Below are 271,774 nucleotides of genomic sequence, written 5' to 3' on the forward strand. Positions count from 1 at the left end.
TTTTTCTGTAAGTAATCACTTTCCCCCAAGAAAGCCAAAATTTCTGTACCCTCCCATTGCTCCACATCACAAGGGTGAGGCATTGTTATCACAGCCAGTTATTTCCCTGGTCCAAGTAACAGAGGTCTGTGTACTTGGGGCCTAAGTCTCACAGATGATGTGTAACAGCTTGATGCTACAACATGAAACTTCTACTTTTATAATCTGAATAACTATGTACTGCACTCCCTCTGTTCTCACCAACAGGATTTCAAAGACAAGCCTTCAGTGTCTGGAAACAGCAGGGTTAAGAATGCCTGTATGTGTGTGTTAAAAGGACCACTGTTAATTTTATGGTTGCATAGCACTCCACAGGACCCTTGCCGCACCCAGCGCACACGATGGATGACTCTCACTTAATGAGCAGCTGCTCAGTGCTTTTTCCCTTCATTGTTTGGAGTGTGTCTCTGTGCTTTATGGACTGCATACTATCTGCATTGAAGACAATTACTTTCCTTGTGAGTTTTTCTGTGCTGCTTATTGCTATAGTAACTGTGTGCCTCACAAATACTAACTCGTCTGTTTCCTTCTTCCCCGTGGAAATGGCAAGGCACTACCTGTGTTTCTGCATGCAAAGTTGTATTTCATGAATGTAGAGCTGAGGAATGGAGAGCAGAAGCTGAAGAGGAGTCACTTGAGTGTCCATATTGGAGTGGAACTGCATGTTCCCCAGCACTTGGTGACTCACAGCACTTTGCATGCTCTAGCTCCAGCTTGCTTTGCCTTTAGTTCTTCAATTCCTCCCGTAATCTCAAAGCCTCATCAGGTACCTGGAAAATAATAAACATGTAACTACTGACCATCTCTGAAAAGTCTGAATGATGTAACTAACGTCACATACAAAATTTGTGTCTTGGACTGAAACAGTTTCTATTTGTGCAGCTTGATGTTCATCCACCTCTAACCATGACACCAACCAGTCCCTCATCTTGCACCATATGTTCTAGGTGAATTGCCATGGATTACAGAGGTAAGAAAAGCATCAGCTAATAAAGCAGTACAGTGAACTGAAAAAAAGTATTGTCAAATAACTGTTGCAAACAAGCCAGTTAGGTATGCATTAGCAGTAGGATTATTCTGCTTACTTGCACATTTGTCCTTTTTCTCTTCTCCGTTATGTGATTTAATTCTTTCTGTATTACATGCCACCAGGTTGAGAATGTCATTTTCTGTATTTGTAAAGCACCCTACATATGCTCAAAATTATTTGAACAGCCTGTGGATAGGTAAATAGCACCATTTTAGATGGATGAAATGTTAAAGTATGGGGCCTAAATTAAAAAAAAAAAAGAGGTTACAATAATTGCGTCTTTTGTATTTGTACAAAAGGCCATCTGTGAGCTCACAACCCTGCTTCCGTTGCAGGCTGAACACACAGATGAGCACAGGAATGGGGTTTTTGGACACTGATGTGCAGAAGGTGTAAATAATTTGGTGCATACCTATTTAGAAGGGTATAGATATATGTGAGCCACTCAAAGTAACATAGAAAGTCAATCAATCTGTCATCTAATCAGTATAACAAAGGAAAAATATGTTTTCCTAGAATAGCAAGCAAATAAGTCATGTGAAAGATAACACTTTAAATTTTGCTGAGAGTCTGTAAGTTCCAATAAGCACCAATCTCTCTCACTTAATTAGTCTCCTCAGGGAGCTACATTGCAGGTGTTTTTCATTATTTTCGGCCTAAGTTTAGCAATTTCTCTCTGCGTTGTCTTTTCTCAGGACAAATCTTTGCTTTCTAGCTGGGGATAGTTTTGTTTCTAAATAATTTCTCTCTTTATCCCTCACAGATCATTGGAGTGAAAAGCACTTTCTCCTCCCTGATCATTCTCATGTACCTTCCTGGAGAAGGAAAAACTGGGGAAACAGTGCCACTGCCTGAAATCTCACCTGTTTGGATGCTTACCACAAGGACAAATCAATGAAGGAAGAGGATATTTTTTCATCATGAGTAATAGCACACTCCTGGCCTGATGCAAGGGAGAAATAAGAGTTTCTCATTAGAAGGTTTGACCAACCCCCTGCAAGATTACATTAAGCTGTTTTCAAGGGCTTATTTTAGCAAGTCACACAATCATATGCCCAGCTGCCCCCCCCCCCCCCAGCTCTGGGTGGGTCAGTTTACTTCACATGCCAAAATGGGAGTGACCTCTTGGCTACTGAAAATATTTGGAAATGTAATTATGTGGAACAATCAGTCACAGGCTTTCTGTGAGGTGGTTCTTCAGTTCAGGGAGTGTTCAAAGACTGGCTCTGGTTTCTGCAATTACATCCTCTAGGGTGATTACATTGCCTTTAGGGTGGATCTCAGACCCACATTTTGTGCATCCATTCCTTTCCTCTCAAGATGTTCGGGAGTTGAAAACTTACAGCAAGATTTGTTGTAAGAAAGAGTTAAAGAAATTAATGCTTTCCATTGACTTAGCTGGAAATTGAGTGCCTCTGAAAATGCTACTCCATGCCCTGTGTTTCAAAGCATGAGGAGTAAGTGACCTCTAGATACTATGGGGCTTGAAACTGCAAAAATATTCATGATAAATTCAAAATACAAACATAAGCCCAGCTCTGTAGCTTGGTAGATTCTCTGAGATCCTTCCCAGTGCAAGTGAATCTCGAATGGGGGCATGAAGGACTATGAAAGTGGGTGAGTGTGATACAGATAAAATAACTGTAGTCTTACAGTTAACAGAATAAATTTTCCTTCCTGGCAAGGACAATGGCAGAAGGTCTGTTCAATGAACTCCCCTGGGATCTGTAGCAGGAGCTAGCTTTGAGTGCAGTTTAGCAGCTTTATCTGCAGACACTCTTAGGTATTTTAACCCACTGACACTCTATAAGGAGAGATTTGTTACGTTGTCAGCTCCCTAACTCGGGCCTCAGAGCAGGGCTTTGCATTTACAGTTGTTTCCTAGCCAGAAAACTCTTGCAACCTATTGACTAATTAGGTTGTTTCAATTTACAGAAATATTAAGCCCTGATTTTTAAATCTGGTATTGAAATGCTGCCACTGAAACGTCCTTGCCTCCACCTCCAAGTTTGCTTCTGCCAACGTTAGGTGTGACATAAATCAGTGGATCTCTGACTAGCTGTCTCTTAGCAGTTGCTTTAATAGCTGCGTGCTGTATGGCGTGTGGGAGCGGGCAAGAGAAGATGTGTGCCTGGGATGTGAGCAGAAATCAAGTGGGCTGACGTGCCCTTTTCTATTTGTTCCCCAAGGTGGGCAGGTGCACAGCTCACTCCTCTTGGCTGCAGGTGGCTGTCACTGCATCATCCGCCCGGAGGGGCCAGCGGAACCCCAACCCCACTGGGCACCTGTGTCCCCTTCCCAGGCAGGGTCATGCAGGCAGTCACCACAGTCAGGTGTCTTCAGGGCACTGCAGGTCTGGGAACCTGGATGGAGCCCAGCGGAGCTATCCCGTAAAAGAGCCTCCTTGTTTACTGCATACTGCTATATGCTGTAGCTCTCCTGTAGTGCTGTGCTGCCTGAGAGCTGTCAAGGCCAGAAGAAAATGTTGCAAGAAGTAGCTCACATCCACTTCTTTGAAATCGTTATGTGCATCCCTGTTGCAATGGAAAGAAATGGTGACTACAATTTACTATGTCCCCTTCTTTGCCTGCCCATGGAGACACTTTGCAGCCCCTACCCTAAAGAGAAAGGTGCAAATCTAAAGATACAAATTTAGACCATAAAGTACTTGAGAACTACTTTGTACAGTGTGTGCACGAGTGCCATGCAGAAGCAAGGAAGTGGAAGATGCCCTGAGGAGCAGCTTGCATGAGCTTTTTGTTGGGTACTGCCATTTGCAGGAGCTCATCCCAGCTGTGACCTTGCCCAGTAATCTCTTCTCTTTCCCTTAGGAAGTCAGAGGATCCTGATGAAATTTGGAATAAAACTCTAATTCCTTAGCTTTTCTGGTCTTAGTCTGAGCCTTAGTTTTGTCACTTACATTGTTGTCCAGACTCTTATGATACATCTGATGGTAAAACACTTTCAGGATATAATAGCCCTCTTAAAAAACATGTAGACAACATTCAGGAAATTTCTGTAGGTATTTTCTAGGCCATTTTATGTTGTTGGTAAATACAGTGAGAAAATAAACACTGGATCCCTCTTTGGCATTAACTGTGCATTATATGAGTAATGTAAAGAATGGATATAATAAAGGGAGAGTATGTATGTTTACATGTGTATATATAAGATGTACACATGTTAAATATTAAGTTAATTAGTAACAAAGCAGCAACATTTACTTCATTTTTCAAGATCTGTTTTATGGGATTTATTTACGACTGTAGCAGCAGCCAGTCTACAGCAGCTAGCTTCCAGTCATTTCCAAATGAGTCATTTCCACCTACGCTAACACATGTCAGAATGGTTCCTACTGTGTGTCTACCTATTGGAAATAAACAGAAAATAACTTTGTTAATCTGAATTTCTACAGCTTCTTTTACCTCAGGGTCTTAAAGCACTGTAGAAATAGAGACCTCCCAGCCCTGCTATGATGGTAAAGTGTATTACACTCATTGTTTAGATGGGGAAACTGAGGCAAAAAAAAAGCTTATTTGCCTAATGTCACAGAGCAACTCTGCAAACAGAGTAAAGGCAAACACCGCCTGCTCCCATAGCTTTACTGCCTATCCACTGGACAATACTGTGATTAAATCCCAGAAATCTATTTTTTTTTGCTTTATTTCCAGCTGGAAGTGATGGAGGTTTTTTCCCTTCAGTTGCTTAGCTACCCCCTGACCTTTGGATAGTCTTTCTCATTGGCTGGGTGAATGCATTTCCCTCCAGCTGCCTGGACATGCACGTGTCTCAGACCTCCCTCTCCAGCAGGATCTCATCGGCTGCCCTGTCTCAACCATGTGTTTCTCTTCCTATCTTGCTGAAAGAAATGTTATTATTTTGTCTCTAGTGCATATCAAAACAGTGCTAGAAAGAAAGCAGAACTGATGTCTATTTTATAGATTCATTGTATTATTTAACAACAGGCTGTTAATTAATGCAAACCCACTAATTACGGTGATTCTGTTTCTCTGGACTTTTCCACAACCTGCAGACCAGTGGGTGTGGTGGATTGACCCTGGCTGGACATCAGGTGCCCATCAAAGGCACTCTTCTCCCCCTCCTCAGCTGGACAGGGGAGAGAGAATATAACAAAAGGCTCGTGGGTTGAGAGGAGGACATGGAGAGATCACTTAGCAGTTACTGTCATGGGCAAAACAGACTTAAATTTGGGAAATAAATTGAATTTATTACCAGTCAAATCAGAGTAGGATAATAACCCAAATCTTAAAAACATTGTCTCCCCAACACTCTTTTCTTCCTGGGCTTTACTTCCAAATTCCCTCCCTCCTTCCCCCAGCAGTGCAGGGGGGTGGGGAATGGGAGCTGCAGTCAGTCCATCACATGTTGTCTCTGCTACTCCATCCTCCTCAGGGGAAAGACTCTTTACACTCTTCCCCTGCTCCAGTGTAGGGGCCCTCTCATAGGAGACAGTCTTCAACAAATTTCTGCAACATGAGTCCTTTCCACAGGCTGCAGTTCTTCACAGTCTGCTCCAGTGTGGGTCCTCTCTGGGGTCACAAGTCCTACCAGCAAACCTGCTCCAGCATGGGCTTCTCCCCCAACGGGTCCACCAGTTCTGCCAGGAGCCTGCTCCAGTGCAGGCTTCCCATGGACTCACAGCCTCCTGCAGCATCCACCTGCTCCATCTGTTCCACCATGGACCTCCATGGGCTGCAGAGGGACAGCCTGCTTCACCATAGTCTTCACCATGGGCTGCAGGGGAATTTCTGCTCTGGCACCTAGAACAACTCCTCCCCCTCCTTCACTGACCTTGGTGACTGCAGAGCTGTTTCTCTCCTATATTCTTGCTCCTCTCTTACCTGTCCACAATTGTTCTTGTGCAGTAACTTTTCCCTCTTCTTAACCCAGAGGTGCTATCATCATCACCAGTGGGCTCAGGCTTGGGCTTGGCCAGCAGCTGGTCTGACTTGGAACCAACTGGCACTGTCTCCGTCGGCCATGGGAGAGGCTTCTAGCAGCTGCTCACAGAATCACAGAATATACTGAGTTGGAAGGAACCCACAAGGATCATCGAGTCCAACTCCTGGGCCTACACAGGACCATCCCCAAGAGTCACACCATGTACCTGAGGGTATTGTCCAAACACTTCTTGAACTCTGTCAAGCTTGGTGCTGTGACCACTGCCTTAAGAAGCCTGTTCCAGTGCCCAACCACCCTTTGAGTGAAGAACCTCTTTCTGATATCCAACCTAAAGCTCCCCTGACACAACTTCAGGCCATTCCCTCAGATCCTGTCACTGGTCACCACAGAGAAGAGATCACTGCCTGCCCCTCCTCTTCCCCTCATGAGGAAGTTGTAACTGCAATGAGGTCTCCCCTCAGTCTCCTCCAGGCTGAACAGACAGCTGACTTCAGCTGCTCCTCATACGGCTTCCCCTTGAGGCCTTTCAGCATCTTCATTGCTCTCCTTTGGACACTCTCTAAGAGCTTAATGTCTTTCTTATATTGCAGTGACCAAAACTGCACATGATCTCACAGAAGCCACCACTGCAGCTTCCCCCTGCCCCAACCTTGCTGCTCAAACCCAGTGCAGTGGGATTTTTTTCAAAACAGCTAAAACTAAAACAGTTAAAACACTGAAAAAACAGGGATTTGAACCTGAAGACTGGAACATGCATCCACTTGACACATGACCTCACTGCTACTAAAAACATCTCACTAACCAAACTTGCATAAGTCTACCTCATATAGGAGGGTTTAAATCTTTAATTAAGACATTTAGACTCTGGAAACAAAGGCAGATAGAATAATCAGAGATGGCTTTTGGGTCTGGGGTGTTTTTGTAACCTATCAGCTGGTGTACATCCTTGTCTGGAAATATTCTGCCAATAATCACATTTGCTGGAGGTGGAGAAGCAGTGACTCAAAGAGAAGACACAAAAGAAAGAGAAGAAACATGCCTTGTCAGGCCATTCTGTAACTTTTCTGGCATTATTTAATCATGAAGGATGACATCATATGGACTACATAAAATGTAGAGTCCTGTGTTAACCATCAGCACCCCATGCACAGCACAAGGCCAGAGTAAAATTTTCTTTCTAATAGGACTTGAACAAACCATAGGATGGAGCTTCCTAAGTTCACCCTTTGATGAACTAGCCAAGAACCAGTCAGAAAATGCTGAGGATATATCTTAAATCCATCTCCTTGGGTGTCTTTCAGGAGGCATATTCATGTTTGGGATTCATGATATATGGCATTCTCCTGAAGAGCTGAGAAGAGGTCAGCCTTTTCTTTCCCAGGCTGCCAGAAGGTGAGCTGGGAGCTCATGCTGCTGCAGAGAGGACCTTTGCAAGACACTGGGCTCCTGGAGTCAGTTCTCACCCCCGTCAGAAGTGCTCAAAACTGTCTCTGATCTCTTGGGAGAGTGTCCTTGCTACCAGGGTATTTGGTATTTATCAGAAATAGCTCACATGAGAGAGATTGAGCTTAATTCACAGGAATCTGAACAAACAGCCGAGATCTTCAGATGGAAGGTACTGCAGAACTGCAAATTATTATATTTAATCATAGAGCTCTTGAGACTCAGCCCTTTGAAGCCTAGAGGCATTCATTAGCAACGTCGTCATGTAATGCCGAGCTCTTAGTAGAACATAATGAAGATATCCTCAGGATGAGGGGAAAAAAGAAACACTGCATTTCCTCCCATGGGAGGGGGCATAAGAAGTATATGTGCAATCCTAACAGATACATTCCTTCAGGAGAGGTTTGTGTATTTCTTCCAGCACCAAAATGAATTTACCAGAAATTTTAAGACAGTGTTGCACCCCCGCTGATGAGGCTCTCAGGACGTTTTCCTCTTTATAAGAAAGTGCATCCTGTCTCCCTAATAGACAGTGCTAAAATGCCTTATGCAAGCACCCCTAAACACCAGGAAAGTTTCAGTCAGATTTAAATTTATGCTCCCATGCTAGCATCCATTCCATGGAGGGAATGTGATACTGTAATGCTTTCTTCATGAGGATCTGCTTCCCAGCTTTGAACTTGGGGTCCTCTATGACCCTACATGCTTGAAAATGGTGACAAAAATGGGCTTGTTACTACAAGATCTATGGTGCACCAAGGGATGAAGAAAGGGCCCACAGGCACAGTTTGTGCTCTAACCTACTCAGGTCAGAAGCCAAGCAGACAGACAGGGAGCTGGAAGCAATTGAAGTGTAGGAATGAGAACTATTCTCACTTTTTTGTGTGTACAACTGAAAAATGTGGATTTAAAGTCACTTTGCTGCAAAGAGCAAAGCAAATAAAGAAAGGGTATATACCTAGAGTGCCATTAGAAGTGCAGGCGCAGCACAGGCAAACACAGCAAGTGCTGGTGGCAAAGCAGCTGTAACAACCTGGCCTTCATTCTGCTGACATAAACCTGCAAGTTTTTCTTTTTCCTTAATATTTGCCACCCACTCACTCATCTAAACAAAAGAAAAGACTGTCAATTGCAGCATGTTTGCAAATTCTCTTCTTATCAACCAACTTTACTTGTGTAAACAATTTCTGTGCATAATTATTAACATTTAAAATACAGCACACATGGAAAAATCATAACCAAAATGTAGTAGTGAGGGAATCGGTCCCAAGGACACATAAATATAAAGAACTCCTTTGAAGTTCAGCTGGATAAAAAATTATTGAAGTCACTATGATCTTTCTTCTGGAAGGAAATCAGCTAGCAGTAGGATAACGATGGAGGCTTTGTGAAATTTTTGACCTTCAGGGGGTTCTGGAAAGCAGTGTATTTACTTAGGGTTATTTGAGGGGCTTGGCAAATGGAACAGTCAGGGTCTTAGTCATCTTTGCATGGGAATGGTGTATGCTCTTAGTGTATCAGCCTTGAAAGGAAAAGCCTGCCTGCCTGTCTGCCAAGCAATGGGGCTGTGAGCTGATCCAAGATGGAGGCCCTGTTTATTCTGGGTCCAGATTCATATTTTACTTCTTTCTCCAGTCTTTCATTTTTTGTTAACCTGCAATAAATCATCCATTCTGGAAGCACATGTTTTTCCCTTTGCATTTGGAAACCATTACTCTAGAGAGTCCTACTTTCAACACTGAGCTATATAAGCTGATGTGTGAGTGAGCGTCACAGATTATTAAATGTTCAGGAGATTATTTATAGAGTTTGGGGGTACCTGTAGGTACATTGTCTAAACAGATAGGTGAACTGTCAGTATCTTTATCTGATCTTTCTAGGTGGAGATTTAGTGAGTTGAGTGACAGCTGGCACTCCCAGAGCAGCAGGCAGCGTGCTGATGGCAGGTCTGCCCCTCTGGCACTGCTCTCCACAATTCTTCCTCCATTGCAGTGGTTCTGACACCCTGATTTACATCTCAGGGATATACTGGTTTGCCACCTGCAGGAAAATTATTTCAATGGTATTACAGGGCACATATAACTGTATGTCTGACTTAAATTCTAACTTGCCTGGCATTTTCTTTCATACCTCTCTGCAAGTTGTTTTTTTCTGATTTAACAGCACAAGAGTTATCCCTTTATTATTTTTTATTGTTTAAACTGGAATGCCTTGGCTACATAATTAAAAATATGGAGAAGACATGAGTACATTAATCTGACATATCTTGCTTTATATATTTCCAGCACCTGCTGGAAAAAGCCTTCCAAGAATGCAAAGAAGAAAGGGGGTCTCTGTCTCTCTTCACTGGCTGTTTTTCCCTCTTTCATTTTTTTGAAAAAAGATGGTAAAAGTAAAGTAATTGCTCCTGTGATGCCTCTGACGTGGGATGATTTATCAGGGTTGTGTAAGGATTAGCTGAATGGGTGGGTTTGGGTGTTATAAATGGGATGTGAAAGTCTGGATTCCCAGTGGTAAGCTTGGCAGGGTTAACTTGCTCGGTCCTTTGTTCTTGTTAGACAAATAAAATGAGTTTCCTCTGAGTGGGTGGTAGAAGGGTGTATTTTGGATGAAATCTCAAACATGAGGTTCTGTGTGGATGTTTAAATACTCTCTGGCATGTTGTGTGAGAGGAGGGATGGGCAAGGGGAGGAGCAGAGCTCTGTGGCTGCAGGAAGCTGTCTAGCCCAGCTGCTGGAAACAGCTTTGGAGGCAGCCCACCTGGCAAATATTTGACTGCTGAGAAACCAGTGTGACGCCAGTGTGTTATGTCCTTGTACAGCGAAAACAGAGTTTGTTCCTTCTGTGGGCTCCATCCTGCCTTTCTGTGTGAGAGCAGGGAGGTTAGGAGGAAAATCTCTACAACCCGCTCACAGCTAGGCCAGCTGGAGCTGTGATTAAACACCCTGCTGTTGGAAAGGTGGTAGCTGAACCCTCTCACTGGCTTAGGAGGGGTTATTTAACTTCCTGATCATCCTGCTTTTCTGCTGGCATGCAGCAGCAGGGATTTGGGATCCTGCATACTGCTCCTTCCTGGACAAGACCCAAGGAAGGCGGCTGCATGTATTACCCTCAGGTCTAAACAATTCTGCACGGCTGAGAGATGAAGAAAGTCTCTAGGAATCTCTGCTTGACCACCACAGCTCTACCCTCCTCATTGCTCTACGTGATAGGAATGGGACTAGAGTAATGGGAGCAATGGTCTGGGAACAAGGAGCGGAACTTAGTCTGGTCAGCTTGTAAAATAGTTTTTACACAGCAAAAATTCTTCTTAATATGGGAACAAGGAGAAATGTGATAAAAATAACATTAACAATGTGCAAATCTTCCTGCAATGTTAGAAGAAAGGGAGGGGGAAGGGGAACACAGCCACATAAGGAAGAAGATATGACTTGGAGAACTGAAGAGGATAGAGTGTAAAAGCAATGCAGTCAATAGCTAATAATCAAGAAAAAGAGAAATGGAGTAATGATTAACTTATTAGCAGCATGTAATTGAAGCCTGATCCTTCAAGTGAAAGGAAGGCTGAGAAGAATTCAACTTCCTAATCTTCATATAAGGTAACTGAAGCCAGAGCTAAACTAATTTCTGAATTTTTTCTTGAGGGTTCACAGATTTAAAAAAAAAAAAAGCCCTCTGAAGTCTTATTAAATGTTTTGTAAATACTATGATGCTCCTATAGCCACTGCAAAGCTTTCTCTTGCTCCCTGTTCCCAGGTGGTTCTCTATTTAAAGGAATGATCAACCTCTGAAATCCTGCCAAGATCATGGAAACCTCCACACCCTGCCCATGATGAGCTGTATGAAAGAGGAATCATGGCAGAGTTTAGGCAGAGTTGCTCTGTGCTCAGAGGATACAAGTTTTGTTTCTAGTGTCTGTTCTCTCCTCTGAAGAGAGTGGCTCACTCGCCTTACTCAGAGCTGGTGCTTGAGTCAAACAACAGTATGGTCCGTGTGAATCACTGCATCACCAAGTGAGCTACAGTCACTGATGGTTTATCTCAATTACAAATGAAAGAGCAAGAATTGCATCCATTGTTCTTCATGGTTAACATCCTGCTACATTTTTATTGCAGAGCATGTATGAGAAGAAGAGATGTACAGTTAAAAGAGCAGCTTAACATTCACAGGAACTAAGGGAGGATCTAATCTTCCAAGCTCATTACCAGGTGCAATGCTTCTCCACTTTTTAGTGTCAAGGCTTCCTCTTGAAATGGCAACAAGCACATGAAGAGTCAGGCATTTCCTATGGCTTTCCTAAAAAGTGCATCTGTATCTATTGAATCTTTGGAGCGTTAAAAAATCGATGTTAAGCCAACTTCCACAGACTTTCCCAGCAAAATCAAATTAAAGGTGCCATAATTTGCCATAGCTGTTGTATGCTGTGTTACAAACAGAAAACCTACTCATTATTCATAACTGATCAAATTATAAAATATCTGAATCTCTCACACAATTTTTAACATGTAGATTACCTTTTTTGGCAAGCCTTTTTAAAAGCCAGGCTTTTAAAGCAAGGCTGTAGCGTAAGATGAATGATGATCACTTCTCACTGTACTTAGCAATGACTTCACCAACTCCTTTCCAAATGTGTAATATACTAATATATGAAGATCATATTCAACAGCAAGGTAGACTGAATGCTGCAAGGAAAGTAATTACTTCTGAATGTAATTTGAAGATACAATGAAGTATCTGTTAAATGAATTTATGAATGTTTTCAGAGCTGATGTAAGCACATCTGTTACCAACTTTGTCTAACCACATGTAAACTGCTTAGTGACACCACTTATACTGACAAATATTTTAAATATCTCAATTTTACAAGACAAGTTTGGTTTTGAAGAGGTATCAGTAATAAACTTCTTCAATAAAAGGCAAAACTTTACCTATTTTTTTATTGTCCCAATAATTATTGCTCTATGTGGAAGACAGCAGAATAAAGGCAGCCATGCCTTAATAGAAAATGTCTGGCTAGAAGAGAAATATTTATAATTCTCTTGACTGGAAATCTAATTTTAGTCAGGGACTTGGGTTAGGCTAAATTTCTTGGGAAAGATGGTATGCTAAGTTAATTGTTTCCCCAAAATTAAAAACAAACTGAGACAATGTTGGTCTGTGAAAATAGAAGCACTTACACAAGAAAGTCATGGAAACGTAGTAAGTTAAGGTAAGCAGTCTTGTCATAGAATCATAGAGTATGTTGAGTTGGAAGGGACCCACAGGGATCATCGAGTCCAACTCCTGGTCCAATGCAGGACATACCAAGAGTTACACCATGTGCCTGAGAGCATTGTCCAAACACTTCTTGAACTCAGACTGGCCTGGTGCTGTGACCACTTCACTGGGGAACCTGTTCCAGCACCCAACCACCCTCTGGGTGAAGAACTTTTTCCTGATATCTAACCTACATCTCCTCCAACTCAGCTTCATGGTATAGTTAGTCATAGTCATATAAAAATGCTGGTATTTACAGTTCAATTATTATGCTACAAGAATAATGAAAAATACATGGTAAAAACACAATGAAATTTTCATCCAGAGGAGCGTGGGTTGTCATCACTCCAAGTTTAACAAACTAGATAGGCTCTGGCATGGCTAGTGCTCCGCCTAAAAAGAGATCCTTCAAAGGGTATAAAGTTCATGGATGAGTTGCTCAGGTGAGGCTCTGAGGGAGCTCCAGTATGAGCAATGGGTGAAACCACCCCCCAGCTGATCACTCCAGGAAGAGGATTAAATAATGAGGTGTCTGTGAAACCTGTGTGTTGGGCTTTTCTAGTAGCCCCTTCCAGCCTGGTATTCCTGGTTCACTTTCACCTGCACTGCCCTGCTTAACAGGGAAGGAGGTTTGTAGGGAGCCTGTCCTTCCTTTGCTTTTGTGAAGGAAGCAGGCAGCTTGCATCCTCCTTACATTCCCCTGAGAGCAAATTATGGTTCATTCTGGTGGAGGAGGCTGCAAACCAAAGGAGAGATTGTAACTGGTAAGCCTTCCCTATGCTCATCTGCAAGGATTAATATTTATTGCAACTAATAGCTACAGCACTTTGACCAAAACTGCAGAAACTCTTGCTTTTATTTATGGAGTTGTGTGAATCAGCTGTTCTCTGTGTTGGCCAAATGTCCTTATGTGTCTCCACTGTTTTATAAGAAAGCAAAACAAGTCTGTCCTGTAAAGATGTTACCTGAGCACACTAGCTTTCTGGCAAGGCATATTAGCAGCACTAAATTTTGGGTTAAATTTCTTGGTAACTAATCTGTACTTGCTATGTTTCCTCTCCTAAAATAAAATATATTGAAAATAATAGGACTGTATTTTCTGAGGTTCCTGATTTTCTAAGGGTGGTGCTTTTTAGAGAAACATAGAAAAAAGGAAATCTTCAGCCAAGTAGCTGCTTAGGTGGTAGCTTTTTGTGCTGAAGTCCAAAAGACTTGAACTCAGACTGCATGAGTCATCTATAATTCGTTGCATGTTGAGGTATATCTTGCTTTTAGGCTTTGGGGTGAAATGTGAGCTTTCTAGTATAAATAAGCATGCAGGGAGTGGCTTATAAGTCACAGGTCTTAGACTGTCACTGGCTTTGGATTATGTCCAAGTGTGACATACTGTCGGCAACTGAATGCTTTTGATAGCGGATGGGTATACCAGCACCACAACACTACAGGCTTCTAAGTGCCCACAGTAGTAAATTTTACCTAAAACTGAGAGGATATTCTGTCAAAATATCTATAACAACAGCCTTAGCTCCTCACTGCGCTGCCTGCAGTTTTGCTTCGTTTTGATCTTGCTTTTACTCCACTTCCTCCTCCATTCTGCCATACAGCACTGGTGTGCTGGTACATCCATAATGTCCTCACTCCAGTAAAGAAGAGAGAAGCAGGCAGACAAGAGCTCCTGCATGTAGCAGGTCAACAAGGGTCTGTAGGCCCCTGGGGAGGGCTGGATTGGGGAGGCAGATCCAATAAGGTAGGATCATCTGGGAGGAGACCCCCATCTTGCTGCAGCCTTCTCCGTGGGGATGACATTCTCCAAAGCTTCAGATAAACTGGAAAGTTACCATTAGGGAGAGGAAAGGGAGACATTCCCTTCCCACATGGTCCACCTGTGCAAAGTTCACTCATTCCTCCTGAAAAAGTTAATAGCATCGAGACAGCTAGTGGTATTGTGATACTGTATTTTGTGATGGTTACCAGGAAAGATGTTATTGCCTTTCATTACTTCTCAGTTGCTGTCAGGCAACACTCAGCACATGACAGGAAAAAGACCAGCGATTCCAGCATAGAAACTCTCCAGGACCAATCTTTCCCATACAAGAAATAAAAATCCTAGCTTGAATGCCTGAGATTACAGCTTCAGACAAATATCCCTAGACATTACAAAAGACTGACAGGAGACATTCTTCTATGTGAGACCTGCTGTTTTCCATGTGGCGGTGAACAGTGTCTCTTTCCTCATCAAACACTGAGGCATTTTGAGGCATACCCATTGATGCTGTTCATGGCAAATAAAGTATGCTAAAGTAACAAACTTCTGCATGCATTCAGCACTGGAAATTTTTTTGTGCTCTTGCAGCTGCTATGGTTACCAGTCACACAGTTGGCCACCTTCTGTAATGGAAGTACAGAGTGATTATACTGTACATTGTGTGAAGAAGTCAGATAGACCTTGGGGGTGTGAGGTGGGTGTGAATTTCACATACACTGCGGAAGGAGCTGGAATCAAAGTTCTCTGAAAGAAATGCATTGCAGTGCTAATACTGTGTAAGTGTTTGTAAAGCAACTGTCTCTGACTTTTATATTGCTTGTAAGGGAAAGAAGATCAACTACAGATTGGGCTTCAGGAAGGAGCCCATCAGTTTTTCTCAGACATCATAGTTTAAATCAGCATGTTAATGAAAGAGCTGTTCACTTTGCCTACCCAGAGATATTCTTCCTGACTTTAACCTGGCAGTATGCCATTGCTGATAGAAACTTGAATTTCTTCTTCTTGATGACATTGCAGCTGTTTACAAGATAGCCTATTTCCATGTAGTTCGACATCCTGTCTTTTGTTACCTCGAACAAATGGTGCTGACGCTTGTGCAGCTTTGATTGAACTTTCACAAAAGCTGTCACTGTGGATGAGACCACCTTTGACTTTTTTCTTTGTTTGTCAGTGATGTCTGCTTGTGGTTTTGTCTCCAGCATATAGTATTTCTTTGGGTTTCAGTATTTCAGTGGCCTCCACCCAGATTTAAGTTCAACTGCTGGTGTTGTCTCCTGTGATCTCATTGCTGAGAGCACACCCTCCAAACCTTCTCATGTTCTTTCCAATTCACTCTTCTGTTTCCCATTCCTTTACTGGTATGTTAACTGGGTTAAATGGCCATATTTATTAGACTGCATTACACATAAGATGGCTGGGGGCAATGGCTTGAAATCTTAACATTTCCTATTTTCTTACCTTACACAGGATTCTCTCTATGCATGCACACCCACATAGGCATGATTTTATTGCACTTGTGTAACTGCCTGATACTCAGGTCAGTCCATGGGAACTTAAGTTGTTCTTCTTGCTAGTAAGCATGTTAAAGAGGCAATAGGGGTCCTATATTCTAAAGGGGATAAAGGCAAACATGTGAAGTTATTTCAACAACAATTTTCCAGGCAATGAAAGAGCATATAAAGTGTTGAGAGAGAAATGGTAATAAATCCAGAAGAATTTTTTTTCATTTGTGAAATATTCTCACATATTCATTTTGTCAGTTTTCCCTTCTCCATGAAGGTAAGAAAAATACTTCTTTTTAAAAATTTCATTCTGCATGTTTATTTTCAAAATGGTTGCTGGCAGGTTGTCACAGAAGGGGAAGATTATGATTAACTGAAATGTCATCAACATGTTATTGTCCACAGAGAGATATGAATGGGAATTAAGTAATGAACTTCTACAAACTGATGATAGGAGAAGCAGAAGCAACAGGCTGATTTCTCAGCTAATGCAGGATTTTGCTGAATGAATGGAAATGGTGAGATCTTGCTTTTAAATTCTTATACCTTATCGACTCCTATTACCCAAAAAGGACAAAACTCTGTCTTGTCAAAAAGAAATCTGCAAGATCAGACAGAAAGGGAAAGGTAAATCCCTTGTTATTTAACCAAAAGTCTTGTCTTTCTAAACTTTGGATTTTCTATTAATATTTGTGTGGCATACATGCTGCTGATCCCTTTTCCAACATTACATGATTAAATCATTGCAATGGTAACTGATGCATTTTCCTTCACAGCGCTAGCAGAATGCTGATAATTTTATTCCTGATTCAATCAGGCATTCTTTAACTTTGTTGTTGTTGTTTTATCAAAGGAAAGACAGAGCAGTACATGTTAGCCTATTATATTATACATTATAACTTAGGATGTGTTCAAGGCATAGAATCTGGATATGAATTACAAATGCATCTAAAAAGGCCATGTCACTGTGCTGGCATTTGAAATGTTGGGATGTTTAGAGGTGAAGTCTCCAGAACAGTCTTCCCTTCTTTCTTGGAGAAGATACCAAACTTTGCCAGTGCAGCAACAGAGGCAGCAATCCAGCCATGTAACACACAATGGGGGAAGACATCTCCTCTCAAATGGTGATAAAACTGCCTTCTATCCAGAGATTACCATATATCTGGAAGTCCTCTTTGACAAATTAGTTCCTCTGTATGTGAGGGAGCAAGCTGTGCTTCAATGCCTTTTTGAATCTCTGTCCTGCCATGAGAGGGCTGAGGAGCCCTTTACTGTGCAACAGCCATGGGCCTGGGTCCTAACAGCCATCTGTTGGGCACAGAAGCTTCAGTGCACTGAAGGAGCCTTTACTCTAGTGGTGTGTTATGGGTGAAAACCACCTCGATGTAGCAACAAAGTGCTGGGCTGAAGAAAAGGCTACAAGGTCAATCTTGTGGGTCAGATTCCTTCTCACATTCCCGTCCTTTTAGGGACACAGGCAGGAGAAACCATCTGCAAGACCACTGATAACATTCTCAGGGTGCAATGGAAAACTCGTACAGACGTTCTTGTGACTATCCCTGTTTTCCTTTCCCTCCTGGGCAGGTGGTGAAAAAGAGGACTGGCTCATGCATGTGCTCCTGACAGCACCCTGACTGTGTTTTGCACCAGCCCCACTTAGCATACAGTCCTTTGGGAACAAAACTGGACACGTTTAGTGCAAATCAGTCACACTGGGCCAGGTCGGCAGTGGGGAATCAGCTTCTCTTTGCCTAGAGGTATTTAAAAGATGTGTAGATGTGGCATTTAGGGACATGGTTTAGTGGTGGACTTGGCAGTGTTAGGGTAATGGTTGGACTTGATCTTAAAGGTCTTTTCAAGCCTAAATAATTCTATTCTTTCTTTGCTCCTTTTCTTGGTTCTGTGGAAAAAGCATTTGCCCTGATTTTGCCCTAACCAGATGGGTTTCTGTGTTGCTTTTTGTGAGACCTCCTTACATTATATAGGAAGAAACCAGCTGAGTGATCCATCACTGCCATCTCCACTCCTTGGAGAACAGCCCACAAGGGCACAGGAACCAGCTATAGCACAGAATAGGTAGCCCGAGCCTGCAGCACCACTGGGTTACAACCAAGCTACTCCAAGTAATCTGGCAGTGGTGGACCTTTGTGAGGGCCTCCACATATCCAGCATAGTGACAAGATTGGTTAAATCATGCATTTCAAAACCTTCAGCACAAAGTCCAAGGACATGTTGTAGTTCCGTAGTAAGAATATAGTATTTCTTCTCTCCAGTTGATAGCACATATTTTTCCAAGATCACAAGTGGCCCTGTAGGTCAGAGGCAGTTCATGGTGACATCCATTGATGCAGTTAAGAGAATTTTATTCTAATTATTTATTATAAAATACTACTAATATTATTTTATATATAATAAACTCTTATAATAACACTCTCAAACCTTACTGGATTTAAGTGCCAAGATTCCATAAAAGGTCACTTTTTTCTCTGTCAATTGCTTTCTTTTCTTCTAAGTTGCAGTAATTAGAATCTAAAGAAACCCTAAGCTAAATAGAGAAATTGAAATCTTGCAATTTCTCACAATCTTAGTTCTTTGAATAAGGCAAATCATTTTTTGACAATGTTGTCTTTGTGATCTCTCCAAAACGCCTTCCCCCAACCCTAGTGTAACTCTCTTCAAGTATTTTCTTTTTTTTTTTCTGTCTCTAAGTAATTTTACATTCATTGGCATTGCTTGCTTGTAATCAGAGAGCCATTCCAGCAGCTAGCAGATGTTTAAAAGACAGCATCTGTTGTTTTTATTTAAACTGGGGAGGGTTTGATCCCAGGAGATGTCCTAGCAAAATCAATGGGGCTGTCTGTCTGCTGTAAAAGAAATAGTGGCAAGATAGGTAGAACTGATCTGCAAAGGTTTCAAGAGAATTGAGCAGGTATTCAGAAAGAATTGGCTCAAGCTGATTTTGCAACAGTAATTCACTTGGTGGTATTCATGCGGGAGAGCATTTCAGATGTATTGTGGAATAAACTGAGCTACTGGCAACATTCATTGCTCCCTCCTTCCTGTATGCCGCAATGAGGGCAAGGCTGTTTCTGGACAAAGAGCTTCAGTTTCCTATCTCTGTTGCAGTTCCTGTAATATGACGAAGCACACTATACTGTAAAGTAGTCTACAGCAAGGCCAGACGTGGAGATGGTGGAGAACAGAGGTAAACAGGTCTTTGTAGAAGAATGTGGAGCTCAGATGCTACTTTTATATCTTCATGTGATGGTGGCTTCCATAACAGGGCCTCCAGCTAGCTGATAGCCACGCAGCTTCATACTTGTGGTTAAAGTTTGTAATATGTAGCACATTGCAAAGAGGTGCTTGTGTACTTTGTTTGTTGCTGAAATGCACAATGCAGTGGAAGATTTTAAAGATGTCCCACATAAACATCTAATGAGGGACTTTCACTCACAGCAGTTGTGACAATTCAAACAGCAGAGGAAATGAAATGCTATCTCCTCTAGAGAACCTGCTGAGATATATTTAGAGCCTCCACTAATATGATAGACAGACGCCTGTACCAATAGTTTATAGCAGTCCCCTGTGGCTGATAGTACCACTCTTCAGGAATGTGATGCCCACAAGAGGCTTTCTTTAGGATGAAAAAGATTTCTCCTAATCATTTGCTGGTGGCATCGTAGATGGAAAAGATGTCAAATGAATAATCAGTGGGTAGATTTTACTATCACTAGGTTGTAATATACAGTTTCAATACTCTTTTTATTTGAGTTTCTTATTTTGGTATTTGCTTGTTGACATCTTTTATTGTGATAACTGCCACCCACTAGTCTTGCTTCTTCCTTCAAAGACTTTTTATGTCCTATTAAGTCTTACACAATTTTCAAATCCCACTGCTCCCTTTCCTACTTTCCCATGTTGTTTTAAGCCATGGCATCAGATGCACATTATGGACACAACTCCTTGCAAATACTGAACTGCCCCTTTTACGGCACTCTGGGAATGTCACTTATTCCCACTTTTCAGACTGTCAGAGCCACAGAGGCATCTTTGTGTAAGCAACAATCAGGCCTCATAAATCCAAGCATGAGATCCTTTTGGCTACAGCTGTGTTTTTTAGGAGTATGATAACAGAAATAACATTAAACAAAATGAGCAAATATTGGCTCATCTAGTGTCACATCAGCAGTACTTTGGGTTGCCACACAAAAAAAAAAATAAATCAGGATGCTGGGAAGACAGGTTCAGAGTGGTGAGAAGCCAGGCTCATCAGGGAAGACAAGTGATTTAACATGGCCCTTCACAGTAAGTGCCTGCAAGCTAGCTGATTGCTAAAGCAGCGCTGAGAGGATCTGTAAAGGAGATTACACAATCAACCAGACCAGCTAGCAAAAAGGATGCTGTCATGGCAATAGCTGCAACAGTTTCTGTTGGAAAGGAGACAGATTCCTGTTAGTAGTGTTCTTAGACCTAGAGTAAGCATTACCTGGTTTTGTAAGCATTGCTTGGTTTACCTTTTTCGTAAGTTTTTTTAATTTGCTTTCTTTTTGTCTACCCAAAGAAAGAGGATCATGTGAATTGTTGCCTCTTCACTTGCCTCTATCAGCAATCCTTAAGACAAGCCCTTCCATTTCAGCTACATACGGTGACTTAAACCCCAAGCATGTGAATTATAGGACAAATACTATATTAGTAAAGTTAAGCATGTGTTTGTTCTCTGGGGAAAGAGATGGGAGAGGATATCCTGTCATGAGAACCCATATTTGAACAGCCAACAGAGATAGCTACAGAGCTGTTGCTCTTCAGGTAGCATTCTTAAAATCAAATAATCAAAACCAAATTTTGAGGTAGCTGCACAGAATGCTACTCGCGGACCATGAGGCCAATCCATAAAAGTACAGTTAATGACAACATATGATTTTTAAAAATGTGATTTTTCAAATCAGCAACCATTAAAGATAATGATAGTTGTAAAGAATAGCAGATGGACAGTGTCTTTTTTTTGCCTAGTCCCAGGCTTTGATGTTAGAGTGACTGGCAAACACTAAACCGTAGAGGGTTACATACAGTTTACATGAAATACCCTGAAGGAGTCAAGATTGATTTCTGGGTAGGTTCAACAACAAGATTACTTGTTGTCATACGGCTTTACCATGCTACTAGAAATCCTTCTACTGCCAATAAGAAATTACTCTTTGAATAGTAAAGGTGTGCCAAGAGCCATAAAGCACTGTACAGATCTGATTCCATTCCTGCCAGCGCTCAGATGAGTAGTGACTCCCGCTGATCTGAGCTGTGATGTGCATTAAACTGTGACAGTACATGCATATTGACACAAAAAAGGTCTAGATCAATATAGCCACTTGCAAAATGAAGGGGATACATTGATATGGAACTAATATTAGGCAATGTGAGAGAGGAAATTTGAGCCCAAGACATTAGTGAAAATACTGAAGACAGAAGTGTTATGGGAAGTTTAATATCCACACAGAACACAACAGTACAACGCTAAAGCTCTCACCTGGAAGATAACATCAGGAATATTTTAATCTATGTGCTTGCATTAACTGCATGTTTACATTTTCAGAAGGGCACCAGGGACCTAACAAAAAGCAAACAGAAAAGAATCTTCCATCATATCTTACTTCTAACCAAATGTATTTGTCTGATGTTAGAGCAGGAATCTGATTTCTATTAAACAAGCATAAATCTCAAAAATCCCCATCTAATTTGATGTTGGTGGTGGATTTCACAGAACAGCTTTTGTCTCCCCACTTCTTAGAAGCAATAAAGATAGATGAAAAAAAATGCTGGAGAATTTGCAGCAGGAAAACTTGCAAAATTATTGTCCATACATTTTCAGGTGTAATGATCTTGTACAGTCATAAACTATTTCATTGCTTACAAAAATGTTTAGTGTTATTTGTTCCTTACATAATTGTTGTATTTGTTTCATCAAGGCTTAAAATTACTAATATAAGCGAATTTTCAAGCAGTGACCTAGTAGAAAAATAATAATTCTTATGCTATTTGTCAATAATTTACAATGAAGAGGTGATACACTCATGAAATAAAGAGTGGGAAGCAAATCAGAAAAAGCGACTAAAAGTATTTGTACAAAAAACTGATCTATTGTAATTTTGGAAGTCCAACCTCAGTGAAGGCCATTTAAGTATTTAGGCAAGAAATACCAGCTAGGAAAAATGTAGTGGTGCATTTAAACCTATTGCCTTCAATTTGGAGATCATTGCCAACAACACCACTTGCAAGGAACTCTAATCTGCTCAAGTACAGATTTTCTAATCACTACCCCAGGGCAACTACCAGAGAGAATGGCCACATATAGGATGTCTAGACAACTAACGCTTGCCTCATTTTTACAATATGGTTACATATCTATTGAGTCTAGAGATCACAGGAGGCCAGAACATGAAAGTTGCTAATCCATTAATGTTCCCCATTTGTTTCATGAGAGGGTTATAAATTGTTTCAGTGTTGAAATACAGTGACTTCAGGGGTTATCAACAGATGTCTCAGATTAATGAGTCATAGTTACTGTAATTCAGCTAGGTTATGGGCTTTTTTCTTCACAGAAATTAACCCCACCAAACAATATCATAGAAGAACAATCACTGCAAATTTAACTATCTAGCAGGGCAAGAATTGAAGCTCTGTGTGTATTCCTAGTATACGAATGAAACACGTAAAATTGAAATTGTGGAAAAAATACAAAAATCATAAAACTTGCAAAGACTCTGTCAAGACAGGAAGTCCTGCAATCCATGTGCCTCATAAATAGATCAGCAGATCCATCTGTGTCATTAGGTGACTTAAGGGACACTGAACTGAAAGAACATGTATTATTCTGCTAAATTGCATGTGAACTCCTAGGGGTTTTTTAGTAACACAAAAGTTTGAAATTTGGAAAAGAAGAAATCTGTTCAAACTCAAAATACCTATAAAGCCAATGTTTCAGGCCACCCAAAGTGAGGAGAAATGTAAACTAAGTCTGGAGACAGGGTGTGTGTGTGTGTGTGCAATGATGTCACTAAGATGTCTCATTAAGACAGACAGACTTAGATTTTAATCCCAGGAGGGCTTTCAGAAAACTGAGAAAGAAACATAAGGATTTATTCACCAGAAAGTGGGACAGGGAATTCTACAGTTATGACAACAGCCTGAAGTATAAGCATATCAGCTGCTCTAGATCAGAACTGATAAGAATATCCTGAACTCTTCCTCCAAGTTTCAACTGAGGGGAATATATACATACATTTAAAATAGCCCCATTAATTTCTGAATAGGTTTTATATGGCATTATGTATGGCTTTTATATTTTCTTGAATGAAAATTAACCTTTTATTCAGTTTAAAAAAAATTTTACTCTTAAAATCCATTGTTTTCTTCCCTGCTTTCACTGAAATGAAGTGCACATTTTGGCTTTGGCTGGCATTCTGAGATATAGTTCATTAGTCCCTTGGAAAAGATTTTTCTTAAAACAGGATCTCCAGGCCACTTTTTTTTTTCTCAGTTCCCTCCCCCAAATAATCACCCAAGGTCCCATTTTACAAACTCCTGTGTATTTTTTTTCAGGAGATGCTAATACCACTGGTATTTGATAGTCTTAAAATGTTGCCAGTACCTCAGGCTCTCAAAGTCCCAGCCTAGCATTCATGCTCAACAATCTCTGTAGCCACATCTATCTAAGGTTTATGCAAATACACTTGGGATTGTTCCTGTAAATAATTTTTGTGTGATTAAACAGCTATTTTAAAAACCATTAAGCACTGAATGAACATTCGTATCAACCAACCGGATTTCTGTACTCTGAAACCACAGTTTACAATAAAAAATTATTTTATTGATTCTGCTTGTGAAAATGCTGAGAAACTGGAAGAGGGACATATATGCAAGACTGAATATTTGACCCTTGAGAAGAAAATGTTTATCAAGTAGCAAGAGGATCTTCCCTTAGAATATTATTTTCAGGCCATAGGATACTTTCAAAGCTTTTATGATTTAACAGACCTGGAGTAACCCTGGGCTAGGCCAGACTCTTCTGTTTCTACCTTAGCAGCAAAAATAAGTCTATACTGGTGCACTTGTGTTACTGAAAAGTAATCCATCATACTTGCAGCCTCATTGATTTACTTTAAATAACTCTTTAGTTTCTGCAATTATACTGGCTACTGGTGTAGATTGATATAGGTGTTATTGCAAGATAACTAGTTAATAAAAAGCTTGCAACACATATTTGTAACTTTATAGCATGTTTAAGAGTCTTATGGTAAAGAAGTTCTACAGCAAAAGATAGAACTGCAATTCTCCCTCTTTCATATATTTCATACAAAATATAAAGTGCAAAAACATATACCTGGCACTTTTCCTTTACAGATCCCTGCACTTGTCCTTTAAAGACTACTTCAGTTTCCTACTTGTTCTGAAGTTGAATTCCAATTGCAATTGTAAGTTGAATGGCAGTTGCAGTTCTAACATGCTCCTTTTTCAGTGCAAAATATCTAGAAGATGAATTCAAAGCTGCTGAAACCTCATGTACACACAGCAACAGAAGACGATGGTGGATACTGAGTTTTGGATGGCACAAAGTGATCTTATGAGATCTTAATTTAACAGTCTCTTCCAAGTACCCTCCGAAATCCCGCAATAAGATTTTCAGACCCTGTGAAGACAGAAAGGCCAACCAGAATGTAAAGATAAAAGGATGGTAGCTGGAGCAGTCACATACTCTATGGAAACCCTATGGAATGGATACCAGAGGAGAGGAAATTCTGATTTCCACACTTCCCCCCCTCACCCAAGTCTTACTTTAGACAGAGTGGACCCAAGAAGGGAAGGACTTTTCCAACAGAAAAAGAAGAATTCAAGCCTGAGATTGATAGAAAAATCTGTTGACCCAGAGTGATCTAGGATGAGCCATGTAGGACTGAATAACCAAAACAGAAGTACAGCTAGTCAGCATAACTGGCTTCATTGTCTTAATGTATTCTGTGAGTACAAATATACTTTCGTAATATGCATAGTAACTACAGGGGGCTTAGCTACTTCAAAATAGTTTGGAAAATAATATCATGTTTTAGCCATGCTCCAGTATCTTTTTGTCAGTTTTTGGATTTGAAAAATCACAAAGTGTTTTTTCCATCTTCTTCCTGATATATGAAATCCTCAGACAAAGAACAGAATGACTAACACCCTCTGCTATGGAAAGAATGAAACTGAGTATTTGGAGAGTTCCAAATGCAGAATAAACAAACTGATACAACAGTTTCCCCCTCTCTATCTAATATGGTGATCTCAGTTTGAGTTTCAGCATCAATACAGAAATCCTCAGACAGAACAGTTTTCCAAATAAAGAATCTCTTTAAATGTCATATTAGAAGAAGCAACTTACTCTGCTGAAAAATTGAAGCACTGATACCACAATATTATCCTCTCATGGTAACAGTACGATCTCTTTCCCTGCAAAGTAATTGTTTCTTCCATAATAATTTAAGCCGTGGAAGCCTGCAACTTCAATTTTTGATTCTAAGAGAGTTCTCAGAATATTTCCCAGCACTCTTGGTGATTGGCAGCTTTGGAAAAAGCGATAGCTAGCCCAACTATCCATCAAACAAATGAGTGGTAAGTCATTTGGAATTTCTCCCAATGTTATTCAGTTTTCTGTAGAATTAAATTCTGTTGTGTGTAGGAGAGGTTTCCCAAAGGTTAATAACTGTGTCATTTTATATTTTGCTCAGAAAACTGAGAGCTAGAAAACCATATTTCAGACTAATTGTGTACAAAATACTTTACAAAATAGTCACCTTGAATTATGGACATATGAAAATGAAATGTATCTGAAGGATTTTATTTTATAATTTTCTTCAGGATGAATCATTCAGGTTTGTTTAAGAATGCTGCTCAAATTTTCTAGACATTTCTAAGGATATTGGCTTTTGTTTTCCTCTCCTTTTAAATGAGTCTACTAATAATATCCAAGATAAGACTAGGAGATACCTCCATTCCTTAGTATTCAGAGCCCAGAACCCTTTGCTGAAGATAAATGCTTATTACAAGTAGCGATGAGAGGTCACTCTTTCACTTTGAGATGTTGCCAGCAGAAGGGGTGCTGCTCTTTTCTGCCTGGACTAAACTTGCCCTGAACACGGAGGACTTGGGTTATGTTTCTCTCTGGACCACATCAATCTCCAGCTACAAGTTCCACTTCCCAGGCACATGCCATAAGCATTGCCATTGTAAGCTCTTCTTGGTGGGAATATTCTCCATGAGTGCTGCTAAAATTTTGCCATTTCCCAAAAAGGAAGACAAGATTTTTGGTGCCAGAGTATAAAAGTCAGTCCTTGGACTGACAGTTTTTGGACTTTACATGAATATCAGCCAGAATGTGTTTTTCATAAAACATAGAAACAACCCTTGGGGCAAGAATCAAAACACATTTCTTCCTTCCAGCTCACTTGACTTAAATATTACACTTATCTGCAGAATAAAATGGACCTTCTTCTCGATGAGGTGCTCAGAAAAGCTACGAAGCCAATTTAAATATTACACTTGAACTCAATGTGTGAGTCCCCTCAGTGAAGAACAATCCCACAGAGGCACAAAGAAGGAAGACTCAAGGGAGGTAGGCAGTCAAAAAAGAAAGAGTTGGGCAGTGTTCAGTAGTAAAAGGTCGGCTGAGCTGAAATTGTGTCCTTTCCACCCCACCATGCTCTCTTCCAGTTGAGTCTTTTTAAGTCTAGTCCTAGAACAAAACTGATATGCTTGTGTCTCTTATTCTGAAGTTCAACAAACACTTCTATCCAGAGCAAGCTGATGCTGCCATTGAGCAAAGGAATCTGTCTGTTTCTGCATCATGGCCTATCTTGTATCAAGCATTTATGAGGCCACACTCTAAACTGCATCAGGAAACTGATCTGGCTGAAAGCTAGTGGTTATTTTTTCTGCTGGATTAGTTTCTAGCTGGAGCAGTCCTCTGAATTAGTTGGCCGTAGAGTCACAGGAACATCTGTGCAGCACAAAGGTTGGGGCTGCACATGGGCAGGAACAGGCAGCCAGCGGGGAGAGGGAGCAGACTGTGGAGTAAACAGATCTACTTCTTCCTTTAGAAGTGCCTATGCATGCCATCTTGTAGTGTTGCTTAAGCCTTACTTCAGGGTGACTGGGGTTTGATTTGCAGGAGTATTCACATTTACGAGTGAATTCCTGGGGAGATGTGCTTCCTGGAAAAGAAGAGCTGTCCCTTGCTAACCACATTGCAAAAAGCAAGTGCTAGCTATTCAATCTGTAAAATGGGGATAACAATATCACCTTACAGGAAAGGGGTAAAAATGTATTTATTGCTGTTTGTGAAACATTCTGTTCTTATGAATGCTCCAGATCAACCTAGTTGGCAAAGCATCAGCCTGTTTCCAGAGCTAGTGAATAACAGTGCGCAGAAAGGAAGGTGTGGAGCTGTGCTCTGATTCTCCAGGTTTCAGAGAAGCTGAAGAGAAAGTTATATAATCACATAATTGCAGCTGATATTATAGAGTGTGTATGCCCAAGAAATCTGAAATAAAGGTATAAGCAGATGGCATTTGGGATATTACTTTTGAGTATTTGAATTTTCATCCCTAATCTTGTAATGCATGGGAAGGGAGTTTTTTATTAAATACAGTATACAATGGAATTCTGCTTATGTTGTTTTTAAATACTCGAATAGTATGATTTGATGGCTGACATTGCATCACATCGCTTGCAAATTTGTAACAAAAGAACCCCCTCTCCACAAACGTCCCTTTTGCATTACCTTCTTGTTAGACAAGGAAGAGTTCTAATTTTCCTTCTCTTTTCCTGCATTTTCTCCTAAGCCTGTAGTACTACGACTACTTGACACATTATGCTGAATTGGTCTAACCAGCTATGTTCTTGCTCCAGGTACTGAATTAAAACCAAAAGGTAATACCAAAATAATATTCTTAAGTATTCTGATGTGCATCCAAATAAAATGTGGGGTTTTTTTTGCATTAGCCAAGGTTATTAACTGTGCCTTTGCTATTGAAAAGCCTTCTTGATTCATAAAGTTAATGTCTATGTACATTGGTGCTTCTGTAAATGCAGACTTGGGACATGTTCTGAACGTGTGTTTTGCAACTCTTTTCTGAGGATTATATAGCTGTCTAGGTACTAAGTGGCTCATTTTCTGGGTTTCTTTTCTCTATTCCAGTGGTTTGGCACTCCATCAAAATGCATAAGAATAATGCAGATCCTTGCAAATTGTGAGAAAGGGCCTGTTGACTGCGAAGCAGGACAGACAGGCTTGGCAGGAGGGAACTGCAATGTGGATGGGTGCCTCTGTAAGCCCATGTACAGCTGAGAGGTCACAATCCTGGCCTGTTAGACTTGACACCAGTAATTTCATTTTGTACTTCCTACTTGACAATCCCTTCGCACCAGCCTTCAGGGTCACCTGCACACTTTCCTCCATGCTGCTGCTTTGTTGCAAATGCTCCTGCATACTTTCTCTCTTTTCAAATCCTTTTTGATGGAAATCCTTCAATATTTCTACTAAGTTAAATGTACCAAAGTCTGAAACATTTCTTTGCATTTATCAAAAAATACATTTTTTTCCACTTCTAACTAATGTGTATTTCTCATGTTGAGTTTTAATGACTTTAAATACTTTTATGCCCTATTAGTAATTACCCATGCCAATTAAATGGAACAGATTTACTTCAGGATGAATTCTTATAAGCTGCAGAGAGGGTTTAAAATGCCTCTGAAACCCTTTAGAGAGTTCAAATGATGAGTTGCACAGAATTATAACTGGTGAAGTCAGGGAGTATTTATATCTACTTCATGTCAGAAGAGGTCTGTTAGTGAATGACAAAAGAAGAACATAGAAGTTATAATTCACAAGATGCTGCCTTTTCTGCCAAAGCTGGCTAAAGAAGTTGCCTCTTGTTCCTGCCCCTTGTGTCCAAAAGCAAAACTGGCCTTTTCTTATGGCAGTATAACTGCTTATGTGTTATAAACTGGATCACTGAAATGATCCATATGAAAGACAGTCCTCTAAAACCTTCCCCACATATACAGACTTCCTGAGAACATGAATGAGAATATAGACGTTTTCCACACCCTGAAACTCACTGATCTTGGGCTCTATCAAATCATCACTATGTGAATTACTTAATCTATTTTTCTGGTGAGTTGTATATCTAAATCGTAATGCTTCTTGGAAGGGTGTGCTGTTACAAACTTTCACATGCTCATTGTTCAGCAATGAATAAATTCCGCACTCAGTTTCAGGGTAGTTCAGATTCTTAGCCAAATTTTCCCTGTGCTTCCAATATTTCCAGTCAGATCTACTCAGAAACAGTCCTACTATCTACCCTTTCATAAAACCAGATCTTCAGAGAACAACATAAATGTTAATTAATTTACATTCACCTTGCTCTTCTGAGGTAAATAACTGTGTCATTTTCCCTTTCTGTTTAAAGGAGTATATTAAAACAGAAATGAAGTGACTTGCCTATGGCAACAGAGCAAATTAGTAGCAGAAGAAGGTTTGGCATTCAGAAATTCTTGGAGTTCTTGAGGCTTGTCTCCACGGGGAAACCAACTGCGTATCCTTCATTCTGTAACAGCTACTTAAGCAAAGGCCGATGTATGAGCGCTCTTTAGAAGGGAGGAGAGTCCTTTTGTTCTGGAATTAGTTGTGCATTATTGAGGCAAGACAAATATTTTGGAATAAGCCCCCTCTTATCCTTCTTATTCTAGATCAGCTATTCTGATGACTTCCTTAGATAGAGGAGGTAAACTCTGAATTCCCCTTCTCTCCCCACTTCAAACCCAATTAATAATTGCTTAATTATAAAGACACAGAAATGTTTGTACTTGCAGAAAAAGAAAATAAATGAGTTCTGGATATTCTGACACCTGGATATTCTGAGAACACACATTCTTCCCAAGTGCTGCTGCACTCATAACCACAGCTCTAGACATCATGCAGGGGGAAAATGTAGTGAGACCAGCATCTCATACCAGCAGCCCTCACACTGGGACCCCTGCACTACTAGATGTTGACCTCTCAGATCTGGGATTCAGGGAGAGACTACAGGAGCCTGGGAGCAGGAGCCAGCTCCGGGCTGAACTGCAGCCAAGGGTGTGTGCCTTCACTGCAGCCTCATCTCAGATAGCTCGTAGGCTGGGCTGGTGTTTGGTGTCAGAGACTCCCTTCCTATGCGACCCTTCTGAATATCTTCCTCATCTTAAGATCAGACACATCAGCAGCGTGTGAAGGCAGATCATAGAAACAGTTTGGGAATGTGCTTGCCTCATTAACCTCAGAAAAGAACTTGCAAGCCTTACTATCTAATTTCCTCTGATGAAGGCAAATTCAGTAACTGCATACCACAGTTCCTGATGCTGCAGTCACATACAGTGCTGTTATGTGTATGTACCCGAGGACCGTAAGCCTCTTTGGACTTCCCTCTGTAAGAGTGGGGCTACAGCCGCCAATAAAAAACTTTTAAGTAAAAATCACTGAGCTTTTTAGGTGGGTGATATAAGGTAAACATATTTAAATTACTGAAAATGTTCCTCTTTATTTTCCTGGTTTGTCAATTCTGATTTTTGTTACATGCTGGAGCACCACTGGGATCAGTTCTTTGTCCATCCATAACATTTTTTCTGCTCATGAAAATGACACTGGGAGTGCTTTTCTGACCCCTTAACACCTGCAGGAGTCGTGACTTCAAGTTGGAAACCCGTAAGAAAGTGGTTGCTTTCTGGATATCCAGGTGTTTTTACAGTACTAAACACCATGGTATTTAAACATCAGTACTGAGTCTTCAGAAGACATCAAGCCATTTGGAGCTGTATGTAACTTTTGTTGGTCTTTGCTGTCCTGACATTCCTGGAAAGTGAATGGGGGAGTGAAGCTACCATCTCTGTGGCAGAGCAGCTGCTCAACACAGCTCGGCTGTTCTAGCTATCACTGTGCTGCACGTTGCTGGACCACTGCCAGCCCAAATCAGAGGTGTTTTCTGGTGTGTCCTTATTTCAGGGAAAGCTTCAGTCACAGTGGTTTAACTGAGATTGGCAATGTCCTATCAAGCCGAGGACAATAACAACCACCAGCAGAGTATCCAGAATGGGTTACCCAAAGCTAGTTTTGTTCAAAATTTTGGCCATTTGAAAACAGAGCAGTGTTCCTGCAGAAGAAGGGGTGATGTTGATGTATACTAATTTTTTAATTGTTGTGAATTTGTTATCTGTGGTGGATATCTAGAGAGAGAATCCATTTTAATTTGGCAGCAAAAGAGCTTGGGATATACTATCCGGTACCGGAAGGTTTTGACTTTGTGGCAGCAATTGCAGCGACCTTCTCTCTACAGGTCTCCGGGAGGACGGAAAGCGATGCAAAGATCAAAACGGGAAAAAGCCAATCAAAACGGAGGGAGCTAAGCTAGGGCCTGTGCCGCCCGCTGGGCCCGGCGCTTGGCTGTTGCCATGGGAACGCCGCCGGCGCGCGGGCGGGCGGCAAGGCGGCCTCTCTCGCGAGAGCGGCAGCGGGCGGAGCGCGGCGGGGTGAGCTCATCCCGGGCGGCGCGGGCGGGAGTGCCGCGTTCAGCCCAGCACAGCCCAGGGAAGGGAGCGGAGCGGAGTCGAGTCGACTCGAGTCGAGGTGAGCTGAGCTGAGCTGAGCCGAGCCCAGCCGAGCCGCCGGCAGCCGTCGCCGCAACTTTGTTGGGTGAGTTGCGAGCGGCAGCGCCGAGCCGGGACGGGCTGCGCGCCGTACCCTCTCCTTCCTGGCGCGGAGCCGGGCGTGGGGAGCCGCCGTGCCGCTGGCCGAAGGGGTGTGCGGGCGGCTGGGTGGATGTGCGACGGGGGGACCGGCCCCCAGCCCCGGGGCTGGGCCGCCCCCAGCCCGACAGCCCGGGGTTAACGGAGACGAGGGCAAGGGGGCCCGGGCGAAAGTGGTCCGCAGAGTCCCCTCCCGCCGCAGCGCCCGGAGCCGGGTGGGGGGCGCCCGCCCCGTGCGCCCCCGGGGCGGCGGGAGCCCACAGTGCCGGCAGCCTCGGGGCGGGTCGGGCGCGGGTACCCCTGCAGCGAGCCGTGCCGGGTGCTGTATTCCGGATTTGTGTCTCTTTCCCCGCAGGAAAGGCAGCGTGGAGCGGGAGCAGCGCGGCCGGAGGCGGCGGTGAGCGGCGGCGGCCCGGCCCGCTCCGCTCCGCGGCTCCCGCGCCGCCCGCGCCGCCCGTCCTTGCGGAGGCGGCCGCGCCGAGCGCGCCCTGCGGCGGGGGACGCGCTCCCCCGCGGCCCCGAGCGGCACACGCCGCTCGCCTCCGCGGTTCGGGAGATAACTTGGCTCTTGTTCGCCGCTGTAAGTTGCACTCCAGTTTTCCCCCCCCCTCCCCCTTCTTTACTTTTTATAGCCAGCGAGGGTGTAGTGGGGCTGGTTTTGTTCTGAGCCGATGCTGAGAACGCAATAATGATAACAATTAGGTGATTTGGAGGCAGTGCCAGTGGGGATGTTCTGAATGCTCAGCTCACGAGAGGGGGATGGAGGAACAAAACGTTTGCGGATGGTTGATTTCTTCACTGGGAACCTGGAAAAGTGGGAAAACAGGGAATGCCTTAAACTGGATCTTATGGGGAGGGAGAAGGAGGTGGAGAAGCAAGGAAAGGTAGATGAGAAGGCGATAACCCTCCTAAGCTGAGTTCGTTTGCTCTTCCCCGGTTTTATTCATTGCATGAAGTCCTGATGTTAACGCTCTCATGCTATATTTGAAAATATCTGTATTATTTGCACTGGATAGCTGTGATGCAGCTTCACTTCATTTAATAAGGAGTGCACTCATTCATGTCTGGTAAAGCAGTGATACAAAATGGGAATTACTCAACTTAATGAAGATCTCCTTGTATAACCTTGGCCACAACATCTGTATATTTTAGATCAAGGGGGCACGTTTTTACCAGTGGAATAATATAGAGGCATTTTTTTTGATAATACTGTTTACCAAATTGCATTTAAAATTTTTGCCAGCAAAATTGCTTTAAAAAATTTTAGTGATGCTGCTTTAATGAACCCATTACTGCATGCTGAATGAAGTGCATTTGTGAGCATGGAGCCTTAGTTGATAATACAATGCAAATTTGTCTTCAGAGTAAAGGTGTCAGATTTCATTAGGTTCCAGATCTGTATGGGTGAACCAAGATTGGTGTTTTCTTTAGAAAGCAGCCCTTTCATGATGGAATTTCAGTTTAGTGGCTTTTTTTTTCCTCTTGCTAACTATGGAAATTAAGCATTTGTTTAATTTAAGACATAAACCAGTTTTGTAAAAGGGAAAACAGTCTTTTACTGTAAGTACTGACTGGGCACTAATATTGTTTTCTTTAGTGGAGAGTGTGGTTATTATTTATTTGGAATGTATTGCTGGCTACACTCCATTCCCCTTCAGCTGGAGTGGTGGGAGAGACGTGGAAGTACTAGGGTAGAAGTTTGTGGCAGCTGTAATCGCAGAGAGAGATCTGTAAGTTGTGTTTCACTGTCAAGGCTTTTATGCCTTAGGCCATCAGATGCCATACCAGTTATTAATGCAGAAACACTGTGGGAACTTCAGAATAATTTTTTCTTGGTTTCAGAAGAACAACCCCATATGTTCTATTTAGGTAAAGCTAAAAAGAAAATTTTCATGATCGAATGTTTTATATATGTACTATGTCTTCTTTTTAACTAGGTAACTATGGACGGAAGATTTTTTTTTTCACCATTTTAACAATGTTTGTTTATGGACAGTTGATTAAAGGATGTGCACTTAGTTGCACAACATTATATTAAGAAGGTATTACTGCTGTTAATAAAATGCTTAGTTTCAACATTGCTACTTGGGATAGGCATACTTAGCTCTCAGTTGTGCTTCATAGAACCTCTTAGATCATGAAGTCAGAAGCAAAATGGAACGTCAGCTCTGACTATTTGAGGGCTGCAAAAATTTCCTTTATGAAAAAGGCTAGCAGGTGTAGAGGTAGGCAGTGACACAGAACTGTGAAGGGGTGGAGCTGCAGCCAGGAGTGAAGACTTAATATGGGGACATGTAATATTTAATCTGTTTTTTCTGTAATAGAATGTATGATCATCGTTTCACCTGTGCATCATCTAAGTTTGAAGATCTTTATCCCTGTCTCATGTTTGTCTGAAATATTATTTTAAGGTTTGAGATTAACTTTTGGATAGCTGTTGTTTTAAAAAATATGTCCAAATGTGGCCTCTTCCCACTCCCACAGGTTTTCAAGGAGGGTTTTTTCCATCATTCTTATAAGCATTCTGCTGCCGCTTTGGGAATGTTTTGTTCTTATGTAGCTCTTACTGTCCTCTCACTTTCATAAATCTGTCTCAAGTATTTCTTTTAAAATGTCTGTTTCAGAATTACTAGTTTTATTACTATAACGGCATTTTTTAAATAGATAGGAGAACAAAACTTAAGAACATAAAATATTTCTACCAGTTATTTTGAATTTCAGTAAGGTCGTGTTTAAAGAGGATGATTTTGGAAATACATTGGGAAAATGCGAGGTAGGCTAGTAAGAGAAAGGGTTGAGGCCCAGTTGAATTTCTTTTCTATTCCTCTGTTTTGTCCTAGAGCAGGTCTATTGTAGAGAAGAAAAAGGAATAGTCTTCTCCATATCAGTAGTTTAATCCCTTCGACAAGGGGGTTGGTGCAAGGTATTTAGTTAGAAGTCCTGGATGCCCAGCTGGGGTAAAGAAGCATGCCTTCTTTAAACTTTCAGTCACACAAGTTGGTTTGCCTAATGCTGACATTCTCAGAAGCTGAAATTTTTTCTCATTGACCCTGACTGTTGGCTAGTTGGCAGATAGTTTTGATCTGTCATTTCTTTGGCTTTCCTGGCTTTAGGTAGATTCCTTTTATTTCTCAGCAGCTCTCTAATTTAAATATTTTAAAAGTCAATAAGGCATGCTTTAATTATCTTAATATCTTTTAATATCTTTGCTTTGTTTACTTCATTATCCATATTTTAGATTTTTATTTTATTCATTTATTTTGAAAGCCATTTGTTTAACTTGTTAATAAGTTGTGACAGATACAGCAGTAGTAAGTGCACTTATTTCTTTTATCAGTGTAAATACATATATTTTAAAAACTGCTAGGTGAGGCTTTTGTTGATTTGGCATGTAAAATTAATCATATTCCATATCTTTCTGTGAGCAAAAAAAAATGTTATGTTGTTCTGTTTTGTGTTTCCAGGGAGATTTGACTTCAATGACTTGCACTTTAGAGGGGTATACTTGACATCAACTTTTAAATAGTCTAAGATTGATATTTCACTGAGTTCAGTTTAATGTTTGGGGACTTTCAAGCTGGAGGTTTATAAAGTGGGTTTTGATGGCTCTGTGAGACTTTAGATATTCTCTAATGAGAGGCTATCAGTGTTTTTTGGGAGTGCATCCTTACCAGCTTGTAAACCTACACATTATGGCCATTGGTGATGCTGAGTGACAATAATTTTGTGCATTTGACTTATTTTGATTTTTAGTTCCTATGCAGCTGGCAGCACAAGACTAATGCTGTCTGTAGCAGTTTCGGTGTGTATTTGGTAGTAGTTTTGCGCTCTGAACTTTAGGAAACCCTTTAGGAGTTGCAGAGACTAGAATTGCTTGGGTTTTTAACTACCTTTGAACATGAATCAGCAGATAAAATGTTTTTAGATGTCTGTCTTAGCATATGTAAAGCTAAATTATGTCATTGTCTCAGTCTCTTTAATTTTGAATTCTGTGGCACCAGTTTGCTGGGTGAGTTATTTGATTTAGATTCTGCCACATGTCTTTTATGTTAAGTGAGACTAAGCGTTTGCAAGTCTTTGTTTTCATTATGGAAGCATGTTTTAAAGAGCACTTATTTTCAATGCAGCAACAGAACACTTTTCATATTCTTGGTAGCTGTTGAATGATGATTTCTAACTGAGTATTTGTCGTGGTTGTTTCAAAGATCTGAGTCTATAAGTTGATCCTCTCTTGCAAAGCTGTGTCTTCATACTACTTGAGCCCATCTTGGATGCTGAAGTGCGATAGTCATAGCTCTTGTTCCCTGCACAGTGGATGGATGTCTGTTTTCAAGAGAGAGATGAAGTTCCTGAAAAATGCATGACTGTATGAAAAACTTTTGTGAATGTTTATAATGCAGAAGGAAGGGTTGTTACTGGGAGTAGTGGTTCATGCTTAGGTCTGAGAGGCCCTTTGAATTTTTTGTTGATGTTTTAATATTCTTTTACTTTTGGTCTTAGGCTCTGTAGAAAGGGAAGAACACTTTCTTCAGATGAATTTTGGAGATTAGTGAAGTGCTTTTTGAAGACCAGGTTTTATTTCATAAAGTTGTCAAAAAGTTATATCAAAAGTTAAATAAACTGCTGGCATGTTTTAAAGTTGGACTGTTCTTCGTGATTCCTTATGGTTTACCTTCAGTGCTAAAAAAGCTTTTGGTAGTGGTTGTTTAAATTTTGTGTAATTTTTTACCTTTTGAGGTAACGTTTTTTACCTCAAAATACTCATGTTGACCTTGTTACTGCAAAACTGGGAAATATGTTGATTTTGAACTTTTGCATTAACATGGACTTTTTTTTGTGAAAACTTTTAAAGTTAACCCCAAAATATTTCTTATTTTTCCTAATTGGTGATGTTATAGTGGATTAAAAAACCTCAATCAGCCAAAATTGGTGGTAAACAAGTTATTTTTCTAGGCGGCTAAAAAGTGTGGGTTAAAAGTTAAACATAATTTGAAGAAAAGTTGCCTGTTGAGTCTGCTTGTGGGACTTAGTTATGTTTAATATACTTGGCTGGTATTATTTTGTGAATTTTAGTGCTTACTTTTAGAGTGGGGGAAATTGGCAAACATCTTCCTTTGCTGTGTAGCCTCCTTGCTGCCTCTCTCTGTGCAGTGTATGGTGGGGGTTCCAGGACGTGCCCAGGGCTGCTTTTGTAGCATGGCTCTGTTCTCTGCATTTCTGGAGTCATGATGGATTTTACAGCACCATCAGCTAAATCAATTCTCTTTTGACTTTTGAATAAGTAATGACAGGCTTATTGTATGCTGATGTGAAATAGGATTAATTCAGAACTTTTTTTGAGAGTGGCAGATAATATCTGTAAAACGATTGCTGCGGTAGCAGAACTTTCTGTATGCTAGTTGTTCACATCAGCAACTGTGATAAATATCTTGGGTTTTCTTGTTGGTGGTAATAGAGACAGCTCTCTCTAAAGAGTTACAGGCATTTTTAAGGCATGCATTTGTTGTTTGACCGAAAGTCGCTGTGGCGGTTTAACCCCGGACAGCAACTAAGCACCACACAGCTTAGACCCAAGAACATTTTTATGTTTTTCTTGGAACTTCTTCAAATGATTGCAATTTTATTTTTGTATTGCCTGGTTTTTATTTGGTCTTATTATAAGCTACTGCTCTTATTTTTATTTACTCACTCAAAATCAGTTCACGCTGTCATATGATGTGTTGGTGCAGATCCATGATGACTGGTGTTTACAGGAGGGGTTATTTCCTGGCTTTTTTTTTCTCCTTTCTTTTTGTTTCGAAGAGTGCTTCTTTCCTTCATTTGATTTCAAAATTGCTGCTTGTATGCATGGTTTTGTCACTTGGTCTTAACACTAGCATATAACTTGACAGAGAAGTGGGTCTATGGCTGAAAGTAGGGGTGTTGAGTCTCCCAGATCGACATCTTGCTATTTGGGTAATTTTACTTCGGGCAGAATTTAGTCTGGTCTCCTAAACTAACTCCTGAATGTTCCCAACACAGATGTGGTTTGTCCCCTTGGACCATTATGACCCTTAAGGGTTGGGTCACATTTTGTGAACTTCTGGGGAGGGATTTTTAACTTGGTTTCATCTAGGAAAATTCTAGTTTATGCACACCTAAACAACTATAGAAATTAACTGTTCTGAGGGTGGTTAAGCATTTAATAGACCCCCCAGTAGTGACTGGTGAATTTCCATTGTTGGAGACTTTTAAAGCTTGACAAGACAAAGCCATGAGCCACTTGGAGCAATGTGGAAGCCAGCCCTCCTCCAGCAGGAGGTTGGGCTCCTGAGTTAAACAGCTGTGGGCTCTGCAGACTGCTAGCTGGTGATAGCTGGAGGGCTCCCAAGGGGGACTGCTCTTGGAAGTGCTATTGTAGGTACAATTTAATCAACTTTTAAAAATGAAGACCATCCTTGTGGCGTTTTTTTTTTTACTAATATGAAGCACTTTTACTCTGGTGTCCAGCTTGTTTCATGTCTCTTGCAGGGGTAGCAGTATTACCGCTGGTGTCAGTTTATCATGGCTTCCTAGTGCTGGCTCTCAGGTTGCAAACCTGCAACAGGAAACCCCATTTCCTTTATCTGTGGGCACGCAAGAAGGGGGGGGGGGAGCTGGGGTGTGTGAGTACTTATTTATTTTCCCTCAAGAGGCTCATGTAAGCGGAAACATACACGTCTTGAATGTTTGTCTTTTGGCAGGGCCAGAGCACAAATTTGCTCTTGCTGAAGAAACTGTGGCAAGGATCAGACTTTATTTTTTGATTTTTCACATTTCTGAGGTGTAGCATAACTTTGTCTGTGTATTTTAAAAAAAAAAAAAAAAGACAATGGGTGATGAAACTGAAACTGCAGGCTTAAACATGTTACTGCTACACAAGCCATTACAGTTCTTATCTCGGAACTATTTAAAGATCTCTTTTTGTTTTTGTGGACAGTGCTTTTCTCCTCATTTTCTGAACTACCAATCTGATTTTTAAAAAATTTTTAAAAGCCCAACTGTTTGATACTATTTTTGGAATATTGTTGCATGTGTCAAATAGAAGGCAGTACTAGACCCCAACAAATAAATCCTGGAGTGCCTTCCCTTGCCTCTGCTGGATGCAGTTGAGATTTCTGCTATTTCTTTTCAGATTGGAAGGGCTGAAATTGGATTTTATGCATTCAGTTCATGCAGAAGAACTGCATAATTGTGCTGAAGAAAGTTATGGTTTAGCATTCTCATGCCTTGAAAATAAACATATCTTCATGAATCATGTGATACTGGCACTGATCTTCTACTTTCCAAATGTATTTAACAGCTTGTTGTATGAATCAGAATAAAATAGTTCAACAGACTGCACTGTATTGATTATACCCTAGCTGGAATAAACAGTGAAACCTGATGCTTTCCCCAAGCTTTTGCTAAAGCAAACATTTAGAAGTGAGGAAAAAAGGAGATACATATGTAAAAGCTGTTAACATAGTTTGTCCTTTCCTTAGATTTTTTCTTCTTTTCTCTTTCTATTCTTTTCACTTCAAGAAGGAAGTGTTGACAGCAGGTCAATTTTAGTTTTTTTTTAATCTCCCCCCCCAACTTCTGCATCATCTTGCAGAGTAATCATTGACTCGTACTTGACATAACTCTGGAAATTCCCATGATGTCCTGAATCTGTTACTGTTTAGTACATTGCCATACACAGATAGTAGGAGAGTCTTTGCTAGGATGCCTCTGTTAATATAAAGAAAAGGAAAATTCTAATATAGTCTCAAAACATGCCATCCATTTGAAATTGAGAAGGCTTTTTTTTTTATTAAGTTCTGTGGGTTTTTTGGGCATGCCCGTGCAGTGACATGAATGGTTCTGCTAGGCTGGAGTATTACCTGCCACAGACACTTCCACTTTGCTATTTGAACTGTGGGATGCATACCATGGAATAATTTGAGAGCCTTAAGTTAATTCTTGTCTTATTATACAATTACCTCCCTATCTAGGCAAAGCCAGAAGATCTGCAGAGCTTTATAGGGTTATCACATACTAAAATCATCAGGGTTTCTTTTATTTTAATCCTGTACTTCTATTTTCAGCCAGAAAAATTTTAAAGTTAATTAATATGCTACATAACGTTTGAGAACAGAAGATATTACTCTGTCTCCAAACAACAGTATTGGAATTGGCTGTGAACATGCAACAGTCTACCGCGTGTTGCAGATTTAGTCACTTGTGTATGTAGTGTTGATGCACTAAAGACTTTCAAATTTGTTGGTAATTTAAAGCACATCTCCTGTAAAACAAAGGTGTGATAATAAGCAGTAATTAAATGTTGCGAAGGGTGCTCATCATTGTTATTTTAACAGAAGTTAGTCATTATCTACTGATTGCTGGCATCATTAAATCTAATTTTTTAGTATGTAAGTTGATGCTTACATACCTGAGCAGCTAGGTTGAGTTTTTCCATTCTTGCATTGTTGAAGTGTCTTTTTTGTTTGTGAATCTTAAGTGTAATGACCTACCTCAAACTGCCAACAACTTTATGCCTGCCAAGGGCAAGAGGGCACATGTTGTGAATGTGCTGTTAAACTGAGAGATGTAATGCATCCATTCTGAAAATAGAGGCAAGGGGAACAGTCAGTTTCATTCAGGACAACTTTGAAGTTGTGTAGGGCTGGCTACATGAAAAATAATCATGTGCAAGGTAAACATTACCTCTTGTAGAAATACGAAGTGCTTAGAAAATATCTGAAGTGCTGGATGAGGGAGGAGAGCTTTACTGTTCCTTATTTTTTGTAACTTGCACTTTGCTTAAAACCAAATAACAAAAGCAATTTATAGCAGTCACCAAATATTCCTATGATGTAATCATTTAATCTTTCAGTTACGAGTAATAGGAAGAAGTAATAAGAATTAGCAAGGGTGAAACTTGAAAAAGTAATGGGTGAAATAGAGAGCTAGTGGACAGATTTAAATTAAAGTGATACTTTGACCACTTATTTGTTTGGAACATATTGGAAGGTAGCATTGTGAACATTAGGGAAGCTGGAGAGGATAGTAACAATAAAAATTATTAGATCATTGTCTATTTAGACTAAAGTTGGGTTCATATGAGGAAGAATTGTGATTGTAGTGTTGTTTGCCTTTGAGTTACCAGTGTTTCTAATGTGGAAGACTGAAAGATTTCTGGCAGAATAGTGAGCTTCTACTTGACATGGCATTAAAGCATCCAGAGTTAGCATGACTAATACTTTTTGGTAGAGAATAGTACTGAAAAAGCGATTTTTTTGAGTTGTGTTTAAATACTGTAGCTAAAAATGTATGAACAAGAGAATCACATTGTGTTTCTGTCCCTCCCTTCCTCTCTCCCTCTTTTTCCTGAGTAATTTAGAAAAGAAGGGTCCAGAGATGTCTAATTTTTCTGGTTTTAAAAGTGAAAGAATTGAAGATCCATTTGAACAGAGGTGAGAGAAGAATCAGCACAACTTGATAAAAATGATGCTAAATTCTTAAAATTCTGACTAATTTCTTAAGTTAAATCCTGCTTTCCTTCAGACTTCTTAGCTTTTTTCCAGGTATTGTCAGAAAACACAGCTAAATTCTTACTTAAAACTTAGCTACAAATTAGAACTTAATTCCTTGTAACAGAGAAGTTACACGAGGACAGTATAAACAGTGTATCTGAATGTGTGGTTTTTCATGTTCACTTTTTTACATGGGGAAAGAAAAGGACTTGTGGAACAGTGCTCTCTATTTCAGTAGCATTTTACAAGTTTCAGTAAAAACTTGGCTCTGCAGCGGTATGTGGGTGTTGCGCTTGCAGGTAAAAGTAATATAATGTTAGTGTTTAATAGTACTTTTGAAAATGAAGTAATGGTATGTGTAGTATAATGCAAAATACCCCTAAATAGTGGTTGGTTTCTGCATTATAGTATTTTTTTGTTGCTGATAAAGGAGGTACAAAAACCTTTTTGTGTCAGAGGTTCAAAACTATTTTGCCAGGCAGAAAAATTGTCTTTCTGAAGGTGGTGGGTTTTTTCTTTTTGAATCTTGCATTAGTGCTGAGTGATTGTTCTGTTGGCTTAAAACATTAATAGCTATCTTGTTTGCTGTAACCCTTCTTCGTTATCACCTTAGTACTTAGCTGAGATGCCAAAAGCTCTTGAAATACATGGCAACTCAATCAGGTTAGCTGCTTGCATACTGGCACCCTGCGTTGCAAGTCAGTGTGTTTTATTATCCCTGTGCTCAAAATTTTGAACCAAAGACTTAACGATACTACTGAAGTACTTCTGCTGTTCAGTTTATAACAGTGTTAATTAGTGGTGAATTTCTTTAGGATGAAGGTATGCAGTGTTCATAAAACTACTTGTGAAACTGAGCTTTGTCATTCTCTCACCGAATGGTTGTACTGAAGAGTTGCTTGACTCTTCCTCAGAAGAAAAATAATTGAGAAAGGCTTGTAGTGTGCCCCTTGAGCTGTGTAGCTGTCCCTTGGGGAACGGATCATCTAGTCTCAGTCATCTCTTCTGAAACAGTAGATGGTCAGAGACTTGGCTGCAGGGAGAGGGACTGTTTTAATAGCAATATACAACTTTGAGCGCACTCTCTTTTCTTGTCTTGTGAACGCAAACAAGTTGTCCAGTCTCATGATTACATGTGAGGAGCAGGAAGGCTGCTGGGACAGAGAGGGTTTGTGTGGGGAAGGTTCTGTAAATGGTTTCTACTGGTGACAGAAACAATTACTTTTGGGATGAAGTTTGGTTTCCTTACACCCCCCCCCTCCACTTAGTTTTAGACTATTCTACCTGACTTGATTAAAAAAAAATTATGGAAAATGAATCAAGTAGGATAATTAAAACATTGACAACAGGTAAGTATTTTGTACTTGTGTCTGTACTTTCATGGACTGGAAAGGGCTAGAGCCCTAATCGGACATCTTAGGCAAGAATACAGAGTCATCTACATAGCTAATGTGATGCAGCATAGTTGCATGATAATTGTGCTGCTCTGCAGTGTGTGTATTCTACTTCATTTATTTATTTATGGGTACTAATGAGATTGTATTTTGATGTGACCTTACTGTAATATCAGTGCCTTGAATTCATTCATTAGTTTACCTCACTGACTTTGTGAAGCAAGGAAATGCAGGTGCCCTTGAGCAAGTTGTTTTAACACACACATGAGAAATCTGTAAAGCGTTCAGAGCAGAAGCTGCCTTGGGCTTTAGATTTCATCCTACTACGGGCAAATTTATTTATAACTAGCTGTAAAGCTGTGCTGTAGACTCTTGAGCCAGCTCAGAGGAAGGTAATGACTCCATCTGCACTTGTCTGCAGCCCGCTTTCTGCTCTGGAGTGGGTCTGCTTGGCTCAGACTCCTGCTGTTTACCAGGAACGGTCCGTGGCCTCCTAGGATCTCGTGTACATCAATGGCCCTTAGTAAACTTGAACAAAACCACAACAGTTACATATTAGTGCTCAAACCTGTGCCCTGGACTGATTTTATTTACTATTATATCTTTAGCTCTCAACGCCTGCATGGCACAATGTAGCACGCTGCTGAGTTTGTAGTTGCAAGTGGATAGCATTTAATAGCAGTACCATAGCACTGCATGTGAGCTAACCAGCCTCCCCTTCAAGCTAAGGGGCAGTGTTGTGCTGATGTGGCTGTTGCATTTCTGGTTCTGGTGGTAGTCCAGTGGTTTTAGCTCAAAGGTCAGAAGATCAGTGGTACCAGCATAGCAGCTGGCATGCTACAAATTAAAGTAATACTAGAATAGATTGCATTGTTTTTTAGTTGTCTGCTAAACATCCCTATTTTAGTGAGCTCTTGTGCATCTTGACCTGTAGCAATAGAGAATGAGAAGGTCTATAAAACCCCAAAAAGAATGAAACAGGCTGCATCCAATATGTGTAAACAAAATGTGTAGAAATTGTCAAATCTAAAGCCATTAAAATGTATTTTAAAGTATTCATTTAAGTCTGGATTAATATCTGGTGTAGGCTCTCAAGTCATGTTCAGGAAGACTTATGTTCAAAAGTTCCATGTGGCTGTACTTCAGATAACCTCCTTGCTGCCCCTGTGCCCTGAGAGTCAGCCAACATGCCTTACATCATCACTCTTGCAGTTTCTTCATTTAGTTTTTGTTTAGTTCTAGCAAGCATGTGGATAGTGCCCTTTAGCTCGGCACTGTCTCTGGCATCTGTGCTGCATGGCACTCGCTGCTGAGACTGCAGTTACTGCATCCTACATTTCTGATAACAGCTTTGAGGAGAGGTTGCCCTCGAAGTTTCTGGTTTACTATGGAAACCAGCTTGTGTGGTTATGCTCTGTGTGTGGCTGCCAGTTTGTCTTTCTCCTGAAAACTTCTTTCTTCTCCCCAGCTTGCTAAATATTTTGATTTTTTTGGTGTCCTTATGGACACGCAGGTGTGTCCAACAGGCCTTGTAAAAGCAGACCAGTGAGTGGATAAGACTGAGTTCCAGCATTGGCAAGAACTGCAGCACACATTGTTATTGGATACCAGAGGAGGTGTGATGGATGCAATTGCATGGGAGGAACTTCAGCTGGAGTGTGTATATTCTTATATACCAAATCCAGTCAAATATGAGAGAGATTTGAAGGTACCAAGGCTTTCTTAGTTCATCTGCTTATTCTGTACATGTTTCTGCCAAATATTCCAGAAAAGTGCAGAAGACAAAATGTAATGGGAGCCTGTAGTGGTACCTGTATTTAGGTTGCTTAATAGTTTCTGTCATTAAAGTGTCCTGTGAGATTTCTCTTCCCTGACACCCCCCCACCCTCCACCCTCTCCTCCCCATAATTAACACTACCACTGTGTGAGCAGTTTTTGTGGGGTTTTTTTGGTAGAAGAAATCACTTTGGATCAGGGAAATGTCTTCTTCCCTCCAGAGTACTTTGAAATACCACCCCCCCCAGTGTTACTGTTGAAAAATGGAATACTGGTTACCAGAAGCTTTCTCATACTACCTTTTCTCAAGAAGAATCTTTTCATTGTGCTACTGAGGTGTTTCAATGTTTCAAGGCTCACCCGACAAACTTATGCGAATACCTGGAGTCCAGCAGAGGAGCACAAACAAATGGGATCCTGCCCTTTTGCTGCCCTCCCAGTTCACTGTGTCCAGACACTCTTGCCTTCCTTCTGGCTGCCTGTGCTTTCTAGCAAGTGTGTTGTAAGGCTTGGATGAAAAGAGTTGTTGGGATGAGTATGAAAGGTGGTTCTGTTCTTGCTTTTGCTTGTCTGACCTGTTAAAACTTAAACATTTTTTTCCTTCAAATTTTTTTCTTTTCTGACTTGTTGTTCAGGTCTTACGACAAATGATAGGAGACACTATCTAAAGAACATACTGACTTCTAGAAAAGGTTGAATCTTCTGCACTTGTAATGCTTTTTGATTGTTGGTTAGTAAGTTTGTAGGTAAAGCGGAATTTGTAATGATGTATTTTTAAACTTGAGATTGCAACCTACAACAGTATAATCAATGTGAGATCTTTCCCTTCTTAAAGAGGCAAAACTAAATGTTTCAATCCATCTGAGAAGGGAAGGTCTTTGAATCAATTGGTATTGACTTTGGTTGTCTGTGACAGTGGCACCATGTGAAGCAGTAACTGGGCCACAGTCCTCTTTCTTCCTCTCTCCCTCAGCAACTGCCATATGATGTGCAATCTGGGCTCACTGGGCTCTTACCTTCCTTCCCATTGCACCTGAGAATGGAGATCTTTGATTCCTTTTTCCTTCAAGAGTTGAGGAGGGTACTGGTTTCTTCACCTGCACTGGCAAGGCCTAATACTAGGTAATAATGATTCGTGAATCTTCTAGGATCACAGCTTTTTTTTTGGGCTGCCGTAACACAGTTTTGCAGTTTAGGTGATAGTGATCTGTCAAAGTCTGAACTTTTTCAGCCATTCAGCATCAGTCACCACTGGAGTGTTGGATTGTGTAGCTGCTGCTATCCGATAGTTGTCCACAATGCTTTTAACTTTCCTCTTGGTAAAAAGAGGAGAGAGCAGTAGTACATGAAGCCATATATTTAAGTTGGGTGAAGTGTGTGTAATAATATATATATAAACTTACCTTAAGGCTGCAAAGTTAGAACACTGGTTTAGTGATGCTGCATGAAGGGCTTTAGGACTCCCAATACTGGGTCAAAAGTACAATGGCCATATGTAAATTATCAATATTGTAAATTTTTCTGTTGGCTGTAATTAAATCAAAACAAAAATATTTAACAGGTAGCAGCATGACTTATTTGTGTTAAGCATTAATTATTTAGACCACTATAATTTCATAGTGGGTTAGATATTATGCACTTTCCTACCACTGATAGCAGTTTGGTATCATATTCCGCCACACTTGATAGAATTTATACATGTGCCTGCGTCTCATTTGGATCAAATTTGTCATGATCGGTGACAATGCAGAGATTTGCTGTTAATCCTTGTGAAACCAGCATTTTGTGTCTTGTAACTTACTGACAATTTTATCTCTATAAATGTTTGAGAAAGTTTACTTATCAACTGTATTTGTACCTAGCAAATTACTCTTTTTTATTGTCCAAAATTATGAAAGTGTGCTCTAAGAGTGGTAAACACTGATCTTCATTACATTTATCTTTTTGTTCATCATCCATTCTTAGCATTACACCAAACCCAAAGCCTATTTCTAATTTTGTAAAAGGGGAAAAAATGATGCAGTCTTCCTGAAGCAGATTCTTTCTTGAATTCTCTTTAATCTTTTTGATAGATATGAAACCACAAATCTTTTTATCTGGAGAATGTAAAAAAAAAAAAGGGGGGGGCCATTAGAGGAAAAGACTTTAATGGGATCATAAATGTTCTGTTTGGTTCTGTCTTATTAGATATTGCTTGGAAATTGAATCTCCTTCTGAAGACATTTACATGTTCCAAGTTCTCAGTATTTGACCTGATTCCATTATGAGCTATTTATATTTCAAGATATGAATTGGGCTCTTTTAAAGTCTTTTGACCTTTCTTTGGAAAAGGGGAAAACATACTCTTCTAGGCTTGTGACTAAGTGTATTTTTTTAAATAAGGTTTGTCAGTAATGTCATGGACGCTACAGAACATGTGTGAGTCTATGGTGTCCAAAAGCACAGGGTAAAGAGATTCAACTGTAATAATGCTGGGAAGCTTTTGACAAAATATTTGTTAAGGACATGGCTTCAGATGATTTATTTTTATTTTGAACTATGGCAGCTTTTAAAAATTTCTAATTATTTTAATAGAGATTCCATTTAAATGCTTTTATTTTTTTCCCCCTCAATAGTGGCATTTATCCACAATGTTCAGACAGAGGAAGAGGTATTTCTTTCTTTTAGCGTTTCATGTGCCACGAAAGAGAAGTGTCTTCTGTTTGTCTTCTACAACTGAGCAGTCTTTCCTTGGCCTGATTATTGGATTTCAGTAACATATGTTTGTGGTGTGATCATGTCTAGAGGCATCAAACAAAATGAGTAAAATATGGTGTAAGTATAGCTCAGATTTTGGAGATGAATGTGTTTTTATGGAGGCTAACTTTCACTGACTGCAGATACTCTGTGTTAGTTGGCAGGGATCTCTGGAGCTCCTCTAGTCCAACTCTGCTGCTCAAAGCAGGGCCAGCTGGAGCTGTTGCTGGGGACACCGTCCAGTTAAATTTTAGACATCTCTGAGGATGGAAACTCCAAAGTTCCTGTGTGACTCGTTTTAGTGTTTTGTCGCCCTTAAAGTAATTTTTTTTTACGTTTTATTTATCAGGATATTCCTGATCAACATGTTGCAGTACCTGTCAGGAGTCAAGGGAAAAGATTTTTCTGGATACTGTTCAGAATTTGTTTCACTGTTTGATTTCTGAGCTCTTTCTGTTTGTGAGCTACATAGAAACTGCGAGCTAGAGCTACTCATTTTGTCTCTCTGTTACATGAGGAACAGCATGACAAATTCAGTTTTTGATCCACTAGTCAGATACAACTCTTACCTCGTGTGTCAGGCTTTCTGAAAAGCTTTTAAAGAACGTTATCCTTATAATTCAGGTTTTGCTGGCCTGTAGAAGCAGGTGACATAGTTCTTCTGCAGTTATGCACAGAAATGTCCTGTCTTTCTGTAGAAGGTTGACACGTGCTTTAGATGTGAAACTTGCATTTGAAGAGTTAGTTTTTATGTGTACCTGTGAGTCTGCTAGAGGTCTGTTTTTCTGTTTTCTGGGAATGCAGCATCTTTTTTGTATAAAATGAGGAAAAATGCGTAGAAGACAGTTTACTGCTTCACCTCCAGAAAAGCTTGGTACCGTAGTCTGAACTATACTGCATGGAAACTGCTATTTTTTTGTGCCTTGCTGTTCATTCATTTATTTGCCACACTTGTGACCATTGCTAAAAGCACAGCTTGGAATTACAGCAAGATTTACTGCTTATTTTTAGGTGATGGTTGTTTTGTATCAAATACGATGCTGTGCAGGTGGTTTTGGAAACCTCACTCATTTCCCATGAAGCTATTTTTTTGTACATATCTCTCCCTGTTGTGCTGTAGTAATTCAATAACTTGAATAATCAGAAATTAGCATCAAATTGGGATGAAAGCTTCCATGGGTAGTATCAGAGTTGTAGATTCATTTAGGCCTAAAGGGACCTCTGGAGGACATCTGCTGCAACCTACCCCCCTGAAAGCTTAAACAGTGTCAATTTTAGTGTACAGTGACAGGGAGTTTAGTTTAGTCTTTTCTATTATCTCCCTTTAGGTAGATGAGAAAGCAGGATGATCCTCCAAGTCTTCTCCAGAATAACAGTCAGGTGTCTCAGCCTGTCCTTGTTCCTCATGTACTTCAGCCCCTGAACTGCTTGGTGCTCTCTCTGATGAACTTTCTTTAGTCCATCTGTCTTGTACTGAGCAGTCCAAAACTGGGCATGCTCATTTAGCTGAGATCTCACTAGTGGTGAGTAAAAGTCAATGTCATTTACTGGGTTTAGACAGAGCACCAACAAGCACTGCAAGGCAGATATTTTTAACTTAATGTTACCTAGAGCTTGAGATTTTGCATTTTCAGAAATGTCTATTTTTGTTCCTAGATTCATGAGGAACCTTTGATTGAATAATTTTTTTACTATATCACTGTTTCCAGAAAGGGTTATTTACATCATTTAGCTTGAAATAGACTTTCTAATTCATAGCCAAACTTATTTCACACAGCTGCAGATTTAATCAATATATTTCCCTGCTCTTTGAAGTTTTTTTCCATCTAAATTGAACTGGTAGTAGTCACATACCATTTTAGTTATCCTGCTGATGTATTTGGCCTTGTGTGGCATGTTACATTGGTTTATGCTGCATTTCTTCAAGCCAGCCATCAAGCAAACTGTTGTGGATTTCTGACTTTGAGTGGAAAAGTAGTTTTTTGCTTTCTTTATTCTTGGTGTTAGCTTTCAATTTATAAATTAATGTTTGTTTGATCTGCATGCAGGGATGGACTTTACACCATATTCTAATATGTCATAGTCAAAGTCAGTAAAAGTCGTGCCAGAATGAATGCTTATAAGACAAATATGTGAGTGGGCATTCTAAGAAACAGTGAGTAGGGAAATGAAGCAGTGTCAGGGAACAGAGAAGAGACAGTAAAGATATTTTTGTCCTATGCAAATCAGTCTTTCACATGAACCACTGAAAAGAGACACTTTGCCCTTGATACTCATATTTTTTACCATATTGCTTTTGCCATCTAACAGGCTGCACGGTGCTGCCAGAGCAGAAGCAAGCTGCCATACAGCTGTCTTGGTGAGGAGTCCAGGTCATCCAGAAATTGGACCCTTGGCTTAGGGTCAGACCTCTCCTATGGTAACATTTTCAGTCATATGACTTTGACTTTTCCAAAGACTAACTTTAGGTAAAACTTGCTGGCACCTGCGCAGCATTATTTTTTTCACAACTACACCTCTTGTGCCATGGGCTGTTGGCAGGTTGAATCACTTGCTTCATTTATAAGATACTATGTAGTGTTTCAGGATGTAAGGACAAATCAGCTTGCAGCCTATGCTTGTCACAGCTGTCTTGCCTTACACCTCATGGGAAAAGATTTATCAGGCATAATTATGTTTAATTGAGCCAGTCTTGCTATCTTGCCAATGTTACTTTTTCCTGTTAATTTGATGAGTGGACACAGGTGAGATAAAAATGTAAACAGTGCCTATTTGAATGGCTTCTTGGATTATTTAAGTGATTCATTTAATCTGCCATGAAATTATGTGGGTTGTCACATGGAGGGAGATTCAGCTAACTTGAGTTCTCTACCTCTTAGAATTTTATTTCTGTGAGGAAGGTTTAATTTTTTTTTTTCACTTGTACAGGATGAACTTACTTCATATGCTTCTGCAACTCGCTTTCTGTAGTCACAAGTGTGGGCTTTCTAAACTATGATTTGTTTTTTGTAAAACAACTTTTAGAACATCCACAGTATTCATGGTTATAAACTTCTTCAGCCTTACTGTTGAAATAATATTTGTAGTAGATGTAGGTCAACTAAACCTCACTAAACTAGTAGCAGCTCACGTTTTGGTTTATCTATATAATTCATGAACATTTCAGGAGAATGCAAGGCTGTATTTCAGGGTGGGGAGTCTGTGCCTTAGGTTAAATAAAGTAGGGGTGACTTATTTATGGGAAGCTGTAGAGACGTTATTGTTTCTGGGTCTGTCTGGTGTCCTGGAAATGCAATCTTGAAATACAAATGCTGAGGAATTGGGAATGAAAATAAGAAGAAGGGAGATAAATCTGTCGTTACTTCAGACTTGAGTTTCCTTAATGTGAACTGTTCTGTATGTGGAATTGCTTGTAGGATGGATAAGCTGAGGAAAATTGCAGTATAATAAACTTGAATTTTTCTTTCTTTGACATTAAGTGCATTATGAAGCATCTTTTCTATTAAAAACTATCTTTTAAGTAGTACAGTTTTAAAATGGCTGGAAATATTTAACTAAGCCAATCTTTAGTTGGAGAGGGAGGTTTGCCGATGTGTGAGAATTACTTTGAAACTGCTTTCTGTCATCGTTTTCTTCTAGAACAGTTGCCTACTCCAGATAAATATTTAGGATATGTCTTGATTGGAATATGAGTTGAGTTGGCTCATTTTTGCTTTTGCTAAGAAGGTTGAATACGAAGACCTTGCTGTCTGTACTTGGCTCTCAGTATATGCCAAATGTGGGTTTAATTATGGAAACTAGACCTGCTCTAAAGCAGCTGCAGCCAAGGCAAATGCAGTCCTGTTTCACTTTAGTCCTTGTCTTCCCAACTGATGAATTCAAAGAAATAATCTAGCACATGTAAATGTGCTAGTTTTTGATTTCCATGCCTTTAAAAAAAGCCTCACAAAACACCACTCTCTCTCCCAAAAAGCTGATAGGAAGAAAAGAGAAATGCCTGGTAAAACGCCTTTCCTGCCTTGGCAATTATACAGAGTGGTAGTGCTGCTCTTCTCATGCCCATGTGCTTGTAGAAGGTTCAGTGTTTCTTGCTCTGATAGCACGTGCAATGCTCTGTCAGGGAGTGCCTGGAGAAGAGAGGCTCTCAGGTGGTGATATGCCTTTCACAAAACATAAAACCTGGCCTGGGTTGAACTGAATGCCTTCCCTCCGCATCATGCCTGAAACTGTAAGGGATGCCTGTGTTTACAATTTCTTACACTTGCTAATAAATTTGTATTCTTAGTTGCTTATGACTTCATCAGACTGATCGAAATTTTCTTGAGCAAATAGAAGAATTTGTGTAGCACTGAGGAGCAGGAGGCACTGGTGGGGCACTAGTACTTATCTGCAGAGGCAACTTAGTGCTCAGTGGGCAGGTAGTCAGCATGGCAGATTCCTCCCCCCAGCTGATGTGTTTGAAAAGCTGTGTAAGAATTGCTTCAATTAATGAGTTTCATCTTTTTGAGAAGTCTTTCCTTCCCTTTTCACTGGTGGGAGAATAAATGGTACAGAATACTAGCTTGATTAGGCTTTGTTTTCATGTGTTTTAGTAGATAAAATGAAGACTGTTTTTAAAAGCTAAACTCCGCTTCGCATAGTTTCATCCGTGCTAAGCAGTAGATCAAACAGTAATTAGCTGAACACTTGGCTAATGACCACTGGAAGAGGAGAGAAAATTGTCAGGAGAGTGCTGCTCTTGAACCTCTACCAGGTTGTATTTTGGTTGAGAGCCTTTAGTAAGAAAAAGTGCTATTGATCTGGCATACTGCTTTTTTACTGTGTTTCCTGAAGTGTGACCCTTAACTCCAGCCTGCAGAAAGAGGTAAAAGCTGATACTAGAACACGTGTTCCAGGTATAATCAGATTTCCGTATTTTTAAATTGAGGCTAATAACAAATGTTACTAATGTTTTCAATTTTTTACTTTGTTGTGATAATAATGACTTTTGGTGGGGTTGTATGTAAGAGGCTTCTTGACTGTATACATTTGCTGAGACATAAACATTTCGGTTTTAGAATTTACTGATTTGCAGTTCTGACCGTGTATAAAGTAAGAGGTAAATTGAGTTACAAAACTTGAAGTAGGTCTGTACATCTAAGGCTACTGCTGTACACTGCTGAGGGACTTAGGTAAGGGTTACCTTAAGTATCAGAGGAAGGTCAATTAGGAAATAAAAATCACCACCAAACAAAAACCCACTGGTTATTTTGGCTAATAAACATATGGATCTGGCAAATTCCCCTGCCATCCTAATGTACCTGTTCCTTTAGCAGAACCAAGTGGTTCAGAGCCATGTTACTTCTGTGCTAGTTTAAGTTACTGTTATTACTGTGTGAAGTGAACTGATGATGTTTTCAGCAGACAAGTGTTCAAACTGATGGTTCAGCTGAAGGATGATCTTGCCAAAAGGGCTTTTTGTGTTTTGAACAAATTGCACAAATTGATTCCTTTTGTATACCTAAAGGATTATTGAGGCATATGGTGCATCCATAATTGAACTTTCCATGTAGTCTTACTCAGTTTATCAGTTCGCTCTGTGAATTGCTTATATGGTTGCAACTGTGACTAAAACTTTGCTTGAAAAGGCTTTTACAAAGGAGGAAAACAGATTTAGAATTCTTTTTGGAGGAAAAAGGGATTTTTTTGGGGTGTGTGTTATCTCTGTCACGATGCTGTTGACGTTCAATCAAATCTCCAACTTCTGATATATTTTAGATGAAAACTATTCTTTGGACTTGACCAGATGTCAGCCTGACAGGAAAGAAAATCTGAAGATTTTTGTGAACCCTCAGCTATCTAAAGGAATTGACGAGCAGGGTAAGAATTCAACTTGCGTAAACCTTACTTTTGTGGGTATCTGGCTACTGTAATACAGAACATACCACTTCCTGCCACAGAAGTGGAAAGAACAAAGAAAGTTATGAAGGATAAGGACAGCAGTCAAATTCAGTTTCAGAATAAGGCAAAAAGCATCATTCTGAATAGCTACCCTTAAAAAATGGTAGTAGCAGATATGAAGTGCTTTCCACAGTGTAGATACATGATGGCAGAACACTAAGTTTGTTGAGGAGTTTAATTTTTTGGTATCTGTTTGTTTTGAAATGTGAGAAAAAAACTAAAGTGGCATGTTGGCTATGAAGCTTGGAGGAAGCAGAGCATTTTCTTATAAATGAGGTTTGGTATATCAAGGTCATGACTATTACTCAGCAATAACTTCTGGGTTTGAAGTTGGTTAGAGCATGGTGCTAATAACACCAAGGTCGTGGGTTTGATCCCTGTATGGGTTGGACTTGTTGATCCTTCTGGGTCCTTTCCAACTCAGAATGTGATTCTGAGCGATTCTGAAATAGCCTAAAATGCATTTAATTTGAATTTGAAAAGCATTTTTTCTTGTCAGATACTAAAGTTTTGCCTGATGATTTTTTGGCATGCGGTAGAAAGCTCACATTATGAAGAGAATTGAACAGAAGTGGGCTGAGAATGAAACCTTCTGTTTCTTTTGAAGGTCTATTCCACAGTGTATTGTTAAACAGTATCTGGATTTTTCTGCGTTTAATTTCTCTTGACTCCTTTATCTGTATAGCTATAGACTTCATTGTAACAGTTTCTGACTTCTTGTTCTTATTGTTAATGGACTCAGAAGTAGAATGACATTTTAAAAAAATGGGTTGTAGGAATTCAGAAGGGGTTTGATGGACAGGAAGAATCATCCTGTGGCAAAATTGAGTTAGTACAGCGGTTTTACATTTGAAGGTCTTTTATTTCTACCAAAGAAAATGTAATTTCTGCAATGCAATGGTAACATGAATTTGGCTCAATTTTTCTTTTTAAATAACATGATAGAGTAAGGGAAAGTTCTTTGCCCATGTGTAGGTACATTTTTTTTTTTCTTCGTATTTCCTAAAGCAAGGAAGGAAGAGTAAAGGCAGTTTAAACATACTGTGGTGGTACAGATAAGCTAACAATTGTTTAGGTACTGTTTGCTCCTTGGAGATTAGAAAATTATTGAAAATGTTAACTACTTTTTTCCTTAGTGCCTTCATTTGAGGAGTACTTAGGAAGGCTCTTCAGTGTAATGAGTTCAGCTGTTTTTCCCTAAAATAGCTTATACTTTGTCTTCATTTGCAGTTTGGACTGGTTTTGGTAGAATTTTCAAAATTTCCTATGTAATTCCTGCCTAAGCTAAAATGTAGAGATATTAGTTGTTAATCTATTGTATGCCAAATGGCCCTCATTTTCTGAATTTTAGTGAGCCATTTGTATGTGCCCAAAGGAGCAATGTGTTGTTAAGACAGAATATAGTGTGGAGAGGGCTTTTGTTTCGTTTCTGTTTGGTTGGTTGGTTTTGTGTGGGTTTTTTTTGTTTTGTTTTGGGGTTTTGTTTGTTTGTTTTTGTTTTTGGGTGGTTTTGTTTGTTTGTTTATTTTTGTATGGTTTTTTTAAATTTTAAAGCTGTAAGCTTACACAAGCACCTAAGACTGAAATGTGCTTAAGTGCGGGTTTTGGGGGCCAGGATTTCATTCACTCTCCTTTGCAGTTCTGATATTGAGAGATGTCTCTCAAAATGATTTGACAGCCTAGGAAAGGGACTTGTAATTCAACATAATATACTTAATGATGAACTAGGGTGCCTTATGTGTCAGATCTACACCTGAAACTGCATAATGACTGGCCTTTTCTACTGCTAGATTTTGCATCTGGGCCCCCCTGCCAGATACATCACTGCTGCACAAGTCATTGAGTCATTTTGTTGTCTCATCCACCTTGTCCATACATACTTGCACAACTGAGAAGGCAGTAGAGAGGCACGAAGCTGCACTGAAAGATTTGCTCATCAAATTACATCCTAAAAGTAGAGTGGTAGCTTTAGGTGTTTCTGGGTGTTTATATGTTGCCTTCTCTGAAGGCTAGTAAAGCTAGTAAATATGTTTTTAAAGAGTTGGTATAACTTTTATCTGTAAACCCAGAAGAACACAGGTTGTAACAAATGCACCTTTGCGGGTATAGTGCTGCTGCTGTCTCATTCTGGGAAAATTCACAGTAACAACAATTCTTCTTCAGGTAGCTCTTGGTTTTATATCCTTCTGCAATGGGGATATTAATTGAGATTTTTGTGGGTTGTTTTGGACACTAGAAACTGGGATGAGACAAAGTGTCTTTCTTTACACAATGCGGAGCTGTTGGATGACAATAATCTAGTTATGTTTTAAGCTGTACTTGAAATCTATGGGTGACGGATCCCTTGGTTCTCCTTCTTTTTGTTTTTCCCTCTTGTTGGGAGTGGGTCAGTCGTTTTGTTTCTCAGTGCAGTTCCCACCTAAACAATGTCAGTGAGGTATTTAGGTATTTATGAATTTTCTGTGAGTTCTGTTATGAAACTTACTGTGTTTTTGTCTCCTCTTTCAAATCTATACTAGAGGGTATTACTGCCAGCTCTGTGCATGGCAGATTGCTTCTGTAAATGCATTCCAACAGGTGTGTTATTTTTATTTTCCTGGCATTTGTTTTGCAATTCAGTATGAACATACTTTACATCTATATTTCATTCTGGTTCAAACAAGTTTAGTTCAGATAGTGGTTGAGTCATGGTTTTGATGGAATGACTGTTTGGCAAGTATTGTCTGTAAACGCTTTGGTGCTTTCTGCACATGGTATTTTGGGACTGCTATAATACAGTTGCATAATCTTCAATTATGTGCTTTACAAATAAGAGATGTTTTTATGGATTGAATACAAGCCTTGAGCAGTTGAAAATTTGGTGTATGAAAAAGAATCTAACTTTTTATTTTTTCATTATGTGCATATTTCAACCCAGTATAAACCCTCTCATGATACAGGAATGTATGGGATTTGTTTCAAATTTTATAGGGACTCCTTAACGAAGGAAGTTGTTCAACTTTGCTAGTCTGTAGTTTCAGGTGACTCATTTGTGACCCTTGTGACATTCCACCCTCTGCCCTGTTCCAAATGGTGTCTGGAAAACTTTGGTTTGATGGGAGAAAGTTCTGGTAGCATTCAGTAAATGCATATAATATGTACTGAAAAAAGAGCGAACAACAATTCTTTTGTTCATTTGAGAGTGACTTAGATACATATTAAACAATACCGTTTTACATGTATCAGTTCTGAGGACTGTTAAATCTAAGCCTGCTAAATCTAAGCACTGCTAACATGCCCCCTCCCTTATTTGTTTTTAATATGAGAGGAAAATGTTAGAGAAGTTATTACAAGTCATATACAAGGTACTACAAGCTGTTATTTATAGTGTTCTACTAGCTTAAGGACTTGCCAGCATTGGAGATGACAGATTTAGGGTGCTCTGTTAAAAAGTGCCTGATCTTCAATAGATTCACTTCTTGAATCAAACTGGAATTCTGACCTCGATGTTGTCCTGTGGTAAAAGTTATATATTGCAGGGAAGAAACTTGCTTTTAAATTCCTTGTTAAACTTTGGTTATCTTACTGAGATTTCACCAGTCCTTCTGTGTAATGAATAACTATTTCCTGCTTGTGTTCATGATTTTAGCTGTGTCTTTTTTTAATCCCTCCAAGGCCATAATTATCCATAATTTTTGTTTGTGTAGAAGCTATGCTATATCTCTTAACTTCTTCTCTACTCCCTCTATCTTTTTGAACAACGCAAGTGACAAACAGTAGTCAAGAAGAAGCTTGTGGTGATGATTTCTGTTCTGTTTTCCCTTCTAAAATTTGAAACTTGCTAATATATGGATTCACTTGAGATTAATTTACCCTTCCTATGGCATTTATTGGCAATAGATTTAATCTCACATTTTATTTCACAATCAGCCTGTTGCTGTGCAAGCCTTCTGTAGCTAATCAGAATAATCAGACAAGATTATTTTCACTAAATCTCAAATTTTTTAGCTTGGCAAAGTTTACAAAGTTTCTTCAGCTGTCAGTTTGCTCTGTATTTATAAGCATAGGTCAAAGTGCTGATCCTTGAGGAAGGTTATCAGTGCATCATCCTCTTCCCTTCTTTTCTCTTTCCTGTGTCACCATTTGAAAAAGCTTATTGCCTCTGCCTATCTCCTGCTTCATATTTGTGGATTGGTTGTAATTTCTGGATAATTTGTTGCTCTCATCCTGTAAGAATTTCGTTTCTCTAAGAAATGAGAGATCTTGCTATTCTCTTAAACTTCCATGTATGTTCCTGAACTTTTCGGATATATTACACCAAATAGTTTTTGTGTTCTTGTTGTCTCCTTTAACAAATCCTAAATGGTTAGACTTCTCTTTATGGAAATCAGGGTGCTTTACTACGTAACTTATTGTAAAGAAATGATGATGTTTTTCTTTGAACAGGCAAGGGAAGTAAGATGAATAGTAAAGAGTATCTCTAGCAGAGCCAAAAGGCACACCTTGTAGTTGTGGCAATGGCATGAGATAACTCTGAATGCGTTTTAACCTGTTTCATTATGCTGCCTTAAACCCAAGCTACTGCACGGTAGAACTGGAAATATTTGAAAGACACACGTTCCCTGCCAATTGCAAGGCAACCACACCCTGAGTTGTTTGCTACCCTTAGGAAGGTGCGTGTTTTATTTGTAAACAGTTCCTCATTGTTGCTGCATAATAAGAAACTGATTTAATGACATTTTTGAAAGAAACAAGTACTGTAAATCTCAGCTGTACTTAACAGGGTCTTTTGTTTGAACACTTTAAACATCAATTAAGTGTAACTGTGTATGTAGTACTGTGATAGTGCTGGGCCAGCCCTTTGTACCTCTTCCCTGCACTCAGGTGACGGGGATGTCTCCCAGGGTGCTGCCTTCCCTGAACCTTCCTCCTTGCCCCCTTCCCTGGCTGGGTAAATCGGTATGCTGCATGTAGACAGGTGTATTTTAGACCTGTCAGTATTCCAGTGGTTAGCTGACAGTCAGAGCTGTATTATGTAGAGAGGTATGTAGCAGGCAGGATTTGAAAGCCAATATAATAATGCGAAGTTATAATTTGCACTAGATTTTGAGGATATCTGAAATGCACCATGTTACATTTCAGATAGTGAGGGAAAGATGGTCAGAATAATTCTAGTCTGTTTGCCTTTAGAAGTATTTCTCTGAGACTTGTAGATAACCTATAAGACAGTAAATCTCTGGGCTCTGGGGCTGCAAAATGCCGAATATAATACTTGTGAAGTATTACATGAAGGAAGTTGTTTCTGATAGTGTCTCAAGTGATATCTGTTAGTTCTAGAATTATATTCTGAATAATCAGATGATAATCCTAATGCAATTAATGTTTCATGGATTATAATGTTTGTGTAATTTCATTTTGCTTTTGAAAATTAATTGCAAAAACATGATGATGCTCTGCGATACCTCTGAGATAAGTCTGTTCTTTTGTATTGCAGAAAAAACCCACATGACTACAAGATAAACCAAATAAATCCTTCAAAGTTTCATGTTAATATCCATAAAGAGAACATTCTCCTTTGTGACCTGTTCTTGTTGTATCCAAAGAATGATTTTATTTTTTTTTGCTGATCAGTGGCTATATTGCTTTCTACCAAAGCATCTAATATTTTGTTTCTAGCTTTGGGTAATCTGGGAGAATACAAAATGTAGGAAGTGATATGCTGTTGCTGGATTTTGTGATGCTCCTATCATGGATTAATATTTACTGTATTTTTGTATACACACCCCACAACCTTCTCCCCTGTTATAAGTAGAGTACTACTTTCTGCTATTTATGTCTTGTTAAATGTTGGGAGAGGAAGTGGAAAGTGTGATATGGCTAACCTACATTAAAAATTATTAAACCCCTAGTTGTAGAGTGTTTTTTTACTGATAAAAGAACCATTTAAATGTATTTATCTTTGTTGTAATTAGTTTAATGTGAGTAATCACATTTCCACTATACTTGTGCAATAAGCTGAGTCTTAAAAACAGAAACAGTATTGGTATGCCATGATACTATCTGTAATAGTCTGTAATAACAAAACAAAATTTTAATTTCTAAGCTATATTAAAGAAGACTTTTCTTAGCATTTGGAGTTTAGTGTTCTAGTAAAGAAATTTTAACAGGCTTTTGTGAATGACAAAGACGTTAGTTAACAGGTTTGAAAATAAAAATATTTTAAAATTAATTTTGGTGATCTGAAGCATCCCTGGCATATTCAAGAAAACACATAACTGTAATCTGTGTACAATTTAATTGCATATGAGATCAAGCTTCACTAGGTATGTTATGGCAGTTAACACTATGTGGGATTGAGCATTAGGGTTGAGTCTCTGGGTTCTCTGGTCCAGAACTGTGTATTTAATGAATGGTTCTATTTCTGACCTTCCTTTAGCAAGTTGTAGTTGTCTAGTGAGGTTCAAAGATTTAGTATAAGGATTTTTGTCTTCTGAAACTACATACTGAATTTTAGAGATAAATTGTAAGATTCTGCAGTTGGAAAGTTAATAAAACAGAAAATAATATTTTTTCCTAAAACATATTTGAAGTAGTCCACTTATGAAAAAATTACAGACTTGTAAAAATCAAAGAATTTGAAGCCTGGTCAGCGTACCTGATTCCTCATATCCACTGATAATCAGGAACAGGACTCTTTTATATTTCAGCATCTCATCTGCATATACTGTATTAAGGCCTTGTAACTTCTTAAGAAAAGCAGCATTATAATCTCACATTTCTGGAAAGGTTTCATTATCAGATGGGTTTAAAAGCAAAACTTGGTTGCCATGACCAGTTAATGTAGAACAGTGCTATGCTGCCAAAGGTTCTTTCTGTTGTTATTTTTGTTAGAGTCTGTAATAAATTATGTAGAGATCAGTGCTGGCAACAAGAATTTCAATTTTAGACATGTTTCATTTTTTGGACTTTGCATTCCAAGAATGGGGAATTTTTATTCGAAACTTTGAAATGGCCTCAGAAAATTTTTTTCTTATTTTTGAGAGTGAATTTTCAAACGTATCTTTTGAGTATGCAAATAGTTGAATGAGTAGTTGTAATGGTTTTTATTTACAATTGTACATTTGCTCTGATTAATTTTCTGAATTTATATTTTGCTAAATAGGTTCTTTTATTGTTACCTTCTGAAAAAATTGCTTTTCACTGCTTTTAAAAAGCGTATAACCCATAAGCATAAAGATGATCTCATAAAATGTTACAACCTTTTAAGTTCATTTGTTGCCTCGGAATAATTGCATGCAAATATTACATGCAAATAGATATTTACACAAGAAAGTTTGGACTTGATGAGAGTTCTACATGGATAATGAACAGAAAACTGGTTTTATGTGTCATACAATTGACCATGAATGTATGCTTTGCGCTTTTATTTATTGTCCAAGTTTATAACTACCTGCTTTGACTTTGTGGGGAGCACAGTGCCATGTTTTGCATAGTAATGCTTTTTATTTTGTAGTGTAGAGTGGGGTAGATGATCTTTTGGAGCCAAATAGTTTGATCCAGCATCAATGAAGTTATAGGTGCATAAAATCAGGAGCTGGACTTGATGATCCTAGTGGATCACTTCCAACTCAGCCTATTCTATGATAAAACAGCGAAGTTCATTTAATGAAGAGAATGTGATGTGGCGGGATTTTTTTTATCAGCTCCTAGAAGAAATGATAGGAATGACAAATAATGTAAAACAACATGAGAACGTGGTTCATGTGTTGAACATGGTTCCACTAAGACCAGCTTCAACATTATTATTACCAAGAATATTAGTATAAGCATATATAACCATATATGCTTATAATAATATGTGTATATGCATATTTCAGAGTGCTTATGGTCTTCATACTCCAGAAGAGAGTTGCTGCATGCAGTATCTATAAGGGTTATTTACTCTCATGTCTGTTTAATGGGTCTGTTTCATCAAACAGGTCCGTTAGTTCCTGAAAATAGTATCTGCTCATAGAAATCTGAGCAGCAAAGTCCATCTAATAACTTGAGTTATGAGTTAAGCTTGCAGCTATGTCAAAGCACCAGATTTCAGGGAATCAGCTTTTGAGGAATCAGGGAATAGAGGATGGTGCATTTCTTATTGTGTTTTGTTTAACGTTTTTATATTCTGCTACTAAGTGTGTTACTGTGCAAAAGATGAGCTGAACTGAAAAATTTCTATTGCTTACTGAATTTATAAGTAAAAAAACATTAATGTGCAGACCTTCCGTGCTGGTTTTTTTGTCCTTTATATGAATCAATTTTTCTATTCAAGATACAGTTCCTCATCTGTTTCCAGTGTCAAAGGACAGACAAAGAGCTTTAAGAGCAGTAGTTACTTAAAGGCATGTGAGAGAGAAATATCTTGCATTGGAATCTTCTGTCTTTGGTTGTGCTTTCCATGTGTGGTTTTTGTTCTTTCTGTATTATTTAGTGGTTTTTTTCCAGTTAAAAATGAAATGTGGAGTGAGACAAACTCCATAATTTATTTTTAGTTATAAGGCCTTTAAAGACTTTGCTACTCCTCAAGAGAAATGAATTTTCATAGTATGGACTCTGCTTGCATATATTTTATATAATAGACTTCAGTTTGGGCTAATATTTTACTGGCATCAGCCTCTGTGTAGCACAGAGCTGCTCTGTGAGGAGTACCGACTTCTTTTGTAGCCTGCCAAAAACTGTATGTGTGTTGGCGGCATGAATGCCATCCTTTGGATGAATTTTTTTTCATCCCAGGATTAAGCCACAAAAAGTGGAAGGAAAAAACAACAATATTGAGTCTGTTATTTAAAAAAAATATATATATAAGTTAGTCTTTCAGTACAGACATGCTGAAAAATAAAAACCAACAGTTGTGTGATGTTTCTTCACATTTGGACACTGAAATATTTTGAAATTTATGGGTGATTTCTTTCTAAAAGAAAGATTAAGACAAGATTAAGAATTTCGTTTAGTGTTCTGAGTAAGCAGGACATTTTGAAAGTGAATATTATCTAGTTCTGTAAAGTTCTTTGGCTACTGTATTCAAAAGGAATTTTAGAGGTAGTAGATGCTTTGCAATTCATGGTTTGGCTTGCTACTTCAGCAGGGAATAATATTAAAGTTATTGTGTTCTTTGACCTGAAGTTTTGTGGCAATTACAGTTTGTGAGCAGAAAAGATAGGGTGAAGGACAAAACATAGAAGTTATTTAATGAATGCAGTGGGATTTGAAATGTCTGAGAATATAAAGTTTTCATTAAATATCCCATTTCCTACTACATAGTTGTCTAATACAGATTCCAATTTCCCTGGTGGAAATGCATTTTTCTGAAACCACAAGCAAAGAAGTAATTTAGCTAAAATTTGGCCAAGAGTCCTAAAATTAAGTTTAAAACCTTTATTGAAAATGAGATTTGATCTTTGTGGTAGGTTTCAGAGCTGACTGATTCCAGACATTCTTCAAATGTGCATCTTGTTCAAAAGGCAACTCCCACAGTGCGCAAACTTGGAGAATGTCCTATGTAGCTTTGGTTTCAAGCTGAAGGTAAACCAGGGCTACAATTGCACTGCTGCTCCATAATTTCTTTCTGCTGAAGCATTCTACTTACCTTTCTTGCAGTAGTACTAATAGATTGGCACATAAACAGTGAATCACATCAGCTCATGGGTCTGCACAGGCCTTCATTATTTGACTTTTTGGATTGTTTTTGCTTCTCAGACAGAGCAGTGAAGTGATCCAACTTGCTGCTTACTACATACTGGTGTGGACACAAGGAAAAATTGAGGTTGTGTGGCTGAGGCACAGCATCATATGCCAATGAGTGCAGTGGTGCATTGTCCCAATGCAGTTGTGAAATGTCAGTATTTTACTGTTTATAATGTCATAGAAATTTGCCTTTGCATATCATTTTAATGCAAGAAAATAATCTAGCTATATGAAGATTAAAACCAGTGAGTTTCTGTGTTCTGAAATCTTTTTAGAAAAACTTCTCAATTCTGAATAGCTCTTTTCCTTCCTTCCTTTTTCTCCTTTATAAAAACAATCTGAAAATTTTCTGCAGTTTTGTTGCATTAACTTCCTTTCTATATCTGGTCATTATTTCCAGAAAACAGAGAACTACAATAGATTTGTGTTGGTTTTTTGTGGGCGGTGGGTTTTTGTTTTTGTTTTTTTTTATTTAGAAAAATTTGTAAGACAAGAAAATATGGTATAGGCTGATAGGTCCCATGCAATTGAAGTTCAAAAAAAAAAAGTTCTAAATTTTAAACTGGTGATAGACACAGCATATCAACATGAAAGACATTTCCTATCTTGTGCTGATTAAAGTGTATTTTTGAGGGAATGTATTCAAGTAAAAGTACTGAAAAAACAGTATTGAAATCATAATTGCTTTAAAAACATAATTTTCTGTATCTTGAATTCATTACTTTCTTTATATTCCTGTTTGTTATTTTGTTTTGCTTGCTATACTCCATAAAAGATTTGACTGTATTTTGCATTCTCTAAATGTTGCTTTCTGTAAAATGCATTGTCTAAATTGTTTGTACCTTGGCTTCCTTGTGGAAAGGATGTCCTGTAGTTGTTTACACTTCTGGACTGCCATACTTTCTCATCAATTTTGTGAATGCTATTGCATCTAATATTCTCATGCTTTTTCTTGCGATAGAGGTTTGATGATAGTGAGTTATTGGATTGATCCTTATTGCAGATGGTTTGAAATGAAAGCTAGGCTGAAACTGGAAGTAAAAGCGAAGTTAGCAAATATTTCTGAAACATATGTTACAAGTGGGGGGGTTGTTCAGAACCGGCAGACATTGGTTGTGGGAAGAGAGGTGTAAAGAGGACAGAAAGTGACAGCTTGTACATATTGTTAAGGGAAGGGGGCCCTGTATGACTGGAATGGGGAGGTGCAACTGTGTTGTGGTAACACTGGACATACATCTCCCTCCTTTCCTGTTTGTACTTAAAAAAAAAAGGTGATTTGCCTATTCAGTAGAGCTGCTTTTAGGCACCAAGTATGCTCACTTGGAAAGTAAGAATAGCAAAATGTCTCTGGGTTTGTGTTGGTTTCTTTATCCCTTGATTCCAAGTGGGTGGTTATCAGGAAATCTTGCAGTCTTGTGTCTGGTAAAGATAAGAATAAAAAGCATGAGTGCTGGGAAACAGTTTAAGTCACTTACATGAAATTTAGCTTGAGATTCTGCTTTAGAAAAAATGGCCATATGCTGAAAAATGTCAACACATGTTCATAGAAATGAGTAATTATCAAGTGGAACTTGACTTAGTCTCCCTTAGTGCTCCTATTCATTTAAAAAAACCCATAAAATTGCTTTTTCTAAAGGAAATTGCTGAAGTTTGTTTGTCTGACTCCTTAGATAATCAAAGCTTGTGGTTAATACTGGATAGTGAAATAGAAAAGATGGGACTGTAAAATAGGAAAGATGGTGTGATTTCTAAATGAATATGTAAAAAAATCAATTTTCTAGGATGTGGATGTGAGCGCTACTGTCAAGATGGTGCAGATGCTCATAATTGGATTATTGAATATGATGTATTCTTACCCTCTTTTAAAAGGCAATTAAATGTTCTCAGCCACTAGTATTGAATGCACAGTTGCATTAGGAATTCATGCACTGATCTCTCGGTTTAAGAGGATCCAGGGCTATCATTTGTCATGGGGTTAAGAGACTAAAGTGACTTTTGGATGGTGTGGGACACGTAGAGACTATATCCGGAGTTATCTGGCCTCTGTGTTGTTGCGGAAGTGCACCAGCAGCTTTTTTTTTTCCCCCCCTAGAGTATTTATAACAGGTTGCTGTCAAAGCCACTGCCTGTTTTGGAACTGGAGGCAAGGGGTTTGCCTTTGCATAGCAGCTCACTCATAATTGAATGTTTGCATTTTCTACGGGTATTGTGAGACTGAAAGATAAGGAGGAGTGATATAAGGATTGGATGCTTAAGCTTGTTGCAAAATGCCCATGTTCACAAATGTTTCTTGTTTCCTTGGGTTTCTCACCTCATGTGTTTTAACTGCATTCTGATTTATTATAAAAGGTGTTTCTAAACTCTCAGTAGGTATATTGCATCTTCAGCTGCAAGGCTAGCTATTTAATAATACAGTGTATTATTATAGTGTATATAGTGAATATAGTGTAATAAATGTTGTAAATTTTATGATTTTTTAAAAAACTTTTGTTTATTTGTTTGTCTTCTTTGTCAGATCACCGTAAAGGATGTTGCCTTTTAATTTTGAATCTAATATTCAGTAAATTGCTTTCAGTAATGTGGTTGTTTTTAAGGTATAAATCATGATAAAACAGTGAAAAGGAGAGTTTGTCTGTACAAAGCTTTATTAGAGACTACTTTCTGACTATATTGAGAAAGTTTTATAAAGGTGGTGGGGATGATGTGAAGTAGTTCAAAGTGTTGCATATTTTCATTAACATTATCCTACAGTTCTTCATTTTACACCCTTGTGTGGATGAGACAGATGTCTGCACCTGTTGAGTCATGCCATTGCAGCATGACTGCTCAGATTCTCAGAAAAACACCGTATTGAGGCAGACCAAAGGCGTGTTTGAAAAAGGCCCTGTATTTCACCCACAACCAAATAGTTCCCCCTCCCCATCTTCTCCATTTCAGCTGCAGGGATTGTGTGAGTGCTGTCTAAGATAGGCTGGCTTGGATCTTGTCCAAGTGTGCCTTGTTTATTTGCCCTTACAAGTGAGACTGAACTTACTAAGGGCAAATCCTTGACTGTAAGCAGGTGGTTTGGGATATTAATATCTCCAGCTAAACTGACTGTGTACAAAGTTTGTCTGGGACCTGGATTTGCACTGTGAGGTTTGGTTAGATTTTTTTTCCCCTCTTTTTCAGCCTTGAGTAGGTTCTCTTTCAAATGCCTGCTCTGTAGGACGCAAGGTGGCAACCAAGGTTGCTTTGTTTCACAGAGGTGGCAGAGGTAACAATGGCATGTCTAAAGAAGACAGCAAATGGCTTTGTTTGCAAAATACAACCTTTGTCTTCTACTGTTTTCACATGCAGGAGATGGATTTTCCTAGTTATTAATTTTGTGTAGTGTTGATTAGTATTAGAATGGTTCATACAGTGATTTGGGTTGGAAGGGACCTTTAAAGGTCCCAGATACTAGTCAGAATATTGCTGAAATGGAGTCTGGGTTTGTTTGTTGGACAGGTATGTTTTCATTGTGTGTGCTTTCAAGGAAAGGAATGGTCTGAAATCTTAACTTCCTTTTCAAGTGAAGCTCATGTTCTTTTAGCTCATGGCACATTTAGTTCCTGCATATCTTAATGTGTGATTTTGGGCTGAAGAACTTGTTTTAGCCAGGCTGGTTTTTAGCAGCACTGTTGATAGTTGTATTTAGAATGCTTTGTGTGATATGCTTCAGTCTAGTACAAAGAAAACCCTCCAGCTTGTTTGAACAACAGTTTTTCTGCAGCTAGATTGGTCTGGTAAATAGTTTTAAAGTGTATGTTTATAGACTAGTGTTTTTAGAGCTCTCAGAGGGAGACCCAAAAGGACATCCAGGTAAGTTCTGGGCAGCACAGCAGTGAAGAGTAAATGCACAAGTTCTGGTTGAGACAAGGCATTGTCTTGGATCAGGTCCCTGTTTGTCTTTGTTTGGAAAGATGGAAAAATGCTGTTTCTTCTACAAGGCCTAATTAGATGTTTGTGAAAAGCTTTGAGAAGCTTTTGATTAATGACTGTATATAATATGTGATTATTATATCACAGACAATAATAGAGGGCAAGAGGAGAAGACTGGCAATGTAGTTCTTGCAGCATTGTGAAAAATTAAGGCCTTGTTCTTTTTCAAGTGTTGTCTTTACATTTAAACATAATTTCTTCTGCTTGTTTCCCCTTAATCCCAGACTAATAACAAAACAAGAAAGAAACAGGTCTCCTTTTAAGAAAGGAGGAAGAAAAAGTATAGGGTAGATAGTTTTGGTTAGTTGTGGTGTGGTGGTAGTTTTTTGTTTTGTTTTGTTTTAGTATTTAAACTGTTTTTTCTATATTCTGTTTTTACCACGTTTGTAGCTGGTATATAGGAAATCAATCCATGAAAACTTACCTTTTTTTCCCCTTCCTCTCCTTTCTTTTTTTTTTTTTTAAAGACACTGCTAACTGGTGAAATTGTTTGTTTGCAGGCTTTTCAGTACTGGTTACTTAACTTCATACAGCTGTACAGCTACACTCTGTCCCCCTCAGTTTAAAATTGAGGAGTTTTGAACCTCAGACACTTATTCACCCTCCTCTCCCCACCTATTTTTTTCTGATCTTCATATTGCCACAGTTACCTCTTGGCTTCAGGTTTTTATTAGCTGCTTTTGATTTAACATGCACACAACTCTTTTTGCAACAGAAATGTAGTTTCTGAGCAGGTGAATCTGAGGAGGTGTTTCTGGCAGCTGTAGATGACAGATTTGGGATTTTGTTTGAAACTTGTTGGAGGTGTGGTGGAAGGACTTGCTTAGGAAGGACACTGCACTGCAGAAGCTGGCCAGCAGAAAAGCAGCAGACCTGGGAAATGGCTGCTCTGCCATCCATTGCATCCCACAGGGTTATGCAGTGGATTTAAATGTGCCATCCCAAATAAGAGTACTAGGTGAAATTCTTCTTCAAGAATTCATTTCTAATTTTTTTTTTTGTATTTAAAAAAAAGAAATGGAACCCAGTGGATGCAAATAATATGCTGGAGGCAGAAGCCAACAGGAGAAGTTAGAACCTTCTCTGCCAAGGTTCTGAGCTTGGAGTACTTAACTTATCAAGAGTTCTGCCAGAGAAACATGTGGTTTGTCAGCTGAATGTAGGTGGCTAGCAAGCATTTAGTGTGAATGCTAGCATACTTTTTTTGGTAGTAATACGGGAATATAATGAAAAACAGTAATAATAGAGAACCATCACTTTTATGGGAGCTTATGTGTGCGAAACTTGTGATGAAAAGGAGACTTTTCTTCTTCCGAATGTTGTCATTAGTATAGTTTAAAGGAAGGAATGGGTTGCTTTGGTAGAAATATTAATTTATTCCCAAAATGTATTTGTTTCTAATACTTTTAAATCCTAAATTGGTGCTACTGAACAGTACCTTCTTACTTTCTCCAAGAAACTTGCCTTTGTGTTTTTGAGAAAAACACAACAATATTACTTTCTTACACTGTATTTCAGCAATGCCTTTGTAATGGTTGACAAAATGAAGCAACTCGAGTATATGAATCTTTTGAAAAAAAGAAAACCCTCCAAACCAAACCCCTCACCTTCTTCCTTAGCACATTAAAATTGTCTGAAGTGAAATGCATTTTGGTTTGGTTGTTTAATGTTCAGCTCCATTATAGTGCCACAGTTTCACAGACTTTCTCAGAGGGTGTTTGGGTAAAGGTTGAAATCCTGTAATCATAAATAGTAGGTGAAGTAGAGACCAATACACAGTTGTAGATTGTATTTTGGCCATGTGACTTAGTTCAAAAAAATCTAAATTACAGGATTAGACTTATGTACATGTATGAAAATTTTTTATGGGCATCCTAGTTTTTTTTGCACTCTTTCTTCAGAGTGTTAATTGCACTTAAATTTTTTTAAAAAGTATTTAGCATTCAAGAGACACAATTTAGCTGAAAGAGACACCATTATGCTTTTTTGACCCTGAAAAAATGTTTTATGTATCTGGAAGTACTTCTGCAGGCCTTTGTGGATGAAAGGCATCTTTCTGCTTGTTTGGGGTATATAAGTGGCAATATATAGAGTGTACAATGAACATTTCTCTTACCGAGAAAAATGAGTGGTGAAACAAGGATTTTCAAGTAACTGCAAAAAATTAAATGTAAAATGCAACAAAAAGGAGAAGCGTGTGAGGAAAGTGAAGGTAAACTAGGCTGTAAAGGTATGGCTCCAACTGTTGTAGAGCAGGCTTCATGTTTGGAATGTCTGCCTTTCAGGTTATGACGAAAGGGCAGCAACAGCAATGGGGTTGTTTTTCTCTTGAGTGAATTCCAAACCTTCCTTAAAACTTGTTCATTGTATTAGTAACGGAGTGCCAAGACCTTCTTTTTTAGATGTTACCATTCTTACTGCCTGCATGGTTAAGAGGATTGTACATTTCCTTCAGTTGGAAGTAAAAAATCCAGGGTAGATTCACATTTCAATCAATTTAAAATTTATTCTTTGTGGCAGTAGGACATAGGACTGCTTTTTCTTGATGATCAGTACAATCTGATTGACTCAATTTGTTCCTGGTGGAATTGAAATGTAGGGAGTGCTCTGTTGTGAAAATATGTAGGCTTTCTATAGTAAGGAAATCTTGTTCGATGGCAGGGCAATGTGTACAATAACTACAGAAAACAAAAGGCATATTTAATTCTTGATGAAAGATTTGGCTGATATGTTGGAATTGTTGTATACAGATACCATGGAATTGTTGTATACAGAGACCAACAGCAATTACCAACTCACATTTCAAGTCATTGTACAATTGCCAGTGGTGCCGAAGTTCAGAGGCTGGTGGCCAAGAGACAATTGGAAGTTTATCACTTGCAGTTTCCTTGGGTTAGCTTTCAGCCCTCCTCTGACTCTTGCTAGTTTTTAAAATGTAACAGGAATAAATTATGTGAAATTAAAATCCTATATCATCCTGTTCATTTACATTATAATTCTTGGCTTCCTTGCTCCATGGTTTTTTCCTTTTCTGGGAAACAAACAAACAAAAATTAATATAAACTTTATTTAGTTAGCCAACAGAGATACAGAGCTGTAATTTCAGAGTTCAAGTTTTGTCAGTTAAAATACCCAAGATTGCTTAAGTCTAACTGTTAGCATACCAAAATAATTCTAGATCATAGGAAAACAAATGAGTTGTATTTGTTATTGAATAGGTAAGTCCAGATTAAGCAGAAGGACAGAAAAATACAATATCACATGAAAATTATTCACAGTCTTGGCAACTTCACAGTAGAATTTGCTGTGGAATATTTGCACTTTTTCCCCTTCATGAAGTTCAACATTAGCACCATATTTGATAAAAATGTAGGAGAAAATGAACCCTGTGCATCAGGTGCTTGATGAAAGACCACAGACTTCAGTAGCAGGCAATGCTGAATGGCCAGGGAACAAAAGCAGTACAGTGAAACAGATGGTTTGAAGACTTGTTGTGTAATGATGAAAAGTCATCACATTTTTAGATGGCTTATACTAAGAGACATACTTCCTTGTAAACTTGAGTTGTTTTATAGGGCAAAATTCATGTCTACCAAAATCCACCAAATGGACTTTTAAAAAACCAAAATTTTGTTACATGTGAACAAGGAAAGATTAGCTCTTCCTCGGAAGCAACATGGGTAGTATTGATATAACTTAAATGTGTCAGTTTTCCTCTCCATAGCTGGAAACTTTCTTGGGGGCCATTTGGAAAATTTGTTGCTTCTTTTTATTTGATCTTGTAGTCTTTTGCCATGTTTTAATGTTGAAAGATATTATTGGTATTGTCATCTTTTAAACAAACAAATCTCTTTCTATTAAACTCCAAGCCCTGAGTGCCAGTCAGTTGAAACTATCGGAACAAAGGCTTGAGACTTGGATTCTGGGAAACATTGTGTTTCTGCCCTCTGAAAGTAAGTTTGAAACTTCCTGATTTTAAAGATGACTTATCAAAGAAACTCAACTGTGGAAGTTTGGCTTGTGCAGTTTTAGCTTTCTGCTTTGCAAACCATTGCCTCTTGCTTTTTGGTAAAGCCTTTTTTGAATCCCTACATGTGTGATCATTGTGTATGTCTGTTCCCTCTTCCTTTACGGCTTATGTGCTTTTTGGAGTCTGTCAGGTTTACTTGTTAGGTGATACCAGAGAAGCCAATATATATATATTACCCATTTGTATCAAACTCCACTATGAGAGAATTAGAAATCCCCTCCATAACTACTACTCCAATATCTTATCTTTCTCCATGTCCTCCCTTCTCATGATGCTAGTCTGTGTCTGACTTGACTCTGTCCAGGTCGGCTGAGCCAGTATGAAGGTAACCCAGAAAGATGGGTGTGGAGAGGAAATAAGTTGTCTGTCAGGTTATGGCTTGTGGCAATAGCAAACTGTTAGGCAACGTGGCTTGAATTAATCTGACTTCATCTGCTTAGGGGGGGTGTGTGTGTATTTAACTGCTGATGCTTCATTCAGATTGTTTTTTTTAATGTCTTCTCCAGGAAGGGATGGTAGAAATAAGTGGTGAAACACTGCAAGAGGAGGGAATTGCAGTTCTGTGTTATGACAGGTGCTTAAAAATTCAGGAATCTGGTGTTATTTTTATTTTCTTTATTTGTTATGGTTAACAAATGTCTGAATATTGCTAAATCTTGCTAGGTTTTATATGTATATAACGTGCCATAACTTTCAGGAAATGCTACCTACCTTCGTGGTGCTAGGGCTAGTGGAGTATTTTGTGTAACTCTGTGATGGCATGTAAAAGGTGTGCTGCAGCAGTACAACTACTACACTTTCACCAGTACTATGAGTGCTTATCACTTGGCCAAACTACCTAGCTGGCTGTGACTGTTGTGTTTTATTTTTCAAGCAATAGTGCCTTGTAAAGGGTTGCAAGATGGCAATGGGTAGGGAGAAGTCTTTGTAGTGGTGAAATAAAAATATTTGAAAGTTCAAAGGATCACTTTTTCTAAGTGTGGGCTAATGTATTATTTTTCCCCAAACTGTAACCTGTCTTTCTCTAGTTAAATAGAATTAATAGAGTTATGGAGATAAGCTCAAAATGTGAAAGTTGTATATAGCTCTTTTTAAATGTTTTCTGATGCTTATCTCAAACTCTTGAAGCACATAGTCTTCTTAAAATTTTTTTATTTAAGTCTCTTAAAAATGCTTTCTCCCACTTCTGTCAAAGTTTGTGTGTAAACAGTCCCAGTGTACAGTAAAAAGCCTGAAAGATAAATAGGACAGCTGCTACTTACAGTAGAAGGAAGAAAATGTACTTTATAATTCTTGCATAAATTTAAAAATTGGTTCATTGGGATTTTTCGTTAATTAATTCTATAAAGTAATTTGGCCCTTGGGATAATTTTAGGGGATTGTAAATGCTCAGAGTATTGGAAGTTTAAAGAACATTTTTATGTATTTGCAGAACTAATGTGTTAAAAGTTCTTCTGGCAGCTACATTTTCACATCGTAAATGGTGGTCATGATATCCTGCCTTTCACAGGTACTCTGCTACACCCTTTTTGGGGGAAACCCCCCGTAACTCAGTTGGAGTAATAGAGCTGAATTGAGGAAGCCTTGCTGAAAAATTGTATACCAGTCGTTGGAAAGGAAATAATTTTTTTCCTTTATTGTCTTTCAAAGAAAATATAGTTCTGTTAATTGGCTGCACGATTACAGAACCTTTCTTGTTTCTTGAAAAAGAAGCTAAATTTTTGAGTATTAGAACAGAGTTTCATTAGAAGATGTGTTATAACTGATTAAAGGTGAGATATTTACATATAAATAAACCTCTTAGCAACATCTGTTTTGCTAGGGAGTTTAGAAGGAGCCTGTGCTGCTCCAGTGTAAGGCTTCCCAACAACAAAGCAGAAATCATCTGAATTTTTTCTGTATTTCTTGTTCCTGTTCTTTTTCAAACTTCATGCATAGAAACAGATGCTGTCACTTCTGAGGGCTGTTGGATGTATTGAATCTGTTGCAGTTCTGCTGCATCTTTTCTGGGGAAACGTTTGAATTGAAGAAGTTCACCTTCAGTCGGGATGAGGAGTGCATGGCATTTGATCTCATGGTGGCCCTGGACTGATTTTCCTGTCTCACTCCCCCCTCTCAATTAGCTGTAGAGGATGTCTGGAGACATTGAGGACTTGAACGTTCCTGTTTGAGTGTTAGCAGCAATATTTACTAGCATTTATCTAGGGGTCATCCTAAAATGGGAAATGAGGTCAATGACTGCTGCTGGTATGGGGACTGGGCTGTGAGTTGAAGCTGCAATGACACTTAACAACCAGGGCAGAGGATGGCACTGTCCTGAAACATGGTCCGTTCGGGCAGTGGTGCTTTAGGACCACCAGGTGACAATGTGGTGAGGTAGCTCTCAGGGATGCCTTGAGTTAGCCCCAGGTAACTTCCTTGGTAACGTTGCTGCTGGTGTCATTACAAAGTTGGTTTAGTTTGGGTTTTACGATTGTCAGGCTAGGATGGCTGTGCTATTTTGGCTGGGGTTGATGGAAAGCACTTCTTAACATTGCTGGATTGGAGGGGGCTTAAAAGCCCGAGGCTGTTAATTTAGTCATTTGGAGCAGATTTCCTCTGCTGGTAGGTAAGGTATTTTTAAAGTTGCTTCCAGAAATTGCTTTTGTCTGCCTGTGTTGCTGTGCCTGAGTCTTTTCTGGATCAGGTGTGTGTTACTAGGGAGATGATGAATTCCTGGGCTCTGACTGCAACAGCTTAAACCAACTGAAACACAGGGATTTGTGTACTGCATAATTCAATGATAACTTTACAGAATTCGTGCAGATCAGATAGAAACAAGCAATCCAAACAAGGATTGCACAATAGAAAGTGAACTTCTACCTCCTTAACTATGTGGCATCTTTCCCTCTGGCAGAGACAGCAGAGTTTCAGTATTAGTTGCCTCATACTCGCAGTATGACAAGTAGTTTAGGTAATTATCTCAGGAACTGGCTTTGTTTTTGCTGTACCTAGTACAAAGTAGACCCTATTTTGATTTAATTTGCTATGCACTAAGGTAGTTAGGGTACTTAATAGTGTTTAATTCTTACTATGTGTGCTTTAAAAAGCACAAACACAGGGAATTTTCATGTCCTTTGAGGAACATTTTGATACTCTTACTCCAGAAACCTAAGTACTGTGTTTCACAAAAAAATGGAACGCTTTTATGCTACACCCTGTATTTCATGTAGCTACTGTTCCTGAGCATGATGTTCACATTACTTAATTGCTCTGTGACTATTCAGATATCTCTTGTATGCTTTGCTGTCTAAATCATCTGGAGGGCGGTGGAGTTTTTTTGTGAAAATCTGTATGGTATGGTATGTCAGAGCAGTAATTTACGACTGCCTTTAGACAGGCAGCATAACTTGTTACATGAGATTTTGTAGCTCACCAGAAGAGAGAATTGTATTGTGCTGTATTTGTGCATTCACACATCCTTCTTGTGTTTGCTGGTGTGATTATATAATGCATTTCTTGGGTTTCATCAGCGCATCAAGGGGGAGTTGGGCACTTCATTGCGGCCGGGTGGATTTGAGTAGTAGCTAGGCCTCTCTCGGGAATGGACCTGCAAGCTAAGCTGCTAAAAGCTGAAAGCAGATCTTTCCTCTTATTTCTGAACTGACACCTGAAAGGAATAAGATTAACTGGCTCTTCAGCCCTGTTTTGTGGATTTTCAGAAATAGAATGCGTGAAGGAAATCCCTCATTGAACCAAAAGCTCCATAAAAGGATTCTTCTCAAATAACACATCACCCTGCTATTTTTATTCTGTGCTTTAGTGGTTAAGGTGAAGGTAGAGATGCTGAGTGAAATTGCCATTTAATGTATTGCTCTCATACCCATGGGAACAAGGGTTTATACAATAAAACTAACTTTTTTTTTTTTTCAAATAAGAGAAATTGGTTTCACTAATTAATTTGATATTGGAAAACAACAGTATATATTTTTGAAAGGAGAACCAGTGGTATTAATTTGATTCTCAAAGAAGTCATTTGATACTTTAAGGCATAATATAAAACATTTTCCCATGATACTTCAGCACAAGTGCCTTTTAAATATGTGCATGCCCAATCTTCAGGCACAAATGGTTATGCCATGGAAAAGGAGAGAGGTAGTAATTAGACACAGGACACTAATGTGTGAAATGAAAGGGGAAATTCTGTGCTGCTCTTAATGGCTGAAAGCATCAGTTTTACTGCGGGTTTTGTTTAGGATGGTGGTGCCATTCTGTGGATATATAGGAGGATCCCTGCTAGAGTGCTTTTTATTTCTTTTATCTCGTCACAACAGAGACTTGTAAAGGTAAGCTAATGTGTTGGGAATAACAGATGGGGGAACATTTTCTTGTCAGACTCTTTCCAAAATTTCCCATATACCTTTCCACTTCTGAAACTGTTATTATTTTTAAATCTTTATTATGTCTCTCCTGTATATCTTCTGGTCTTCTATTCCATCTTAGAGAAAGAACACCGTAATTGTGCTCTTAGGATCCTCAGAATGGATACTCTTCAAAATCTCACGAGTTCAATTTCTGTTGTTTTCTTTTTAGAAGGCAAGTTGCTTCTGCCTAACCTAAAAGCCTTGCACAACCCTCTCTGGACATGTTTCCTGTTCTAGTGAGTAAAGCTTTGATTCTGGAGATAGAAGGATATTTACTTTTTCTTCTTTCTGTGAGAGAGAGAGAGACATATATGTACACACACTTTATTATGACACATAGGTCTACTTATACCTATGCCTGTATCTATCTCAGAAATAAAATAAAAAAATAACATAAATTAGATATCTTTCTGTAAGGTATGCTTGTACCTAGCTGGAGATGAGTTTTGTAGTACAGGTTTCATTAATGCAGTGATTGTTTAAAAGGCTAGGTCTTTGTTGTTTTATAAGCAGCTATCATAGAATCATATAACAGTTTGTGTTGGAAGGGACCTTAAAGATCATCTAGTTCCAAACCCCTGTGCTTGATTTTAAGTGCAAAACTCAAGATAATGATACAGTCTTTGTGCAACAGGGCATGCACCTTCTCAATAGTACTAAAGTTTTATTAAAATTTTAATTGTTTAGAGGAAACTTACACAAGCTGGAACATAGACAGTGTTTCTTCCTGGTGCTTTCTCCACTATCTTTGAATAGGAAAAAAATAGTCATCTCTCTCAGTAAGACTGTTTCAGGTTTCAGAGCAAACAAATTGATCTAATCTCAGGGGAAGTGCAAGTACTGTCAAAACATCTTTTCCTTCTGGGGTGGGCTATTCCTAGGAATTTGCAGTTTGAATGTAATTTTGTCTGGCTTAAAGCTGAAGTGCATGGTTATAGTAAATGTGACACCTCAAGACAAAGTGAGAGTTTTATTCACAGTTGCATCCTGAAATAGTATTGTGATTTGGCACTGAAGGTACCCATTTAGCATAAAACTTTACTGCATAAGTCATAGTTCCAGAATTGTTTTGGTCTTGTTCTGCTTTGCGTGTTACAAAATGCATGTTTCATTGGTAATGAAGAGCTATAATACAGTAAATGAGGAGAAGATTAATTAGGAATGGTTGCTTTTCTAATTAGTTATGATGGTAATCAAATTACTTGACACCAAAAGTAAGAAGTCTAGATTTTCTTTTTGTCTGTTCATCTCTTGTCCAACATTTTATATTAATTAAATAGTATCTAATGTTAGTCTTGACTTTCTGATGTGTACTAGTGCTGTCTAATGAAGAAAGTATCTGTTGGTAAACGCAGTTAAGTTTAAGCTAGGAAAATCCATTGCTATGATAAAACTCATAACTAGTGATTGTCTAATTGGCATTTTTAATGTGTTGAAAGAAGAAATCAAGTGGGTTATTAAGTGTAGTTACGTGTGAGTTTACTAATAGTCTGGCTATTATAAAGAAAGATTTGGGTTATTGAAGATGTATTTCTGTCATTAGAACATTTGAAATTGAGTATATTTAAGATGTTAAAATTCTGAAGGCTTTGAAGGGACCACTAGAAGTCATGTAGTCCAGTGCTAGGATGAAGTTAATCCAGGTGGCTCAGAACTTTTTCCAGATAAGTATTGACTTTTTCCAGGAGTGGAGTTTCTACAGACTCTCTAGGCAGCTTCTAGCAGTGTGTTCAATGTTCCTGTTCAATCCAGGAAACAGGCTGCTCTGAAATCATTTTGGCATTTTGTTTCTGTGAGTCACGAAGACTTCTGGATTCTTGGGGTCTTTCAGAACTGAGTAGCATTGTATCTCTTGTAGCATCTCTTTTTGGGATACAGGTTTGAAAAACCTTTGGATCCACTGTAGTTGTGGAGAAGGTAGCTGGGACTGAACTTTACTTGGTTTGCTCAGTGCTGTGAATGAAAGTCACAGCAGATGCTTTCTTCTACAAAACAATGCACGCATGGAAAGAACGGATGGAGAACTAAGTAATTGACTTTTGATTACCTGTGGAATGATTTGTTGAGGTTAAGGATTAATTTATGCTTTAGCGCTCCTTCAACCTCACCTGAACCACTCATTCTTTATGACATCATATTTTCCTTACTTTTGGTAAGGTAGGATGTATGCGGTATTTATTATGAAAATATTTGTTTATTATGATATCTGAAAATGCAGGCTACATGTTTTATTTTATTCGTAATTATCCAATTTACTAGTCCTTTTTCCCCTTTGATACTTCTGACTACATCTAGAAACTTTACTGGATGCTTGTCTCTCTTCTTATTTTAAGAGGTGGAGCAGCTAGTCAAAATAAGACTGGTTATGTCAAAAAGCATGTATCTTATATAACGTTATTCAATATATATTTCCTCAACTTTGGTCTAAACATACTTATCTGGAAGGAGTAATTTTCCTAATACTGTGCTGCTCCTTGGATGATTGCTCCCCGCAATTGGTAACGTAGTTGCAGAAAGGCAGGAATGCCTACTTTTAAAAGTAATAAAAGGAAAAAAGAAAATCTATTTCCGTCTTGATTTAGTAGTAGTATACTCCTCTTTACAAAATAAAAGGGACCTTTGAGCAATATTAAGTTGCTAAGTTTGTGTTCTGGGTAGGTGGTTAGAGCATACTTGTGCATTGCAGGAGACTATGAATGTGTTTCAAAACCATAGCACTCTAGCTGTGGACTCCCCGTAACTGGCTTTCTTCTTGTGTCCCAGAAAAGTGCTCCATTCAGACCAATTTCGGTAGGCCATGCTTCTCTCTTTAAGTTGTACTTTGTTATCGAGTGACTGGACTGGTAGATGTTCTTGCCCATCAGGGGTTGTCTTTTGCTTATCAAAAAGGATTGTGATAAATTGTAGAATTGTTCTGCTATTTGACATTCATACAGTTCTTTTGATTTTTATAATACTCAGGTTGAAGATTGCCCTTTCAGAATGCCATTCTTAACCTTAGCCTAATGCTGAAAGTCGCGTCTGAATCTTCAAGTTTATGTTTGCACGTCTAGTGTCTAAACTGGAGCCCTTGCCCTTGTTATGCTTTGCAACAGAGGGGAATAGTGAAGACTGTCTAGATACCTGAGCTGTGTAAATGTGACCGTGTCAATGGTAACAGCCGAGAGATATTCCAAGAGAAAGGAAGTTGTTAAGCTGAAGAACAATATTTAATTTGGCAGTAAATGTAATGTTAATAGGTCTAGGGAGCTATTAGCTAATATTGTGGGGAAAAAATTGTAGTCCAGGAAACATGTGGGGCTCTGCAACTTTTGAAACTTAAGAAAGAGTAGATTCTCTGCATGACCAGATATGGGTGCCCAAGCTTGGATTCAGACTTTGCATATTATGATGTCTGTAACCATGGAGGTTTAATCATACCTTTACATCATTTCTGGAGCTTGTCTTTTACAGGTGACTGAGGCAAAGCTCTGAAGTGTTCTGTTTAACTTGGTATTGCAAAAGTTTCCATAATCCACATTTTATAGATACATGCTAAGCTAGGTAATAGATACATGCTATGCTAAGGTAATACTGGGCATTGCATTTCCATCTATTCTTGTATCTTTGGAAGCCAGAGATGTAGATGGTAAAGAGGATTTGCTTGTAATGAAATTTTTAAATGTTAATTGATCATGTAATAGGTAAAATTATCTGTTTGATACAGATATTGATACGATAATTTTTTCATAAAAACACAATGTCTCATACTTAAAATAGTCCTCAGTTTGATTTTTATCCCCATGATGCCCCTCCCACCCCCCAAGAGATGTTTTCTGTCAGTTCCCAAATTTGGCAGTTTTCAAAACTGTGGATTCTTTCGTCTTTTCAGTGAGGTTCTTACTGTCAAGACTTCTTGCAGTCCGTCCTTCATGTTAGTGTTGGATACACCAGTGAAAAAGAAACATGCAATTTTCTTTTGTTTCTCCTTAAGAAAATATATGTTAATTCCAGAGTGTTCTAGTCAGTTTTTCAATTATGATGCACCTTAAAATAAAGCCATTGTGTTGGATTTCCCATTTTGGCAAGATTTCTTTCCAGGAAATACTCAAAAATATTCAGGTTCTGAACTGTAAGTAAAAGCAATTGCAAATCAAAATTTTAGGTGTCTTGTGAAGGGCTGCCCTGTGATATCCTTGTTACATTGCCTGTCTCATGGAAACTTTGTCCACTTGAATTTCAAAGTTTCTTTGCTTGTTTTTGTTATGGATGGTCTGTATGTTTGGTCTGCAAATTATTTGTTTTTGAGCTAAAGTTTGGTAATAGCATTGAAACCCTCAAATATTTAGATGTGTGCTGGGATTGGGGGCTAGACTGACCTGTTGGTTCACTGACAGTATTGTGAAGTACCTGACTGAGACAACTAAAGCCCTATGGTGTTAAATGTCTTCAAGACTAAAACACTGAAACTCCACCCCATTTCTTTAATGTCTTCAAACCCAGTTTTATCTCTATACCTTAGAACTGGTCTCATTGTAGCTTCTTTTCTAAAGAAGTCCTGTCATTTCTAAGCATTTTGACATTCTTTCTGTAAAAGGCACGCCTTGTTGTTGTTCTCTCTGTAGTCTGCATGTGCTTTTTTTCTCCAGGTGTGTGTTCTTTCTTACTGTTTGTTACAAGGGATACAACAGTGCAACAGCATACATGCGAATACACACTGCTCTGTAAGGCTTCTCCAGAGAGATGCAGAAATGCACACAAAGAAGAAAAGCTACAATAGTACAACAGAATGGTCATAGGATTGCAACTATGAGCAAAATAAGCTCACATTTAGGTTACTCCTCAGTGGAGAAAAGCAAGATTTCTCAGAACTGGGGACAAAATCGTAAGTGGTACCAGAGGTAAAGTCATCCACAATACATGGAAAGAATAGGAAGTTGAAGGGTTCAAACTAGTTCTCTGCACTATCTTGTCCACTTTCTGGGGTATCAGAACCCAAGTCTATTGGCTTGTTTCCATTACCTGTATTTTTGTAGTTTGATCGTTAGAATTCTAATGTATGTTCTGATTTAAGTATTTTGATGTAAAGGGTGTTAGAAGGACTGCAGAAGTAATCTTTTAATGTGTATTTAGATCTCCGTTCTGAGAGAGGTCCTAAAAAGGAGAGTGAAATACAGGCACTTGATATCCAGGTGTGAGTTTATTGGTGGTCAAACAGTTATATTTATTCAACTGTTTAACCTGTTTCCTTTTTTCTCGTGGACAGGAAGGGAATTTGGAATGCACAATATATTAATGAATGTATGATTTCAGTGACACATCTGTTTCCTCTAAAACATACTGTAAACATGTTAAGTGACGGGGTGTGATTTCAATGAAATTCTGGCTATTTGAAAATCAAGGCCTGAATATACAAAACCAATTAATATGAGATCTGTTTGAGAGTGTCTTGCATGTTCCACATCTGGGATATACCAGAGGGAACTTCCTCTGGTGCAGTTAGGAGCACTTATGCACCATGTCCTATAGCTCCATCATTGCTACAAAATCTTCTAAAGGTCAGGTGAGAAAAGTAAATACAGCAGTCTCCTCATTTCTATCCAACCACAACAGTTTTGCTCTTGAATTTCAACTGCAGCTGTAGGGAGTGCCAGGTCTGATTGATGTGATGGACACACCCAGGGTGTGTGCTGAGGGAGTATCTGGCGTTTTATAACTCCTACTCATGATGTTTCATTGGTTTATCTTAGAACGGAAGAATTATCTCCTAGCTCATCTGGTCGTACCCTTAGCTGCCTTGATCATAGACTGGAAAGGAAACTGTGGTTATCTTCTACAAATGGAAAGTCTGGAATCAATTATCAGGAAAAAATATCCCAAAACAAAAACTCTTGAAATATTAATTAGAGTACCATTTAGTTAAATCTTGTTTATATGAGGCTGAGTGTAGCTGCAAACTAGGAGTTAAAAGGGAGAAGTGCAGCTGTGCATACATGAGCCAGAGCAAACAGCTACCCTAGTGATCCTGGTGTGGCTGTGTTAGCCACACTAGTGGACGAGTATCTATCTCTGAGCATACACCTGGGATCAATAGCAGCATGGCAATCACTGAAAATAGGCTGTTTATAGATAAATCTAATCTTACTTGAGAGGCATGCAAAAGTTGTTTTCAAACGATAAAGAGCAGTGCTCATTTGGCCTGGCATAACTGGTGGATTTCTCAGGTCAGCCGGGAGAGTTTTGGATGGCGAAGGCATCATAGAATATGCTGAGTTGGAAGGGACCCATGAGGATCATCGAGTCCAACTCCTGGCCCTGCACAGGATACCCCAAGATTCACACCATGGATGTTTCTTTGTTGGTTAACAATTATAAAAGAGCTGTATTTTATTGGCAAAACAAGTTAGAAGGTTTTAGCCTCTCATAAAAGACCTACTATAAACTTTTTTAGACAAGGTGATATTTTCCTTGGACTGCACTGTAAATTTTTCATTTCCAATTTGCTTACTAATGTTTTTTTACCAATACTTCATTTTACAAAGGGAAAACTAGACAATATGTCTAAAATGTGTTGTTTGTGTGGGGTTTTTTTGTTGGTTTTTTTTTTTTTAGATGATGATTGGGACAGGATTTTCCACCAATACTTTAATTGAAGTAGCTGAAATGGGTGTATTGCACTTCTCATTTCCAATTTCAAATTTGAAAGCAGATTAAATTGAAAATACACCTTCAAGTTAAAAGACTTTGCATTCTTACTCTAGGTTTAAGAAAACACTATAAAAATGAGAAGGTAGGTTTTATACTCAAAGGATCTCCTTACAGATATTTTCCAGTAGGGTCACAGTTTTGAATACTATTACTGAACATTCAGATTCCTGTAGGCAGCTTGTGCAATCTCTGCCTGCATACAGAATTGGGACATCCTGGGAATATTTTTTTACACATTATACAGAGCTCATTAGTACTGAGGGAATGGTTGATTGTGTATTCCATGATGGTGGTAATGTAAGCAATGCTGGAGAAAAGAGGAAAAACTCACCTTGCTAAATTATCTGATTGATTTCTAGCTGTAAAATTGCAGCCTTTTTTTTCTTTGAGATTAGGTAGAAATTCCTGAGTGAAGTATCTGGAAATCGTTCTAAATACGTAATATTTTAGAATATTATAATTATTTAGGGCTGATCCAAAACAAAGATACCTTAATTTGACCAAACAAAAAAAAAGTTTTAAAAATATTTTCCATTTTATAATTTAGCAGAAATTTTATTTTACCTTAACAATCAACAGCAAATCTTAACGAGAATTAAAAGCATGGAATAGCTAGTACGATGGATTAGGTTGAGTGAATGTGTTAAAGGTGCTCCAGACAACATCAGTGAACAGGTTTGCAAAATAAAACTTCATGAGAGTTTTCTCAAGTCAGGTGTACCTATTGTTACTTATTTTCTATTGATTTACTGGTATTTTTTGGCAGGGAGTTGGGATGTATTTTACATAGTGCATACTTAGATGTTCAGACTCCAGTATGATAATTTTCTGGTCTCCTTTAATATTTGCTTATAATGAATGAGCCAACTTAGGCAAGACTAATGGATAAGCAGATGGGATGTTGCCAAACATCCATTTTGGATATTTTTTTTCTTTTTGCTTAACTGATTTGTTTTAAGATTATGGAGTAGTTACTAAAAATTCTTTTTTTTTTTTTTTTTTTTAATCATCAAAGGAGAGGTATCTTCCATGAAGTTAAAGTTAGTTCCCAGTTGTAACAATGGGAGGCCATGTAATCTGTGACCAGTTCAGTTAAATTCAGCAATAATATTCCTGTGAGTAAAATTACTCGCATGCATTTTACGGGGCTGTGTGGGTTTTTTTGTGGTTTTTTTTTTTTTTTTTTAAATTTGGGTTTTACTTTATTTTAAAGTAGCAGTTTATCAAGGGTTAAGTAGCATTGTTACCTAAAGCCTCTGAAGTAAAAAATTACCTGAATTTGTCCTGTTTCAGGAAGCCTGCTTGAGAACTTTTAGCAGCTTGTGTTCTGTTCTGGTTTTGCAACATTATGAGACTGTAAAGAACAACTGGCTAGCGTCTTGTGGCCCTGGCTTTCCTTGTTGCAAAGCAGGGAGGTTATGTATACCTGAAGCTCTTGTTTAATTTTAATCTGGCATAAGCTGAGTGACTAGTTCTTCCAGCCACAAAAGCCAAAAACCTACAACAACAATTAATTTATGTTCACACATGGAGGCTGTGTAATTCTCGTTGCCTGCCTGTTTCAGAAGTTTAGTTCTTCCCTTATCCCTTTCTTACAAGACATAGACACATTACCTTTTATAAAGGTCACTTTCTTGGGGCGTACCTTTTATGAACACTTTGTTAAAAGCAGGAGAATTTAAACTATAATTTTGTTGTCTTTAGTCTTACGTAGCAAGTAGCTGTATCTGTGTACTGTTTCACAACTCGCTCCAATTGAACCTGCTTTTTTCAGGCTTGTCCTCTTTTCTCTGGGCTCACAGTACCTCTTAAGGTGACAGCATGTAGCAGTTTATGAGTTGGAGAGAAAGACGGATCAGATCTTTGTTTCAAAGAAAGGTGTTTATAGAAACACTGCAGTGTACAAAAGTACTTGATCTTTAAACTCCAGCATTCCCCTTGAGACTGGATAAGATTTTCTTCCTTGAGCTTGGTTTGCAGAATTGTTTCTTTGTACTGCTTGTCTCTTTCTTCTGTTACACATTTAAGTTCCGGCTCGGCTTACAGTGCGCTATTCACTTCAGTGGCTTCGTGGGTAATGGTGAGATCAGCATGTGGGAGGCGGAAAGCTTCAGAGGCACGGATATCTGTCTGGTACAAGTAGAAGTAATTTTGGTAAATACACCCTTTGCCTTGCTGGAGATGTCTTAAACCAGAGAGAGTGTCATGCCTAGTTAACATGGGATTTTATTTACGTTGACTAATATAAATAACGTTGGTTGTGACTTTACTTTTTAACTGCCACTTTTTACCAGAATCCCCAATTACCTCTGCTTGATTAGAAATAATATTTTTGTTTCTTTCTTTGTTCAACTCCTGTGAACATTAATATATTCATACCTTTTATGTTCATTTCCTGTAGTGTCTCAAGATCTGACATCGAGCTATGGTGCTTGCAAAGTCTACCAAACCCAGTATTTACTGATATGATTTAGCATTTTGTTTTAGTTCTATGATTTTTCTGCTTAGCTTGTGGGAGAAAAGGCCTAAGATCACCAGCTACTCTAATGCCTTTTTGTTTGGAATTTGGGGTTAGGAATATTATCTGTTTTATTGGTATGGCAGAAGGATGCATTTTGAATTGATGTGAATTTTGCATTTCTGATTCAAGATTAGAATAACAAAATCTGACACTAAAATAATTTTGTATGATTTAACATTTTGCTGATATTTAGCCTTTTTCCCTATTTTGACAGTAATGCCTGTATTAATGCACGTATTTGAGTAGAACTGATTGTATTGCATGAGAATTCAAATAATTATTTCCCTTCTTTCATCTCTCCAGAAGGAAATTATAAATAAGCTGCAGCAGTGTCCTACAATGCCCTACAAAAATCAGTCACTTCCTGAATGTTTCTATTTTATTCTATATGTAAAAAGGAATATGGCATTGTGTGTTTCATTTATGTTTGAGGAAATCTGATAAAACTAGATATCAGCATGGATTTAAGTCAATGTAATGTAGATTAGATTATATGAAAAAAATCTGGGGGGAAATAAAAACCCACTTATTTATAAATAACTTTTTTTGGATGTGAGAAATAAAATAATAAAGAAAGAAACTCAGCTTTGTCAGTGGCGAACTGGTAGTTGACCAACCTGTAGTTTAAAAGGTGGTGAGAAGAGTGAGGTTGGTATAAATGACTCTGTGTAGCAATGGCCATGGACACAAATGAGAGCTGTGAGTGAAATGTCCAGGGCATCTGAAATGCAAATATTCACTACTGTGGGACTGACTTGTCAGCATCTTGTGCATAAATATTCTTAGAATTGTAGAATCAACCAGGTTGGAAAAGACCTCTAAGATCATCAAGTCCAATCCTTGATCCACTACCACCATGGCTACTAGACCATGGCACTAAGTGCCACATCCCGTCTCACCTTAAAAACCTCCAGGGACAGAGAATCCACCACTTCCTGGGCAGCCCATTCCAATGCCTGATTACCCTCTCTGTAAAGAATTTCTTCCTAATATCCAACCTAAACCTCCCCTGGCACAGTTTAAAACCGTGCCTTCTTGTCTTGTTGATAGCTGCCTGGGAGAAGAGACTGATGCCCACCTGGCTACAACCTCCTTTCAGGGAGTTGTAGAGAGTGATGAGGTCTCCTCTTCTCCAGACTGAACAACCCCAGCTCCCTCAGCCTCTCCTCATAGAACTTGTGCTCCAGTCCCTTCACCAACCTCGTTGCCCTTCTCTGGACCTGCTCCAGCACCTCAATATCTTTCCTGAACTGAGGGGCCCAGAACTGGACACAGCACTCCAGGTGTGGCCTCACCAGTGCTGAGTACAGGGAAAGAATCACTTCCCTGGTCCTGCTGGCCACACTGTTCCTGAAACAGGCCAGGATGCCATTGGCCTTCTTGGCCACCTGAGCACACTGCTGGCTCATGTTCAGCTTCTGTCAATCCAAACTCCCAAGTCCCTTTGTGCCTGGCTGCTCTCCAGTGACTCTGTGCCCAGCCTCTTGTGTGTGAGTTTACAGATGTAAGCAAAAGGCACGTGAAAGAATCATCATTGTTCCAAACCAGTGAATTTAGGTAGTGCTCTTTCTGCAAGTTGTGCTGAGCACTGTACCTCCAGCAAGAGCTGAGACCACAGCTAACCATCAGCCTCTCTCTTGCTGTGAAGGCCAAGCATTCTTCTTGCTGACAGCAAGGAACTGGAAGACTGCGCATGGATCTCCTTGGCAATGTTTGCATTTGAGTTTCCTAAGTTCATCTGGTACCTTCTTGTGCTTGGTACAGGCCTTCATGCTAACTCCTTGCATTTTTTGCCCTTTATCCATAAGTAATAGTTCTTGCCAATGTGAACCCTCTATTGCATGTCCTCACAGAATGTTTCAAATGCTTGTTAACTCAATCCTCTATGGGTATAACTTTGAAATATGAAAACATTGCTTTTTTCACTGTTTTTTGTTTGTTTTGTTTTCTGCATACCTGATTTTCTTAATCTGTTATTTTTTTTAGGAGCACAGATGAGTATAGAACATGCAGATATCTGTACGTATATGTATTTTGGTCCATGGAACATATTTCAGATTTCTGTATCTGATAAAGTACATCTGCTGCTAAGGTGGCCTTCTATATCTGTATTGCTGCAGTAGCTATGCTCTAAATTCTTTATTTTACAAGGCTTAAAATGTACAAATTAATTTTGTTCCCTTTGTAAAGCCAAGTCACTCTTTGAAAGATGTAACATGCTGTCACTTCAGCACTAATGATGTCTTCTAGATCACTAGGGTGTTGACCTGATGTGACTTGCATGGAATTTTTTTTTTTTAAGAGCTGCATTGTCTCCATGTGGGAGCTTGCAAATCATTTATGTGTTTCATCTGTCTGTTGCTGGTGAAACTGGTGATAGAATCCTATTCAGAAGCAAGTTGGAATTCATTGACATAACATGTATTCTTTTTTCATCTTCCTCTTCCCCCCCATACAGTATCAAGTCACTGCATACTATTACTAATTTATGACCTCTTCAGGGCATAGTAGTCATTTGATAAGATCTGCCTTGGTCTACAGGGAAATTACTGGTGTTTCAATCAGTAAGAATGATACCCAATGAGCAGTATACTAGTTTCCCTTGTCTAGGTCACAGACAATTAATAATCCTTAATAAACTTTTGATTTCCTGTGTTTTTAAAACATGAATTTGTTCCCTAGAGCAAAATATATTAGATATTTACAAGTAGCATACCATACATGTGTGACAACTATACTTCTAGTCCAATTCGAAAGTTGCTGAACACGTCACCTGTATTGTTATTTATTAGCTTTCTATATTTGGTATTTTTCTTTTGGAAGTATATTAAATTTAAAAGTTATTTAGAAGTTTCTTTTTAGATATATATTAATATAGTTATTGTAAAAATGTACAAAAAATTTTATAAATTGGGGTTTTTTAGGAGCTAAAATACAATTTAACATCTTTTGAAGGTGCAAGTCTTCAGTAGACAGTTTTGCAAGCAGGCACTTTGAGTGATCAGCTCATTGCATACCAAGTCTTAGTTTTCACACATTATAGGACCTGGATCCACTGAAGAAAAAGTACATGGCGGTGGGGGTGGAAATCAGTTGCATTGTCTCAAATCTGACAAATGCTTACTTACCCTTTCTAACCAATACTACCACCCCTGCTGAAGTTTCAGCTGGCAGTGTCTGTATTAATTGAGTCATGTGGATCATAGTCCTCTTGTTCTGTGTGAGATACACTTTTATTAGACTGTAGTTTAATGGCTGGATGTGCTGAATTAGGCCCTGGTGATGTGATGGAAAAGAATCTTATTTGAAAACCCATACTCCATTTGCTGGTTTAGGTGGCGTTAGGCTTAAGATAGGATTCTCAACAGGAAGAGAAACTTTGGAAAAGGACTTACTAAAATGTAGGTGATCAATATTGTAGCTCCCTGGCCAATTTTAATCAAACCTGAATTTACTCAGTTAATGCTGAAAACTGTGTTCTTGTACGCCTCTGCAGTTTCCCATGTAGCCTGTTGCTAATCTGGGAATTCTGGAAGGCATTCAGCAAACTTGACTGGAAATTGCTTTTTATGTCAAAGCTAACCTGCCAGAGAAGATGTTGGGTTCCAGCTGAGTTGGCTCTCGTGATGTGGTTTACTGTGTCATCAGCTGGCTATTGATGACAGAACATGAAAGGGCTGAGAGAGCAGGAAAAGCCAAGACTCCTGCCCTCTCAACTCCCACTTCTTCCAGGAGCAGTGTGTGTTACTGGGTTGTTGGTTGGATGCGTTGAGGAGTCCCTGAGGGGGCCATGGGCACCCAACGAGTGACTCTGACCATCAGCTTGTCTACCTCGTTTATGTCTCTCTGGAAGTGGCATAATTTTTGTTTCACAAAGGGGTGATGAGGAATGTTTGAAGACTCCAGTAAGCAAGTTACACATTGAATATGGATTAGTTCTGGTCTGTAAGGTTGAGCAATGTCTCCTGTGATCCATGCAAATCCAGTATGCTAGCATAGTTTTTGTGTTCCTGTGGTTAGCCTGGTAAATTTTATGCAAGTCTGACTGTGACCTGGTTAATAAATTGAAGACAGAAGGTGAAAGTTTGGTAAAAAGAAGAGGTTGTTTAATCAAAATTGCAGTATGAAGGCAACCAGGAATTCTTAAGTATTTCATTTTCAGACTTTTGAATCGCTGGGGACTGTTTACTCTAGAAGGGTTGTTGAGACTTACTGTGAATTAAAGGAATGTTTAAATATGACAGAAGGTTGTATTTTGGGGATTGAAAACCCACATAGGTGTAAGAAGGCAGCTTTGCAGATGTGAATTCAGGATCAGTATTTTCCAAGTATTTTTAAAATAAAATTGTTTGAATGGATTACGTGTTTAGTACTTTGGCTGCTAAAAGACATTGTTAAATGTTCTTATGAAGGCACCAGCTTCTCTAACCTATGAAGGTTGGTTGATAAACATCCTCTTACTATAAACATCCTCTTGACCATCTGTGAACTAAGGCCTGAAAGGAAAAAGGAGGAAGGTGGAACCTTTTACTTGAGAGCTTGTTTTAGGGCAGATATAACATTATGTATGTATTTTACTGAGAAACATATGGTTTGTGAAATGAGCCTAACAAAAATACAGCTGAAAAAAAAAATCCCTTTCTGAGTCCTGCAGTGTGGTATTTGTGCTGTGAATATAAGCATGCTTAACAAAATATTAACAACTGTAATTAAAGGTAAATTGTTGGAAATCCTTAGGTTGTGTTTCTCAAATATAAGGACATATATATAAACTTCTTGAAGTCCATAAAAAATTCTGAAAAAAGTGAACAGGCTTTAACAGTTAACTTAACTGTTAAGTAATGGGTCTGGCATCTTGCTGTTCTCCCATTTCTTCCCCTTTCCTTCCAGATCTAGGCACAATTGTTGGCAAAGTAGTGAATGTGAATCAGAATTTGACTTGATGGAAAATTAAGTGTAAACACATCACACACATGCTGGAAGACAATTTCTAAGAGAAGAGTTCCTATAATATTTTCTCAATAGCCAGAATTATTTTGTGTTCATCACCATACAGACAAATTAGTCTTCCATTACACTAACCATGTTTTCTCTCGGTGTGATCTGACTTGGAATAGAGTTTACCTTGATTTTGCTTAGAGGGTAGGGTTCCCCCAAGGGCCTCACAGATGTCTCTGGTGTTTCTTCTCCCTGCCCGGAAGCATTTCAGGACTTGTGTTGAGTGTTGAAATCATGAATCTGAAGGGGGGGGTTTGTTGTTTGGAGTTACCTTTTTCTTTGAAGGAATGTTTTCTTTTAGTCACATTGACATTCTTTATTTATCTCTGATGTTTATAATTACAGCTATTTCTTTTTCCTGAAATGGTCCTTTTGTATGGACTCTAATAGTTGTCTACTAATTACCATGCAGAGTTACTTAAGATTTGATTTGCAACATACTGAGATTTATTTTCTGTAACCTGTATAACACAAAATGTGACTTGCTTCAGTGAAAAGAGTGAGTGAGCATTTGCTATCCTGACAACATGCTTTGGTGAAGATGCAGTGTTGATACTCCTTTCCTCTCCTCAGTGAAACCATATTTGCAGCCTACTACCTGGTGCAGGGATCACAAAGAGCATTCTTTTGGATAAAAGCAATTACATCTGGAGAAGTGCACCCAAGTAACAAGTGGGTTTTCTTTCGAGGTTGGTCATGGGACAGTTTTTCATGTGTTGAGTCTAGATGTGAGGAAAGGCCCTTACTTGGGCTTTATTAAAATCCAAATATTTCAGAAAGCCAGAGAGATGTGGGGAATACTTATGATCAAAGTATGTTTGTGTTTGAAAGCAACCCGAGACTGCAAATCGAGACCCTATTGCACTGTAAGGGAAGAAGTGAGTGGTCAGCATGATAGGAGCCCTTCTCCTCTAGAGTAAACTTTGTGTTATTACTGATAGCTTTTCTTGGGTATCTTACCAGCTACTTTGGGTATGCAGTGTGCAACCAATCTATCTGGAGATAATACTTGTAAAACTCTTAAGAAATGTTAAAAATGTATGCATCTTAGAGTGCTGTATGAACATGGTGATTGCAATCCTGTGCTGTGTATGGGTTTGCTGTGTGGTGTCTTCCCTGTGGCAGCAGAGTGCTGTTTTCATAGCACTTCGGCTTTACTTGGCTGTGGTGACTGAAACTCTTGTGATGGGGAAGTTCTTTCAGGTCATCCTCTTAATAAAGTATGTGGTGCCCTTTGAAATAGCATAAAAATACATATATTTAGATTTGGAAACATTTCCTTGTAAAAAAGAGACCTTTAGGTGTACCAAACCAAAACTGCAACTGCTAATTATTCTGTACTCAGACACTGAAGTGAGATATGGGTTGGTGGATCTCTTTATTCAAGATTGCAAACATATATATTTTTTTTTAACATGTTAGTAATGCTGTGTTCTCCAAGTATTTGAAACTAGGCTGGAAGTTGTTCTTGTATGTAATTGCTAGCTAATAATTTCTGATCTTTCTTAGAAATTAGGTCCATGGTGCAGTTTTTTTAATGCTGGAAGTCAACAGACAAGGCAGAAGGCTGGCTTGGCTGAACAGGGTTCTTCTTTTGAAGCTAAGGCAAAAAACCAAAAGTGTATGCCCAGTGGACACAAGGTCTGGTGACACAGAAGGAATACAGAGGGGTTGCTTGCCACTGCAGGGAGAAAATTTGTGTTGCAAGAGCTCAGCTGGAGTTGAACCTGGGCAGTACTGTGGGTGACAACAAAAAGACAAGCGTTATAGTAAATGGGGTTACATCAGACTGGTGACCGGTCACTAGTGGGGTTCCACAGAGCTTCATTTCAGGCCCGATTCTCTTCAACATCTTCATAAATATCTTGGATGCAGGACTCAAAGGCATACTAAATAAGTTTGCCAGAGGTACTAAGTTGGGAGGAACTGTTGACTCCCTTGAAGGCAGAGAGGCCCTGCAGAGAGACCATGACAAATCGGAGGGCTGGGCGATCACCAACTGTGTGAAGTTTAACAAAGACAAATGCCAGATTCTACACCTGGGCTGGGGCAACCCTGAATGTACATACAGACTGGGGAGCGAGACATTGGAGAGCAGTGCTGCAGAAAGTGATTTGGGGGTCCTGGTTGATGGCAAGGTAAATGTGAGACAGCAGTGCCCTGGCAGCCAAGAGGGCCAAACCTGTCCCTGGGGGCATCAGGCAAAGCATCACCAGCTGGTCAAGGGAGGGGATGGTCCCACTCTGCTCTGGACTGGGGCAGCCTCACCTTGAATATTGTGTGCAGTTTTGGGCACCACAATATAAGAAAGATATGAAACTCTTAGAGAGTGTCCAAAGGAGGGCAATGAAGATGGTGAAGGGCTTGAGGGGAAGCTGTATGAGGAGTGGGTGAGGTCACTTGGCTGGAGTTCAAGCCTGGAGGAAACTGAGGGAAGACCTTATCACAGTCTACACCTTCCTCATGAGTGGAAGTGGAAGAGCAGGCAGTGATCTCTCCTCTCTGGTGACTACTGACAGGACATGAGGAAATGGCATGAAGCTATATCAGGGGAGATTTAGGTTAGATATTAGGAAAAGGTTGTTCATCCAGAGGGGGTTGGAGACTCCCCAGGGAAGTGGTCACAGCACCAAGTCTGACAGAGTTCAAGAAGCATTTGGACAACACTCTCAGACACATGGTGTAATTCTTGGGGTGTCCAGTGCAGGGCCAGGAGTTGGACTTGATGATCTTTGTCGGTCCCGGCCATCTTGGGATATTCTATGATTCTGTGATACATATGAATGATAAGATTTCTTGCCACAGGTCAGGAGAAGGTCCATTAACAGAGTACACCAGTCTGGGCTAATTTGATTTGTCTTCCATATGGGACATCAGCCTGCAGAAGCTCATTTTCAGTTCCCCTTACATCAGTAACCTGCTATGTTTTTTTTCCAAATGTTTCTGCTGAATCTCTTGGAATAAGAGTCAAAAGTGCATCCAAACCTAACTTTGGAGTGTATTAACAGATTTTAAGCTTGCTTGTACCTAATAAAATTGTTATTTCAGCTAAAGTTCAGTTTTTTTCCCTCAAAGCAATGAATAGTAGTCTGGGGTAACTAGTAAAGCCAATAGGATGAGATTTTTTGTTTGGGTGTCTTGGAGCTCAGCCCACTCTAGGAAATTGCTGTTGTAGCAGTACTGGACAATACCTGTATTTTCCTAGCAAAATGGAGAATTTTTTTGCTTTGGAAGTCCAGAGTGTGAAGGTGCAACCACACCAGCCTGGCACAAGCCCATGTAGCCCCTGCAAGGGCACACTGTGCTTTTGTCCTCCCCCAGTTTAGCTGTTCTTCCTACCGCCTGTGCTTACAGATGTGTGGAGCTGCAGAGTGGGCTGAGTCAAGGGATCAATCCTGCTGAAAGCCAGTACTTCCAAAGAAGGGGAAAGAGAGCTTCCCCCCTCCCCTGCAGCAGCACATACATGCTTTATGATGGGTTTGACTGGCCCTATATGGCCTTAATAGGATGTTTCTGAAATCAGCTGTTACTTATGGTATGTCTGGGTTTTTTATAGGAGGATTTGTTCAAGTTATGCTTGTGCTCCATGTTCTTGCTCTAGATTGTTTGAATTCCATGTAATACATTACTAATGTTTTCTTTTCCATGCTTTTCCTAAGCCCATCAGAAGCTAACAATCGTGCATCTGTAGTAATGTGGCTGTTATATTGTTGAGGCTGGATAAAAGTAATTTAAGACCTGCCATAGGCTCTTTGTAGACACTGTCAGTGGCATCACGTAATAACACTATAGATTTTCATAATGGGTCTCCAAAAGTATAGGGGGAAAAAAATGCTGTTAGGTAATTCAAATGACCACAAAGCAGCTGAGATAGTATTTTTTTATTTTCCTATTCATGAAACAATTTGAAGCTTTGTGTGTTCTCTTGAAATTGAAACATTTTAAGTAAAGCTTGCTGAATTTCACTTCAGACATGCAGGCAAGCTTTTTTAAGATAAGAATGATGTGGACAGTATCTCAAAAATACTTGTCATCAGGTTTGTTCTTATTTCATGTAAGAGGATGAATTTTTTTTTGTTTTTTTTTTGTTAAAGACACATTCCTGTATCTATATATTTAAAGGAGTGTGACATGTTACGTGGAGTACGTAACTTCTACCTAATAGCATTGATGTCTATCTCTTTTGTTTCAGCTCACTGAGTTGTGCAACTTTTCCGTTGTTGGATATGAATGGACTAATAAATCTATGAAAAACTAAAGAAAAATATGTTAATTTTTTCCCTCAAGATTTATAGGCACTATTTATTTTCACATTCAAATGGTGGAATATAAACCTTTACTGGCATGCTTATTTGGATGAATCATGGGAGTAGGCTCTTCTCAAAGCTTTTATTTAAAAGGATGTACATGTTCTACCCTAAGGGATATAGGGAAGCAGGTGAAGAATTGATTTGTGCCTGTGGATTCCTTGCTGTGGTGGACAACGACTGAAGTAGAGTAGAGCAGAAGATGCTATTTGGATTGTGAAATTATTTAAAAAGAAATGTTCATTTGCAATGTGTATGGGTTTTATGCTGCTGTTACTAATTCGTCTTTTATATTTGAAATTTTTAGCCTGGCATAAGATTAGAGAGTTTTCTCCTTCTTAATGGAAATTTCTGGCAAACACAGTGTTTCTAATAAACTGATATGGATAGTGCGTGGTTCTGGGTGGTGGATGAGTCGGGTTCTTCTGCTCTGGCTGCTGAAAACAATGCGACTCTCTTCTGGAGGAGTGCTGCTGCTGGTGGAGGTGTTTGCACCTCCTCCTCTGTGGTTCTGTGGCTTGGAAAAAAACCATAGGTAGACTGCCTTACTCCCCATGTTGTGCTCTCCACACACCATTTTTAGTTTTATGTAGCTTCTGCGACTTCTGTCATTTGTGGTGGATTACACCGGGCTGGTGCTGGAGGTCTGCAGTTTATAACAGTGGAAAACTTTTCCTTAAAGAGTATCTTTTTGTACAGTAAAAGTAAACTTGGTTTTCTACATAAAATAAAAAATCCCCAGCAAAACCTGTGTTGTCATTATATTAAGTCACTCTTTTCTGCTCTTTCACTTCTAGGTTGTTTTTCCCAAACACTGATGAATACTTACTGAAGTGTAGAATCTCAGTTTTTGACAACATGGAAGTGTTTCATGTACTTCATTAAGCATGGATAACCTTGCTGTTCTGTTTCTTCATAATCTAATTTCCCTTATTAACAATTTTCTTATTTCAGTTTCTTTCATAGTATTGCAGTTTCTTTAGCAAAAAGATTGTCTAGTATTTATCTTATCATAAAATCATGAGTTGTTCTGCATTGTGTTTCTCTCTATCCAAGGGTTTTAGTTACAAAGTGTTTTAACTGCAGCATTAGTAGATAAACAACTGTGCTATTTTAAGTCCCTTCCCCTCCAAAAATAGTAGCAAAAGGCCCCCGACTTCCTTGTATCTCCATCTCCTAACTTGAGTTCAATCTTGTATCTTGTAATTACTCATTTACCTACAGACCATGGTACTTTCAAACATGATGGATCTAGTGTCAGGATCAGTGTCAATGTAGTACATTGATGGACTGGGTAATCTTTTGTGGCCATGAATGGAACAGTTGAAGCTGGGAATGAATTTTCATGGATCCCTAATAGTTAGCTGTGTTATTAGTCTCTAGATTCACAAGGTACTTTTTTATATTTCTCTTCTGTTTTGGGTTTATTAAAAGTATTATGTTCAGAGTGTTATGCAATTCTCTTCCCTTTCTTCCCATGAATGAATGAGCACTGAGTTCTCAGAAGGTAACATCTCCTTTTATTAGTGAAACTGCAGCAACTTTGGAGTCAAGGCAGATTCCAAAAATTGTCTGTTCAGATAAAAATCTGCTGTTGAAGAGTCTGCTGCTGTTCATAGCTGGGTATGTAGTTTGAGAGAAATTATATTAACATTGAATTTTCTTTTTTTTTAAGGTGTAATTTTGCTAATATTCTGTAGCTCGTTCTGCTGCAACTCAAATATTTTTCTCATTTGAAACTGAGTATAAATCTAATTTGTTTTTCCTTCACCCTCTCCTCAGAGATATATCAAATTACCCTCTGTTTTAGATTCAAGCTCTTCATGGAAATTAATCGTTCTGACCCCCTGTGAGGTAAATATTATTTTCATTAATAGGAAAATTGCAAAGCAGACAAGTAAAGTTGCTTGTTTGAATTATGCAGAGCTCTAGACACATGGTCAAATTGCTAGACTGCCTGTTTTCAATAAATTCTTTACAAAACTTTTTTTAAAATTTAAGCTATAATGATATTGATAATGTCTAAGCAGACAGAAAAATACTTTATTTTTTTGTTTCCTGAAGTGTTGTGTGAGAGGACAACTGAAATACTGTTGTAGAACAGTATATCTTGAAATGTGGATAAATGAGCTGTCTACTGAGAAGAGTACAAAACAGTTTTAAATTTTCCTGGGGGAACAGTCAAAGAATCCTTTTAAATTTTATTTTAGTCTGGCAAAGAGGATGAAGGTAACTGAATGATCAGAGAAACCTCCAGTCTAAAGGAAATGACCAGGTCTACCAAGTGAATCAAATGGGGTGGGGATGGAGATAGAAGGTGCTTGTGTCTTATAAAATAACAGATTATCAGTTCCTGTGCAATGCAGGAAAGAATATCTTGAATTACTTTTGATTCTTTCAGTACGATAGAGTTCTGCTTGATCTCAAAGGCAGTGTAGATGAATTTTTTTTTCCTTGAAGGAAGGCTTGTAAAATAGCAGAGCAGAAGTTTGGTTACATATGCAAAAAACTTCCTAGCTAAAGAATTGTCTTGTTATTGTAGTTGAATTTTCAATTAGGGATAGAAGAAGATATGATTTATGGAGTGTGAAACTTCCTGGAGATGACTAGAATTTTCAGTTCGACACAGTTTTAAAGCTTTTGAAGACAATAAATTCTCCTCAATAGTGGAATTTTTCATATTATTTTGGATATTTTGAAACTATAGTGAAGTAGTTAATATCTCTTTTTATGAATTTTACAGGCAGTAAGCATCTATATGACTTTTAATGTGAAGCTTCCTGTTGTAGCAGTTGTATGGTGTATGTTTTGGTGTGCTGTGAAGGGGACTGGAGGCTTATAGAAGTGATGCTCAGAGCGCATATGTACTTAACCAGAATCTACATTTCGGTATTCCTACCTTAAATGCCTTTTGTGGTAAAGGGTGTTGTTTGCTGACAGACATTACTATGTACCAGTGGGAACCCACTGGTTGATGAGTATGCTTGGGTACCCTTCAGTAAGGGAGTCAGGGCTTTTACTTTGTTGACTGTTAGGCAGTTCTCTGCCTTCTTGTTTTGAACACCTAATTTGTCTAGCTAATGTGTTGTTACCCAAATCAGGTGTATTACCAGTTCATCAACATGTTGATGAAAAGCCTTCATATAAAGAGAAGTCATTATGGTCCTTTGCCACGGGTGCTAGAAGTTGGAAGAATAATATCTTTGACTGACACTTGGCTGCTGGATGACCCTGGCAACTCCTTTTCTTTCTCTTGCCTTGATTTCCTTTTCTTAGCATTTGGTTTAATGATAATTACCTTATCTGCAAAGCAATTTGAGCTCTTATCAGCTGATGAAAGTATCCTAACAGCAGCATACTCTCTATGGTGCTTTCTCTGTTTTTATTGACAAACAGCTTTAAAATTCCAAGTCAGTTAAAACAGCAGCTCAGTCTTTCTTTTAACAGCAGTCAAATGGATTGAAATTACATGGGGAAAGGGATGGGGGAACAGAATGAGGCTTTCACATTGTGAATGTGCAAATTCTGTGCTTTTTACTTATTTCTCCAGTATTTTTTACCATAGACCAATTATTAGTTCTTTTTTTGGCAATAGTAACTCCTTCTGCAGTGTAAAATCCTGTCGTTCTCTCATAGCTTAGCTGTGACAGCTAGACTGAAAAGCAATAGAACAACTTTATAAATAGAAAAACTAACTTTTAAATTAAGAGGAAATAGTAGCATAAAGGATGGGTCATTACTTAATTTACGTGGAAGGAAAGAGTGGACTCTGTTTGCATTTGTTGTTGGTTTTCTTAATTTCAAAATGATGTATTTGCATTCCTTACCTTAAAGTGTTTACTGTTGTTAGGAATAAATCCAAAGTTAGTATTTTTATGTTTGTGCTTTGTAAATTCTTTGATGTTTCACTTCAGTTAGTTCAAGTCTGGACAAAAGCATTAGTTCATAGACAAGGAGCTCTTTCAACTCAGCGGTATCTTCTTCATGTAGGTATTTTACTTGTAGAATGTGCAGTTATATTTCGGGTAAACATGAAGTCATTTGTATCCTGTTACAGTCTGTATGGGTCTGGCTGAGCTGGAGTTCATTTCCCCATATAGCCCTCACAGTGTTGTGCTTTGTGTTGGTAGCTAGAAGGGTGTTGATAACACACTGGTGTTTTGGGTACTGCTGGGTACAGCATCAGCACTGTAACATTCCTTCCTCAGTCGAGGGCAAGATCCTGGGAGGGAGCACAACCAGGCCAGCTGACCCAAACTGACCAAAGGGGTATTCCATACCATATGATGTCAGCTCAGATAGAAAACCTAAGGAAAGGAGGAGGAAGGGGGAGCATTTGTTCTTTACTATGTTTACCTGCTGAGAAACTGCTGTGCATGCTGAAGCCCTGCTTCCAGGGAAGGAGCTGAACATCGCTTGCTATTGGGAAGTAGAGAATAAACCTTGTTATTTTCCTCTTTGCTTGTGCATGTGCAAACTTTCGCTTCTGCATTGGTAAACTGCCTTATTTCAACCTATGAGTAATTTTCTATCTTGTTCTCTCTCCCCTGTCCCCCTGGGAAGGGGAGTGATAGAGCAGCTTGGTGGGCACCTGGCATCCAGACGAGGTTAACTCACCACACAGTCACATACTGTGTGGCTGGAAAAACTGGCCTCAGCCATGGTGGTTGTGAATAACCAGGAAAAGTTATGACATAATGCACTAAAATGATGTTGTGAACATCAGAAGAAGCCTTTTCTTGTTAAATGAGTTTAAATGAAATTTTGTTCCATTACCACTTTTGAGAAAAAAGTTAAGAATTGCAGTAATTGACTCCTGTTGAGGGGGCAGCAGAGTAGTTAATGAATTAAGTGCAGTGTTACTAATTTTGATTGATACTGTGTAATTATGATGTCAAAGGTATTTGAATTTGTATCAGGCTGAAATCTGCATGAGACTTCTAGTTTACCCTTGACGAGAGGAAAAATACATAAAATAGGAAGACCCAGACACTCCCCCAACCTGAGCTATCTTACAAAAGTATATGAGAAGGTAAAAAGGTTTCACTAGTTCAGCTTGCCTCTTTGTTAGTAGCACATCTCATAGAAATTCCTGAAGGTCTTAATGTCTGAAAAGCAAAAGGTAAATGTTGAATTTTGATATCAGCAACAGCAGAGCTGTCTGACAGCCTTCTGTGCTATTCTAACTTTTTTCTTTCCTAATAGCCTTAGTCTTACTGGAAGTCCTAGGTCCTGAAGGTAAAAGACAGCCTTCCAAACTACCTTGAGCTGTTTCTATTCTCACTAAGAAGAAATAAAACTTCATTTTACCTGAAAACAAAATTTATGGAGAATACCAGAGATCTGATGATTCTGGCAGTGACTCTTGAAGCAAATGTTCTTTAGCTTGATAAGCCAAGCATGAAGGAGTACACTTTATTAGGATGTAAATGCTATGTGTTATCAGTTTGCTGTGTAATATTTTAATACATTTTTGGTTCATTAGAATTACATGTTTATTACTATGTAGAGAGGTTTTATTAATGTGTCAGCAGTAGTATTTCACTGTTCACCAAGGTGAAAGTCAAGATGGTTGCAATTTCAAAGTTTAGTAGGAGTCTGTACATCTTATTTTATTATAAACAACTCTACTTTTTCTAGAATAAGGGATTTCAATTCTTACTACTTTTTATAGACCTTTATTTTTTGTACTTGTTTCTGCTTCGCCTTACTTCCCTTCTTGTTTCTGTGTTTTTCAGCGTTTCATGTTCATTATTTCAGATCCTCCTTTTTCAGGAGATTCTACTGCTGATGAGGTTTTTTTTAAAGCTCCCTTTGATACTTGATCTTTATTTGCCTTTCCGACCCAGAAGAATTTGTGCCTTAGCGAGCTTCAGGAGCAACTGTTTTGCATTTTATGAGTAATTTTAAGAACCTAGCTGTGCCATCTGAGTGTGCTGCTTTTGCTTGCAATATAGTTTTGTGCAGGTCAGCTGGCTTGGTGCTTTTAAAAATCCTATCTTACCTGTGTTTCTGATGTGTATGAGTCATTAGTGCTTAGTTGGAAAGTTGTATAAAAATGGAGTTTATGTTGTAGTAGTGTTATTTATCAGTTTCTGTCATTCAGCATCTTCAGCAGCAGCATATGTTTGGCTGGAGATGAAACTTAGGGCCCTGTGAAAGCTTTGGTTGGAGGTGGCCCCTCGCAGAAGTGCTGCTCTGTAGGCTCTTCTCTACTGTGGCAATGTTCTGTGGTTGCAGGGTTCGTTCACTCGTCTGCTGGCACAGGGCTTTGAAATTACCAGTCAGAGGAATTAGGTGCTGAAGTCCTATCTCCTTGTGACTGGTGTTAGCAAAATAGTTTGCAGGCTGGTGTCCAACACCATGGGAGCAGCACCACCTTTTTCCTGCAGTGAATCATCTCATGTTTATTGAAGTTCACTGCTGAAACTTGTCCTGGCTGTCTTCGTTCCCCTGGTAGTAATTGCGGTAATAATCAACTCACAGACATATGTCAAAAGCCTTTTGTTTTTATTGTGAAGGGAAAGACAAACCTATTAAAAATATTTCCATAGGTTTATGATAGCATTTGAACACTTAATGTAGGCTTCTTTATTTAGAAATTGTAATGTGTATAGGTGATGCCTTCCTAAAGTAAACTGAGAAGGATATTTTCCACTGATGCTGCTTCCTTCTTTCTTTTGCAAATCTGGATTTGTTAATAGGACATCCTGAAAGGCCTTCATATTTCTCTTAGGAGATGAAGGGACTGAGGGTTATGTAGGGCAGGGAGAAAAATATTTTTTTTCCTAAGTCTCTATGAGAAAGATACATCTGAACTTCTTGTGGTTATTTTTTCTGCCATTTTGAATAGATTTAGCTGAGATAGTTATTCTTGATGTTTATTTAGACAGCACTCTTTCCCCTTATATTTTTGAGAAGGCTTTGTCTACAATTTCAATACTTCCTGATGTTATTAATTATATAAGGCTTCTAAAGCTTTGAACTGCTGTTCTGCAGGTGACTTGCTGTTTTGTGAATAGCTTTTGCAGGTTGTGGCAGAGAAGTGGGAGAATGAGGAATTTCTTGGGTAGGTGGCAGATTTTGAGATCAGAGGCATGAATTTGCAAGGATTCCTCATCTTACTTGTGGTACTGCATATTGATAGCTGGAACATAGCAAACGATCCTTGAATTGTCTTTAAGTAACACATTTGGTTCTTGCAAGAGTGATGTCAGAAAATAGCTTTTTTCAGTAGGACCAAGTTCTTTCTTTCCTCCCTCCTTAAATACACCTACACTGATGTTTTTTCAGCTCTACAAGTGTGTGTTTTCTCACTCTCTGCCATGTAGGCGGCCTTCCCAATCACAATTGAGCTTCACAGGCAATCTTATAAGAAAAAAAAAAAGTCTTTACGCAGCAGGTCTATAATTTAACACCAAAGGAAATGGAGAGTTCTGGGTTAGAATTGTGGTACATCTTAGTAATGGTTGAACAGGTGAAGAACTTGACCCTAAAAAACACAAGGAAACTTTTTCTTGACCAGAAGGCCGACACCTGTGGAAATAATTTTTTTACCTGCTACCCAAATGATTTGACAAAATGTCAGTAGCAATCACAGAGTTGAAATCTTACACTTGCTTCATTGGTTTAAGTTATAGTTGAGCTTTCTATCCTAGGATTAGAATTTGATTCTAATATAAAAGACAAACTCTGTTTGTTGGTAACATGAAAGTTAAAATGCAGTTCTTCCTGGAGTGTTACCTTATTTTAAACATGAGTTTAGTTTTCTATACCTTTTCAAAACTACTTTTGCTGCACTGGATCATTATTTTTTGTGTACTGCAGCTCTTTTGATGATGCTTCTCATTTTTCCAAGGTCTTGATTTCGTGCAATATTTTGTAAATAAACCTAAACTTAACTTGCAATAAAAAAAACCCCTCAGCTGTATTTGTAATTGCTCAAAAGAAGATAGCAATAATTAATTTCTTGAACTCTGTTGATAATGCTGTCTGGCATTTCTTTAAGAATTTTGGTTGATGCTAATTTTCTTGCTACCAGATATTCAAAGTTTATTCAACTCTGTAAAGAAATACTGTTGGGAGAGTAGCAATGCATGGCTTAAAATCATTTGCTTATCAACCTATCAAATGTCAGTGACAATTATTACAAATAGCACTTGTACCACGGTTTTATGTGCAGTTTATGCTGCCATTGAAGCTGAAAGGAACCATTCTTGTCTGCTTACCCTGTCTTGTACCTTTTCTGCCTCATGTCAGCACAAGTGCTCATGTAACTGTCTGGTGAACTGGACTGGGGAAAACTAGGTTGGAGAAATGATCTAGGTCTTCTTTAGTCTACTTATTTAGAGTTGGATTATAATCTGTCTCTTTGATATGATTCACTGTACATCTTCTCTAACACGTGAGTTTGGTGGGAGTAGAGGAGGACAAAAATTCATTGGTGGTATGTGCTCTGCCTCCAGCTTGTGCCTCTGCAGAGTTCTAGGGAATGCAGCATACATCTCCATGGTTACATCTGTTTGCCCAGTCTAATTTTAGAGGCCTCCTATCATCTAGAGATGCAAGCTTTTTGTAGCAATAGGCAGAGGTCAGATGTTAACGCTAATGCTGAAACAATACAGATTATATTACAGGACCCAGTAAATAGGAAGGACTGCTTTGAAACCTTTTTTTTCTTGCTGCTCTTCAGAGTAGCAAGACTTCATAGAGGACTGCAGCTGGTGACTTAGATAAATACGTGCTCTCCCTTGTTTGACATGTGTGATAGTTTTATGTTGAGCAGTGAGGAAAAAAAGTGGGCCACAGCACTACTAGATGTCCCCTTTCTTTCAAGTGTTACCCAGTGTGTGTTTAATCTCCAAATGCCTGGCAGAATGTGTTCTGGAAGAAAATAACTTGATTCAGAGAAGCGGTGATAAAGAAAGGTTGGGATTGTTACAGTGAGAAACTTGTTGTGTAGGCTCCCTCAGATGTGTGAGTTAAGTGCAAAAAATTAATAGATTCACAGTTTTATAAGTCTTCATTATTGTTTCTGACTTCTTACAAGCCAAATTTTCAGAGTACCCTTTTGCCTTTGAAAAATATTTCACTTGTTTGTTTCCCGTTTAGATTTTGTTCATACCCATGGTCTTTCTGTTTCTAGGTTTCACTGTGTTATGATTCATCAGGAGTTGATCGTGACATCCACCTGGAACTGTTGCTAAAGCTCTATGTGCCTGCCTTCTCAAGAATTTGGGTAGGTAAGAGTGCATGTTCTGCTTTCTGTAACATCTGACCTTTTGGAGTACTACTAGTTTCCACAAAATCAGCGTTGGCTTTGTGACTGCTGGTAGTGCGTAGTGTTTCATACAGTGCTTAAGGAGTGGTGTCCAGCAGGATGGCTTCCCCTGGTAGACTGGCTGCTGCCGAGTGCCATGCTGTATTCCAGTCTGTTGCTGAATGCATCCTCTATACATGAGAGCTTATTCCAGGAAGGAGATGCAAGGGGACTAGATGGCTACTCCCTCCCTTTCTACTGTGTGTGTTGAAGTGTTCGTAACAGCAGGTTGGACTCTGTTCAGGTTGTGACAGAATGCCTGCTTTTGTCACGTTTTCTAAAACATAGTAGTTTTTGTAGGTGGTTTCTTTTGCTCTACTTGTGAAACTTATGTTTTAAGGAAGAAAGGGATGATTATTCTGAATGTGTCTGATGCTTGAAAAAGACTTTTGGTCTTTTAGTACATGACTTGTCCTTTTGCAGAGAAATGTAATATACTTTTAGGAAGTTTGTGAAAAGATAAAAAGGATGCTGCAAGTGTGAGATGCTCCAGTTCTGCCCATGCAGCCTTGTCCTCTGCCTTGTATCAAATGCAAGTCCTTTGCAGGTGTGTACCTGGTTCGAGGTGACATATGAAGAAGGTTGGAAAATTGCAGTGTGCAGTTTTGGAGGTTGAGGGAGAAGGGATAGAGAGCAGTGTTGTTGGTTTTGCAAAGATAGGCAGGGTTGAATTTGTTTTCAGATGGATCAGCTTCTTGAATGAACAGGTTGTGCAAGCAGTAGTGCTGCCTGAAGGGAGGTGACCAGAATACTTGCTAGGGACTGCAGGAAGAACAACATTAGAGATCTTAACTTAGATCAGTTTTAGTAGATTTGCAACCAGGCAGTAAAACCACAGCTCCCCCCCCCCGAACAAGTTTTAATCACATGTTTATTAACAAATATTAAAAACTATAGACGTAGGGTATGCAAAGGAAGCCCAGTTGAAGTGACAGTGTAAACACTGCTGCCAAAGACAAAACCCTCCTTTGTAACATCAGTTCATCAGTCTGTTAGATGTCTAAAGAAATAAATAGGTTTCTTATGTGAGAGAATCTACCCTGTTGCTTTAGAGGATGTTGTTGTGTCAAAAGTGTCAGTTTAAAACTGTTCTTCTGAAATACTGTCAGCAAAGCTGCATTGTGTTGGCAGAGGCTCAGCTTTTGAGGTTTGACTTACTGTAGTGACAAAACCTTTCCTTCAAAGGACATATATATTGGAAACAAATATATTTGTTCACTGACCTAACGGAGCCCTTGGAAAAGGCTATTTTAATTATTTTGTCTTTCCCTTTGAATCATCTTACCTTTTAACTTGGCACTACCTTTAGTGTTGATTTTTCACACAATCATTATTGTGGTTTTCTATGATATGCAGCACTCCAAGTTACTGACTGAGGAGAAAATAGTGTCCATTTCTCTCCCACGATGCCATACAAAAATTTGTTTTGTTTTTTTGTTGAAATTTGTGGTCCCAAGAGACTATTTAGGATCAGAGCAAACCTGAACACTGTGTAGTGGGGCACAGACAGTGAAAAAGGGCTGTCTTGAGTGATGAAGTAAAAGCAGTCTTAGCTATGAATTTAACTTACTGGTGGAAGGTAAGTGAGCAGTTTTTCCCCCTGCTGTGTTTGGATTCCACAGTTTATGATTTTTGTCTTATACTTTCCATAAAAAATGTAGAGATACTAAGGTGTAAGACATTCAGCAGCATAAACTTAGTCAATACTGACAGAATAAAACTTGTAAAATTCTACATACAACTTAAACTGCTTATTTCTTTTTGACCTGCACTTGAAATGAAGAGGAGGACTGGGGGGAGGAAAGAGAAAGGAATGGCCACTGTGTGCAAGCAGCTGATGCTGACCTTAAGTTACATTTTGTAGGATGGTGTTTAAAGCTGCTGGTTTTATCGGTATTGTTCTTTTGCTGTTGACAGGTTGAAGCCCCATGGCTTCATTTATCCCTAGTAATAAAGACTGTTTGGGTGGGGTTGAGGTGGGAAAGGTTTTGCCTTGGTGATTCTTGCTTTTCCACAAGGATGTGCTTAGGGATGTGTAGTGCTGTGCTCCCTGCAAAGGGAGGCAGAAGCTATTTGGGTACCGTTTCTCTGAGTGGCCAGGAGGAGAGATGTACAAAGTTGTGTTCCTTGCTTACATTTTGCAGGTCTTAATTTTTTTCCCCAGAGATTTTCCCAAGGTTTAGTTGGTGATTATATAAAGGTTTCTGTTATTAGGACTGTGTAGGTTTGCAGTTAAAGTTGTTTCCCTGAGGAGTCTAAATAAAGTTAGGAAAAACCTATGCAATTAGTGCTTACTGTCTTGGCCTCCTTATAAAGAAAGGGTGTTGCTTGAGGACTGCACATATATATTTCGTGTGCATGCATATGCACCTGTGACTCAAAGGAAATAGGTGTCTTGGATGCATGTATGTTCCCAAGGTGATGCATGTTTGTTCCCAGGTTAGTGATTGCCTTGTGTAATGTTTTTATACTGTGATATTGTAATGATAACTGCAGTAATTATCTTTAAATGGAAAAGAAATAGAAAGTGCTTAGTCTATTTTTACATTCTTTTATGCTTTAACAGAAAAGTATATAAACATAAAACATGTAAAGAATATAAACATGTAAAGAGTGTAAACATAAAAATGTCATGAGTTACCAGAAGTTCGCATGTGGTAGTTCAGAGATTAGTTAAAGTACTCTAGAACTGGAGAATAGCAATAAGACCATTCATCAAAACTGAATAATGTTCTTAATAGCTAACTGTGTCTATTGTAATAGGAAATGGGTGTTCATGGTAAAAGTCTCACCTTCATTTCATTGTGTATGAGACTGAAAGAATTGGATATTCAGAAAGTAAGTGTATATGAGTGAATGAAAAGAGAAAAGCCTGGATCCCGTTAATTTTTGGCTGCCCATTAGCTGGTGAGAGTTTTATGCTTTGATTGCTGTTTTCTTACTCCAGAATGACTGAAGATTTAATGATATGGATTGTAATGATCCATACTCTTTTATGTTACAACCACCTGTTGACTAGGCAGGCCCAGAATGAGGCATGCTGTGTCTGCAAACTTCCTGATTTCTGAATAGTTAGGCACACCCAAGTCAGCATTAATCTAGCTAGCCTAGATTGAAAATGATTGCAAGGATTTAACTGCATGGATTTTAGCATAGCCTGTTTGAGACTGGCTAGGACTCTGGGTGCTTAATCACTGCAATCCTATGCCCTGGAAATTGTCTGGATTTTGTAAAACTGAGTTCTGTGGCTTGCATAAATGTACAGAGCTCTTGGTAGATTAAATAGATGTATTATTCTGTGTAGGAATTTCCCCTAGCTTTACATTTAAAGTGTGGAATGTAGTGTAACTTAGAACTAGTAACTATGTACTTAAGACTATGTATGATTACAAATATACACTGATTAACAAACAAGGTGTTTTTTTTAGTTGATTCTGCTATATTAACATTTTGTGGGACTGGCTGGTGAAGAATGAGCAATCCTGGTATTTTGATCTTTGGCATTGTTCAGCTTGCACAGTGCTAAAGTACATTGTGCTGTGCTTCTTAAACTTGAATAGCAGCACATTTTTGCAGTTAAAATATTTTCATTGTTGCAGGTTAGTAATAAGATTCAGCAATTAAATAAATCTGAGACATTAAATAGAAGTCGAATCTGTGAAGCAGAAAAAAAACCAGTAAGTTCAAGGACAAAAAAAATCCACCCAACAAACAAAAACCCAAACCAACAAAAACAAACAGTCCCTCTTCCCCCAACAACCCCCTCCCCCAAAGTAAAACAAACAAAACCCAAACCAAACAAAAACCAGCAAACAACAAACCCCCAACAGAAGAGACAATAGAGTAGGAATATTTGGACCATTAGTGTTATTCCCCTACTTTGTTTTTTATCCCTAGAGAGCAAAATACTTTTTTCCTTTGTAAAATGTTTTGAGAACATATGCAACTGCTACTACTTTAACTGCACTGACCATTAAATTTCCTAAATTCATGCTTTAGAACAGATACACCAACTTGAAATACAGAATTTCTAAAGAAAGCTTCAATGAAAATATTTCTGGGTATTCAGAGATGAGCAATTCTTAAATTATTCCATCTACCTAAAAGCAAAAGATGTCCAGTCACTGGTGGTCCTTCTATAATTCTCTTTCCTTCTCTTGGTCACTCCCTTCTTATACTGCAGTATCTGTCTTGAACTGTAAAATCAAGAACTCATAGCAGTTTCTCTGTGCCAGATGAAGTAAAATAACTACTTTGACTTATTTGATATTCTTGCTTGTGTAGATATTAGCTTGCGTACCATTAGCTGTGACTGCGTGTTTCAAGTTTTCTATTGGGGACACAGATTCAAAGAAGCTAACTAGTAAATTAGAATGATGCACAGAGCTGTCACCTGTGAAGATCAGAATTCACACTTTCCACTTGAGATCAGAGAAGATCGACTTGCTTTTCAACATAATTGTATTCACTGCTTATGCATAATGCAAACCCACAACTTAACTCTGCTCCATTTGATGGAAGATAAAGATCAGTGCCTACTAGACAGTGTGATGCTAGTTTTACAGATGCCATCAGCATCAGGCATTAGTCATGTTTTTTTATGTATATAGCATAGCATGCATGTCTGTACACATCATAATGTGAATGATGCTGTATAGTTTTTGCATTATCATAGAATACCAGACTGGAAGGGACCTCAAGGATCATCTGGTCCAATCTTTCTTGGCAAAAGCACGATCTAAACAAGATGGCCCAACACCCTTTCCAAACAAATCTTTAAAGTGTATAATGTTGGGAAATCCACTACTTCCCCAAGGAGATTATTCCAATGGGTGATTGTTCTCATTGTGAAAAACTTCCCTTGCGTCCACTTGAAATCTCCCCAGGAGCAACTTGATGCCATTATCTTTTCCATGTGATTTCTTGTAAAAAGGGAGTCTCAGCCATCTTTGTGGCACTAATAGTAATGCAATTAATAAATAGTACTTCCTATTAATGGGTGTAGATTTTATAGCCTGTTGATCTATTTAGTGTTATGCCTTGTATATGCTGTTAGCCGAATTTGTTATCAGTCACTAGTTCATTCCATCAATTCCCTGTGTAAAGACTTGGTACTAATATACAGTTCTTCAGGACCTTGAAGCTCTGCTATTTATTATATTGACCTGTAGTATCACTAATATGTCACTTAGTCTTTTTCAGTTTATATTAGAAATAGCGATTTGTTAATCAAAGGAAGCTTATGATTTTCTAACTCATCAGGGTAGTCAAAAATTCAGTTTTGGCTTTATGTATGGCATTTTTATAGAAGATTAACATGTTTGAGCTGTAACCTTTTCCAAGCCTGTTCATCTCCAAAAAAAAAATGGAAAGGGAAGAAGCCAGGTTGGTCATTAAATCTCATCAAGTTACATTTTAGCATCTATATATATTAGAAAATGCACAAGAGGAAAATTTTCTCTAAACTGGCAAGTCTAGGGTGGCAGAGTCTTTTAAAGTTGAGGAATTGCTTGGATAGAATTAAATTGGAACATACTATGGTGGAATTTTTGGTTTTATTGCTGTTGGGTGTTTAGCGTATGTGTGTGTGCAAACCTTCTGAGATCATGTGAGAATGGTCCTCTTCCCTCAACCACATCAGTGTCCTGTTGTTTGTGAGGCTGAGTGTCTGGATGTGTCAGCTGGTCTAGGCTGCACCTACAGTGTGCTGGACTGGCCAGCCTATAGTGCCTCCACGCCCTATTCACATGAAATAAAGGCAGGAAAGCCACTTCCTCATCCGTGTTGGACCAACCTGTTTACTTGGTATCACACACATGGAATTGTTTGGAGGCTTCTGGTTGTATATCTGCAACACAGGAAATGCTGGAGAAGACATTTTTCCCCCTTCTTCTTTGCCTTTTTTTTTTTTTTTTTTTTTTTTTACCCAGCCTTGTCAGTATTGGTGTAGCATAGCTCTTAAAGCCCCTGATTTCTTTGTGTGGCAGTGATACCTTAGGGGAACAGCCAGTTGCTGCTGTGCTCTTTGTAAAGCGTTTGTAAAGCCTGTAGCTCAGAGGTGTAGTTAAGTGTGTATGTATATGTGGTAGTGTAGGTATGATTTTTCAGACTATGAGGAAGTTTAATATAATTTTTTTCTTTGTGCTCTTTCTTTTATTTTCTTACTCTATTCTTTTTTCCTTTATTATTTCTACTGCTTTTCAGCATTTATTTTCTTCAGCATAGCTTTCTCTTTTTACTCCTCTTTTTCTCCCTTCTAACACCTGTGTTAGAATTCTTTGCAGAGACTTGCTGAGGAGAAAGTTTGAAGTTGAGAACCAGTGCACCTTTCCTTTCTCTGAGAAGGGAGAACTGATGCTTTAACCTCTCCTCTCTGAAAACAACTTGCTATTGGGAGGAGGTTGTGTGGAAAGAGGATGAGCTGCAAAATGACTGTGGCCTGAGTGCTTTCCTGTCTGGGATTAATTAAGAATCAGAAGCTTATAGTATTTTTTAATCATTTACATGCTCAGTTGTGAGGGAGTGTTCCTCAGAAATCTTTGCTCCTTGACTATAAAAAGTCAAGGAGTCTTTTACTATAAAAAGGAAGCAACAGTAGATTTGTTCAGATTGAAAACATGAGAGAGAAGAGCAGGTAAACGCAGGTAATATTTTTGCTGTGGAATTGTGAACCAAGTGCTCTCTCTTGGGTTATTCTGCAAAGCAGTTGTCATTTCTTCAATAGTAAAGGCTATTCTGGCTATTTTAGCTTTGCTTTTATTAAAATGGCTTGGATGTAGAAAGTAATGTTGACGCTCATAACCATCTTGATAGACACTGGAAAGGTATTCAGAAGAGCTGGTTAAATATTTGGACAAGTTGGATGCATTTTCTTGTACATTAAAATGTAACTGTTGTCTTTCATATAGAAACCCAGTGTTCAAGTTATCTTACTGTATTTGGTCAAATTGAAGTTCCCTCTCTGTAATGGTGCTGCCTCTGACAGAGCACAGCAACTGATGTAGATGGAGGAAGATAGGACAGATTTATAGCTGTAAACTTTAATGTCTTCTATCTCGTGACTTTCTGAATCAGGAAATCCAGTACCTTTTGTTCTTTGCCTTTCTCTTAACCTTCCTAATTCTGCAATAGCTTTTTTTACTTGGGAAGAGCAGGATTGCGTATGGTCCTGATGGTAGAAATTTCATACGGTGATAAGATAGAGAACTAGTGGTCTTTTCAGTACAGTTCCCAATGCTGTCAATGTGTGGCTGTTAGTTCTGTGTTGTTGGGTTGGGTGTTTTGGTCGGTGGAGTTTGGTCTTTTTTGTTTGGTTTGATTTGGGTTTTTGTGGGTTGTGGGGGTTGTGGGGTTTTTTTTTGGGGGGGGGGGTTGGTGGGGGCTTTTTTGTGAGCTTTGGAGTGTAATATGATGGATACAAATGTCTTCACAGTCTTCAATAAAAAGAATGCTGCAAGGAATTGAGAAATGCCAGGTTGTATTGGTAATGGGTCTGCTTTTCATATTTGGTTATCTGTTTGGTACAGCCACCAAACAGTGGGTGCTTCAGAGCTGTGAATCATTGCAGCATGTAAAATTTTTGAGAGTTTGAGCCCCTGTTTTCATGGCTAGGGCTTAAACCTTCCTATGCTTACCCCAGATTAATAATATCTCTACTGACATATCCAAAGGCATGCCTACTGCATTTAAATTACCTATTTCTACTGTTATTCCATGTTCATCAAGTAACATGGTTCTTCATTTTTCTATGATATCTGTGCAGTAACATACCTTCAGTCCATAGGGGCCTCCAGAGAATGAACTAAATGATCTCGGTGCTCTAAGGACACTACTGGAATTGTTCATTTACAAAGCAAAGAGGATTATGGCTGACCTTCTTCTAATATTTTTATATAATCAGGATTTAAGTTGTTTTCTAATTTTGCCTATTAAATGAAAACTGAGATTTAGTCTTTCCCTTGAATGACCGAATCCTGAAGCAAATCAATGTAAAAAAACCTTTTGAGATCCTTGGAGCTTTACTGTGCATGTGGAAAATTGCAAGTGTGTATTAATACATACTTTGAAATTCTGGTATGGAAGGTCTTAACAAACATCACCTTTAGACAAAATCTGAGGGTGCTACAGAAGCTGCTTGCTCTTTTGTAACCGAAGGACTACTGTTACTGCTTTTGTTTTTTTCTGACTTTTTTTTTTTTGGCCATATTTCTATTATAACAAAAATATGACAAGTTTTCATGTCTTTTGGTAAGCTGTCAAGAACTGACTCCTTTTCCTTCCTTTTTTCAAATAAAATCAACCTTTGAGGCTGAGGTTTGGATTTGGTGCTCCAGCTGTGAACCTTATAGGGACTACTGCCTGTTCTGTCATCTCAACTGAAAATACAATTTACCTATAAAACAATTTTATTCTGTGTTACTACCTGTACAGTGATTATGCTTCAGTTCTAAATAGACTGGTGAGTCAGTTCTAAATTGACTGGTTGAAACAATACATCTTGCTTGGCATTTGGATTGTTGGTAGAGCTCAGGATCACCCTAATCATGGCTGATACAAATTAAAAAATACCCTTCTTTCATGCTTTTTATTTCAACCCAGTTGTCTAGTAAAAAAGTTTTTATGTTCTTCTTATTTAATCTGTATTTGATTGCGTTTTTACAGTTTAACTTCGTGGCTTACAGTATTAGTTTAGTTTAGCACAAATACACCACACCTGCCATTTCCATTTAGTGTTTGAAAAATAGTGTTTGTACAGTAAGTACTTCTGACAAGGAATTACAGAACTATATTGAAATGGTTTTAGTAGTAAGTAGTACAAAAAAATCAGAAACAGCTGTGTCAAAATACTTTGTGATAGAAGAGCATACGTGAGTACATAGGATTTCTTTTCAGTTTCATGATACCAAAATTTAAATAGCGGGCACAGAGATATTAATTTGTGTCTTATGTAAAATATTGTATTTGTTATTACACTGGAGGGTGGTTGTTTATAGAAATATTGTTCCTGGTTAGAGCAGCTCATAAACTCAACTCTATCTCTAATGTAAGTTTACATTAATCAAAGACGATCCTGAGTGTAAGAAAGCACTGTAAATTCCTTTTGTTAATCAGGGAAAGTATTTTGTATTATCAACTAGATTTTGTAAGTATTTAAAATCCCTTTTATTAGTCTGAGGCATTTTGCAGTCTGTGTTTTAATACGTGAATTATATTTGTAAGAGTATACAGAGATAGATCTGTCACAGGCAAGAACAGGAGAAACCTCAGAATCATTTGCCTTTATTGTAACAGTACAATCAATATAATATGTAACACATAGACCAATATTTTGTGGTATTCATATAAACCAGATGGAGCTTTCTTGTATTTGGACAGGTACAGACATAAAACCAGTAATAAATTAACCTTTACTTGTTGGAATGGGGTCTAATGTAAAATCATCTTTATTCTGACAAAATACTTTTGAGAGAGAAGCTTGACTGCACCCTATCCCCATCCCCAAAACAAAAAGCAAGTTATAGGGAGTTTTATTCATGGCACTGTTAGGCTAATCTGGCTAATCTTTTCAAGACTGAAAGCCCTTGCAGTGATGTAGGATTTATTTTCTGGACTTAAGTAGATGTTTGGACAGCTGTTTATTCTCTAATATTATGTTTTTCTTTTTCTATTTTCTATGTGTTTTGTGGTTAAGAGGAAGGATTCTTAAAAGATTTACCTGATATGTAGAAAAACTGTAGTCTAAAAATGGAAATGTTGGACCAAGAACCATGAACTTTGAATTATACTGCTGATTTTCCGAAGATTAATAATACTACTACTGTCTCTTAATCATTGGGCTCTCTGCATAAAGTTTTTTTTTACCTTTTAGAGGCATTGGAACTTCTCAAATTTCTTTGTCATACCTGGGAGTTGGTGGTTGGGAAGACTTGTTGGTCAGTAAGCTTGGCGTTGCTATAATTGAGCTTACCACTGTTTGTTCTGTCTCACAAATTCGCAAACAATAACCGAGTGGGGACAGAGTGACTGGAGAGCAGCCAGGCAGAAAGGGACCTGGGAGTTTGGATTGACAGAAGCTGAACATGAGCCAGCAGTGTGCTCAGGTGGCCAAGAAGGCCAATGGCATCCTGGCCTGTTTCAGGAACAACGTGGCCAGCAAGACCAGGGAAGTGATTCTTCCCCTGTACTCAGTGCCGGTGAGGCCACAGTTGGAGTGCTGTGTCCAGTTCTGGGCCCCTCAGTTCAGGAAGGATATTGAGGTGCTGGAGCAGAGAAAGCAACAAGGCTGGTGAAGGGACTGGAGCACAAGTTCTATGAGGAGAGGCTGAGGGAGCTGAGGTTGTTTAGCCTGGAGAAGAGGAGAATCAGGGGAGACCTCATCACCCTCTACAACTCCCTGAAAGGAGATTGTAGCCAAGTGGGGGTCAGTCTCTTCTCCCAGCCAACCATCAGCAGGACAAGAGTGCACGATCTTAAACTCTGCCAGGGGAGGTTTAGTTTGGATACTAGGAAGAAATTCTTTACAGAGAGGGTAATCAGGCATTGGAATGGGCTGCCCAGGGAGGTGGTGGATTCTCTGTCCCTGGAGGTTTTTAAGATGAGACTGGATGTGGCACTTAGTGCCATGGTCTAGTAACCACAGTGGTAGTGGATTAATGGTTGAACTTGATGATCTCAGAGGTCTTTTCCAACCCGACTGATTCTATGATTCTATGAAAATGTAGGAGACAAATACTTTTAAGAATTGTTTTCTGATGGAAAATGCGATGTTAGGAGAGAGATTGCCTTCTGTAGGACAATGGTTAAATAGTCACTGTTCCCTATCTTCCATAGCTTTTTTCTCTCTGCAGTTGTAATGGTGCTGCCCTGTTCAGGTGGATGTGAAAATTTGTGGGGGTAACTTGTTTTACATTTATTATGTTGTTTTAGGGGTTTTTCTAACTTGTTTGCCAGATTCCTTATGTTTTTTCTGTTAATGCAGATGTAAGAAGGTTTGTTTTTAAAGCTTTGCAGAATCTGTCATACATGCAGATAGGTAACTGGAATGTTTTGAGTTCTGTTTCTGAAATGGATGCTAATTCATCTGAGAAATAGCAGGTTTTTTGTACATATGCCAGTGGTTACCTTCTTCCCTCTTGCAGTATTGCAGGTGCCCTTTCTATAACTGGAGGAGTTTTGCATTCCTTCTTGTACATGTCTGTTGGACCCAGACTTCACGGTCTGGTTTCACAGATGATTTAGAATAGCCCTGGAGATGTAATCAAAGTCTTGTTCTGTCCTTCAGCAAATATTTTTACATGATATGTCAGGAGTTTTGGGTTTTCAGACTACTTTTTTATGTTGTTCTGGCTTTTAGATCTGTGAACTAGTAAATATGCAGATGTATTTTAAAAGGAAAAGGGGAATGCTGTCTGTTTCTAGCTTTATGATTGTTATAAGTGCTTGCGTTTGCCACTTGGTTTCATAATGCCAGTTCATAGAAACCGATATGTATATGTGAATAACTTACTGTTCTTAAATTTCTGGCGGAGAAAACTGTTAATGAAGGAATTGGGATGGTGCTGGTCTGAAATGTAGGCAAGAGTTACTGAAAATCTGAATTTTTTAAAAGGCTGAAAGATGATGTCATACTTCGATATGTGCTGTTGACACTTCAACTCTAATAGATGCTCAGAGTGAGTCTGATTTAGATACTTGATGGGTTTTGGTGAAGTATGAGTTGGAATATTATTGCTGTTTCATAGAACAGATGAAAAATAAAATCAAAGCTAAAATACATGCATGATCAGAGCCAAAATAAGTGTGTGTGTACACAACTATAGTTTAAAGTCTAAATTATTTTATATTAACAGGTGTAAACATGATACCAGCTGGAGTAGGAATGTAACTGCTGTCTAGAAGAAAAAAACCCCCTCACATTAAAACTTGGTTTAAAATTGTGACTGCGTAGAGGTGAATTGCCAAGTGTGAAAAGCGGTAGAATTAGAATGGATATCAGCAATACTGAAGAGTGTGTAATTTTTCTGGTAACTGCATGGATTAATTCTATTTAAGGAACTTCATGTTAATTTTACAAGAAGACCAAGAAAAGAGGAGACTGAATTTGGAAGGAATTTTTTCTGTTTGAGGAGGGGAGGTGAAGGGGAGGAGAAATTTGTTCATGTGCACTGTCACATAAAAATGAGTTTATACATAAAGACCTCTTTAATTATTTTTTTTTTCATTAACTCTAGTCACTGCTAGGAAAGTCAACTCTACGGAGAAGATGAGTGTGTTTTTTTTTTCTTCCAGTTGTTGTCAATCTGTTTTTAGTAATTTTAGAACTAGATTTTAGGATCTGTTCCTTAGAATACACAAGGATAATGTATGTGGTATTTCAAAACTAGGACAATGGTGTTGACTAGGCTTGAAATACCTTATCTTCTTGTGCTCAGTGGTCTTACCATTTTCCCAAATTGTATTTGACTTTCAGGATCAATATCAGGTTTATAACTCTTTAATCTGATCCTGTATTGCTTCTCAAGTTCCTTTCTGCTTTATTACTCTTTAGATGGTTATTTTTTTGTATATGTGGAGTTTTTATTTACTTTACTTGATCTCTTTCAGACTTACAGTATTTTGTTTTGCTCTTACCTGCATGGATTTTATCAAGTGCTGTTTAGAAGCCCTGATTTCCTAAGCTTGCCTGGAGTCAGGATTGTCTCCTTCATACTTCTTACACCAAACTGGGGAGGAGCAGAAGTTGCGATTTGCAGATTGTTCAATGAGGCCGCTGTTTGATCACCAACAAACTAAGCAAAATTTGCTACAGGTCAAGTTCTACCTGGACCTGCCTGAAATGCTTTCTGGGTTTGGGGTTTTTTTATACTGATCCACTGCTTTAGTTCTCTGAAAGCAAAATTTCTAGTAATTACCCTTATCTGCACTACTTATTTTGGATTCATGGTCTCCAGGTTATATTGAACAGTGTCAGAAACATCATTTACATAAGCTACACCTGCTGCTTCACTAAGACATTTATTCAAGAGAGAACATTATATTCATTTGTAGCTTCCTGAGTGTAATTTATCTTTCTCCTCTAACTTATAATAATTTTTACCCCTCTTCTTTTCCCCCAGCAATATATCCAGGTCTTTCTAAGCATCAGAATGACATTGTTTGTCTTGCCTTACCTACATAATTTCCCACTTCCTTATTATTGTTATAGGACATACACCCTGTTTCATATTGCTCTGGGATCCATGTCTTTTAGTGGTTTTCAAAGCAGAACAGTAATAGCTTAGAAATCATTTGGACTAGTTCTTTTATATAGTCTAGTATGCATTATTGTAAGTAGCTGCATTAAACTATGTGTTAATTTTTCTAATTCAAACATCAGTCTGTTTTTTTGAGGAGAATTTATTTTGAGTATTACTTTGCTAACTTTCTTGCTTCTTCCTTATGGAGCCCTAGAGTATTGGGGCCCCTGAATATCGAGACCAGATTCTAAAATTGGCTGGTAATTCAATGTGCCACAAGTTTAGTCATCTCTGGAGGTTTTGATGGCCTGGGTGGGATCCAGAATCAGTCAATGTGGCCTGTCCAAGCCAACATGCTATTTAAAAGCTGCCATTAAGTAACTCATTCTTAATGAACTTCAGAGCAGTGTTGGTATTTTTCAAAATTAAAAAGAAAATGCTTCTCTTTTTTTGTTTTATGTGACTGTGATTTGTAGCCTACCACCCCCAAAGAAATATTGCAGAGCTCTGCTGGACTGGTATTTCACTCAGGAAGACTTTGAGAGAATAACTAATTCTGTGTTGGTATTGCTAACCACCTACTTGCATGTACAATGTTTTTCTGCAGTTCCTGTCTGGGCAAGACTAGGCATGACTTAAAGGTCTTCTTACCTGAGTCAGAACAGTATAAAAGAGCACAGAGAAGGAGATTCTTGGCTTGCAGAGATATAAACCGCCATACAGATGAATGGCCTATATGACTGTTTTTGTTGTACTTTATCTGTCATTTGAGCAGACTTGCTGTAGCTAAGAAACATAGAATATTGCTATAGGATACATTATAAATATATGTATATATGTAATTGTAATATAGATCTTGGGACTGCTTGGCTGATAGGTCTCCCCCGGTTCCTGACTGGAACCACTTAGTAAAGGACTGTGCTTCAAAAAGTCTGTTCAAATAGCCGTAACACAGCTACATGTGCTGAAAGCTGAAGCCATGGTGATGGGAAGTGATCCAGAAATCTCTTTTTCTAAATGGTTGCCGTTTGACAAATTTCTTTTGCGAGTTACTGAACCAGTGTTGAACATCCTTTGCTGGTGTTGCCAATTACACCTCTCTAACAGAACACTAAAAATCCCAGCTCCAAAATGATACTGTTTCTCTTCCTTTGTTTAGTTCTGTCAAATAGACTATGCTGGTAAATTCAGGACATTAAAGAGCAATGGAAGATAAACAGATGCAAATTCAATCTGGTTTAGTACTTTTTCTTGTAAGTTTTCTGATAACTTCTAATTGACACATGGGCTTCTGTTTAACCTGTCATGTCTGGGAAGGCAATTTAAGTGCAAAACAAGTAGAAAATAATTTCAAATGACTGGAGGACTGAAAATGTAGTTCTGCAAGCAGGGTTTTCATTAGTTTGCCTTTTTTAATTGGAAAGAAAATGTAAGGATATTTACTAAAAATAATAATTGCACGACCTAAACCAACAGAATTGTTACTGATTCTAAGAAAAAAATTGCACTTTTCAGTGAGTTTTTTCTTTTCTATTTGTTTTTTCCTCATTGTTAGTGGAATTAATCTCACTTATAAACAGCTGTTGAAATAATAAAATGTGTTACTCAAATTGTAGTTGTTCCATTTTCTTCAAAGTCCTTAGCAAATTTAAAAAGAAAAACCAAACACCAAAGCCACCAGAGGATAAAGGAGACAGCTTACATGACAGAAGTTTCAAATGGAAGAAAATATTAAATAGAATGTCTTGAGCTTGGCCTACACAGTAATTCACTGAATACTTCTGAACTGGTGCCCCCTTTGGAAGGGGTGGTTCTGGCTTGCCCCTGTCTGCTGATCTGATGGTTGTTTCAGGGTCTTTCACCCAGGAATAGTGGGAGAGTATGGGGGGGTAAGTCTGAACTGCATTGCACAGCACGTGCACTTGGTATTGCCTTGTTAAAGACAGAGGTCATCTCTTAGATGTCTTGCTTAGTTCAACTCATCAAGTATTTCATGGTGGGTTGGATTATGGTGCAGGTTCTGGTGCATTTGGAAAAAAAATGTCCTATACAGCTGTACAGTTTCGTTCTTGAAACTGTTACGTTGGGATTTGATTGAGATGTTTTACTACTTAAAAATTGTCCTTTTCTGAGTGACTCTGCCTGGTGAATGGGGTAACATATCTTGAGTTGGCTGCCTACAGCCACATGCCCTCTCCTGCCCTGCTGAATTGAAGGCAGAGTTGTTCATCAGTCAGTCCTAAATTTTCTGAGGTTTATAGCCTAGTGTTGCAAGGCAAGTCTGCATAGGTTGGTCTTAATTGCTGTTCTGAAAATGGTAATCTCAAAATCTTATGAGTCAGAACTCTGATTTGCAGTGCAGGAAGAATACCCAGTATTTTGTTTAGCTTACTCCACAGTTTAGATGAGTAGCTCTAGCAGTCCCATCACTTGGAACTGAGAAGAGGGGCTGTTGTACTGAGAGAGCTGTCCCAGTTCAAGTCCTCTTTTGTCTAAGACTTTTAACTTGCACAGATTTCACCCACTCGTATTAGGTTCACTGTTCTGGCAACTAAGTTTGCTGAAGGACCCTCATTTTGCCTCACTCACAGTTTGCAATGCTGGCCAGACTTTGTAGGGTCAGATGGGGCACCTGTGCTTATTCCAGTGTCTGAGCGTGTCTTCTCGCATTGTCTTCATGTGCAACATCAACCTCCATGAGCTGTGGCTCTCCAAAATGGGAGCACAGGGACAATCTGTTCAGTACTAGCAGTGCTGTCTGTGTTGGCATCCACTGCAGAGCAGAGGGAGGAAGCAGTTATGATTCAAACACCAAGGCTGAAGAACAGAAAGGAGGGAGAAGATGCTAGGCTGGGAGACACAGCACAGACTCTTGGAAGGAAGGAAGAAAGACTGTAAGAGCCAGAGACTGTTTAAAAGAAAAAAGGGACTAAGGAGGGAACAGGACAAGGAGAGATGAGAGGAGTTGATTTAGAAGCAGCAAGCAGCAATGAGTAACAAAAGAGGTTCTGAGGATAGGAAAAATGTGAATAATTACTTTTTTGGTTTAAAAAAGTTGTGGATGGTTTGGACGATTTTCCTGTAAAAGTACTGTTGTTTGATACTGCTGAGATTTTGTGGCAGGTGCTCTCAGTGGAAGGTTCTTTTTTCCAGGAATATTGTTCTCCAACTGATTGGCTATCTAGGTCTTGAATTAATTAACTCTGAACTAGAGTATTTTATTTGTATATTTTGTTTAAGTTTGTTTTACTGGCTGCTGCGTCTTTTAAGAGAGATAGATTACCTGTGTCCTTGTTCAAATGCCTGTGGTATTTCCAAGAGGAACTGTCTTTCTGTAAATGGAGGTCTTTTCTGTGAACATAAAATTCATAACATGAATTAGTTGAATGTGTTAATAGGAATGTGGGTGTCTAAAATGGTAGAAAAAACCCTGGATTTTTTTGTACATAATATAATAATTGACAATAATGATCCATGCTCAGGGAAAGCTTTTTTTTTTTTTTTTGCTTTGGTCATTTGAAATGAATAGTATACTTCTATTATAAGCTTAGACAGTGATAATAAAAGCAATGCTTGTATCTGTCAACATTTGTGAAAAACAAGTCTCTGTAGATTTCTGAATGTTTTTTTTAATGATGAGAACAGTAAATCTGTCCTGTGTAGTGTCTGGGTGAGCTGTCTTATATCAAAACATTATTAATTGATTTTTATATTTTACAGCTGTGTTTTGGGAATAGATACTGGAATAAAAGCCAAACGCTCCACTCTGGATTGTAAGAACCATGCCAGAGAAGAGTTAAGGGATTGATGTAGTTTTCTGGTTTTTTTGAGGAGGAGATAAAAGGAGGCACTTGAGCTGCCTGCTTAACTTGGTTTGCCAACAGTCTCAGAACTAGTTAGATCATCACAGGTGTATAGTATCCATTTCTGTGCAAATATCTAGGTTTATGAAGATAGGCACCCAGTGAGGTCTTTATTTTCACTTAAATCCACTTAATAAATTCACTTAAGTTGAATTGTGGGAGTAGGGGTTCACTGGAATTGCTCAAGAACTGCGAATTCGCTTCTTCAGACATGAATATTATGAAGGCCAATCATTAAAACTTCTCTTCTGGAAGTACTGAGTTTTACATTCTATACCTTAATCAGTTCTTTAAACATTGTACTTTGTCTTAACTTTATTCTAAAACACTAGTGAGATAGTGTTTGTAGCACATGATACATTATAGATAAAGGACTACACGTGCTTGTAATGAGGCTTGCTTCAGCTCGAATAAGAAAAATAATGAGAGTTTTCTCCCTGATTTAGAAGCACACATTTTCAGGAAAATAAACAGCTTCACAAATAGCTATGCAATAGGAATTTGTGGAGTAAGTTGACCCTTACATGTATTTTTCCCTCATTAGGAGACATTCCTTTGAGGGTTGTAATGCAGGCTAATTGCAATTTAATTGAGCCATGACTTTTCTATATGCATGTGTTACAGTTCTTTTTTTCTCTAACTTGGAAGGCATACACACATTCTTAAAATCTTTAGGATATAGTAAAGATTGGTTTGGAAGCTGAGTGTGTTTGTAACGTGAGGAGATGACTGAAGGCCAGAAATGAAGAAGGTGGGAATGGAGGAGATGGGAAGTTTCTGTCTCCCTGTTCCTAGCAGCAACCAGCTGCCAACTGGGCTGAAACTGTAATGTTAAACTGCAGTCCTGGACTCAGTGTGGGCCCCAGTGCAAGTTCTGTGGGCCTCAGAGATGTCAATATCTGTTTTGTTCCTAACACAGATTGGATAGATCAATGGGAGGCATTTAAACAGCTTGAGAGCAGAGACGCATACAATCAACATTGTTTTGCAGTGCAGAAACATATGAAAGTCTAGGAAAACAAAGCTATGTATTCTCCCACTGTAAAATAATATTCAGAAATCCTGTGGTGCAACACATTTTAGGAGACTGTTGAGATGAAATATTGAATTCTCTGGACTTGTGGTTACGAAAAGTGAAGGTAGCATCTAGTGCCATAATTACTTCTTTTTGCATGTGTGTGTTGTGATGTAGTATCTCCTGTTTTCCCAACTACTATACGCTCGTGGAAGTGTCTTCCTGCTAGGACCCCTCTGTGGTCTCTTGAAAATAATACAGTGTTTATCTGATAAAATAGCAATTCCTTTGTGATGGAATGGGCCTTCTGAGGACATGGGTCAAGCCAGGAACAGCCCTGATTCCCCAGTCTACCACACTGTGAGAGGGAGGACAGGTCTGAGCGTGAAGGTGTTGGAAACTGCACTGGTAATGGATTGATGTGATGTTCCTTCTTACTTGAGTTGAAACATCTGTTTTTGTTCCTATCGTTCACTAATGACTGCTACCCAGTTGGTGTTCTTTATACTAAGTTTCATGCAGAAAAAGAATGGAAGAGAGGTTTCGTCTTAGACTAAAAACAGGGCCTTGTATATTCCTCTATTAATAGGAAGGATTTCCATCTACTGTAACATAACTATATAAAAAATAAACTGAACAGTTTGTACAGCACCCATAACTAAAACCATCATCTAAGTGACCCAGAAAATAGCTAAGGAATAGGACTTGCCTTTCTAAAATTCAGAATCACTTTACAGACTACACAAAACAGGAAAAAAATGGATTATCTCTTCTAACAATCCTTTGAGAGGGAACTGGACTGTGGTTATGCAAGCAGGTGTATGAATTTAGTAGTCATAGCTGTGGTATCATAAAAATGACAGTTGTGACCTCTGTTGCTTTCTATATAATTCAAAGTTTAAAATTCTTATCAGGCTTTTTGAATGACAAATATGGATGGTTTATTGCATAAACCCTTAATGATGAAACCTGCAAATAATAGCGAGATTATTGAAGCCTCCAACACAGAAATCCTTGGACCTTTGTGCCATCTAAAAAAACCCGCATCTGTGCCATGAGTAACAAAAAAGTTGAAGCCTTAGTAATTGGCTTAATCGCTCATATTTCATATGAAGGGATTTCATAGTATTTCTAGAGATCTGGTTTTCAGATGTAAAACTATAGGGAGTAATTTATGTGAAGGAATTTGAACTAGGAGATGATTTTACAAAAGCCTTGATTTTTTTTTAGTGCGTTCAACAAAAACTTCAGAGCTTCCTTTTTCTTCTACATGCTTTATGCAAACCGTCTGTACTTGTATCAAAACTATTTTGGTTTCATGAGTATAATTCTTACCTGCAGTTTCATTTAATCATCCAGTGTTAGTTAGTTTTTGAAATATAGATGTAGTAATTTAAAGGTTTTTCTGTAACAAATAATAAAGAAATATCCATCTGGAACAACAGCCAGTAAAAATCGCTGCTATAAAGTTTTTGATAAGATTATTTCCCAATCAGTCTCCAGTTAAGTTTTGAAACTTTTCAGAAACTATGGAGTGGATCTGCTTTGCCTGTCATTAATTTTTTGGTACTTGCAGCTGTGTTTAATACTTGCAGAAGTTGGATATGATAGGTTTATTTTGAGCGCTTAAAGCAGGGTTCAACAAAGGCATTTGCACCTCACATGCCTCCTTAAAGCTTAGCAGCAACACTTTAAATTGTTTTGGAAAATAAAAGCAGTTTCACCATTCCATTATGGCAATCAAGTTAGCAGTGATTCTAAGTAGATATAACTGAATACTCCTGCTGTATGGATATTTTCATGCTTTTTATCACTATAAAATATTTTGTTCTCTTTATAAAGAGAACAAAATCTACAGGCTGTCAGTGACTTTCAGGGGCCTGTCAATATATCACCATAGCTCTTTTCATGTGTACACATTAAAAATTACTGCATCTGTAGGGAAAATATTAGAGAACTTGTAAATTTTTATGGGTAACAATATAGCCTTGAAAGGCTTACTCCTTTAAAATAGTGCAATACAATATAGGCTAAATCAGAAATTTGGACTTAATTCACCTGAGCAATATTTACATTTTACTGTGATATAAAATGTATATGGAGTTTACCTTTTGAGGGTAGTGCAAATTTGGGAAACAATGAGAACTTTCAAATGCAAGTTTTATAACACAACTTTTGTGTTAGCATAACAATGTATTTTAACTGAGAGAGAATGTATTTGGAGTGTGCAAGAGGAGAACCTGAGCCTGAAAAAAAAACCAACAGAAGGGACAGGACACAGTCCCTTTAACATATAGTGACTTGTATACTAAATGGAAGATTTATGAATGAGGCTGGTGTTGCATTTTATTAGTTTGTTATTGCTTTATGGATTTTTATTTTAATTCTGTTTTTAAGACTCTTAAATATTGCCTGAAAGATCATGCTGCAGACTTTTTCTCCCTTTTGCAGATGTTCATTTTACTTGATTGTATCTAAAGGGCTTTCTTGCGTCTTAAGTAACTTAAGAACTGTGATATACAGTGTCAGTTTGAAAACTCTTTATTATGGGGGGAGAATGTAGTCTGCTGTCAGAAAGGTGCTTGGTTTCAAAGGGGAGTCTACGACGACTGCAGGTTTCTTTATTTTCTTATAATTGTCTGCACCAGACTGTCTGAAATCTGCAATCACAGCTTTTGCTTTTTCACAGTAGTTCCCTTTGTATGAGTTTCAGTAACATTTTCTGTTATAGATACATTAAGCTTGTTTAATTTCTGGTTTTAAACTCACTTGGAATTCTTTTCATAATTTCAGATATGTGGCATTATCATATCTGTTTTTCCAATATCATCCAGTAATTCAGTATTTTAATGCAGTTAAGTTTAGATTAATACAGAAATCTGTAGGCAACCAGTTGGTTTGAGCAAAGTATTTTCTTCAGCTCACATAGGTGTCCAGTTAATTGTATGTCCATGGTGTAAAATGTCGAATCATAAATCCACTGTAGAAAATACTTAGGAATGTCTAGTGTCTTTTTTCCTACAATTTAAAAAATACAAAATCAGTCTTGAAGTAAAAATATTCCTGGTAAATAACAAGATAAATTGAAAAATGGGCTTAATCTTATGTAAAAGTATTCATGCAAAGAGATGACAGTGGTTTAACTAAGCCAGCACAGTGTGATTTCATATATTCAATTGCTGTCATTTGTGTATATTGAACTCACTTTCCCTCAAGGTACTTTGAGACAATCATTTGACTTGTTTTTTCTATGTCAATTTTTCCATGTTTAAGAGTATCTTTGAATATTTTTCAGTTAGTGGAATTAAGTAATGGATTCAAACCAAATGTTATTGTCTTTGTTCTGTTCCTCCCCCTGTGTGTGCCCCCCATCACATGTGTGCAAAGGAGATGCTTAGCTTCATGCAGTGGAATAAATTTTTGTTACCTTTGGGGGGTTTAACTTCTATATGCAGTAGAAAAGTTATTCTTCAGTGGTAAATGATTGTGTGAAATGTGCTTTTTAACTGGCACCCTGGTGAGTTACCATCCTCAACAAAGAATTTGTAGCTTTCCTAAGTTAGGTGACCAGGTGATTGGGAATTTGACTTAAACCAGTCACATCCAATGGTTTTTCGTGAGTTAAGAGTACACTTTAGAGTGACAACCATACAAAAGTTAAGGACTTTGCAGCTTACTAGTTGTGTTAGAAGTAGGTTTTAAAATATTAGGAGAATAGTGGTTGACAAAGTGAATAACTGGTACAATGGACTGAAAAGAAAAATAGCAGTGGCAGAGGAAAATAACTTTCAGTATTGTATTTTAAGGCTTTTTTAACAGTCTAAAAACCCTGTATCTATAAATCAGTTCCAAGATTGTGGTGAAAATTACTTTAAAAAAAAAAGGTGGATAAATTGAATGAAACACTTTGAATGGCTCAAACCCACCTTCCTCCCTCAGGTGCTGAAATTTTTATGAACTAACAAATGGAGAAAGTTGTGAGCAGACTTCTGTGATGCAGATTAATGATGTTTCTAGAGGGAAGAGATGATGGGCATGAGAGTAGCCTTCCTTTCTCCATCTTGGAAATCTGCAGCATAGGAATGTATTCACACTTAAGCTGTCCTTTCTGAGAATTATAGGGAGATTTATTTCATTAACTTCTCCATGTGCAAGAAATCAGCACATTGGTCTGGTTTATTTAGAGAAAGTTAAGATTTGTACAGACTGCTTGAAGTACTTTATTCTCCTTGATAGTAGTCTGAAATTGGATTGGCCAGTTTGCTGGCATGGACTGCATTGCTGGCAAGGAGGTCCTCTTGTTTTGACTAGTTGTCTGATGTTTCTGATACCAGGTGAACCGTGCTTTCATGTTAGGCTGAAGAACATCTTTCTCATGTGTTCACATAGAATGCACTAGTAACCAGCCTCTTTGTTGCTTTGGTCTCCATCAGGTGACTCTTAATTTAAGAACATGTGTATTAACTCATTCCCTGTGACTGTTTTTAAGTGAAAAGGGCAGTTTTTATCTATTTTGGTTCATTAATAGTATTTCCTGGCAACTTAATAAGGTTGATATGCACATTTTCAGAATACAGGCTCATTAGAAGTTTCTGTGACTCATGGACATACAGTTTTTCATCCAGTTATTTTTTTTTTCGAAGAGAGAATATTAAAAAAATACCCATACAGGCACGTATGGGTAGTTCCCTTTTTACCATTACAGCTTGAAAGATTTCTTGTAGGAGGAGGGATATTACTCACTTAAGAAAGTGTACTTCGTGCATATGCTGTTAATGCCTTGTTGGTCAGTATCAGTCTCACGTTCTCTTCTTGTGCAGGTGAATTATTTCAAGCTGTCTCCTCCATCTGTTACCAGATTTGGGAATGCAGCTTTCCAAAGAGCACCTGCATAGTTCTAACCTGCACTTAAAACATATAGACAAAAGTATACCTTCTTAGGCTTTTTATTTCGTATACCTATGTTGTTTTCTTTGTTTCTTTTACTGGTGTGTGCAGTGACCTTATCAGAAGTTTATAATGAAAATGACTTCTAACTTTTATGTGAACATACTGACTTCTTTCACTTCCACAAATTTCACTGTACAACTGGAATAGCTGTCCTTCACTAGTTTTAACATGAAAAAGGACTAATTTAATAGCTTGATAGTCTTTGTATTTCTGGACTTAAGTCATATTTGCATCTGGTGGAGTTTGTGGAAGGCTGTTTTCTCAGTACAGAGACCGTGGAAAATGCATTGTATGAAATCATCAATAATATTTTTTTCAGTGAGTGTCATTTACCAGATGGCTCTGAGACCTATTTAGCTATCTGTTTTTGTTAATCTTGCTTTGCTTCTTAAAACCTCAAAACTTAGTTTTCCCACCTGCTGATCAGCATAGGGTCATAGGAATTGCCATGTTGGGTCAGACCATCTGTTCTTGGAGTAGAAACAGGAGAAGAAACAGATGCTTGGGATGATGATGCAAAAAAAAATCTACGACAGGTAGTTATGACAATAGAATACTCTGGGGTGTATCTCTGGGATCCCGTCAGTTTGACTTATGTCATAAAACTCAAAGACTTTGGTATCTATTCCTGCTTTTTGTTGTTCAAATATTTTCTATTACAATGTAATTTTATCTTTTGTTCTTCCCTTTAAGGCTGCTAAGCTTTTGGCTCGGCAATTCTGTATCCCTTAACAGTATGTTCCCTATGTAGAGGTATGAAGAAGTATCCTTTTACGTTGACGGTAACTTGTCAGCTTTCATTTAACTGAAAGTCATCTCTTGTTCTTGTGGTATTCTGGGGCAGAAATTCTTCTCTGCCTTTCATGTGCCATTTTCTATGTTGGAGGGGCTGGAGAAGTCTTAGTCTTCCTGGGTTTTCTCCTTCACAGTCATATTTCTGTGTTGCTTGTTATTCTTGGGCCCTGTCTCTATAAGGCTTTCAACTAAACTGCAGTAATGGATGATTCAAATTTCCCACTGTGCTGCAGTTGAGAAAACACTGTTGATTCCTGTGAGAGAGAATATTTATGCCTTTGAAGGTGTATAATTCTTAGGAAATACCTTCAGAATTTTAGCTTTTAATTGAGTTGTAATGGTGAAGGTGGCTTTGCAAGGGGAACGTTGGCTAAACCTGTAACAGTACTGCAGGAAAGTGCTGCTCTGAACACCCAGGACTACATGGTTGGGGCAGGACCCCTTTTTGGGGGCTAGAGTGATGTCTATGCTTCCCTTGGCAGTCATAAATTCAAAATGAGAAGCAGCACTTTTTTTTTTCTAACTGCAACTAGAGTAGTACTTAAAGAATTGTTGAACTGGGGAGTCAGACTTTTTTTTTTTTTTTTTTGGTAGTACCAGCATTAATTCCCAAACCAGAGGTTATGGCATCTACACATGGGCATGGAACACAATAGAAATTACTTTGTTGTTTTTTGGTATCTTGTGCTGATCAAGAGCAGTTGGTATAGAAACCAATTGATGTAGATCAAGATTATAAATATCTCTGCAAAAGGGGTCTTAGTTCTCTTCATTCTTACCAGTTTTGCAGCAGGAGGCTTGCTTCTTAGTGGAGTATTGCTTGGGTATTGCCAGCCTCTGTAAATTGCTTACCTTTTGATGCATAGGTGCTTAGAAAACTCATTGAGCCTCAAGGTGAGTGCAAATTAGTAGTGAAGAAATGGATAGGATTTGAGTGAACGGCTGAGAAGGCAAGTAAGAAATTTACTGGGGGAGAGAGAGAGACAGCTTCTTGTGAGATATATTAGTAAAGAGAAATGAAGCGTTGAACCCTATCCTAACTAGCAAGGGAATGCAGTTGTTTTTTTAACCTGCTTCTGAGCATTAGAGCCAGGCGTCTTTGTTGTGCTGTGTTCAGGTTTCCAAGGAGATGTGAGATATTTTTGTGAAACTGAGAAATTGAGAAATCATGGGAAGAGGAATTTTAAAATGCATGTCAAACCTCAAAATACAGTTTCAGGAAGGACCTGTAACGTGCAATATTTTAAGGTTAGAACTGAAATACCATATGACTGAAATTTTCTTTTTGACCAATGGTAAAGATTAGTGTTTAACTGAGAGCTATTTTAGGATGATAAACAACATTCCTTTCATTCTTAACTGCTTGGAGAGGAGACCAAGTGCCACATAATGGATTCTGCTTAGTCCAAAGTTTTCAAGAATTCTTTACTCAGGATCAAAACCCCTAAAATGTTACTGAGAATTTGTTTCTTTAAAGATGCTGGAGATCTAATTCTTGAGCTAGCTATTTGTGTTGAGGGTGTTCAATGAATGGGTTTTGCATATTGAGCAACCAAGGAATGTTCTGTATCTAGGACGTTAAGAGCTACATAAGACTCTATGAAGTGTTTAAGTCAACTTCTTGAGGAAACTAGAGATTTTCAATTGACAACAGCATGTGATGAATATTATTTTATTTTGCATGCAAAAGATACTCAGATGCAAGACTAATGCTTAGGAGTTCTCGGTAGTTGCAGTGAGTGCTGTGAAGCTACCGGACAAGGGGGCTAATTTGACTTATTGTGAAGACATGCCATGTTTTGTGAAAGACCTCATGAACTAGTAATCAAGAGATGGACTTTGTTATTGGTGGTGGCATCACAGTTTTTGTTGCAGAATGTTTTAGTGCAGCATTGTTAAGGTTAGCTAAATGGGATTGCAGCAGACTTACCAGCAAAAGAAGTGATTGATTATCATTTGTGCTTACTTAGTGCAAATTGCTTACTCACTGCTGTAAGGCCTGTTGGGACTTAGGATTTATTCTAGTCATATATTGTTGTGGATTTGATATGGTTCTCCTGGCTGTTTTTCTATTCCTTTTGTTTATTTTAACCCTCTCGTGATTTCATTTTTAATGCCTGTGCTGTGGGCTGATCTCTCTTTTTATTGCTGTGGTTGCAGTACTATTTATGCACCTTTTGTGTGGCTGAATGGGCATGTAGGGTGAGTAGCAGGAAATCATCGGGAGATTAACTATGAATATATGAAAATGTAAGAGGAGAAGGGTAAGCAGAAACTAAAAATACTACTATGTGGATTGGAATTTGAGCTGGAAGCCATGGGGGAACTGTAGTACAGACTCAAGGTAATATTGAGAGGGAATAGATTTAATGGGCATAGGTAAAAAACATTGGCTCCAATTTAAGTATAACTAATATTGTAAACCAATGAACCAATGAAAAACAATGAACTATATGTCTATTGGAAATCTGTCTTCCTCAGTACTACTTGTTTAGGGAAGCTAGCAACCCATAGCATTCTTGGATCCCCAGCTACCATAGTTCTTGTTCTTTATTCCATAGGTTAATGAGGATTTTCTTTCCAAGCAGGCAATAACATGGAATACCCAATTTATTAAAAAAACCCAAAAAGTTGGAGTTTTTTTCCTATGTAAGAAAAAACAATATGCAAAGCACTGTCTTAAACTTTTTGGTAAAAGTGTCCTCCCTGTTTGTATGTTTAAAATATCTTCTCTAAAAATGCTTTTAGCTGGCATATCTCTTTATGATGGCTTCATGCTGATTTTTACTTTTAAGACTTAGGTTTTGTTTTACTGAATGTTCTGGGAAGAAGGATTCACCTGCATTTACTTAATAACATGTCAAACCTTAACTTCATCGTGTCTCCGATGAAGATATTTGAACATTGATGTAAACAAGCAAGATGAAAACTTACTTTACTTGCATTAATGAAAATATTTGTAATAACATATTTGAAAATACTATTGTTCTTGAGAAATCACAGAATGCAATGAATCACAGAAGTTTTGAAGAGTATGAAACTGTTAAAAGATTTTATTGATGCAGAAGAAAGGATGTATTTACAAACTGTCTCCCATTGTTTTCACTTAAACATGCTGATTTCTTAAAGTAGCAGGCCTATGAACTGCTGTGGTGATGTGAGTTTTGTCTTTGCTTCAATAACATATGTTTGAGGTCAAGATAACAGAAAAAAGCTTGAGTTACTTAAAAAATGGATTGAAAATGCAAAAGCTTTGGGAAATAATAACAAATATTACCGAAGGTCATATTACCTGATGTATAGGGGCAATTAAGGTGTTGCTTGTGAATGTAATGACTTCAAACTGAAAGAGGCTAGGATTAGATTACATATTAGGAAGGAATTCTGTACTGTGAGGGTAGTGAGGCACTGGAACAGGTTGCCCAGAGAAGTCGTGGGTGCTCCATCCTGGGAAGCGTTCAAGGCCAGGTTGGATGGAGTTTTGAGTAACCTGTCCAGTGGAAGGTGTGTCTGCCCATGACTAGGGGGTTGGACTAGACGATCTTTGAAGGTCCCTTCCAACCCAAAGCATTCTATGAATTTGGCTTTATATGTGTAGAAATAGTGAAAGTGGGAAGGGGGAGTTATACAGGGGTCAACTTTTTTCTGTTGTCATCTGAGTTACCTAGCACAAAACGAGCTTTAGTGAGCACTTCAGATTCTGCAGACATGCTTTCCCAACTTCACTGTAGAGAGCAAAGTGAAGGCTTTTTGGAAAGGAAACCTCAAAGCTGAGAGGAATTTCAAAATGAAAATAAAATGATCGTCTGTCAGGAGAGATTCATTAGCTGCTATTCAGTAGAAAAATCTGAGCAAAATGCTTGTGGTCAGCTAAATGTATATGAATGTGTTAAATTTTTTTCTTTGCATGTGTTATGAAATGTGTCTAAATAATTTTGATTTAGGCACGATTGCAGCTGGTTAATGTCCACTTTGTATTTAAAACTTTTCTGAAAGAAAATATATGCTTTTCTGAGAATCAGTTTTATTTTAAGGAGTGATAAACACCATTTTATACATAGATGAGGTGAGTTCTTGTCTCTTCAGTTATCTCTCGTATAAAACTGACACTAAGTTTCTTTAAAGGTATGGTTTCCTACTGTGAACCTTTAACTTGTTAAAGCTTGTGGGGATAGCCCTTCCTAAACATAGTTCTTTAATAATTTTATCTTTGAGGATAGTGCATAGGGTGTGTCAAATTGCATACATCTTGTCTAAGGAAAGGTCTTGATTGTGGTGTGTATTTTGATGTAAAGTCAGAAGTGTCTATGACAGATTTAGTAATCAAAATAGTAAATCTACTTCTGCCAAATTCTTTTATTCGCTATAGCAATCAATGTGGTGAATGAGGCAGAGATACTGCAGAAAAAAGTTGCTATTTTAAGATTTAATAGAGCATTTGTAAAGTAATAATCCATATATATGAAACAAAAATTTGTCTAAGTAATGATACAACAGCTGTTCCAGATGAGTCCTTTGGTTGTAGTGTTTTAGAAGTTTTACTTGATAATCTGCTTTAGAGAAAACTGAAGTATTAATGACTAGGCTACAGCAAAATGCTGTGGTCCCCTCAAAGGGTATATGTCAAGCAAACCTTCTGACTTTTTGTTTTTCTCTGGTGTGAGAGAGATCTCTGCTTTTTCCTGCATACGTCATGTAGGTGAATGACATTTGTTACTCTGAGTAATGATCCCTACTTGCGTAGTAATACATCAGCAGCCTCAAAATGGGCTGGTTCCTTCTGAGGTGCTGTCTCCTGTCTGTGTGTGTTTGCAGGTATGGAACACCTGCCTTCTGGTGTCAGAGCTGTGTGCAGAGAATGCAGCAGAATTCCCAAGTGTTTAATCTCTGAACTTAAGAAGGTGGTTATGCACTCCCCCATAAAACAGGGCAGAAAGGAGGTCTGTCTGTAAGAGGTAATTTTAACATGCACAGTAGCTGTGACAGTGTAGGCTTAATGCTTTTTCCCTACTCTCTTTTCAGAAGAAAGTGTTTTCCTTTGCACAAGCTTTCATCTTTTGATTTCATCTGCAAGAAGAGGGAAAACAACATGCTTTCCACCTAATTACATTTTATTCTTTACATGGGAACTTTTGTTTCACATCCAGGAGCATTTCAGAGCCATGCTATGGTTGTCACACTTCTTGCTTCCAGCCCTGTCCTCTCCCCTGAAATGCTGCCAGCGGTTATAGAATCACAGAATTGTTTAGGTCGGAAAAGGTAAGATGAGAGTCCAACTAGTAACCTAACATTGCCAAGTTCATCAGTAAGTCACATCCCTAAATGCTTCATCTACGTATCTTTTAAATACTTCCATGGATGGTGACTCCCACTTCCCTGGGCAGCTTTTTCCGATGCTTGTTCCTGTGGAGAAGTGACCAATCACCACCGTAGTACAACCTTATTTCAAGTAGTTGTAGATATTCAGGGAAATGCAGTGGTATGAATCAATGCATATAAAAATTGCTGGTGAAACAGTATTGTTAAGTATTGGACATCGTCTCCTCAAGGTCTTTAATTTGGTCCTAACTGTGGTGGCACAGTATCTACATCTGCTTTTTTCCTGGAGACTTTCCATTATTGTGCAGTGAAGAAATCACCTTTACGGTGCTCCATGTATAGGGTTACCTGTGCTGTGTGCATTATTCAGTTTGTAAAATGAGTGGATGTCTTTAATGCTAATTAAACATCATCCTCCCAGGTACCAATTATCTGTAAGCAGAAACAGCAGAAGCATGATACTGTGTTGCATCCCAGGGAGGATGAAACATTTCCCAGTCTAATACTTCTGCCTTGGCTAAGTCGTATCCATTTTATCAGTTGTATTTACATGTGAGAGCTACAAGAAGAAACCTCAGGGCATAGTAGTGCTTAATATATAATAAATACTATTTGCTTTTTTAAATGGCTGAATGAAAATGCCTTTTAAGCTTTTATCAAGAATCTCTGTAAACATTTTACACAACTTAAAAACTAATCTTTATTGTGTTTGTTAAGAGGCCCGTTTAAGAAAATTTTCTCAGTCGTTCTGTCCCCCCTGACTTAAATGGGGGGAAAAATGGCTGTAGCTGAAAGCTGTTTAACAGTTTTTTAATGCAATGATTCTAAGAAGGAGGCAGCAGTAGTATAGTAGTACAGACCTTTGGTAGTTTGGGGCAGAAGGTTAGTTAGTGATGCCAAATCCAGAAGTTGACCATATGCAGATCAAGACTGAGGCATATTGATGGGACTCAGAGAGCCATTTGTGCACTGGTTCCAGGACTCTGTTTCCTGTTAAGTTAATTAGATGCTTATGGCTTTTTACAGCTGTTTAACCAGCAAAGGGATATCTTAACTCCATTGTGATGTTCAAGAGGCATGCCACATATTGCTCTCATTAGTTCTTCTCATCTTTACAGCAAAATTAGGGAAGTATTTGAGTCTTACTCAATCCTTAAAAATAAATATTTAAAAAAAGTTACTGAGCAAAAAGCATAATTTTTTATTTCCCTCTAAAATTTATTGCTTGTCTGTTTAGCATTCACCTTTATCTTGTCTGTCATCAGGCCTCCATTTGATATAGTGTCTCAGCTGCTAATATGAATAGACAGTGGAGAAAACATCTTCTTTGATCTGCATCTATTCCTTTCTTTACACGTGTTTCATGGAGTTTTTAAAAAATGAGTGAGCCTGTTGTTTCTCCATAGGGAAATGGCGTTCTCATTTTTTGCTTTTAGCTCAGTATGGTGCTGCTGTAAGGATTACTCACTGTTAGCTCTGCAGGTTGCACTGGTGAAAGTGTGTTTGCAGAACGTTTTAGTGCATCTAAAAGAAGCTACTGGAGAGTGTGGTTCAGCTTTGGAGTTTTTTGGTTCCCCCTGCCAAAGATGCCACATGGCTCATTTAGTGAGAGTTTTCAGCATTTGAAACTCTATATTCCAGCAAACAAATTTCATTACTTTTATAAAGTGAATAATCTCACTGATGGATGGCACGTGTTATGTCATGGTGTTAAGGAAATTAATTCTACCAGATGCTCAGCTGTCTCCTAGCCTCCAGCTGCTGCTTCCCTTATGCTTCACACGCAAAGCGCTTGGAAAGTATTTGTGGTAATAGGGAAGGTGGATTTTGGTGTATTTTAGGCATCTTGGACTAAAAAAAGAATTTGATATTTTGTGGATTGTGTTGCTTTAGAATTGTTTGGTCTGAGTCCATTTTTTAAATTATATGGTAACAGTAGAATAAAACCAGTAGAAACAATTAAAAAGACTGTTTCTTTTTGGTCTACTAATTATTTTCTCTGACATATGGGATGATCCTTTTTCTAACATTGTTCCTCTGTGTTCTGTGAAAACCCCATAGAAGTTGTTACTGTCTTCAGAGTTGTATATATGCAGTTTCCTTGTAGACCTTAGAGCATTCAAAAATGTTTTCTTCAAAATAATTTTTTTTTTTGCATTTATTTGAAACAACTAAAGCTTCTTACTGACGTTGAAGTTGTCTTCTGAAGTGACGTTTGATTCTACTTTTTTAACATCCAGTGAGCTATTAGTTTAATACAAAGGTGTTTTTTTAAAAAAAAAAAATCAGTGTCCTGATGCTCTGTTACTATTGTTTTCATTGGTTGTCATGAAGAGTTGTGGAGTAAATGCATGAATCCCTGAAGATATGTGCTTTAGTAATAAATTAGGTTATGGCTTTAATGATAATACTGCATAGGCAGTTTTTTTGCAAGGAAATTCAGTTCAGTAGTACTGGTGTTATAACTTGGTCTTTTCAAGCAGTCATTATGCACAGTAAAATTCACAGCACAGAGGAAGAATTAAAAGTGACAGTTGCTTGTTCCAATTTAAATGGCATAATAAATTATGATCCATGCGAGAACTTTTAATTGATCTTTTGTGCACAGGTAGTATCCTGACATACTGCCAAATGACAGTGAATATGAATGAAATTACTAAATTTTTAGTTAAATGCACAGATTTATTTCTGAAACCCTTCTCCTTGAAGCAAGACTTTAGTAGAAGGCTAAATTTAAATATGCTTACCAGATTTTGGGGATTCTTTTTTTTTATTTAAATATCTACAGTAGTTTAATGTGCATATTTATTCTTAAATTGGCTTTGTGCATATGATTTTATATTTGGTAAAGTTTGCCACCTTTTTCCCTTTTGACAATATATTATTCATTATTTTTTGTGGAGTCTTTGCCAGTACTGTACTGTACTGTACTGGAATTGTTGTAGAATGGTTGCTCTATGGTGATGTTTAAGTTCTTCCTGGTGGAATTTTCTTTTGTCCAGTGAGCTTTGTGGGATATCTTTCTGCTTCTAGATACTTAATCTATCAGCTACAAGAGTATGTAATTGTACATAGTATGTCTTTGGTAATTGTAAATAGTTTAATTTTTTTTCTGACAGTTCTCAAATGGACACCTTCATTTATTAGATTTGTCACCTGCCCAGTCTTTTCCCTGGAGTTGGCAATTAATGTCAATATTTGGTGTGCAGGAAGGTGGGACATAACAAGAATAATGTGTAGAGAATAATTTTTTTAACTCCTATTACTGTGACATGTTTCTTTAAGAAACCAGAGTTTATAAGTACATCTGCTCAGACTGGAAGTTGTAGTCAACTAAAATGAGGTTCTGTAGTAGAAGTTTTTGATAGTCTTCATGATAAAAGGTGTTGATATTCCAGCTTTTAATGCTAATGATGTATTCTTCAGAATACTTTTCGTGATGAGAGAGCTGTAAAGTCCTCGCTTAAAATATTGAAATGTTTGGCAGTTCACAAAGCTAGATGGGCACACCAACATTTTGCACTTTGGATTTTGAACCGGAGGAATGTTAGTTTTAAAAAGGAGACCTTAACAAATTCCAAGTTTTGGTTGCTTCAGAGTTAACTTTCTTGATTTTATGGTTTTGAGAGGCAAATGCTGAAAATAACTGAAATGCATTTACCTGTGTTTCTCTTCTGCTGTACTAACCACTTGTGGAGCTTCACAGTTAAACTGAACCTCACTTTCAGGTTCCCACGGCCACTCTTTTTTTTTTTTTTTTTTTCCAGTGTAACTCATGTTGGTGTGAAAGTAATGCTGTATCTGCTAAATAAATAGCCACCCAGATTTTCTGCTGTCTGATAGCCATGTCAGCTCTAACAGAGGGAGTATCCCTCTGGTTAAGTCTACTGCTTTGAATATAGTTCTACCCTGTTCTCTATGTTACCTTGTCAATCTTGTGTGTCCTTTATCACAGCTTTCTGCATGTCTCTTTGAAACACCCTGCTCGTTTCTCTGCTTTTTGTGCTTCATCTCCTGTTGCTGCTCAGTACTTCTGCATGGTCTAGAGTTACACACCCTGAGATGTACTCACTGTTCGAATGGATTCAGCTGCCCACTTGGAACATCAGCTGTCTGAGCTGATCTATGGTGACTTTTCTAGGAAGGATTGTACTGTGCTGTGCTTTTGTGTGTGCATGTTTTGAAAAATTGGTAAACTAGTAAATGGTATGCTGTGTTATATTTCAAGTGTAAGTCATATAGGTTTTTGTTTTGTGCTTAGGGTTTTTTTTTTATAATGAAGTTAATTTTTCAGAGAGCTTTGAGAACCACCTTAGTTCTTCAAAAATAACAGCTTTATAAGATTGTGCCTTTAGGGAGATTGGGTCACTAGTAGTAATTTGAAAGAATATTAAGGTTACTGAGTAGCAGTGTGATAGTTGGTGGCTTTGCTTCATTTACTCTGTATGATTTCATATGTGCATAATTGCCTGGACCACCGAACTGGCATGAAGTTAAACACTAGCTACCCTCCATTCTTCACTTAATATGCCTTTTGAAATCTGACTGTGCTACCAAAAAACCTAAAATGCTAGCTTTTAAAAGGTATAGAAGATCCTATCTGGCAGATCTTAAATAATATCAAGAACTCTGCCTAATTAATAGTTTTTAACAAAATTTGAAATAAATGTTATAAATAAGTATATGTCAGTAGTTAAGGAGTATGTCTGGCTTGACAGCTGAGCCAATGTTTGTAATCTTGTGAGCCCCATAAATGGAGAATGTCTGATGCTATCTATTCTTTAGTTTTGGGTCCAGTAACACATCTTGGCCAAAAGATTGAAAAGTTGAAAAATATTTGGAAATGTATTCATAAACCTTGCTCTCAGCACCTCTACTCTTACTCACACCTGAGTCACTAGCCTTTTCCAAAAGTACCTTTTGAAAGATAATTAGCATCATAGTGAATGTAAAGTGTGAGTGTATTTGTGATCCCAGAGTTTTGCAAAATGGCTGTTTCCCCGAATTTGTACATTTTGCATAGTATTTGGGTCAGGTGTTGTTTTACCACAATGACACTGGGTTTGTTTTCACTGTGATCTCCAGGAAGAGAGGCAGAAAGAGGAAAACTACTGTGGTAGTTTCATGAATCATCAGGAGGAATTTCCTTTTCGTCATGTCATATTGTCATTAACAAAATGCTTTAAAAATTCTGAGAACTTTTCCTGCTTGTCATCATCAGCCTGGGTGGAGTTCTGAAGTACGTTGTTGATGTTAGTGCACTTTGATTTTACTGCAATTTTGTGTATTATGTAAAGTGAGACTGTAGATTAGCCTTCTATTAATAGTTATCTCTTACTCTCATGTTTCAAGGTTATATTTGTCATTAGCATTTTTCTGTCTGAGCTACACTTGGTAACGTATCTTTAAGGGTCACAATTAGGGATGCTATCTTATGTTTTTCATTATTTAAATATGGCATACTTTATCTACAGTATGCAACATTATATTAATGTATTTTGGAAGAAGTTGGCTGAAGTTGTACCTAAAGTGATGGCTTTATAGTCAGTCAGTGAAGGATGTGATGAATCGTCTTAAGCTGTGGATATGTTGTAACCTTCCTAAAATCATGGATAGGTTGGATGATGTTACATGCTGGAAATGTTTAAAACAGTAGTGCTTTTTTTTTCCTTCACTGATGAATTATATTACCACTTTTTAAAGCTTATGCTAGGTACTAGGTTAAGCAGTTAAAACAGCACTTTGGTAGACAGTACAACTGATTTACCAATCAAATTTTTTCCCTTTGTGTGTGTGTGTGTGTGTGTAAATAATAAATAAATTAAAAAGGATGTCCTGTTCTTTGAACCTAGAGTGTAGGTGCTTAGAATATTGTGTATGAACATAGTATTTGGAAAATGCTGTTAGGGACGGCACCTTTCTTCACTTTTCCTCAGACAAATTTTTCCAGAGAAGTGGTAATTGTTGTAAGCCATAAAACATAGTTTGTATTTACACAAAGGAGGTCTGAAAAGTTGAAAATAGTATATCAGCGGGTACAGTGTTTACAGATTCTGTGTTTCACACTACTGACCATACTATTAACCTGATTTCCCCCCTGCAGGAAAACTGAGCAACTTCCTTCACGTGTAGTCATGCAGATATCTTTACTAATAATTGTATAATGGAAAGCTTTCTGATACTTGCTTTAGAGATACTGGAATTAAAACAGAAGACATGTACTTCCACCTTAAACTCTCAAAATTATTATGGATTGGCTAAAGTCAATATTTGAGTTTACAGTTGTCACTTAAACTCATAAATTCCTGTCCCCATCCATAAGTTATTAATATATATATAGTCTAGTAAATGTCCTTGACCCTTCATCTCAAATTTTGTAAAATAGACTCTCACTTTGCTTTGTATTTAGTTAATTAGGTTTTTTGTTTTCTTGGATATTAAGTTGGGATATCTTTACCAAAACTTTTGAAAGCGGGGACACAGAAGGTAGAAAGAGAGGTCTTGGTTTGTTCCTCTTTATTCTATGTAGAATCCTGCAAGAGAAGAATTTTGCCCTCTTTTAGCCATTCTTGGGTTTTCTGATATTTTTCCAGCTGTGGGCTCCATAGAAATTGCACAGGGAGGTTCCATGGGAGCCTCTTAAAGGACAGATTTGGGAATTGAATGGTCTCAAGGAACAGTTGATCTGAGCAACCACCCTCCTTATAGAGGAATCCAATCTTGCTTCAGCTTCCTGTTTCAATATCTCCATTAACATTTTAAAATGTTTACCTACATCTTCTGGGGCAGGAGGTGTGCTTGGGGAAGTGAGGAAGGAAGGGGAGGGAAGAAGAGTAAAAGATATGATGCTTAGAGCAATACTGCACCACATTAATTTGAATCTACAATGGAGGAAAAAAATTATCTGCAGAACTTACAGGAGCATTTGAAGTGGAAGTTCCCCCCCCTTTTGTTCTTGCTTCTTCCTAGATATTTAATTTCCATAACACTGGGTAATTGTTTAAATGCATACTGAGGGCTGGGGTTGGTTTGTGTTTTTTTTTTTTTTTTTTTTTTCTTTTTTTCTTTTGCTACTTATGTTTCAAAGTGTATTATATGTAGACTAAAACCTTAGGAGAAATATGGTAATTCTGTTAATGGCTTTTGTTCTGAAACTAAAATATTAAACTGATAAACATGGTGAAATATTTAGGAATGGCACATTGTTTTTTATACTTCGAAGGTAACTTGTGATGTAGTGTTTATTAATGTGTAAATCTGGATTGAGGCTGAAGGAGGACGTACAAAATATCATGTCTGTTGTTAGCCTTTAAAAAAAGTAAAATCTTAGACCATCCAAGATGTTACCAGGGCTTACATGAGCGTAGCACTGTGATAAACTGCAACTTGAATAGTTACCTCAATTGCAGCTTGAATGCTTACATGACTGCTTTTCAACCAGAACTGGAAACTTTTGGTCTGAAACACCTACTCAAAAAACCAGTGATGGTACGGGCTCTGAATTATTTTGTTTTCAGGTGCATACTGTCTGTGTCTATTAGGTGGTAGGGTATTTGCAAATAATTTGCCGCTAAGGACTGTTAGCATAGTGATGCTGATGAGGAAGCACTTGTGTTAATATGCTGAACTCTGCCTTAGGCACTGGCCTGTGGAGGTGAGAGTCAGAGCAATCCACCATGTAGCTGAACAGAGCAGAATCTGTTCTCCATTATGTGACTTTCTGGTGGATAGAATGCTGCACTGGCTTTACTTCAAACTTGCAGAAAGGACATAGCATTTTGGCTTGAATTCTCAATAGCAAACATTGCGCTTCAATTTCTGCTGCGTGCTGAAGCTGAGGAGTTGACATTTCAGCAGCAGAACGATGTCTTCATAGAGATGATGAGTACAGGCTGAGTCATGTAATCTTCAGCTTCAAAAATTAAAATTAATCTGCTGTACATAAAGTTTTTCATTGCTACCAGCTCACTCTGAAAACTTAGTTATACCATATTTGCCAGTGTAATTGCAACTGTTTTGGCTGACTCTTCTGTTTTTGTTTGGGTTTTGTTTTTCTTTCTTTTTTTTTTTTTTTTTTTTTTAAAGAGAGAAGTATATGTAGCTTTTCCAGCAGTTTGCCAATAGTTTGCATCTAAACAGCCACGATGTCACCTTCTGTCTGCCTTCCTATGCTAGTCCTTCGTGAGGCTTTTCCTCTTAGCAAGTTTTATTGTTTGTCAAAGGAGGTTTTCTCTTTGTAGGTCAGTTAAAGTCACTTGGAGGTCAAACAGCAATGTGGATTTTCTTTTCAGTTTAGGATTTTAAGCAAATATATTTGGTAACATAAAGTGGAGTAAAGTTTTAGGGTGTTTGATCTTTGCCTGAAATAAGGTACACCCATGTCTTTAAATGACTGGATAATCAATTTGGGAAGGGGAGAATCTGTTTCTCTGAGCTGTATTCCATGAGGTCTAATACCCATTGATTTGCTGTTTCTGAAGTAGATTATGTAGTATCTTTGTACATAAAGGTCTATTAGAGGAACAGTTAGGGTGTGATGTGAAGCTATGTGGAATACCCTTAAAATCTGGGTGGCAGAGGGAAATAAGGGAAGATAATTCAATGGTTTAAGATTTGGAATCTCCAGTGTAGGAAGTTGCTCGTTGTGTTTCCATCATAGTTTTTATGAACAAAAGAAATTATGGGGAAAAAAAAGCTGGAGGAATTTCTATCAATAAGACTCAAGATACAAGGTTGCTTTTAAATTCTTTCAGCTCTGTCAGCATTTTTGTTTATTTCTTATTCTACTTACTGAAGTGATTCTGTTTTCATCTCAAATTATTTAGATGTATTAAATTACTGGTGGTTCCACGTGATGGTGGTATTATATATGAATTTCCTGACACTGCCTTTGTGCCTGGGCAACGATTCCAAATTCTTCCTTGCAAGTGTCTGCCTGCTTCTGTCTCCTGTATATAGTTTTATTTTGCCCTGGACTCAATCAGGACTTTCCTATTTAGCCAAGGACTTCTCTTTTCCATACCGCCTCTTCCAAAGTCCACGTTTGTGTGCTCTACTACTTTCTTTCTGGTCACTGTAGCCAAAGCTGCCATTGAGCATCATCCCCAGCCAGGCCTTCCTGGTTTGTGAAGAGCAGATCCAGCTGTACATTAACCCTGATTGGCCCATCCAGTACCTGTGTCAGAAGCTTCTCTGTGTCACTGTAATACTGCAGTCAGGTTTGAAATTAAAACATGTTTTCCACTGTGTTAAATACTAAAATTGATCCTAGTTGATTAAAAGAAAATGTGATACTGTATACAAAATTGAATATAAACTGTAACCATTTGCTTTTCTGTGTCAAACAAATTGGGGACACCTTTTTTAATGATAGTAAAATAGTTAATTTCTTTACACATATAATCAGTATTTTGTAAAACAGAGGCAGATTATCTGCAATCAGTACAAACTTTAGAATCAAAAAATTATTTTTCACGTGTGCTAAATAATTATGTGTGAAGTCTTCATTGTGAACAAGCTGATAATATTTCTGTGGTAACAGTGACATTTTCCAATTTAGTCTTAAGTTCTTTCTTTCTCTATGGTAAAATGTAATTTGTCCTAATAGAGAGTACACCATTGTTCCATAGAGGTTCTTTTTACAGAGAGATGAATGTTAGCCTTGCAGACCATTTAACTAATGGCTTTCTGATGTTCTGATGGGTTCCTTGTTTTTTTTTCTCTCTCTCTCCCTTCAGGGGAAAGATTTTGAAGAGGAAAATCATGAAATGTAAAAACTAACCTTAAAACTTGATTTTTTTTTTTACTACTTCAGTTTACCGCCTGACTTAGACAAGAATTATGTGTATTCTGTGCTTTACATTTTCAACTGTAACTTCCTCCATGATGTCTTAATGGAGGCTGAAGAGGTCAATGAATGACTCACTACCAAGAAGCATTAGTATCATACTAATGCAGTTTATTTGGTGGGTTTTGCCTAAGTGTAAATGCTGAGGTATAAATAAATAACCTAATAGTTTTGGTGCGATTGAAACATTTACATCCTTATATGAAAACTTTACATCCCTATCATGTGATACCTTCATCTTTCAATTCAAGCTTACCCATAAAGAAAGATCCCTTCTTTATGATGTATTTATGTTAAATATTAATTATCATGTTTTTGCTGATTCTTGAACTGTTTTCTATTGGAAATAGTTAAAAGTGTTTGGTAGCTATGAGACTAAATAAAAGGCACTGGAGAAAATGTGACTTGAAAGTGATGGATATTTTTGCTAAGTAACGATTCTTAAATGAAGATGTTGGTCATTACATGTCAAAAGTTGGTGGGGAAGAACTGTGAAATGCTGTAGTACCACTGTTTTAACCTGTACATCACCTATTGGAGATGAACATGTGGCAGAAGTGAGCCTTATTTAAGAAGCAGCTTTTGGGCTGCAGTTCTCTTGCCTCTTAACCACTGACCTTTCTCTTCTTATGGAATTGCCTGTATTTTCTTCAGGTCTTCTGTCTGATCTGACCTTGTGACACTGCCACCTACAATCTGGTGGTATCTTGGTTGTACAGGAAGATGTACTTGTTGCCAGTGGGCTCATCCATGATATCTCTTTTCTTTTTAAAGGCTACATTTTTCATACAGCTGAAAAACAAATGGAGTTTTAGCTATTTTTGTCCTCCTAGGCAGACAGAAATTTTCTTGTTATCTTTGAGGGGGAAATCTGGACCTGTAGTTCTTGATGTCTTTTCTTAATCTAACCCACTTGACCAGGTAAGATAGTAATCATTTCATATGATGGCTACTCTCTTTTAAGAGCAAGTATAATTAATGTAAAGTATTTCTTCTGTGTGACACACATATCTTGTAGATTTGAAATATGGAATTAATTTGGCTTGCTTCCATAAAACAAGCTCAAGGTTGTTTGTGGGTTGGAATTTTTCGTATACAGCATCTTATTCATCTTTTGTATTTAAGAAAAATTATATTTTTCCCACTGTAAATTTAGATTATTTTCTTAATATTTAACAGGAGGCAGGGCTTAAAATCTGTATAATTTTTTTTAACTGTAAAATTAGACCTTTTCTTCCAGAACTAATTAATTACACAGTTTTTAAAAATACTTTATCTTATATATTGTTTGCATTTATCATCTATTAGTTACTTAATGACTATTCAGCTTTATTTTAAAACAGATAAGAGCAATTCTTTTGGAAGACTGATACAGTCTTCATTACTTGCATCCTACATATAAGCTATTGATTGATGGTTTTGACATTTATCATATTCAGAAAAATTTTAAAAAGTATTTTTTGCTCTTTTTGCCATCCTTCCCTGCCGCTATGACTTAGTAAGCCCTGGTCTGCTTGCTAAAGATTCACATACTAGTGAAAATGTTGTTGATTGCTGGTACAGTTGGAGGGTGTTGTGTTCTGCTTTGTCATCTCATGTTTCTTGACAACTTCAGCTTTTAGCAGCTGCTGTACACAAATTGATGTTGGTACTGAATTATTCCCCCCTGTGTAAGTGTGAACATTATTACTGCGTGCTAAGATGGAGGCTGTAGAAAATAATAAAATGAGCAAAAAGTAATACTGCATCCTGCCATTTCAACCAGGGACCCAAATCTCTAGATATAGGACAAAATCTTCTGAAATTAAATCTGGACATCAGCTCATCAGCAGGTTGATTAATATCACCTTCTGTCAAACAGCGTATATCTCGGGCAGCTTGCTGTACATGCTAATTTCTGTTTTATTTTTAGCAAACCATTAGTCTCTCACAGGGGAGCGTGGGAGTAATTGTCAATGCTGGTGAAGGACTGCTATTAAACCGAATTGCTGTAGCAGGTGTTGGGTGGGATCTCCTCCATTCTTTTCGGTTAGCAGCTAGTGGCTTCACGTTTAAAGACATGTGAAAAGCAGCCCTGTCACGCGAAGATTTCCTAGCCTTCCTTGTGCACTGTTAGATTGGGTCTTTTGACAAGTATTTCTTTTGAAGTTTCCGTTCTTTGTCAACATACAAGAATTTTTCCTCTGTAAATACTTTCACTAGTCTGTTGGTTCATTTTTCAAGGGGATCTTTTGTAGGGGGACTGCGTTTAGTATGGGTTTGCTAAGGAGGTGTAGCTTTTGTGACTAGATTTGCCTGTCCATCAGTCCTTTTCTTTTGCTTCTCCCTCTCTCCCAAAAGAAAAAAAATCCACCAGTGACTTGGATATTAACTGGCTGCTGATTTCCATTGATGAGAGGTATAAAGCTCTTGGGATGGAGTAAATGGTTGTTAAACTGGTGATTAAGTAGAGGAGTAGTCCAGACATCATGGCTGGTTAAAATGTAGACCATACTGATCCTGTGTGGCTACACATGCTGCTGCCCCTTGCTTTGCCAAGCAAGTCAGATCTGCAGGACAGGAGGTGATGGGATAGTTTCTTTCCATCCTACATGTTCTCTTCCTGCTAACCCTTGTTTTGTCCATCTCTTTTAGTCCAGTTTGCTCTACTGGGACCACTGGTGTTTCAGGAGTTTATTTCAGTTACTTTGAAAGTTGGAACCTACAACTTGGCTTCACAGAAACTCCTCAGCTATCTTTGATTTATCAGTGTTAGAGTGCAATTAAAAAAAAATCCCAAAGCGTAAAACCCATTTAATTTAAGAAAGATACGAAAAGAAAGGAAAAGATTGTACAAAGCAGAATGCAGGGTCTTTGCTTGGCATACTCCTATTCCTGCAGTTTACCTGAACTGCTCCTCCTTTTGTGAGTACTGTCATCATGACCAATTCCTTGACAAGAAACTTCTGTAACTTTATCGATTCCTTTATTCCAGTCTTCTCTGAAAAGCTTCTTACACACCTGGATATTCAGGAAGCTCATGGCATCACAAGACAAGAGCTCAAAATAAATGGAGTTCTCAGCAGGGGAACTCTTAATCAAGCACTAAGTTGAGAAGTCTTCGGCAGAGTGATGATCCAGCTCTTTTTGGTGATGGGATCAAAGCTAATTAGGATTAATGTTTTCCTCCAGTTCATAAGTACCTCAACTTCTGTAAATGAAAAGCAGTTGTTAAAGCACCATAAACATTTGTTAAATAATTGGTCTGAGAAGCCAGCTGCAGGACCTTGCAAATTATGAAACTCTGTAAGTTTTCAGTCTGTAAGGAATCACTGGAAAAATTTGGAAGTGTAGGTAATGTTAGTACGTTCTATTTATTTTTTTCTGTCTGGTGGTTAGAGCTGTGGGTATCAGATAAAAGCTGTTGCTGTGTCGTAAACTTGGATATTAATTGGATGGCCAGCACAAGTTCTGTGCATTACTGAGATTTCACACATGAATGTTCTCAGTAGGATTTTAATGTTGCACAGGGCTTTTTTTTCAGTCTCCTGACTGTAGCAAATTCTCTCTCAGTTCAAAGGGCAAAGAATACGTTTCTGCAAAAGGCAGAGAAGAGTTTTAGTTCATGCTGTTCTCCAGTTTCAGTGGGTTTTTCTTTCTTGCTGCAAGTTCTTTATTGATGTAGCCATAACTCCTTGAAATATCACTGCCTTTTAATGACTTCCTTGTCTCCTGCCACTGGCATAGTACATAGAACTAGTGATGAAAACACAGTGCAGGAGTACTAAAAATTGAACCCAGAAATGGATGTGGCTTGATATGTAGGAGGATTGACGCCCCAATTCTAGTGCCTTACTTAGGAGAATAAAAAAATTAATCCTATAATTTGGAAGTAATAGAGGAGGAGGCTACATTTGCAACTCACTGCTCCATCTTTTAAATACATGGTTTTCATGTTTCTGTTTTTGATTTTCACTTGGTAAGTGAATCAGTCATTCTGTTGTCTGTTGTGAAAATCTTTGATACATTCCAGCATGCATCCTTAGTAAGGAGCATGGAAAGAAAACCAATTGCTGTGCAGGTTGATAAAGCCACTGACTAAAGTTTCTGTCTCTACTTCACAAGAAACCCTATAGTATTCATCAAGGATATAGAAATCAACTTTGGGCCTTGATTTTGGAGAAAAAAGAAATAACGCTGTGGTTTTGAGGTAATGGAAAGACAATGGGAAATAAATGCTTGTAATTACATTGAATATACCTGCATGTTTGCTTCTTAAATGGAAGACAAACTTGTGGATTGTTTCACACTAGATTTTTCTTAGACTAGCATTAATGGTTGACAGTGCCTTTATTTCTTCCTACATACATATAAAATAAAAAGATACAAAAGAGACCTCTATCCTGAAGAGAAATCCATACTACTAAGATGTCTATTTTTATTTTGGCTAGTGACTTCATCAGAGAAGCAGAACATAGTGTGCTGCATACCACAGTAGTGTGTTCTCTGACCAAAACTGTAGCCTGTTGATAATGGGATCTCCTTAGTGGTGAACTTTTTTCCCCCCATTTACTTAAAGGATTTAATATCTAGCTATTGCATATCTTCTGTGGCACAGCCCAGTGTATTGCTTGGTTTGGTTGTGTACACAGTGGTTATTTCAAGTAATTATTTGACTTTAAAGTCATCTTTGTTATTCTAACAAAACCAAAACCACTTTAAAACTTTTTTTAACAGTAAAAGACCTGTGATCTTCATTCTGTCCCCACATTTATGTTTTAAAGGTTTAACAAGAGGATTAATTATAATTATTCAAGTTCTACCAATAAGGCTTATTTACACAGAATAGTAGAGTGAATATGAGTTTAAAACAAAACATTTTTTTTAAGCCAGATGCTTATGAGTCTAAAGTTTGATTTGGATTTCTTAACCTGTTAGTTCTTAGATACTTTGACATGATGATCTGCTCTCAAAAGAAGACATTCGGAGGTGTTGGCAGTGTTTGACAAACGAGTTTGATTAAAAGGATAACCAGGTCCTAATGAAGTTCTGAGTATAATCAGAAGGAAAAAAGAATAATTGAATCTTTTCTTTTTCTTGCCCATATCAAGGTCTTTAAAGCCACTTGTAGGAACTCTGCATTTTTGTAGTGTCCTCAGCTTGGCAGTCATAAACGTGACAGCATAGGAGTGTTTGAAAAAGACTTCAAAATTTTTTCAAAGCATCTAAGAATGCTCCAGAACAGTAATTTTTAAGTTTCCACTATATGTGAAATTACTTTAACTGTAAAATACAGTAGTACAGTACTGTCTGCTTACTTATGTTGTGGTTTGAATGGTGATATGATTAATAAATTATTTATACTGCCAGTTCACGCAAAAATGCTGTTTTTTATTAAAGGATTGTTTTTCTCCCACTCTTGTTATCAGCATGTTTTGTTTTGCGCAAGTATTTCCAGGTATTTGGTAAATCTCTGTATGCACCAATGGCTTATCTCTGCTCATTTTCTCCTCTGCTGATTAACTATTGATCATTAGCCACAGGAATTGTGTGCTAATACAGCCTCTCTGCTGGAAGTTAGGTTGTTGATCTAAAATAATATTTGTAAGAATCAATACCCTAGAAATACAGCACTTTACTGCTGCTACTTCTTCTCATTATCGGTCAGCATCTGTTCAGACTGCTCACCAAATTGTTACACCTCAAAAACAGTACAGTAATTTGTTATTCAGTGATTCATTTCCCACCGGTCTAATGCAAGTCTAATTTTTTTTGACCTATCTGTATAGGAATTCCTGTATATCAGGGATGATAAAGGTGTATCTTTATAGTATTTTAAGTATGTACATTTTAGCTGCTGTGCTGATACATAACTGTTTCGGTTAAGAAATAATTTTCATATTAATATTTCAAATAATTTTCTATTTACAAACTTTTCATTTTGGTTTTTAAAACTGGAAGCTAATCTTTCTGAGTGTACTCACACTACCTTCACAAGCAGTAGTCATGATTGTTTCTGTTTCTCAGACTTTTGCATCATCTCTGCACTGAGCATTGCCTTCTGTCTTTGTGAAGTTCAATTTTAAGTCTTTGGTCTGTGTTCTTAATGCTTTAGTTTTCTTCTGTGGATGTATCTTAAGGGAGCTCTGACCACTTGCTTGAGGACACATGTGAGGTAGGGAGGGATGTGTTACTGTGGATGTGAGTTGGATTCTGCTATTATCACTAATGCTTTGGGTTAATGTACTGCAGCAGGAAGTGTATCAAAATGAAAATAGTGTTCATACAATGGAAATGCAACTTTTGAATTACTGTTGTCATGATTTAACCCCAGCCAGCAGCCAAGCTCCATACAGCTGCTCGCTCACTCCCCCACCAGTGGGTTCGGGGAGAGAATCAGAAGAGTAAAAGCCAGAAAACTTGTGGGTTGAGATAAAGACAGTTTAATAGGGAAAGCAAAGGCCATGCAAACAAGCAAAGCAAAACAAGGAGTGAATTCACTGCTTCCCATGGGCAGGCAGGTGTTCAGCCATCTCCAGGAGAGCAGGGCCCCATCACATGTGGGAAGACAAACACCATCCTCCTTCTTCCCCCTACTTTATATACTGAGCATGATGTCATGTGGTCTGGAATATCCTTTTGATCAGTTTGGGTCACCTGTTTCAGCTGTGTCTCCTCTCAACCTCCCTTGCATCCCCAACTTCCTCTGCAGCGTGGCAGTACAAAAAGCAGAAAGGACCTTGGCTCTGTGTAAGCCCTGCTCAGCAATAACAACAACATCTCTATATTATCAACCCTGTGTTCAGCACAAATCCAAAACACAGCCCCATACTAGACACTGTGAAAAAAATTAATTCTACCCCAGCCAAAACCAGCACACTGTACTTCAAAATAAGTGTTCTTTTTAAAATTGAATTTAATCCACCAACCATTTATGGCTACAGAATATTCTGAGTTGGAAGGGATCGACAAGGATCATGGAGTCCAGCTCTTAAATCCCTTCTACAAATTCTTTAGTCAGGGAGGATTGCCTTAATTTACTTTGAGTATGTAATTTAGATAAAAACACAGTGCTAAGTAAGAACTGAAGAATTAAAATACTCTTCCGTTCCTCAAAAAAATTTTTTTCTGAATCTGTACTAGGAACATGAATAATTTTCACAAAGATATAACCAGGCTCAATAAAACTTAATTCTCACAGCAGCAATAATCGTCATATTCAGTCCATAAAGTGCAGTGAACTGGAGAATTTTAACATCGTGTAACTCAGATTATTACATATATTCAAAGGGATGTTCTTCCATGATTCCCAGATGCTTTAATCTCTCAGTGATCATTTGCAGGAGCAGTAGAAGGAGATCCATTGACTTAATTTTCAAATGTGTTAGCACTAATGCAGCAGCATCCCAGTTTCTTTGCCTGTGACTTTCATGCAGCTTACATTCTGCCTTTTTTTCTCTCACTGCACTTTCTTGCTTTCTTCCCATTCCACATATACTCAAACTAAAATATTTTCTCATGCCATACTTTGAACTTATGACTTTTCTCCTTGAAGTTAAGTAAAATAGTGGGAGTTGATGCAGTGACTTTGTATGAGTGGGAAGTTATGATACCAGTTCTAAAACAACTGCCATTTGAAAAACAGCAATATCAGTCTGTTCTCAGTGCACTGTTTGCACAGTTCATTTAGAATATGTCAGTATCATGAACCGATTTTTTGTTTATCAGTTATGCAGTACTGTGGCATAGTAGCAGTGCACAGCTCTGTAACATCTCCTAGTGTATGCAGATTTTTCAGTTTAAGATGGTATTGTTGCTGGTATATAATGTATTTTTCACCTTGAAATCAAAGCTTTCCATTCTGTTTTAAAAAACAAGCTTTGTAGTGAAATGTGAAGTAGTTCCACATTTAGTGGCTGTAATGAATGAATGGATAAAAAACATCAGGGAAAAGAAGGTATTAGATTTCTTGTTTTCCCAGGCACATCCTTTTTCTTCACTGTTTATTTTCTTACTGTTTGGATCCTCTGACTGTTAAAATAATCTTGTACCTTTCCACTCTTCTGTTTTTGGTTTGCATTTTCCTATTGTCTCACATGGTTTTGTCAAGAGGTTTTCTGTTGACAAAGGGGTGGAGGGTGCCACTTTAGCTAGTTAATGTTAGCCTAGAGAGTGTGGTTTTGTAGACTTCCTCTATAATCAGTGAGTACAAAGCCAAAGTCTCCTTTAGGGGACAGTTCAGAAAAGACAAGACTTAAATGTTTGTGTTTTAGATTCAATAAGGACAAGACTTTCAGGGAAAGAACTTTTTGTTAGAGAAGTTGCTGTGATAGGAGAAATCCTCAAACTAGCTTTTAAAATAACCTGTTAGATGTAGTCCTGATGCTGTGATTGCATACACTTGCACAGTGCCAAAACATGAAAATGCTTATTTTTGTAATTTGATATTGTGAATAGCTGATGTCTGAGCAATAGATCTTAAATGAGTATTTTGAAGTTAACTGAGTTTTGAAAGTAATTTAATTTCCAGAAACTGCATTAGTCTATACTAATTAGTGTATACTATACCTCCCCAGACATTTCCTATTATGTGCCTTACCTTTTGGTTTGTTTCAGGGGTTTTTTCCCTCAATTTATTGGCTATTCTGACCTAATGACCCTTTTTTTAAAGCCCTGGAATTAGAGTAGCATGTGGATTTTGGGTTGCAATACAGAAGTAATAGCCAAGTTTTTAACTCAAACTTACAGGCAGTGCAAGTGTAACAGTTTTTAAGGACTTTGCTACTACCTTTCATCTGAGATCGTAATAGAAAAAGCATTTATTCCCTTAAGCTAATTTCTCTTATTAATAAAACTTGATATTTTAGTTTTAGGTAAGAACATAGCAAGACCTGTTCTGAATCAGACAAGTGCTATATCTGTTTCTATGAAAGAGAAAGGTGGGAGCAAACAAATAGTTGCACACATCATGCTATGTTTCCTAGTTTCTAGAAGTCTGAACTGAAGAACTTCCTCAACTTCACGTTGAACTATTCGCACTTGAAACCTCTGATGACATTTTTCATATATGAACTTACCTGACAGCTTTTTCTTCTTAAGTTTTGGCATCCATAAGTCATGGTTATGATTTATAATTAATTATGCATCTTTGTTGGTTGCTTTATAGAAATTTTCTGTTTCTACAGTAACAGAACTGTAATATTTCAGTGGACACACCATGACTTTGTACCACATAACTTCTCCCCACCCCTTTCAGAAAGTAAAAAAAAAAAAAAGTACAGCAGTCTAAAGATTAAAAAAATCTGGTTCGTTTCACTGTAGAATTTCTTCCACTAACTGTATTATTTTGTTCTAATAAGAAAAAAAAATCAAACTTACTCTCTCTTCTGAGGTAGTGAACTACTGAAGATTGTCAGAAATTCCATATGTTTAATTTCAGAGAGAGATTAGTAATTCCTCACACTTCATATGTTTGAAATTTGCAACTAGAACGATTGCTTATCTCAACGCGACTTCTGGCAAGTCTGTACAAAAGCACAGGTGAGCAGAAATTACTCTAAGTGCTTTACTTGGAAGAAAACCAAATATTTTCAGTATAAAAGTATTTGGAAGCACTTGTGTGGTCTTAGGAATCCATGCTCACCAGGCAGTTTTAAAACTGTGATTTTATTTTGAATCATCTCTCACTACTAGAAAAACTGACTCACTGAATTTGGTAAATGATGATCATATGGTTAGCATGAAGGATAAAGTAGTGAAAAAAAGAAGTATCTGTAGAACTAGCCATGCAATGTTTTTAGGTGTAACAGTTTCTTGTTGTGTGTGACCTACTGCAAGTAGATTGTCTGCTGTAATCTCATTGCTGTGCTTACGGTAGGCTTGACAATTAGAGGAGGTTTAGTGAGAGTTACAACCCAAATTGAGCCAATGGGGTCTGATTTTTATTTTTCCTTTCCCCCCAACCCTCCTTCAAACTGATATATGCACATAAGAAAGCTTAGTTACACTGGCATATTTCTGTAAAATCCTAGAGACTTAAACTTATGTAATTATTGAAGGGGATTTCCTTCAGTAGGAAGATAAATTGTGTTTTGGGAGCTCTGGTTTCCCCATCTGCTTGGGTTTATTGCTTGTTGGAAATCTCTCTTCTCAACAGGTCTGTAGAAATTCAGCAATTGCCCCTGCTAGCAGCAAAGGGCTTTTGTTCTATCTCATCTTGTGAGAGACACCTCTCACATTTCTCTTAGATTCAGAGGCTGTGGCTTGACACTGTGACTTACTAATGAAATAACGGTAACACAGGAGTTCATACAAGTATGTAGAATCTGAATTTTAGAAGTGTGCTGGTGTCACTCGTTCTGTGCACTTGAAAAGCACCAATTTAAGTGTGACATTAGTACGTTTGCCTGTGTTCAAACCCTCCATTTTAGGGTTAGATTTTGTGAAGGATGTTTGTCAAAGTAGACCCTACACTGCTGCTATTGTGACCAAGGGGAAATTTTGAATTATAATGAAGACTGAGCATTGCTAACATCGGACTGTTTACTGAATCAACTTGTCATAAAAGACAGCCATTTTTCTGAAAGCTTTTCCCCAGGAAAAACTCGAAGTTTCAGTATAGAAAGATGAGTTGCTTTCAACAGTGATGGTATCACTGAGCAAAGTTTCCTTAACGGAAGAAGGTATAAAATCATCTAGTCTTCGGAGGGTGAAATCAAGACCTAATTTATCTTGAAATGTAACATGCATATTGTGGAGCATGGGAATGATCCCTTTCAGATCAGAAATCCTACTGAGGAATTATTTGCTATGCTTCACAATTGCTGACATTTTCAAGTAGTTTTCAGATATTGATCTGCCCAACAATAAAATCCTCATTTCAGAGTAAAAGAAGAGTAGACAAGCAAAAAGAAAGTGTCTGTGCTTAAGAAAATGCAGCCCTGCAAATCAAAGAAGGTACATTTGGCTTCAAAGTACTGTTTGTATTGCTAAAAACTCCCTAGAACTCAAAGCAGGGCCTTCCACTTGTGAGCAGATGTGGCTCCAGCTGAGGCAGTAGGAATCATTTCAAGACTGTGTGAGCAGGGAGGCACATTAGCCTTCCAAGTTTGCTTTCTGTGGAGAGATCTGCAAGGACCTGGGGGTTGCAGTGGCAAGCAGAGCTGAGGAGGATTCTGCAGGTGTTACCATCCTCAGCATAGGGCAGAGCTGCAGCCTTTATACTGATGGATAGTTCAAGCCAATTCCTGTGGTTTAAAGTTGGCTGCGATGGCTTTTACCAAGTCATGCGTGGCTGGGGAAAGTCATCCCCCACATACACATCAAGGGTGAAAAGTGGTGTGAGAACAGTATTTCTCTTTTTCAGAAAGGATTAAGAAACATTCTTGCTGAACTGTTATCAACGTGATTTTATATAATGAACCATAATCAGAAATAGTATGCAAGCCTGATTAAGGCTGTTGATGCAGTGAAACAGGAATACACCCACACATGTACTTTCTGTAGGTAATTTGCTTTTGAAGGTTTAGTATTGAAATCTAAATGATCTCAAACCTGTTTTCATTTTATGAAATGTTTTTCATGCATGTGAACCAAGAACAGATGTAGATATTTCCTTTTACTGACCATGGCTGGAGGGAAAAAAAAAATCACATAAGGCAGAAAGACTCTTCCATCATACTTAGTTTTGAATGCTAAAACCTCAAGTAGACTTGCTGGACTATGTTTGGGATTCACTTAGAAAGAGGTAGGTTTATTTTTCTGTCTATGCAAGTTTTTGTAGCCCAGCTTACAGAGAAGTTAATAAATCTTATAAAGAATAAATTGGGTCTTGGGCTGGATGGGCAATTGATAAAAGACCTGCATGTACAGCTGGGCAGATCAGACACCCAGATTTACTTACACTTTGAGACAACTGGTATTATTCAGCCATCCACCTAAATTTGCCTCTTAGGTTTAAAGATGCCTGGATGAAGTGCTAGTACTGCTGGCATATGTGTACTTGTAATAGACTGATTCTTATTTAAATTGCAGATTGTGTTTTGTAGGTGTCACTGCCACCTTGCTTGCTCTTTTCAGTTTGTATCCTGATTTGCCACCTTGACTGTCTGGATTCATGACTGGAATTGCTTATTTTGCTTCTCTACCTGGTATTGCACTTTGATGTAGATCACTTTACAAAATGGGTTGTGCACAGATTTTCACAGTCACTCCTGAAGAGTTGGTGTATGTGGCCAGCTGGGCATTACTTTCCCTTTGTAGTTGCTGGAGACAACTCTCTGCCTTCAGCAGGTGACTCTTACGGCTGTCTTTAAAATTTGAGTACTGCCTGTTTGGATGTTTCCAGTTGCTTTTATTATATAGTCTATGTTAGGGCTATAGAATGTAACGTACCAACATCATCAAACCAAAGGGTGTCATCTACCTGTTGGTCATTGCTGAGAGATCTACACAAGAGAATTTCTAAATAACCTTTCTCCTTTTTCCGCATGTGAAGAGTTCTTGCTCTGTTTGTCTTCTGAAATCCAACCTGAACAACCACTCGTAGCATAGTGCTCACAAGAAATGAATCTACAGAAATATTTATATCTAGCTTTATTATTTTCTAAACAGTAAATGTTGCAATCATGCCTCATGCAGATTTCTGCTGGGTAACTGCATGTTTTGGCAGGTGTTTTTTTTCTTTCTCTTTCTACATTGTTTTATTCACCACTTGAAGCATTTTAGATGCAGAACAGTAATTTATGTACAACTAGTCTGGCTTTTGCCTTGTGTTTTTTTGTACATTCCCATATGCAGAAGGAGAGTGACACTGAAGTATTCATTTAGCAAAGTCTGAGCCTTGTGTAGTTTTACTCATTCCCTGCTAGGTTTTTGGAGCTGTTTGCAGCTTTATAAATCATTGTTTTGCATTTCACATTGAAACTTTCAGACATCCTTTTCAGTTTTTAAGGTGATATCATTAAGGAATGTAACACACTCCTCTTTGTCACCTGGTGATAGAGCACCTAGTGCTCAGAAATCCTGTCAGTTGTTTACAGGTCCCATCTGTATTTTTCTGATATATTTTCATACCCAAAAAATTGGCAAAGTCTTCCTTAAAACAGTGTTTCTTTTAGTCCTAATGTTAAAGGACATTTTAAAGGAAAATTAACAAAAAAAGCTATATAGAGTCCTATGTGGAGGCTGAGCTCTTTATTCCTTTATATCCGTGAAGGTGGTATTTTGGAAAGTAAATGTGTAATGCATATATTTGTATGATAAATGTGGTTGTCAATGACAAAAAGCTCTTTATATGCTTTTTCTCAAAAACCGGAAAGTGAATTATCCCCAGGGATCTCTGATGTCATACCCACTTATGTTATATAAGAGTTAGAGAAGCCTAAAAGTTTTGTTTTGTTTGGTTTTTTTACTGGTGGATTTAATGTTCCTCATAAGTTTAGATTTACACAGCATGTGTCTCAGATGGTAAACTAAGCTGGTTTTCTTTTTTTTGCTCTGTGGGATGACTGTGTTTAGCTCTTAATGAAACCAACCTAGTAAATAAATGTCCTCCTTAGACAAAGACCACAACCTTTCTAGTTTAGGAATATCTGTTATAGCAGAGGACTGAGAGAGGTTGCCATAAGCACTGCTGAAAGCATATGTGACTTACTGAATCTGATGCCATGCCTTCTATGGGAACAATTTAATTATCTGAAGAAAAATGTTATTTCATCTGGTTATTGTTTTTATTTGCTTGTACGGATAAAGTAAGCTTCAGAAAACACAAAATGTGGTTCAAGGAAGAAGATTGTGCCTAATGTTCCGTTCTCTGCTTTGGGGTGGGGTATGTTGGAGAAATTCAGCAAACAGTAATCCATCAACATCACTAAAATGGTGGTCTAAGTGTTTGCTAGTGGTGGTGACACTACGGTGGCAGTGATTTTAGGGTCCTTTGCCCATTAATGCATAACTAATTTTGAAGCCTGTTTCAGTGTTCCACTAAAAGGACACGGGAGTTTGGCTAGTAAATGGGATTGCATGTTTGGGATTTAAATGATTGCAGGCAAAGTATGAAACTGAGGGTCTAAGAGAAAAATGAAAAGAATGGAAAGCATGAAAGTGAAGAGTTGGTAAAAATTGTTCATGCTTTCGTATAAAATCTGTTATTAATTTTTTGTTTTGTCTTCTAAAATGAGTATACACGTAAGAACACAATTAAAACTTTTTTTCTTTACACCTTTTTAACCTATTTTTATTATTGGGGGCAAGTGCATCTATTTGTTTTTACTACTTTTTTTTCTACACTTTTAGATCAGGTTCTTTATACTGATATACCAGTATGGTTCCAAGAGCTTAGCAGTATTACAAAACTTGTAATTAAAAAAAAAAAAAAAAAGTTGTCATATTGATGAAAAGAATAATACTCAATTTTTAGGTTTTTTCTAAAAGGATTTATAGTGGAAGGCTGTGGAGGAGTCAGCTGAGTGCATTTCAATTTGAATGTTCCAGTTGTCCACAATCATATAATTTAAAAATATTTTTTTTTTTTCAAGTATCTTTCTTTAAGGTTTTTAATTGTCTTCCTTCCTTGGTGTTGCACACTTGGCTGCATATGGCAGTTATTTGAAACGGAAGCTGCTGTACTTCTTGAAAAGATTATTTGAGGATTACAAGCTTCTTTATCTGTTCAAACGTGAACTGTTAAAAGGATCTCTTTCTTACTCTCTGTAGCCCTTGTATGACTTTATAGTCTGGACTATGATTTTCAGTATAATTATTTTTATGCTGTCTTTACTTGGATAAAGTTTGAATTAAGCCTGTAAACCAGTAGTGGTTGTGGAAACTCTTGTTTAAATGATATGAGGATTAATTACAACATTTGCTTATGTTATATTTATGTACTTCTGTCTAGAGAAGCTTTTGAGAGATAACATTAACATCTTGTGTGTAAATAAATGTAGATGTAGGTATACAAAAATATACGTGGTATATATACCTATACACAAAAATGGAACATCTTTTCTAGGGGAAAATATTTTAACTTTGTGTTAAAGTCTTTGTCATAAAAGAATACCATTTAGGCAGGTCAATTGACGTTTTTAATAGGTTGTTTGGGGGAGAAAAATCCTTTTTTAGATGTGTACTTTTAAATACTATATTTCAGTAATAGCTTGAACTTGTTTTTCACTTTACAAACATAGTGTTTGATTTTATCAAACAACTTCCAGTTGCTTTCTGATGTTTTTTGTGGGTTGTTTTTTTGTTTTTCTTTTTTTTTAATACACAGAACTGCATACAGAATAGAATCAAATAATGATCTACTTTGTATTGTCACATCAACAGATTCATTGAACACCTATTAGTCATTTGGAAACTTGAAGAAATGATACTTCATTTGATGAGATGCTCAGCTGTCTTATGAGTGGCTTTTGTTGAGGAAGCCGACTGAGGTCTGAAATTTGAATCTGATGGTGTTTGTCTACCCGATTTGGGGGCCATGGCCAAACAGGCTGCGTGGTAGAAGGGTCCTGGGGATGAGAAGGAAGGATTATGGAGGGCGATGGCTGGCGGTGGCTGCAGTTGGCCTTAGAGTGAAAAGAAACAGGATGTGACTGGCAGCTGAAGGGGCCTGGGGCACCAGCAAAGGAATGATGGCAAGGCAGGAATCAATGAACACCTTTGGTGTGGATACCAGGTAATAATCCCCCTACTCCTAATTCTCCTCTCCACCACTGTAGCAGTATCTTTAACGCAGGAGCAATAGTTGGAAGAGCTTCTTCAGGAATGTGTGTGAATATGAAATGCTCTCTAGGTGATTAATATGGGGGTTGTTGGAAACAAAGCCCATTGATTTTAGGTAAAATTTAACTTTCACTTCTGAAAAGCTGCTTTTGTTTCTCTCTTAAACACATGACTTCGTGATCAGTCAACCTATGGAGAAATAGTAGTCTGTGAAGGTTTGGTAGCTGGTTGACTTGCATGAAGGCAGCAGAATATTAATTTAGGGAGGAGCAACTGCAGTGATAGAGCAAAGGAATATAATGGTGTTGGGAAAAAGATTTTAAGTGCTAGCAAAATGATGGGTTTATATTTTTTAATAATCCTTTTATCAAATTAGTGACAGTCCAACACCTATTGAAAACATAAAATTAGCTTTGAGTTGCACTCCAGACTACTTAGAAGCAACTGGAAGTTTAGAGGTAGTAGGTTAAGCATCCTCTTTCCCCTCTTCCAAACTGAGGTCTCTCACTCAACACATTTGTGGCATGTCATAAGATGTGGTGATGACTGCATGTACTAGCTTGTCAAATATGGCCAGCATGAACGTAGCCAGTGGTACAGCGCAGAGACTGCAGGCTGAGCTCTTTCTCTGTACTGGTCCCAAAGTTATGCTGGAAACAAACTTGTGGCTATGCTGGAGGAGAAAGGAGGCATTTGAGCCTTTGTGCTATGATGCGGGTATGAGCAAGCAAAACTCAGGAAGGGGAATCCAATGGTACTTACTGTAATTTACAGTTCTTATGCTGAACTGTGTCTGTACCAGCATGTATCAGCCCATTTTTGGGGGTTTGTTTCTTGGTCTGTGTTTTTTCTTTTGGTTTTGGTTTGACCTTTTCTTAGGTCAGAGTCTTGCAGTATCAGATGTTAGCCATTGATTAACTTGGGCACTTTGCAGTAAATTTTAAGAGTCCACACACAAAGGAGAGCAGTCTGTTTCTGGAACCACTACCCAGGGATGCAATATAGCAACAGCTAGAAACTGAGAAAGAAACATATCTTTAAAATAAGAAAAGGGAGGGGTATAAATCAATCTGCTTTGTAGTTGCTAAAAATTTCACTTTCTGGAGAGACAGTATCTGTGAGCTAGAATATTTTACTTGTATGTATTGGTGCTTCCTAGGGAGCAAGCGCTCCTTTCAAAAGTAAACTGTTGTCATTAACAATCTCGTTCCAAGAATAGAATGCAATTAGCATACAGGAAGATTTGTCAGCATCTCCCCTTTCAGATCCTGTAAGTTAGCTTCCAAGAAAGGGATTCTGCATTTAATTAACTAGATGAATGACATTGGTACCAAAATGGAGCACGAGTATTGGAAGTCGGAATGACTGTGTACATTGCTTTTCCTCTCTCTTCTTGCTTGGCTAAAAGGAGTTTTAAAGGGTTTGCTTCAGCAACAGTTACTTGTACACTTGGTAATTGTGATACTCATGTCTTGATTAATGGATATGAAATGGATGTGAAAACAGAGGATGCAATTCTGGCTTTGAGATATCGTAGTATTTCCATGATAAATAATGAATAGGAAGTCATAATGGAGCAAAATGTATTGAAGTGCACAGGTGGGGTGTTGCTGTATGTCGCAATTTGATAGCTTTTATTATGCTTCATTTACCATCCTGTTATGTCATGAGCATTTACCATTGACTGCAGGAGACTATGATTATTAAGTGTGACTTCATGGCCTTCTGCACAGAGAGGCCAGCTGGTTTGCTGTACTCTGAGCCAACCAATGGTTTACAGCTGTGTGAGCAGGGCTTGAAACCTGAGGGAGCAAATTCTGCTGAGTGCCACAGCAGATGCACTCGGCACCCTTCTCTAGTGACTGCACGCCCTCCGGTTGTTTCACCATGTAAGCAGAGCAAGTTTGTGTTTGTCTGTAAAAAGGCGTACTGCAGGAGTGCAGAAACTAATGGTAGTAGCTCACATTAATTACTATTACTTCCTAAAATCGGTGTAACCTTGCCTAAGTTCATGTGTATTTGCATCAGCTACTTCAGCAGAGAACGAAGGTAAGAATAAAGCACTATTAAATCTCAGCAGATCAGTGCAGGTGATCATTGTGTGTATGGCAACAGATGGCACACAGTGTCCTCAGGGCATAGGTTTTCTTCTGATAGTTAGGGTGCGAGGAAACATTGAGTGAAACACGGAGAAACACAGACTTGCTGGCTTGTGAATCGGTGGCAGATTTTGTTGACACCATAAATGGGGAAGGTGGAGGAGAAGAAAAGAAGGTTGAGGGAATCTCTTTCATCCTATGCAGAGCTGACAATTATCACAAACTCAGTGAACAAAAAAACAGCAATTCCTTTAAGTTCAAAAAAATAAAACCACAAAGTTAGTAAAATACCGAATACTATTCTTCAAATAGCCTTTCAGTTGGTAAAAATTTGCTCAGAAAGATGAACCTTTTAACTTTTCTGCAATTATAATGATGAAAGTAATCCTGGGAAGAAAAGGATAAAGTTAATAATAGGTAACCACATAGAGCCAAGTATTTCTAAAGGCTAAATTGAATTTTTCTCCTCTGAGGAATTAATTTTCTGCAATTAGACATTATTTTGTACATATAATAATTTAAATGGCTGAGAAATTAGTATTCCCTTCTGGGATTTGATCTGTTATAATTCAGGTAAGAATTTGTGACACAAATAGATAAACTTTCATGTATAAAATATTTTTCTTTGTTCTCATTTATTTTTCTGGTTTCAGGGGAGCTGCTAGTTTTCCAGGGTTTATGACAATGCCAGTTCTTTTCCCAGTAAAAGTTAACAAGGATTGCTGCCAGTAATGTGTGTGGTTACACTGCATTTCTTAAGTTGCCTGTATTTCAGTAAACCCTGTGGAACAGTGATTTCATTTATGTTTTTAAAAACTGCTTGCAGGAAAATGTTATTCTGATCACTTTATCCTACCGTTTTCGTGATTTTATAGCATCTCTGGCAATATGTTTAATTTACCATCCTCTACTGTATTTTACTTTTTGGGGTGGAGCAGGTGAGTGTTATAGAGGCTCAGCAAAAGTGAGACTTTCCTAGAAGTAGAAAACTGATTCACTCATTTCCAAATGTTTAATTATAAAATGCCATTTTTAATGAGGGCTGATGCTGAAGTATGAAATGTTCCTCTGGAACATTATGAATCATAAATAATTTGGTGCCCCCAGATCTCGATCTCTCTCTCTCTCTCTCTCTCAACATCAGAGTATTAGGATCATTAGCACCCATGATTCTACAATCTGAAGTCTCATCATGTTCCCAGCAGATAACAGAGTAATTACTAAAGCTCTTCAAGTAAGACTCAGTTGTGGGTAAAGTCACTACTTTGTAAGGAAAAAGAACGTGATCCCACATAAACTAAAGCTAGGAAAGACTGTAATAGAAGGTCTCTGAAATTATGTTTCAGGCTTGATCTCCTTTTCTTCATTCACCTTAGCAAGTGGGTGTTGAATTATCTCATTTTGCTACCCGGATCCAAGATAAAAACTGATTACTGTGCAGTAGTTGACGTTTTTTTACTATCCTGAGCTGATTTGAGTGAGGTTTTTTCTTGATCAGTTGCTTCTGTTCACTGCTTTGTATTCCAAAGGTGTCTAAGTGAAATCTTGACTGATAGGTCTTCATTTTTCTGGTGGCTGACTTCAGTCATGAGGAATATAAAACCAATATCCCTTGACTTACCTACCTTTTAAGAATGATGTAGGACTGCAAAACTATCTTGCAATTCATCTACAAGGACCTTTTAAGTTTTATCAGAATAGTCCTTTGTCCTACAGCTATAACACCAGTTTTGGAGGAGGGAGCAAAGTGATCAAAGAGGTAAAATAGAAAGGGAAAGAATGAAGATAGGCTTGTTGCTCATTTTGAGTTGAGAATAGACACAGTGCTGGTAAGAAGCCAAGAATAAACTTTGTCCTAAGAATATGAGACCCATTTTGAACAGATCCTTGGACTGCTTTAGTAGTTACTGTATGTAATCTGATAAGCAGATAGTTGGTTTTCCAGGCTTATTCTCTTAACTGGTTTTTAATTGATATTATCAGTACTAAATTTTCATATACCCTTTCAGTAGTTTTTACTTATGGTTTTCATTTACAGCTTTTTTTATGTAGCTGTTCATCTGAGTATTTTTTTGGCCTCCTCGTTAAGTTCAGATGAATTGGAAAAGCGTACATTTTCTTGGTTATGCTAGTTTGGCCTTGCCATATTCTGTTTGCATACTCATAGCTCCACCTTGAATTGTTATTTTTTCTGTATTGAAATAGTAACAAAATACAAAGTGTTTCTCCTCACAAATGCTGCAGTTGTCTTTAGAGGTAGGTACTATGCTGCCTATCTTGCTGTTGTAACTAATTTTAATAGATCACATATTCTGTGTTAGCAATTTTGCTGCTTAATATTTAATTTTCTGCAGGTTTTCCACTTAAAATAGCACCTGTTACTGGTAACTGATGGTCATTTAAATCAAGTGTGATACCCCTGTCTTTGACGCTGACATGTTTTACAAGTAATTAATATAAGAAAAGATTAAAGTACAGATTGCCATTATTTTTTATTTTCCATTAAAGCTGATAGCTGGTGTACCTAGGACTTGTGCTTTAGGAGTTTTTAATGTTATCAAATGCAATATTTTCACTTTATTTTGACTGGAGCTAAACAACCCTTTTAGACCAGACTGTTAGGTCTCAAATTAGACAGGGGGTGAGAAGGTCTAGAGAAATAAACACAGACAGGTGGTTTCAGTCTCCACAAAATTTGACATAAGAGTGATTTATTCATATAAAGATAGACACAGGCAAGGGTGGAGTTAAGGTCTTCTACATTATTACCTTAATCATTTATGGCCTGTATTCCAGCTACTGCAGCAGATGAGGGAAGACAGCTGCAAAAACCTGCAGAACCTGAAACAGGTGGTCCCCAGAGACAGAAATTTTTAAAGCTGAGTCAGGAATAGAAAATTTCCTTTGGAAAATATACTGTGTAGTTCTGTAATTAATGACAGTACTGTACATGCAACAGGTCAAGAATAACTTAAATAGACCACTTTGTTGTATTTTCTCATGTATGATTGCATATATGTTTGGGAGTTTTTTATATATATATGTATATATGTATGCATATCCTTACTTATTTAGGATTGTTGTCCTGGAACTTTTTAAAGGAAAAAAAATAATTTGGGGGATAGGGGTAACTGGTCACCACCAAACTTGGTAATTTTAAGAGTTGCTAAAAAGTGAGAGTGAAATTCTGCCCTTAAATTAATGAGAAATTTGTAGTAGTTGGTTATCTGTTTCTTTATGACCGGCACTTGAGTGGGAGGAGATATATACTTTGCTTTCAGAGATACTGATATTAGAAAGAGAAGGGCGAAAGACAGAAATCTTGGCTTTCACTGTAGACTATGAAGAGGAGCACGTGGTAGTGGACACTTTTACTTCTGCCTGTTTTATGTTAAATTGTCATGGGTTGACCCTGGCGGGATTCTAGGCACCCATGAAAATTGGTAAGAGCTGGGAGAAGTCACACAGGAAAAACAAAACTCAGCATGAGGATGGTACTAAAATTTATTACTAACAGGATAAGAGCTAAAGAGTGAGAAATAAAACAGTCTTAAACACACTTTCCAACCACCCCTCCTTCCTTCCATGTTCTCCCTCCTCCCCCCGCAGCAGTGCAGGGAAAGAAGGCCACCCCTAGGGCAACAGGTCTTCCAGATCTGCTGTTCTGTAGGTCACTCTTCCATGGGCTGCAGGGGGACAACCTGCTTCATCACAGTCCTCACCACGGGTTACAGGGGGGGCTAAAGCTCTGAGTCCTTCCCCTGCTCCATGGGGTCCCTCCCACAGTTAACAGTCCTTGATGGACCTCTCCAGCGTGGGTCCACCCCCTCTCCCCGGGCTGCAGGTCTTCCATATCTGCTGTCCCGAAGGTCATTCCTCCATGGGGTGCAGGGGGTCTCTATACCTCGATGGTTTTTCATAGGATGCAATCCTTGACAGATGAGTTGCACCAGTGTGGGTCCCCCCACAGGGCCATGAGTTGAGTCCTATCTGGGAATAACCTGCTCCGGCGTGGGCTCCTCTCTCCACAGGCTGCAAATCTCCTGCAGGACCCTGCTCCATCCTGGGCCTCCCACAGGTTACTCTCTTTCATGCATCCGCCTGCTCCAGCATCCTCGGTCTGGCCACCCTCTGGCCCGTGGGGTGCCCCTGCGCCCCTTGGCCTGGCCCGACTTGGCTCCTCGGGCAGGATGGGCTTGAGCACGGGCTGTTGGGCCTGGGGGTTGTGGGGCCACTCTCTACCGGGCCGTGGTCTCGGTCCTGGCCCCGGCCCTGACCACCGTGGCCACATCTCTCCCGGGCACCTAATTTAGATTAGATGGTAGAAAGAAGTTCTTTACTGTGAGGGTGCTGAGGCACTGGAACAGACTACCCAGAGAAGTTGTGGATGCCCTATTCCTGGAGATGTTCAAGACCTGATCAAGTGGGTGGCATCCCTGCTCATGGCAGGAGGGAGTGGTTGGAACTAGATGATCTTTAAGGTCCCTTCCAACTTGAACCATTCCATGATCCTATGACTTTAGAAACATTACAAGGAAAAGAGCTGCATTTATGTAAATGGCTGTGCAAATACAGTAATACCCTAAGTGACTTGTACCTTCTTCTTGTGTGTGATACAGTCAGTATGCATTTTAAGTATTCCTTACATGTTGAACTTTATATAAACAGCAGCTATTTCAAAGAGGTGTAGTATATGGCAAGTGAAGTTAAAACATGATGTCTTTGGAGGCAGAAAGTGCCCTGACTTGGTATTTAATTAGTGTGGTGCAAAGTATTGTAGTTCTGAGACTGCAGAAAGTACTAGTTTGCCCGGACGCATGAGAAAGCTTTGATTTGTAGACAATACTGTATTGTGAATGTAGTGCTGGTTCAGCAGCATCTCTTTGCACACATTTGGCAAATATTTAAAGGCCACATTTTGTGTAATTGGTTCAGCCTTCGAAAATTATTAACTTCTTTGTGTTAAAGGATGTACAGAGCAGTGCAAGATTTTTATCTTGACAATCCCGTGCTTTTGTCTTCTACTAGCAATGATGTATTTGTGGATTATTTTTTTTAGCTCCTCAAAGGGCAGTATACAAAATGCTTTCTAATCACTTCAGTACTGATGAGGTATGGGAAACCATTTAATTTGTATGACTTTGTAAAGCTGGATTATACAGGAGCTGTGGCAGACAATATTTTGTTAGCCAGGGAAAATGAAACTTTTCTTGTCAAGTTACTTAAAAGTATGTGTTTCTGTTAAGCTTAAACCTTTTTGTTGTGAACTCTGCAGAGGTGATACATACTTTCTGGACTATGCAGCTAATCTGCAAATAAGGCTGTGCAAAGCACAAAATAAATGTTATTGACAGCCATTCTCTCTATTATAATTTTGTAATCTTTGTGCTAATAAGCATTTTTGTTAGCATGTCAGTTATTTACATTAATGGGAAAGTTGAATAGGCATTGTTAATACCTAATTGCAACCAAGGTTGTATGACTTGTAAATGGCAAATTCTTTTAAGTGTTTAAGTAGTTCTGATTTGGCTCCTATCTAATTTCTCTGGGAAATGCTGTATGTGTCCTTCATCTGAGGAAATTACCTCCCTACTTGTGCATTGTAACAGTACTACTAATCAGTTCATAAGGAAAACATATTTATGTGTGGAATCAAAATCTGGAAGTTTTCAGAAGGCAACCCAACAATATTTAGAAAACTCCTCACCACCACATAACACAGCTCTGCACTTTTGAGATGATGATCAACAAGATTTAAAAGCACGTTTATTAAAAATATTAATTATGTGTAATAATTATTTTGATAGTTTCAGTTACCAAAAAACTTATATGTTATTAAATAAATAATTATTTTATCTCTCTTTTTTCTTCTCTAGGCTTAAAAGAAGCATAAATGATGGGATTACAACTCTGACATTTTGGAACACAGGTGATGTTAAAGCAATTTGAATGTATTGGATCATGGCTACTTCTTAAAATGCAGAAGTTCAAGGAAATTATTACTTATCAAAACCTACTGAATATCTGAATTTTCTGGACATCCTGCATTTAACTGTGTCCTTAAGTATCCATGATTAAGATCTCATGCACCCATTGTATATTTTGGAGACTATTCTCCAAAAGAGAACTGTGCATTTAAAAAGCAGAAATGACTGTGTCTTCTCTTGGAACTTACTAAGGTTGAACATACTGAAAGACCATGACCAGCTTGAAGCGGTCCCAGACCGAAAGGGCTGTTGCCACTGGGGTATCAGTTGGAACAGATGGCACCTCAAAAGTCCACTCGGATGATTTCTATATGAGGCGCTTTAGGTCACAGAATGGCAGCTTAGGATCTGCAGTCATGGCACCAGTTGGACCTCCTCGCAATGAGAGTTCCCATCATGTTACCTCTACTCCTGGAGTCCCCAAGATGGGGGTCAGGGCAAGGATTGCTGATTGGCCCCCAAGGAAGGAGAACATCAAGGAAACAAGCAGATCTAGTCAAGATATTGAAACGTCAAGTTGCCTTGACAGCATGTCTTCTAAAAGCAGTCCTGGGAGTCAGGGAAGTTCTGTTAACCTGAACGCTAGCGATTCTGTCATGTTGAAGAGCATCCAGAGCACACTTAAAAACAAGACCAGACAATCTGAGAATCTAGATTCCAGGTTTCTTACACCTGATGGCTATCCCAGTTCCCCAAGGAAAGCTCTTCGCAGAATACGACAGCGCAGCAACAGTGACATTACCATAAGTGAGCTGGATGTGGATAGTTTTGATGAATGTATTTCACCCACGTTTAAATCTGGCCCGTCTCTGCACAGGGAGTATGGCAGCACATCTTCCATAGATAAGCAGGGAACTTCAGGGGAAAGTTTTTTTGACTTACTGAAGGGCTATAAAGATGAAAAGTCTGATCAGAGAAGCCCAGCCACAGCTAAGCTTGGTGAGCTCCTGATTGCCAGTGGAAGCAAAGGTTCAGGATTCTCTCTAGATGTGATAGATGGACCTATTACTCAAAGGGAAAACCTGAGACTCTTTAAGGAAAGGGAGAAACCACTCAAGAGACGCTCAAAATCAGAGACAGGAGATTCATCTATTTTTCGTAAGCTGCGCAATGCCAAAGGTGAAGGGGAACTTGGGAAGTCTTCAGATCTTGAAGATAATAGGTCAGAAGATAGCATCAAGCCTTGGACTTGTCCGAAGTGTTTCGCTCATTATGATGTACAGAGTATTTTATTTGATTTAAATGAAGCAGCAATCAACAGGCATAATGTTATTAAAAGAAGGAACACAACAACAGGTGCATCTGCTGCTGCTGTAGCATCACTTGTCTCTGGACCCTTGTCCCATTCTGCAAGTTTCAATTCTCCAATGGGCAGCACTGAAGACCTGAATTCAAAAGGAAGTCTCAATATGGACCAGGGGGACGATAAAAGCAATGAACTAGTGATGAGTTGTCCTTATTTTCGTAATGAGATTGGTGGGGAAGGGGAGAGGAAGATCAGCCTTTCCAAATCTAATTCAGGTTCCTTCAGTGGGTGTGAAAGTGCCTCATTTGAGTCGACTCTGAGTTCTCATTGCACAAATGCCGGAGTTGCAGTTCTGGAAGTTCCCAAGGAGAATCTGATTTTACATCTAGACAGAGTGAAAAGATACATCGTTGAACATGTAGACCTTGGTGCATATTATTACCGAAAATTCTTCTACCAGAAAGGTAGGTAAATTTTATTTCTCCTTGAACAGACATGCAAAATTCAGTTGATGTTTAATAGTATTTGCAAGAATTATGTATGTCTTTAATCATCAGTGCTTAAGCATGGTATGTTTCTACACATTAAGTGCTATATCAAATAGTCTTTCACAGTGTTGGAGTATAAGAATTTTGAGGATTTTATTACTGATATATATGACAGAAATGGCTAAAAATGATAAATGTCTTGAAACACAACTTTGTTATTCTTGGGAGGGGGCAGGGGTTGACATTTGAAAGATTAAAACCAGAAAATAAAATTGTAGAAGAACTTTCTTCCTTTCATAGCAAGACTTGATGTACTGAAGATTTAGTGGAATGTGCATCTTGGAATAAATAATAATTGTGCATATAACAATAAATAATCAGTATAAATAAAGATAAAATTCTGTTTTCCTCATTCACTATTTTCATTACAGCCATCATTCTAGAAAGAAAATTCTAATCTGTCAGATTTTGTAGACACAAACTATCACTATATAAATATCAGCATACACACACATATATCCATGTTGCAATGATAACAACATATTTGAAAAGCCTGATTACAGGTTTTTTTATCACATGGTTCTGCTGTGAAACCAAGGATTATAATTTCCCTTGGAGGCATATGGGAGGGATTAAAAAACTCCCAAACAACAGACCAAAGTTTTTTGACCTGTAGAAAAGAGCAAAGCCCAATCTTTAACCAAATACCTCTCTCACCAAAGTGATGGTGGCACCATAAGATGAAGATCTCACTGTCCGTTCTTCCTGATTCTGGAAACGATCAAAAAGGGAGTGCAGACCAAAGTCCTTTAAAGTTTGAGTTCTGTCTGCAGGTTTGTGTGCCTCGCTGTGGTATCTCCTGGTGGATAGAACTGGTCTGACTGACCTGAAGGGTTCCTTACCTACCAATGATCAGGACTGGTTTTCTTCTTTTCAGTGAACGCAGCTCAAAAGAGCTTGTTTCCTGCAGATAAGAACAATAGGGATGCCTGGTTAGAATTAAGTCAGTTAAAATCACCCTGTAACTTCTTAACTGTATGTTATTGGTAATAATATCATCTCTCATTTTTCTCTTGCCTTCAAAATATGTCCGTCTCTCACCTCTTTATCCCTGCAATGTGGGGTGGCTCTTGTTACTCTTTCCAGTCTTCTCTTTTTGAAGTTTTTCTAGGGCTGAGCAGTAGCCTTTGCTGCATGTTTTTTGTCAGTGTTGATCCACATCCTTTGGAGACAAAGAAGTTAGGAAAAATATTGGTTTCCTGGGAGCAGTAAGCCAGATGAGTGATATAGGATGAGGTATATTTGGAGGGGAGACTCTGGGATTAGAGACCTTTGTCCGTGATTACCTTCCTATATGTCTGCTTTTGGAACAATTTGATACCTTATCACTCTGAGTTTCATGATCACCAACTAAAGGTGCGGTTTCATGCTGCAGCTGACCTGATTTACCAGCACTTCATCAGTAAAAGGGGAAGATTTTATTCCTCTCCCTTGTACTTGTATGTCTCTTGTTTTCTGAAAGCATGATAAGCCAGTTGAGTTTACTAACCAGAAGAAATCTTGCCATCACAATAAATTTGGGGTTTATTGCATGGTTATTTCTCTCCAGTTTTGGTGAGGCATATTATCTTTCCTTGCAGTCAGAGAAGTATCAAAGCCCTATTGCCAGGGGAGCAATGAGAGTGAACAGCAGAAGAGGAAGGAGGTGTGAGTGGAAGGAATTTCAGCCTTTAGGCAACAGCAATTTATGTTTCCCTTCTCCTTAAGGGAAACCACACCCTTATGCTACTACAGTTACAGTCACCATTACATTTCCATTTCTTGTAGTTGTAATTAAGATGAATTAGATAAAATCTACATAATTTAGTCCTAAAGGCATTGATGAGGGGCAACCAGATATAAAACCATATGTGTATGGAGTGGGTTTGGAGGAAGAGAAGAAGCTGTGATTTTTTTTCTTAAGCTGTAAAACTGGGTTTTTAATTCACTTTCCTTGTGTCCAGTCCAACAGGCACAAGCCAGGGATGTTGATTCTACCAGAGACTTTTGTCTGAAAATATGTACTTCAGAAGCCTCATTAGATATACCCAACCCCCAAATTTCTACAGGTACAAAACACATTTGGTTGACCATGCAGAGTATCATTGTTCCCTAAGCAAACTGTAGACTAAGCTGACGAGATGGGATAGTGATAAAGAAGCATAACAGGAAAAAAAAAATCAAAGAAGTCAGTTGTAACCGATTTTTTTTTTTTTTTTTTTTTTTTTTTTACAACATGGAGCAGGTAGTGATGCAGAAGTTTTCTTACTGAAAGAGGAGGTTGGATCTTTATGATGTTATAAATGGAAAGAGTGCTGAAAGACAGTTTCAGTGGGATTGGCTCATCAAGTCAGCAGGCCTTGGGTAATATTATAGTCTTAGAACTATAAAGCAAAGAATTATGATTCAACCACAATACATTTTATAGATCTCAAACCAGGAAAATTTCACAGATTTGGAGAACCCCTAATTACTTACAAAGAGTAAAAAGTGATGTTTGAGAGAATTGTAAGCCTGAGTTTGTTTTTATTCCAATTTGAAATAGCAAAACAGGTAATTCAGGACTATATCAACAAAGAACTGCTAGTTAAAAATCATTATTGATACCAGTCAGCAGGATTTAGTGGAAAGTAGGTCTTACCACAAAGAAGAAAAAACTCCATAGTTAATCTTGTGTCTTAAAAAAAAAGAAAAAAAATGAAAACCATTGCATTCATATAGTCTATATTTTAATTTCTTCAAGGTGATTTGGTGAGATGCTGATAGTGACCCAACTGAAATCTTAAACTACGTGAAATCAATAGCTCATTTTTTACATATATTGTTACTTGAATGATAGATGCATCTCAAATTTTAACAGTGTATGGGGGAGGTATAAGTGAGCTTACAGTATTACTAACATGGTCCAAATTAATTAAAATATTTTAATCTAGTTAGTGTAAATATTTGCATGTGACATTTATGGATGAATCTTGTATAAATTCAATGAATGGAAGTGGATGAGCTTTTATATGTAAAGGAAATTAGTCCCTCTATAGAGTGGTGGTATTGATAAATAATATTCTGGCCAAGTGTCTAGACTTGGAGACAGTTTAGAGGAGGTTAGAAAAATGCTACATGGTACAGATATTGGGAAAAGAACTTTGTAATGGCACTTCCCAAGGTTGGATTCACCTCCTTTACTTTATATCTGAGCTCATTGTGCAGATTACCTTTTTACTCAGTGGAGAGAAATGAACCTTGCTGGATCATATGAATTGCAGTGTCTTCCCTCTGTTCACGAACGGAAGGCTCGTGCACAACTAATTCACATGGAGATGTTTATTCTAACAGGAAATGAACACTATTCTTATGATACACAAAGTGTATTTGCAAGGTGACTATTTAAAGGTGTTTTTTGAAAGGTATATTTGATAGAAGGACTTAAATGAAAATTTTAATTCTAGAGATTTATAAGGTGAGCTAGTGCATAAAAAGAGGGGGAGAGGATGAAGACAGGGCAAGAAAATACTTGTGAAAGTTGCACAAATTTGACCTTGGAGTAAGATTAAAGTTTGAACAAAAAGGTTAACTCTACATAGGAAAAAATCTACTGAAGGAAGTTGTTCATTATTTGAATTTTACACAACAGTCATGGGTTTTTTTGAATGATGTTTTCCCTTCTTCTCTTAAGAGACAATTAGAGGCAATTTCTGACCTGTTTTAGTTAAGATAACAGGGTCTTTTCTGGCATCTCTGTTTAATATCATCAAGTCCCTTCTTTTAAGATGCCTCTTTATTGAAGGGGTTTGTAGTTTGTGTAGATGTAGTAGGTAGCTGGACAGAGTAAGACTGGCTTCAGTTCAGTATTGGTGTGCTCTGTCACTTGTGCTGTAATGTGTGTATGTTTTCAGCTCTTGCTGCACAGTTGCATGCAAGGGAAGCTTTGTAATCTGAACCCTCTGAAGTGAAATCAGACTATTGACTAAAATACACAACTGAGATCATAAATAACAATAAAAATGTTTTGAAGTAAGCTGGCACAGAGCAAAACTTAAAAATTCTGTGATTATTGAAATAATGTTCTCTAAACATGGTGCTTTTCGAATTAATCAGATGGAAAACAGATTGGACTCGTTTGGGTTTTTTTCTTTTCTACATAGTGGCACCAAATGTAAGGTGCAGGGGAGAGGATTTCTAGAAGCTACCTGTCAGTTGTTTTGGGGCTGCTTTCTGCACTACTTTTTCCTTGGAGACCATTCTAATGTTTTTGTTTATGCTATGATGGCGATGAGTATAAAACCTTGCAACTGATCTTTTAAGAAAATAAATGTTAAGGCAGCTGATGAACTTCAGCTTTGATAGAAAGTATATTTTTTGACAGAAAGTTGTTTAGGCCTTCTTACTGAAATGTAAGAAAATGTATTCTTGTCTAAGAAATTGAGATTTTTCCTTAAATACATAACTGTCTAGCCTACACAAATAATTTTTGTACCATTGACTGCAATGTGTCAGTGTATTTAAAAAAAAAAAAAAGAGGGAGAGAAGCAAAACTCTTGAACTCGCTGCTTCTAGACATAAAGTTACAGTTCCCAGAGAAGGGAAGAGTTATCTTAGGTCAACCCAAAACTTCTAGTCCTATCTTCAGGCAATGACCGACTTTCCAAGTGTACTTTGCCAGTGTCTGGAGATGCACAGATAATGGACTTCTCAACCTGATGATAATATAATCTGTATTTAGTAATCTTTGGATGTTTATCCACGTCTGTTACTCTGGATAGACTTTCAGCATTCATAGTACTCCTGCAGCAGCAAGGAGTTGTGCAGCTTGACCACACTGGTCATAAAGATCCAGGTTTCACTGGCTTTGTCTGGTGGCTTCCAGAGTAAAGATTAGGGTCAGATTAAACAGTCTCACTGCTAGGTGAAAAAGTTTGCATTTCTCCCCTTTCCTTGCTATGTATGATTTTATAAGACTCAATCATGTTATTCCCCTCAATCATGTTTTGTTGCCCTTCTCTGAACCTTTCCCAGTTGAGATCAGGACACAGTATTTGAGACAGAAGTGGTTTTATGTAGTATCATGTTTTCTACTTAGAAATTCTGAATGTCTGGCCATAACTTAATTGAGAATTAAATTTCTTTCCCAGAGGTAAAAAACTTCGTCTGTGTATTCCGGATAAAGTCTTACAAATGTTTGTGCATTTGGATAATGGGTCACTTATTAGCAATGAAGTATTTTTCAAGGAGAGCCATACTTATTAACCTATTTATAGGTTGATATTAAAGACTTATTTATAATCAATATTAAAGCTGTAGAGGTAGAAAAATTTGTTTCTGTCAGCTTCTCCAAGTACTGTTTAGAAAAGAGAACATATCACTCCAGAGGAGCAATCTGTTTTCTCTGTCTCCCCAGTTGTGTCTGGGAATTGTGGTTCTCATAGAAAGAAACATGAGCATCTGTTTTGCTTCTATCATCCTCAGGCAGTAGTCACTAATTTTGCCATTACCATTTAGGACAAATTTTTACTTACTGGCTTAGAATGCAAGACTTGACTGAGAAGTAAAATAGTTTTCTGAACTGGTTTTATAACAGATGAGCTGTTGATCAGCTTTCCTGTAACTGTTGATAGACAGTAAAATCAGCCTTTGCTCTACTGCTTTAAATTGCTGCATATTCTGTCCGAAAAATGGTGCCTTTCAAGTGTGTGGCTAGACTTGCAGAAAATTTGCAGTTAGCAGTTTAGTCCTGAGCAACAGTCTGCAGACATTATAGGACTAAGCTCTGAAAATGCTGCCCTCTTGTTTCCAGAGAACTGCTTGGCAGAGTTTTGCAGTGATGTAAATGCTGAGGTAGGATTAGAGGAAAATGCTTGATGCCAAGTTTCATTCTTATGCAAAATGTTTAGGATTTTTACTTCTAGTCTGGTTACACAGAATACATCACATGAACATGATATCTAAAATCAAGTGCATTTACTTGGATTTTCTTTGCAAGGGAAACTCATAAATATCTGCCAAGAAAATAAGTATTTTCACTTACATTCTTTCATTGGAAGTATCTTTTGAGTTATATGATAAATATTTAAAAATACATATAGTCTGTTTTAATGACCTAGTACAATCAATTATTTCCGTTTGGTATGGATTTATAAATTATTTTATGGCTGTTGCTAGTTGTTCTGATTGTCTTTTATTTAAAAGATTTTTCAACAGTAGTTTGAATTAAACAATGTCAAGCTTGAGAAGTGTTGCTTTCAATCAGCTGCTGTGTGGGGTGGAGAAAGAAGCTGACTTCTGTGGTATTCATGTTTGGCATAAAGTTCTTGAATTACAGTTGTGATGTAGCCCTAGTTTTCCCAATAAAACTCTTAAGTAGCTACCTTTAGATTGGATATTAAACTTTGTGCACTTTAATTCTTTTCAGCAACAGGAAAGAGAAAATTGTTGGGTGGAAGGAGATTCATAATGTAGTGGAAAATCAGATGGAGATGCAAGAAAAAGTGTACCACAAAGAACAGTAGTCAGATACAGGGATATATACTGTAGCTTGCAGAACGAATGCAGATGTGGGGGAGGAGAGGAGAAAGAATGAAGACCAAGGCAAAGAGAGAACAACCTTGTAGTAAATGTGAATAGAAGAGAGAACTGAGGACATGCGTAGGAGAGCAAGAAAGATAACTGCCCTATACGGACTGAAGGGAAAGAGTATAAAAGACATTTCCTATTAGTAGAGAAGTGTAAAATTCCATAATTCCTCGTGCATTTTTTCCAAAGCAATAGGAGCTAGTTAAAAAGCTTAATCAAGTGATACAGAATAGTATGCGTATTTTAATGCTGCTTCAAACATTCCTCTTACCAGCCTTCCTAAATGTGTTTTTAAGAGGTAAAATAATTTCTCCTGAGAAAATTCTTTATCTTAATTGCAGGCTAGAGTGGTTATAGGATATAGAAATTTTACCATTTGTGCAGCTGTCAATGCGGTAAACTAATGTAATGTTTGGAACTTTCTAGTATGTATTACAACCATATCTTTTTTCTTTAAATTTTTCTATTATAAAAGCAAAGCCACATCACTCTTTTTAAGTCACTAAGCAGTTTACTGTGGAGATGACCAAGCTATCTCAGGTTTTGAATATAAAATTCATCTAATGTTCTCAAAGACTGTGTTGCTTCTGCATTGACCATGTCTGCCATAAGCTGGTAAGCTATAAACATCCTGGGGAAAAAAGCAAGCTACTTAATGGAGGAAGAAGAAAAACTAAGGTACTAGTAAGATAGTTTGGAATTTTGAACAACAGAACATCACTGGCATTTACTGGGCTCATACCAGTGAACTAGTATAAAGATTTAATTAGGCTTATGTGAATGATCTAATTATTACTAGTTTCCCCATTCACAACTATTTCAGACATCCAAACTTTAATGCCAGTATTTACACAATATTCCACAAGATATTAAAAGAATTTTGGATTTTAATTATTTCTGTGGAGGGTATTGGCTTCTCGTGACTTGCAGAGGAATTTGGTAGAAAGCAAGTCTTACAGTGCTGCGAGCGTGTTTCTTTTATGTCTTGCTTGCTTTGAAATCTTAAATGGAAAATGTTGAGGAAAGGGCAATAAAATACCAGACAGTGGGCAGAGTAGAATAGAGCCCCCAAGGGCTTAAAGGGCTGGATAGCTGTGTGAAGACAAAGGTGTAATTCCAGGGCACAAGTAAGTTCATAAGGAGAAAGCACCCTGCTTGAAAAGTATTTAACGTGTTAGAGGAAAGTTTTGCAAGAATCAGTAAGTATAATTTTTAAAAGAAATACGGTAAAAAATGAGACTTCCAACTTTTTAACACCACAAGTGATTATTAATTGGAAAAATGACTGGCATTCACTTTGGGTAGATGTTCAATATCTATTTTTACTATGTTTAAGGATGCAGTTCTTGATGATGTTAATATGTTTTACGTTTTATATTTATAGTAGAATAGCTCATATTAGACTGCTCCTAAAATTCTTATTTTAAAACTCTGGTTATTTTAAGAATAACAAGTAATCTTTATGTAGTAGTCGAGGCAGTATGGTTACATTTCCTTACAAGGTAGTTACATCTTTTTTCATTCTGTTGAATTTCCCATTTCTCTGAATTGCTGATTTTTCAGATCGCTCTTTGTATTTTTTTGGATAATATTTATTCATATATGCAGCATAGGGAACATGATGACATGGGACTTATTTTTCTTGTACACTGCTTGCCTTTAAATTCAGTTGTCACTTAATATATGTGCAGTTTTGTTTATGTTGCTGCGTTAGTGGTGATGTACCTCTGTCATGAGTCAAGATAGTTTGTAATGCTCAGAAGGCTCAACAGAAGAACCTTCAACAACAATCTCAAAAATTGTTGAGCTTTAATTTTTGTAAATGTGCTTTTCTAGTATTTTTTCAGTAAAACTTGGCTTTACATGTCTGTAGTTAAATGAATATAAAAATATATTTCAAAATAGTCTGCAGTTCAGCTAATAAGCAATTTTGCCAGCCCTGTTTTCTCTCTGCTACCCTCCCTACTAGGCTAGTTTTCAACTTAACTTTTAGTACTCTAAATTTACTTTCAGGGTTGTTGAACACTTCACTGTTAAATATTTATGCTCATCATTTTGTTTCTTGTGCTTTATTCTTGTGTGGTACTATGCTTTGATATTTTTTACTATGAACAAGTCTTTTTTCTCAGCTTCATCAATTTTTTCTCTTTTAGAACTGAATTACTTTTATGGAAAAAGCAAAAAACCCAGTCAAACAAAAATAATTTATATCCTTTGCCAAGTGCAGTTGTTTGCCATTTCTCTTTTAATGTAGGGTGTTGAGTTTCCCACTTTGGTGTATTTGGCTTCCTTCTTTTTATTTTTAAGAGGAGGGAAATTGGTTATACTTACTTAGCTAAATGTGAATGAAACAGATGTCAATATAAGATGTAAGAGGTATATCCTGTTTTAGGCCTATTTAAGCAGTGATGCCATGTTGAATTTCAACCTTCTTGTATAAACAGAGCTCATGATAGAACTGAAGCACAAGATTGACATCCTGGTACCACTTAAACTGCCAGCTCCATTGAGTCAACAAGAGCATATCTGCATTCCCAATATAACAGTCAAGTGTGAAAATACAGTTGATGTGTAGGAAGTAAGGCAGACTTTTTTTTTTCTTTTCTCCTATGCAAGAACACTGGAACTATTTTGGGGCAGATGAGAATCTGGGTCCGGTAGCCGTGAGTATAAGAAGAGAGAAGCCAGAGGAAATCAAAGAAAATGGACCTCAGTACAACTACCGGATCATATTCAGAACCAGTGAGGTAAGCAGTTCACGAGTGTTAGTAATAGAAGCTAGAAGCAAGCAGGCAAAACCAGGTGGCATGTATGGGGTTTGTGTGCTTTTCAGCATTGATAATAGATTTCTGTAAAATCCAGGAACCTCCTGACAAAATTACACCACATGTTTATCTGGCACAGAATATATGTAAATTACTTATTCCATAACATCCAATACAGAGGAAAATGTGAAGGTCATTTTGGTTAAAGATTGAGAAACTTATAGGAGCTATATTAGCTAGAAGCAAGCAAAGAGGAGGGAAATTACTTTCTCCACTTTTGTATGTGACCGTGAGTAGACCTGAGAAACATACTTTTTTAATTTTTCAGTGCTCTGTTAGAAATACTATACTAATACTAGTTTTTCTACGTAGTAGTTTCCTGTAAAACTTAAATCTGATGAATCATTCAAAATAGTCTGATTACTGTTAGCTATCAGTGAGTGACATTTTGTGTATGTCTGTTTCATGCCAACAGGAATTACTTAATGTCCTTAATCTCTACTGAAAATTGAAAAAACAGTATGTTTTGTTCCACTGCTATTGCTAATCAGTCTCAGTGCATAATTCAGTATATATACTATTTTTGTTTTGTGTCCTTAGCTCATGACATTAAGAGGCTCTGTGCTGGAAGATGCTATTCCTTCCACTGCAAAGCATTGCACAGCCAGGGGACTGCCCCTAAAAGAAGTGCTGGAGTATGTGGTTCCAGAGTTGAATATCCATTGTCTAAGGCTGGCCTTCAACACTCCAAAAGTCACAGAACAGCTTATGAAGCTTGATGAACAAGGGGTAAGTGCAGAGTTATAGAATTACATAAATGATTACTGCCATGAGTTGCAAAATTATCTTTTACCTTTAAGTGATTAGAGTCAGTCAGTTGAAATGCCTCGTTTAAACTAAAACTTGTCATCTGTAGGGAGAGTTGGGTTGCATGTAGTTACCCCAAGGTTTACAGAATATTTGGTATGTATGATATCAAGTTTGTTTCTCCATGTAGCATAAAGTTTTAGATTAATGTTATGGCAGTTGTTCATTTTAATTTATGTCAAAAGAGCCTATGTTATTGTTTTTCAAAGACTGTGAGGGGGAGGAAGTTTTGTTCTGTTTTTCTTATTGCTATTATAATAACAAGAAAAGTCTTCCATGTAATTAAATGTTTCATTGTAGTATTGTATTGGCTCAGCCATGACCAGGGCTGTCTCTTTTTATTTTGTTGGGGTTTTTTTTCTTCTCCTGAAACAAACTACATGGTAAAATATTCTAAGTCTCTTCTTCATACAAATGGTTTTAAATTAGGTGATAGTCTCCTGGTCTTTTAAAGATGGAACTGAGGCTCATTAGCTATACAGCTTAGACTTAGCAAAATGAAAGTCCATGAATAAAGTGAATATTAGGATTAAAAACTTCATTAGTAACATTTAACAGCTCTGAGTATGCCTGTCTTCCCTAGCAACCTCTCTTCCCATGCCTCTCTAGTGGATGGACAGCAGGATGGGAACTGGGTCCCTCCAGCTGTAAGAGAAAATCAGGTTCATGACCACCTGATGAGCATGAATGTACACAAGTCTGTAGGACCCAATGAGATGCTTCCCAGAGTCCTCAGGGAATTGGCTGACGTAGTTGTCAAGCCATTCTCCTTGATATTTCAAAAGTGATGGCAGTGAGATGAAGTCTCAGGTGACTGGAAAAGAGAAAACATTGTACACATTTTTAGAAAGGGTGGAAAGGAGGACCCTGGGAACTACTGACCTTTCAGGCTCACCCCTGTGCCTGGGGAGATAATGGAACAGATCCTCCTAGAGGTTATGCTAAAGCACATGGAACTGATTTGAGCCAGCATGGCTTCACCAAGGGCAAGTCTCTCCTGACCAACCTAGTGACCTTCTATGATGGAGCGACTACATCAGTGGACAGGGGAAGAACTGCAGATGTCATTTATCTGGACTTCTGTAAAGCCTTTGACGTGGTCCCATACAACATCCTTCTCTCTAAATTGGAAAGAGATGGATTTGATGAGTGGACTGTTAGATGGATAAGGAATTGGTTGGATGGTCATATCCAGAGGGTAGTGGTCAATGGCTCAGTCCTGATGGACATCAATGACCAGTAGTGTTGCTCAAGGGTCTGTATTGGGACCAGTGTTATTTAATATCTTCATTAGTGACACAGACAAAGGGATCAAGTGCACCCTCAGCAGATTTGCAGACAACACCAAGATGAGTGGTGTGGTTGACACACCTAAGAACAGGAAGGCATCAAGAAGTGGGCCCATGGGAATCTCACAAGGTTTAATAAGACCAAGTGCAAGGTGCTGCACCTGTGTCGAGCAGCCCCCAGTATCAGTACAGGCTGGAAGATGAACAGATGGAGAGCAGCCCTGTCGAGAAGGACTTGGGAGTGCTTCTGGATGAGAGGCTGGACATGAGCTGACAATGTGCACTTGCAGCCCAGAAAGCCGATCGTGTCCTGGGCTGCATCAAAAACAGCGTGGCCAGCAGGGTGAGGGAGGGAATTCTGCCCCTCTGCTCTAGTGAGACCCCACCTGGAACATTGCATCCAACTCTGGAGTCCCCTGTACAAGAAGGACATCGACCTGTTTGAGTGAGTCCAGAGAAGGGCCACCAAGATGATTACAAGGGTGGAGCACCTCTCTGATGAGGAAAGGCTGAGAGGATTGGATTTGTTCAGCCTGGAAAAGAGAAGGCTTTGGGATGACCTAATTGTGGCCATCCAGTATCTGAAGGAAGCCTATAAGAAACATGGAGAGGGACTTTTTTAGAAGAGTCTGTAATGACAGGAGAAGGGGGAATGGCTTCAAACTGAGAGTAAGTTTAGATTAGATATTAGGAGGAAGTTATTTGCTGTGAGGGTGGTGAGACACTGGACTAGGTTTCCCAGAGAAGTTGTGGATGCCCCATCCTTGGAAGCGTTCAAGGCTAGACTGGATGGTGCTCTGAGCAACTTGGTCTATTGGAAGGTGTCCCTGCCCAGGGTAGGAGGGTTGAAACTATATGATCTTGAAGGCCTCTTCCAACCCTTGATTCTATGATATCTAACAAAAGTCTGAGGTGAAATTATCCTTATTTCATATCCTGTATGTCATTAAGCTCCCACAATTTGATATATAGTATGGTTTTCTGTTAATACTTAAACTTGTAAAAAATTATTAAGGACAAGTGATAGTTAAATTTTTATTATCTGCATCAAAGTATTTTTTGGTTTTGTGGTAATGAAACAGTTTGACACTTCTAACAGAAAAAGGTAAGTGCATTCTGTACTAATTAGAAGCTGCATTTTTTTATCAATTCTAAGCTAACAGAAAAAATGGGTAACAGCTGCTCTGCTAATTGGGTACACAGAATGTTGTTCACTTCATCTTGCTGAGTGTCACACTGTTTCATTACGGCATGAACAGGTGCCCATTTGATATAGCAAATAAGATGTTTTGTGAATTTAAGAGTTAAGTCTACAAAGTCACCTTACCTGATTTAGCCATTAAATTTCACCCAGTAATCCCTTCATTGAGCCAAATTTGCATGCACCAGTTTTGCTTAGAATAAGATGTGGTTTTTATATTTGAGTGAGGTCTTAAAGCAATTGGTTGTTTTCATATTTAAAAATTTGCAATTCTGTATTTAAATTTATCTGCTTTCAGTTTCAAGACTTCTGATATTTTTCTCTGCTACATCTTAAAAGTCATTTTGGTGTGAGATTTTTTTCCCAGCAAAGGTTTTTGTATGCAGTGATTAAATCATCTGTTGGTCTTGTTTATGATAAACTAAACAGATTGCACTTTTCAAGTCTTTCGCTGCAACAGATTTTCTCTGAATTTCATATCACTTTTACGACTGAGCTCTCTCTCTTCTACTCTTTCAATATCTGCACATGTCATTCAGTGTCAGAATGGGAATATTCTTCTTGCTCTAATTTTGTAGTGGTGTTGTACCTGAAGTTGCATGTTCTTTACTTAGATTGCTAGAGTTGTGATAACATCTACATTCTGTACATATGGTCCACGTTGCTCGTTACCTTGATATTCTTTTATTGGATTTACTAAAATGCATTCATTTGAATGGTTCTGTGTTACAAAGGAATCCAGTCACTTCTAGGACTGTGCTAGCTTCTTTAATAATTACCTTGAATACAAAGTTCATGGTAAGTTACTGTAGGCTTACTTTCAAATCTGAGTTACAAATTTGAATATCAGGGCAATTACTGATTTATTCCAGTAGAAGTTAATCTTTGTGGCAATTCCTCATTCACAGAAATACTGCAAAATGTCAGCTGGTTCTTAATATAATTCCCTGTTCATAACATAAACGTGCTGACTGGTTAAATCCAAGATATACTTTCTGCTGTCTTGCACTGGGTGCTAGATAAATACTTAAAGTCCACATTTCCTACATATATAAATACGTAAATACTTCAAGATTATTCAAATGAAACTGCTACTTTAGTAGTTTTTAACCACAAGAGAATTCATTCTTCGACTTCTTTTTTATCTTTTTCTTGGAGTTAATATACTTCTAAGGACCCTAGATTTATCATAAGGAGGCGTAATAATGGGGACTGCATCCCTTTATTTCTCCAGAAATGTGGGGGTTTTTATTCAAAAATACCAACTTGTGTTGTTCTTAGGAAACTTTTTTTTTTTTTTTCAAAAATTAGCAAATCTAAGAACACAGATAGAAGGCATATCCTGCTCTTCGCATAGTCCTTGTTTAGTTTCCTAGGCTGACATTTTCAAAGTGGTAAAGGACAGTTGCTTGCTTGCTCATGAATCCTGCAGATCCCGTTTATGTTTATGTCCTTGAAAATACTTTCTTCACCTGAAATTAAAGTTTAAATAGTGTGTGGTTGATGAGGATGGCTTTTTTTGTCCTGACTCGTTTAAGTAACAAGACTAGAAACTGCTGTATTTAGCAGTGCAGATAAGGTATTGTGGTCCCATGAAACACTTGTATCCATCCTGTTTCCTTGGGCCTGGAGAGAAAGCGTATCTGAGTAGCAGATGCCCAAATGGTCCAAGGTAGGGCCTGCTATTGATGATGTGGAAAGTGATGACAGTCACTCTGGCAGGAGCAGCAGCAGTGCCACCTTCTCACCACCTTTCCTGGCTCCTCCCTTCCCACATGTCAGCAGTAGCTGGACCAGGTTTTCTATGAGGGCACATGTGGCCTTGTGGGCAAAGGCACGAAGTTTGGCTTCTCTGAGGCAGTAAGAATGCAGTGAGTGGGATCATGTAGTTCACCAGCTAAGCAGAGATCACAGAAATGCACCCGTAAACCTCATCTATCTTCCTTGATTCCTGAGAAGATTTACGTCTTAATCAAACATAGAATCATGCAGAATGTTTTACAAAAAAACCTCCGCGTACCATCCATCTGTATCTGAATTATTTTGAACATTGTGTGCACTGATGATTGGCTTGATTTTTTGGTATTCTTTTTAGTGAACTGAGAGTTGAAATAAATAATCATAATAATAAATTATAACATTAATTTGCTTGTGTATCTTTGCTTCAAGTTTTAATACTTCCAATACCTAAAGGGGGCTACAAGACTTCTTACAAGGGCAGATAGTGAGAGGACAAGGAGGAATGGTTTTAAGTGACAGAGGGTAGGTTTAGATTAGACATTAGGAAGAAATTCCTTACTGTGAGGGTGGTGAGGCATTTCAACAGGTTGTCCAGAGAACTTGTGGATGTTCCATCCCTGTAAGTGTTCAAGACCAGGTTGGATGGGGCTTGGAGCAACCTGGTGTAGTGGAAGGTGTCCCTGCCCCTATCAGGAAGTTTGGAACTAGACGATCTTTAAGGTCCGTTCCAACCCAAACCGTTCTGTGATTTTATGCTGTACTTGCATTTTGTCATAAGAAATTTGAGCATGTTTAGAAGATGCAAGTCAGGTAGTCAGTGTGTCAGATGATAAAATAAGGGACATTCTTTAGTGGGGAAAATGAAACGGCTTAGAACTGTGACTCATTACATATATTCCTGTCATAATTCATCTTTGGTAGTAAAGGAGAATACAGTAAAGTTGCAATTTTCAGAGTTTTTAAATTTTAAAATTCACTTTAATTAGAGACAGAGTAGGCCCACTTCTGAGTGCCTTCAAATTATCCCACCATAAAATTAGTGAATTTCAGTATAGTTATGTGTCCACATTGTCCTAGCAAGTTCAAAATCCTTTGTCTCACAGCTTGAGATAGAATCTTCTCAGAGCAAATCACAGTATATTCAGATGACTTTGCTTCCAGTGCTCTTGCAAATAACTGTTTTCACTGCCCACTAAGCTGTAGCCAGAACTTGTAAATCTCATGCCAGTTTTGATAGATGTTCTTATGAGTTTACTCTGACATATCTGTTTGGTGTTTATTTGAAATAGAGCCTCTGCAAAAATTCTTGTGTGGGAGGAAAGATTATTTACCCAGCAGTAAGAATGCATTTCTACTGGATGAATTACATGTGTAATCTCCAAGGCTCTCCCTTGCGCTCTGTCAGTCAGAGTTCCTGCCTGTGAAATTGGTTTTGGAGACAACAGTAAATGGTTCTGGATGCTGCTTTCTTCCTTTCTGTAACTTTTGTTTTTGTAGTCCAGATTTACATGACATCAATTTGCTCCTTTTTTTTGTGTGTATCAATTTGTAATTGGTGGGAACAGTTTGCTTTGAAGAATCACAATTATGGTTGGGTAAAAAATTACTTTATTCACATCTTCAGCTTCTGCTGTATTAGGAATATCAAATAAGAAACCAGAGGGAAAATAGAACTGCAAAGAACAAATATATTTAAAGATCTATGCTAGTAAATAGTGCCTTTAAAGACATTCATTATTTGCAAGTTGCAGTGTTGTCCTCCTGAAAATAAGCAACATTAATGTTTGTTTCACTTTAGAAAGCATTTTGACATCTTCAGATTAAATATGCCATAATCAAGGCAATTAGAGTGGAAAACAATGAAGGTATTTGGAACTAGACTAACTTTTGAAATTAGACTGATAATTAGGGTTTTTTTCTTTTTGTGAATTATGGGTTTATTAAGAGGTGGGAAGTGAATTCAACACATAAGTTGCTGCATCACTTGGTATACACATAAGATTTCAATCTTTTTCTCTTTTGCAGTTAAGTTACCAGCTTAAGGTGGGTATCATGTACTGCAAAGCCGGGCAAAGCACAGAAGAGGAAATGTATAATAACGAATCAGCAGGTCCAGCCTTTGAGGAGTTTCTTCAGCTCTTGGGAGAACGAGTTCGACTCAAGGGATTTGACAAGTATCGTGCTCAGCTGGATACAAAGAGTAAGGCTTTTTCATTATTTCCCCCCCTTAAGTGAACAAAATGCATCATGGTGGTTAACTGCCTCTTTGCAGAGAGTTCTTAAAAATAATGTCTTTACTATAGGAAGACAGTTGCTCAATATTATAAGTAAAGCAGACCATGCACGTAATTTGACCCATATCCATATGGTCTCTCTGATAATCATTGGATTTTTGTACTAATTTGGTATGAAATTACCACTAAAGCTGCAACAAGAAACCAGTAACTGTGGAACCGTTATTGGTATTGCAAATCAGTGTGTTGTGTAATGACAATCAATACAGTTGATATGTCATATTTTCTTTTAATGATATGCTTAGAGACTGTCACCCAATTGTTTTGAGAACCCATCTATGTCACTCCACTTTGACGAGTTGATCTGCTGCTTTTCTGATGTCTGTTGCATGCAGTTTTTCTTCTAGGCAGTTTTGTCTTAGTCACGCTGTCAAATGTATTCCTCCCTCTGTGATTTTGCTTTTGAGTTACAGAAATTAATGTGGATTTGGCAGTTAAATTATCAACTTTAACTGTAAAACATATTGCAACAAAAATACAGTGGTAAGATGATCTTGGGTGACCATATCTATAAAAGAAACTCCCTGCTTTTGGAATCAAGCATGAAATACCTGTTTATCAGCTAGCACATGCTATATTCAATTTGTAGATCTGTTTAAATTACTCAGGGGTAAATTTTGGTCTGTATGCCTTTAATTTGAGTATTAGAACTATCCAGTTCCTATGGAAATCTTTTGCTATTTTGCTCACTTGTGGCAAAGGAAATTGAATAAGGAGTTGATTCATGAAAGCTGAAAAGCATTCATCAACTTCAGTGCAGCAAAAACTGTGGTCTTGTCATGGGTCTCCCAGCACACATACAGTAACTTGTTGTGCTTCAATGCTCCACCATTCTACCCTGTGTCCTTAATTCCTGCAGGAATAGTGTTGCCATCTCTTCAGGCTGTTCTTGACCAGTCTGATCATCAGTCCCCAGAGAATTATAAAACCTGTGGTTTTAAACCTAAATTAATAACTATTTCACACACATTTAATATTGAGCCTGCTTTCTTTTACTTGCAGTATTTATATTTCCTCTGTTGCAGTTACTCACTTAAGTGCATTTCATAGAATCATAGAATGGTTTGGGTTGTTTCAACACCCCTGCCATGGGCAGGGGTACCTTGCACTAGGCCAGAACCCCATCCAACCTGGCCTTGAACAGTTTCAGGGATGGGGCATCCCTAGCTTCTCTGGGTGACCTGTTCCAGTGTGTCGCCACCCACACAGTAAAGAATGTCTTCCCAATATCTAATCTAAACCTACCCTCCTTAAAGTAGAATCCTCTCTTCCCTTTCTTCTGGTTTAGTCAAGACGTGCAAAAAACCTAGCCCTTATTTTGGTGTCTAGTTTCTAGTATATGTAAATGCTGTATGATTAAGAGTTGATTCATCTGCTCAGGTACACCCATGAAAGCGTAACTCTCTTTTAAGTACTTATTTTGCATTTTCTTCTAAGCCGCAAAATTTTCCAGAAGTGTTTTGCGTTCTTTCTTGTTGCTTCCAACTCAAGGAAAGAATTTTGCTGGGTTTTGAGTTCTGGTACTACAGTCCAGAACTGTTGAATTGTCCATTCCTGTTGAATGGAAACATGAACTTTTAGTTGAACGAATTTCTCCCAGTTTTGAGAGTTGTCTTCTTGTAATGAAGATTTCTCGTCTGTGTTGAGAGCTGGCGGGTCACATTGCTAAGGTTTTCACACTGCTCAGTAAACCTACCCACCTCCATTCTGTATCTAAAAATACAAAAAGGCTTATGTGAACATTTCACTGTGATCAGAGAGGAAGGGTAATCCTCTTGAGTGGAAACTGCTGCTTTCATGAAGGGTTTCCTATGTTTTGTTTCAGTCGGGGTTTACAAGCTCACATGCATGGGGCCTCATCAGCTGGAGCTGCTTAGGAACTCTTGAATTGTCTGAAATCTTTTGAGTTATGTTGTCTGCAGACTTACTGAGAAAACATAGGACTGCACAGCGTGCAGGAGTTCTTAATGAGTAGGTTTAGACAGCAATAGATGTGAACAATGGCAGCAAACTTTTGTAACTGGTCTTGATGGTGGTATGTTTTCCTTTCTGCTAATGTGCAGAACCCAGACTGGATGTCATGAAAGAGAAGGTGTTTTGGGGACACAACACTAAGCTCTTTGGATAGCTGAATTCAGAAACACTTAAAGCATATTCTACAAGGAAATGGAAAAAAACCCCAAACCAGCAAAACAAACCAACCCCAAAAAAGCCACCCTGTGGTAGTCAAAATGCTAAAGACCAGAGACGATCTCAAGAGCTGCATCTCAGATGTGGGGAATATATGAACAGCAGAATACAGCCAGGCAATACATCTTTGATAGTTACCCTAAGTAATGAGTCTTTGCCGTGGCCCAAACATGGAAAGACCTGCAAAGAAGGAGGTTGTGGTTTTAACTGTGATTTAGGTTTATAGGTTTTGTTGAAACAACTAGGTTTACAGCTAGGAAATGAGCTCCAGCTCTGTGCTCTTCTGTTGCTAGAGATCACTGTCTTAGAATACTTTTTGCAGTCTCATTACTCAGGAAATTTTCCTGCTTAAGAATTCTGTTCAGTGTCAGCACAATTGATTGCAAAGACGTGCTTAAAACAAGTATCTGTTCATTGACTCGTAAGAAAGGTCAAGTCTGTGTAGGCTACTTGGCTAGTTTCTATACCTCTGACAATACTTTATAAGCTATGTAAAGCAGTAGCATGAGGTAAGACATATGGAAAGATTTTCTCTGGATGAAGGTGAGCTGATTTGTATATGTACTCTGAAAATTTTCACCGTATTTTTAATTTATGCAAATTTAGAAGAGTAAAGTTGCTCTAGCAAAAAGCGGTTTCAGAACAGTTGCTGTTCTTAGAAATTTTTTGGAATTAGGGGCCTAATTGGTAAGTATCCATAACAGAGTCATTTTTTTAAAAGGAGAAATCTCATGCATCCTATTAACTGAAATCCTGTTTAAGTGTATTGGATCCTTGAAGGGCTTTAGCTTTGGATCTCTGCCAGTGCCACTGTGGAAAAGAGATGCTACTTTTCAAGTTTTGATTGTTTATTTCTAGAATTACCAGAGGGAAAGTAGTCTATCTCCTGGCAGCCTGCAGACTTCAGATAGGAATTAGAGCTTGAAAATGTCACCTATCCTACAACGGCTAGGAAGTTTACGGGCATCACTTTAAAGTCATAAACATCACAGTGGTCTTTCAAATTATAGCTTCAGTCATTTTACTTTATTTTCTAGTTGTAATGCATACTTTATTTCCCTCCCCCTCACTTAGTCGTATTTCTCAGTTTTTTAAATTGGTAGATGGGATCATCTCGATAATGCTAGACCTGGCTTCTGCCTTGTGGAGAAACTCCCTGCAGCAGTTGCAAGGAATAAGGCAAAAGATTCTGTGAGCAATGAAGAGCTTTCACTGAGCTTTGTGTACAGTCCCCCATGAGGCAGACAAGTTCTCCACTCTGGTGTGGACTCTTAGGACCCTCAGCAAGTTCTCCACTCTGGTGTGGACTCTTAGGACCCTCAGCAAGTTATTTATAGCTATATGTAAAAACAGGTGGAGATTTCTTCAACATCCAGTTGCTCTGAGAGGGAGTCAGTGTCTTCAACTAAGGGAATCCAGGTCTCCTAATGAACTTCTAGGGCTTCTGTGTTAGAGCAAAGTCTGGAAGCCTGCACAAGCCCTTCCCCACCAGGAGGAACTTCTAACTATTGAACGGCAGTCTTCCAGACCCTCTCGAACTGAAAAGTAAAAGCAACATCAAGAAAAAATCTGACTGCAATACACCTGAGCCTATATACTGATTAGGAAAGGTTTTGGTGAGTTATCAGCCCTCTCCCATTATACAGCAGAAGGATTTGAAACCATTTCCTACATTTCAGTTGACTATTCAAATCACTTGAGTGAAAAGGTAACAACAATTCATATATTTAGAAAGAAAGATGTAGCTTGTGTTATTTGGGTGCATAACACACTCTGCGCTTACAAACTCTGCATTTACAAACACATACACTAATTCTAATCAGACTAATGAGAATACCTTTCTAAAACTTTGTGGCACAGCAAATGCCAGCACTTCAGCAGCATCAGGTAAAGGACACGATGACTTAGATTCTTCTGTTGTGATTGGCCCAAAGAGAACCAAAAATTAGGTTGGTAATATTTGGCATATATGTCCAACAGAGTGGTAGTGTGGTTGATGTAGGAAATGAGGGAAGTTTATTAATATAAGTTGTGGGAGTTTATTTGACAAGATTATAAGCTTAACTAATAATGGTAGGTTTCTGTACTAGATGTTTATATATTGCATGACTTTCTGACTAAAATGCAAGAAGAATATAAAACCAGAACAGAAATTATTAAATAGATGAAAAATCTAGGAAATGAATGGACTTTGAATTGGCATTTCGTTTATGGGGTTGTCAATAAAACTCAGTGTTTGCGATGAAATAATACAGATAAATTACCTTCCTAACTTGTACTGTATAACATCTTTCCAACCATGTGGAAATAAGAACAGACTTACTCTTGGGTCTGCGACATTTGCTGGGAGACCAATAGCCAAAGGAGGTCAGAGGTTCCTTAATTGCTTAAGAAGCAGCAATAGGGCTGGAGGGAAGTCCCTCTGCATTTATCTCTGTTTGTGTTACATATGTACTTTTGAATGTTACAAATTAAAAGATTCTGTCCTCTGAAATTCTGTCTGAAAATAACTTGGATACTACAGAAATTAAACATGAGTGCTTGCTGTAATCCTTGTATATGGCAGAAAGAAGAGCAGTTTTGACAGCTGCTGACAGCAAAGGTAGAGGGGAGCAACATTAAGTTTTGAAAGTTTTTATTCTCGTGCTTTTACTTGTGAACCCTGCAGCAGTTTATAGCAATGACTGTCATACCTCATCAATATTATTTATTTCTTGTTCTCCTAGAATTCTTTGCAATGTTTTCCTTTGAAATATTGAGTTAGATTTTCTACTTGTAATGGTTTTTATACAGTTTTCTAGTGCAGAGGTTGTTTTAAGGTGCTGTGGAAGCAGGCTGACAAAGTCCTGTGGATTCAGTGAGGTGAATTTGTCAGCAGTATGCTGTGTCAGTCAGTTTTGACCCCTGTTGGCGTTGGAAAAAAAACTTCAGTGTGAGTCTGTTAAGACAATCCTTGTGAAGATAGCTGGGAATCATTGGAAGTACAAAAGATTAAGGTGGATTTAAGGTGATTAATGATGGAAGGAAAAAAAGTTCAGATAATGTCTCAGCTAAGTAGCCAAATCCAGTACTGGGGCAAAGCTGAGAAGGCTTCATAAACTAGTGGCAGGAGGGGATGTCTTCAGTGTAAAAAGGTGCTAATGAATTTGTAGATCCCTCGGGCCTCTGTTAACTAGAAGGAAATTGAAGTAGATTGCAGTGCTGGCTTACAGTTCTGACCTTGAAATGATGGCTGTTATTCCAGTACACAGTCCTGGATTTTACTGCAGTGGCTGTAATTTGATTTAAAGCAAACACCTGTAATTATTGTATTGTACTTCAGAAAAAACACGCTTTACTTGAAAGAAAAAAGAAATCTCAATGCTGAGAGAGATGCACAGTCTGTAGTGGATATGGGCTTCGGTTTGTAGTTAGATTTGAATGAGAGAGATTTAAACTATGAAGTACTTGGAAATAACTGGAATTATTAAATGTGTTATTTGGATTATAGCCTGATTATTTAGTTTGCAGAATCAGTGCTATTCTGAGAAAGAACCCCTTTTCTGCCTGAAATGAAGTCCAACCAGGAAGGTTGAAAGTTTGGCTTGAATATTCAGATGTTCTAGTGTATTTTTTATCAGAATTGCCTTATTCTTTTCCCCCAACCCCTTTTGGGTCCTTTCCCTGCTTTGGGGGACCTCCATTCCCCTGTGTGTCTCACTCACTTCCCTGTCTTTTTGCATCTGCTGCCACTTTCCAATTATTTGTGATATTTTTTTATGAAAGATGATGTACAAATTAGCATCTTTACAGATAGACAAAGCCAGTAAGAAGTTAAATTGACGTTTAGGTGACTTTCAGGTGCATCTGTGTCCTTCAGTGTGCACTGCAATGATCAGGCAGAGGATGGATGCTGCTATGAATGGAGTGGAAGATGAAGTAATTCCCTTTCATCTGTCCTGCTGTTCTCATTAGCATTAAAAAGAAAATATTTAGCAGTTAGCTAGTTTATCCTACTGGCAATGTTGAATGCTGGAAAAGAGAACCCAATCTCCTTGAAACATTAACTGAGAATTACTATTTTTTTCATAAGGTTGTAGGAATCTTTTATTTCTAATTTTAATTTTATTCTATATAGATGATCTGGAAGTGGAAAATTCTTATGCAGCTCTAATGTAGAAGACTTTCCATTTCATTTTATGGATGATTTTGTGCTTTTTCATTTACAATAAAGCTACCTCTGTTTTATTATTCTGAATCTGACAGAAAACAAACTTCTCAAAGTTTATCCCCAAAATCTGGGTAACTAAACTGTGTATTTATGTTACTGTAAATGCCTCACAAATCTCAGAGCTGTTATCTTAATATCATGATCTTTCTGCTAATAAAAAACCCCAACGTGTAGTTTTTAACAGCTTTTTAAAATACACTGTTATAAATGTTATCTATTTATATAATTTAGGGATTATATAATTTAGCAGCATGTTTATGTAACTTCAGATAACCGGGATGCTTTTTTCCCATATATATATAAAACTAGTTATTTTTAAAATTCTGTTTGAAAACAGGCTTTTTGCACTGTGGACAGTAGTTGTATTTGATAGAATATACTCACTATTTCATCTTTAAATGTGTTACTACTTAAATGAATGGAACATTTTTCCAGGTCACTTTTTTGAAAGAAAGAAAAAGTACAAACAGAAGTTAACAGTTTGTGTCTGAGTGTTGTTTTCAACCAACACTTTGTAAACTCAATAATATCCCCTCTTCTTTTTTATTTTCTAAACTTCATAATCCTAGTTTTTATCATTTTCTTTCCACATGAAAGTCTGTCCATCCACACATAATTATTTCTGTGGCCTGTTTCTGGATCCCTTCTCTTTCTTCTATAACTTTTAAAATAGGGTGACCAGAACCCAAAACAGGTGAGAGTACCTTTGATTAATATACTAGCATCATAATGTCATTGTTGTGGGCTTTTTCCATCCTCGGTTATAAGCATGCTAGCATCCATCCTGTTTGGAGTTTTGATGGTTCCTGTCTATAAAGCACCTGTTTATTCTAGTGAAGGTTTTATCTGACTTCATTACAGTTAATTTAGAGTCCTGATATTTATGTTTAAGAGAACCTATTCTGTTCTTATTGTGGGTTATTGTCCACTGCTTTAATTATGCATGGGATCATGGTATTATTTTGCAGTATCTGTCTACCTTCCTTTCTGAAGTTGTTTTCACATTCCTTACAGTTCAGTTTCATTCCAAGACAGTGAGTGGTGCTTGAAAATTATCTCAGACTTTGTTATCACTTTTGTGCTTAAATAGGCTTTCTTCAGGGTCTCCTGGTATAAATTCCCTGTTCCTAACAAGTTTTTCTTCGGGAAAAGTACACAAAATTCTACAGGCCATCTATACGCAGCATTTGCTTTGGCAGGTGAATAAACTCTGAATAAGTTCTTATTTACTGATATACCAGCTAGGATTGAGGATGAACAGGAATTCTTGTCTTGGCTGATGATTTTCTCTGATAATAATGATGCTTTGTTTTTAAACTTTTTTTTTTTAAATAATGCTTTTATTTTGTTTTTTTAACTGCAGCTGATTCAACAGGTACTCACTCTTTATACACAACATACAAGGACTATGAAATCATGTTCCACGTTTCTACTATGTTGCCATATACTCCAAACAACAAGCAACAGGTAAGATGGGCTATGCCTATTTAGAATTGTTTTTTCCTCCTTCTCAGAAGAAGATGAACTGTTGAATATTTATGACAACTTTCATTTGTTAGTAGCAAAGAAAACACTTAAGGAATCAAAAGTAAAAGTGCCCATGTTTTTGTTAGGGACATGAACAAAGCAGATCATTGTAGGTACATCATAGGTAGATTTTTCTCCATTGGACTGTTTTCTATTTAATTGTGCATTACCATTATGCATTTACTTAGTAAACAATATACAATAATGTCAGTAGCACATCTATGTCACATAAATAAGAGTTCATATCTTATTTCGAAAGGGCCATAGTATACTTGATGATGTTAAATGATTTTAAACCTTTTAAACCAGCTAAGTTAGTTGCCCTTTAAGGATTGCATTCAGCAAATTCTGATATGCACAGGATCAGTTAATGAGTAGGTGGTCCAGCACACTACACAAGAGGACATGAGTCAAAATCCTTTTGTCAAAGTCCTTTTTTTCTCCTCTTTTTTTTTTCTTTTTTTATTAACTATATTATGCTGAAGAGCTATGTAGGCTGATCTGCTTTGTTACACTGAAGTACCTTAGTGTTGTTTAACACTAAGCCATCATGTTGTGAATGATGTATATGCGTTTTGTTCTAGAAATTATGCTTTGTACTTCTGCAAATAAAATAGGAATTTTGTTTTACAATGGACTTTGCTTTGGTACACTAAGTGTTCTACTACTTTGTAGCTTATCTTGTCTTCTACTGTAGTCTTGTATTTACTGAAAGAAGCATACCAGAAAATTATTATGAAGTGCCTTAAGGACAATGACAACTATTTTCAACTTGAAATAGAGCCTACCTTTGGTTTGTAAAAAGTGTGAAATGAAGAATGTTTTCCTTCTTCCATGTGTCACTGATTACTCTTGATACTAGCAGGGTTTGTTGTTGTTTTTCCCCTTTGTTTAGCTTAAAATTTTCCCTTGCAAGTTCTTCCTGTATGCTACATATGAAAATGAAATTGTTATGAAAAGCCCCATGCCTGAAATTTATTAGATGAATAACTAATTTTGGTATTTGTTACATAAATCCTCAATTATTTCAATTTTCATCTTGAAGTATCATTTGGGGAAAGAAATTGAACAATAGTGCTTTAAAATAATGAGAAATAAATAATTGGAAATTTGTGAAAAATCTGTGTTTTAACCTATGCATCTTTTTTTTTTTTTTTTTTGTTAAAGCTTCTGAGGAAACGACATATTGGAAATGATATTGTGACAATAGTTTTCCAGGAGCCTGGAGCACAACCATTCAGCCCAAAGAACATTCGATCCCACTTCCAGCATGTCTTTGTCATTGTAAGAGTGCACGGTCCCTGTACTGACAGCGTATGTTACAGGTAGCTATTGCTAGATTCACTGAAAACATGGACTTTGAGTGCAAAGGGAGTTGTCATTCTTCTCTTAAATTCTCTGTAGGGAAACGTAATGAAAGATAGGGGTCAAGGAGATTTTCGGTCGTGTGAATTTAGAACACTATTGTGTATAAAGTATGAGTATGTTCGTGAATCACACCCAGTGAGGAAATTACTGCTGTCAGTATGTGTGTACACACACATGTGCACATACATGTGCATATCAAGCATTTGGAAATTATTTTAAAATTGCATTCGCACTTCCTTTTTATTCTCTTTATTAAGACTATGCTAGAGTAATGTTTTTGCATTGAAAGAAATAGAACAAAGAACAAAAAATCCCTTCTTCTTGTTCATATAATTCGGTCATCTGAGCTTATGTTAAATTTTTGAAATAATGACAGTTAAAAAGTATGACTTAACCTTTCAGAAAGAAGCTAAGGTCTCTGAAACATCTTAATTTCTCATCTCTTGTTTTTCAACAAAAAAATTAGTCTTAGTGTGACCTTTAAAGTCAATATGATTAAAAGAGAAAATGGTAATTTCCTATTGGTTACTATCAATAGTAATTGATAGTAACATACAGTAAAGAACTGCAAAATGAGATTCCTATTTAGCCTAATTTTTTAAACCAAATTACAAGCATCTGTTACAAGCACATCCTTTTGCGATCAGTGAAACTTTTTACCTTTTGTTATATCCTGAACTCTTGAAGTATTTTTATTTTTAAATGTTGGCTGATCTCAGAAAACTTCTATAAAGCTTTTTCATTTAAAATATGAAATGTCAGAGCAATGGATTTAGAATAGGTATCTTGAAATTAGGTAACCTTAGAATTAACTTGTTTTCGCTGAAATACAAATGCTCATTTAAGTGTTTTATTTATATAAAAGGGTTTGTTTAGAGGAAAATCTAAGACTGCAGTGTCTGAGTTGGTGTATTCATTATTTTTCAAATATGTGTAGAAGATTCAAAAGCTTTTCCTCAGAAGTTTTGCTAAAGTTCACACAGCATTTCTGGAATTGATTCTGAACTTTGTACATGTATTAACTCTCCTGGAGTAGGAATGTTCGTTTTGATATGCATTTTTAGGCAACTTACTGACAAATTCAACTGCTACATAATTTATGTGGACACAACTGATTCTTAAACTCTTAGACATATGTTTCAGCTCTGTAGAGAAAATTACTTTGAAGTAAAGGGAAGGTAGGAAATGCATCCACAAGGGCTGCAGATGCATTTTCCATTTGAATTGCATATTACAACATAAATAAAATCTTCTTTGGGCTATTATTTTAAGTAATATGACTGTATATTTTCAATTTCTTTCTTTTAAAAGGCATGGGAAAGATTTATACTTGCTAAACTGTAATAAATTTAAGTATTATGAGGGTTGTATTTCTGACCTTCAGACTCTTGAATTGCTTAATTTTTCAAGTGTTTACAACTGCAAGGGCTGGAACCTTACTGGTTACTTAATAGTAATTTTGGCTTTCATAATGGTACAGGCTTAAATTTTAAGGGGAGGGGGAAGAGGTAGGAAAAATGATTGTGTGTGATACAGGAGATCACCAGGACATTGTATGTTCTCTGTACTGTCTTTAAGATTATAATTATTTCTTTTTCTGTCCTCTCATTGCAAACTCTTTGATTTTAAATTTATAGAATTCTATTATGAAAAGTTTTTCTAGGAAACTTTTCGAAGTAAATCTGACCTCTTTTTCACTGAATTATTTAGAAGAGTTTCATAGATTCATAATTCTAGACAAAACAGGAAACCATATAGCATAAAAATGTACTGGAATTTATATTAGAAAACTACATAAAAGGAATAAAATTAAGCACTGTCTTGGCCAGTGGTTCTCCCTTTCAACTAAGATAAACAGTATTTCAAAAGTCTAGTGTCTCTGTCAGTATCACTCAGTTTTTAAAACTTCTCAGGCATGTGTTAAAGATTGAATTCTTACCCCTGTGATTCATGATACTGAAAATGGAATCAAGCAAAATCTTACTAGTAGTTTTTCATTGTATCCAGTAATTGTGTTTAACACTTAGGATTCAATCTCTTAATAACAGACTCCTTAGGACCACTGAAGGTGAGTCAGATAGTTGCTTCATGAGCACCCCCTGTTGCATACTTTTAGATATACTGGCATACATTTGGAAGAAATTTACAGTAATGACATCTCTCAATATCAGTTGCCAGAAAATTTAAATTAAAAAAACCTTCAATACAACAAAACAAACCCAAACAAACAAAACACCCCACCACTCAAAATGAGAAGATATAGTTAAAGAAAGGGTGACTTCATTTTTATTTCTGGCGTTCCTATGTGCCCCCGCAAAAGATTTAATCTGCAGTCTCAGTTACTGGTATTTTGGGGGGGATTTCTCTGATTATGTTTAAGGATTCAGATGGAAACAAAATGTGAAAATAATACCAGCCAGTCTTCTAAATGAAACACCACATACTTTTCTAATGTGATCAAGTTTCATACTTCTTTGCCTCCATTACCATGGTATTTTGGCCAAAATTAGTTAATGCTTTTTTAGACCTACTTATAAATATGTGGTAAATCCTATATAAGCTGTTGGAGCATTTCTTGTCACAAAACTATCAAAGTACAGTTGTCAGTCTCTTCTTAGGACAAATTGCCAAGTGAATGATACTGTATTAGAATGTCACATCTTCAGTGATGCCAAACAACTCATGTGATTAATATCAAAAGGGAATTGACAATTGAGAATAGCTAAGCTTGTCCCATTTCTTAAGGCAATCTCATTGCCAGTCTGTCACTTGCTACAGAAACTAAAAGGAAAAAAGGAAAGGAAAAAGAAAGTATTTATTCCTACTATGTATCTCCAAACTTCTGAAAAATTTCTTATTTCTAGTATTCTTGGAGTCTGCTTCTATCACTAGCATGCAGTATCAGCTAGTGAGGTTTTCAGGTTTTAAATTCTAGGAATTTAAAACACAAACAGTAGTGTGATGTACATAGGCATTCAGTCGCCAGAAGATGATTTTCACAGTGAAACTGGCCTTGTGAGATGACTGTTACCTTCATCTTTTTAATACATTCATTTAATCTGTATCTCTAGTATTGATCATACACTTTGTATTGCTTTCACATGAGCCTTTCAGCATTAGGTAGCTGAATTGTAAGCTAGCCTTTGTGTGAGTTAGAAATTTTCTTTTTGTACTAGATCCAAACAAAATTCAGAAGTATCATATATGAGTGATTACTTTATCAAAAAAACCTACAGTTTTGCACTTGAAGGTCTTTATAAGCTGTGGCAGTGGGAATGATTAAAAAATGTCTATATGCAAAAAGAAGTGGCCTTCTGATTATTCCGTGAGGAGGGGATAATCTCCACGCTGGCAACATTAATATGTAAATATAAGCATATTTCTGAGAAAAGGAAAGAAAAAATTGAGGGCTTTCAGAAAAAAGAGAATGTATTTTCTGTATGTAGAAACTGCTGAATTTGCATAGAGTGAAACACTGTTTCTTCCTTATTCTTTTATTTAATTTAGTGTTGCTGTGACAAGATCCAGAGATGTACCATCGTTTGGACCACCTATTCCAAAAGGTGTGACGTTTCCTAAGTCAAATGTGTTCAGGGACTTCTTACTAGCCAAAGTCATTAATGCAGAGAATGCTGCTCATAAATCAGAAAAGTTTCGCGCAATGGCCACTAGGACCCGTCAAGAGTACTTGAAAGACTTGGCAGAGAAGAATGTCACCAACACACCTATTGACCCTTCTGGCAAGTTCCCATTCATCTCACTTGCTTCAAAAAAGAAAGAAAAGTCCAAACCTTATCCAGGAGCAGAGATCTATAGTTCTGGTGCGATTGTATGGAGTGTCCATGCAAAAGACTACAGCAAGGGTATGGAAATAGACTGTCTCCTAGGCATCTCTAATGAGTTTGTAGTCCTCATTGAACAGGACACAAAAAGCGTTGTGTTCAATTGCTCCTGTCGAGATGTGATAGGGTGGACTTCAACGGACACAAATATCAAAATATTCTATGAGAGAGGTGAATGTGTTTCTTTGGAGAGCTTCATCAGCAACATTGATGATATCAAAGAGATCGTCAAAAGACTGGAGGTTAGAATGTGTTCTCTTGTTTGGTTCCCCTTCTTTGCTTTCTTCTCTCACTCAGCTGCCATGTAAAATGTCAATTTAAATAATGCCTGGGATCCCTAAAACTGTTTTAATTGTTTGTCGTGAAATCTATAAGGACTTTCCTGCTCTTATTTCTCAAAATCTAATATTGCTTTCACTTTAATCAGATAACAGCCAACCTCAGCAGGTTGTGTGTGTGTCAAAAATGTCTCAATATATTCAAAAGAGCAGAATGCATAATTTGCTCCTACACAACAAATACAGAAGTGTCACATTATTTCTTTTCCTTGTTTTTCTCCCCTTTCTCTGTTTTATAGGCTTGTTGTATCTTGTTTCAAATGAAACTGCGATATCTTTGAGATTGACTTAGTATGTTGCCAGCAGGGTGTAGTCCCAATCCCCATTGCAACCTTCAAATATTCTCTAAATGCATGTAATAAAGTAAAAATGCAGTGAATCATAGAATCCCTCTATAAAACATCTGTCCATGTAATTTTTTTACCTATTAAGTTATGAAAGAATGTGTTATGCTTCACTGTCTTTCCTGTAATTTCACAACTGTAGTTGTATAATGACCAGAAAAAAAAGGAAACCTAGACCCTCTTAAATTGCTTTTGATGGTATTCATGCTCATGGGACATAAAAGAGTTGGCATAGCCACCAGTTTACTGTGCTTAGTAGCTGCATGCCACCATATTCTGACTGAAAGTAATCTTGCAGCTTACTGAAACAACTAGAAATGTAGAGTGGTTATTTGGCTGCTAAACTGTAAAAGATAGAGATGCTTGTGTAAATCCGTGTGTTTTTCTGTTGTGTGCTGCTATGTACCTTCTAAAATTCATGTGGTTTCAGTAAAAATTCAAGCAGAACTTGGCTAACCAGATTCTGCTGAAAATACTAGTTTGAGTGACATGATCCATTTCAGCTGATTATGAACCTAGATCTGCATTATATATTCCTTGATCGTGTCCCACCTCTGTCTTGGGAGTTGGTTGATTTTACAAAAATGGGGTGCTTAAAACCTTTGTTAGCACCGGAGGTCTTTCAGTGCATTAAATTCTGTCTTCATTTCAATTCACAGCTTGTGACTAAGGGCTGTGAAACAGTGGAAATGACTCTGCGTAGGAATGGTCTGGGTCAGCTGGGTTTCCACGTGAACTATGAAGGCATTGTGGCAGATGTTGAGCCCTATGGCTACGCGTGGCAGGCGGGACTGAGACAGGGCAGCAGGCTGGTGGAAATCTGCAAGGTGGCTGTAGCCACTCTGAGCCATGAGCAAATGATTGATCTTCTCAGAACATCAGTAACAGTGAAGGTCGTCATTGTCCCTCCATATGAAGACTGCACACCACGCAGGTATTTTATAGTAACTATATTTGCTCTAAAATTGTATCTTATTTTTTGGGGTTGTGGGGGAAGAAACACCACAGAATAAGTGTTAACCTCCAGAAACCGTGATATAATTGCAATATAGCATCTAGTATTGTAAGGTGAAAGAGGAGAGCAGGAAAAACCACCCATATTCAGTCTCCAGGCCCCCCAAAATATTAATTGAATCCCAAAATTTAATAAATGTGTGAAGAAGTTCATGGAAATCAAACAACTTTTTGGTGACAATTGTGTGTTTAGGATTCATCAAAATGAATCATACGCTTCCCTCCCTACTGTCTCATTTGTTGGTAATTTGTAATGCCTGTGGATATAATTCTTGAAAGCTATGAATAGACTTACATTCTTCTATTTTCACAGTAAGTAAGGCTGTAAATGATAAGGGTTTATCAAAGGTATAGATCTGGCCAGAGAAATTGCTTTAATCAGTAGTTCTTCTTTACTCAGTAGTAGATCTTGCTGCATCACTCTCACTTCCTGTATTTAAATCTTGCAAATGCTATATGATTAAAATGGAATGATCTTTAATAGAATAAATTTGCCTGCAGGCTAGCTGAAGATTTACGCTAGATTTGCCAAGAAGAAGCCAGTACAGTAACCAAAGTTCAGTGTGTTCCTTGGACTGAGAGACAGAGAGTGTTTTGCTTGGCTGTTTTCTAATCAGTCAATATCTTTGTAGGGTAGCTGCTAAATCTTTGTATACTTAAGGTTGGGGTTGAACTTAAATGCATATTTATTACATTGATATGAAATCATGTCTCTGAGCAAAGACCTTTTGCTTCTGTAGAAGAAGAATCCATGTTTGTTTTTACTGTGAGCTATATTAACTCCTTTTGTAAATGGTAAGAAAAAAGGAGCAGAGAGAAAAGAAGTTTTGTCCTTCTGTTGTCAGTGGAAAATTGAATACATGTCAGGAATTAAAATGAGCAGTGGCATAAGGTCACTCATAAGGTATTTGGAAAGCTTTTGAACAGTATTTAGCAGCCCAAGCAAATGGAAAGTTCAGCTGCAGTCACTGCAAAAGGATTAGAGCTGAAAAATCTGTGTGGAAAGCACAGATCCTATTATTCCTGAACTAAATTAAGTACAGCCAAAAGCAGGCTTACCTTTAGTTTTTCCAAACCGATAGCAGTAACAGAAACGACTACATTTTTTGAAATGTTGCACTCAGTATCTGTGAGTTTTGTTGTTGTCTTGTAGTGAGCAAATCTTCATGGTGGGTTATTGTTAGTTATAAAATTCCATAAAGCAACTCTTGAACCTGTTTGCTCTATCCAAAATCATAAAGGTTCAAGAACTGTGTCTTGAATTTGTGGCTGTCCTACAAAAAGATTTCAGTTAAATGTTTGCACAAAGCAATTTCTCTTTTGGCAATCAGCTTTCTGAAATTGGAGTCCTTTTGTTGTGACCTCTGGAGGCCATTTAGTATTTCTACTACAGTAACTTCTGCAGACTGTAACTAAAATGAAGATCCATTCTGCTTGGAACAGTACATTCGTATGAGAAGCAGTCCCTATCCTAATAAATTGATTGGCATGAAGCTAGAGGAAGAGCAGAGGTGCAGTTAGATAAGCTGACTTGATAACAGACACATGTACAAAGCCAGTAGCAGATGCAAAAATACAACCAAATACCCCAATTCATATTCTAATGACCTACACAGAGGCAGGCCTTGTTATGGTTATATCTCTACTAAACCAGTCATTAAAGCATAGCTACTGAACTCATTTAGTGGACTGATTGCTGACCTTGAAGTTAAGGACACAGCATCCAGATGAAATTGTGTATTCCTGCTTCTTAAACTGTAATTAGGTCGGGGGAAAAAAAAAGAGAAACCCAAATACTGAAGTACATAAGCACTAGGGGGAGAATAGCAGAGAATATGAAGTGAAAAGAAGAAACAAGGATATCAGTATTTTAGTTCAGTTTTGAGTGGACTTTGAAAACAAATCTCCAGATCATCCCCATCTACTGTGCAGTGGATCACATCAGAGTGGCCTGGGAGCACTTTCAGATGAAGCTTAACTACATGTGCTTCAGAAGCACAGCTCATGCCTTCCAACTACTAATTTAATTTGCAGGTCAAGACTAGAGGGTAGGCCAAAGTAAAACCACAAAATAAGTTTATTGCAGACAGCAAGACCTCAGCATGAACTGTTTGTCTTCTCCTATTAGCCTGTACAACTTGGCCATGCTGATATTAGCAAGTTCTGTTTTGTTTTCTGTTTTAGCTGGGAAGAGATACTGGTATTTCTCACCCCTAATAGTGTAATCTCTTAGAGGAAGAGCTAGAAGTTCAAAATTTTGCACTGACTGTTTATTTTTCTTCCCAGCAGATAGTGATGTGTGTAGATAAACAAAGTAACCATGATAAAAATATTTGCTCATATATATATAAATTTGTCAAGAGAAATACCAACATTATCCTCATGGAAGATGAAGATCATGTCTATTTTCCAAGTATCTCATTTGAAATACATGCAGAAGTTTACCCTGCTTCTTATGTGGACTGCATTAGCTTATGTGCTGTTCTAGTCCAGTTTTTGTGCTGTCCTGTTCCTTAGGAAGCAATGGGCACCTTTTGGGCTTGGCTCCTACAATTTCGAGCAAGTGTTTTGTTTTCATAATGTGCAGATTTATCAACTGAGGTACTCCAAAGCCAAAGATGTTTGAAAATTAAATGTAGTGCCTTATTTCATGGGACTCCTGTCTTTTAATGTCTGTGCATCAGAAAGACATGTCTCAAAAAGAACAAACATTTTAGGTCTTATTTGTCTGGGTGCGTGTGAGTTCTAAAGCCCATGACTTTTTCAAATTAAGAAGTGGAGATACGAAGATGCCCTTCTAGCATGTTTTTTTAGCTTTTATAACCCAGTAATCAGTTGAAGAGTATCAACTCTACCAACTGGAATGCTGCAATGGATGACTACAAACCATTCTGAAGGGATAGACAAGGAGGGAGAGGTTTTGGAGTAGCCTTGTGTGTTACGGAATGTTTGATTGTCTAGGGCTCAATGACGGTGACAATAGGGTTGTTAATGGGTAAGAATTAGAGGGAAGACCAACAAGGCAGATGCCATGGTAGGAGTCTGTTATGGATCACTCATCAGGAAGAAAAGGCAGGCTGTCACCATCACTTAGTCTTTTTTCTTGGGTGGGACTTCAGCTTACCAGATGTCTGCTGGAAATACAAAACAGAAGAGGGGGAACAGCCTAGGAGCTTCCTGGAGTGTATGAAAAATAACTTCCTGACATAGCTGATGAGTGAAATATATAAGGGAGTTGGCCTGCTGTACTTGCTGTTTATAAACAGAAAAGGTGGGTGTTGTGCTGGTTGGAGGCCATCCTGGGCACGTGAAATTGGTAGAGTTTTCAGTTGTCAGAAGGTAAGGAAGAGGGATCAACAGAACTGCCACCCTGGACTTCTGGAGGGCAGACTTTGGCTTGTTGAGGAGCCTGACTGATAAAGTCCCTTGGGAGTCAGTGTTGAAGGGCAAAGAAGTCCAGGGAGGCTGCATGTGCTTTAAGAAGGAAATCTTAAAGGCTCAGGAGCAGGCTGGCTGCATGTGGTGAAAGATGAGCTGGCGGGGAAGAAGACCAACCTGGCTGAACAGAGATTTGGCCGGAACTCTGGAAAAAACTTAGAGTTTATGACCTTTGAAAGAAGAAGCAGGCAACTCAGGCAGACTACAAGGATATTGTGAGATTATACAGGGAGAAAATTAGACGGGCCAAAACCCAACTGGAAATTAATCTGTCTACTGCTGTAAAAGACAATAAACAATGTTTCTGTAAATACATTAAGAATAAAAAGAGGGCCAGGGAGAGTCTCCATCCTTTGTTGGATGTGAGGGGAAACAGTGGCAAAGGATGAGGAAAAGGCTGAGGCACTTAATGCTTTCTTTGCCTTGGCCCTTTAATAGTAAGACCAGTTGTTCTCAGAGTACTCAGCCTCCTGCCCTGGAAGACAGGGACAGGGAGCAGAAAGAAACCCCCATAATCCAAGGGGAAATGCTCAGTGACCTGCATACACACACAAGTCTATGGGACTGGATGGGTTCCACATAAGAATACTAAGAGTGGTGGTGCAAGTGCTCACCAAGCTACTCTCCATCGTTTATCAGCAGTCCTGGCTAACCAGGGAGCTCCCAGGTGACTGGAGGCTAGCCAGTGTGATGCCTATCTACAAGAAGGGTCAGAAGTAGGATCCAGGGAACTACAGGCCTGTCAGCCTGACCTCGATGCTGGGGAAGGTCATGGAGTAGATCATATTGTGTGTCATTGTGCAACATGTACAGGACAATCAGGGGATCTGGCCCAGCCAGCATGCATTTGAAAGGCAGGTCCTGTTTGAATAACCCAATCTCCTTCTGTGAGAAGGTAGATGAAGGAAAGGCTGTGGATGTTGTTTACCTAAACTTTAGTAAAGCCTTTGACACCCATTTCCTGGAGAAACTGGCTGCTCGTGGCTTGTACGGGTGCTCTGTTTGCTGGATAAAAAAAATGGCTGGATGGCTGGGCCCAAAGAACAGTAATGAATGGAATTATATCCAGCTGGCATCCAGTCACTAGTAGTGTTTCCCAGGGCTCATTATTGGGGTCCATCCTGTTTAATATCTTTACCGTTGATCTGAACAAGGGGATCGAGTGCACCCTCAGTCAGTTCACAGATGACACAATACTGGGTCTGTATGTCTCAGTCAGATGACACTGTGCTGGGTGGGAGTGTTGGTCTGCTGGAGAGTAGGAAGGCTTTGTAGAGGGATCTGAACAGACTGGATTGATGGGTTAAGGCCAACTGTATGAGGTGCAGTAAGGTGAAATGCTAGATCCTGCATTTGAGTCACAACAGCCCCATGCTACAGGGTTGGGGGGAGGATGGCTGGAAAGCTTCCCAGTGGAAAAAGACCTGAGGGTGTTGGTCAACAGCCAGCTGAACATGATCCTGCAGTGTGCCCAGGTGGCCAAGAAAGCCAACAGCATCCTGGCCTGTATCAGAAATAGTGTGGCCAGCAGGACCAGGGAAGTGGTTGTCCCTCTGTATTCACATCTCAAATACTGTGTCCAGTTTTGGGCCCCTCACAAAAGAAAAGACATTGAGGTTCTGGAGTGTGTCCAGAGAAGGGCAGTAAAGCTGGTGAAGGGTCTGGAGCACAAGTGTGATGAGGAGTGGCTGGCTGAGGGAGCTGGGGTTGTTTAGCCTGGAGAAAAGGAGGCTCAAGACAGACCTTATTGCTCTCTACAACTACCTGAAAGGAGGTTGTAGCAAGCTGGGGGTTGTTCTCTTCTCCTAATAACAAGTGACAGGGCCAGAGGAAATGGCCTCAAGTTGTGCCAGAAGAGGTTTAGATTGGATTTTAGGAAAAATTTTTTCACCAAAAGGATTGTCAAGCATTGGAACAGGCTGCCCAGGGAAGTGATTGAGTGACCATTCCTGGAGATATTTAAAGGACATGTAGATTTGGTCCTGGGACATGGTTTAGTGGATTTGGCAATGCTAAGTTAAAGGTTGAACTCAATGATCTTAAAGGTGTTTTCCAACCTAAACAATTTGATGATTTTAATATTTGTTAAGTATATGTTTCTAAAAAGCAAAATCTTACGTATACTCTTCCACAGAATTGATTCACCTTCTGTGTTAAGATTTCTATTCCTGTGAACAGGATGTATTTATTTCTTCGTTTCCAGGAGTTCTTCAGAAAACTACCGTATGCCAGTGATGGAGTACAAAGTGAATGAAGGAATGTCATATGAATTCAAATTTCCCTTCAGGAATAATAATAAATGGCAGCGAAATGCAAGCAAAGGACAGGGACCTCATGTGGCTCAGGTACCATCTCAAATGCAAAGTCCAGTGCCGTCTAGGATTGGCTCTGGAAAAGGAGAAGGGAAGATGCCACCTCCAGAACGAGCCAACATTCCCCGAAGCATCTCTAGTGATGGGCGCCCATTGGAGAGCCGGAGGTACGTGTTTACTTTGCAAATGGCTTTTCATTGCTACTCAAAATCTTGTCAGAAAAAAATCACGAGTTTTATCTAAGTATCTGAAGACTGCTTTTAATCTTGGTTTTATTTAGTCAAAAGACAGCATGAATAGCCAAAAGGAAATACCTTTCCTGGTGTGATTAACCACAAAATGAAGTATTCTGGGATTTTGTTCCCCCATGTTGGTATTCTGAAAATGCTGTATTGTTATTTAAGTTTTAAATGAATTACAATCAAAGTTTTAGAGCTAAGTGTTCATGAACTACTGCATTTTGAAAAAAGAAATAAAAAATTTATCTTGTTCATAGGCTTGATGGAATTGCCTAAAGCACCCAAGGCAGAAATAGCATCTGACAGAAATTTTAGCAGAATTCTGACCAGCCCAGAAAGCTAATTTTTCTGACTGAGGAGTGTTAAGAGTTTTTAGGCTAGAGAAGAAATTGGTTTACGTTTCAATTTTTCTAAGGTGATTTGGGGTTTTCTGGTTTTTTGAGCTTTTAAATCAAGAAAGCAATTATTAAGATAAAGGTATCAGGCCTATCACGTCACAGTATTTTCATTCTTTCATGGAAAAATACCTATTTGATAGTATTCAAATGAACTTTCATTGTTTTGATTATCTGTACAAATCTGTCATTGTCACTGCATTTAGAGTGAGATCTGTGGAGGGAAACAAACTTATAGCTTGTATTTCTTACTTTGGATAATTCTTTAGGGGAAAAAAAGCTTTATATGGGTTCTGATTATACTATGTGGTTGAAAAATATAAAGCAGTAGTAATAAGATGCGTATTGTAGAAAATGTAAAGGGTGTTCTAATGAATTAACCTAAAGCATTTTTCACATCATGAAGAACTGGGGATAAAAAAAAAATTGTTCAAAGATGGTACAGCCAAGACCAAAAAACTACTAAAGTGAAATTGAAAAATCTGTGTAGGACACCTTGTTAAGAAATTATAATAGTTGATAAGAACTTAATTTTCTTAGTTTCTTTTTCATAGATGTATACTTAAATCTGCCATCAGTATAAGTTGCAAAACAATATTTGCAACACTGAAGGCACTAATAATGTCACAGGCAACCTCACTAGATTGTCTGTGAAGAACGTTGCAGAAGCCACTGAAATGCTGGACTTGGCTCTCTAATGATATATTTGGACCAGCATAAAAATTGCATTGCTACAGGCCATATCTGCCTGTTACAACTGAAGACAGGTAGATGCTGAATTGGAAGGAATAAGAGCTGAGGTGGTGGGGTTTTTTGCTCTCTCCAGTGCTGTAGAATCTTGCTCTGTAGTTATAGAAGGCATAGTAATTCCTGGGCAAAGTTCAAGGCAGTGTCAGATAATCAGATTCAGTTACGTTGCTGGTTTTTTCCGACACTTTCATCTTTTCATGGTATTAAACAAAGAGCTTTGTCTAGAGTGTTTAATTGGCTGTTCTGCAACTTGTGTTGAAGAGGGAGCCTTTGGCTGCATTGAGAGACGGGGTATTCACAACTGTTTCTTGTGCATAAAATCGTACGCAGGCAACATCGCACACCTAAAGCATTCAAGGTTTGTCCACTCACTGGAGGCTTCTAGAGAGGGGTTATGGCCTGACAAATGTTTGCAAAGTGAAAATTACGTTTCCATAGAGTCAGTATTAGTTTTCAAAAAGTGAAACCTTGACTTTCCATTTTCTTCTTTTTCAGGGCATTTAGCTGGTTTTTTCTCCTTTAGACATTCTTTTAAGTATTTTTTTATTATTATTCAAAAAGGTTTCTATTGGATCTTTAATCCTTAAAAGTATATTATCAAAGTAACTTTTAAATTTCACTGGAAATATTTTTGGGTGCCTGAAAACTGTCTTCTCTCATCTTTCTGGTCTGCTAAACATGTTAGTCTTGGCTGAATCAAGTTTAAATATATCAGTGGTTGCATAAGGTTAACATCTTTTCAGTTAAAGTAAAGAAAAATACATTTTTGTCATTTTATGGAATACTAGAGGGGGAAAAAAGCCCAACAATAAACTCACTGTAAGACTCATTTGTTCTTTACATGATAAAAGAAAGCTTTGCTTTTGGGGAAGCTCAGATACTTCTTATTACGCAAAATCTTGAAATCAACAAATATGAGATTCTCATAGCCCTTGTAACTGTCTCATTTAATTTTTCACCATTAACTTTCATACTTTCCGTAGAGTAAAGATCACCTGTCAGGAGGTGCTGAAATCTGTATGTGTTTCTGGTACAGGTAGCAGCAATGGTGCTCCTCTGTGCTTTACTCCCTATGACTTGTTCTTTGCTCAGCTGTTGATTTGTTGCAGAAATGGAGGACCAAGGCTAACCTGGTAATCTAGGTACCAGGATCTATATTGTGATCCAAAAAGAGCTCTCTAATTAACATGAATATAAACATGACTCCACTGTATACAAGATGGCTACTTCGTTGTCTTTCTCTGCAGTATTTATGTTCTATAGAGCAATTTTAAGTGGTTTTAGAAAAAAGACAGCTCTTATTATGGCTCATTAGCAAAGCAGTACAGATATTCTAGATTTCCTTATTACATTAGAGCTTCACTTTCGAAAACAAGGTACTGCCTAAGTTTCAGTGGGGCACTTAACTATGAAGATGAGCATCAGTAAGTAATTTCAGTACTAAATTATAGCTGTAACATTAATTTTAATCTTTGACTGTGGTCTAGACATCATTAGCTATCACTTCTGTTTCTGTGGTGCTGAGCTGCAGTTCAGACTTGTTGATGTTTAATCTTAATACTTAATTGTTTTGAGACTAGAGCTTGCCTTTATTCCTCTGTGCTTCTCCCTTTTGACTGCATGTTCTTTGTTTATTGAGCTGGGCACAGTGACAGTGATGGCAGATGTCATGTGCCCCTAAGAAACAGTGATCTATAGTTCATGATCTGTTTCAAGGAATGTGGCACCTGAGAAACCATGTAGTAAATTGATCCATGTGGTTCTTTGAGCTCTGAACCTGAGGTGATCTTTGGAACTAGCACTGATGGCGGTTGCCCTGGACCACAGGTCAGTACCATGGTTAGCTGTAACTCTAGCAGGTGGGATTTCAAAAAATGAAATAGTCATTATAGTATTTCTGACACATCAGACCTGACACACTACTCATTTTAAAGGTAACATATTAGCAGTAAATCCATGACATACATTAAATATTTAGAAAAATCCATGAAGATTTGAGGGGTTTAATTTAAACAAAACCAGCTTAACAGACAAGTGTTTCCCTCTTTGAGTACAAAGTGCTCTGAGAATACAAGTAGTACAGGTGTAATGTTTTTAAATTACCTACTAATGATATTTTACTGATGGTCAATTTATATAGCTAGAGGCTCTAAATATGCACACCGAGTGAAATAAATCTATTTTTTACCCTTGTTGATATATTCCCTTTAGTCCATTTAACTGTATTAGAAATAAATAAAAGCTGCATTACCAATCTTGAGAACAGAATTTCACCTCATATACATAAAAACATCTTGTCTCCCTGTAGAGACTGCTATTGTAGGTGGGAGAATAGGTCGCTTGACAATCTCTGACTCTGAGAAGGCAGACAAATGCCCAGTCCTGTGTCTAATCAGTAGAGTACTTAAATTAGCCCTTACTAAATAGATTGTCTTCATATATCCAACTTAGTAGCTTATACTTAAATTTTCCCTGATCTTCTTAGTATTCTGGATCCTTGAATGTAGCCATGATTGATGTGGATATTTGTAGGCAGGAGGAATAGCCCAAAACTTTATAAATCATAAAATAAAGCTCTAATGTTACTGCAACATTAAGACTGAAAAATCTAATAATATAAATGCAACAATTTCCAAGTTATGGTTTATTTCATTACAATAATTAGTCCACATGGGACACTATGTAGCCTATAACCCAAAATAAATATCAGAGCGATACATTAGGGAAAATAACAATAAACTACATATATGTGAATTATGCTAGAGCTAATGTTATTGGAGAAGATGTAATTATAGAGCTTGATTTTTTTTTTTCCTTCCTCCCAATTTTCAGTTTTTGTTTTGTACACTTGGTTTCCAAACTTTATCAAGAAAGGAGGCGAGATAGTGGAAGATAATAATCTGTTCTTCATTAATTTATCATAAACTGGAACCAGTCTTAACTAAAACTTGATTTGACAAACATTTGAAAAGTATGAAAATCAGTAGTCAAAGCATGCTGCTGGACTTGAGCACTTCAGTGTGCAGTTGAGTACTGTATTGGATGAAAGCTCAAGGCTCTAATTAGAAAACTTCTGAGAACAGTCAATCATTAAACCAAATGGAAAACTGAATTATGGCATAGCTGTGGTAATGCGCTGGCAGTAAAATTCCACAGTACGGAATTATTAGGACAATATCATTAAGACTGGTTTTATGTCTTGTTGAGGACTTTGAAGCACAGTCTTGCCCTAAAATTTCATACTTTTTTGAACAATGCCCATGTAATCAGTGATAGTAAATGTGCCAGTAGTAGTTTATAGGTTAGTTCTTGCAGATCCCATGTTATATAAAAATCCTAATCTGCTGCTGTTGAACTTGAAGGAGTTATGTTTTTTCTAATGTAAACAAGGTGTTTGTGCTCATCTTGCTACCTGTCAAATGAGCATTGTAGCACACGTTGCCTACTTCACAGGGTTTGAGGATTTGTTATTTTAAGGTTCTCATAACATTCTTCAAATTAAAACATATACTAACATGAGATTATATATTACGCACTTCCTATTAGCTCCAGGACCTAGAGCTGGATGTAGCAGTGGAAAATCAAAGGTTTATTGACACACGTGACTGTATGGCCAAACTCTTGTGATCCAAAAACATCTGAGAAGAGCTGTGCTGTATCATGACAAATATTGGTTGGGCTTGTTTAACAGTGGCCATCAGCAGGGACCAGGGAAAAGTGTAAGAAATGCTTACAAGTGTAAAGGAAGATTCTTTACCCTGTCTGACGGCTGTCTGCCCTTTAAGATTGCCTGGTGCTGGGTACACCTATACTGCTATGTTTAATAGCTGTGGATGGTATCTCTTCATCCAGGTGCCTGCTATTTGGTCTTTCGATACTTATGGGTTTCCTACTTGTTCTTTTGTCGGGAGAGATAATGAGTGATCATTGTTTACTTGATCCAGTACAATTCATGCTTGGATGGATTGAAGCAGATACAATAAGTTTATCTATAATCTGTGGGGCCATATAGCCTGTTCAGTGTGTCTTCATATGCAAGTTGTTCTGTACCTCTGGTTGTCCCATTGCCTGCCTCTATATCTTTTCTTGTTAGAGTATGTGTTTTCTGAAATATGATGATCAAATTGAAAAATACTTGAGAAGGTATATGGTGTGGTGCAAGAAGGTACAACATGACATCCTGACTGCATTTTCTTTTTCATTCACTATCCCCTTCCTCAACCTGCTGATTTTTTGTTTTATTCCTTTTTGAATGGATTGGTTTCCTTTAAATGTGAGAGCATAGAGACAGTGTTTGCAGAGAATTGTCACAGCTTGCAGTATTAGTAGGATTGCAAAAGTCAAACACATGGAAGGTAAGCATGACAGCATTAAGATTTGCTGTGCTGTTTTATTCAGAACTCTTGTGTAACCATATTTTCAGATGCTTTCATTGATTAAATTATGAGAATTTAACAGAGGGCATCTGCCTCATTCAGTTCACATAGTGGATGCAGCTCATTGAAGAAGAGCTATTTAATATGTTATTGTCCTCTTCATTATTCCATCTCTTATTTACTGGATGACATTCAAATCCTATTGTAAAGATGCAATTACTCCCTCTAAACTTTACAGTGGCACCCATTACTGTAGTTTCTGAATGCTTCACGGGTATTAATTAAACTTAATTTTCAAAATTCTTGTGTGAGAAGAGATGTCTTTGGCCCTCTTCAGATTAAGAACAAAGGTAGAGAGATAAATAATGTTCTAGTCATTTACTGTGTCTTATTTTGGGCATCTCACATTTGGAAGTGTGCCCAGCACTGTTAATATTTTATATATTAAAATTACAGCTTCAGTTGACTTCAGTGCTTTAGTAAGTTTTCAGCTCAGAGGTATATTGGGCCTTGGAATCAAATAAGACCTTTGAAAAACTTGCAATTAGTGACGACTAGTGAAAAATGGTCATTAGCAAATATGTCAGTGGTTGTACTGGAGTGCTGCAGCAAGTACAAAGTAAGAATTCAGCTTGCTAAGTCAGCACTGAAATGCCTTGACTATAAGGCCATTTTCCCTCTTCTGCCAGATTGCACCTCCTTCGCTTCTGAGCTGTGCAGCTCTTGCAGGAGAAGTTGTAGCACAAACTAGGACCTGTGCCCCCTGCAGTTTTAAGGGAGAAGGCACCTGTGTATGATCACATAACTAGGCTGCCTTAGGCCATAGGCACAAAGTGTGCTAGACTGGCATTTTTCATATGGTATTACATACCTATATATAGTGAAGACGTGGGGAAAATTACAGCTAATGACATGGAAATTAATTTATTGAGAGCAAGATGGATACTTTCAATGTCTGTGTTGTCATACTAAACAAAATAAATGTATATCCATCCCACTCACTGCCTTCACAAAAGACTTGGCAAGACTCAACCAGTTCTTTCAGGGTGAACTAGATCTGCTAGAACTAAATCATGCATGGCATAATCCTAGTTCAATTGACTGCAATGTAATTTTATCTGTTTAATGCAATGGATGCTTGCCCTGTTTTTAAAGTCAGTTGTGGGACTTATGCACTTAACTGTTTTGGAATTTCTTCTTAAAGCTGTCTTTTGAAATAGGTAAGATCTTACTTTAATATGATTTTTAATTCATAATAAAACAAGCTCAGAATATCTTAGCTATATTAACATGCTGCTAACCAAATGCACTTGTCTTGGGATGTGGCTTTCATTGGTAGTTTTCAAAGGAGCTCAAAAAGTAAATTTGAACTACTTTACTCTAAAGTTCTTTTGTCTTAGTTACGTTTCACAGAAAATGAAATGTCTTGTACTATTAGTGGTTTTTAGTGCAACTGTGAACTGTACTAAAAAAAATTATTTCTGCTTTAAGTAATAGAATGTCCTACCTGACTGGTTTTCATTGCTGTTGTTCAGACCACATTTATGATACAATTTTGTTTGCCCTCAAGGTCTTTCATCTTTGTAAATGAGTTATAACTCCATGACACAGTTCTGAAATCTTGAGATTCCTTCTGAATAGTGCTGTCACTTTTTGGTAAGGCATAGGAAGTAAAGAAAAGGCACAACTGAATCTGAAGTGAAAATGCAAGCATTTTCCAACAGGAAATAATTTTACAGAAATTATTCGAGAAGTAATTGGTTTCCTTGCCATCAATTCTAATTTGATATTGGGGAAAAAGGTCATACTTTTAAATGGTGTTTTGCTTTGTAATCATAACTGAGTTTAAATGTGTGTGCCTGTATAGGTGAGTGAATGCTACCGCAAGAGTGTTTTTTGTCAGACAAACTAATTTGTTTTCTCTTTCTAAGAGTGCTTCTGGGAAAATGAACTGCTTGGTTTGTGGGTCCCCAAGTTTCCAATTCTTGAACCATGTTCTTTGCAATCAAGTATTTCAGAGTTGTGGCTTGATAAATGTGGGATAAGTTAAATTCAGTTTGGTATTATAGAAAGGAATTACTGGATTTGGTATGGTATTCATCATGGTCAGGCATTAGATAATTCTTTTATCAAAAAAAGAGTTACTATTAGTCATATGCACTTTATGGGATTCCAGATGATCAAGATGTTCGATCCAGTCCTACTGCTCTTTCCATTTTAAGATTTTGTTAGTTTACTGTTTTTTGCAATAGTACTGAGGAGGACAAATGCACATTTGATATGAGTAAATGTATATATGCTCATACACACTGCTTGGATATATACACATACATGAGTAAGATTATTCAGTGCAATGGTGTTTTTTTAATTTTCAAAAGTCTTTTTTTTAACTTTTGAAGTTCTTACAGTATTGTGGTGAGAGCTGATTTAAAATCTGCCACTCCTTTACAGATACGGATTAAATAGCTAGGCTAAGATCTTCTAAATCCCCAGATCTGAGTTGTGCACTGAGTTGTGCACTATATGTTTCACTGAAATCAGTATCCATTTTTCAAATATTGAATTGCTATTTAACTTGTGCAACTTACAGTACTTTTCCTAGATAAAATGAAAAGAGGTTTTGTGTTCACAGTAGGGGTTTGAATTTCATGAACTCAAACTCCACTTAAGTTGCTGTGAAAGTTCTGAATGGCTTCAGTCACCACTGAGTAGAACAAAGAACAGCAAAGAACTAACTAGCTAAGAGCACTGAATTGGGTTGGGGTTTGGGAAACAAAATGCTGACAATTATCTGAAAAAGCCTCCAACTATACAGGCTATATGAGTCAAGCAGTATAAACCTGCTGCTTCCAGCCGTTCTGCCCAGGTGCATGTGTTGCAGTTCTAGGCTATTTGCTGTGTGGTTATTCTGACAGTTGAAGGCTTCATATGAATCAGAGTTCTGATATGTTGAGATAGTTTTATATTAGAATGTTAAGCATTTAGGAGAATTTAAAGGTGTTAGTTCTAGTTAGCATTGCATTTTTTTAGTCTTTTTGTCTTAATGTGGACAATTTGGTGGCATAGAGATAAGCTCAATACTCCTGGAAGAGTTTGCATAGACAGCTCACTATAATTAGTTTAAATTCCAGGCAGGAGTTTGCTGTGAGAATTAGGAATATTTTCTTCTGTTTGGTAGTCCAGGAGTTGAACTTGATGATCCTTCTGGGTCCCTTCCAGTGTGACATATTCTGTGATTCTGTATTTTGATGAGGAGTGTCATGCTTCATTATTTCTTACAATCAGTTTGTAACAACAGATCATGACTTTAGAAACTGGGATTTTTTTCTAGTGCATGTCAGGATTTTCTTTCCACACTGGCCTTTCTTCATTTACTCCCCTGCATCCAGGTTTTTATAGTTGATTTTCTTCATGGTTTCCAGTAGATTAATAAGAGGAAAATGTCTGATCCTTCAACTGATACAATTTCTACTGTCTCCATGATGCCATCATTTTCTTTGCTGATGTGACAATTTGCATGGTAGTGTTCATCATGCTTTGCAGTCTGATATTGCTGTTCAGTATTGCTGATTTGACTGGTTCATTTCCTTGGAACAGACTGTCTCCTGGCTCTGACGTCTATGTCACAGTTTCATCCATTGCCTTAGCAAGGTCGCAACAGTGCCGTAATTCTCCAAGCAACTTATCGTCCTCAAGTGAGACTGGCTCTACTGGAGGCACATACAGACAAAAATCTATGCCAGAAGGGTAGGCACCAGCCTTTTTACATATTCTAAACGTATTGTTCTTTGTTTCATTTGTTGTAACGTATATTAAACTAAAGGAGTTTAACAGCCTCCTGTGTTTACATGCATTAAAACATGTTTATTTTCAAATATCGCTGTCATGCTTCTTGAAAAAGCCTGTTTTAAAAATCCTTTCTTTCCCTTTCACCTTTGCAATCTAACCTCTCTCTCTGATCCTAGTCTACAACTGCTCAGGTTACTGTACAAAGAGATCTTTATGTATTTAAAAATCTTGATTAAAGGTAGCTAATGAAGTGTGACAGATTGCTTCATTTCACAGGTTTAGATTGTGAAATTAAAAAAGTAATAGGTTTGGGACTTTGCGGTCTGCTAATAGTTGAATAGTGTAGAGTGCAACTAAGACTTCAGATGTGTAGGCACAAAAGTGCTAATTAGTCCACAGCTGGCTTCTTTTTCACATATTCAAGTCATCCTGTTTTAAGGCTTCCAACATTCCAGAAATCTTCAAACTCTCTGAAGTGATCCAGTGTCAATGTAAGGGGCAACTTGCAGAAGAATAAATTAAATCTGTATCATTTTCAGAGAGCACCAAAAGGAGCAATAAATCAAACATCTCCAAGTAGAGAAAAAAATAATTGACAGCAGAAGAGCTGTCTGCCACATTCCAAATTACTTCCTGTAGAGAAGATAAAAGGGCAAAATTGCTCATAGTTCACACTGTAAAACTTCCTCTGAAGTATTCTTGAGTACTTTGCAGGTCATTATGTGCAATTCATTTTGGTTTTATAAAGTAGAAATACCTTTTTCTCTATTTTAAAAAATATGTTATTAGTAAGATTGAATGCCTTTGTCAGGAACTGCTTAGTACAAGGCACTGTCTTTTGCCTGTTTTAGGTGCTCTGTGTCAGTCCAGAGAATGCTGTTCTGATCATGTATTTGAAAAATTGCTGCTTCTTGCTCCACAGCACTTGAAGATTTGCTCTCCCTGTCCTTCCTGCAGCTCAGTTTGAGGTTTTATGAAGAGTCGATCTCTTCTCTGCTGCACATCTGCATGAAGGCTTTGATTCATAAGACTATAAGGCCTGTTCTGGTCATTGTTTTAAGTTTGTGCTTAAGTCCTACTCACATTAGGAAATTTGCTCTAAACCCATTAAACTTTGCTGTAGGGAAACTAGATAGAAGTGTGTCCAGAGCTCTACAGCTGGAAAAAAGCACATAACATCTTTATATGCTGCGTACTTTCTGGCTTATTCACATCACACCAGCAGCACTTGTGTTGCCTTGGAGCAACTTGCGCTCCCAATATCGTCTGCTCTTTTCCAGCTATGTCATTTGCACTACAAGAAAGGTATTGCTGCCATATGTCCTTAGACCATCGCAACCATAACTGCTTGAGTAGGAAGGGGTTTTCAGACACTCTTGGGTTTTTGTTTTGGATTGGCCTCAGAGCACACCAGCACCCATCCCAAACCTTTTCCATCTTTAAGTTAGTTATACACATATGTTCACTACAGAATTCTTTAAGCATTTTGCAAGTTCAGCAAAGACATGTGTCCTAGAAACCTTGAGTATACAGTCTTTTTGGTTTTAAAGTTTTAATTCAGTGGAAGGAAACACTGTTTAAGTGAAATAATGAACGAATTAACGCATGAATTTTGCATCTTCCTTACTGGATGCTCTTTAAAAAGAAAACACTTACTAAACTCCAATTATGTCATTATTATGTTCTGTTCCTATAGGAAAAGCAGTTTGCCTCTCATACTCTCCTTGTAAATATGAATCATATTTGCTTGGGAATTCCCAAACATTTTCTACCAGGCTCAATGGAAAGCATGAAAAATGTGATTAGGAAGGAAACCTTTCCTTGCCTCAATAAGCAGTGTAATGTCTGTCACATTACTAAAAATCATTGCAGTGTTCTGTTGAGATTCATCTGAAAGACCAGATTCAGGGCAGCTCTGTGTTCAGTTGCTAAGATGTCAGAGAAGAGGTGGGCCGGAATAACGGCCAAGGGGGAACCATGTCCTGAAGGTAATCTTCCAGATGTGAGGTTCCACTGTACTCTAGGTACTACTCAGTCCCTGAAATGTTCCAGTGCAGGAAGTCTCAACTGCATTACTTGTGTATATGTTTATTTCTTGTTGCATAGTATCACAGATTTGGAAAGTTTGTGAAATTTAAATGACCAGAAGCATGGGTGTGAGTCCAGCCCTGTCAGACACTGGCACAAGCAGTAACTGCTACCGCTACTAGATTATTGTTCCATATCCTAAACTGGATATAGGCAGAAACTTCACTGCCTTCAAGAATATCCAGATTGGTATTGATGTATATATGTGTTTTGTATACTTATGCTGTGTATACCTCAAGGTATATATATGTAATAATAATTACTAAGTAATATGTAATAATAATTTAAAAGTACCAAAATAGTAAGCTTCATCGTATGACGTAGATAAAATGTATATTTAAACAATTTCACTGTTCTTTCAATCCAAATTGATTTCTCCTTCGATTTTTTGGGGTTCTTTCCTTCATACCCTAATGGACTGTATATTTAAGCGACATAAAATATAGCACCACTTGCATTTAGTATGCCTGCTGTTAAAATAGCCCACTTCATGTAAAAAGGCAGTCTAATGACATTTCTTGCTGCTGAGTTAGTAGAGCAGCGATTCTAATGAAATAAAATTAGAAATATGGTGGGTTTGTATATTTCTAAACTTGAAAAGAGATCCCACATCACAAAATATGCCAGATGCAAGACTGACTGCTTTTATACATATGAACATTGTGGAGGTTAGGTACGAAGACATTACAGGAGAAAGTAAAATATCAGTGCAGTGTAACTTCATTGAACCAAGGTTGGGCTTTTGACTTTTAGATACCAGCTTCTAGTTATTTTATCATGAAAACGTATTCTTCCCATTATAGTTTACAAATCTTGAAAGTTTGAAAATTACCTCAGATCAGTGCTTAAGAAATCCATCACCTTTCAAATGCTGTGTTTAGACTTTTTATGTGTATGTTGAATTGGTATTGAATTCATGATGTTTAATTTAGGTATTTGATCAAGTGAAATCCTACCTAGTCTGTGTGAATAGAAAAGGAAAAGGATTTACTCACTTCATGTAATTTCCTTAATGTAAATAGTTTGTATCCAGAAGGCAGATATATACAGGTTTTCATCACTTTTTTTAATTCATCAAAATGTATGTCGATAAATCAGAGACCAGTGAACAAAAGGGAAGTAGGGTCATGTTTGGGTAAATTTTTAGAAGGCCCAGATTTCAATATGCAATATTTTGAAGGTGTGGTGCATGTTACGGGCATGTTCCAGCTGCTTATCTTTTAAGGATGGGAATGGTTTGGGTATTTTATTTTCTGTTATTTTTTTATACATTAAAACTGGAGAAACTCACTGATATATAAATGATATATCAACTTGAAATTCTGTGTGTTATTCTGTGCATGTGGAGTTCTCTTTTTCCTTAACGGTATGTCTGATTAAAAAAAATCTCAAAAATGCATTGTTCTTGATGAATTCTTAATGATTGATTTGCTATTCTGAACCCAACTATAATTCTTACATACTTTTAAGTGATTTATATGTAATACAGAACTGTAGATTTAAGTTTTACAGGCTTTTAGGCATATAAACCCTAAAAAAGGCTTTGGTATGGCACACAGACACTGTGTTTCTGAACTGATTTCTGTAATCTATCTGATTAATCTGGCAGGATTTACAAAGTCCATAGAACAGATTCTTCCTTTTGCTCTGTATGCTTCCTTTTACAGCAACTGTTGTACGTCTCACTACTTTTCTACAGCTGTATTTAGCTTGCACTAGTCCACTCAAATTATTTTATGATCCGATAACTTAATAATTTACAGAATCCATAATCCTCAGGTTTTGACAATCCATAACCAATACAGTCACCTTTATAGATGCTTATTTAAAATATTTGGCAGTGTAATGTTGTCCCAAACAAATCCATGTTGTTGGTGTATATGTCTGCATCATGTAGAGGTGTGACCTTACAACTCTTCTGGTTAAAACCCAGCAAAGTGGCGGAGATCCATGGGATTGTCCCAACAAACTTTCTGATGCTTTCTTTGACTACTTTGATGTAGTGCTTTCGCAGTTAAAAGGATCCAAACTTTTACGTTTTACTCGTTGTGATGAGTTTTTTGTAACCATGTAACAGTCTGGTTGTCTTTTCATGTAAACATCTATGTAAATGAAAACTAACAATTTTATTTCGTGATGTTTTGGTCTGGTTTTTTTCAATTGTATCATTGTAACCAGCTGTTCTTGATCAAAGATGCTCAATAAACTAATGTATACTGTAATCTTATGCATTAAAAGTGCTAAATGGGTCCAGAGAGCTCCTACAAAAATTAAATGGTAAAACATTATAAATGCCTTAAGCATTTGGGCTATGTATTGGTCTGTTGTTTGACACTGGCTTAAAAGTGCTTTTTTCCCCCCTCATGTGAGATTTATGTATATTTAAAATCATTATCTGCTTTGTTTTTTGGGGAAAACAGGTTTGGAATTAGCCGTAGATCCCCTGCTTCCATTGACAGGCAGAACACACAGTCAGATACGGGCGGTAGCGGCAAATCCACACCCAGCTGGCAAAGAAGTGAGGATAGTATCACTGACCAGATAGGTAGGTAATGAATTCTTTACAATGAGCAAGTGGTGCTAACTGCAAGGTGACCTTGGTAATACCTCTCCATGCAGAGAGAACACCCTCTTAAGCGCTGTGTTTTCAGTTAACCTTGTTCATCAGGATGAATAATTAGGTCTGGAGCACGTACCTAAGCTTCTGCAGTCTGCTGCCTTGAGACCTGTAAGTATCACCTGAGGAAGAAATTATTTCATTTCTTCATTTGATTGTGGGACTAAATCTACCTTAATGCTCTTACCCTGAAACACACTGTCTTTTTAGAAGCAGTTGGGTAGACACACTTGTTAATTTGTCTTGCTGTTGAGGACTTGTTTGACCTTCCCCACTCTCCTGAGTAGCTTGGCTTAGTTCAATTTTTGCTTAGTTTGTCTAAAACGCTTGTGATGCTCCTTTTCAAATATATAAATGTAAATTGACTGTTTGATCATTGAAGCTATAAAAATACCATGTACAAAATGGAAAAACTGTAATTAAGGTTTAAATAGTGAAGTCAATCTATAGCTAGGTAATCGCCTTCCACCAGTGTATACATTTTCATTGCACATGGCAATTAAGCTGTCAGCTTAGGAAACACATTAACAACATAAAACAGCTAGGTACTAAGAATTTATATTGTTAGGCCTTCATTTGAAGTTTTTGCACATAGACCTTTTGCTACAGCTATGGCTTGACTTAAATGGGTACCAGTAAGATTAACACCAGTGGAAATGTCCTGTCTACAACAGGATTGATCCAACATTGATCCAACGTGATGACTGTGGCCAAGGTTGCTAGATTGGGGTTTTTTCTAACTTTTTTTACCATAGATTAACCAATTCCATACTTTTTCTATTGCACATATAGGTCATTTTACTTCATCAGTATACAAATGGACTAGTGTTCAACACAGAATAAGCTTCAGTGAGATCAGGAGTTTAAGGCGTATGCCAGCCTCAAGTTCTGAAGATGTACTTAGTTCACATACCTTCACAACCTCAGTAAGCTGTGCCTTGTTACTGAAGCCGTCTGTCAGTACCTCCCTCACAACTCCCCCCCATACTTCTCACTGACAAACTGTGATTATACTGATGTGCAGTTCTCATTTTGACAGAACAATTTTTGATCACATATGTTTTGATATGGAGTGATGGTAACGACACACGTAAAACTGATCTTTTGCTCAGCTTTACTTTTGCAGACCAATAGTTGAGTATTGGTGCTGGCACTGAGTGGAGCTGCCAAGAAGTTTTGTTCTACAGTGTCAGGTGTCAACATATTAGCAAAATAAATAAAGCCCAAAAAAACTAGGAAAAATTGTGTGGTAGAAGAGATGGCTCCGGCATTTGGCAAAAGCTGGGAAATGCATACTGACATATAATCCCTGTATTTTATCTCTTGTGTATTGTCCTGCATTCATAGAGTCGCAGTTGGAAGCTGCATCTCTGACTGGAGACTTTATTGCCAATCTGGTGAATCTAGGTGAAAGTTTGGTTCTATGACAGATAAGCACTTTTCCATTTGGGATAATCTGTATCAAGGTAAATAAGGCATTAGGTGTAGTGAATCCACACACTCACTCCTTCCTGGCCCATCTTTACCTGCAGAACACCTTTGTTCTTGGTTTGCTGACACTGCTTGCTACCACTTGTCCAGGGCAATCAAATTTGATGATAATATTATTGCTATCATCATTATTATTCTTTTAAAACCCCACAACTTTCATTTGTTTTTAAAAAAGATGGTAATGCTGCAGATTAAGATGAACAAACTGTTGCTGTGTTGAGGAAAGCACTGCTGTTTACCATGGGTATTGATAAGTATTTGATGTTTGTAAGCACATACTCTAATTAAAAGGAGCATTTTTTTCAAGCACAGAATATATGTAAAAACATATGTAAAAACTTACAGCTGAGACACATTCTTTTAAATTACTGACCTTGGGCTCTGAGGAGGCAATTACCTACCTAACAGGCTGTATCTGAGCACCCTCGAGACTTCCATATTTATCTCCTGGGAAAAGAGTAAATTTAATTGCCAAAATGCACTCCTGTGAGCGTACACATAAGATGAATGATTTGAATTCCATCCACTTCTGTCAGGCTTAGTTTAATAAGTATTCCTTTTGTACACGTATGCAGTTCCCACATTCACAACCAGCAATGTTTAAGAGAATACTATGATTTCGACAGATTTTTTGCTATCTCTTCAATTAGAAAATTTTTATTTAACTCACCGTAACTTTGATAAGAAATATGTGTAGTAATTGTACTGGAGAAAAAAGGTTCATTTAAGTGATCACTGTAGACTTTTACTAGTGTCCTGCCTTGCGTAGAATGCCATTTTAGGAAACGTGGATCTTCAGTCTTTTTAATCTCTTGCTAGTGGGCATCATGCCTATAGTGATACAATGTCAATACACTGTGAAAATGAATATTCCACTGTTTTAATGCTCTGATATAGTGCTGTTTGACAAAAGGGACGTGAAACCATTCAGGTTGGTCTAACAAAAGTCAGGCTTCCTTTTTCATGAAGTCTTAGTGATTTACGCCAGGCAGGAATGGGCCCTCACTTCCTCACCTGTGTTTTGTCACGCTATGTATTAGTTTTTGGCTAGTGGTGGTATTGGAAAAATTGCTGTGTAAAATGAGGTTACACGTCTTTTTAGCTTGTTACACTGCATATGCTCTTCAGTATATCACTGTGTGCTATATTGCAGAACCAACATGCCATCTCCCAGCAGTATCAAAAGTACTGCCGTCCTTCAGAGAAAGCCCCAGTGGAAGACTGATGAGACAGGATCCCGTGGTACACTTGTCTCCAAATAAGCAGGGTCATGTAAGTTATCCTGAAAAAGGAATTATTTAATATTTTGTTTTTGCTCCACACGCTCTTGATACCAAAAGTGTAGTGCAAAGTTATGTTTAGAGTGTCAGCTAAAAAAAGGAAAGAAAAAAATTCCCACTCTCTACTAAAACCTGGAGAAAGCAGTAGAGGAGGCCTGTTGTTTTCTAAATCCTACAGCACAGCACACTGAAATATTTATTAGTTAATAAAGTTTTGCTGTCAGTTGAACAGCAACTGCTAGTCTGTTACCTTGTGATAAGTAAAGGATTTGTGGAAATTTTCAAAGCTATTCCTAGGCCTAATACATAAGACTTAAAGTTTACTAATATATCTTATAATGCAATTCCCAGAAAGCTGCTTTTTCAAGACAGAATAACAATCTTGCTTTTGCTTTCGTATTTTCTCCATTTTCATCACATAGTGTAACCATTAATTCCTTTCTATAAGGAAATTAATTCCTTCCACACTGTTGGAAGTCTGTCTGAAAGGTCTGCTTGGAATCCGGCTGAAAAAAAATCTTTCTTGTTCTATTAGTGTTCAGGATCCAAAGGTAAATTCTGTCCTTCTGTCTCCACAGAGTTAGATATTCACACAGTTATGGAGACTATCACTTCCCAGTTTACATACAGAGAGACAGATTAATGCAGTAATGTTCATAAATTTAAAATGTCTTGAAAATTATTAAAGTCACTGGAATAAAAAAACCCACTCTTTAAACTTTTACCCAATAAGCTGTATCACTTGGTTTTTTATTTATATATACAACAGGCTAAAATACAGAGTTGTGTTGCATGATGATACTGAAAGTATTAGTTGCATTTATTTAGATGTGAGAAAGTCTTTAATTGGTTCCTGGTCTTTAATTTGCTTCTGCTTACCAGCATTATTCTTTCAATACAATTGGCAGTGTTGCTTTTAGGTTATTAATTCATAACAACGCATATTTATTATTTAAAATAGAAAACATCAAAAAAACCCGAACAACAACACACCTGTCTTCATATTCTTAGAAGTACAGACTAGGTTTTGAATTTAGATAGACCTGTTTTCCATGAGATGTATTTGACAGCATAATAATGTAATACATAACTCATTAACTTGAGTGCGAAGTGCAGCACTGGAATTAGTAATGCTTGCATTTTTCTTGTTTAGTCATTGTTAAAGTAAATCTTTATTATATGGACAGATGGATGGGGGAGTGATGCATTTCCTAATGAAGAGCAGTGACTTTAATAGGAGACAAATAGGAGTCCAGATCAGCTTCATATTCCTCCTGTTTTTCTGTCAATTCTTGCTTTATTATAATAAAAGACATGGATGCTGATGATTTCTTGCTCTCAGTATGCATGCATTCTCTATTTCCCCTCTTTTCAGGTGAAAACAGTAACAGTATCTATTTTTTTATATTTGTCTGGGATCTCTGCCCATGTCTGCTCAGTAAAACTCTAGGGGTAGACAAATAGGAAAGTTCTAGGTCTCCTTTCCATCCATTCCCTTATTCCTAGGCTATCCGTTGATCAAACAAGTCGATTGCTTCCTGCTTCAGTTCTGATTCTGTAGATGATCAGAACTTAGATAAATTCTTTGAACTTCAGATGGATATAAATACTCCAGTGGTAGATGAGCTGCTAAGCCACAAGTGTATGGCAAGAAATTCTTCCCAAAATGGGATATTCCACCAATGCCCACTTTGAAATTGCGGGCATTCAATTTCTCTGTAATAGTGAGCTGTAACCAAGAACAGGACATACAAACCAACCAGACACTGGCATGCCCTGATTGAGTAATTTAAAAGCTTTACATTAAAGCTTCCTTTCATGCAATTCTGCTTTCTGGAAAACAATTCCAAATTAGTTAAATGGTGTTTCAGTGGTCATTTGCAAATGAAAGTCCTGCTGAGGAGGAAATACACCCTATTGGAGAGAGGAGGAAGAGCAGTGGTTATGATCTTTTTTGACCTTTTGATAGGCAATTGGATTATTAAAATAACAGGCACTTGCTGTGGATTGGTTATGTTTTATGTTCTTAAACATTGCAGTCTTAAAATTAGAATATTTTTAATTACCATAGTTATAAATCAAGTCAAAGTCTACACAGCTCAGCCAATTTCATTGGACTGGGCTGAGCAGAACTGTGCTTGGAAGGAACCAGTGTAAAGTATTTTGGGACAAAATACAAACAACTCTGGCTTTTCCTGAATAGTTAAGACATGACTTCCAAATCCATATGAAAAGTTTTTTATGTGCACCCGTAACAGAGCATATGCATTGTGTTGGAATTAAATTTTTAGAGTTTATTAGTCTCCTCAATGTACTTATCCCATACCTCAGGGTAGAAGAGCTAGTATTGTACAGTGGTGACTTTTATAACTCTTTATTTCCACCTCTCCGTTGCTATATTTCTGAAATAAACCTACAAATATGGTTTTTTTGGATTGTTGTTTCTTCTATAGTCTGACAGCCACTACTCCAGCCATTCCAGCAGCAATACTCTCTCCAGCAATGCCTCCAGTGCTCACAGTGATGAAAAGTGGTATGACAATGGAGAGCGCACCGAATCAGAGCTGAACAGCTACAACTACCTTCAAGGGACTTCAGCTGATAGTGGCATAGATACCACTTCCTACGGACCTAGCCATGGCAGCACTGCCTCCCTGGGAGCAGCGACATCTCCCCGTACAGGGCTCACGAAGGAGAAGGTGGCACCACTGTGGCACAGCTCCAGTGAAGTCGTCTCCATTGCAGATAGGACATTAGAAAAGGACAGCCACATGGACCGGAAAACTGAATCTTCACTGAGCCTGGATATTCACAGCAAGAGTCAACCAGCTTCCAATCCTCTAACAAGGGAGAATAGTGCTTACAGTCTCAGTGATGCTGTCTCACATACAAGGTAATTTTCACCTCTCATGTGATTGATGTTGAAGAGAAAGGTTTCTAACTATGTTAACCAGTGTTTTGAAAGATCTCTGTGCAGAATGCTTGAAAATTAAGACCACCTTTAGTCTTCGCATCTGCTACTGCTTATAATACTAAAAGTCTTTGAGAGCATATTCCATACTAAACTGCTGCTCCTAAACTACTGTAAGACAGACACGGCTGATGTGTTCTGTTCATAGGGAATATCTTGCAACAACTGCAGTTCATATTGGATCAGAAAGGAGATCAGTCCATTTTTTTAATAAACAGTTTAATATGGGATTCTTTTTTAGTCTTGCAAGTACCCATTTCAGATGTTTTGCATTTTTCCCCCCAGTCTTTTTGTTTAGAAATCTGCTTGCAGTCAGTATGATCAATACCAAGAGCAAGTTACTTGGGAGTGCTAGCATGTAGATTTTAATCTCATTCTGCTGCAAGCCTGTGGGTATGACACATTACAGTCACCTTCCCTCTCTTCCTCAGTTTTGCCACTTGTAAAATTAGCAATATCAAGTCTGTGTATAATATACTTGAACACCTCAGGTGGAAGATACCCACTTTACAAGTTAATCAGCACTGGTAGAAGCAGAAAATGTTTTAGACCATTTTCTTAACCCATTTTCCAAGAAGTATTCAGTTTGCTTCTTGAAAAATACTCTTACTCTGTCATACTAGCAACAGAGAAAAAGCATAGGTCTTTCAGGGAGGATGCATGATTATAGTAATTTGTTGGCCTTGTGGAGCCTGACTGTTGCATTTTTATTCTTAAGGCATCTCTGTTTTGAGTGTGTAGCTAAAATACCTACAGACTGGAAGTCTGAAGCAATTTTTGCTAATTGTTTTGAACAAAGCTACTGTTTGTGCAAGACTAGATGTTTATCAGACAGTTCAATAGCTCCTCATACAGTGGCTCCAAATAAGGGGTTGTCATAGAGACTATAATGGTCTCCATGTACTTTGTCATGGTAGTTCTAAGAAATCTATTCATGGCGGTCCCAGTCTGGTTTTGTGCCTCTCTTCATTGGTCATTTTTGGCACCAGAGCTCGTACTCAGTTGGTATAAATTCCACCCAGGTCTTTGAGACTGGTGTTTTCAGTAGCTATTGCATGCATGAAGGACTTGAGGAAGTCTGTAGAAAACACTGTGCAGAAGGATTTACTTAGATTTTGGACATGTTAGCATGTGCCCCTTTCTTGAAGATAAAAATCTATATGGTGGTTATCTACCTTTTATTTTAAGATAAGCATGCTTATGCTTATGTTCAGTAGAATTTACCATATGCCCTTGCAGTACTTGTCTGATTGTAACTAGCAGTAGCATGAAATGTGAGATTCTTATATGCCACTTGTAATAAAATTGTCACTAGCATTTTCATTTGGAAGGATTTTTTCAGAATTGACTTTAAGAATCCTGGAAAATTTATGTGACTCTTGGAAGTTCTGTTGTAAAGCTGTACCTAATGGGAATGGCATCTTTGTACATCTGAGGTTCTGGTTTCTTCTTTGAACTTTGCAAACATAAGTCTAGGTTGTTTTCTCATTATTTTTATTATTATAACATTGTGTCTCCAAACATGGTATTTTCTCTAGTTGGTTTGGATTAATACACGTGATGTTTGTCTGATGATATTGAAATTATTCTCTCCCTGTATTTTTGGGGCTGTTACTGAAATTTCCAGATAAAAGTTCCCCAGGCTTTATGCTGGAGATAACAGTTGAGGTTTCTTTTTGCCAAGTTCCATTTAAACTCGGATGTTAATAATGCAGCTCTTTACAAAAAGGAGTAGTAGCAGTTTGTAGAACACACGGGGCATAATACTTCAGAAATACTGCAGTTCTTGGACCCACATCGTTTGTTGTGTTGGATTAAAAACAGACTGACTCATGTTCCTTCTTTATTATTGCTTATTTTTGAAGACTAGAGCATGTGTTTGATGCCTCACAATAAAGCAAAGGCACAGTCTGGGCTAAAAAGCTTTTCTTTTGTTTCTTGTGGCACCCTCAGTTGGTGGTTGCACACTGAATAACAGTGCTGACCTGAGGAAACCCCAGGTCCAGCTGTTTGCTCCCCACTGTCCCATAGTTCTCTCTATGGAGACACATCAGCTTGGAGCGGGAGTCTGGTGAAACTGGTACTTCCAAAAGGTAACCACAACTTCCTGCTTCAAGGACTAAAGAAAGATTCTGAACGGGCTACTTTTCACGAGAAATGAACAGCTTAATTAGTGTATTTATCAATTTCTAAATTGCTATCCTTTGCTGCTTCTCACTTTTTTACCTTTTGCCTGTGGATGCCAGAATGTCTGTTACATCTTTAGAATTGAGTTTCTGAGCAAGAAGAAAAGGAATTTGGCCCTAAAAAGAACTCTGTGACAAAAGAAAATAACTACAAATTAGAGTGTTTGTGTCTGTAGAAGACGAGCGATAATTAGTGTTCAGATCATTTGATGGTGCATAAAAGAACTTGTACCTGGGTAGTGGTGGCAAAATGTAAATTATAGTGATTAACTTCTACAGCAGAGCTTCTGGCTGGGTTTTATTTTTCTTCTCCACCCCCATTCCAAAGTCCTTCCTGATGATTGTGCAGATTTCTCATAGCATCCCAGGAGAACTGCATTATGTAGGCCAGTAATTACACAGAATCATTATAGCTGAATGTCATTAAATGAAGCCATATGTGCTGATGGCATGAGTTCCTTACAAAAAAAATAAAATCAAACTTTTATTTCTACCCAAAGTATACAGTTTCTTATGGTCCTCTTACAAAAACTAAATGGATAATTTTGGCTATTTGTAATAAGTACATTTTTCATTACTTCTAATAATTTTAAGATACTTAAAATATTATTTAATGGTTCTGGTATACTTTTATGAATGGCTCATCTGCAATTTTTGCAGTTCACCATTTAGTATTTGAATTTTTTCATAATTCAATCCTTGATGTCTCAATAATAGAGGTGGGAGGTAGGGGACCAATAGTGACTATCTCTCTGTTCTGAAAATGAGGACTGAATCTCTTCTAGAGGTAACTAAGCTGGTCCAGGTGTCTATTAATTCTCTGCTTGCTTCCTGGTGTCAAATATTCTAATAATTTCCCATCACTACCATAGTGCTCCAGCTCCTATTTAGTTTTTGTAGAGTTTATCCAAAGCCTTTTGCTCTCCAAATATTCTCTCCGTTAACAAGTGTGTATTTTTACCTGTCAGTATCCTATTGACCTGCCTATGTTTACTTGTAGAGTTAAAAACTTTAGTCATATCCACAGTTCTTTGTATAGTTCCTGAAGCACAATATTCTACCAAAAGTACTATATTCTAAAAACCACAGCTCAAAATATGCAATGCACTTGAAAGAAAACTGTATTTAAAACTGTATGCTAATTTTACTTGCAATTGCCAGGCCACTCTTAGCATCTAGTATATGATACATTCTTTAATAAATATTAAAGTAATAATACTTAAAATACACTATGTATATCTACAATATGTTATATAATAAAATATTATTTTATGACATATACATATGCATCTTATATAAATTTTATATCAAGCATAATGAACATTAGTTTTTACTGTCTTTGCCTCGTAATATGAAGGATCAACACTACTAGCCTATCTAGTTGTTGTTATTGTTTTTTATTAAGAAATGGTTTCTCACAACTAGCCCTTCCTTGAGCAATACCTGATGGATTAAAGAATTCTGAAATGTGAACAGAACTTTTACTCTACACTGAAGCAAAAGATTTTCCACTTCTTGAGTGTATTTAGAAGGGAGTAAAAACGAGGAAAAAAAATTGCCCCATACATTTTCTTTAAAGTTGTGCATCTTCCCCAAATCCTGGTGGTAAATTTTGTGGTAGTGATGCCTCACAGATGGGCTTGTTTGCTCTGCATGTGTAGGAGTTTTCTTTCAGTATTGAGAGAAAGGGGGAATGAAGAGAAATTTACTGCCTCTTCCCCTAGCTCTTAATTTTTTTCTCTGCTTTCTTGCTATAAATTATGTTTACTTGTATCTGTTACAAATACGAAGGTTGCGGTATGCAGCACCATATATACAGGAAAATATCTTCCTGTATTTTCTCAATCTCTCATCTTGTGTATGAGCTTTTCAAATGTACAGATGAAGGGAAGGAAGAAATATAATTCTCTAATACAAAATCTGCATTTTTGTAATTTGGTTTGCATACATATGGAGCAGTACATGTTGCCCCTGATGTGAGGGACTGCACGGCATGGGCTGCAGCAGTGTTGCTTGAGGTTGGAAGACTACAGTCCACCCAGACTCTTCATTAAATCCATGGTATTTCACTGCTGGGAATCATGGTGCTTAACTTGGGCCATATGAAAATGAAGTATATTTGAAGGTGATTCTTTAGACTCCATCTGTTGTCAATGAAGAGAAAGGAGAAACTCCAAAGCATTAATTCTCCCTTCATATCTGAGACACCTAGTTTGAGACAAGGACAATCACCTGCTAAGGATATTCTTCATTGACTACAGCAGGAACCAGACAAGTGGCATAGATTAGATAACTGGCTCCCTAAGACTAAATGTAGGTGATATTGTTTTCCCAGGTGGCAAAAGAAATTTAACATTAAATTCCTTTTTTCTGTTTCAGTAAGATAAAGAGATGTGAAAATGCATTGTTCTATCAAGTTATAAAAAAATTGTTGAAGAATTTTCTGTTAAGCTAAGAAAGAAGAGATTATTCAGTGACTTTATTCAGCATTCCAGCTAATTTCTATTTCTCAGTCAGAAACTGTTCTTTACCATGAGGCCATCTGTTTCAAGTTCCTTCACTGCAGTGTTGGATACAGAGATGAAAATGTGGCTAAGTTGTGTAGAGAGCTGATAGAAAACTGGTCTTCAAATATATAATGCTGTTTCCGTACTCAGGCTGTACACAAAGGTTTCCTGTAACTGTGCTGATAAATATCTGACCTTTTAAGGTTGTTATAGTAAATGTTGTCTTAAGACCTAGCACTCCTGGTATGATGCAAGTTGCATCGGATTTGAATATCAGCATAACTAAAGAGTGTCTCCCATCTAAATAAAGCCCCTCTCCTTCTTCCAGCAATAAGTTGCAGTTGGTCATCACAGCTCCATTTTCTATCTTGACAAATTGTGATATATGTTAAAAACCTGCTCTAACTTCTCAATTTAAGGGTTTTTTGGGGTTTTGATGTTTTGGTTTTTTGTTTGTTTGTTTGGGTTTTTTACCAAGGTAAATAACTGCTTTTCAGGCAAAATCCAAGAAGCCCTCTTTTGAAAGCTGCATGGGTTCTTTGGTTTGTTGTGAGGTCCTAAAGAGACATTTCCTGTTGCTTAAGTTCCTTCAAAATATGTTTTCTTTTACAGCCAGGAATTCCAGCAAGAAGTTGGACTTAGGTTCTTTTTTGCTAATTCAGCTACAGTGTCATGTATTACTTTTAAGCTGTCTAATGACAGTGAACCCTAGATTTCCCATTTTGTGAAGGCAAATGAGGGAGAGTGGTATATTGTATCCTTAGTGGTTGCTTGCAAAATTGTTCCATTACTATGTGACATGTTTAGTGATGCATTGGTGGAAGGCCCTCAAGAAGAGCAAACTGGTTTTGCTACTCTAGCCACTGTTGATAAGAATAATGTCTCGTACCCAGAGTTCTGCTTTAAAAAGTTAAACAAGGCACATATATAGACATTTGAGGCAATTTTTGTCTTTATTATGTTCTTTTCCTAGTACCATGAGCTCACGACACTCTGCCAGCCCTGTTGTCTTCACCAGTACCAGAAGCTCACCTAAAGAAGAGCTTCATTCTGCCACTTCTCCCCAGCTTGCACCTTCTTTCTCCTCCTCCTCTTCCTCCTCATCTGGTCCTAGGACTTTCTATCCTCGCCAGGGTGCTACAAGCAAATATCTGATCGGATGGAAAAAGCCAGAAGGGACAATAAACTCAGTGGGGTTTATGGATTCAAGAAAGTAAGACTGTTTTTTTGTTCTTGTTTGATTATTTGATTATAAAGAAGCATTTTGATCTTTGACAGTTTTCTGTATAGAAGAGCTCAGGACTATTTAATACAATCCTTCGTCTTCTGTAGAACTTAATATTTAATCTAGAGGTCTGCAGTTAGGTTTAAATATTTAATAGTTTGCTAATCTTGTTCCCTGTTAACTTGTAAAAGTTTTTATTATTATTTCTAGAGACCTCTATGGATTTCAGTCCTATTAAAGCTTATATTTCCTCGGGACTTCTTAAAGGTGACTCAAAATGCTGTTTGAGCAAATATTAAAAATCTTCTTATCGTAGAGCCTGAGTTTTACTTAAGCCTCTCATCCATGTAGTAGTACAGTACATGCTGTGCATTAGCTCTGTGGCACTCTACGTTGCCTTGTTAAGATTGCTGCCTGTATCCAGTCTAACTGGCTTAAAGCTTAAAGCAAGCCAAGATATCATTGCATTACAATGTGCAAGTATCTCTTTTGGAAGAGAAATTGAGAAACAACTTTCTAGAGAAAATACTGTTAAGTCAAGTATGACTTAGAAAGCAAGTGGTTCAGAAAGCCCATTTCAAAGTAATTTATTCAACCCTTCTTGGCTGTTATTGAGTGAGGCACAGTATCCCTAGATGATACCAATAACTAGCTGTCAAAAGGAAATGGTGAAACTTCGTGATAACCACATTTGCTACTTTTGGGCTCATTGAAGACTTTTTTTTTTTTTTTTTTTTTTAGTTTTGTACAGAATGCACATTATTTTAATGCTAGGGAGAATTAATTACAGTAACCTTTGAGTTATTTTATTGCATTGCTAGTTTGTTTTTAAACAAGCTTATTGCTTCAACAGGTATCCATTAAGATGAGTCTTCACTGAAGTAGTGAAGCTTCTTCCATCCTCTATGCCCCTTACTTAATTTTTTTCTTTTAAAAAGTTGAGTGTTCTGTAATTCTTGTTTCATTCATGCCTCCTGCCTCAGGGCTTTGAGACCTGAATGTGTCTATTCCTTTTCATTTAAGACGTCACCAGAGTGATGGCAATGAAATGGCCCACCCTCGGCTGCGTGCTTCAGCAAGAGATCTACGAGCATCACCCAAACGAACATCCAAGTCCACTGTTGAAGAAGAGCTGAAGAAACTGATAGATCTTGATAGCCCAACACCTGAATCACAGAAGAGTTTTAAGGTATGCTAAAGAGAGAGAGAGGATCTTTTCTATTCTCACCGACAACAAGAAAATAAAATGCAAAGCATTCCCTGAATTTTCATCATGGACAGAAAATAATCTGTTTGTAACAGATTAGTAGGGAAATACATTTGGGAACTGTTTCGTTATTACAGTCTTTGCAATATTATTGGTTTTGTGTGCAAATTTAAAGAGACTAGTATGCCAAATTACAAAGAACATTTAGGACTTCTGGATCATGGAAAATCCTGTAGTGTTGTCTTATATATTTGAATTTTTCTTCTCTGATTGCATCACCAGACAGTGACTTACTGACAGTATTGAAACTCCTTACAAAAAGCACACTTTTATGCCTCTCTAATCCTGTTATCCAAAGTGATCCCTAAACTTAAGCATATATTTATACAGAATAGTTAGAAACATTTCCTGGTGTGTTTCAAAATGTGTTTTATAACACATAAGTGCATATATTAATTTTTAGAATCCATGATTTGGAAGAGATGTCTTTTTCTAGTCTCCATGTACAACCAGTGCTTAACAGCTCATGCTCATCATCCAGAGCCCAAATTGTTTCCACAGCAACCATGCAGAAGAGAGAGCTGCAACTTCTTTTTTTTGCTAGTAAAAACCCAATGTAGCTTATTAAAACTTGTAAGTGCTAGGTTCCATACACAGATTATTTCAGATGTTGCCTTTGAAGCCGAAGGAAAAAAACCATTGTCACTGGCAAGATACCTTTTTCTAAGGTTTGTAGTAGTTCTGAGGGGACTGGGACATGGGTGATGTGAACATCTCCTGTTGGTTATTTTAAGCAAGAGGATTGTTCTTATTCCATGAAATTCTATTCTGTTTTTAGAGGTGACCTGAAGATTATGAAAAGTATGTATCTTCCCAAGACTTGTTTTTTTGCTTTGGGATTAGTGAACCAGTTCTTACCCTGATCTTTATTTCCTGGTGACTGTAACAAGTATGTTAACCTAGGTTGCACTTTTGATACATTTCAGCAAGTTAAAAACATTCTATCACTATCAAATTGCATCTTTTCCTTTGTAAAAGTAACTGTTATTTCTGCCCACTGTATGACTTATGTTTTATCTTACAGAAAGAGTTGCTCTTACAGCATAAAATTTTTTGACACTTTAAAAGGAAAAAAAAATATAAAGAATTATAATGACCTGCATTAGTTCACTGCACCAAAAATCATCCTCCTTTCTGACTGTTGGCTGACAAAGGCTTCATTTGCTAGTAGAATTTGTTCTAGTCTGTGGTTTTGTTTGTCTTGTATTATCTCTCCAGCATTCCTTATGTCATTACCTACCACTTAGGCATTGTATCTTCTCAGACAAGTCACCCTTCTTTTTCTCTTTCCCCTGCTCTGGTACCAGAAGACAACTCCTACTCATATTGCCTATGTTCTGAGTCCATCAGGTGTAAATATCTATGCAGCCTTTTAATCTCAACGTCAGATATTAACTGTGTTTCCAGCTCCTAATTCTTTAATGCTAAGTGAACTATACCACCCTCAAGTAAATGCTTCTTGACTTAGCAGCTCTTTCTTTTCCTTTCCCTTTACCACTTCAGGTCAAAACATGAACCTGCTGACTGAGCTTTTAATTTGTGGGGGTGGGGGTAAGCAGTTTGATCCTCCATGTGACAGAGTGACAACTATGTACCCATCTGTGTACCAGAAGTTGTAATTTCTCTAGGCAAGGTTCATACTGTGACAGGTATGTCCTGAGGGAGGCAACACAGAGGGGAGAATTTGACATAATAGAAAATTGGCATGTGGCTTGGCTTCTTTCCTTGTCTTTTGATGATAGCAGGATTTTGGAAATAACTGATGATCCTTGATCATAAAACCAATATGCATAGCAATCTTCTCATACTAAAATTTGTACAGGTGGAGAATGGGGTGTTTGGTACTGTACATGGGAAAACCATCTGCCAATAGACCTTCTTCCATGCTCTTCTCCCACCTTGTAGTGTGGGATTTTGATCACAGGAATAGAATACTGTCTGCATTTCTTTTGTCTTTCTGAGAAGAGAGGACTATTTTTATGTGCAAAGAGCAACTCTATGTTTAATCGCTCTTTTTGGAAGTCCTATTATGTCCTTTTTTTCTTTAAACTTACTTACAGAGCAGATGAGCGTGGTGAGGTCTTAATTTCTGTTTGCCATTTCTCCATGAAAGCCTTCAGACCAAATTTCAACCAAAATGTAAAGAAATATTAAGTCTTAGAGGTAGTTACGTTGCTACAGGTTTCATGAAAATTGGAGTCTCTGCTGATGGGAATGCTTATGATAGCAGCTCACTGGCACAGGCCTGAGAGTGCCTAACTCCAGGCTAACCACAGCACTGCTTTCTCCTGTGTGGAGCATGGAGGAAGCTGGGATGATGGTAGGGATAAGGCACAAGTTCTCTTATTCATGGGACTGTTTACTTAATTTTGATTTAAATAGTTCTGAAGAACCACGGTGATGATAGGTGTTCCTAATTGTTCAGTAATATGAGACTTGTAATTAGTTGGCATTTGCTGGTACTCTGCCTGCAGGCAGGCAGCCTCCCCAGGGCAGCGGGAGAACTCTGGTTTATGCAGCACTGAGCCTGTTTCTGTAACCATTTCTCTGCTACACGTCAGCTCTGGAGTCCGCAAGGGCTGCCTGAGATTTCCACTTCAGGAGAAGTTTGAGGGGTGTTTAAAAGGTAGAATGTGAGATAGCATGAAAACTAGGTGTTACCTAGTTTTAATCTCCTTCAAAGCCGATTCTTTTAGTTTTTTTTCGTATCCACTCTGAAAAAATACTATGTTAACACTTGCTTTCTTATTAAAAAAAAATAAATTAACAATGATTTCAAAAAAGACTTCAAAAGTTTCTTTATTGATTTTTTTTTCTCATTTCTTTTTATTTGTTTTTATGAATGTATAGTCACACACTCTGTCCTGTCAGTCTCCCTTTCCCAGCACTCCTACCACAAGGCGTGCCTTGCAAAGGACTTTGTCAGATGAAAGTATTTACAGTGGTCAAAGGGACCACTTCTTCGCCTCGCGGGCCTCACTCTTGGACCAAGCCATGCCAAATGATGTACTGTTCACCAGCACATACCCTTCTCTCCCAAAATCGCTGCCGTTACGGAGACCATCATATACTTTGGGAATGAAATCACTACATGGTAAGTGGATTTCCCATTTTTCAACTTCCATAGGAATCCTTTGTCAATTATGTTCAGGAAAAGTGTTTGTTACAGCAATTAGTAGTTCCATCTTGATTTTGCTGAAATGAAGAGAGTCAAGTCACATGACTGAAAATATAAAATAAGACAGGAATTTAATTTTTTTCCCTCACTTTAGTGGGTGTAAGACTGCATGACTGGTCATGCAGTTACCTTGTGGAGGAAGCACAGAAATTTGCCTCACTGGCTGCAAGTTTTTACTATTTCTTTCAAGAGTCACCTGGACAATGTGGACCAATGGACAAATAATGTATGCCTGGTTATCTTCCAGTGACAACTTCAGGTGTCAGTTCCTTTAGTGTGGGATTATGGGAACAAAATAAGATTAGGAAAATATTGATATGAAGGTGGATAAGTACTAGTGGACATTTGAATATACAAGTACACCAGATACAGCTTTTATTGCACCAACTGTTTTTAAATTTACTCCCTTACCCTATCTGTTTTACAGGACTTGAGTTACTTATTTTAGTCACACAGCTAACTAGAAAAAAGTTACTTGGTAAGCTGCTGTCAAGAAGACACTCAGCCTTCCTCCATTACTTTACTGAAAAGTCTCAGTAGGATTATCTCACGGGTTGTGTGTTGCTGCATGTGAATGTCTCAGTTGGTGAGAAAGGGAATTTTCACAGGTTCCCACTGTACCTCATAACTAAATGTGTTTTCCAGAAATAGAGCTAGATCTCAGTGTAGGATTCTGCGATGTTTTCTGAAGAAGTACATATCTGCTCTGATTTATTCATATTTTAGTATGTTTCAAGAGGAAGATGCAAGGCTATCAATAGATTCAACTCACTATACTGGGACTAAGCACAGTCTGTATTTAGATACACAGGATACATTTGACAGTGAAGACTGATGAAAAAAGTCTATTTTAAATTCTTTTTGTCTGTCTGTGATCACCAGGCATCAGTTTTCAGTGTTGAACCTGACATTTTAATGAGCTGTTGTGTCTGTATAGCATGTTTCTTGCATAAGAGTTAGGAAACTGAGCTCACTTAATTTCTGCTTTTTATATGCACTGAAATAACTTTGCAGACTTGGTTACGCTTGTAACTGGCTCGTGGATTTGCCTTCTGAGGGCTTGGGGTCAGAAGATTAATGGTGCCATCTGAGTAGAAGTGGAAAGCAGCACTTGATCTCTTTTCATTTAGATGCCTGTATTTTCCAAAAAGAAAACCACAAAACCTTCTTTCGCTGTCATGTTCTCTGCCACACCAAACTGGTAACTTCTCCTAGAACATAGCCTTTCTACATTTGTCGACAAACCAAGATTTTCTGTTTTCCATAAAATGTGGGGCCTACATGATAAAAAGACCAGCTATCTTGACTGGCACACAAATTGTCTTCCCATACACACCATTACCTTTTGCTGAAAGAAGAAATTAAGTTAGCTGGATATTTAATACCACAAGTATTTGTTGGCTTCCAGCTATTCAAAATTCTTTCAATTCAAATATTCCAGAGCACATCCTTTTTTTTTTTAATAGAGAAAACAGTGAGATAAAAATACTCATATTTACTCATCTGTCTTAACAAAACCCCCAGTTTTGTATTTTTACAGGAGCAAATAGGTGCCAAGGAGTGTAGAAGCCCCAACAAGCTGCAGAGCCCTCTAAAGTATCTTCAGCTTGTGCAGAAGCAGGAATCATTGGGTAGAAGAGTATTGCCCCCAGCCCTAGCACTGGGGTAGGCAGAGATTGGCTTTTGAAGTGCTCATCTGCAGAGATTAGAAAGGAACCAAATATCCTGGTGCTAGAAAACTGGCTTGTAATGTGCTGTATCTGGTCAACTGCAGTTATCAAACATTCCACTGAATTTTGGTTCCAAAAGTGCTATGCCAGAAAAGTTAAAAATAGGGTATGCAGTAGTATTAGGAAAGGAATTTTGTGGTGTTTTTAATGGAGTTTATAATCTATTCTGCATCACTGTAGGAGAGTTTTCTGCCTCAGACAGCTCCCTCACAGATATCCAGGAGCAAAGACGGCAGCCCATGCCAGACCCTGGTCTTATGCCATTGCCTGATTCTGCCTCTGATCTGGACTGGTCAAACTTGGTAGATGCTGCCAAAGCCTTTGAAGGTAAGTTTTCAGAATATTAACAATTAGGAAGCTGGTCTTTGTGCATGCTTTGTTAAGGAGTGTGGGTTCTGTGGTTGTTTGGGGTTTTTTAATCCTGACTTTTGCTTTTGTTGTTCTTAGTGTTTCTACTTTTGCTTTTGTTGTTCTTAGTGTTTCTACTCAGTCTGAAGCTTAAGTTCATTTAAAATACCAACTCGAGTCTTAAGAGCCTGAAACTTTATATGTAATACTCAGATACCATTTCTTCATACTGGAATTCCTCTGTGCTGTGGTTTGGCCAAATCTCTGTGAAACCGGCCACTTCTCATGTCATGTAGAGCAGTTGCAGGCATCACAACTGGTGTGGAAAAGACATTTGGCACAAAAATACAAAAATAAAGTCAAATAGTAGGGGAAAAGCATATGAGCACACTAATGATTGCTTGCTTAACTGCACTAGCAAGAAGTATACGTAGTGCAGCTGAAGTTTGCTACCAAGATAACTTGGGAAATATGTCATGTTGGTACATACTTTTCTGTTGCCATTCTTCCCTTTGCACACTCTGAATACATAGATTTGCATGTTGTTTCCTCCTATGGCACTTTCCATCTCCATGACACTTAGTAAACTGAAGAGAACTGTAAGCTGCTTAGATACATTTGAATTTAAAATTAATGCAGTTTAGACCAAAGGGAATTTACCTTACTATAATCCAATGGGAAAGTCTTCTAGGCTTGTTAAGAGGAGTGCCTGTTCCTAATATCTGCATAATATTGTCCCACCTTCATGGAAGTGTCTTCACCAATCCTGAATCTTTTAGACGTTATTCAGCATGGTTGGAGAAGGCTGTGAAGTAACTTGATTTTCTTGGGTAGTGGCCTCATACATCATTAAGTTGTCTACATGGGTGTTTAAGATGTACATTTATCCTCTGCTCTGTTGCCACAGGAGTAATAGGAGCAGCATGGCTCATATTTCTGCTATGCAGTCTTGGGGAAGAGTATTCAAAGTAAGCCTTGGTCCTCAAGAGGAGATGAATTTGTAGTGATGGTCTTTTCACCACCACATAATGGTGAAACTCAGGTTTTAATGCATTTCCCTGTGATTGGAAACTTCTGTTTAAAAGAAACCTGTTTCTTAGTGAGATTTATTTGACTGTCCTCATTAACCTGAATCCCTCAATTTTGTAGCCCCAGACTCACTTGTGTTTCTCTTTAGAAGTGTGAAGACAGTCAGTGTGGTCAAGGTAACAAACTGAGAGGTCAGATGAAGAAGAGCTGGGATATTGTGTTGGCTGGCACCTTCATCCCACTGCTATGAAAATATGTTCAAATTTGACTTGGAGAGGGATCTCAATATAATCCCATTGGTCATTGGTTGTCTGGTCTCAATATAATCCCAGTCTCTAGTCTCTGCAAGGTGCCAGTAGGGATTGACAAGTACCAAGGAGCCTAAATTCTGATTTGTGATCCTGGACACCCACCTCTTCTGCACCATTGATTCGTGTCTTCAGCACAAGACCCCGAAGTTACAAATAGTGATATCTGTACCAGCTGAAAGAAAAACTGCCTGGATCCCTGAGCTACACCAAACTTTAGTATTTTCATTCACAGGGGGGAAAAAAAGAGGAGCAGGAAAAACTCTTTCAAATCTTAAGGCATGTTAATTTTAGCCTTGTTTAAAGCAGAAAATAAAAATCTGCCATACAGAAAAAAATGATACTGTTCTGTTTCCAGTGAGAGCCCAACAGCTGCTGAGGGAGAAAGAGGTTAATTTATTAAACTAAATGTGTTGATGTTACTGTTTGTGCTAGGAAACTCCAGAGGTAGGAGGAGTTGGTAGTTTACAGTCACACCACATGTGATACTGATGCTCAGATGTGTTAAAACATCTGAGCAGTTACGGGACAAGAAATACAGACACAAGGCAGGAAAGAGGTTTAATGTTTCAATCTGAAAACATTTTATAAGGCATAAGGAAAAAATTTCAGGGATCCTTTATGGAGTGAAACAAGCTAAATATAGTTACTCAGTTATAGGGTAGTGTCATGCCGTTGTACCCAGGAAGCTCTGCGCAGCACGGCTTGTTACAGCTTGGCTTCTTGTCTCTCTTGGAACTGGCCTTGCGTGGACCCGCATGCACTGCTGGGGTATCTCTGCTTTGCACTCTCCAGCTTCTCCCTCCCAGAGAACTTTTTAGCCTGAGAGTGATGCTTGGTCTGTGTGAGCATACAGTGCTGTGCCAGAGCTAGTACTTGCTTGTTGAATCCAGTACAGTAGAAAACTTGGTGCAAACACTTGCAGTGCCAATTTACTTCTGTCAAGTGGATATTGGTATGTCACATCATCACCTTATCTTGCTTGAGACAGATTTAGATTGCTTTGAGATCCTGCAGCATAGCTGTTGTACTGTGCATGAACAAATAATCATTACTGCTGCCATTGTTTTTCTCTGTATGTTTGCCTTCCCAGTTCAGCGAGCTTCATTCTTTGCTGCTGCTGATGAAAATCACAGGCCCGTGAGTGCTGCCTCCAGTAGTGATCAGGCTGAGGACCAACTTACTGCACAGATAAAGCCTTACACAGGGTAAGTAAATACACCAGATGTGCAGGCTTCATCATTTATGAACCAAAAATCTTTATTTGGAAGTCATCTCCAGGCTTCACAGAATGAGTTCTCATAAAGAGGGAGGTGGGAGGTGAAAAGAGAAGAATCGTAAGTCCAGTTGAATCTTTTTGCAGGTTCTTTGTTGTCTGAGGTGTTCATGAACCTGTCCAAAGCAATGGTAATTCAAGGCACTTAAAATGAGTTCAAGTAGAGAGAGGTCAAGTGATGGGATGGCCCCGGTTAATCATGAGTTAAATTTTTTCTGTTGTTTAATGTGCTGCATGTGTTCCAGGTACTCTTTATTTCATTCTTTTTGTTCATTTTGTGAATTCTTAGTGTACCCGAGTGCATACCTTCATAAAGCCACTTGGTGTAGACAAGTTAATCATATGTGAAGACAGTTAATCATATCAATACCTATTCTTATTTCCTGCTTTCAACAGTAAAGAATCTCCTCCAACTCTCGCCTCTAAAGTGGACCAGCTGGAAGGTTTGCTGAAGATGCTGCAAGAAGATTTAAGGAAGGTAAAGCATTTCATCTACAGAAGGATCTGTAAGACATATATTTAGTGCTACTGGTTGTGCTAATAATTGTGTAATCCTGCTTTGCCATGCCTGAGCCTTTGACAGTCTCATCCTTGTATGAGAAAAAGACATTTCTTTGCTACTTTTCTGAGGCTTCTAATTATGCATGGCTAGGATAGGGTGTCTCAAACTGTAGGTGTTTGATTCCTCTGCTTAAATTAGGAGGGTGATTTACAGTACCTTCACTCCTAATTCAGGTGACACTGCAAAAGGCTTGAAGTTAGTCCATGTAAATGCATCCTGCTGATGTTGAAAAGTTGACAGTGTTATCTAAACATGTAATTTCTACTGTGAAAACTTCCTGTATTTTGTCAATACCTACTTGGTCCAAGAAGGATCTGCTGTGGTGAGATGAAAAGTCTCCTGGGGAAGTATTTGCAAGAACATCCCTATCCCTTAGTTAACCATCAGCACTTGTACATACAGAACAGGTCATGCCCAGTTCTGTTGGACCACCTGGTGAGCCAGCCTTCTGTATTAGAATTTAATACAGAGAAATCCTGTTCATGCAAGCAACACACAAGGAAGAAAATGTCACTAATGTCCCTTGGATATAGACCCATGTGCTATTGCACATAAAATCCTTATAAAGAATGAGACTTATGCTCTTTTAAGAGGTTCTTGCTGCTCTAGATAGATGGGAAGCATGACCTAAAATTTCCACTAAGATCTGTATTTTTCCTTATGCCTAAGGAAAAAGAGGACAAGGCCAGTCTTCAGGCTGAAGTGCAACATTTGCGTGAAGACAACTTGAGGTTACAGGAGGAATCCCAGAACGCAACCGAAAAACTGAAGAAATTCACTGAATGGGTTTTCAACACAATTGATATGAACTGAGAATGGTGTACAAGGAAGGAAACTATCTATGAATATTATTACTGGGACTTAAGCTTTAATGCCACCTTAATTATGACATGTGAAAGTATAGTCAGAGCAATTCCCTGTTCTTCATCCTCCAATAACCCTTTTTTGCATCTCTGCGCGCACTCAGAACAATTGCAGATCAACAATCAATGTCTGCCTTTTGTATAAAAAACAAAGTAAATAATTTTAAAAAGGTAAAATAAAAGTTTAACTGCTAAAATGTGAATGTCTATTTTTTGCACATTGTCTCTTTATCTGTTATGTACAAAATGATTTGGAGGCAGGATCAGGCTTACTGTTCCATGTGCCTCTGTTTCCATTAACTCCTTTCTCTCTGTTTCAGGTAATCTGCTTTTCCTTGCAGCTTTAGCAAATATTATGACATCTAGAAAATTAGAAAGAAATGTTTACTTTACTGCTCTTCTAACATTGTTTTCTGAAGTATGCCACAGACAAGGGGATGTAATGCAATGTTTTAGGTGTCTCCTTAGCAATTTGCGCTTGATTACTAGTGCTACCTTCCCATACATTACAGAGAGCACGTGTCCATAGTGTATGGTACAGTGCAACCAGCATCATAACGTTAGGAGAGAGACTAGAGAGGTGAGCCATGGGTGAGGCATATTATCACACATCTATTGCATTAGCATTTCTGGTGGCCTTTGTTCCCTGTGGAAACAACGGCTGCAAGGACCTTTACAAACAGCAAAACCAGGCACGCTGCAGTTCATGTCAGGCAGGCTGGGACATAACTGAGTACTGTTGCTGGATCGGTAAAGTACAGCCCCCTTCCCTTCCAGGGGAGTCTGTTGCTTGCATACATGCAGAAGACTTAGGCTGAAGTTGTAAAGAGATTAGGATTTCTTTTCCCTGAAATGTCTCCATGAAAATCCACACAAACCATCTCTGTGTACTGCCCTCCCATTCTGTTTCTCTGGACTTCTCAAATCACAGCAGATTTGAGAAAAGTTTATTCAAGTTGTGTTTTATTGCATGAGAGATCTTATAAATCCCTTACTATGGAAGATAGAGGAATATGTAAAGGGGAACTAGAGAAGTGTATTTTTCGACGCACTGGGACAGGATTGGAGCTCCGAAATCCCCAGTCCCTAGTGAAACTGTCTAGCATGAGTTTTCCCAAACTGCCTCATGCCAGCAAAGTTAACTTCTTGTTCTTTGAAGGAACAGCTAACTTGCCACAACGTGTTACCTCTACAGAAAATACCTTTTAGGTGTCAAAATATGACTTTTAAGCACTGCAGTCTGCACATCTGTGCAGCATGCTGAGAAACCTTTTCTACTCTCCCTTCTGAGGATACAGTTACTACCTTAGTAAATATTGCCTTGCGTAAAGTGCAGTGTATTTGGGGGTTAATTTGGAGAGCATCCTCTCCCTCCCCTTTCCCACATTCTCAAATAAACAGATTAAAATCATTGGCATAATTTTGTCACAGACTTCCATGCTTTTTTCAAATCCCTTTTTCATGCTCTTTAATCTTACTGCACACAAGTACACACTACACTTCAACCTCAAACTTCATTTGTGATGCTAATCCCCATGGAGTTCTTCTCTAATGTTTTGTCATGGAAATGGATCTCTTTGGAACTATTTCTGGAGTGCTTTTGTAAAGGTTTAGAATGTCTTGGGTTTTTTAATGACTTGTATGAAGGAGATTTATATAATGCCTGATATTATTTGTAAATGGGAAATATTGCTAACATCTCTGAGCATCCTGAAGTCTTGCTTTTATTCTCTTTTATTTTTAAGTTTGGTTTTATTTTATTTCAAAAAATATTTTGGGACTTGGGGCAGACTATTTATTAGAGTTTTGCAACAGAGTTCTTCTTGTATGATGCCACTGAAGGCTACTTGTAAAATTCTGACAATAAAACTCATTTTAAAGGTTCTTCTAAACAATTTTCTTTTGATTTTGTTGGATTTGTTGTTTAAGACTTTCCAGAGTGTCCATTTCTTCTTGCTTTCTTCTCATACCACTCTTCTCAGTGCTTGTTGATACAAGAGTTCCATTCTCTGTCAGATTCCTAGTTTTTATCTGTTTAAAGGCCATTACTTTTTAGGTAAAAACCACTTTATCCCTTGACTTTTTACTTGTATGATTGCACCAATGTATTTTCTTCCCCCATTTGCAAGGGTTTGCAACCTTTAACAGAGACTGAGCTTCACCAGAATGACAGTAAAGGAGAGGCAACATTTTTTTTATAATTTATCAGGATTTTAGTACTTACTTGGAAAAACTGAAGCCAGTGTAGGTGAAAATCAAAGTCTCCTGGCACGCCAAACCTATGAGCATGTAACAATAACATCAAGTGTTAAGGTTGGGGGGGGAGATAATCAATTTGTTTTGTTTTCCAGATCTCCTTCTTTGAGTTGGGAGATGGCCTTGGGCATATTTTGAACAGATTTTTTTTTGCCCCAGTGGATCAGCATTCGGCACAGCTCAAAAATGTGGAAATAGGTCAGTCTGCAGGAAAGCATCTTCCAGTTCACTGAATAGATTCCTACAAGGCACGTGGGGAAAGTAAATTCATCTCTTTCTAGCAGAGAAGTTACCCAACCAAGAGAGCTCTGAAGCAGCAAGAGCAAATAGACGCCATCTGATGAAAAATTGAGGTTGAACCTTGGAAAGAAAACTAGATGCTGTCTCACAATTTGTAATTGTGAGATTGATATTGGTAATTGAGTTCAAGGAGAAAGTTTCCTTCAGGTCAAGGAGTTGGCCTCTCCACATCCATAATGAATCCATGCCAGAGGTTCCCATGCTCCACCACACACACTGCTAGGTCAGCCTAGACCAGGGCAAGATCTAACTTGCAGGTATCTCCTTACAGAGTAGTTACTGGCCTAAGCAGAGGGCGAGTGGCTGTGGGAGGAGTGTGGGTAACAAGGTCTGCCTTCCTATTTCCCCCAACAGAGTGATGGGTTATATTCCTGGAAACAATTTTGTATTCCTTGTCTACGTTCCAGTGCAAAGGTGCTGTTCTCCTTGTGACAGATTTTTGGATAGCTGGATGGGGCTGGTACAGCAGCAGAAGTCTGTCTTCTCTCAAAATCCGCCAATTAGGGTATGGGAGGGTGTCACTACAGAGGGGCTAGAGCTTGCATGACAGATAATACTCTTATCAGAAGGGATGCTGTGTGTAGGTAACAGATCAGAGAGTAACAACGTGTGGTAAGAGGGGAGCTGTGAGGAACACAGGAGCAGAGATTGCAAGGGGAGAGGCTGGTGGGAAGAGGACTGGGAAGTTAGTTATGGGGTTAAGGGAGAGGAGGTGTGGGGATGAAATACAACACTTTCAAGCTTTACTCTTCTGAAAATGTGGTTACTGCTGCTTCTGTGGGAAGCTGTGTTCCAGCCCAGTTAATGAGGATTGTGTGAGAATGTTTTCTCCAGCTTTTCTTGTTGAGGGAAAGGTCCCCATGAAGCCATCACAACCTGGGAGGATTGACTTGTCTGCTTTTAAAATCTTTATGTAATCTTTCCTTGTCTCCTAGTGCCTTCTTTGGGGCTGACAGCTAGCAAATCCTCTTTTAAAGCAGTTGGCTGTCTCCCAGCAGACAGTTCAGTGTGGTGGTAGTTCTGTATGTGAGCAACTTGCTTTGCTGCAAGACAGCAAGGGAACAGAGGCAGTTGCAGCTTATCACCTGGTATGGCAAGTTGGATTCCTTGGAGAAGAGATGACACTGTTCCTCCTCCACTTGTGCAGCTGGAGCAAGGACATGGGCTTTGCTGAAGTGGTTACTAATGAACAGGAGCTGGGCAATGAGATGGTGAGGCTTGTACAGATGCCTTCACCTGTTCCTGATGGTAGCTGTGGTGAGGAAATCCTTGCCGTGCTTTTTAAGGCAATGCTGGAGGGAAAAGAAGCTCAAAAGAAGCTCATAGAAATATTCATAGCTCTGCAGTAAGAGCAGCTTTAGTTGGGCATGAGGGCAGTGAGGCTGGGGAGTTCATGTGAATCAGACTTTTTGGCGGCCAAGGTCTAGATTTGGAGCTCCAAGGCAGGCAATGGCTGATGGCAGCTGCCTACACCCCATTTCTGCAATGAAAACCAACTCCAACCAATGTCTGGGAAAAGCAGATCCTCTCCCGCTTTCCACAGCAGCAGCTGGGGAAGTCGTGCTCAGCTTTGGGGAGACAGAGCTGGCTGCTGGGGGCCTTATGGGGTTTTGCCCCACATGGTATGCAAGGTCATAGCAAGTAAGTCCCACTCTGGCTTTTCACGTGCTTGCATGGACCTGTTTCCCTCCAGAGGGTGATTTCAAGTGCGTCACAACCAGCTTGTGTTTCTCCCAGATGTTTGGTGTCTGATTTAAAGTGGGCTGGGCTGTTTGTGGCACAGCAATGTGGAGACAACTCAAGTGGGAGCACTTATGGGAAAGTAAAACCAGGGTGCTGCAGCAGCTGCATGGCTTTACCAAACCACAGGGCTGGGGGCTGCAGGATTTCACAGAATCACAGAGTATGGTGAGTTGGAAGGGGAGATCATTGAGTCCAACCCTTAGCCCTGCACAACCAGTAGCTTGATGGGTGCCGAGCATTGTTTTCTCCACTAATCAACTTCCTACAGTACAGTTCTGCTTTGTTTCTAGAGATTTCCCATTTCTGTACTCGGTACCACTTATTCATGCTTTAATAAGGGCCTAGATCGAGCCCCCTGGTTGTCCTGTGTCCAACACATGTGCTGCCAGGTGGGGAGCCACAGCTGGGGCAGAGGATGCTCTCGGCAGCCAAAAAAGGCCCATCGGCTCTTGGCATCAAAAAAAGTCAGAGACTGAAACTAGGATGTGTTCAAGGACTAGTACTGAACACGATTTCCTAACCTCATGTTGTGATAGTGGCAAATGCCACCAACTAGTAATTAAAAAAAGGTTTCACACCACGGGCAAAAAAACAGGGACTTGTCCTGGTGCTATTTTCAAGTTCATTCCTGTTCTTTCCTCTTGCTTCTTCCCACCTGCTCCTGCACTTTTCTTCCAGCAGTGTGTTCATTTTGTGTGGTGGCTGCTGACTGCTGTTCTACCTCCAGGGATCTGATACAGCAAGAGGGACAGCTGCACTGATCCTGGCAGCAAAGCTGTGGCTGAACTGAAGAGCTCGACTGCTCACTTGATTTTGTGAAAGGAGTCAAGGCATATTTACATCGTCTTTGTATCTCAAACCCAAAATGAGTTTGCTTAGCTGGAGCTGGGAGGCTCAGTGATAACTTAGCTGTATGGAACAAGCTATGTCATGCCCAAATTGCTGTGTGCCAGAGATAACGCCTGGGATGTGTCTACCCACACACAGCAGAAACAACCAGTGTGTGCTTGCCTGGCCCTTCCTCCCTTGGGGTTTTGGCACAGTCCAGCTCTGCACAGAGGAACTGCCCAGAGTTCTGCTGTGCCAGCTTCTGTTGCAGGCACATGGATAGTGGTTTGGGGACACTTCAGTCTCTTGTTTGCTTTCTGACCCATCACATTTGATCCTAATAGTGGGATTATATAAGTACATACCTATTTGCTTTTAACATTATTTGCAGCATCTTTCTTTTTTTTTTTTTGTTTTTGTTTGTTTGTTTGTTTGTTTGTTTTCAAGCTACTTGCAAGCATTTGACAAATGCTGTTCTTCCTTGTTACTGATTCACATTGATACACTGGTCAGTCATCATAACCTGCAAGTCTTAATAGCATTACTGACTGGCAGATTGTTTTGTGACCTTCTTTGCTTCATATTCTTCCTCAGGTCAGGCTCAACATGCAGCCCAGGGAAAAAGAAGGGGCAGAGGAGTATATAGAACTGCCTCCTTGCCTCTTAATGCTTGCTTGTGTTCTGCCATGCTTACAGCTGTTGCAAGCTGAGAATTTTGCACGTGTGAAGTTTTCTAGCTGATCTAGTCAGCTGGAAAGTCCCTCGTGGAGAGCAAATATCTGAGAGCTGCACTGTATTCTGCTGTTTATGCACGAAGGAAGAAATTGCCTCCTTGATGAGGTTACACCTGTAGCATGGAAACATGAGTTTTCCTCTTTGTGATTTTTCTTTCAAGGCTTCCATGGCCTAAAAGCAACACTGAAACTAGCATTAGTTCCACAGCTCTGATTTGTTTGCCCTGATTTCGCAGTTAAATCTCAGTTCTCCACTCACTAAAACGTTGTAGTGTTTGGCCATATTTTGTTTTTAAGTGAGCAGTCTTTATTAGACAGTCAAAATATGCGTCTTACACAGAGGAGAGTCATCAGAATCAGAGATGTAGTGTGGGTCTCTGGTCTGCTGTAAGGTGTCCTCCCAAAGTCCTGCAGTCCTGTCATGCTACCTGCATCATGTTGTCTTTGTGGCTGGAGCGGGCAGAAATGATGGGAAGTTCCTCAGGGAAAGGTGCTGGCAGGCAAAGACATCCCCAACTAAGGTCAAGCAAGGACAGACAGGTTCTTCACACAACAGTCAACAGAAGAGCTGCAGCTGGCCTGGACAAGAGCCCTTGAGGTGTTTTCCCAACAACCCAGTGGCCAGCAGAACAGGAAAATCCAGGGCTGCTTGGTGCGAGATGCCAACCATTTCTTGACGAGAAAAGGGAGAGGCAGAATGTAAGCACACCAGTCTCACTGAAGTTTCTCAAGTAAGAAGCAACAGATGCCTTTGGAAAAACAGAGAAAGTGTTGTTTAAGCTTCATGAGGTGTTGGGTTTGATTTTTCGGGGGGGGTGGGATTTTTTTTTTTTGTTTTTAAGGGGATACTGCTCACTTGCAGTCTAGTCCATTTTAAAATAGACTAATTTTTAGTGGTTTTGTACAGGACAGATTTGAAAAGATGAAGTGGCAATGTTTAAATACACAAAGGCAGTGTCAGTTTCACAAGGTGCTGAAGCAGGTTAAATGCTGAATTTCTGCTGCCTTCTGATCCTCATGTCTGCCCTCGCATGAGGGGGGAAATCAGCAAGGTTTTCCCTTACATAGCTTTGTACTCGTGGGCTTTGTAGCCACAATTACTTCAAACCAGAAGGCTTGAAGGGAAAGGGCCATGCTTTCAGAATTGCGTCTCTTTGGGTTGGGAAAGAGAACAGAACTTGAGTCCTTTGGGACCTGAAAAAAGGTTGCAAAACAAGAAAACAGGCCCAGATTTTTCAAAGGCTGTTGGGAGTCTGAGGAGATCTCCCAAAGGGCCTGAGCAGGCAAGGTGCCCAGCTGGCAGCAAACCCTGCATGCCTGCCAGGAGCACAGGGCAGCTCTGTGCTCTGGAGGTCCTTGGCCCAAGGCTCCAGACTGAGCTCAGAAAACTATGGGTGATGTATTCCTTTTTAAAATACAGTTAATTTACATGCCTGACTTATGTCCAGTTGCATGGAAATGAAAAGTTAGTACAACAAAACAGGAAATTTTATCAGTTAAAAAGAATAAGTATAATAGAAAATGAAATAAGGTTATTAGACCTTACTGTTTGAAAAGGGGTTATTTTTGGCTAGTGAAGTGAAATGATTGATCTAGATCCTTCATGCCATAACTTTTAGAATTGCTAAATCTTTTTTTTTTAAAATCTAGGTTAGAAAAAGTGGGATAAGTTTTCCTTCTTCAGTTTCCCATTGGTTTCTCAGCTATAAATGAGCTGATCACTGTATTATGCTAGTTGGAAAACCGAAATGAGGAATATATTCCTTGCATCTGCATGGGGAGCGCCTGTTGGTGAGACACAGCTGTAGAGTTTCAGGAACCACTGATTCCTGGGTCTTAGTCAGTGGTTTCCACGCATTCATTGGATCACCTGTTTTTTCAAGTGTCAGTAAAAAATGTCCCACTGGAGTAATTTTCATATAATGTTAATACTGTTAGCAGACTGTAGCATATTTATGTCTATACTAGTCTATGCTGGCATTATTTTAAAATGGTAGGATCAGGAAGCTCAATTTATATGTATGAGTAGTGCTGGGAACAGGGCCTGGAGAGCCAGGTTTGAAAGACTCCTTTCCCAGATCTGTCATGCTGCTCACATGAGACCAGAGGAGACAATGCAAAGGTCCCCTGCCAAAGTACTCAGTAGTTCTGCACAGACAGTCTTCAGGGCACCAGTGTTCATCATTTAACTGCTACTGTATACTGACGAGGTCAAAGCCTTGTATGTAAGGCATGACTAAAAATCACTTTATGCAATGAATTTACAAACCAAGGCATTCAAAATCAGTAGCAACCTTTGAGGACATCCTAATCTTAGTGCCATCCACTTTCCTCCAGGTTCTCTGTGGTCTTGGTCTGATAACACATACCTTAAGTCACCTGACAGGCAAATTGTGGGATGTACAGTAATCCATTCATTATTTATTCATACAAGGCTTTGGTAATCAAACTATTCAGAGCCTTGTAATAGTATTTATCAGCCAGTCTTGCAGAGACTTCTTAAATCTTAATAACATATTTGCATTGCCTGCCATGGGAAAATGTATTAATGGATTTGTTTTCACATTTTCGAGGAATGATGTAGCATCACAGACAGAACTAGGCTGATTCTGAAATAAATTTAAAGAAAAAAAAATCAAAGTGCAGAGACATAGGATGTTATGTTTCTGGCCTGTCTGTAGACATCTGTATATTTAATGCCTTGCTGATGGCAGCTGAAAGTTTCTTCTGCTGTCCTGTCTATGCTGTGAGATAGTTCTGATTTAATTTCTGAGACAAGGCATATTAATAAATTAGTTCTTATTAAACTGAAAAAATTTTTTGTTATCCTCATCTAGGCATGAATAAAATAATTTTTAATTTATTTGATCTAGTATTCTACTTTCAATTTATTTGATCTGAAGAAGTACTCTCCATCTGGTTTGCATGTGAGCTCCTGGGGTTGGGAGTGTTGGATGAGATGGAAGCCAGCCTGGCTCAGTGTTCCACACTGAGCATCAAGGTACAGATATAAGAGCAGGGCTGACATACAGGGTTATTCCCCTAGAATACACCTGCAGCAATTTGGTTTAGGGACTTCTTGACTAGAGGAGTCATGACTGTATGCAAAAGCTCTCTGTGGATTTTCTTCCATGAACTTTTGGTTTATGTCTTTCAGAACCTGTGTAAGCTTCCTGGATCTGTCCCACAGAGGCTCTGCAGCTAACCCCCTGCTAGCTTATTTGGCACCCATCAGTTCACTTGACTCTCCTCCCTTTATACAAGCAGGGACAGCAAATGATCACTCCCTATTTACTGTCTCCAAACTACTCATGGTTTAAAATACTTTTACTGTATCAGCCTTCAGTTGTCTTTTCCAGTCTTAGTCTGGCCTTAAGTTTACTTTTTGAATGGAAGCACTTTCAAATCTTTCTCATTGCTCTTCTCTGAGGCCTTTACATTCTACTAAGTCCTTCTGCAGATGGCAGGACCAGGAATGGGTGCAGTCTTTGGGGTGAAGATTCACTGCTATGTTATTCACTTTTTCCACTTTGTTCACACTATCCCTTCCCAAAATATTCCTAACACTTAATTTTCTAACTGCTATGGAAGATAAACTAAGTTGACATTATTTCTAAGAATTAGCTCAAGAGTCCATCATGATATAATGAGGTCAGCACTGTTTTTCTCATGTCCTATATTTTGAATTTCTAGGTTGCAGTTTTTCTGCTGTCTTCTCACCTTGTCACTTGCCAGCATATGGTTGCTTTGCAGCTCTTTGCAGATAACCCTTCTGTTTTACTCAGCATATCCTCATGCCACTGGGAGGTTTGTCACATTTATTACCCACTCATTTTCCAGGTAATCTACTGAGTCCACCAAACATTGCTTGTCAGAGCACTAAGTCTCAAACACAGTGAGATGTTAACAGGGGACTTCCAGGACACACACAGGCAGCTCTTCATGCCCCTTGGCACGCCTCCCCACCTGGTTTTCTGCCTGCTGTTCTGTTCTTCATTCCAAAGATTACTTGGAGGTCCTTCACCCATGACAGCTGTGTGTTCCTCAAACCTGTCTTCTCCCTATCCTGTTTCCTTTCATTGGGTTTTCCAACTTCTCCTCCAAGTGCAGCATAGGATTTGGTAATCCTGTTTCTCGGGTCTCTCCTTCCAACTTACCTGCTAGATGTTAGGGCCCCGTTCCATTACCCATTGTAGGAGTTCTGGGCATACACATCCCTGCATTGTTTCCACTTCCAGTGGTTCTGTCCCAAACCATTTCCCCATATGCATCATCCCTCCAAGTGTCTGAAGAGAGTACAAGACTGTTCAATAGTTCAGGTGTTCTCTGGGAGGAATAAGAGTAGGTGGATGATGGAGACTGGACTTTGAAGAAGGTGGTTGAAAGAAGCCTTTTCAGATCTACATCTCTCTCCCTCTCTCTCTCTTAATCATCCTCATGTGTGGGCTGTATGCAATTCTATCACTCATTTCCATTGCCATTGGTTCCACTTTCAACTGGAGAAACCCAATACTCACTGAAACAGCAATGCATGAAATAGAACCTAAATGACCATCACCAGGCTAGAAATTCCCACCCCTGAGTCAATGCATATTTTACTTGCTGTAATGGTGTAAAGCTCTGGAGGGGAGCAGAGAAGCAGTTCCCCAGCTCAGCCCTTTGGCACTCCTATCGTTAGGACTTTGCAGATGCAAATCACAACTCTCTCTTGCCCAGGTAAAACAAAGTACTTGCACTTACCCCAGAGAGACAAATCCTTTTATATTCCCCAAGAATAAGTTAGGCATAATGAGACCTTTTCTATACCTAACATCTATGATAAAACTAGGAATCCTTAGTAGGGTATTAGCTGATACAACGATACTCTAAAGCACTTTGTAATTTACTTTTTATTCATGAGGCCTGACAGCTATTTCCAAAGTGTGTTTCAGAACTGCATGGCCTCCATGGAGAGGCTTCTTCTTGCTGTGTCAGGTACTTTGGATATTGAAAAATGATAAAAAATCGGTTTGCACGTGGCAGTTTTCCTCCAAGTCTTTTAGGAAGGTAGAAGAAAACAGTAAGCCATTGGCAGGACAGACCCAGGATTTTGGCTTCAGGACTCTTTTACTCTCTTTGGGCTCATAATCACATGGACCTAACTGCTTCTCCCATCGCTGCTATGATTTCTTCAGGTGTACGCAAAGCCCTTGGAAATTGCCAGGTCCAAGTGGCTTTCGCAGTGCCACAAAGCTGCTTCTGTTTCACCCTCCAGTTATTGCACTTACCAAGCATTCGGTTGGGGAAACTATCTTGCAATGGCTGGGAGCTACTCAGATGGTGGCAAAAGCCCCTCGATTTAGAAAGGATTTTCAGCAGTGGAGAGGGTTTCTGATCCATGCTGGATGAAGTTAATAGGAAGATCTGCACAGAATTCAGGATGTGCTGGCTCATATTGGGTAGGATTTTGGCAGATTGCATGGCTGTCAGATTGCAACGTTATGTGCCTTCGATGGCAGACAGGAACTGGGAAAAGAAGAGCAGATTGTGGCCTGCCAGGCAGCTGGGAAGTAGCCTGATGCAGTAGGAAGGATCAGACATGGTTGAAAACACCAGCTTTTGTAATGATGAAGGGGAGATGGGCAGGAATCACAAAATACTAGCCTTGTCTTTAGCATGTTTTTCTGATCATGGTCTTAAAAACAAACCAAACAACCACTGGAAAGATGAAGAATGTAAAACCTGAAAAATGCCTGACATTTGCAAAGTAATTTTTGCATATCTAGGGCTGAGGAGGTGTTAGCAATGTTTTTCCTGTGGCAGCTTGGTTAGGACTTCTAGTCAAAGTCCAGTGGTCCAGGAACTCAGTAAGATCTTTGACCTTGACCACAAGAAATCAGGCCAGGTTCTGTGTAAGCGCACTTCACTTACTTTGACCAGACCATGTCTACTGTATCTCCCTATCTCACAGATCTTGTAGTTAAGTGGGACTGGTGCTCTAGAACAGGCGACTTTCAGTTGCTGCTGATTCCGCCCTCCGAAGGCTTCTCTAGCTGGCCCTGCAGGGCACTCTGCACGTGGTAAGCCACGTGGAGGATATTTTCCCCTTCCCACGAAGTAAAAGGGGAAAAAAGTGAGGGAGGATCCTACACGGTCCCTGCGATTCTGGAGGTGACTAACTCTGTTGCAGTCAGTGTGGTCACCGAGACCAGGGCTGTCGGACTTGCACTGGGACCCTGTACTTGCAAGGCAGGCTGTAATCCCTGAAAAGGGCTTTGGCCCAGAGAGTGGGCGCAGTAGCTCTGGACTGGGCACACCGTGTCCAGGCACTGCAGGTTGCTGAGCTGAGCTGCGCCAGTGCCAGGGGAGCCGCCGCCGCCACCTGGGACCTCCCGGGCCAGCGCCATCTCCGGGCCCGCCCCGCGTGGCCCCCTCTTTTCTCGGGCAGGGCTGTCTTCGCTCAGCCTCCGGAGACAGCCGGGCGAGGATCCGCGATGTCCCATTGCCGGGTCCCATTGCCGGGCGCGGGGCCGGCCCTGCCGCGGGCTGTGCCGGCGGGAGCTGGGAAGGGCCGGCGCGCCCTCTGCCGGTGCCTGGCGCCGAGCGCGGCGGGCCCCCGGCCTCGGCCTGTGTGGGCATTTTGAGGGGAATAACCTTGCGCAAGTCATTTCATGTCTCTGTCTCAGGTGCCAGTGACAACATAGGGCACGGGAGCTTCACTTTCTTTGTGAAGTGTTTTGAAGTCTGCTTATAAAAAATGTTACGTAGGAACAGTACTCTCTGCTAATAAAAAACACTGTGCAGGAGCATGTTAGCGATGGAATGGTGAAGAGATGGTGCAGCCACACACTTGGGGACTGTGCTGAAGCCCAGTTTACTGTAATAAATTGCTCTCCTTTGCGGGCCTGAGTGCTGTCTGCTGGGAAGAAGATCCTGAAGCTTATGATTGTTGGTTTTAATCTGTAATCCACATGTTATTTACCGCATAAATGTTGCATTCTGTTCCTTTAAGAAATCAGGGCTGATTTATCTTTGGTTTTCAGCTGTGTTTCTGAGGGGCAACTGTGTGTTTCTCAGCAAGTAAATGCTATTGATATTACAGAGCTGTCATGATCAAGAAGAGAGCATGCTGGTACTTTGGCAGCAATTCCCTGGTAAAAGCAAGCATGTAATGCTCTTATTGCATGATTTTCCTATTCTCTTCTTACATCTTCTACAGATGCAGGCTAGAGATTAAAAGAATTGCACATCCTGGTTTTCTAGCAAAACTCACTTTTCTCAAGAATGCTCCTTTAACTTTCTATAAGAGGCAGCCCTGCACAATCGCTGCTTCTCCTCCTACCTTTTTATGGATGTAAGGTGTTTTAGATGTGTAGTGTGATTGTCATAGGCCATTTTCCTGCTGCTGTGCTGAATCAACTTCTCCTCAGTGGGTAGAATCAGCTGTCAAGTGATAAGAAACGTGCGGTTCCTGCTTTTTACATCCACTGTTGTAGACAAATGGATGTGGTTGCTAATCTTAAAACAGAAGCAGAATACACCCCAGTTGTGCCTTAGTGTTTCTTGGGATGAAGTTTTCAGTTGTTCAGCTGGGCATAAGGTGGAGGTGGGGTCAGTTTAACCTATAAGCATCATCTGTAAGTTTGGTAAGTATGAAAACAATGCTGGAACACATCATCCATATATGAATAGCTGGTTTGCTCACAGGGCTTATGAGGCAGAGTTTTTGCCACATTAGGAGGTTCTTTCCTAGGGGCAGCTGGCAGCTCACTGGAACCAAGGAGCAGCTGGATGCAGTGTAGGGCTGCTACTGCTGCTTGGGACCACAGATTTGCAGGCACATTGATTAAAAAGAAAGGGTAATGGGAGGAGGTGTATGCTCTGGAGGCCTGTGCCCCAGCAATGTCCTGAAGGCCAGCCCGTTCTTCCCCCTTTGTGTATGTCTGTTGTCATTACTATCAAAATCTTTCAGCCCTTTTTCTACAGTAGGCTCAGAGCTGAAGCACTCAGCTGTATTCAGTTAAGCAAGCTGAAAAAGAACAAACAGTTTGGTGAAAAATTTGTCCTTACAGATTTGGCTGAAGAGCATTCTATTTCTACAGTTCCCCCAGGGCACCAGACAGGATTTGGTACTGAAGTGGTATGTAGTACCCTCTAGTCTTCCTGGCAGCAAGCAGCAAGAATTGGAGACAAAACTGCATTTACCTACTGCTGGAAATTCATCCTTCCGCACCTGTCTCATTTTTTCTAGAAGGAAATATGGATCAGCGAAACTGTAAGTACCATGAAAAACTGACTCCACTCCTACCCATAAAAAGAAGGCAAGAGAATGCCAACAGGTAACCTGCCAAGCCAGTATGTTTCTCTGATGAACCTGCTTCTTTCATCCTCCATATCCTTCTACTTGTAAGAAATATTTTGAAACTCTTGGACTCTATGCAGGCAAATGCAATTCCCTGAAGTTCTGCTAATGCTGTTCTGGGAAAGAGACCGTATAATACCAGTAGCAACTTTGTGCAGAGACCTGCCTGTCCTCCTGGCATCTACAGTGCTTTGCATCGTCACTGCTGCCACGATGACATGGGGATGGTCCTTATCGTACATAACCTTTGCAAGTGCTGCAGCCCAGCAAGGAGGATGTGGGATAATTAAACACAGAGGTCTTTCTGCTCAGCAAATGCAAGTTATTTCAGGTTCCCCAGCTGCTCTTCTTAGGGAGACCATCAGCTGCACCATGAGGAAACAAAGGGTCTGTCAGGAGGCCAAAGGTGATGTAGTCAGCAAGGCTGGTCCAGAGATCACATTGACACTCAAGAGGACAGCTTGACATACATCTCATTTTCCTCTGGCCTCATCCTTCAGATCAAAATGGCCTCTTTGGCCACCTCTGACAGGTCATGTTTCTCTGTCCTCCAGAGCTCTCAGTGTTTGAAGCCAGGTTGAAAAGGCTCATCAGTCCCACAGGTACCTGGGATTCAGTGCATAGCAGTGTTAAAGAGCAGAGAACAAATATGTGTGTAGTTGCAGCTGGGAATCTTTACATCTCCCTACAACAATGCAATCATTTGGGCAGCAGCTGTGGAGCAGTTTCATAAAACTTAACACCATAGGTCTGAAATAAATGTGGTTTTTGTGCATCCACATTGCCAAGTGAATAGATTATTAATTATGCAAAACCATAATGAGTTGAGTGTGTGGTCCACACCAGCCCAGCTAGCCCTAGTCAAAGGCATTGTTAAAGCCTGACGTGAATTTGGGGAAGAGACATGGACAGAGGCTGCCCCTGCTTAAAAGCTGTTTTAATGCTGTAGTGACAGCATGCTTGGGATGGATTCCCCTGACTTCTTACCCTTCTCCTCTAGCTCAAGTCCTCTCAGGAGTAAGAAGTCTATTCTTTGTGAAAGCCTAACCCTGAAGTGATCCCAGGCTCCAGCGCTCACACAGACCTCTGCAGGTCTGTGTTCAGCACCTCCTCGGCAGCCTAGGGGAGCAGAGAAGTTACCTGATGTTGCCAGGCCCTCCATGCAACCAAACCTGAGGGAGGAAGGCATCCAAGAGCTCTAATCTCAGTTTCTGGTAAGCAGAGAATAATGCCTGCCATGCTTTGTTATGGACCAAACTAAACCACCTGCTGCTAGGGCTTGTTCTGCCTCTCTGCTGTAAGGCACCAGGGATACTTCAAGGAGGCACCATCAATTATAGATCTGTAGCACTGTATACAATTCAATGAACTTTCCTGATTCTCTCACAGCCATTGCAGTATAAAGCTATCAAATAATAATACTAACAGCACTCCGCTTTAACACAGGAAACAGAGTAATGTTGCAGACTCTTGCCTAAAAATGCAAGGATTAGATTATGAACTAGCAGCTGTTTTGGCATGGGGTGGCCTGGAGTCATTCTAGTCTCCTGCAATGTATATTTGAGGGTCAAGCCTTAACTGGCTGTTGTACATGAGGAACAGAAGAGTCTTCTCTTTACATCTAGGGCTGCTTGTGTCACAACATACTTTTAAAGATCTCCCTCAGATTTATCCCTTTGCAGAAAGGGATAGGCAGAAATCGAGGTCTGCAACTCATTTTCAGTAGCTTCTGCTATTCCGTGGTTTATTGTCCAAGCTTACCTCCTCCCAAAATACTGCTGTACTTAGTTTCAACCTTAAAGTATTTCTATAAACTGCATATCCTCTGACCTTGTTCCTCCTTTGAGTTATTATCCTCCCCCCAAGGGACTTGGCTGCTAATATTTCAGAGCTGATGATGATGAGATTGGTCTGGGCTGCCCGCCTGTGTGAGTCAGCAGAGCAGGAGTGCTTTTGTCCAGGCTTTACATCATTCATACGCAGAGCCCCTGGTAGTGACTGATACAAAAGCCTGCCTGACTGTACCCAGTGCCAAGCTCATGAGAAGGAAGGGCCAGTGCGTAGGCAGAAGCAGATTTTCCTTGTGGCCCCCACCTATCAGTATATCATATATGCTTTGTGGGGATGTGTGTTCAACACACAAGCTTTGATATACTGTACTTCTAAAAGTAAGGACTGCTTTTATTCACAGCCAGGTTTCAAGGGGTCAGACTAGCACAAGTATGCTTGCAATGTGCTACTTTTGGTATAATGAACCCTGCCTCCCCTCAGCTATGGCAGCTCCATCATTCTCTTGCCAGGGCTATATGCACCATATACTCTCAGCTGGGCCAGCTACCAGGGCTCCAGACCTACTAGTATTAGCCCAGGGACCCTGGCTTTCCTTGGATGTCCAGGACAAGGACCGTGTAGCTGTCCAGCCTTTGTAGACAGGCTCAAAGCAACAAGCCAGTGTCCAGCTTCAGCATCATGAGTAACATTGTACTGGACGCAGCTGTTCTGTGGGTTCAGACCTAATTTCCCAGCTGCATTATGTCACCTGAAGTCTGAGCAGCTGAAGATGGGGTATGATGGGATATGATCTCCCCTGAGAGGCCAGAGTGTGCATCCTTTGCTCAAACATCTCCACTCCAGGTTTCCTACACTTTTCTGCTAAGGAAGCATGTGTGGTGCCTGCTGCTTGCACCCACTGGGTGGAGCAGCTCCCTGCTTATTGCCTGCTGCCTGCACATCCTCCCTAGAAAGGCTGGGTTCCAAAAAATCACAGAACACAAAGACAGGAAAGGGGCAAGATGACACTGAATGAAGAACTGCTTCTGGCCAGCTAGGGACAAAGCTGAATTTTAACAGCAAAAAAAAGCTAGCAAACGTCTCTGTATAAAAACAAGGTGGGGAAAACCAGTCTCCATAGCTATTGCTAGATCAGGAATGAAAGGGCCACTTCGGGGCCTCAAAGCCCCTTTAAATCTGTCTTTAAGAACAAGCAAGCAAACATAAAAGCTGAAGTTTTCACAAACGTTACCCTTGTAAGCCCCAAGACAGCATTAACTCAGTGCTGTAGCACCAAGGCAGGGCATCACACACAAAGGGCTCAATGGCTGTGAAAAGAACTAGTCAAGATGGTTTAATAAAATAATTTTCTGTAAAATTTCTATTTTAAAGATTTTATGGAGGTTTTAACTTTTTATTTTAGTAACAACTTGGCTAGTAAACAGAGCAAAAAAACCCGAAGTATTTTGACAGGGAATTATTTCTAAAATCTGAATAAAACAGGGTTCATTCATTTATTTGCTTATTAAAGCCCTGATTCCTCCACTTATTCTCCTCTTCAGAAAAAAGATTGCAGGGAATTTTTTAATATGTTGGCTACCTAAAAGTGTCAACTTGAATAAGTTTTCTTCATCTTTGTTGTGATTACCACAAAAGAATGAACAAATTCAAAACGTATTTCTCCTTTCCCCAGGAGGGGAAGGAAGACATCCCCACATGCATCCTGTCATAGACAGCAGCATTTAAAGGATGCTCGGGAGGTTTTACAGTCTCTTCTCTTTCTTTTTCCCTGAAGCTGCACAAAGCATCTAGAGAAAAACCCAACAAGAGTGAATGATGCTACAGTCACCAACAGCTCCATCCCATGGGGAAGGTGTCCTGAGAAACACAACTCAGGATCTTCAGGGCTTGCTGAGCACTCCAGGATCAGTGGTAAGGAAGTTCATCTTCATCATTGGTAAAGAAATTACTGTCCCCTTAACCCTTTCTTTGTCTGGGTAGCAGCTGTGCATTTCATAGGTATAGATCTCTTGGACCAGTTCTCTCTTCTTCTAGACCTTTCTGTTCAAGCAGATCTAGCCACAGGAGACACACAGCCCTGGGGGGGGAAAGCCTATCCCCCCACAGAAGTGAGGGTACCCTGAACCCATGCCCTTCCTATGTATTTACTATTCCGTTTTGCCAAGAGATGCCTGTATCTCCTGTGGGGACATGCAGTACATAACTGTGAGATTGACAGGCTGATATGTTGTCTGTTCCTGTGACTGTCAACATGGAAGATTAGTCTCTGCATCAGTCCAACCCCAATGAGGTGGTTGTCGCTTTGAGGACTAGGTCAAATTTCTGTAGTCTCAGGCAAGAAGATGTGTCATGGTTTAATTACCCCGGTAAATAAGCCCTATACAGCCCCACCTCTGCAATGAGATGGGGGAGAGAATCAGAAGTGCAAAAGTGAGAGAACTCATGAGTTGAGATAAAGACAGTTTAATAGGTACAGCAAAATCAGCTTGAGTAAGCAAAGCAAAACAAAGCATTCACTGCATCCAGCTTTGAAACTGGACTGATCTGTTTGCTACCACTTTTATGCTGTAGTAATTTCTAGAAACATGGGAGGAAATCTAACCCACCTACAGCTTTGATCTAAGTCTTTTCAGAACACAGAAAAAAGCTAAAAGCATTTCTTTAGCTGGGGTGATCAATATGGAGACCATGGCAAAAGTCTGTTCTATGTTTTGAAAAAATATTTTGTATAATTTAATCACATGATTTTGTACTGCAAAATATTGACTTCTGGAAGTAGATTTTCTTGAGGTGGGAAGTAGGAGGTAGACATAACTTATGAATGGTCTTTACAGGAGTGAATGAATATACGAATGGAGTTATTCCAGCAGTAGGATGGCAGACCCATGATAGACAACATGTTGTCTACCCATGGTAGACAACAACTTCTATTAACATATAGCTGAAGGAGGCAGAATATGCAGAAATCAAACGAAATGGCATATTAGGGTGCTGTGTAGGAGCTTGACTACTCAGGACAGGGAGAGAGATAGGATTCTGGGTACTGGGGAGTAGGGAGGTAATTAGGAGATGTAGTTCAAGGGCAAGTTTCCTTCATGGACCCACGACAGCCACTATGTTCTGTGCAGAGAGTAAGTAGAGACTCTCTGTATGACGCTGAATGATCTTCTGGCAGTTAAGAAATGCATTTTTATTGTCACAGAATGCCTGTGTATCAACACCTTCCTTCATGGTTTGTTTGAGAAATCTGGTGTCTCATCGAGTCCTCCTTGAAATGACTGGTGCAGGCGAGGGAGGACAGCTTGTTAAAATTCTTTTGCTGTTTAATTTCTTTCAGTGGATCCTTCCCTGAAGAGCTTCTAATGAGGCTGACCTTTATTAGCTAATTAGGCTCATTGAAATGGCACAATCACATTTAGGTTATTTTCCTTCTGTGTGTACTCCAGATTAAGTTCTCATCATTAGGCAGGTTGGAAGGGGACTTGTGAGGAGGTCAGCAGTGCACAGTCCACCTCACCACCCTGCCACAGCAACATTGGCAGGGAAGCTGTGCCAGATGGTGCCACATGGTTTTGACTACACTATGATAGTATTAACTTAATTCTGTACCTATTTTTAGTGAGTTGTAAGCTTCTGTATGTGCAAAATAGTCACTATATACCAGAGACCAACCCAGATTTTAGAAACAAATTCAGCATTAACAGTGTAGTATAACAAAACCCACTGTTACAAGAGCAGTACAGTCCATTAGCCTGTGCAGTACTGTCCTGCTTGAACAATGAATGGCAAAAGTTCGGAAGGTTTAACAAATATTGGAGTCCTTCAAGTTGTTGTTCTCAGTCCAGTTGCCCCTTGGGCAGACCCCAGGTTGGTCATGGTGGGCACTGCTTCCAATCTTTGATAGCTCTTCCAGCAGATTTCTTCCTGATTTCATCCATCTTTCCACATATCCAGAGATGGAAAATGCACATGCAGCAGTGCGGCACGTAGCACTTGCAAGCTGGAATAGCACTATAACCATGAAATTAGTACCTGATCATCAGTACCTGATTCTTGCATCACCCTCTTCCAATTTGGGAGCATCAATGGGGTAACTATTGTACCCATATGCCTTTACACAGAGCAAAAAATCAGATTAAACCAGTCCTGCATACATCTGCCAGTTTTAGAAAAGAATTCCTATAGGATTACTCCATGACAAGGAAAAAAGAAAAACCAAGGTAAAGTTTCCTTTTGATCATTGCTGCTAACCAAAGGATTTTCATGCTGGTGTTGTTGGTTTCTTAAAGAGTTGTTGATTTCCTGAGAGCCTAAGCCTGAATCAGTTTTATAATCCAACCTTGGCACCTCTTGCTGTTGAGCATTTTGAACTGTGCTGTAGACACTGTCACAGGAACCCGTGGTTGAGCTCCCCCTAGGGATGAATGGGAAGTGCTCAAGGTTCAAAGTCAGTAAATTGGTTAACACTTCAGCCATCCCCGAAAGTGTTTTAAGCAAGGGTTTAACTCAGGGGCATTGTATTCCTTGCACCTTGCATACTTGTTTGTCTTTTTTTCTACATAAGGACAACTTATAACAATCAACTTTAATAGGAAAGCTTTCAATAAAGCAAAGCCATTAAACAGAGGAAATTACAGTATTGTAAGAAAAACTTAGTAAATAGCTTGTACTTAATAGTAAGTGCCTCAACTGTGACACACACATTAAGTCGGTCTTAAGAGAATTAATGTAATTCTCCGAGGTCTTATTTTTTTCTCTTTTGTGAAAAAGCAAAATGTGTTTCATTAACATTTTACATGTAGTATTTCCATCCTGCTCAATTCCCTCTTATTATCTTGTGTGCTGTGGGCTAGACACAGTCTTGCTTCATCAGCCTACCTTCCCCTGTGCTCATCTTGAGCTGCAGGACTGGCAGCATCCTCTTTGAAGAGCCAATGCCAGCTTGCAGCTTGTCCATTCTGCCCACATGTGGCTCCAGAACCTCCTCCCTGGTCTGTCTTATTTAGGGGGCTTGGTATGTTCTGGCCTAGTGTGTTTGCCTCCTAACAGTAAGTCAGATTTATATTTGTATCTTTTAGCGTAGCACAGAAATGAATAAATGTAGCTCGTAATCTGCTTTCTCTAGGACATTTGCATTGTTAATGTCGTTATCCTCTCTGCTGTGTCTGCTCCTCATCTCTGGAGCAGCATGGCAAGTGGGATAAGGGTAGAATGGTTGAACCTCGTGTCAGCTAATAACTGAGGAGAAAGGCAGGCAGCAGAAAATCCAGGGTGTTAGTGTGAGGTGACTTACAGCATGGTTGAATTACTGTGAGTAATTCAGTAGTGTGCAGGTAATGCACTAAAGTTACTAGAAAGATTCTGTTAAATTTCTCTGTTAGACTGATTGCTATGATTTGCTGGGGACTAGATGTACTTATGGAAGTCTTCCCAGTAATTTCCCTGCTTAGCAGCTCTACTTTTTGGAAAGGCAACAGAAAGCTATGCATTCAAGGGGAGGGCTGAAAGCATCACAAGGCTGACAATAAATGCAGGCCTATTCGTGACATGATCCAATGACTGTAGAAACCACAAATACTTCCAAAAAACCCTGGCCGAGTTCTCCTCCCACAAGATGAATTACAGTATTTGCCAGAGCCAGTGGCTAATGCAGGTTCCTGGCAGGACTGAGCAGCTTAAGCGCCTTTTACTTGCTGCTGCCTAAACCAGGGAATCATTCCACATTTCCATGTCCCTTCCAGGAATGGAGAGGGATGGATTAAGGCACGGACACAGTACTGTTTCAAACACATTCCCATGCTGGGAGTGAAATTATTTGCTTTGAATTAAAGCAACTCAGAGACATTCTGCTGGCTCTCCCTAACACAGCCAGGAGAGCTGGGCACTGTCACACAGACATGTTCCCATGCATGTCTTGTTCTGCCACAGCTCCATGGCAGGGACTTTAAGGTGCATGGCACTGGCTCATTCCTGATTGATGTGACTTGGAAACCCTCAGAAATGTTTAGAACATAGGTTGGTTTTATCCTTTTTTCGGTGGAAAAATTCATCTGAAAATATAAAATTCCTTTATACAAGCATTTGAACTCTGATATGCACTCTTAATTTACCAGCCTTCTTTGTACTTATCAGAGAAGTGGAAGATACACTTTTATTTAATGTGTGACCTGAGAGATATTCCTGTTTGACCAAGAAAATTTATGGAAATGCTGCTTCCTAAAAATACAGGGACAACAACATAGACTGTCTTTATAATTTTTACTCTACGCTCATTGTAATTCACATTAACCACTGTAGCAAAAAAGTCATTTGCCCTACAAAAATTTAGATATCAATTTGTTTTCATCTTCTCTTGGTAATAACACAGTACTGTGGCTAAAATAGACAGAAGGTTATTATGATCTACAGTATAAGTTATTACCCATTTCACAGTTCATCTTGCTGTTGCTTATTTGTGTCACCAAAATTTTAAAGCTCTTTCCTGAACAGGGTCTCCAGAAGGCAGTTAGAGTTGCCATTCGCCACAGTTCAGGTGTGCAGTACATATTTTTATTACTTGGAAGTACCCTGTTTACACTAAATTTTCCTGAGCAATGTTGGCAATGATGTTCACAACTGATTTCTTAAATGTAAGTTAGGTCATCAACAGTGTCATCCCATTGATTTCACTGCTTCAGTGGAGGTCCCTCTATGAGCAAGGGATGAACCCCCATGAACCAATGCTCTGTCAGTGAGTGTTTCTCCTGTATGGAAAAATTTTTATGTGGATACTCTGTCATCCACAACTACCAGTTATTGCTAAATATCGCCAGGAGATGATGCAGGGAATCAGACTAAGGGACACTTGTAGGAAGTGGCATGGTCTAGTGCCATGGTCTAGTAACCACAGTGGTAGTGGATCAAGGGTTGGACCTGATGATCTTGAAGGTCCCTTCCAACCCAGCTGATTCTATGATTCTATGATTCTGTGAAGAACTGACAGGACTTCTGTTGGGATTAGTATTGCTCATGTTGTTACTGCAGTAACTCCCACTTGAGTGTATGTAGATTTTGGAGGTGATAGCCTTTATCTTGCTCCCTTCCTCATTGCTCCTTCACAAAGTCTGTTTTCACCAAGCCCCAAAATAAATATAGCTGGTGACTGCAGGTTGTCAGCAGAGATTTTGCTTCTCTTTGTAGACAGACCGAGATGTGCACATGGCTCCATCTGAACACAGAACCTGGGACAAAATGCAAACTGAACGCTGCAGAGATCTTAAACTTCACACTAGCATTCCTCTTTCAATCCTTTCTGTTTTACTGTTACTGCTTTTGTACAATTATTTCTTTGCTTTTTCATAATTTGTTTTATATCAGTGTTACTGATTTTTTTGTGATCTGAATTATCTGAAAGTTAGTAGGTTAGTATATTTGCTATCTTTTATACTTATAATCTTTCTGGATCCCTTTGAAAACTATATTAAGGGTATGTGTTGAAGGAGTGGTAGAGGGTGAATACCGGAGATTCTGCATCAGATAGTTACAGTCTTTGCCCACTGTTTGAATAAAAGCTATAGAAAGCCACAGGGATTTGTTCTGAGAATTGTGGGCAGCCATTTCCAAGACACAGTCATGTAGGTTTGAACTGCTTGAAATTTTTTTGAAACTCATTTGAAATCTGAACTGGTTTTGAGGTCAAACTATAAATAAACCACTCAATAGTTCAGTAAAGTGTTGAAGGAGGACTTCAGCAATCTGGGGTAAAATACAGAGCTTTGAGCTATCTAATAAAATCTCTGATGCCATTGCGTTTTTTCAGCGTATTAACAACATAAGTTGTCTATACAAGGAGGTCTGGGCTCCCTTGGGTGTCAACATCTAGGTCTTGCATTTTGGTTTCACCTAGGGGAAAATCTGAAATTCTCTTTCCTGAGATGTCACATGAGCATCAGGTATGTAGTTTTCAGGGTCTGATATTGTTTCAATAGGGTGATTTAGTATTTGCTACCTACCTGCAATATTTTTCTGCAACTCAGTTGTACTGTCTCAGGTAAGAAAACTACTTGGTCCCAGGGCAGAGAGTGCAGGTGGCAGGACTGGCTGGTGCACAGCATTAGCCAACGTATTGCTGCAGGACAGCTGGGCCACCACAGTCCTTTTTCACAGCACTTCAGGGAGCAATGCCAGCCCTGGGGCTGGCCATGCAGCAACTCAGTGCCACTGGGCTGGAGCTGCCGGCCAGCATGTGGCTGAGAGGGAAAAAGTTCCCTTTGTCCCTTGCCATCTTTTCCACCCTGGAAAGGAAATCTGGTGCTAAAAGTCAAGGATGTTTGATGTGCCAGTGTTGGAAGTAGAACTGAAAGCTGGACAGAACTCTTGCAATAGCTAGAGCAGATAAACTGTCTCTTGTCAGACATATAAAGGGGCATTAAAATTTCTCCTTCATCCTGTTTTCCACCACCAGCTGGGACAACACAGAAACAAAACTAAAAAAAGAACTGTGAATCATTTTAATTAGGGCACTAATGCTTAATAAAAGTGTAATGCAGAATAAATTATCTTTAGGTCACCACTTAGAAGAGCTCATAGGTGGGCCCTGAACTGGAAAGGGATGGCTGGACCTTTTTTCCCTCCGTATGCTGCTTAACCCTGCAGTCCTAAAGGGCAGTTATTCCCAGCTCTCTGAGAGAGAACTCTGCCCTCTTTCCAGCACTGGCAATGGCAGTGACAGCTCTTGGATGTCATGAACAAATTCAGCAGGGGAATGCAGAGAACCAGTCTGAGGGCAGCACATGCCTGCTCTGCCCATCTCTACCCTATTTCATCCGATGTGTTGCCTTGCTCTCAGATAATAGCTTCTTATGTTTGCAGCAAACTTGCATCAGAGTGGACCCCACCAGCTTCATCCCTCTGGCCAGCACTGCTTTCAGCTTTATGGAGCTCTCCCGTGATGGTTTTGCTATTCAGATAATTCTCTGAAGGAAAAGCCATCACTTTACAAATTCACCTGTCTCCCCCTCTTCTTTTACAGTGTATGTTTGTGTATAAATACACACACACATGTATACTTATGCATATATGTGTAACTGCTCTCTTCAAGGGCTGTTAAGGGCAGCAGCATAAATTTATGTTTCGGATGGAGCTTCCTGCGGGCCAGTAAGTCCTGACTGTGTTTGCTCCTTGTGTTGATGAGGAATCACAGGATTCACTGGCTAAGGATGATGTTTATATCACACTGATTTGAGCAAAGGTAAAAAAAAACCACCCACAACATTTTTCTAGTCTTCAACAATCAGGATTAATGTATGGTGGTGAAATTATGGGGGAAGCTGGAATACTAAGGAATACTAAGCTGGAATACTAAAGAAGACAAACTAAATAATTGAAAGTGGATCATGAAATAGATGTCATTTTTTCTCAGAAGAAAAACAAATCTTTGTGGCAAAAGGTGGAAGGGGGGGAAGGAAAGAATGCATTCGTGTTCTGTATAATTTTGAATCTTTAAAGAAGGACAGTATTTCCTATTGTGATGAATGGACACTGGCAGATAACTACCTCAGTGCTTTAATTAACTGTGCTGAAAGTCCCTTCTGTTATTTAGATTTTGGGTTGTGTATGCATTTTTTAGTCTCTGCTGTAATACCCAAAGGGAAATGCCAGACTTCGTGTGATCAGTTTGCTGAATGGTGTTATCTCATTCCACACTTATGACTGTAGGGATGTGTTTTAGGTAAATGGAAAACAGATTTCATACTCTTCATAAATCCTCCCTTTAGTTCTAGTGTCTTGGCCAAAGGTGTGTAAGCTGATGATGCAGATAATTCATTTATCCTGGCTTCACAGGATAGATAGAAAAAGTGACAGGAGCATGCTTTATCCAGTATCGTACCATTTTACTTGAAAAACACAGCTCTAGAAGGTTTGTTGACTACAAATGTGACATGTTTTTTTTCCAGTTAGCATGTATGTATGCAGAGTGGCACTTTGATCTTTTTTGTTCTTGGGTTGGTGTCACTCACTTGAACTCTATACATAAATGCGTGCACTCTTCTTTGTCATGTAATATTTATATTTGCTTACACTCATGGAAAATGGGTTTTGAGCACACACATACATATTCAGAGTTTTTTCCAGTCACTGGAGATGGACGTGTGTTATGCACTCATTTTGAAATCTCTTTGGCAAGAAAAATGTCAGCCAAACGCAAAAGAGGGAGAAGAATTAGATAGTAAAACCTTCTTGCATTAAACGGCTTCTGTCAAGTCACTTTATTGCCCTGTCACCCGTATGCACCACATCCCACAGCTGAAGTGTGTCCTTGATATCCCTGGAATTAGTATGATTTCCCCCACACGTTTTAGATCCATAGATCAGTCAGTCCTTACCATCAGCACCTGACCTCATGAGACCTACCTATGCTTTGTGACAGACACACCATTTTTACCAAAAGGGTTGGTATTTCTTCCAGATCATCGTACATGTTTATATGTACACACTCCAAAACTGCTCTTCCCTTTTGTCAGCAAATGGCAGACTTTGATCATATTGGCACAGAGGATTGTGACCTGCCCAAGAATTTCTTTTCCATGTTGTCAATACTGCACAAAATTCAACTCCTCAAATTTTGCTATTTCATTTAACATTTTAAATAAAACCTCAAGCTGACAGTAGCACTGTTTTTTTCAGGAGTGTATGGTCTACTTTTTAATTCCCAAGTGTAATTACACATCCCTCTTGGAATACATTTTTGTGTCATCTGCACACATGTTTCTTCATTAATTTGTTTTGGATGTTTAAACTTGACTGTATCTGATTAAGGCAAATGACAGGATAATGGCCAAATTTCCATTATTTGCTATTTTCTGAGTTACTAAGTATAAAAATTACAGACTTGAGGAGGGTGAGCTTGGAGGACACATTTGAGACCTCCAAAGCTACTGCTGGGATCAAGGAATTAAGACCTGGCATGGTGTCAAAGAAGATAAAAACACCTTCAGGCCTTCAGAAAGGAGAAGGATGTGGGAGGAGAGTGATTATTTTGAAACACAGTGGCAGTGCTGACTGTTCTGGGAGAGACCACAGAGGACCCAGCAGGAGGGTTTGACAGCGAACCAGACAAAACTGGTTTTGTTACCAGTTCTGGTAACCAGAGAGTGTTCTGCCTCAGTAAGTGTTCATACTAGGAAGGAAATAAATATGTTTCTCCAAAAATTTGGACTAATCCAAGCTTCCCTTTCTAAGCCTGTGCTAGTCACATATGCACAAAACATGTCCAGTACTTCATAGAGTACTACACAGTACTACACAGAGCCCACAGGGAACATTTCTGGTTTGCCTTCCTCATTCAGTTCAACTTAATAATCAATAATTTGTTGAGTGAACAGATGACTGGTGGACTGTATTGCTGAGTAATATGTTGCTGAGCTTAGTGCAGGAAGAGGATTGTGTCCTGGGACAACTCGGTGCATGAGGAGTAATTTTTCCCTGCATATTTGTTTTCTTTTGCATGGCAGCACAGAATTAACAGAGCAGACATGAGCCCCGGGACGTTTCAGCGTAAGACCACGAATACCCAGTGCATGCCCCTGTTCTACAGGCAGCTCCAGGAAAGCAGTCAGGCAGGTAGAGGCTCTTAGTGAATATACAGGAAGGAGATACACTTCCCCCTGCAGCTCTTTAGCTTTCATACAAGAGGATGTCTTGCACAGGGATGACTATCTGATGGGAGTGACAGAGAGAATCCTGATCTGTACAGTGAGAGCTGTTGCCCTTAATTACCAGAGCAGGTGAGATGATAATCTTGTAGCCTCATTGCACCTGGTGTCCTCTTATCTGATCTGTCTTCCTGGAGCTGCCAGTGGTATTTCTTCAGCTTGGTTTCAAGTAAGTACACTGTGCAATATGACTGAGACAGTGCAATTACTCCCATTACTAATGCATATGCATAATTAAATCCAGAGAGCTAATTTGCTGCTTTGCAAGCTTTTTATTACCCAAGGGGAAAAATGGGATTCCCAGGGAAAACTCACTTGCAAAGTAGAGCCTGAGTGATGCAGAGAACTAAATTCTAGTGTTTCAGTGCTTAGCTCTTAGGTGCTCTTATGCCCAGTGAAATGAAAAGCCTGTCTAAGTGGATATTTAGATGCCTAATTTGAGTAACAAAAGCTACCACGCAGAGTCAGAGACTCTCTCAGATGGCCAGCAGCAAATGCCAAGACAGGAGTAGGAGCCACACGTTTTATTTTGAATAATGGGGGCACTTCCCTTCATTTATGCTGCGCATCCCAGACATCGATGACCTCGGTGGCTGCCCCAGCTGTTTTCCGTAATATTTACTGGTTAAGTGAAATTCTCCTGAAAAAGAATTCCTACTAGGATTTGCTGGTACATTCAGGAGTGACAGAAACACATCACAACCACCTCTTTGAAAATGCTTTGCCCCTCTTCTTCCCTCCATCTTCCTTATTTTAGCAGTGGTAGTTTATACCACCTCACCATCCCCTTCCTGAAACCATGGTCTGTTCTAGCTCTGGGTTGTCAACATTCTCATGGGATCCCAGTTAGCAGATACAGCTGCTAGAAGGGGAATGCTTTATCTGTGAATCCCTGTAGGACTGAAATATTGAGTTGTTCAGTGCTGTCAGGACTTGAATATATTTGGGCAGACCCAGAAGCAGAAATTTAAGCAACCAAAGAGCTTTACTGATGGGATCTTAGGTGTCATGGGGATACAGCCAGTGCCAGAGTTAGGCAAAAGCTAAATAGGGGGCTCTGAGGATTTGCATTTTGAATGAAGGAAAAATCTCTCTGTAGATTTAGCCTGCATAACTTTACAGGATGGGAGGCACTGGGGAACCAGCATTGTATTATATTAATTGTCTGAGCAAAGTGAAGACTATAATTCCCCTCGGTGCTCTTCTGTCTGTCGAGATTCTTGTTTGAAAGCTGAAGACTGTTTAATTTATAAATGCATGTAACAAAGTCTTCCAAAATGCACTGTGGGTAGCATTTCTTCCCTGGACTTCAGAGAACTGACTGATGGAAACAAACAGGACTTCCCATCATGACCCTTTATGACTCTCGATTGAGATACAAGATAAGCACTACATGTAGTTGAAATACATGAATCTGCTGCAAATTGATTTCACTTCACAGAAACTCAGTTGCTTTGCTTTATTTCTGTGTAATTCATTATTGAATGAATGTAATTACATTATTGAACCAGGAGTATTTCTGGTACCAAAAGACATTAAAGGCTAATATAAAGATGAAATATGAAAGTCTAGATTCCTGAAGGAGATAACTGTGAAATATAGTGCTATACTGGAAACAGAGAGTGGTTGGAAGAGCAACCAGTGGTCCTTGGAGGATGGCAAAAAAATGTGTATGTGAAAGACTTTTTTATGATGCATTTGGGGGACCCCCAGTTGGCTAAGGTCCAAAATTGGGATTTTAGTAAACTTGTTATGAAACAAGGATTAAAGCAGTTGAAATACCTGTTAGTTCCAATCAGAGATACCCACAAGCAGGGCTGATTCAAGGTCTCTCAGTGACTTGTACAAGGCTTGGCTTTGCTGTGGTAGAGGGATAACTTATTCTACTGATTTGTCATGGGTTGACCCTGGTCAGATTCTAGGCATCCACGAAAATCGCTAAGAGAGGTCACATAGGCAAGACAGACTCAACATGGGGATAATACTAAAATTTATTACAAACAGGATAAGAGCTAAAGAGTGAGAAGTAAAACAGTCTTAAATACACTTTCCAACCATCCCTCCTTCCTTCCATGTTCTCCCTCCTCCCCCTGCATCAGTGCAGGGAGACAAGTCCACCCCTAGGGCAACTGGTCTTCCAAGTCTGCTGTCCCGTGGGTCACCCTTCCATGGGCTGCAGGGGGACAGCCTGCTTCACCACAGTCCTCGCCATGGGTTACAGGGGGGGGGCAAAGCTCTGAGTCTTTCCCCTGCTCCATGGGGTCCCTCCCATGGGAAACAGTCCTTGATGGACCTCTCCAGCGTGGGTCTACACCCCCCTTGGCCACAGGTCTTCCATATCTGCCATCCTGAAAGTCATTCCTCCATGGGGTGCAGGGGGTCTCTGCAACCCAATGGTTTTTTTCTAGGATGCAGTCTTTAACAGGTGAGTTACACCGATATGGGTCCCCCACAGGGCCATGAGTCGAGTCCTACCCGGGAATAACCTGTTCTGGCGTGGGCTCCTCCCTCCACGGGCCACAGATCTTCCAAAGGACCCCACTCCATCCTGGACCTCCCACAAAGGTAACAGTCCTCCTTCATGCATCCACTTGTCTCCGCATGGGCTCAGCTGAAATGTGGCAGGGCCTCCCCGGCCTGTCCCGGCTTGGCCAGGACAGGAG

The 271,774-nt window shown here is 38.6% G+C and overlaps 1 protein-coding gene across 7 annotated transcripts; it reads left to right on the plus strand.

The window, feature by feature from the left end:
• The first annotated feature begins 31,550 nt into the window (after window positions 1-31,550).
• On the plus strand, window positions 31,551-243,318 carry SIPA1L1 (signal induced proliferation associated 1 like 1). 7 transcript variants are annotated; one of them, XM_027641935.1, is made up of 24 exons: window positions 31,551-31,709; window positions 32,118-32,342; window positions 52,941-53,042; window positions 102,883-102,979; window positions 165,761-167,581; window positions 176,828-176,958; window positions 177,577-177,765; window positions 184,099-184,273; window positions 192,131-192,234; window positions 193,462-193,619; window positions 197,170-197,746; window positions 198,846-199,120; window positions 204,842-205,117; window positions 214,308-214,457; window positions 219,008-219,132; window positions 221,849-221,967; window positions 224,429-224,868; window positions 230,613-230,852; window positions 231,888-232,053; window positions 234,982-235,225; window positions 237,220-237,366; window positions 239,818-239,932; window positions 240,397-240,478; window positions 241,232-243,318. In XM_027641935.1, the coding sequence occupies exons 5-24, from the start codon at window positions 166,084-166,086 to the stop codon at window positions 241,373-241,375; spliced, it is 5,355 nt and encodes a 1,784-aa protein (XP_027497736.1). In that variant the 5' UTR covers window positions 31,551-31,709; window positions 32,118-32,342; window positions 52,941-53,042; window positions 102,883-102,979; window positions 165,761-166,083; the 3' UTR covers window positions 241,376-243,318. The 7 variants fall into 7 exon arrangements, with proteins under 7 accessions (XP_027497736.1, XP_027497742.1, XP_027497739.1 ...); XM_027641941.1 differs by having other exon boundaries at window positions 235,003-235,225; XM_027641938.1 differs by having other exon boundaries at window positions 102,883-102,975.
• Window positions 243,319-271,774: the final 28,456 nt, after the last annotated feature.

Source organism: Corapipo altera, unplaced genomic scaffold, assembly GCF_003945725.1.
Source record: "Corapipo altera isolate COAL_440 unplaced genomic scaffold, ASM394572v1 23b, whole genome shotgun sequence".
Classification (NCBI taxonomy): domain Eukaryota; kingdom Metazoa; phylum Chordata; class Aves; order Passeriformes; family Pipridae; genus Corapipo; species Corapipo altera.

Excerpts from the sequence above, each read along its gene's own strand:
- SIPA1L1 (XM_027641935.1), top strand. The coding sequence starts at position 166,084 with ATGACCAGCTTGAAGCGGTCCCAGACCGAAAGGGCTGTTGCCACTGGG. Across the intron at positions 167,582-176,827 it reads AAAATTCTTCTACCAGAAAG|AACACTGGAACTATTTTGGG; the intron begins GTAGGTAAATTT and ends CTCCTATGCAAG. Across the intron at positions 199,121-204,841 it reads GAAGACTGCACACCACGCAG|GAGTTCTTCAGAAAACTACC; the intron begins GTATTTTATAGT and ends CTTCGTTTCCAG.